General features: G+C 43.4%; 11 protein-coding genes and 1 long non-coding RNA gene across 17 annotated transcripts; 5 read left to right on the top strand and 7 right to left on the bottom strand.

The window, feature by feature from the left end:
* Nucleotides 1-10,682: 10,682 nt before the first annotated feature.
* Nucleotides 10,683-17,810, bottom strand: lsm3 (LSM3 homolog, U6 small nuclear RNA and mRNA degradation associated). The gene is made up of 4 exons (XM_064305657.1): nucleotides 17,674-17,810; nucleotides 15,810-15,920; nucleotides 12,981-13,076; nucleotides 10,683-11,066 (listed from the first exon to the last, which is right to left on the bottom strand). The coding sequence occupies exons 1-4, from the start codon at nucleotides 17,692-17,694 to the stop codon at nucleotides 10,986-10,988; spliced, it is 309 nt and encodes a 102-aa protein (XP_064161727.1). The 5' UTR covers nucleotides 17,695-17,810; the 3' UTR covers nucleotides 10,683-10,985.
* A 13,227-nt stretch (nucleotides 17,811-31,037) lies between these two features.
* LOC135237838 (uncharacterized) lies at nucleotides 31,038-32,384 on the bottom strand. Its single transcript, XR_010324934.1, has 2 exons — nucleotides 32,052-32,384; nucleotides 31,038-31,335 (listed from the first exon to the last, which is right to left on the bottom strand). It is a non-coding gene; the product is annotated as an uncharacterized LOC135237838 (long non-coding RNA).
* A 5,769-nt stretch (nucleotides 32,385-38,153) lies between these two features.
* LOC135238290 (uncharacterized) lies at nucleotides 38,154-42,754 on the top strand. The gene is made up of 2 exons (XM_064306069.1): nucleotides 38,154-39,224; nucleotides 42,023-42,754. Exons 1-2 carry the CDS (start codon nucleotides 38,154-38,156, stop codon nucleotides 42,428-42,430), a joined length of 1,479 nt encoding a protein of 492 aa, XP_064162139.1. The 3' UTR covers nucleotides 42,431-42,754.
* Nucleotides 42,755-66,271: 23,517 nt separating this feature from the next.
* On the top strand, nucleotides 66,272-75,754 carry LOC135237725 (uncharacterized). Its single transcript, XM_064305099.1, has 5 exons — nucleotides 66,272-66,350; nucleotides 69,194-70,252; nucleotides 72,210-72,365; nucleotides 72,724-72,813; nucleotides 74,588-75,754. Exons 2-5 carry the CDS (start codon nucleotides 69,353-69,355, stop codon nucleotides 74,900-74,902), a joined length of 1,461 nt encoding a protein of 486 aa, XP_064161169.1. The 5' UTR covers nucleotides 66,272-66,350; nucleotides 69,194-69,352; the 3' UTR covers nucleotides 74,903-75,754.
* Nucleotides 75,755-94,227: 18,473 nt separating this feature from the next.
* On the top strand, nucleotides 94,228-105,856 carry zgc:171566. Its single transcript, XM_064305453.1, has 9 exons — nucleotides 94,228-94,561; nucleotides 97,115-97,229; nucleotides 97,642-97,692; nucleotides 97,799-97,883; nucleotides 99,933-100,071; nucleotides 101,201-101,307; nucleotides 102,708-102,798; nucleotides 103,261-103,398; nucleotides 105,024-105,856. The coding sequence occupies exons 1-9, from the start codon at nucleotides 94,459-94,461 to the stop codon at nucleotides 105,143-105,145; spliced, it is 951 nt and encodes a 316-aa protein (XP_064161523.1). The 5' UTR covers nucleotides 94,228-94,458; the 3' UTR covers nucleotides 105,146-105,856.
* Nucleotides 105,857-115,414: 9,558 nt separating this feature from the next.
* On the bottom strand, nucleotides 115,415-170,234 carry podxl2 (podocalyxin-like 2). Its single transcript, XM_064304502.1, has 8 exons — nucleotides 168,121-170,234; nucleotides 150,404-150,829; nucleotides 138,593-139,560; nucleotides 134,196-134,270; nucleotides 120,980-121,136; nucleotides 120,042-120,103; nucleotides 118,575-118,754; nucleotides 115,415-116,967 (listed from the first exon to the last, which is right to left on the bottom strand). Exons 1-8 carry the CDS (start codon nucleotides 168,155-168,157, stop codon nucleotides 116,755-116,757), a joined length of 2,118 nt encoding a protein of 705 aa, XP_064160572.1. The 5' UTR covers nucleotides 168,158-170,234; the 3' UTR covers nucleotides 115,415-116,754.
* A 146-nt stretch (nucleotides 170,235-170,380) lies between these two features.
* On the bottom strand, nucleotides 170,381-188,001 carry mcm2 (minichromosome maintenance complex component 2). The gene is made up of 16 exons (XM_064304501.1): nucleotides 187,875-188,001; nucleotides 186,327-186,508; nucleotides 185,435-185,604; nucleotides 184,466-184,735; nucleotides 181,436-181,655; nucleotides 178,813-179,020; nucleotides 178,283-178,417; nucleotides 177,278-177,469; nucleotides 176,745-176,838; nucleotides 175,764-176,014; nucleotides 173,725-173,851; nucleotides 173,494-173,606; nucleotides 172,924-173,166; nucleotides 171,913-172,095; nucleotides 171,669-171,824; nucleotides 170,381-170,859 (listed from the first exon to the last, which is right to left on the bottom strand). The coding sequence occupies exons 1-16, from the start codon at nucleotides 187,878-187,880 to the stop codon at nucleotides 170,749-170,751; spliced, it is 2,661 nt and encodes an 886-aa protein (XP_064160571.1). The 5' UTR covers nucleotides 187,881-188,001; the 3' UTR covers nucleotides 170,381-170,748.
* An 829-nt stretch (nucleotides 188,002-188,830) lies between these two features.
* Nucleotides 188,831-193,624, bottom strand: ccdc51 (coiled-coil domain containing 51). Its single transcript, XM_064304837.1, has 4 exons — nucleotides 193,490-193,624; nucleotides 191,988-192,366; nucleotides 190,293-190,457; nucleotides 188,831-189,789 (listed from the first exon to the last, which is right to left on the bottom strand). Exons 2-4 carry the CDS (start codon nucleotides 192,309-192,311, stop codon nucleotides 188,986-188,988), a joined length of 1,293 nt encoding a protein of 430 aa, XP_064160907.1. The 5' UTR covers nucleotides 192,312-192,366; nucleotides 193,490-193,624; the 3' UTR covers nucleotides 188,831-188,985.
* tma7 (translation machinery associated 7 homolog) lies at nucleotides 193,555-199,972 on the top strand. Its single transcript, XM_064304841.1, has 4 exons — nucleotides 193,555-193,692; nucleotides 194,832-194,887; nucleotides 195,093-195,180; nucleotides 199,724-199,972. The coding sequence occupies exons 1-4, from the start codon at nucleotides 193,677-193,679 to the stop codon at nucleotides 199,756-199,758; spliced, it is 195 nt and encodes a 64-aa protein (XP_064160911.1). The 5' UTR covers nucleotides 193,555-193,676; the 3' UTR covers nucleotides 199,759-199,972.
* On the bottom strand, nucleotides 199,760-212,870 carry LOC135237580 (deoxyribonuclease gamma-like). 3 transcript variants are annotated; one of them, XM_064304839.1, is made up of 11 exons: nucleotides 212,785-212,833; nucleotides 212,171-212,204; nucleotides 209,337-209,422; nucleotides 208,972-209,060; nucleotides 208,430-208,516; nucleotides 206,441-206,553; nucleotides 202,896-203,008; nucleotides 201,832-201,989; nucleotides 201,595-201,691; nucleotides 201,338-201,410; nucleotides 199,760-200,313 (listed from the first exon to the last, which is right to left on the bottom strand). In XM_064304839.1, the coding sequence occupies exons 3-11, from the start codon at nucleotides 209,415-209,417 to the stop codon at nucleotides 200,153-200,155; spliced, it is 972 nt and encodes a 323-aa protein (XP_064160909.1). In that variant the 5' UTR covers nucleotides 209,418-209,422; nucleotides 212,171-212,204; nucleotides 212,785-212,833; the 3' UTR covers nucleotides 199,760-200,152. The 3 variants fall into 3 exon arrangements, with proteins under 3 accessions (XP_064160909.1, XP_064160908.1, XP_064160910.1); XM_064304838.1 differs by lacking the exon at nucleotides 212,171-212,204 and having other exon boundaries at nucleotides 212,785-212,870; XM_064304840.1 differs by lacking the exon at nucleotides 212,171-212,204 and having other exon boundaries at nucleotides 201,344-201,410; nucleotides 212,785-212,870.
* Nucleotides 212,871-215,404: 2,534 nt separating this feature from the next.
* LOC135237791 (deoxyribonuclease-1-like) lies at nucleotides 215,405-230,746 on the top strand. Of its 2 annotated transcripts, XM_064305244.1 has the most exons (10): nucleotides 215,405-215,841; nucleotides 217,999-218,185; nucleotides 218,661-218,779; nucleotides 221,928-222,016; nucleotides 222,988-223,074; nucleotides 224,295-224,407; nucleotides 226,473-226,585; nucleotides 227,318-227,475; nucleotides 227,802-227,898; nucleotides 228,163-230,746. In XM_064305244.1, exons 3-10 carry the CDS (start codon nucleotides 218,699-218,701, stop codon nucleotides 228,367-228,369), a joined length of 945 nt encoding a protein of 314 aa, XP_064161314.1. In that variant the 5' UTR covers nucleotides 215,405-215,841; nucleotides 217,999-218,185; nucleotides 218,661-218,698; the 3' UTR covers nucleotides 228,370-230,746. The 2 variants fall into 2 exon arrangements, with proteins under 2 accessions (XP_064161314.1, XP_064161313.1); XM_064305243.1 differs by lacking the exon at nucleotides 217,999-218,185 and having other exon boundaries at nucleotides 215,406-215,841.
* Nucleotides 230,747-238,648: 7,902 nt separating this feature from the next.
* smarcc2 (SWI/SNF related, matrix associated, actin dependent regulator of chromatin, subfamily c, member 2) lies at nucleotides 238,649-286,664 on the bottom strand. Of its 3 annotated transcripts, none has more exons than XM_064304264.1 (26): nucleotides 286,536-286,664; nucleotides 278,270-278,389; nucleotides 277,239-277,324; nucleotides 275,883-275,964; nucleotides 275,702-275,794; nucleotides 275,495-275,564; nucleotides 275,045-275,114; nucleotides 267,549-267,624; nucleotides 266,835-267,079; nucleotides 265,144-265,268; nucleotides 262,861-262,920; nucleotides 262,647-262,684; nucleotides 260,950-261,080; nucleotides 258,580-258,651; nucleotides 257,788-257,901; nucleotides 257,206-257,359; nucleotides 255,460-255,576; nucleotides 255,107-255,169; nucleotides 254,332-254,590; nucleotides 253,755-253,916; nucleotides 252,922-252,983; nucleotides 252,619-252,739; nucleotides 252,223-252,386; nucleotides 245,027-245,161; nucleotides 243,049-243,430; nucleotides 238,649-242,470 (listed from the first exon to the last, which is right to left on the bottom strand). In XM_064304264.1, the coding sequence occupies exons 1-26, from the start codon at nucleotides 286,644-286,646 to the stop codon at nucleotides 242,412-242,414; spliced, it is 3,171 nt and encodes a 1,056-aa protein (XP_064160334.1). In that variant the 5' UTR covers nucleotides 286,647-286,664; the 3' UTR covers nucleotides 238,649-242,411. The 3 variants fall into 3 exon arrangements, with proteins under 3 accessions (XP_064160334.1, XP_064160335.1, XP_064160336.1); XM_064304265.1 differs by having other exon boundaries at nucleotides 252,922-252,980; XM_064304266.1 differs by lacking the exon at nucleotides 286,536-286,664 and adding an exon at nucleotides 286,075-286,514.
* Nucleotides 286,665-288,358: the final 1,694 nt, after the last annotated feature.

Genomic DNA, 288,358 nt, shown 5'->3' with positions numbered 1-288,358 from the left:
TTTTTTCAGTTGGTCCATTTTTAAATTCCCACAATCCCTTTAACCTTATTGGCCAAGATGTTAAAGATCATCCCAGGTGAATGACAGCTTAAATAACAAATGATGACAAAGGAACTGTATAATGTAGAAGTTCTGATATCCTGGGAAAGGTCACACCAAGGAGTTTGCTGAATCTGTAAATGATAAATACAGAATATCTCTGAAACGAATGCACTGCTAAATTCTTCCACTCTCAGAACATGTTTAGCTTGTCCATGTGCCTTATACACATAATATTGACTTCCAAGCCTTATGTTTGGAAATATTCCACCAAGTTTCTGAACGGGAGTTGCATTGAGGAGTTTGCACAGAGAAGAAAAAACCCATTCCTGGAGATCCTATGACAGGGGCATCAGATCTTATCTGAAAAGGGCTGAAGTGGGTGCAGGTTTTTGTTTTAGCCCACCCCTAAGACACCTGATTCTATTTATCAAAGTCCTTGATTGAAGAATGTGATTTTTTAATAGTTAAGCATTTAAATCAGGTGTCATAGTGCTGGGCTAAAACAAAAACCTATACCCACACTGCCCCTTTTTCTTTTTTTGTCCCCTTTAGGGGACATAAGTCTCTGGTCTTAATCGCAACCCTATTTTCCACTATACTAAAAGCTACACTACAAGGGACATTCAATAACAATAAAACAATATTTTTACAAATATTTTCACTGAAACATGTTTTTGTCATCTGAGATGCTAGTATTATGTCAAAAAAATCAAAATACTCAAACTTTTTCCTCTTGGTCTCAGGAGGCAATGGTATGTTTCCACAAGCAGCTCCCAAAAAACACATCTGGAGTCCAGCAACCACCACCACGTGCAGTGAAAAATGCTGAGGGGAAGTACCTTGGCTTCACTATGCCCAAAAGCTAAAAATGCAAAACAGACGAGAAGGGGTCAGAGTAAATGGGCCGTAATTCTAAGCGCATGCTAAACAGTGTCGAGGCCGCTGCATACCGAGGGCTATTTCTGTGACATTTTAGGTTTTGCCGAGTGAATTAACATTGCTTCTCACATGGCCGCTCCATGCAGCTGCTCTCCAGCCTCTGGTTATGTAATCTATACAAGGGCTTAGAAACACCCTTTCTATACGAATGGTCCCACCCACCACAGGGGGTTTCAGGGGGAAAGGAGGGGCCTAGGGTACACGTGCCTCCGATAAGCTCGAGAGACTGGCCCAAACAGTTCCCTGAATTTGTGCGTTCAGTCCATCAGGAGAATGGCAATTGTTTTGCTTAATGTTGGTTGGCACCAGCACTTCTCCATGTAAGAATAAAAGGCTGAAAACAAGATGGTTACAATAGTATATTATGAAGGCTTTACACAAACAATGAGGCTGTGTCAATCTTTGAGAAAAAGTGTTACTCATGGGATTCAGAGGGTTTTTTTTACTTTGACAGATATCAGACAGACAGAAGAAGACCGATTCCAGACTCAGATACGAGATGGTTAACGAACGCATCACGTTTTTTAACTAATTTTCCTTTTTGTGAATCAGAAGGCTCCAAACCCAGATGTGTGACTCTGGTATGCTTTATTCAGACAAATACTGCATGCACTTTAAATACCTTAACTTTTTAGATGCTGGCAAAGCTTGAAAGCACTTGAGATTGGACTGGAGATCCCTCAACACAACAGACCTGACCACAGGGCTGAAAGGATGCGATCTCTGACTTCACTTGGAGTCCCTTTGTGGTTGATATTTGTAAAATATAGCACTTCTTGTACTCTAGTTCTCTTCTCAAGTTCTGCAAAATCTAAACCAATCTAGAAGTCCAATCAGGATTAAGTTGATTTATGCTCGGCTTAGAGAAGAAGCAAAAAAAACAGATGGACCATTGAGTAAGGCACTTAACCCGAATTGTTATGATATATATCCAGCTGTATAATTAGATGCTACGTAAAATATAAGAACTGCGTAAATTGGTCTGGATAAAAGCTTCCGTGAAATTAAAGAAAGCTTCAGAAATGAATGATGAAATTTTTACTATTAATATTAGCGGAAGTCTTCAGCATTTTTACTGATGTATAAAGGGTTAAAGTATTAGAAATACATTTTGACCCAGTTCATAATCAAGAAGACATTCATCATGCAGAAACTGTGGCTGCCACAGGAATAAATGGTGAAAACTCTCACTGACAGACTGACTTATTTCACTTATAGACATATAAAAAGACATTCAGGGATTACTTGTGAAACCAGAGAATGTAGGACTGCTTTGATAAGCTGATTTTAACGGCGTTATGCCAAGGATACAAAACTGCTAATCATTCAAGCAAGAACTTACGTTCCAGAAATCCCGAACAAAACAGCTCGAGTTGCCCTGCATATTCCGAATCCCATTAATACATAGTATGTTTGGAAGCACATAATGAATTGTGCATAAAATATGGTAATAGCCTGCCGCTCCATTCCTGGGTAAAGTAGCATTCATGGTTGGAAGACCACAGACCACAGTGAATTCCATGAGCATCATTTAAGACCAGATTCATCTAGACAGCAAAACCTCAAATTTCTTTCTAACTGAAGTTAAATTCTTCAAGTCCAGTGAGATAAATCTTTGGTTTGCAACTACCATTTCTATATAAAAGGCCCTTTGTCCAAATAATATCCATTATTATGATATACATTTTTATCCATTTATGGCTGAGTTCAGTTACTGGCATGGCTTTGCTTCAAAATTCTTGCTGGACCTTACTCCTCACTAATCTTTGTAATTGTGTATAAAAGGACAGATTCCCCATTCAATACTACCTATTTTCAGAATAAAAAAATATTGTACTCAAAGGATTGAGTCAATACTTAATATTGTTTTAAAAGACACTGAATTCATTCTTCGTTGACAGTTACTTTTTGAATTAATTATGAACGGGGTATGATTGATACGCTGGGGTACTTGTTGATTGTGGTTTTCACAACACAGGAAAAGGCTCAGGCCAAGACAGTCAGCCAATCACAGTCCCCTATCTGAAAGGCCATGGGCCACACCTCCCTTTCCCTCTCTCTCCACAGTCACCAGACCCCATCTCTGCACAGCTTAATTTTCAGGGTCAGTTTAAGTCAACTCTTAACTTTGTGAGCTGACCAACATTCAGCCATGCAATGAGAAGCATAAGATTGTTATTGCAACGAATCAGTGAAGTTTACTGATACGTTAACATAAAGAGCTGTAAGGTCAATGGAACATACTAAAATATTTTACTTATATATAGTTTTTCCTTATATATCACACTAATGCCCAACCATTGTGGTCACGGAATGTGCGATTTCAACCACAATTTACTAATATCTTCCCCATAGATCTAAATGCAGATATCACTTTACTCGCTGTTCCTATTGCAACACTGACAAGTTCAGCAGACTTTGTGACTGTCATTCATGCCGAATAATTAACCCTCTTTCAAAATAACTCTTTTCCTCTTGCCATCTTAATCCAAGCATTATTATACATGCCACAGTGCATGACAGGATGTTAATTGCTTAATTGTATAATGCAGTACACTTGCATGGAAGTATCTGCTTTTGTTATGTTTCTCCACTCAACCATTCAGGTTTTTACTTTGATTTGTAACGCATCTGTATATTTGTCATTATATTTTACATAAAATGAAAGTATTTACAGTGCAGTGCATCATATGGCATTTCGGAAAGGACGGTAAGTCTTTCTGATTAATGAATCAATATTTTGATTCAATATTATATCAACTTTCCACCCCAAGCACCCGTAAAATGGAGCACCCATTTCACTTGCCAAAGCAGAGACTGAAGACCTGGGCCTGGTTAGAGCTGAAGCAGGTGTGGGCCTGGTTAGTGCTGAAGCAGGTGTGGGCCTGGTTAGAGCTGAAGCAGGTGTGGGCCTGGTTAGAGCTGAAGCAGGTGTGGGCCTGGTTAGAGCTGAAGCAGGTGTGGGCCTGGTTAGAGCTGAAGCAGGTGTGGGCCTGGTTAGTGCTGAAGCCGGTGTGGGCCTGGTTAGTGCTGAAGCCGGTGTGGGCCTGGTTAGAGCTGAAGCCGGTGTGGGCCTGGTTAGTGCTGAAGCCGGTGTGGGCCTGGTTAGAGCTGAAGCCGGTGTGGGCCTGGTTAGTGCTGAAGCAGGTGTGGGTCTGGTTAGAGCTGACGCATGTGTGGGCCTGGTTAGTGCTGAAGCAGGTGTGGGCCTGGTTAGAGCTGAAGCAGGTGTGGGCCTGGTTAGAGCTGAAGCCGGTGTGGGCCTGATTAGGGCTGAAGCAGGTGTAGGCCTGGTTAGAGCTGAAGCAGGTATGGGCCTGGTTAGTGCAGGTGTGGGCCTGGTTAGAGCTGAAGCAGGTGTGGGCTTGGTTAGAGCTGAAGCAGGTGTGGGCCTGGTTAGAACTGAAGCAGGTGTGGGCCTGGTTAGTGCTGAAGCAGGTGTGGGCCTGGTTAGTGCTGAAGCAGGTGTGGGCCTGGTTAGTGCTGAAGCCGGTGTGGGCCTGATTAGGACTGAAGCAGGTGTGGGCCTGATTAGGGCTGAAGCAGGTATGGGCCTGTTTAGTGCTGAAGCAGGTGTGGGCCTGGTTAGAGCTGAAGCAGGTGTGGGCCTGGTTAGAGCTAAAGCAGGTGTGGGCCTGGTTAGAGCTGAAGCCGGTGTGGGCCTGGTTAGTGCTGAAGCAGGTGTGGGCCTGGTTAGAGCTGAAGCAGGTTTGGGCCTGGTTAGGGCTGAAGCAGGTATGGGCCTGGTAACTGGTTGGTGCTACTATTGGCAATTATTGAGTAGGAGAGTTCACTGGTGTCCTGGGAAAATTTCTTGCTTTCTCTTCTCAGCCATTTAATTCTCCCCCAGTTTAACTTAATAAATTATTTCCTTCTCCATCTCTGCTGGGTCGTGAGCTCAGCATATATCACCAGATGGGTGCTACACTGGTGGTGGGCACAGTGAGTTTCCCCTTTCAATGTGATACGTACTATATGAAATCATTTAATTTGTATTTTTATTGATTAATAAATTTCAATTAAGATACGGGAGAAAAAAAATCATTCTGTTATCATTCTCTGGTTCTACATGATCAATTAAATCTTTTAAGTGGGAATTTCAGGTGAGATGCCCCTTCTAAACCTGTGTATTTAACATCAATATAAAAACAATACATTCAGATGCAGATATGTAATACAACCATAAACATTCACTGACTTGATCTTTGCAAGCTTTGCAAAAATATCACATGCTTATTCACTTAGACAATAGTTCCCAACATCGGTGCTGGAGTACCCCTGTGTATGCTGGTTTTCGTTCCAACCACAATTGAAATCCTAGAATTTTCTCATGAACATGGACATTTTATTCTCCATGGCACACAGACATATTTCATCATGAAAAGCACCCAAATTAAGAAAAATTAACAACTTCAAATTCAGGGATTGCAGTTGTGGCTCAAACAAAAACCAGCATACACAGGGGTCCCCAGGACTGAAAACCAGCATACACAGGGGTCCCCAGGACTGAAAACCAGCATACACAGGGGTCCCCAGGACTGAAAACCAGCATACACAGGGGTCCCCAGGACTGAAAACCAGCATACACAGGGGTACCCCAGGACTGAAAACCAGCATACACAGGGGTCCCCAGGACTGAAAACCAGCATACACAGGGGTCCCCAGGACTGAAAACCAGCATACACAGGGGGATCCCAGGAACGAGGTTAGGAACCACTGGCGTGAACCCATTCTCAGGCCTGTGCACTGCATGGAAATGAAAGGCCAACAAGATAGATGAACTAATAGCGCCATCCCCTGGCCATTCCAAACTATACAGTCCAAATCGCATCACAAACAAAGCAACAAAACGTGCAATAAAATCTACAACAATCTAAAACAGCAGCATGGGCTCCAAAGATCTCCCAAAACAAGTCCGTGACAAAGTTGTGGCAAGGTACACATCAGGTGAGGGATATAAAAAGATTTCCAAGGCTTTGAAGATGTCTTTGAGCACTGTTAAGACCATCATTAAGAAATGGAAAGTGTATGGCACCACCTACAGTCTACCAAAATCAGGGCGTACTTCTAAACTAGACTACAGGGTTTTATGACCAACAGAGGGCAACATGTGCATCATACAACAATATCAAAGATATTGCACACATCTGGCCTGTATGGAAGGATGGCAAGAAAAAAGCCATTTCTCAGAAAGGTCCATCTGGAGGCCCGTTTTAAGTTTGCAAAAAACACCTTGCCACAAACTGGCAGGACGTATTGTGGTCAGATGAAACCAAAATAGAACTTTTTGGCATAAATGCCAAAATGCCAAAAAAATGTGAAAACACAACACCGCCCATCACCAAAACAACACCATCCAGACTGTGAAGCATGGTGGTGGCAGCATAATGTTGTGGGGATGTTTTTCATTGAAAGGGACTGGGCAACTTGTCAAGATTGAAGGGAGGATGGATGGAGCTAAATACAGGGAGATTTTGGAGAAGAACCTGAAGAGGTCTGCAAAAAGACTGAAAATGGGTTGGAAATTCATATTCCAGCAGGACAATGACCCAAAGCACAAGGCCAAAGCTGCCATGGAGTGGTTTGCAAAGAACAAGGTGGATGTTCTGGAGTGGCCCAGTCAAAGCCCTGACTTAAACCCAATTGAAAATCTGTGGAATGACTTGAAGGTTACAGTCCATCAGCGAAGACCAACAAACCTCTCCCAGCTCGAACAGTTCTGCAAAGAGGAGTGGGGGAAGATCTCCAAATCAAGGTGTGCCAACCTTATGCAGAGCTACCCAAAAAGACTGGTAGCTATAGTTGCTGCCAAAGGTGCTTCCACCAAGTATTGACTGAAGGGGGTGTATACTTAAAAAATTAGGAAATTTAAGTTTTGTTCAAATGTTCTCTTTTCAAATTAAAATGATTTCACTGCATTCATATGGTATGTTGTATACTTTGGGTCAGGGCAAAACAAGTTCCATTTTAATCCATGAAATTTACAGACCCGGGGTCTGTATGTGACAGACATGCATCGTGACATGTGACAGACATGCATCGCCCGATGAGGGGCAGGAATACACCCTGGACAAGTCGCCAATCTATCGCAGGGCATGCCCAAACTGTACTGAGGCCAGTTCTGCACAAGTTCCAGTTGTGTGTTGAAAATACGTTTTTGCACAATAAAATATCTTTCTTCGCTCAACATACACAAGACCAGATATGCTTTCTAGACGTTTTTCATCACTTCATGTGATCCTGATCAATGTTTTAACCTTTGTGCATACAAGATATGAGCAATAAACAATTCAGATCTCAGGACTATTAATCAGACAGATAATAATAATAATAATAACAACGACAACAAATGTTTATTTATTCAGCAGTCAGTTATTTAGAGCAGACTGTTTAAATTCTTTCGCCAGTTGACACACACACATGCAAACAAATATTAAAGCACCCAATTATACCTACCGGTGCCTATCAACAACGTGACTGATGAAAATCTGGCCAGCTAAACATTGTTTTGCAAGGATAAATGGCAGAAAGCAGATGTTTGCAAACACTTTCTAAGTTTCAGAGTTGTTGCTTTATTGACTGTGTTTAAAACTGCTAACGTTACCTGCTGGCTGCTTTTGTCATACAGTCAATTAGGAAAGACAACAGAGATACTCAGGCTTGGGTCTGGATGCATGCTAAGCAGTTTTGTGTTTATGAGTGAACTGATATAGTGGTTGCATTCTGGAACGGGCATCTCACATTTCGCTTATGCTTTCCTGGCCTGTTTGCCTAGGGTTTGCTATAATGTTTGGCAGATGGTGTAAGTTTCTTTGCCAGGTAGCTAGGTGATACGCAAGGGTAGAATGATTCAGGTGTTTCCCTTGTAACCCATTCAGTGAGTCTTGCTGTTAACAGCAGTGTTGATGCCAAGCTGGCACCAACTGTATGCATGCCACTGATCTGATATGCTTTCACTAATACCAATGTGAATAATTTTGACAAAAGCATTGTTTTGCTTAAATATAATATCTGAATAAAAACACGTTTTCAACATACAAAAAAAGTTACTCACACATACAAAGCACTCTAAGTCATTAAGACTTGCAAAATCTAGGCAGGAAATTTGGCTATATTGGCATATTAGTTAACACAAATTAAACCTGCTGTATTCCAAAGAAATGCTGCTACCCAATGTTTCCTAAATTATTTAAAGTAACTTGGCCCTGTGTTTTTTCATCTTGGCCTAATTTTGATATCAGTACTTTTAATAGCAGGTCAAGATTTTATGTGTGAGTAACTTGGCATTTTTGTACATTGAAAACGTGTTTTTCAGATATCATTTCTTTTTGCGCTGTGTTTGTTATGAGAAACTGACCACAGTAATGCATATAAATGTAGATTATGAGCGGTAAGTATACACATACATACATGGAAACATACACACACACACATACATGGAAACACACACACATACATACATGGAAACACACACATACATGCAAACACGCATACATACATGCAAACACACACACATACATGCAAACACGCATACATACATGCAAACACACACACATACAATGCAAACACACGCATACATGGAAACACACACACATACATGCAAACACACACACATACATGGAAACATGCACACATACATGCAAACACGCATACATACATGCAAACACACACACATACATGGAAACAGACACACATACCTACAAACACACACACATGGAAACCCACACACATACATGCAAACATAACATGAAACGCCATGTTGCAAACACACAATACATGCAAACACACATACATACATGAAACACTACATAAACATACAACATACAACACACGATGACATGAAACACACACATACATGAACACACACACATACATGAAACACCAATACATGCAAACACGCATACATACATGCAAACACACACACATACATGGAAACAGACACACATACCACAAACACACAACATGAAACCCACACACATACATGCAAACACCAACATCATGAAAACCACACATGATCAACACACACACACATACATGCAAACACACATACATACATGGAAACACACACACATACATGGAAACACGCATACATACATACAAACACACACACATGGAAACACACACACATACATGCAAACACGCACACATACATGCAAACACGCATACATACATGCAAACACACACACATACATGCAAACACGCATACATTCATAGAAACACGCACACATACATGCAAACACACACACATACATGCAAACACACACACATTGTAGAAACCGCCGTCTACATGCAGAATCACACGACAAATTTTGTAAACAACTTACATAATTGAACAGTACACAATGGACCGCACAAAATGCAAACAACCTTAAAAATGCTTGTGATTATGCTATCCATATTGAACTTACAGACTACAAGGCACTGGCCCCTTTGCTATATCCGTCTATCTATCCATCCATCATCTATACCCGCTTATCCTGAGCAGGGTCGTGGGGGAGTACCTGGAGGAAACCTACACAGACATGGGGAGAACATGCAAACTTCACACAGAAAGCCCCCAACCCGAAATTTGAAGCCACAACCTTCTTGCTGTGAGGCAACAAATGCCGTGGTGGCCAAATTCAAACTATAACAGGCTGGCAGCATTAAAAACCCAACACAAATCTCCTTGATAAGCACTATATGTACTCACTCATTTTCCGGGCATCCGACGAGAATTCATTTACAAAATTATCAGCAGTCTCCTTCAACGTCAGCTCCCGAGCTCGCAAGCTGTGTACCCTTCTCATGTGCTCCGTTTTCCCTTTGCGCTTCTGAGATCCACTCTTTGTGTTTATAAAGGTTTATTAGCTGGAGCTAGGACTCTTTTTGCTGTCTTGCTCAGCCAGCTTGCTTTCCTTACAATTTAACAGGCAAACAGGTTTGACATGATCACAGACTATTGCACAAAGAAAGCATACTAACCATGACTGAGATAAGTTTGCTGATTGAACATATATAATACAGACGACAACTACAATGATCCATATTCTGTGATGATCAACACGTCTCAAATACAACGAAGAGCTGGTGCATAAACATACATTTTCTCACTAGACTGCTACTAGTTATGATTACGTTATGAAAGTGTTTGTCATGTTTTTAAATGCAAGTGTTTTTAATGGGGTGTTGTAGACATGACAGACGTAATTATTTGTAGGTAACTATTTCCTACAGTAACTTAGTAAAAAAGCAGTTAAACAGTAGGAACGCCTATATTATTGAGTTAGTTTGTTTTTAATAGCCACACGATCTCGGAGTACTTGACCACCCTCCCTATCCACCTGATCTAGCATCATGCAACTTTTTTCTTTTCCCTAAAATCAAGTCTGCACTCAAGGGAACCCGTTTCCAGTCTGTTCCAGAAGTGAAGAAGAAAACGACGGAGCTTCTGAGACAACTAACGGAAGACCTACTGCACTGCTTTGATCAGTGGAAGACCAGAATGCAGCGGTGTGTAGTTGCAGAAGGGGAATACATTGAAGGGGAAAAGAATTGAAATGTTAATTTTCTTAATTAGAACGGAATTACAGCATTAGTCTCATTATTTAATAGCCAAACCTCGTATGTGGCGCCTCGTATGAAGACATGGTGGCATATTCCCTACACTTACATAAAATGTAATGTATGTCTGATGGAATAATTCACAACTTTCTGTCTGGTTCCACTTTTTCAAATTTTTTTATTGTGTTTGGGGGATATTGCAGTTTTCAACACTTTCTATTACAAATAAAATGACACAACATCTTCAAATAACTAAAAAAGTCTTACAACAAATCCAGAAAAAAAAAATGTTTTTTCCCCTCAACAAACTCTGTTCAGGTCTTAATCTGTGTTTAGTCAAACAAATCCAATAAAAACAATAATAAAAAAACACTGATCATAGTTTGTCTAATCAAAAATCAAAAAGCCCCTTGATTCAAAAGGCTGAGGCTCAAGCCCAGTTTCCTGAAGGGCATAAGAGCTTAGCCCACTCTCAGGGGCGGGGCCACCAGAACCACACCGTCTCCTCGAACAAACAGCATCGGGATGTTTCTCTTCGTCGACTGAAAGACAGAAAAATAAAAAAGAAACCTTTGGATCACGTAGCCTTGATTGTACGTTGTAGCGGATAAAACCTTCATGTCATGAACAAATACAAAGGCAGAACCATGGCACTTCATTTCACAAGCAAAGTGCACAAGGCAGAAAATGTGACTGCAGCCATTTTCATCGAATGTACCTGTGATTTATAGCCATAACAAAGACACACACACACACACAACATACATACACTCTCACAAATATACCTGTGATTTACAGCCATAACAAAGACACACACACATAAACTGCTGAACACATGTAATCAAAACCTGTCATCCTGGTAATGTTGTTTCAGTCGTCAGAAAGGTTGGAACAGAAGCATGTTTTCCATGTGGGTTAGTGTGAAAGTAAGTTCAAGGTAATGGGCCTCATTCACAAAACATGCACACTGACAGATCTGATTGCTAACTGCACTTATGAACATTTCCACAAAAATTTCAGCATACACCATATTTTCTCTTATACAAATTTGTTCCGTGGTACGATCAAAATCTGTTTGGACAATTAACTAAAACAACAAATTAAAACAACAAAGACAAAAGAAAGCAAAACCAAGTGGAAACTTTTCAGTTCCCCGCTCGTAGCTGGCCAGATTTTTACCTGGCCAGCTCCTCCCAATTTTCAGCAGGGGGTTCACTTTTCCCCGTCTTTTTAAAAGAAAAAAAACTGAAATTAGACGCAACTCAAATAAAGAAACACGCTCTCAGCGTTATCTCCCGATCTCGGCCCCGAACTGTGGAGAGCAGCACACCTTTAAGCACCTGGGCTGATTAGCTCACGCAACCCAGGTGCGTGCTCTCTCCACCAGCCGGCGCAGCCGAGACCAACCCGCCTCTCCTGCAGACCGAATGGCACACTAACATTGGAAATTGGAAATTTATTGTGGTGCATAAATGAGCAGAAATGAATTTCTACACATAAGTGTAGCATTGCCACAACCTTGCTGAAAACACTACATGCTTTGCCTGTTCAACATCCATCATAAACAACATGGCATTCTACATTTTGTAGTTGGCCAATTCTTCAGTCAATTGTACCTTTGTGAACAATATTAAGAAGGTGAATCGAACTTCTGAAAAGACACTGACTAAAGCCGTGTTCTTGTGCATAAATGGTCCCGTGGGCTGGTATCAATTTTGGACTTTGCCAGTGGGAACTACAGCTGGCAGACCCACAGGGCAACATGCAGCTGGTCCAGGTTCACCCAGGGAGGAGAGCGTTCCAGTCGACTGGGATGACGGTGTCGCCAGTACCCACTGCCCCCATCAAACAGGCGCACACAAGTCCCCCTGCTAAGATGCACGTGACGCACCTTCCTCTGAGTCGTGTGTATGAGCTCTACAAAATGACCTCATAGCTGACAGCACAGTTTACATCACAGTTTACATCACCACTGACATCACAGTTTACATCACAGCTTACATCAAAGCTGACATCACCACTGACATCAAAGCTGACATCACAGCTTACATCACCACTGACATCACAGCTTACATCACCACTGACATCACAGCTTACATCACCACTGACATCACAGGCTTCAGTGGGGGCACCTGCTTGTCTGCTCTCGCCCAAAATGACAGTGGAGCTCTCAGTTAATCTGAGCAAAGATTAATACTGGGATTAAAACTGGGAATTCCAGATAGGTGAAAAAAGAATGAAAATATAATGTTTGACTCTGATTAAAATTTTATTTCATTTAATATGGAAACAACTGGAACAGGGCTTGACTGCTGCACATGCAGTAAGATCCCCTACCTACACAACTATGTATTCCTATGTGGGCAAACTCTTGATTACGCAGTAAGAAAATGAATTTGAATATGCCATGTTGGTTTGTGTGGTCTATGAGTACGACACAGAATGGCTTTTCATACCTTATAAATCTCTTCGTAAGTCTCTTCGTCGATCTCCACAGTAGTAACTGTTTCCTCCACATCTCCCAAGATCATATTCAGATGCTGGTCATAAGCCTATAACACACAAGAAAACATTTTATTTTGTAGAATAAATATCTTTCATAAAGATTAAGTAAAGACAACACCTTATTGCTGTTGTATCCTCAACACATTGGACGTTGTCTGCACTGCACTACCCACCATATGGCGCTTTGATTTGCTCTCTTATACAGGCCACAGTAATCTGCTCCGTGGCTGCTTTTGCAACATCGTATTTAAAAGCAAGTTTTGGCGATAGTTTTGGTAGCACAATCAGTTTAAACTGAAGTATGGCAAATTTAGAAAACTACCCCCCACCCCCTTAACCTTGTAGTTTAAATGTGTAAATAAAACTTTTTTCTTCTTTTTGTTTGCACCATGTAACTGTTTAGCAATTTTCCCAGTTATGGAAATCTCTAGCTCTGCTAGCACTATTTTTTTTAGGCTACTTCATTTGTATTTGGGCTGAAGATTTATGCTTTCACTGCTGTAAATTTTTTATTTTCTCAACGTCTGGGGTGAATCTTTAATGTTTGCTTTTCCTTTTTCTGATACCGTTCAGAAACAAAAAAAAACTGTTTATTGTTATTTTTTTATTAAAATGTGTAAAGGATCACAGTTGAAGTGCAGTATAGCAATGACCACAAATATTTAGAATTTTAAAATGGCATCTCCCTCCAACCCCCCACAACGGTATTTTTAAATGAGCTCGTAATACGTAATACTGAAGCAAAAATATTGGATATAAAAAATTGAATACCAATTTGGATACCAACATGTAGAAAATGCTGGTTGTCAACTGACGTCCAACATCAAAGAAAGGAATACCTTCCTAATTGTTTGAGACATCCTGAGGAGGTCAAATCTCTAAAATTCAAGCATTAATTCAAGCATGCCTTTTACTACTGTAGCAGATGAGTCCACAGATTCACAGAGCTATTATGCATTAAGTATGGATGTCATAAAATACATATATATCTAATATTTAGAGCCCGACCGATGCCAGATTTTTGGGTCAGATGCTGATCCCGATTTTGGAGAGTCCTAGCCCACCGATTACCGATGTTTTGACCGATATTTTGTCAAAAAGTGCAACATTTTCAAATCAATTTGAAAAACTTACATTTTATTAAAGTTTCTATATTTAAGAACATTTAACATATAGCCTAAGCAAACAAATAAAAATAAAAATAAACACACAAAGAAAATTTTAGATAAAAAAAATGTAAAAGATGATATTAAATTAAATATATATATTAACACCATCTTTAAGTGTGTGAAATCTAAATAACTCCACACCTTGCTTTTACTCCTTTCTTTTCCAGTCATCTATAAAAAATTAATTTTAAAAAAATCAGTTTTCCAGTTTCAAACATGTATTTTTATAAATATTATTATTGTTGTTGTTATTTGTTATTATTATTTCTTAGTATCTATTCTCAGTAAATTAATTATATTTTCTTATTTTATTCCTACTACATGATCTCAAAGAGTAAGACTTTATCTAGCGAGCTTCCCTGTCCATAAGAATTTGGTGGTGAAAATAACTACAATGTGCTCTCACGCGTGACTAGATGACACACTCGCTCGCAATAACGCATTAGCTATTGACACAGCCTCATTATTTCTTATTATATATTCTCAGTAAGTTAAATGAATTATATTTTCTTATTTTATTTCTACTACACAATCTCAAAGAGGAAGACATTATCTAGCGGAGCTAATGAGTGAATCAAGTGTAACGTTAGATTAAATAAAATTGACTGGATGAAAGACGTGAAAAAAACTACAATGCGCTTTTGTGCAGGTTACCCACGCTAACTTTTGGTTGATTCACTTCTCCAACAGTAATCCTTCTCTCATGTTATCACGACAAAGCTAGATAACATGGCTTAAAATGATCCACGTTAGAAGTGTTTTATCGGCGTTTTTACTGTCTGGTTAACTTGCAGTTCACACTTGTATTACAGCTCCCTCTACTGGATAATTCTTGTAAATAGCAATTACAACGTTCGAACAGACAAGTACAGATAAATAATCAATGTTTTTTTTGTTTATTATACTTATTTAAAAATCGGGACACATCGGCTGCATAACTGCCGATCCCGATGTCGTCAAAAAAGTAAAATAATGGCCGATATATCGGTCAAACCGATATATCGGTCAGGCTCTACTAATATTGATGGGCATGTTGTTATATTGAGAAATTTGAGGCATCAATGTTTTAAAATGACCTAAATTTTTTGTGCTGTTTTTCTGTTTATTTGCTTTTGTAATGCAATACAATGGGCGACCACACAGTGGCGACTACCGCCCCCTGCACACGCCTTCTCCATCCATAGATACAGTGCCACAGTCTGATTAGATTATTAATCTGCTTTCTTAACCTGTACAGTATTAACCTGTACATTATTATAATGGGCAGAGGGCCCAAGGAAAGTTGTATTTTAAGTCAATTTAAGTGTTTCCTCGAGCTCAAATGATATTCGAGATAATGTGTCCGAATGCAACAGAGATGCAATGCTCGTTCTCTTATAAGCACAAGTCATTTTCACCCAAAAACAGAGCACTTGTACCGCACAGAGACTGAAGGCATTAACTTAATTTTCAGCTATTACAGCTGAAAGAACAGATACCATGAAAAGGGCACCTTCATTTAGTGCGTGGCTTTTTCGCCCTCGTTCGTTTTCTTTGTTTACGCCCTTTTCAAACAAGCGACGTTAGGAGCGCCTAAGCCAGTGCCCAAAACAATGATGTGCACTGTCTTACGTGTAGTCGTCCTCTAAGTTCTCTGTCATTTCTCATCTTCACATAAATTCGCTCGTCCAGACTCAGCCGGATGAGATCCAGGGGCTCCTCCACAGTGTTGGTTGTCTGTTGCTGTTAAGAGTAATAAATAATCACAGAAGTAACAGCAAGTCAGTCATCTTCGTGCATTAAAATAACTTCTCACAAACACAAGTCAGATTTCATAATAAACTTAACACCTCGCACACATTATAATTCACTGTTTTAAACAGGAACTATATTTCTATGCTTTTTTGTAAAGAAAATTTCACCAGCTTGACACAACACTTAATAGCATATCATCACATCACAGTAATATTCTTAGGCTAATGTTGACAATTGAGCAAGGGCAAAAAAACACTTCAAGAGGACAGGTTGCAAAATAATCGTTAGAGTGTTTTGTCTGGAGACGGAAATAACTGGTGAACTCCTTCAAGACTGACCTGATCACAAATCAAGGAACAAACTGAAAGTGCAGAAGGAACTCATCTGTGCTATATGGTAAGAATGGAATGAACGGCTAGTCATTTGTCAAGCAGAGTTCTTAATGAGAATTTCAAAATGTTGCAATGCCTGTGGATAAACTACAAGGCCAGGGGCAGAACACTGGAGGGAACTAGAAGGATGTCTGATATGTACCCAGGTGCAAGTGCATTGAGTGATTTGAACACCAATGAAAGAATCTTAAAATCTATTCTAAAACCAACAGGCAACCAGTGGAGGGCCTTTAGAATAAGTGTGAAGTGTGCTCCCCTGGTCTAGGTCAGTACACGTGATGCTGCATTTTGAATGACCTGCAGTGTATTTAGTTTTCTTAGGTAGACCAGAAAGGACAGCACTGCAGTAATCAAGCCTGCTAGTGATGAAAGCATGTATTTGTCTCTCAGTGTCTGCCTGGGAGAGGAGGTAATGTGCATTGCAATGCTTAGAAGATGATAAAAGGCAACTTTAGTGATGTTTCTGATGTGGGCTTCAAAATTCAAATCAGGATCCAGAAGCACACCAAGATTTTTAGCCTGGGGGTTGATGCTTTGTGTCAGGGATTTTAAGGCCACAGCATCTCTCTCTGGGCCTTTGCTCCAATAATTGGAACCTCAGCCTGAGTTTTATCTTTATTCAATTACAAGAAATTATTTGGCTTTAGTTACAGAAGCATTACTGAAAATGAGCTACATATTTTTGATATATACGTGTCAAAGTGCATATAGAAAAGAAACCCATCAACCCACGCGCAGATGTTTTAAGTGTAAAGTCATATGAAAGCAATCATCTCATATTTGGCCTCAACATAACACGCACCTAGCTGACTGATAGCAAGCTATCGTAAGCGAGGTTACACATAAATCAGTTCTTGAGGAGTTTCGCAAGTGCTTGTCAACGGTGTGTCATAGCATAGCAAGCTGGTTATAGCAAACAAACTATTCTAATCAAACGAATGACCACATTGGCAAATCCTTTAATCTAACTCGCTAGTTGACCATGATAATGTGTGTAAATGTATAATTTAAGACAAGATAACCAACTAAAACGCTGATTACTCAACTGACTACCTAAGTTAGTTCATTGTTAACTAGCTGTGTACAAATAAATTAGCAATACAGTTAAGACCAATCAGCCAGCCGGCACGTTTCAAACTTTCATTTATTCTTTTCAATATGGACGGCTGCATCGATTCCTGCAAATAGCAATAGCCAGTGAAGTGGCTATCATTAGCAAAGTTCTCCGAACCACGTCGATTTAGTTAACTAACATTAGTTCGATAATTGCTGAATAACCATATACACAACGCACCAGCCAGTTTTACCAGTAAAAATGTGAACAATGTTCAAGGTAAATGAACACTAACCTGATCAACTTCATCCGCCATTTTTTTCAAGTTTCCCAGAAGTCTGCTTCTTCTTCTTCTCTACATTAAATGACAGGACTAAAACATACGTGTACAGGTGCATAGCGCCATCTACTGTATAGGAGTGTGTAACATCAGGGCTTTACATACTTCAGATTACATTTTTTTAAACTATATTTTACGATCTAACCCTGTATCTTTAAGGAAAATAAAGAGAGCCTTGCAGCACTCCCACATTTTCTCTCCCATCCCTAAAATCCCTTACAAATTCCATCCCCATCCTAGCTCACATATCTTATATCACGTAAAGTGTTCCTCTCTGAATTATATTTACTATACCTCATTATGACATGCTCAACATTTTCGGACATTACAAATATCACATTTATCTGAAATATACTTTGCCATTAAATAAAGAGTTGAATTTAATCCAGTATGTCCAAATCTTAACCTTTAAAAAACCACTTCCTCTCTTCTGCACCTCCATTTGAAAGCCTTCACCTTAATTGTCTCCCTTTGATATCTATGTCCCAATTTTTCTGCCATGAATCCCTCACTGCCTTACTTATTAACGATTTGGCCTCACCTTTTCCAAAGGGAACTTTCATTATTTCATCGTCATTTAATTTCAACACTCGCTTTGCAATCTCATCTGCTTTCTCATTACCCTCCACACCAACATGAGCAGGATCCCAACAAAATTGTACATTAATTCCAACTCTTTGTATTCTCAGCATTATTGTAAATATTTCCATCAATAAATCATCTCTTATTGTTTCTTTTGCATTCAAACTATTAAGAGAGCAGTAGAGTCTGAACAAATGACAACTCTCTCAGGCTTTACCTCTTCTACCCATTGTAATCCTAAAATTATAGCAACTATTTCTGCTGTAACTACAGATAATCTATCATCAATTCTTTTGCGTATGACTACATCAAACAAAGTATGTACACTCCTGTTCCTACATGTCCACTCCCTGGATATTTAGATCCATCAGTAAATATTGACATATAGTTATAATAATTCATCTTCACATAATCTTGAACCAAATATCCAGTGTTATCCACATCCCTTTCAATCCATTCTCTCTTCTGCTCCATGAGTTGCAAGTCCACATTGGGCACTGGTAATATCCATGGAGGAATAATACCCCACACAATATTTGGCCCATATTCTAACCTATTTAAACCGTATTCTTTTGCTGTTATATTAATATTCCAACCAAATCCTTTACCTTTAAATTGTGAATATTCTCAACAATCACACAGCACATTTGTTGTAGGTTGTTCCTCTCCAGATCCCTTTAACTTAACCCAATATGCCAATGACAACTTTGAACGTCTTAAATATAATGGTAATTCATCAGCTTCCACCAGTAGTGCATTAGTAGGAGTTGTTTTAATTGCACCAATACTGAGTCTTAGAGCTCTGAACTGTATTCTGTCTATTTTTTCAAAAACAGCCTTGGCTGCTGCTCCATACACCATACACCCATAATTAATACATGATTGTATTAAGGCCCTATAGATATCCAGTAATGATTGTTTATCTGCTCCCCATTCATAACCAGAAACTGATCTCATGAGATTCAGTACTTTTTACATATTGTTTCAATATGTTTAACATGAGTTCTCCATATACATTTCTCATCAAAACATAACCCTAGATATTTGAACTCTGTTACCCTTTCCATACATTGACCATACAATTTAAGCTGCATATTATCTATCCTTCTCTTTCTGGTAAAGAACATGTAGCATGACTTTGAAACTGACATCTTAAATCCCCATTCCCAGAAGTCTTCGTCTTCCTCTTCTTTTTTGTTTCATGCGGTTTCAATTCATCGAAATGGGGCATTACCGCCACCAACTGGAATGGAGTGTGGGCCGGGATTATTACATTTTTTAAAAACGTTAAAATTCATTTTTTAAAATTTCTTTTTAAACTCAAATTCTATGAATCAGTTTAGTTATTCCAAGATGCTAGAACAAAAAAGATTAACACTGATCTTAATCATTAATCTTTCCTCTCCAAGGCTGGAGATTAAATATTTTCTCTGAGCAGAAATATCTACTGCAGTGGATCATAACATGATATATTGTTTCTTCCTGATCACAATAATCACATCTTCCCGTTTCATGTTTTTTTCATTATAAATAATGTACGGTTAAGTCCTGTATGTCCAAATCTCGATATTATTGTTTCTACTCTTTTGTTCCTCTCAGTGCATCCCTCAACAACCTGTCTGACCTTGCTGAGGTCCTGTCCACCGTCTCTGCAACCGCAGGTTCAGAGTGAACTAACTCCTTCCTTCACAGGGCAAATGTGTTGACCATGCTCTGCCTGACAAAGACCAAGTTTGGCTGTTTTCTCTTCATTTAATCAACAAGCTCCTCTTCTTTGTGATTCCAAAAAATTTCCTCAAATCTTCTGGGTTTCTTTATACCGTTAAGGAATCGTTCGCCTCTTCATGCATGTTCTTCTTATTTTTTGCTGCTAATTAGAACATCATTGCAGCTAATTTTCCACTGTTTGGTACTGTAGTAAGCCATTTTAAATTTAAGGCTGTTCTCCCAGCTGACTTGGCCAGTTGAGGAGCCTCACTGAGTTAAGCAAGGATGAGTCTCGATTAGAGCTGTGACCGCTTTGCCAACATCTTCTTCACTGGGGTATATTTTAAAAGCATATATTGCTTCAGCCAGATCATCGAGGATACTATGTTTAAAATCTCTTGATACTCCAAGAGGCCTTTTGTCTTTCAAATAGGCAAGACTGCCTTGACACAATCTTTATCCCTCATTGCCAAAGAACTTTCAAGGATTTCAAACTTCTCAGGCCAGGACTTTTAACCTTCAAACGGAGATGATGGCTCAGATGTGCCTGAGAACAATTCAGTGTCTGCTTGACTGGTGCTTGGTGATGTCACTAGGGGGATAATCTTCAATGTTGCTTTATCAGGCAAGTCACTGATGTTAATGATGAACAACGGTCGTATTCTCGCAACTGGCACCCATACTAGCCCACCTGTATGCGACAACTGTTGTAGTTTCAATGCAGCAAGTTGACAGCAATTTACTTTTTAAGGCACACAATGGCTTCGAAATTCACGGCTGGAGATATTAACGAGTGCCACTTCTCTCGTAGAACAAAATGTGAAACTCTCATAGGCATACGTTAACCAGACCTTATTCTAAATGAAATCCCTATAGGAAAAAGGCATTGGCAATCTGCTGAGGGAACCCCTGTTCATCATTCAAACCACACCTGCCTTGTCCCTCTGGTTCCCAGCCTGGTTCACTGTACCTGGAAATAAATCACTGGTTTTTCCCTGCATTATCTGTGTCTGCGTCTTGCATTTGGGTCCACCTGTACTGCTCACCATAACAATCCTAGGGCCAGGCCTGTGACTCACCAAACTACTGTCCTGCAGAACCTCTTGAACATGCCTGTCATGGTCTTTGTCCTAAGCCAGCTCTCACTTTTTACGCTGAAACTTTCTCAGATGCCTGCCAAAGAATGTGCACCCAGATTATCAGCAGAAACATTCAGAACAGAGCAGCCATATTTTCAAATTTGTTCAACATAGATGTGCTGCTCACGTGACATCAGATCTTGAACAAGTGATTACCATAGGACAGCCATGGGCTTCCACATCAACTTGGCATAGAAGGGTCTACTGAATAGCATGCAGAGTGGATTGATGTTTCGCCAGCAGGTTAGCATGGTGAAATTTTCAAACAGTCTGGTTGCACGATATACTGTTTGAAAGTGTTAAAACTCACAGTTCTATCTCTATAAACAATTTTACAGTGCCCATGTATTAGCGACAACAGTTCCTTATTTTTTGGGGTGGCAAAACAAGCTTGGGGGTCCTCACCTTCTATGCGTTTTGGAAATCCACAGAAAACTTGAATCACTCTAAAGTAGATGTTTTTGTCACTGCAAGGACACATTAAATTTTACTCCAAAAAACTCAGAGAAGCATGGATAGAATGTCCATTGTTTACTCATAATTTTGTAAGGAATTATTATTGTTGTCTGTTTTGCTGTTACAAATTCACCAAAAATATTGTGTACTTATGAATGTTATAATCTCTGGCTAGGATAGATTCTCTGAAACAAGATGTGTCCAATTACAAGCTTCTCTGATGAGCACTGGCCAAGCAGTCCCTCAGTATAGCCGATTGAACCCATTGTGCACCACTACACTTCGCATCATGGATTTCTTCGACTTCTCCTCATCCATCAAAATCATACACACCACATTGTATATTATCCTTTACATAGACTTGTTTAGTTCGCAATATTCAAAGTATGACAACACTTTATATTTTTAGTACTTATAATGTTTGTTATTTTCCAAATTACTGTTCTGAATGACAATATTTTTGTTTGGAGTTAAATTTGGACAATAGTTCATGAAATATTATGAGTTAGATTTTATATAGACATACTATACTATATAGACAAACTGAACATTTTTAAAGTGGTCTCTTAATTTTTTCAGAGCTGTATATACGATAGCTTGCTGCCTTGTCAGCAATAACAAACAATATGCTTTAATGCAGGCCTTCTGCTTTCCCTTGGGAAACATTGACTAATGTTAGCCAGCTAGCATCCATGATGCTAGCTGGCTAACATTTCTATTTCTATAGATCTTTTCTATTTCCCTGGGGGACACTGTGGTGTCATCATCACCCACCGCAAAAAACCTTGGAGTGGTGATGGACAACAGACTGTCCCTCTCCCAGAACATCACGGCGGTGAGTCGAACGTGCAGGTTCTTCCTGTACAACATCCGGAGAATCCGCCCCTTCCTCACCACCTACGCAACCCAGCTCCTGGTTCAAGCGATGGTCCTGTCCCGCTTGGACTACTGCAACTCGCTACTGGCTGGTCTGCCAGCATCCGCCATCAGACCCCTGCAGCTCATCCAGAATGCTGCAGCGCGTCTGGTCTACAACCTCCCCAGACATTCCCATGTCACCCCCCTGCTCACTGACCTCCACTGGCTGCCTGTTATGGCTCGCATCAAATTTAAGTCCTTGGTGCTTGCATACCAGGCAGCTAAGGGGTCAGCACCAGGGTACATTCAGAGGATCATCAGACCCTACACACCAGCCAGACCTCTCCGTTCTGCCACCTCTGGACGCTTGGCACCTCCCCCTCTTCGCGTCTGCACTTCCCGCTCCCGTCTGCTGTCTGTCCTGGCCCCTCGCTGGTGGATGACCTCCCCGTGATGGTCAGAACAGCAGAGAATCTCACCACTTTCAAACGCAGACTGAAGACTCATCTCTTCAGGCTGCACCTCTCCCCACCCCTCCCTAGCCTATAGTTCAGCTCATTGTACCTAGCTAGGATAATTTGATTATGTTAGTGTATCTGGTAGGATCGTTTTTGTATGATTAGGTGTGATTCCAGTGCTAGTTTGTACTTTGTACTTGGTAGGATTCTTGCTGCTGAACAAGCTTACTCTACAGGGTTGGAGTCCTGATCGATGTGGTCACTTCTGGCACTACGATCCTTACTTCACTCTAGTGTTTCTTTTGCGCCTCTACATCTTGAAACCTATGCACTTGTTGTACGTCGCTCTGGATAAGAGCGTCTGCTAAATGCCTATAATGTAATGTAATGTAATGTAATGTAACTAGCACAGATGTGGTTATTAGCTGTCTAGCTATAAGCAGTGTTGGGGAGTAGTGAACTACATGTAATTAAACTAGTAGTTTAACTACATTTTTCAGTAGCTTGCTGGTAGTTCAACTACATTCATATTTGCTTAGTGATTCAAGTAGTTAAATTACTTTTTTGCCATTTTTTGTGTAGTTTGCCACCCATACAATATGGCGCAATGCATGGGACCAGTCTTTCATGATAATCACCCACTATTAGATTGCAATCACCTGTGTTTGCCGACCAAGGTGTCTGCAATCAATCCAATACCATGAATAGCTTAACCAGAATCATTCAAATGAAGGTCTGGCTAGGCTGAGGTTGGCTTGCTGTTCTTTTGCCACCTAAGGTTAATATTGTAATAGCATACAATTTTATTTAAAGTTGATCTGGTGATATTGAGGGTAATTCTATTGACCATTATAAATGTCATGTTATTCTGTATTAGAAGTTACCTGGCTAACTGAGTAAACCTGCTTGGTGCAATACCCCCACCTGGACTCCAGTTTCTGGAAGGCAGGTGTCTGACTGATGGACATTGTATACAAAACCAAAGCTGACATTCCTTGCACTTTCCCATGAATAGTGGGGTATTTTATTTTTTTGGTTTATGTATGACCTGTGAATAAGTGGGCACTTTTTGCAATAAACTCAATTGAGTGGCATTTTTTGCTGGCATGTGACTTTTTTGTATTATATTTTGTTATAATTTCGTATCACATGTACATTGTCCCTAGGTCAGCACGATCATCCCCTCCCAGTCCATGGATGTCTGACATCATACGCACCTCCAGGGACAGCCTCCGCGCTGCTGAGAGGAAGTGGGGAAAATCCAGGGACCCATCCGACCTTACAGCCTATCAGTTTTCTGCTGCTGTCACTGCCGTTAAGGCAAATTTCTATCAACATAACTTCATAACTCCATTTCTAACCCTCGTCAACTGTTCTCTATTTTCTCCTCTCTCCTCAGCATGCCGCTTCTCCCACCCCAGTCTTCCTTCACTGCAGATGACTTCACAGTATTCTTTGATGAGAAGATTGCAGACATCCGCAGCTCCTTTGCCCCCTCTGCCCCCTCCGCCCCCTGTTTCTCCACATTCTCTTTCCTCACAGACTCTGAAGTTTCCCAGCTCCTGCTCTCCCACCGCCTTACCACCTGCGCTCTCAACTCCAACCCCTCATCTCTCGTCCAGGCAATCACACTAAACATCCTCCCATTTATCACCTCCCTCGTGAACTCCTCCCTGTCTTCTGGATGTTTCCCATCATCCTTCAGGAGGGCCCACATCACCCCGCTGCTGAAGAAGCCCACACTAGACCCCTCAGTCATCCAGAACTACCGCCGGTATCTCTCCTTCCTTTTCTATCCAAAATGCTTGAACAAGCTGCATCTAACCAACTCTCTGCTTTCTTCTCTCAGAATAACCTGCTTGACCCCCACCAGTCTGGCTTTAGGCCTGAACACTCGACCGAGGCTGCACTCCTCTCGGTCAGTGAGTCACTTCATGCCGTACGAGCAGCCCCCCTCTCCTCTGTCCTGATTCTGCTAGACCTCTCCACTGCTTTCGACACTGTGGAGTACTCCATCCTCCTGTCCTCCCTGGCAGCAACAGGGATCTGCGGCACAGCCCTTGACTGGATTGAGTCCTACCTCTCCGATCGTTCCTTCCAGGTTGCTTGGGCTGGTAAAGTATCACCGCCCCGTCCCCTTGCCACGGGAGTTCCCCAGGGCTCAGTCCTCGGTCCCCTTCTCTTCATACACCAGATCCTTTGGCCCTGTAATCTCTGCCCATGGCTTGTCCTATCACTGTTATGCTGACGACACACAACTCTTTCTCTCCTTCTCCCCATTGGACACTCAGGTCCCTGCCCGCATCTCCGCTTGCCTGAGGGACATCCAGAGCTGGATGGACAATCACCACCTGAAGCTCAACCCGGGTTAGACAGAGCTAATCTTCATTCCTGCTCTAACCTCTCCCCTCCTTGATTTTTCCATTTCCCTAGGGGACACCTTAGTGAAATCATCACCCTGTGCCAAGAATCTCGGAGTGGTGATAGACAACAAGTTGTCCCTCTCCAAGAACATCGCAGCGGTAAGCCGGGCGTGCAGATTTTTCCTGTACAACATCCGGAGAATCCGCCCTTTTCTCACCACCGACTCAACCCATCTGCCACCAGACCCCTGCAACTCATTCAGAATGCTGCAGCTCGTCTGGTCTTCAACCACCCCAGACACTCCCATGTCACTCCCCTGCTCACTACCCTCCACTGGTTGCCTGTTATGGCTCGCATCAAATTTAAAACATTGGTCCTAGCATACCAGGTAGTCAAGGGATCAGCCCCAGCATACCTCCACAAGATCTTCAAACCCTACATGCCAGCCAGTCCCCTCCGTTCCACTACCTCAGGACGCCTGGCACCTCCCCCTCTTCGCACTTGCGCTTCCCGATCACGTCTCCTGTCTGTCTGGCCCCACGATGGTGGAATGACCTTCCTGTGGAGGTCAGAACAGCTGAGACCCTGACCACCTTCAACTGACAACTGAAGACTCACCTCTAAGTACTTTGAACTACTTTTTCTAAGTAGCTTTAGTTAACCAAACTAGATTTCTCCCTAGGGTAGCTTTGCTGTAGTTCAACTTCTTCCAGTGTGAAGTAATTGGTAGCTTGCAAAGCTATGCTTTCAAAGTAGCTTCCCCAACACTGGCTATAAGTTATTAGCTGTCTAGTAAGCTGTGCAAGCTTAGTTAGGTAACATTGTCATAAATTTTTTCTCGACCTTGAAGAATGCCTTACTTGTTTACATTTTGAACAGATGTGGCTCCTGAGTAAATCTATCGTTGTTTCCATCGCAGCACTTTCGACACAAGAAATATCAGATGCGCTATCCAAAAATTTCTTCTTACCATGAAGAGCACCTGGCCTGACTGTCTATCTGACATCGTTTTCTGGAGCAAAACAGAAGTAGATAGAACTGTGTCATTTTGGTTGGTTCTCAAATCGCGTAAGCTGGCTTTGTCCACGACGTTTGAAAATTTCTAAAAGCGCATAGAGACGTATTACAAGTGCGTCAAACATTTTGGGCTATTTGGTTTGCCTGGAACACGCCAAGGAATAGACCCAGTCTGTTTTTGTTTTGATTTTGCCTGTGCGCCAAGGTCTTTGCAAACTTCTTCTTCTTCTTCTTTTAATTTCCGGCAGACTAGGCACAGGTAGTGCATTGCTGCCATAGACTGTATAAAAACATACCGGTTAAAACATATGTATACCGGTTGTTTTTCACCTCCCACTGGTTTAAAACAACAACACATTTGGTCTTTGCAAACGGAAATGATATACGTGTTTATTTGCATATTGAGCGGGGAAGTGAGATCCGATCACAAGTGGTCACTCGAGATGCATGTGGAGACACATTCTGATGCCAGGTGTGAACTGACATCCATCTCGACTGAATCTAGACACAATCTGGATACAAAGTACAGGTCTGAACAGGGCCAAAGAAGCTATCGTGACCTCCAGCTGGCAGAGAACTGAAGTACAAAGGGAGACAAACTGGTGGCCCAATTCATTTGCCTTCTTTCCCTTGGGAAGCTCAGACCAAGCACTTACAACCAGTAACGGATTCTTTGACATCACAATAAAAATAAATTCTATGCAAGACTGCTCTTATTCCACTATGTTCTTTACTACTACATTGCTACTAATACACTTAACCACCATTAGTAAAAATCTTTAAAAAACTGAGTAAAATTAATTTAAAACATCTTGTACAGTATACTGTACAAACAATATTTTTACATCTATAATGGCAAAATTACATTTCAGAAGTTGAGCGATTTCAGGTTTTTTTGCTGCATATTATTATAAACTGTCACCTTACTCACTACTAACCTGGAATGGGCTTCTTGAATTAATCCCCTCTGTCTGCACCAGTGGAATTTTTGTGGCCCATTGTTTTTAAATCTTCAATTTAACAATAATATTTTGACATTAAGGAATTCTTTAACACGCATTTGAATTCAGACGATGCAACATATTCTTAGGCGTTCTTCTTTTCTTGGGTTTTTGGAGCAGGTACTCTGCGTGGGACATCAGAGTATTTTGTTTTTCTGGACCCCGTTTCATGCATCCCTTTTCTCTGCTGTTCTGAGAGCTGAATCTGGTCCTCACTCATTCTAAGAGGCCTTTCTAGAATGTTCTCTAGAAGACCATGCTGAGGAATTTGCTCCATGTACAGTTCTTTTAAAGAGTTATGTAACCTCTGATTGAGTGCCACTGCATTTAGGAAATGCTTCTCGTTAAAGATGTTATTTTTAAAAATCCCAAACTAGTTCTCAGCATAACAGTTGGTTTATACAGATGCACAGCGTGGATTGACATTTTGGAAAGCTTTGTATAGTGTCCTTCCCACCTTTTTTTGAAGATTGTTGGATCCAAAATTACGTCCACCCTTGCTGCAATCCTTCATTTTCAGTTTGACTGTGAAGCACTGAGGCCCTGGATTTGTGTCTGTAGACATTTAGATTTGTCTTGTCATGTTTTTCTGTGTCTTTCGGACACCTCCTCCATAGTCACAAGCATCTCATCACCATAATCCGCAGCACCATCATTATTATTATCATCACCCAATTTGGAGCATTTATTGGCATCTTGTGTTAGCTGGACCACATCAAGGCACACCAAAGACATTTCACTTCCAGTCTCCCTCTGCAATGCAAACATTGTGCTCTGCTTGTTCTTGATCTAAATTGTTTTCCATGCCAAAATATGTTTGTGGCATTCAGTCCAGCGGTGAACTGGATTGGTCTCGGCTGTGCTGGCTGGTGGAGAGAGCACAGGCAGAAATTAACTCCCAGGGCTGAACAAACTTTGGTCCGAACTGGTCAACTGAACCCCAGGACAACAACAAAGGAACTGGTGAAGGAGTTTGAGGCATCAGGTATCAAAGTATCTACATACACCATTAAGAGAATCCTACATCGACATGGCCTGAAAGGCTGTCATGCAAGGAAGAAGCCCCTACTCCAAGACTGGCATAAAAAAGACAGAATGAAGTTTGCAGGTGATCACCAGGACGAAGATCTAGCCTTTTGGAGGAGTGTGCTTTGGTCAAATGAAACAAAATTTGAAGTGTTTGGCCATAATGATCAGCACTATGTATGAAAGAAAAAGGGTGAGGTTTTAATCCGAAGAACACCATCCCAACTGTGAAGCATGGGGGTGGCATTATCATAATGTGGGGGTGTTTTGCTGGAAAAGGGACTGGTGCACTAGAAAATAGATGGCATCATGAGGAATGAGGATTATCTATAAATACTGAAGCAACACCTCAAGACATCAGCTAGAAAGTTAAAACTTGGTCGCAACTCAGTCTTCCAGCAGGTCAATGATCCTAAGCATACCTTGCTTATGATCATAAGTTGTAACAAAATGGTTTAAAGACAACAAAGTGAAAGTATTGGAGTGGTCATCACAAAGGCCTGACCTGAATCCCTGAGTCCAAGCAAGGAGGCCCACAAACCTGACTGAGTTATACCAGTTCTGCCAGGAGGAATGGGAAAAAATTCCAGCAAAGTATTGTGAGAAGCATGTGGAAGGCAATTACAAGCATTTTATTCAAGTTAAGCAATTTAAAGGCAATGCCAGCAAATACTAACAAACTGTATGTAAATTCTTGACCCACTGAAAATCTGATATCGTACATAAAAGCTGAAATAAATATGTCTCTTAGCTATTATTTTGAAATGACCTCTTATGGAAATAAAGTAGATACCCTCATTGACTTAACACAGGAAATGTATGGTAACATGAAATGTGTGGAGTTGTGAAAAATTAAGTCTGAATGTCTTTAGCCTAAGTGTATGTAAACTTTTGGCTTCAGTTGTATTAAGAAGTTTGCAGTAGGCAACTTTCTCAACAATATCAATGTTTTGAAAATATCTTGAAAATCACAACACTCATTGGCCCTGCACGCAGAGAAGCACACTCTTCCCCGGTTCTCCACACACGTGAACGCGAACACGCATCAACATTTCTAGCTGCAACTCCCAGAGATTGATGAGTGAAACTTTGTCCCCCACAAAGTTATCATTAGCAGTACCAGGAGGAAGGAGAGATACTTTACCTCAGGGCAAGTTTATGGGTGAGAGATATTCAGATGCAGCCACTCCTTCATTTCAAACCTCTGAGGTCTACCTCGTTGCCGGCGATGGAAAAGAGGGATATGGTATTTAATGTTTAATAACTTTGCTCTTATTTCACGGAGAAACTTATTTTAAATTGCGCTGTAAAGCTAAGCTCTCTGGCTACAAGAACAGTCCCCTGCTTTGTTGCTAAACCAGTCAGAGATTTCTCAATAGACAAGCCAATTGGAGGGAAGGGTTTCTTTGTTTGATGTGAACTATCTTGGTACTAATTGCTTACAACACAAAGGAGCCAGCTACGTTCATCTCACACTTTTGGTTTTTTCTGGCGGAAGATCTGCTGAGCGCTGTGGGACCAAGAAATGCAAGGAATGTCACAAAGACACCCAGCCCCATGTTCTCAGTCTTCTTCTTATCCAGGAAATGCAACATGCCGACACAAACAAGCAAACTATATATATTACAAAATATATTGCTGCTGTGTGTTGCTGGTTGCTCGCGATCTCTGCCTCGCCCCTTGCACCAACACCTACCCCAAAAGTATGTGGAAACCTGACATCCAACATCTCCAAATTTATGGGCATTAATATGGAGTTGGTCCACTTTTTGCTGCTAGAATAACCTCCACTCTTCTAGGAAGGCTTTACACCAGATGTTGGAGCATTACTGCAGGGATTTGCTTTCAGTCAGGCAGAAAAGCATTAGCAGTTAGCTTTCTAATTCACAAAGGTGTCAGATGGGGTTGAGGTCAGGGCTGTGTGCAGGCCAGGCCTAGGCGGTTTCTTGAGTTTTTTCACCACAAACTAAATGGTTTCTGTCAGCAGCCTTTTCATCAACAAAATCCCATCTCCCTTTTTAAAAAAAACTCTTTTATCAATTAGGCCTGTCATCAGTTGAGGACCTCCATTCTCTCATTGACTAGTATCAGTTTAAATGCTGAGATAAATACATAATCTATTATCTGGAGATATCTTAAGGGCAACATGCGCCAGAGTTGTGTGAAACTTATGACCTAATGTATTACGACTTTCAGTAGGTTACTGCATAATGCTGGGGCATACACGACCAATCAGCCTGCAAAATAAAGAGAAACATGTCAATGCAAAAACGACAGGTCTCGTCACGTTAATTTGTATCAATTAGCAGACAGTGAAAAGCTCCAATGAAGTTCCAGACTCATGAATTTAAGGTAGGCTACTTTACTGGCACGATAATTTCTTGCAAAACTACACGGAACAGAAATAATTTTGTTACAAACCTGTGTTGTTTGTTTCATTCTCCATGTTCATAGGCTTCCAATAATATACCTAATTAACATATCACAAACATACACTAGTATTCACAAATTAGCAATAGTTGGGTGTTTTCTTTTATAATATATTTTATAATTTCTTTCTTAACAGTAAATACACATTAAACATTGGACAACCATTTTAGTTACATTTAAAAACAACTTATTAATCATGTGGCAGCGAGTACTCACACAAGCGCATCCATAATAATATTTAGACACACAGGTTCATAACACTCAAAAGGGCAGAGACGTGGTTCCAATTTGTAAAGAAAATAGATCTTTATTTTACACTCAACTATTAAAATATTTTTAATACACCATTAGAAAACACCATTCATACAGGGAGGGAAAGGGGAACCTAATCAGGGCTGAGGCTTACCGGATGGACAGGGGCCAGTGGGGAGGAAGTCACCCAGTAAACCAAGAAATCACCCACGCCCACGTGACACACACACACACACGGTTGTGACAACTTGAATCCCAGGGAGCACAGCACACAACAAAAAAAAGGGGGGGGAATCCCGCCACCAGCACCGCCACCGACCTCAGCAACTGAAAAGGGATAAAACAATTAGTGGAAGGGAAATCAGGAAAATAAACAACTGAAAATAAAAACCAACTTGTCTTAATATAAAACCACAGGAGAAATATGGAAATTAACCCAAAAACAAATAAGGACTGAAGGGGGCAACTAAAATAACTAAATCAAAATGAACAAACAGAAGTAATCAAAAAAATAGACGTATATTAATAATTAATCCAAACTAATAATGGGAGTAATCCAAAACTAAGGAAACTAACGAAATAAACCACAAATCATCCACACAATTACGGGAAGGGGATTTTAACCCCGGCTAAAAGCCTTGTGTATAGCCAAACAGTCCGGTCTTTGGATAGAGAGAAAGCAGAGCGGCTAGCTTTGCAATACAACCATGCAGGGCACAGAATGTAGCGATCAGCCAGAGGCAACCGTGCGGAAAAGCAGCACACAAAATGGCATACAGCGCAGCACGAACAATGAAAAAGTGGCAGCCGGAGACAGAACAGCAGCAGCGCAGCAGCTCGTCACGTCTTGATGTTCGGTAGCGGCGGTGAATATCAGCTGATTCCAAAATATCACCTTCATCCGCAGGGCATTAACACAGAGGAGGGAGGGAGAGGGGCCCATGCACCCCAGCAACTCAGCTACCAGCGCTTTAACCTGTGACCACACCAGCATTAGCCAATCGCATAGCATACACTAATGCTGAGATAGAGGGAACACTTACCACAGCGAAACCAAGCGAGCGGCACACAAGCCAAAGACGCACTCAACGGCGGGGCGCACCCACAACTCTGTAGCGCAAAATAAACGCCGTAAGCATTCAATCAGTACGACCAGTAACCAGTGAGTTGAAGCAAGAGTAAACGTACCTGTCGCAGACAGCAAAACAACACCTATGACCCGGAAGTGACACAACGGAAGGAGAGCAAGAAGCAGGGGGGAGGCCACTGCTTAAATACGTGACCCCAGCTCAATAAATAACTACCAGCTGCGCTCTAAAGTGACACACCCACCACCTGGGAGCGACACCCAACCAGGAAGTACAGAGAAACCTATTTCTATGCTGCTACAATCATATGCACTAGCCTGCTTACAGCCCAATCTCTCAAGGCCAGCGCAGAAAGGAAAGCTCAGATATTAAAATCAAGAGTCTTAAAATCATAAAAACAGTGAAACTAATTGACAGTCTCCTTCCAAATCATATTTTAATAAGCTTGTGTATAAAATTTAATTACGTGTCTTTTCCTGACCTTAGCAAAAAATATAAAGTTATCACATACTATTTCTATGTATTCTATTGGCTGACAAGGCTATAAAAAGGGTATAAAAAGGTTCTATAGTCTACGTTCATTGCATATTTTTAATTCTCCATTCATTCTCTAAGGGAATTTTTTCTTTAAAAACTTTAAATATTGCTAAACCTATCAAAAGGGTATCAAAAGGAATGGCATGTCTTGCTGAAAAACTATAGGAGTAGTGTACAGAAATTTAAATAGAAAGAACTTAAGTATGCCAGAGAACATACAGTGGGTTGCTGAATCAACCACCCAATAAGTATGCAAGAGAACAGGTACTAACACACAACACTAATGATAGAGACATAAGTGCATTTCCCATTGTTTTCTTTCTATGAGAATGCTTTTGATTGCATAATGTGTGTAACTAACCTCTTTAACTATCGTCAACAGAAACATGCTTTCAACACGCTCCGTACTCCGGCTTGCAGATACTCCCAACCGCTCCCGGCTCGAATCGAATGAGATTAAATGGAACCATGTGACAATGGTTCCTTCTAGGTGTCATGGTTCTGCTGGCGGGTGTGGCCGCGAGGAATTGCGTGTTATGCATTCAAATTACAAAACTCGTCCTTTTGTGAAAAATTAGCTAACAACAGCCTATTGCCAATAACCAAGCAGCTCTTCGTTCTTTCTCTTTCGGCAACAACAATCTAATTCCCTTTCTGGGACTGCTGCTGCATAATGGGACACAGCAACCCTTGGGCATTTTGAATTTGCAATAAGTAGCCTAAATTTGTCTAACGCGTAAATCTGTCTAGCTAGTAGGCTCAAGTGTAACGTTAAATTAGATCAATTCTCGTAAACTTTTTGATGACAGGCTGACGCTACTCTATGCAACGTCGTTTTTTTGTTAGCTTAGCTAGCCTTAGCTTAGCTATTTTTTCACAAAAGGACGAGTGATTGTTCGGTATTATGTAGTTGGTTGATGGCAATAATCACAACTTATGTTAATAAGGGCACACAAAACATGTCAAAAAGTTTATTCAATCACAAAAAAAGCAAACACAGTTTATGTCGGAGGTGGTCAAAATCTCAATCCTCAATTCATTTTAATAGCGAGTACCCCAGGTTGTACCCAGGGTGGGCGTGTTTTTTACGTGTCACATCACAAAGTGTGTCTCTATAGCCGCGTTTCCACCAAAATTACCCGGAACTTTCAGTCCCAGGAACTACTTTACCAGGAACTAAAAGGTTCCTTCAGCCAATGGTTGTCTGCGTTTCCACCGGGGTCTAAAGTACCGCGAATATTAGGCAAATTAGCCCACTGACGTATGAAAAAGCAACGTTGTCGTCGGTCCATCTGTCATATGATTTCTTTCGTAACCCCATACTATCACCGAAGTAGCCTACATTATTTTCTAATAACCGGGACAGCCCGGAGGGGTTTATTCCACTTATACAACGGGTTACCAACAATGACTATATGGTTACTTTTGTATTTATTGATTTTCATATATCCTCTCAAACACATTCATTATGTTTTTATGCGAACATTCGCTTTCATGTCTTGACATCCGAAGCGACAGAATGCATTCACATTTATATGTATAACTGGCAACAACAGCAGAAAACATGCACACGTTGTAAACAATTTGCTGTTTGATTACTTCCTCGTCGTCAATTCCATATAGGCTAATGGCAAAATGACAAGAATAGAACGAAAACTCGGACTTGCGTGAAAATGTAAATTAGTAGTGGTACAGCCACCGTTTGCTTTCCTTCGAAGTTACTGCTAGCCGAGCAGCGAAGTGTGCCCTCCAGATGCGAACCATGCACCATAAATTAGTCCATAGTCTTCCTGGTCTTTTCGTGGAATTGAAAAATGGCAGTAAAATTGAGTAAAATTACGGCAGTCTGAAAAAGCTAAAGGGAAGATTACTAGAATGAACCTGTTATTTTACCCGGATAAAAAGTGCGGATGGTGATTTCCAGTTTGCTTGTACTGTATCACCAATGTTAATTATGCAGAACTACCGCATAAGACACATAACTGTATCAAACATTTTGAGTCAATTACAACGGGCTAACAAAGAAAATCCGGAAGAAAATATTCAGCAACCGAATTAATCCGTTTGAATGTTTTGGTAGCCTACGTAATATGCTGTCCCAGCACGAATGCTTAGCATTTTATAAAACGAATACTAAAGCAAGAAAAGAACAGAAGAGCACACGTTATAATTCCAAGACGTTGACAGGCTATAACCAAAACTAGGCTACTGCGCCGCATAACATACAAGTCTGATTTGAAGTTATTATGAAAATAAATTGGTTTACCGCTGCATATTTTCAAAAGCCGCGTTTCCACCGCAGGAACTATACCCCGGAACTAGGAACCTTTTGAGGAACTCAGTGCGTTTCCACCGCAGGAACTAGGGTCTAAATTTAGTTCTGGGGGCTTTGTTTTACCCCCCAAAACGTTCCTGCTCAGGGGGTAGTACTTTCCGAAAGTACAGGAACCTTTTGGGTGGAGCTTGCAGCGCTGAACATTTCTGATTGGTCGAGTACTCGCAGCATTTGTGTTGTATTTATTTTCCGCCATTACCCGCCATGTTTGAAAATATGAAGCGGCAAACCAATTTATTTTCATAATAACTTCAAATCAAACTTGTACGTTATGCGGCGCAGTAGCCTAGTTTTCGTTATAGCCTGCCAACGTCTTGGAATTATAACGTGTGCTCTTCTGTTCTTTTCTTGCTTTAGTATTCGTTTTATAAAATACTAAGCATTCGTGCTGGGACAGCATATTAGGTAGGCTACCAAAACATTCAAAGGATTAATTCGGTTGCTGAATATTTTCTTCGGATTTTCTTTGTTAGCCCGTTGTAATTGACTCAAAACGTTTGATACATTTATGTGAGGTATGCGGTAGTTCTGCATAATTAACATTGGTGATACAGTACAAGCAAACTGGAAATCACCATCCGCACTTTTTATCCGGGTAAAATAACAGGTTAATTCTAGTAATCTTCCCTTTAGCTTTTTCAGACTGCCGTAATTTTACTCAATTTTACTGCCATTTTTCAATTCCACGAAAAGACCAGGAAGACTATGGACTAATTTATGGTGCATGGTTCGCATCTGGAGGGCACACTTCGCTGCTCGGCTAGCAGTAACTTCGAAGGAAAGCAAACGGTGGCTGTACCACTACTAATTTACATTTTCACGCAAGTCCGAGTTTTCGTTCTATTCTTGTCATTTTGCCATTAGCCTATATGGAATTGACGACGAGAAAGTAATCAAACAGCAAATTGTTTACAACGTGTGCATGTTTTCTGCTGTTGTTGCCAGTTATACATATAAATGTGAATGCATTCTGTCGCTTCGGATGTCAAGACATGAAAGCGAATGTTCGCATAAAAACATAATGAATGTGTTTGAGGGGATATATGAAAATCAATAAATACAAAAGTAACCATATATAGTCATTGTTGGTAAACCGTTGTATAAGTGGAATAAACCCTTCCGGGCTGTCCCGGTTATTAGAAAATAATGTAGGCTACTTCGGTGGTAGTATGGGGTTACGGAAGAAATCATATGACAGACGGACCGACGACAACGTTGCTTTTTCATACGTCAGTGGGCTAATTTGCCTAATCTTCGCGGTACTTTAGACCCCGGTGGAAACGCAGACAACCATTGGCTGAAGGAACCTTTTAGTCCCTGGTAAAGTAGTTCCTGGGACTGAAAGTTCCGGGTAATTTTGGTGGAAACGCGGCTAAACATGGCGGGTAATGGCGGAAAATAAATACAACACAAATGCTGCGAGTACTCGACCAATCAGAAATGTTCAGCGCTGCAAGCTCCACCCAAAAGGTTCCTGTACTTTCGGAAAGTACTACCCCCCGAGCAGGAACGTTTTGGGGGGTAAAACAAAGCCCCCAGAACTAAATTTAGACCCTAGTTCCTGCGGTGGAAACGCACTGAGTTCCTCAAAAGGTTCCTAGTTCCGGGGTATAGTTCCTGCGGTGGAAACGCGGCTTATGCTGCCTGATTGACAGACCTCATCACCTCATTATAATATCGTGGCCCGAATGTACCACATTTCAAATATAATATTGGAGCAAGAAAATAGGAAATAGAAGAAGGAAATATAATCCTTATATAATATAAAAATATAATATAAGAAAAATAATCCTTCTCTGAAGTTTTTTCGGTAGCCAAGTCATTTTTACTATTTCCTTTAGCCATAGGCGGTTTTACCATATGTCATAGGTAGGCAACTGCTTGGGGCCTCGTCCGTCCAAGGGCCTTGTGAATTTGTGTTTCCTTTTTTTTTTTTTTTTTAATTTATAAAACATTTTTCCTTTCTTGTCACTCGAAACGAATGACAATCTGTAATAGATAAAATGTGGGCCTCGTCTATCCAATTAAATATCTTTATACAACGGCTTGGCTGAATACTCGATTCTGATCGGTCCAAGGGTGGGCATTATTTCTCAATAAAGGGACACCTCGGCCTTTTAACAGTTCTAAAATCAATGCGCTACAAAATCCAGCATTCTAAAGCAGTTAAAACAGCAACATTATTCTTTCTATTTTGAATTGTTGTTACGTCCCCTCCCCTTTTCAATGTACAATTTCGCAATAGATGACAACGTTGAATTCTAGTTGCTGGCTTCATTTAGGGATGCCAACCATCCCACAAAAAATACGGAATTGTCCCTTATTTGGACAGCAGAATAGACCGACGTTCCGTATTTAACGCATGGCTATGGGACGCGTTATCATCCGTACCTTTGTGAACGATTCCATTTGTAGTAATCACTAATCACTGTTTTGAATACAATTCGATAGTTAGCTAGTTAGCTAGCTGGGATAACTGCTGTGAGACCATTCTGACCTAAAACCCAGAATTTTAGTATTGGCTAGGTGACAAGTGACGGCGAACCTATTATAAATGGCATTCAAACCCGGTTTCAGAGTGTCTTGGAAAAACCCAATGTCTACACTGCGAGACTGCAACATTTTAAAAAGGAAGACAGAGCTAGGGAGATTAATTTGATGGAGTTATGGTTTCATGTAGTTTTCTTAAATAATGTACTGACAAAAATGACTAAAATTGGTGTATAACATGGTATAACAAGTGTGGTGGAGTGGGCGTGGTTTGAGCGTCGGCTGCAGAGAGAGAGAGAGAGTGAGAGGAGCGGCTCTCGGACCCTTCGTCACAACTGTCAGCTGGAGGTAATCAGCGCCGATAATTGTTAATTGTTTAATTGCGCTGATTGCCTCTGATTGCTTTCAACAGTGAGCCTGGGGTTTTTAAAAGCACGACCGGAAGCCGGAGGAGAGGAGAGACGCGCCGGCGAGAAGACGGCGAGAGAAAAAAGCGCTCTTGATTGCTGTAACGGAGAAAAGCCACGGCTTTAAATAAAATAGCACGCGAGTGCTACGAACTGAAACAGTGTCTCCAGTGAGTGTGTTTGGGTTAGGAGGGGTGGCACTCATTGCCACAGTGGTGGCCCGTGCGGGGGGCTCGAAGTAAACACACTGCACAAAGGAGAAAAAAAAAGAAAAAAAAGAAAATAAAAATGGAACACAGCCAGGAGCAGGGGGAACCGGCACAGCCAGTGATGGCGCTTGCGAGGATGCTGGAGGGGATGGCAGCAATGCAAGAGAGACAGGCGCTGATGCACGCCGAGCAACTTGAAGCTCTGCGAGCACAGACATCCCTGCAGACGCAGGCTCTACTGCAGCTGGCTGCTGCGGGAGAAACCAGCTCCCGCGAGCGACAGAACAAACCCCCCGTAGCTCTTCACTTGCCGAAAATGACCCCGGAGGACGATGCTGAGGCATTCCTGGAGGGGTTTGAAGTGGCAGCGAAGGCAAGTCAATGGCCGGAGGAGGAGTGGGTCGTCCGCCTCCTGCCCCTCTTGACTGGGGAAGCCCAACAGGCGGCGCACAGCTTACCCCCCACCGCGCGGGCTGTCTACCAAAACCTAAAGAAGGCGGTCCTGGACCGCCTGGGGTACAGCCCGGAAGAGCACCGGCGGCGGTTCCGTCAGACGGCTCTGGCAGGAGAGGACCGGCCATTCGCCTACGCCCAGAGACTGCTGGATATGGCCCGACGGTGGCTCCGACCGGAACTCCGGTCAGCCGACGGAGTGGTAGAGCTGGTGACACTGGAACGATTTATCGATGGCCTCCCGGGGGAAACAGCGAACTGGGTGAGGTGCCATCGACCGACCGGGTTGGCGGCCGCCGTCACCCTGGCGGAGGACCACCTGGCGCTCTACCCCCGCGGCCAGTCCCAGCACCAGCAGCAGCAGCAGCAGCAGCAGCAGCAAGGACGGGCAGACACGGCTCCGCGCCGAAGAGCCCCTCCTCGTTCCCTTCCTCCCCCCCTTCCTTCCTCCCTTCCCCGTGCCCAAACCCCCTCCTTTTCCCGTAACAACCCTTTTTTTGTTTCCCCAGCCCCAGGCTCAGTGGCGGCGGGGTTCGAACCACAGAGAGCTCCTCAGACGCCCGGACCGGGGTGTTGGCGGTGCGGACAACCGGGTCACCTGCGCCGAGAGTGCCCGCTCATGGAGGTGGGGCAGGTGGTTCGTGTTGTCGGCCCGCCCACCTCCGCTCCCGACCCAGACGGAGCGTACTGTATTCCGGTAAGGATTCAAGGGAGTGAACACCAGGCGCTGTTGGACTCAGGGGCTATGCAGACCATGATTCGACAAAGCCTGGTTCGACCCGAGGCGTTGTTAGAAGCATCAAGGGTATCTATAAGGTGTGTGCATGGGGATCTACACGAGTATCCTATTGTCTCAGTGGAAATTCGGTGTCAAGGGAAAAAGCATAAAATAAAGGCTGCGGTTAGCTCCCGCCTCTCGCACCCTCTGATTTTAGGCACTGATTGGCCGGGGTTTCGCCAGGCAGCTGGTAAGGTAGGGGGGGTGCGTTCACGACGGGTAGGGCTGTGTGATGTGTGTGCTGCTGTCAGCGGTGACGCGGGGTTGTCCGACACGGCAGAGGGGGAGCCGGCACCAGTGGAGCCTCCGGGGGAGACTCCGCAGGTACCGGTGTTTCGCCCCATGGAGGATTTCCCACTCGAGCAGTCTCGTGATGACACCCTACGCTTTGCCTTTGACCGCGTGATGTCCATTGATGGTCAACAGGTGCGCCCTGATGCAACACTCACTCACCCGTATTTTGTAATAATTCGGGATAGGTTATACAGAGTGTGTCGTGACACTCAGACTAACGAGGAAATCACCCAATTGCTGGTGCCTAAAAGCTCTCGGGAAATGGTTTTTCAGACGGCTCATTTTAACCCCATGGCTGGTCATTTAGGGTATGAGAAAACACTGAACCGGATAATGGCCCGCTTCTATTGGCCGGGCATTTGGGCCGACGTGCGTCGGTGGTGTGCGTCGTGCCCTGAATGCCAACTCGTAAATTCCCCGGCTATACCAAAAGCGCCGTTGCGCCCCCTTCCGCTAATGGAGGTCCCTTTTGAGAGAGTGGGGATGGACCTCATCGGGCCGTTTGATCGGAGCACGCAGGGATACCGTTTCGTGTTAGTTCTGGTGGATTATGCGACAAGGTATCCCGAAGCAGTTCCTTTGCGCAGCATTTCGGCAAAAAGTGTTGCGCAGGCATTGTTTCAAATAATCTCCCGAGTCGGAATCCCGAAAGAGATTCTGACTGACCAGGGCACCCAGTTTATGTCACGCACACTACGCGAACTGTACGGGTTATTGGGCATTCGTTCTATTAGAACTAGCGTGTACCATCCCCAAACGGATGGGCTGGTTGAGCGGTTTAATAGAACGTTGAAGTCTATGATCCGGAAGTTCGTTCATGAGGATAGCCGTAATTGGGATAAGTGGTTATCTCCTCTGGTGTTTGCAGTGCGGGAGGTTCCCCAGGCCTCCACGGGATTTTCTCCCTTTGAACTACTGTTCGGTAGGAAACCCGGGGGATATTGGACCTAGTTAAAGAAAACTGGGAGGAGGGTCCGAGTCCTAGTAAAAATGAATTACAATACGTGCTGGACCTGCGAGCAAAACTCCATACACTGGGTAAGTTGTCACGGGAGAATTTGCTCGAGGCGCAGGCACGTCAGCAACAGCACTATAACAGAGGAGCTAAACTACGGCAATTTTCACCGGGAGATAAAGTTCTTGTGTTACTCCCTACCTCTAGTTCTAAATTACTCGCCAAGTGGCAAGGGCCCTTTACGGTCACACGGCGATGGGGGAGGTTGACTATGAGGTAGAGCGTACTGATAGAGAGGGGGCAAAACAGATTTATCACCTCAATCTCCTGAAAGCGTGGAAGGAGGTAGTGGCTGTCTCTCTGGTTACGGTGGATAAGGAGAGAGATGAGCTGGCTCCGGAGGTACCAAATTCATCCAATCAGATCTCAACCCTTTCAGATGACCATCTCTCACCGAATCAGAGAACAGACCTTGCCTTGTTGCAAAAGCGTTTGCTGATGTGTTTTCTCCCATACCAGGACGCACGCACCTCATACACCACCATATAGAGACTTCCCCGGGGGTGACGGTGCGGACCCGCCCCTATAGATTGCCGGAACACAAAAAGAAATTGGTTCAGGCAGAGATAAAGGCAATGCTAGAGCTGGGGGTAATAGAGGAATCCCACAGTCCCTGGAGTAGCCCCATCGTGCTGGTAGGTAAGCCTGATGGGTCTATTCGCTTCTGTGTGGATTATAGAAAGGTAAATGAAGTGTCACGGTTTGATGCTTATCCAATGCCTCGGGTCGACGAGCTCTTGGATCGGCTTGGCACGGCTCGATTTTTTTCGACGCTGGATTTAACCAAGGGTTACTGGCAGATTCCCTTATCTGCCAAATCTAAGGAAAAAACGGCTTTCTCCGCTCCGGACGGTTTGTACCAATTCAGGACACTTCCGTTTGGGTTATTCGGGGCCCCTGCCACCTTCCAGCGCCTAATGGATCGGGTATTGCGTCCGCATGCTGGTTATGCTGCTGCCTATCTGGATGATGTCATCATCCATAGCAACAGCTGGGAGCAGCATTTACAGCATGTGGGGGCAGTGCTCGAGTCATTAAGGCAGGCCGGGCTCACGGCTAACCCAAAGAAGTGTGCTATTGGCCGAGCGGAGGTACGGTATTTGGGGTACCACTTGGGAAGTGGACAGGTGCGGCCTCTAGTGGACAAAACCGCTGCGGTTGCAGCCTGTCCCCGACCCAAGTCAAAAAAAGAGGTAAGGAGGTTCTTGGGGCTGGCCGGCTATTACAGAAGGTTCATCCCGGCATTTTCTGAGCTAACCAGCCCCTAACTGACTTAACCCGAAAAGGTGCCTCAGATCCGGTCCAGTGGACGGAGCCGTGCCAGCGGGCGTTTGAGAGGGTAAAAGAAGCTCTCTGTGGGGAGCCGCTCTTGTTCACACCTAACTTCTCTCTCCCATTTGTTTTGCAGACCGACGCGTCGGACAGAGGGCTGGGGGCGGTTTTGACCCAGCAGGTGGAGGGAGTCGACCGCCCCGTGCTGTACATTAGCCGAAAACTATCACAACGGGAGGCGAAGTACAGCACGGTGGAAAAAGAGTGCCTCGCCATTCGGTGGGCGGTCGGAGCCCTCCGGTATTACCTTCTGGGTCGCCCATTCACCCTCTGTTCGGACCATGCCCCCCTCCAATGGCTCCACCGCATGAAGGATACCAACGCCCGGATCACTCGGTGGTATCTGGCTTTGCAGCCTTTTAACTTCAAGGTGATCCATAGACCGGGTGCACGGATGGTCGTGGCGGACTTCCTCTCTCGCCCCCAGGAGGAGGGGGGGGGGGGGGGGGGGGTTGGTCATCGGCCGGATGGCTCCCCGGCCTAAGTCGGGCGGTGGGGGTATGTGGTGGAGTGGGCGTGGTTTGAGCGTCGGCTGCAGAGAGAGAGAGAGAGTGAGAGGAGCGGCTCTCGGACCCTTCGTCACAACTGTCAGCTGGAGGTAATCAGCGCCGATAATTGTTAATTGTTTAATTGCGCTGATTGCCTCTGATTGCTTTCAACAGTGAGCCTGGGGTTTTTAAAAGCACGACCGGAAGCCGGAGGAGAGGAGAGACGCGCCGGCGAGAAGACGGCGAGAGAAAAAAGCGCTCTTGATTGCTGTAACGGAGAAAAGCCACGGGCTTTAAATAAAATAGCACGCGAGTGCTACGAACTGAAACAGTGTCTCCAGTGAGTGTGTTTGGGTTAGGAGGGGTGGCACTCATTGCCACAACAAGGAACTGTTTTTTCTTGATAGAATCGTTGGTTTCATAGAATTAACGACCAGAGGTTTTTGCTTAACAACGGTGCAAATAAAATTACTAACCAGAGTTTTTGCATAACAACGGTCGAAATAGAACTACCAACCACAGTTTTGCTTGACAACGGTCAAATTATGTGCCCAAACGGCCGCAGAAGAATATTTAACTTTCAGGTGATTAAGTAGATAAAAATCAATAAATATTAAAGTAAACATATATAGTCATTGTTGGTAACCCGTTGTATAAGTGGAATAAACCACAACGGGCTGTCCTGTTATTGGAAAATAATGTACCTCGGTGGTGGTTAAGCTACCTTGGCTTTGCCTTGGCCACATCACAACCCCCGTTGTACATTATTTTCCAATAATGGGACAGCCCGTCGTGGTTTATTCCTTACATATTTGCCAATATTTATTATCACCCACATTTCACATTTAATGAACTATTCCACCTTGACCTTCATGTACCTTTGCATGGTACATTTGCGCCAAATCAAATGATGTAGCAATTCGAGTTACCATCAGAGACAGAAAGGCACTATCTTACCATGAAGCGTTTTCAAAGTGGATGTGAGAAAAGAAAGAGGAAGAAGGAAGATTCCCAGTTTAAGGAAAGTTTGCCTAAATTGACAAAATTCTTTAATACAACAACAGCCAGAGACTCCACGTCGGAGAAGCAACAAGTAGCTGACGTTACAACAGGTGCAATGTTAGTTGAAGAAGCTGACATTAGCAGCCTTCCTGCTGCCTCAGACTGTTGTGCACCCACCGCACCAACAACTTCTAGTGTTACTGTCTCTGCTGGTTGCGGTGAACCAGCTACAGTGTGGGAGGACAGTGTCAGAGACGACACCGACAGACAGCAGCAGCCCACCACAAACCAGACACCCGCTCGGGCCGGGATTGCTCCAGCAGGAGCAACTGCACCACCACCATCACAGAGCGACCTGAGCAGCACCAGCAAGAGCAGCAAATCAGTGAGTGAGACTGCGATCATTAGTGAAGACCCCGCGTTGTGGCAAATAAATTGACTGATAAGGAGAGAATTGAAATTGTAAAAAAAGGCCCCATACAAATAAGGGGTATCAAGTTCCCAAAAAATACAGACACGACCCCAAGAAGGTTTACAAAAGAAAACTACGAGATAACAATGAAAAACGGGGAGAAAATAAAAAGGAAGTGGCTAATGTATTCAGTCAGTGCAGATGCTGTATTTTGTTTTAGCTGTTGTGTCTTCAGAAAAAGAGATACACAGCTCGGCAGCAATGGTTTTCAGACGTGGAAAAATATCAGTAACCATCTGAAAACTCACGAGTGCAGCAGGGAGCACATAGAAAATATTGAGAAGTGGCACCACCTTGCGGAGAGATTAAAATCAAGCACCACCATCGACTCAGTTAACCAAGAGTTAAACCTGGAGATCAACCATTGGAAAATGGTCCTTAGGAGACTGTTAGCCATTGTGTGCCATTTGGCTGAATGGAACCAAGCATTTCGAGGCCACTCAGAGCACCTTTATGAACCCAGAAATGGCAACTTTCTGGGTCAGGTAGAACTAATGGCCCAGTTTGATCCTGTAATGAATGAGCATTTGAGGAGGATTAAATACAAAATGAACTCATATCACTGGTCGCACAGAAAACAACAGATGCTACTGTTGATCAGATCAAGAGAGCTAAGTACTTTGCTGTCATCATGGACTGTACACCTGTCCATTGTCATGCGTGTAGTAAACTGTGCAACAAATGGTGGTGTTTCCATTGAGGAGCATTTTGTGGGTTTTGTTGATGTCCAAGACACAACTGGAAAAGTGTGATACTTTCATAAAGCATCTAGGAAAACTAAAAGTAAACATCTCTGACTGTCGTGGCCAATCCTATTACAATGGAAGCAACATGCATGGGGTACACCAGGGTGTACAGAAGAGCATGCTGGACACAAACAAGAAGGCCCCGTGTGTGCCCTGTGGGAGCCACACCTTAAACTTGGTGATTGGTGATGCAGCAAAGTCCTCTGTACGGTCAGTGAGCTTATTTGGACTTCTCCAGAGACTATACAACCTGTTCAGCTCCTCTGTGCAACGGTGGGAGATTATGCAGGAGCATGTACAGTTGACCGTCAAGAATCTGTCTACAACTAGATGGGAGTGCAGAACAGACAGTGTGAAGGCCCTCTGGTACCAAATGCCTCAATTTGTGGAAGCCTTGGCTGCACTTACCACGCATGCCCTGGAGAAAAAGGATGCTGAGACCGTGTCCACATCTCAGGGCATTCTCAAAGAAATGACATGGAGTTTCATATTGTGTGTTTTTATTTGGTATAATATATATTATATTAAATAAACCGTGTCAGCAAACTCCTGCAGAGTTCCCGAGTCTCAATAGAAGCACTGAAAAGAGAAACCGATGGAGTAAGAGACTCTCTACAAGAGTACAGGGACACAGGACTCAAAGCAGCACAGACAAATGCGAGAGAGATCACAGAGGAGTTGCAGATTGAGATAAAACTGTCAGAAGAAAGACAACGGAAGATGACTCGCCAGTTCCTTTATGAAGGAAGAGAAGAAACACAGTCCACCCCAGAAGAACGATTCAACCGGGAGTTCTTCTTGCCACTTTTTGATACAGCACTTAGTAGCCTCAATGATCGATTCACCCAGATGGAACGTTTCTTTGCTCTCTATCGGTTCTTGTATTCAGTAGATAACATGAAAAAAGCCATGCAGGATGCGACACTGGGCCTTAGCTGCAGGAACATGGAGATAAAAACAGAAGATGTTGATGGTCAGGACTTGGAACTGGAGATAGGGGCTGCAGTGAAAGCCTTCCCAGACCGCATTTCTACCCCAACAGAAATACTGGAATATATATACAAGGAAAACCTTGATTTATATCCCAACCTGAGCATTGCACTCTGTCTGCTTCTCACCCTCCCGGTTACTGTTGCCTCTGGGGAAAGGAGTTTCTCAGCTCTAAAACTCATCAAGACTTACCTGAGGTCTACAATGTGTCAGGAGCGGCTGTCGGATCTTGCCATTAGCAAATAGTCAGAAGAAAGCTGGACATGGAGGACCTGATATCGGCATTTGCAAATGCTAAAGCCCAGAAGGTGAAAATTAACATCTAAACAGTAAGTATTGTTACGCACTCCTCCCCCTTTTGCATTCTTCTCTCTCTCCTCTCTCCGTTCTTCTCCTGGGTGCTCCTGATCTGGCAATTAGCAGGTGGCCCTGCCCCTTATATAAGGGAGGCTAGAGGAGAAGGAGCTGTCTCTCCCAGACACAACAGCCTTCCTGACTGCCTTAGTGTTTTTGTTTCATTTGCTCCTCATTTTGTGTTTAATTCCTTTATAGAATGGAGGTCTGGTAGGTCAGTTTTCGCGGCTTTATTTGTTAGTTTAGTTATACACTGTTTTGGCAGTTTGGGGGGGGAGTTCTGGGTCTGACGGCCCATTGTGTGGTTGGCCCAGACTTCCCCATTCTTTTGTTCTGTTTGGCCAGGTCTCCAGACTCCCATAGTTTTGGTTAATTTATGGCAACTTTTGTAAATGAAATCTGCCCCTGCCTTTAGCCTACTTAACCAAACAAGCACGAAACCGTCCAGACCCATGGCGCAACTTGGCGAACTATATTTTTCGATTGATTTTACGCGCTCATATATGGCAGTTGGTTCTCTCAGAATTCTGACTGATAGGCAGGTCAATATTTTCATTGGAGACTTGATACATCCCGCCTTATAACTTCAAAGTCCCAGGTCATTTGTGAATTGTTTAAATGGATTTTGAAAATAGACCGTTCATGCTACAATCATAATAACGGCAATGACTGTGCTGTGAAGTTTAGGTAGCAAACAACAAGGCTGAATCCTTTTGAAGTAATTTACATAGTTTCACTCACTGCGACCAAGCGGAATCGATAACGTTTCAGAAAATATTTAACTTTAAAAGATTTAATTCAATCTTCTACTGGGACTTTTGCCGTTTATTGAGGGTAGGACAGAAAATGTCGGTGCCGCTGACTGTAATCAAATGTTTTTCACATTTACTGTTCAATTGAGCAAGTACCATTCACAGTACATTTTTATGGGTTGTTAGTACTGTCAGATTGTGCTAGCTACTTCACATTAACCTTGTATGGCAGTCAATAAAAGCTAACAGCACAGTACCACTTACTTGTTGTCACTTCTACCACCATTGTAATGAACTAAAAAAAGGCTACTACCTTTTCTATGAGAAATGTGTTGTCAAACTCACACGCATACACTGCTGGTGACATTCTAAAGGTCCGTTTTGCCCTCCGTACTATATAGCTAGCTAGCTGTGGCACGTCCTCACCTCTGTAACGTTATTTGTTGTCCTCCATGTGTCAATGCATCTGCATCGGTGGTTGTAGCTGTGGGTCCTTAGCTCCTACTCATGCGTGCAGGATAGCATCCGTACACGTGAACTAGGTTAACTAAAGTAGGCGATCGCCTTTATCTGTCTGCATCTCCCAAACGGCACAACATTTTTAAGCCCAGCTTTGTCGTCTAACGTTACTTTAGCTAACACTAACATGTTCGTGTTTCGCCTTTTTATACAATCTATGGTTACGCCTACTCGTGAATGTCTGCGCGCCGTGCATTCTGGGAGCCGCCGGCTTAACAGCCCCCTGAGTATATTGGCTTTGGTTCCAAACACAATTAGCTATCCGATCATTTTAACAAGTGCTGTTTTTCTTATTACGTGATTTTCGTTTTTGAGGGATCGTTTACCCTCTGCAGCACATTATGCCAGAAACAACTAGGCATGCTATGAATAATAAAGTTCTCATGTTCATATTGTGCTATATTGAGCTATAATGCAAACAATTACTTCAAACATGTAACAATTTTTATTGCAGTGTAGGAAACGTAGGCTATTAAACTCATTTTAATTTTACCGGTCTCCCAAGTATAAATCTCACTCCTGGATTAGTTGCCCCAACGCTATTTAAATTGTACAGGTGTGCCATGGGTCTGCATGGTTTCGTATTTGTTTAACTATTTAACATACTATAAACATGCGCAACTAACGCACTGAGCGGTTGGAATTGTGCGACGCAAGGTGTCAGAGGGGTGCGTTCGTAAATTCACTCCGGTAGTGTCAGTGGCACCCTGAGTGCTCTCTTGTCGTTTAGAAATTAGCGCTGCTCTCAGAAGCTCAGAGCCACACCGACTGCTCCAGCTGAAGGGACGGTTTGTCAGTGTCTGAACTCCATAATGGCTGACAGTGTGGCAAAATGCGATGGTTGACTTATTTGGCAATATAGGTAGTGTTATTTATTCAACACGCAGCAACTTACAGTAACATCGGTACATCAATTAATTAACATGAACATTAAATAATATTATATGCGTTAATTTGCATTATTTTTTTAAACGTGTTATTTTATAATTAATTAATTAATCAAAATTAATGCGTTAATTTGACAGCCCTAATTAAAACCATCAATTCCTAATCAGGGGTGTATACACCCCCAATGACAACGTATGACAATTAAAGATATCGGGAATCTATTGCTGAATAAATGTCAGGATATTCCTTCCAATGTTTCAAACTAATGTGGGGGAGACCGGGGCTGGTTGTCACAAAATTTTACTTTCAATAAAATTCCCGAGCAACACAGTGCTGTATAAGGTTAATTTTTATATGTTCAGAAAGATGTTGGCTAAAAAGTTATTGATTATCAAACACAACTTGTGCAGGTGTGACAACCAACCCCATGGCAGGGTTGGTTGTCACTCAGTATGGGGTTGGTTGTCTCAATATTATCTGTTCTTTTAAAAAGATGAATAAACATGTCTTAACAGGAAAATGGGAACAACAGGAAAAATATATAGAATAAATATTAATTCAGTGAAATCATAACTTACTGCATTCCAAATTATTTTTACTCGTCAAAACAGACAAACATTTCAATCAATATACTGTAAAACATTTCAATCAATATAAAAACGTGATTTCATTTCACATGTAAAACGTTGCAATTAATTAAACATTTCAATCAATATAAAACATCTGCTTTCATTTCAAACAATATAAAACTTTTCAATCAATATAAAACATCTGATTTCATTTGAATTTAATCACATAATTCACCAATTCCATTTCCTGCTTTTTGTCAAATATAAGCCTGTTTCTTATGTACCCAACATGCTTGGAGGGAAAAGGATGAACGCCCTTTATGTCTCTCTCACTGAACTTTTGGCAGTATCTTGCAAGTGTGCGATAATGTATATTGAATTCCTTAGCTGTGCTTCTGATGGTTTTATTTTCTAGCTTCACCTTTCTTGCTGCACTTAACATGACATCTGACCCTGTCTGGCCTTTCTCTGTTTTCTTGACGAATGTCCTCACCATCTTTCTACCAAAAGAGACATAGCCTATAGAATGACAGACATATAGAATGGAATAATTCATAAGATTGTGACATCAATCATGTGTCAGGGGCTGGTTGTCACATGTGACAACCAGCCCCTGACAAAATGCGACGACCAGCCCCATTAGCGCAGTTTTGCTACATGGGAGGCTAGTGACCACATGGTTTAAACTAGCTAGAAAAAATATTATTGTAAATGTAGCTCTCACCCTCTTCTTTTCACTGATAGTTTTAGTTTTTAGCTAAATTTATATTTAAAAATGTTTGTAAATGTAAAATTAAAAACTTTACTTTTTGCCATGATTTTTATAAAATTCCTCTCACCTCAATGTGTAGTGGCTTGCAGGTGAAATTACCATGTGGCTGACCTTTGACCACAAAGGACACTTTGGTGACATGTTTTTTTTTAGACAGTGCCCTCTAGTGGGGAAGATATAAGAAGTGTGACAACCAACCCATGTGGCAACCAGCCCCGGTCTCCCCTACCGCCAAACAATGTCACTGTGGCGTCACAAACATATAGCCAACGTAAACAAAGAGAACATGATTTCGGCATCATAAATGGATGACCACTAATAAGAAAAAGGTTTCGGGGGAAAGGCTGTATAATTCAAATATACAGAACATCTAGCTAACCGTATGATCGTCTTCAACATATTAGCCCGCACTCATTTGCTCAAGCGACACCAAGTAGCAATGACCAAGGCTAACAAACTTAGCAAACATTTGCATAAGTTCAGCCAGCATCTCTAGACAATATCCGCGCACCAAAGCATTAGCCGATACAAAAGCTTCCACGCTAATGTTATATTGGAATTAATGAAAGTAATAAAACATTGATATATCTCAGGTTTAGCTTCTTTCACCTTTCGCTTTAAACGATTCAGTAGTTTGTTCCGTTCTTTTCCCGTAGTCAAACTCCACTTCAATGAACTGTATACGAACAGTTTGTTTGGGTCACGTGACTTCCATTTGTGATGTGGAGGTTACGTACTTTCCAGTCCTTCCACTTGGTCATTGGGTCCTTCACATGGAGGTCATGTGCTTCCGGTCCCCTGTGTGGAGATCCTCCTGGTGGAGATTCCCCAGTCTGCTAGCTCCGTGAAGCTAGCAACAATTAGACTTTCTGTATATAACTTCCAAACAAAACTTCTGGTGAGTTTCTATCAAAATACAAGCACAGAATTAACGTTAATAGAGTTAATTAGTCCCAAAGAATAATATTACAGTAACCACAGTTACTGAGCTTTGATAGAGAGTTACCTTTTTATTTAAAAACATTTCAGATACAATTTGTACACAATCGCTAGCTACTAGCTTCTATCTTGCTATTTGGCTGGTTTAAATTACTAGCTACTTCCTTGCTATTTGGCTGGTTGAAATTACTAGCTACTTCCTTGCTATTTGGCTGGTTTAAATTACTAGTTTTCTGCTTGGCTGATTTAAAGTAATAATCTCAAAGATTTTCATTAAAATAAATGTCTTTTAAGTCACTATCTATCGCTGCATTGGGTAACACAATGGTGATTGAGCCTATTTTTATATTAATTTATACTATTATTATTATCATAATTCATGATTTAAAAACTTGGTGTCTGTGGCGACATTCCCGGGAAAAAATCACAAGCGGAGCACGGTTAGTGACGCATTTTTCATCACCCATCAGTGGTTGGTCCGCCAGAGAGGGTAGGCGGTACTAACGCAACAGGCTCGTGTGTGAGCGGCGTACTGTTTTTTCTGGTGTCTGCATACGTTACAATAACAGAGAAAGGGGGCGTTGGGCAAGTTATGGAACCCTAAAAAGTTTTTGTGTAACATGAGAGATCATATAATTTGTTCATGTAGATTTCGTATTACATTTAATGACAATGTAACTTTACTAAATTACATAGCTATTTGCACAGCTGACGCTAGCTACCGGACCATGTCAAGAAAGACAACATTAGTTTAGACAACGTTGCGCACAGTATCCATCTCTCATATCAGGTAACGTTGCGTTAGCTAGCTAGCTAATGTAATTAACACAATCTAATGTCGGCTAACAATTAGAAAAAAACGCTAGCTAACGCTACCGACCGGTACCGACCTCGCAAACCGTCTCTCGAATGCAATGCTACCTTGTTGCAGTGTTGCAATGTAGCTAACTAAAGGCCAGTTCAGATCAATGATTCGCAACGAGACTGGATGCAACTTGAAAAATTCCAAGACGTCTGATTGTAAACTGCACTTGGCGATTTGACAAGGTGGGTCTTTTGAGACCCCAGGCAACGGCTTCAGACGCTCTGCAACTAACCAGTTCACACCGCTGCAATTGTCTCTGCAACATTCTAATACCGTTTCGTCTCATTGCAAATCATTGATCTTAACTGGCCTTAAGGTTACCGTTATTTACATTGCCATCAAGTTCATCAATATATAAGCCGGGGTATAGGTGGAGCAGAGCCGGGTCTGATTTCTTTGTAAAGATGTCAAGCCGGAGAAAACTAAATAAAAGAATACGGCAGTATGGATTAGCGTCGTTATTATTTTATTACGCTTCCTCATATGTTCCTTCAGCCTTGATTCCCTTTTTTGATGAAATCTTTGTTTTTGTTTTATTCTTCTTATTCTGATTGCTAATTTAACACCCAGCTCAGCTTTATTCTCGAACAGTTTAGCTGGCAAAACCAGAAACAAGGCAGTTGTTTCAAAAATATCACACAACAGTCATTCACGATGATGATGCACAAGATACATAATTGCACAAGACACAGCAAATCCCGCAAATTCTTCTCTGCAGTGGCGAAGATGTTCATACCGAGCAAAAGGTGGATAAAGAACGTTTGTGGAAATTCGTCACTAATTCTACCCCAGAATGCTCTGCTACAGCATTTTAACCCGGCTTGGCAGTGTAAAGACAGCTTAAGTTAGCCTAATGTTAGACAATGAATGAGTATGTACATAACGTTGCTTGTATAACAACCATTTTTTATTCAGTAAATAATAAGCGTAATAGTTGGCGTGGCCCAGGTGCTAACTGACTGACGTCACACAGGCGACACTGGTTGGATCCGGTTGGATCTATGGGAAGTGAGGTCCAAAAACACACCTGCAATTACCGCTTCTCACTATTGGTACCGCCAAAGAGAACGAAACTGAAATCTTTGAGATTGTAACTTTAAATAATAAAGGTCCCAGAAGTTCCAACGGGAAACCCTTAGGCTTAGGGTAAAACGAGAATACAGCTGAGTGACAAACACTCAGCTAAAATAAATAATCTGAGTGCAACTCAGAAAAACCCAAAGAAATACAAAACCAGGACAACGTCCCAAATGCCCCAGCTTGCAGAGCTGCAAAATAATAAAGAGTTTTTCTTTTTTTACTAGAGCGCTAAACTGCAACACTGAATGTACCAGACAAGCAACCTAACAAATATAGCTCACAGAGAGCACTTGTCCCACCATCCTATTACCTGGCTCTGGTCTTTCTGATAGTGACACAGACACGACGCCCCGTCACGTTATAGGTTAAATAGGTGGCGAACAGGTGAGCCCAATTAGGACTCAGGGTGCTCCCCTGGTGGCCACACCCAGCCACTGCACCCTGAAACCATGACAGTACCCCTCCTCCAAGGGGCGGCACCAGACGACCCCTCAGCTCCTCCTCTGTGGAACTCCCTGATCAACTCGGGATCCATGATGTGCCTGGAAGGCACCCAAGACCTCTCCTCTGGACCATAACCTTCCCAGTCTATCAGGTACTGCCTACCCCTCCCTACCCGTCTCTGCGCCACACCATATACACCGGACCCCCTTCAATGAACCGAGGGGGAGGTGGTGGGACCTCAGCAGGCGCTAAAGCACTCATGGGAAGGGGCTCGAGGCGGGAAACGTGAAAGGAGGGGTGGATCCTCGTAGTCTGCAGGAGTTGCAGACGTACCGTAACCGGATTGATTTTCCGGATAATTTTAAACGGCCCGATGTATCGAGGCACAAGTTTGCGGGACTCCACACGCAGCGGAAGGTCCCGCGTGGACAGCCACACTCTCTGTCCCACCTGACACAAAGGCGCCGGACTACGACGCTGGTCAGCCAGCTTCTTGTGCTTAGCTACAGCTCATATCAATGATGCCTGGACCTTTCTCCAGGTGGCCCGGCAACGTAGGACAAAAAATTTAGACGCAGGCACCCCTATCCTCGCCTCCAACTCTGGAAAAACTGGGAGTTGGTACCCCACCTGAGCTTCGTACGGAGAGAGGCCCGTGGACGCATTGGACAGAGTGTTATGAGTGTATTCCACCCACGGGAGGTACCTGCTCCAGGAGGTGGGACTGGATTTGGCTAAACACCGGAGGGTGTTCTCCAGTGTTTGATTAGTCAGTTCGGTCTGCCCATTAGTCTCTGGGTGAAACCCCGAGGAGAGACTGCCCCAACGGCTGCCCCCAACAGCGCGCAGAACGCCCGCCAGAAACGGGCAATGAACTGCGGACCGCGGTCTGACACCACGTCTATAGGTAGACCATGCAACCTAAAAACGTGCCGCACCACCAGATGAGCAGTCTCCGGCGCAGACGGTAACTTAGGTAGTGGAACGAAGTAGGCGGCCTTCGAGAACGGATCCACTACCACAAGAATGGTGGTGTACCCGTCTGACGGTGGTAACCCCGTGATAAAGTCTAGAGCCACGTGGCTCCATGGCCGCCTAGGGATGGCTAGTGGACGCAACAACCCCAATGTAGAGAGATGTGAACCCTTATTCCGGGCGTAGACCGGACAGGTCGCAACAAACTCCCGCACATCTCTCTCCATTCCCGGCCACCAGAACCGTCTACACAGAAAATCACGAGTTCTGTGGACGCCTGGATGACCCGTGAGTCGTGACGTGTGTCCCCACTTGAGCACCTGGGCTCGCACTCTAGTAGGAACAAAGAGACACCCCTGGGATCCTCCTCCCGGATCAGGTTCCAATTGCTCGTACAACGGACTCAATTCTCCACCGGAGAGCTACGATTTGGGTGGGTGGGATAATGGGGTCTGGTGGGCGGTCTTCGTTGGATTTATCATAAACCCTAGACAGCGCGTCAGGCTTCGTGTTTCTCGAACCCGGCTGATACGTCACAATGAAATTAAACCTGGTGAAGAACAAAGCCCAACGCGCCTGCCGCGAGTTGCGCCTCTTAGCATCCTGGATGTACTCCAAATTTTTATAGTCCGTCCATACCGTGAACGGATGCTCCGCCCCCTCTAACCAGTGACTCCAAAGCCAGCTTAACCGCCAGCAGCTCTCGGTCCCCTACATCATAATTTCTCTGGGCTGGGGACAGAGACCGAGAGAAATATGCACACGGGTGCATTTTATTGTCCTGCGGCGTCCGCTGGGACAGAATGGCCCCAACCCCTAGCTCAGACGCATCCACATCCACAACAAAAGGGAGTAATGGGTTTGGCATCACCAGGATAGGTTCAGAACAGAACCTCTTTTTTAATTCCCCGAACGCCATGTCAGCCCGGGGATTCCACCGAAATTTAGTCTGAGCCGTTTTTTCAGTCAAGGCTGTGAGAGGTGCTGCCACAGAACTAAAATTGCGAATGCAATAAACCTGCAATAAAAATTGGCAAATCCCAGGAATCTTTGTATCTGTTTAACAGATTTTGGGGTCGGCAAATACTTTACCGCAATCACTTTAGCAGGATCCATTTGGATTCTCCCTTTGGACACGATAAACCCCAAAAATGACACCATGTCTGCGTGAAAAACGCATTTCTCCGTCTTCACAAACAACCGAGCCTCCAGTAACCGCATAAGAACCAGTTTGACATGTTTAATGTGCTCAGCAAGGTTGCTGAAGAAGATTAAAATGTCATCTAGATATACAAAAACGAATCTCTCCAGCACCTCCCTGAGCACATCATTCACAAACACCTGGAAGACAGACAAGACCAAACGGCATCACTAAGTACTCATAGTGACCAGAGTGAGTATTAAAAGCTGTCTTCCACTCGTCCCCCCCTCACATATGCGCACCAAATTGTACGCATTACAAAGGTCGAGTTTAGTGAAGACAGCTGCGGACTGAAGACGTTCAAAGGCGGAGTTCACGAGTGGTAATGGGTATCGGTTCTTTGTGGTAATTTTATTCAAACCTCTGTGGTTTATACAGGGTCTGAGACTGCCATCTTTCTTTCCTATAAAGAAAAAACCCGCCCCTGCCGGCGAAGTAGAGGGTCTTATAAACCCATTTTTTAGGGCCTCCTGAATATATTCCCTCACAGCTCTGCTCTCAGGAGCGGACAGCGAATAGAGCGAACCTCTAGGGGGAACCATACCCGGAAGTAAATCTATAGCACAGTCATAAGTGTCATCAAGTGACTGCATCAAGCAGGCATTGTGTGGAGCTAGTTAGCTGCTGGTTTGTGGGGCAATTGCTTGGTCACCAGCTGCTTTTCATTTGCTAATTAGGGCTTGTAGTCTGGCTTGGAGCGACGCTAGCGTCGCTCCCTCCCAGTTTGTGTCATTGTATCCCTATCCTTCTACCATCACCCTTCCTCTCTCTACTCCCTGTCCTCACTGCTATGCTATGTGCCCATCCCATCCCAACCTGTTCTCTCCCCTTCAGAACTCGCTTCTGCAGGCGAGGCCCCCCGCGGCGACGGAACCCCTCCAACCTTCGCTATCCCTCATTGACCCCCTGTGACAACTTCACGGTCGCAGGAGGGCTATGGAACTGCCAGTCTGCTACGCGGAAGGCTGACTTCATTTCAGCCTACGCGTCCCTCCTCTCTTTACATTTCCTTGCCCTCACTGAGACCTGGATCACACCAGGCAACACTGCAACCCCTGCAGCCCTCTCCTCCTCCTTCTCCTTCTCTCACACCCCCCGCCCATCTGGCCGTGGTGGGGGCACAGGTTTGCTGATCTCTCCCTCCTGGAAATTCTCTGTTCTCCCCCTCTCTCACCTCTCCATCTCTACCTTTGAATACCACTCTGTCTCAATCACCTATCCTGTTAACTTGTATATTGTAGTTATCTATCGCCCTCCAGGGCCCCTGGGAAACTTCCTTGATGAGCTCGACACCCTGCTGAGCTCCTTCCCAGAGGATGGCACCCCACTGATCCTCCTGGGAGACTTCAACATCCACCTTGATGCCTCCCACTCCGCAGCCTTCCTGCCTCTACTTCACTCATTCGATCTCTCCCTAATGCACTCCCCACCAACACACAAAGCTGGCAATCTCCTAGACCTGGTTATCCTGAGGAATTGCTCCTCTTCCAATCCCACAGTGACCCCTCTGCACCAGTCTGACCACCACTTCATTTCCTTCTCCCTCCCTCTTACTCCCCTCCCTCCCTCCCCTCCATCCACTCCTACTGTCATGGTCTGCCGGAATCTCCGCTCCCTCTCTCCCTCCTCTCTCGCTTCCAGTGTCACTGCTTCACTCCCCACTCTTGAATCCTTCTCCAACCTTCCCACTGACTCTGCATCCTCCACTCTGTCTTCCTCGCTCTCCTCAGCACTTGACTCTCTCTGTCCTCTAGTCTCCAGGCAGGCACGCTCGTCCCTCCCAGTCCGTGGATGTCTGACCCCCTCCGAACCAACCGGGCCAGCCTACGTGCAGCGGAGAGGAAGTGGAGGAAATCCATGGCTCAATCCGACCTGTCTGCCTACCAGTCTCTACTAGCTACATTTTCTACCGCTGTAACCTCTGCCAAAATTAATTATTATCAAACAAAAATCCATAAATCTGCCTCTAACCCTCATCAGCTGTTCTCCATTTTCTCCTCTCTCCTCAGCACTCCATCCCCACCTCAGTCCTCCCTCGCTGCAGATGACTTTGCAGTTTTCTTCGATGAGAAAATTGCAGACATCCGCAGCTCCTTCACGTCCACCACCACCCTTCCCCACTCCCCCAGCTCTGTTCCCTCCCCTTGTTTCTCCACTTTCTCTCCCCTCACTGACTCTGATGTTTCCCAGCTCCTACTCTCCCACCGCCCTACCACCTGTGCTCTTGACCCCATCCCTTCCTCTCTCCTCCAGACCATCACACCTGACATCCTCCCATATGTCACCTCCCTCGTGAACTCCTCCTTGTCTTCTGGACGTTTCCCCTCCTCTTTCAAGCTGGCCCACGTCACCCCACTGCTGAAAAAGCCCACTCTGGACCCCTCTGTCATCCAGAACTACCGTCCTGTCTCCCTTCTCCCTTTCCTATCCAAAACAATTGAACGAGCTGCTTCTAATCAACTCTCCTCTTTTCTCTCCCTGAACAACCTCCTAGACCCCTACCAGTCTGGCTTCAGACCTGGCCACTCGACAGAGACCGCACTCCTCTCGGTCAATGAGTCGCTTCACGCCGCACAAGCAGCCTCCCATTCATCTGTCCTGATCCTCCTAGACCTTTCTGCCGCCTTTGACACCGTCAACCATCCCATCCTCCTGTCCTCCCTGGCAGCTATGGGGATCTGTGGCACAGCACTTGACTGGATTGAGTCCTACCTCTCCGGTCGCTCCTTCCAAGTCGCCTGGGCTGGTGCAGTATCAGCACCTCGCCCCCTTGCCACAGGAGTTCCCCAGGGCTCTGTCCTTGGTCCCCTCCTATTCTCCCTGTACACCCAATCTCTTGGTCCTGTAATCTCTGCCCATGGGTTGTCCTATCATTGTTATGCCGATGACACCCAACTCTTTCTCTCCTTCCCGCCCTCTGACACTCAGGTCTCTGCTCGCATCTCTGCCTGCCTGAGGGACATCCAGAGCTGGATGGATAACCACCATCTTAAGCTGAACCCAGGCAAGACGGAGATGATCTTCATCCCTGCTCCATCCTCTAACCTTCTTGACTTTTCTATTTCCCTGGGGGACACTGTGGTGTCATCATCACCCACCGCAAAAAACCTTGGAGTGGTGATGGACAACAGACTGTCCCTCTCCCAGAACATCACGGCGGTGAGTCGAACGTGCAGGTTCTTCCTGTACAACATCCGGAGAATCCGCCCCTTCCTCACCACCTACGCAACCCAGCTCCTGGTTCAAGCGATGGTCCTGTCCCGCTTGGACTACTGCAACTCGCTACTGGCTGGTCTGCCAGCATCCGCCATCAGACCCCTGCAGCTCATCCAGAATGCTGCAGCGCGTCTGGTCTACAACCTCCCCAGACATTCCCATGTCACCCCCCTGCTCACTGACCTCCACTGGCTGCCTGTTATGGCTCGCATCAAATTTAAGTCCTTGGTGCTTGCATACCAGGCAGCTAAGGGGTCAGCACCAGGGTACATTCAGAGGATCATCAGACCCTACACACCAGCCAGACCTCTCCGTTCTGCCACCTCTGGACGCTTGGCACCTCCCCCTCTTCGCGTCTGCACTTCCCGCTCCCGTCTGCTGTCTGTCCTGGCCCCTCGCTGGTGGAATGACCTCCCCGTGATGGTCAGAACAGCAGAGAATCTCACCACTTTCAAACGCAGACTGAAGACTCATCTCTTCAGGCTGCACCTCTCCCCACCCCTCCCTAGCCTATAGTTCAGCTCATTGTACCTAGCTAGGATAATTTGATTATGTTAGTGTATCTGGTAGGATTGTTTTTGTATGATTAGGTGTGATTCCAGTGCTAGTTTGTACTTTGTACTTGGTAGGATTCTTGCTGCTGAACAAGCTTACTCTACAGGGTTGGAGTCCTGATCGATGTGGTCACTTCTGGCACTACGATCCTTACTTCACTCTAGTGTTTCTTTTGCGCCTCTACATCTTGAAACCTATGCACTTGTTGTACGTCGCTCTGGATAAGAGCGTCTGCTAAATGCCTATAATGTAATGTAATGTAATGTAATAAGTCCTGTGAGGAGGTAGCGTGGTGGCTCTTTGTTTGCTAAACACCTCCGCGACCTCCTTATACTCCTCCGGTACCCCCTGAGGAAGAGGAAAATAAATAGCCCCTAAACAATGACCCTCCTCTCTTTCATCGAACAGAGTAGAGCCCCGTTCAGAATTGGAGTCATCATAATCCCCCAAATCGTCCACAGGAGGGCGCCAATCATCCTCTGAGTCACAAGCCAGACTCTCACCATCTGACTTATCTTCCGGGTCAGACAGTGTTCCCCCTTAACGAAAGATAATGCTATGCCTCTTCCTCCTCTCCTTCTGACAACATGTCGGTTTCGTAAGGTGCACCGGCGTAGTGAACACACCGCTGCCCACAGTGAGTATAGCAATGACTACCCCACTGAACAATGGGATTGGTTTTGCTGCCCTAAAGAATATGTGGTTTGTGCTTTACCAACCAACCATGTCCCAATACCAGGGGATAAGTGGGAGATTCGACCAAATAAAAACTGTATCAGTTCAGTGTGTTCCCGAAATGGAACATGCATTTTAAGCCCTTCAGTAGCTCATTTAATAACACCAGTTCCTAATGGGCGACCGTCTAAAGCGGTAATTTGTCGTTGGTGGTGCAATGCATAGGTGGGTATTTTATTCTTTCTAGCCCACTGGGCATCAATAAAATTCTCCACCGCTCCAGAGTCTAAAAAGGCATTAGCCGGAACACACAACTTCCCTCGGTCAATTGGATAGGAATAAAAGTTCAGGAGACTGCCCCAGCGATATGTCTCACTAACGGCTCCCGACCCATTAGTGAGACTGATCTTTTTCTGACCAGCTACAAAACTTGGCAATGTGCCCCAGCTTATTGCAGCGGTAGCATCGCGTTATCCTCTGTCTCGGCCCCTGTGGCTTATCTCTCTGCCACTTCCGCTTTACCGTGGAAGAACCTAACTCCATAGGTTTTTCCTGCCACTGTACCCCTTGAACTGGAACTTGTTCGGTAACCCCTGTAGCCCAAAAATGGTCAGAAACTCCCAGCAGATTTTTTCTCTCTGCTTTCTCCCTCTCCCGTTCGCGAACCCGGCTATCAACTCGGATGGCCGGCGATACTAGCAACCCCAAACTAGTCGGTGGCTCCAGAGTGGCTAAGGCATCTCTCACTGGGTCAGACAATGCATTAGAAAAAAGGGTCATGAGAGGTTCCTCCGGCCACCCTGTCTCCCCGGCTAATGCCCGGAAGCTTATTGAGAACTCCGCTACACTCTGGGACCCCTGCCTGATTCTTGTAAGAAGTGTAGCAGCCTCTCTACCCGTGATGTCATGGTCGAAAACCTGGGCAATTTCATCCATTAAACCCTGCGAGCTATTCATGACTGGTGAACTAGCCCGGATAAATGGGTCCGCCCAAGCTAACGCTTTGCCGGTTAGCAAGGACAAAATAAATGCCACCCTTGAATCCTCGGTGGGAAACCGAGATGGCACTGGGAAAGAACCCCTCGACATTTTCCTGCATCACCATTATACCGGAGCGGAAGCTGCAATTTCGGCTCTCTGGCCAGAAACTGCCCTGGTTGGGAAACTGTCTCCACCGGTGGGTTTCGAGGTGCCGGGACCGGAGGAGAGTGACCCTCGACAGTTAGCCTCCGGAGGCTTTCAGCTAGTCCCAAGAGAACCCCCCGCTGGTTAGCCATACGTTCCAGCATCTCATCTTGCCGCCGGACAATCACCGCCTGCTGATTAGCGGTAAGGACTTGTTGAGCATGTAGCTCTCGTAACCCCTGTTCTTAGCTATCCAGGGTAGCCTGATGAGCCAACATAGCTCTTTCTAAAGGGGTAGGCTCCCCTTCGGTTACCCTGCCTGTTGCGGAATCCTCCATGTGGCGTCTGAGTACTGTGAAGGGAATGGGTAGTGTTTGGAGGTTCAAAAGCACACTGACAAGGGTAACACCAAGCTACTACAAGTAGCCCCTAAATCCTGTCGGTTTCGAGGTTTCCCCTCCTGGGAATTTCCACTGGGCCCCCCCATGACCATTATGGATTTGAATGGTCCAATCAGAAGGAAGCACAGCCCCTTATCACCAATCAGAGGCAGTGCTCCCTTTCAACAATAGAATTCCACTATATGCAAATACCAATCTACTGGAAACTGTATAAATCTAATCACCCACCAATACTATTTTGAACTTTCTCTCTGAGTTGTTCCCGTAGCCAGCTGCCTAATAAATCTTCCTGTTTTTACTACAAACTTTTGATCTGCTTCTTCCTGGGATAACAGTCATTTTACCTGTTTTAGGTAATATCTTGAATTACCAACATAGCGAAGCCAATCTCCGACAAACGCTAAACCAAGAACCCAAACTGAGGAGGTGGTTCAACTGCTCACCCTGTGACACAATGACTGTGAAAAGGACAAGACATCACTCAGATGACTAGATGCAGAAAGTGGAGAAAGGTGTTGTACCTGAGACCCAAGGCCTGGTGATGTCAGCACATAGTCTTCTCCAAGCTCGTTTAGCCCCTTCCGGTGTACAAATCCTGCCAGTCTCAATGTGAGACCCAGGGCTGAGAGGAGGCGGAGGCTATGGTCAGGGAGAGGTTAGCAGCAGCCATGATCTGTCCATCGAAGAGTCACTGCGAGTCCCTCTTCTGGCATCGGCTCCTCCCAAGGCATGTAACTAAAGGGAAGTAACATAAAAAGTTAAAAGTGGCCAGTTTTGCAAAGTATGGGAGAGTAGTTTTATTTACAAAACGGTGCAATAAAGAGAATTAAAAAAAGACCAGGAAGAGCCCTGGCCAAAACAACAAAGAAAACCACGACCATCTTAAAATAAAACTTAACTAATCTGCCACAAAAGAAAAAAATATATGATCAAACCCCACTCATTATACCAACATAAACAGATGAAAATGTGACGTAAATCAAAATAGCTCATGCACCCCTATGCACAAATAATAAAAAGCTAGACCAGACACAAACTCAGACAACACAAGTCAATGGCAAAGATGGCCGACAGGCTCCAAGGTGGGTCTTTACACAGGCTGCTGGGCTGTAATTGGCTGCAGGAATTTGAATTTAATTCAGCTAATCAAGAAGCACGAGTGGCAGTCAGTGGACAGATACCTGTTGCCTCACCGAGAATGGGAAGTGAACAAAATGGAGGCTGTCAAAGAACCTACAGTCTGGTATGTTTTCAAAAAGTTACAGTAGTAATGAAAAATCAACTGATTAAGCCTACTTGTCTGCAGACCATGTACCGACCGCAAGTCTAATATAACCTTTTTATTCATTAGAGTGCAATTGTAGTCAGCACATAAAAACAATTATTTCTTTTTTCAAAAGGTTTTTCTTCCTACACAGTAAAATGTTCAGTGATTAATCAGCTCCCCTATTGGGCCCCCAGTAACAGCAGTTAATGTAATAAAAACAGTTAATGTAATAACTTTGTCCTTTATAATGTAATAACTGTTGGTTAATGTAATAACTGAATGGATAATGCAATAAATGTACATCAACTTTTTATATGAATGATGTAATACTTCAACATTTAATGTAATAACATGTCAAATGACCTGCGATATATTGGTGCCCTGTCCAGGGTGTAATCCTGCCTCTCACCCAATGCATGCCAGGATAGACTATAGCACCCCCTGCGACTCTGACCAGGATAAGCGGGTATAGATAATGGATAGATGGATGGATGTCAAATTACTTTCAGAATTAAGTAAATTAATCTTGTCACAATGTAAGTAAGGAGCATTTCAGTGGTCAGGTGCCCACATATTCAGCAGTTGGGACCACATGTATATCTCCTTTAAAAAATCATCACAACATCAGCCCCCCCCCCCCCCAACCCCTTCTGCTCCCCTGTCTTTTAGAGAGGCTTCAGGGAAATGCACACATCCCCATACACTGCTATTATCAGGGGCGGATTTAGTCATTTTGGGGCCTAAGGCAAACACTAGCATGGGGCCCTCCACATCCCTTGTTCTCCCCCTTTTTCAATCCTTATTTATCTAAGACCTACTTGTAACTTCTTCTCTTCGCCAGTTCACACAGCAATGATGTCCAGATATCTGGAATTGCATCTGTAAAAAAACACAAAACATATTCAGTTTAACCCATTAAGACCGGATGCAACATTTGCGTGTATATCCGTTTAAGACCGGGTGCAACATTTGCATGCTTCTCCTTTTAGAGTCGGATGCGACGTGAGCGCGTTTTAGATGCTGTCATCATTTTCAAGACACGTGACCGATGAAATGCATTGTGATTAGCTGAAATACACATTGGGAAGGTGATTATGCATCAATGCAGCGAGAGCGCAGAGTATTTTTTAAAAGCCCTCTGGTGGTGAAGAATGGAATCATCCAAGTACTGACACTACAGACAGAAAATGCAGTGTGCCCGAAGTTAACAGTGAACACAACAGTGAACCCATTTCTGTTACAAGAGTGTGAACAAACTGTGATATAGTTATTGCACTACCAGTTTTTTGTTTTATTGAAAATATGGCTGGAAACAACAAACAATGTTTGTAAACATTTTCAGTTTTATTGATTTTTAAAAAAATGTTAATGAACATTAGGGAAAAGGCAATAATTTCCAATTAAAGCCAAAGGTTTAAGCCCTCAAATGGTTTTTATTTCATGTTTCTATCTGCAACAGAGGCAGGGAAATAAAGGTTTTAGTTAACGTTGACAATTCAAGTTTTTCAGAAAAGACTCAGGTTTTAGGAGGTTGTTTCCAATCTAATCCAATCCAAATTTATTTATAAAGCACTTTAAAAACAACAACAGCTGACCAAAGTGCTGTACAATCAGAAATACCCTAAAAACAACACAAAAACCAGAAAACCCTAAAAACAACACAATAAAAACGCAAAGACCAGTTTAAAAGACAAAAGGACAATAAAATGGGGACGGAGTGTAGCACAGTGGGTAAGGAACTAGGCTTGTAACCGAAAGGTCGCAGGTTTGATTCCTGGGTAAGGACACTGCTGTTGTACCCTTGAGCAAGGTACTTAACCTGCATTGCTTCAGCATATATCCAGCTGTATAAATGGATACAATGTAAAAAATGCTTTGTAAAAGTTCTGTAAGTCGCTCTGGATAAGAGCGTCTGCTAAATGCCTGTAATGTAATGTAAAATAATAAAACAATAAGATCATAAGAAAAAAAAGAAAAAGAACGACAACTCTCATACTGAGTTAAAAGCCAAGGAATAAAAATGCGTTTTAAGATGGGATTGAAAAACAGGCAGTGTAGGGGCAAGCCTAACATGCAGAGGCAACTCGTTCCAGAGTTTGGGGGCTACCACTGCAGAAGTGTGATCTCCCCTCTCTCTGCTTCAACCTAGATCCTAGGACAACCAGAAGCAATTGGTCAGCAGATCTGAGTGACCTTGATGGGACATGTGGATGTAACAGGTCAGAGAGATAGGTTGGAGCTAGCCCATTTAACCCTCCTGTTATGTTGCGGGTCAAATTGACCCTTTTTAAAGTTTGAAAATCTAGGAAAAATACTTAAAATTATTTTTTCAGTATGAAACTTCTTCTACTGGCCTTAATTAGTGTAATCAACATTTTAAATGAAAATGGTTCATTCAGATTGCAAGACCCTGATGGGGATTGGACCTGAACATTTTGCGTACCTAAAAATTAACAGAACAGGAGGGTTAATGATTTGTAGGCAAATAATAAAATTTTAAAATCAATCCTTAAACGTACAGGGAGCCAGTGAAGGGAGGCCAGTACGGGGGAAATGTGCTCTCGCTTGCGTTTTCCTGTTAAAAGACGAGCTGCAGCATTCTGGACCAATTGCAAGTGTGAGAGGGAGGCCTGGCTAACATCAACATAAAGGGCATTACAGTAGTCAAGTCGGGTCGAGATAAAAGCATGTATAACCTTTTCAAAGTCACTAAATGATAAAAAGGACTTGACCTTAGATAAAAGCCTCAGCTGGAAAAAGCTAGATTTGATCACTGAGTTTATATGTTTATCTAATTTAAAATCCCTATCCATTATCACACCCAGATTTTTCACAGTGGGTTTGGGTTCCAGGGAACACAGGTCCATATGAGGGGCATCATAGGCACCACTGGGTCCAAATATCAGGATTTCAGTTTTACTCTCATTAAAGTTTAAAAAGTTTAAGGTCATCCACGCTTTGATGTCCTTGAGACAGTCCAACAATGGTTTTATAGAGTTTGCATCTTTCCGTTTCAAAGGCAGGTAAATTTGAGTGTCATCTGCATAACAGTGGAACGAGATGCCATATTTTCTGAAAATGGACCCTAAGGGGAGCATATAAAGGGAAAAAGGGATTGGCCCAAGAATAGATCACTGAGGGACTCCACAAGGGAGAGGTGCTGAGGAGGATACAGAGTCACCAAGGCTGACATGACTAATTTAGCAGATGCCCAGTCTCCCGGCAAACTGCACGAATGTTAAGTATTCATAGAGCTCGGAAATTTCCAGAAGCCATTTAGTAGAACTACTGCGCCCTACTATAGGACACACCAGCAGAGCCACACCAGAGCAGTGGGAAAAATCTCAATGGGAGGGGCCTCAGATACTTAATGGCAGAGGATGCAGGAGTGGCTAAGTGATGTTCCCTTAGTAATACAAAGTTTGGCTATGCTCAAACACCAATTACATGCCAGCAGCTACAGCAAGCTCCGCCTTCCCCACAGCAAGTCGCACCATCCCCACAGCAAGCTCCGCCTTCCCCACAGCAAGCTACACCTTCCCCACAGCAAGCTCCGCCTTCCCCACAGCAAGCTGCACCTTCCCCACAGCAAGCTCCGCCTTCCCCACAGCAAGCCACACCTTCCCCACAGCAAGCTCCGCCTTCCCCACAGCAAGTTGCACCTTCACCACAGCAAGCTTTGCCTTCCCCACAGCAACCACAATCTGTACACAGAGCCGTCCTTCCAAGCAAGTTGCACCTAACACACACAAGCAACTTTTTCCTTCCCACAGCGAATAGTAATCTGGTAAACAATGAGTATACTAACTGAATTATACAATGCATGTGTACTACAAAAACCACCTTAGAAATCAAATTGCTTCGGACTTAGTTTTCCATAAATGACTGCGTAATGTTAAAGGTGTGGGTTTAAATATGAGTATATAATGTGTAATTATATCCAACTGTATTAGTTACGACAAAAAACTCACTTAAGAAATCATTGCATTTACCGAGCTTTTAGTTTGAAATCCTCTAACCGGAAGTCTCCAATTGTTTCCAGCAACAATTGCCAGCTTCTGGAGCTCAGTCTGCTAGAGCCAGACCGTTCTCCATGGTCCCTTACTTCGGTAAGAAGTAATGTTATAAACAGCATTAACTGGGCGACGACGTATGTTCTAATGCGCGCAAAAGGCAAGGAAAGCATTAGTGACCGGGTGTTTTGAATAATCAAGGCAACCAGGCCAGATAAAACACTTTCAACGTTGCACGCGGGAGACTTGCTAACATGGCAGTATGGTTTGGACAGATCACCGCGTTTGTGGGATGTAATGAACAGTGGGCTACTTACATTGAACGATTTGAGCATTTTGTCGCCGCTAATGATATTAAAGATGATAAGAGGGTGGCGGTGCTTCTGAGTGTGATGGGTAGTGATACATACGGACTATTACGGAGCATTATTGCACCGAGAAAACCCGGTGAAATGGAGTATGGGGACATGCATGTACTCTCCTCTCTCTGCCTGACACTTGGAGAATAGTAATGGCAGTAACACACATTTAGCACAGAGGAAACGCATAGTACACGATCAAATAATGAGAATGAAGTAAACTATGCACTACAGAGTAGGGTGATATAGACAATGTAATACTGAAAGATCAATGACAAAAGACAGCGTAAACAGACATCTCATAAAAAACACGTTTTCAACGTACAAAAATGCCAAGTTACTCACACATACAAGACATACATCGTCTATAACTCATTCATTCAGACTGCCAAAATCCAGGCCTGCCATTAAAAGTATTGATATCAAAATGACGCCAAGTTACGGTACTTACTAGAAACAATATAGGCTATCTTGCCTCACCGAAATTAAATAAGATGTATTCCAAAGCAATGCTACCCAATATGTGTGAGTAACTTGGCATTTTTGTACGTTGAAAACGTGTTTTTTATGAGATATAATTTCTTTTTGCAAAGCGTTTTATTGTGAGAGTGAGAAATGCGAAGTGACCCTGTAAGTAACGGTTGTGGATATGGCTATCCTTGTGTGTGAATTTGTACAGTCTGATGAGCGTGTACCGTTTAGCAGTTTCGGTTTGCTATATATGTAAAACAGTGGCTGTGACAAAGGGTGCGGTGGCGTAAGTGTAAACGCATCAGAAACGCAGGTGAAATATGGCCAGTGTATGTACTCACGGATTTGACGGCCATCCAACGAGATTTGATTGACAAAAGAATCAGCAAGCCCGTAGAATTAGAGCTCCCTAGGTCGCAACTTGTGTACCCTTCTGCTCCGTTGTCTGTTATTTCGTGGAGATGCACTTCTAGTGTTTGTATGGTTTATAAGGCATTTTGATAGGCTTATCTGCAGGTAGGAATCCTGTTCGCTGTTTTGCTAAGCTAGAACTGGAAAACTTGATGGTGGAGAATAGGAGCAGACGCATATATCCCAGCAGGCTTTGCATATGAGAAAATAACAACAGTGTGAGAGAAATTAGGAGAAATTATGAAATTCCGTAGTTGAAACAATATGTTTTTAGCAGAATGGGCATGTAGGTGAAGGTTGACATGATCACAGTAGTGAAGTAAATGAAGTGACCATGAGCGAGCTTAGTTTCCTTATCGAACGGTATATAGGCTTATAACAGTCTGTATAAAGCATTAGTCGTTGAAGTGGAGGGTTAAGTAACGTGTGAAATCCATTGCACTGATGTGCTTTTCTCATGTTCAGTACTAGTAGTTATAATTGTGAGTGAGTCATGATTTTAAAGTTACAGAACATACATACGTAGTAGGCTAATTGTTTGTATGTGGCTAGATAGAGAACAGAGCGAGGTAACATGAATGTAGAAACGTGGCGTTTGCTGATAAGGTTTTGTACGGTAGCCAAGTGAAGAAATTTTGTTAGTAGAAATGGCACAGTGGTGAACTGGTGAAACTTTTTAATAAAAGGAATACATTTGCCGTCATGAAATGCATATGGGTGGCCGTGAGTGAGTTTTGGTAAAGCAAATATAAGCGTAAGAAAACGTTAGACGTGCGCCCTGACTGGTAAACTGGAGCATTTCCACTTTGTTTCTGGTTATCCTCCTGATATGAGAATCTGGCCAGCTCCTCCTTTTCAGTGGCGGATTCACTTATCTCCGTCTTTTTAAAAGAAAAAAACTGAAATGAAACGCAGCTCAAATAAAGAAAACTCGCTCTCGGCGTTAGCTCCCGGTCTCGCCCCCGAACTGTGGAGAGCAGCACACCTTTAAGCACCTGGGCTGATTAGCCAACGCAACCCAGGTGTTTAAGGCGCAGCCGAGACCAATCTGCCTCCAGCGGACTGACTGCTACAGTCACTTGCAGTGAAACACCAGATGGTGATGTCATCATTTACATAATGAAAGCTCTCTGAAACCCTCTTATGACACAAAAGTGTCTTTGCTGCCCTATGATGTGTTACATGAGGACATAAAGCTAGCCATTAAATGTAAATTTCCAAGCCAAACTAGTGCACGGTTGTCAAATGCCATATCCTGTTGGAATGTCCTTGGTTCCTGTTTTTCCCTTGAAAATATTGTAAAACCATGCCAAGGCATATCTATGGTGTACTGGAAATCTCTTCACGCATTTGCACCGATTTTATCCCAGGACATGCATAGCTTACTGTAGATGTGGAGTAAATAACAGTTGACAGTATTCAGTAGTTACCTTGTTCTTTTGATGTCATCACAGTATTTGGGTCACAATTAATTTACATTAAGCCTCCGATTCCATACGTTTTATAATATTATAGATTTGGACTTCCAATTAAATAATATATTATTTTCTTTGTGTTCACTTTTTGTGTTTGTGATGAGCTATGTACTCTGTAATCTTTGTAACAGCCAAAATTGGGATGATTAATAATGTTTTATTATCATGTGCTAGAGATATAACTGACTTTCTGTTCTATGCTATTTCACACTCCTGGTTGCAGGTGGAACCAACTGCTCCGCCCGCAAATTTAAGAGTAATTTTTGAAGACCATGACATTCGGAAACTAACTCTACCATTAGGAATCCCGCATACAATAGAGGATCTCCACACAGCTGTCAGACAGGCCTTCAGTGTACCAGTGGACTTCATTCTTCATTATATGGACAGTGATTTTGGGAACCAGTTCTTTACTTTATCTTCCACAGACCTAATTCAAGATAAGGGCACTGTCAAAGTTGTGCTCATTGAATCCCCTGTTATGCTGTTGTCACCACTGAGGAGTTCTGATGTCGAGGCCATCGAGATGGCCCCAGCCTTATTACCAGGGTCCGCTTGTCCCTCCACGCCATGCAGTCCCACCACATCGCGTAGTTCCTCGTTTGCTGACGCGGCTTTGCCGTCGCCCGACCAAAATCTGGAAAGATCTGTACCTTGGCCGTCCAAGTTTCCAATCCCACGCTTCTCCTTCAACACTGAGCTTATGCTAGAGAGGGCCAACGAAAGCTATCGCAAGGACGGCAGCCTCTTCAGCGCTCCGGGCATTAAAATTGACGTCCTTGAAAAGTTGGCGGAAACAATCTATCAGTATGTAGCCTATCCATCCAGCGCACAGGTTTGTGCTGTTGCACAGGCCCTTGTCTCGAAGCATCCTTGCCTGAAGGAACCCGGCTCGGTCACAGGTTACTATGGATGGCAATCAAGCTTAAAATACAAAATGGGCAACTACAGGTCGAAGCTCCGGAGCCTTGGGTACCCTGAGGTTATGGTGAACTCCCTGAAACAGAAACACCCAGATCAAATGACACCCGCCAAAAATGTGAAGAAACCCAAAAAGGCCGAAGTGAACTATCTGCCACTTTACCCAGCTGGAGAAACCAGGGAAACTCTAGAGAATGAGAGGGTGCGGTTAATTGAAGAAATGAAGAAAAAAGACAACTTCAAGGTCATCAATGACAAAATGACAAAGACTTTTTCACTGCGCCGACAGGAAGTTGTCATTCAGTGCCCAATGATTACCGATCTGAAGGAGAGATGGCCTGCCCTGTTTACCGCATCTCAGGTGAGTTGATGTATTCGCCTTGTTTCTCCTGTTGTCATTTTATGTGAATCCATGAATCTGCCACAGTTCACTCAACATCAGATTTGCTTCTGCTGATTTGGATGACCGTGATTCTAGCATTTCAAGGTTTTTTTGCTCTTATTGCTTTCATTGGTCAGTGATTTAAGGTGCTACTACTACTATAACACCAACACCGTTGTAAAGCGTAGACTCTTCGCACTTCGATGCCACACACCCCGCCTCAATCGGTAAAACCACTAGAGATAACAGAAGAATAACAAAGCAGTCCCCTTCCCCAAAGGAGGGCTGAAACTGGCACCCCTGGTGGATTATTATGGTATTTAATAATCCATTAACTGTCCGAAACAAGTCAAACAACTGCTAATACCACAGTGATGGTATTGATATCGCTAAAATCACCCTCTGATCCCTAAGCAGTCAATCTGCGCTTTGTACACAGGCTAGCAAAAGTCATTATTCATTATGCGTTATTTCCATTGAGCCAAATGTGTTTTCATGCGCATTTGAAAACTATAATTTCGTAAATAGAATGTCAAATGCGAAAAGTGCGTCTTTTCTAAAACAGCAACTTCTTCCAAGCAGCGAAACAGTGATTTCAATGAGACATTCCAGTGCAGAGTAAATGACCTAAAAGCAAGCAACTGCTACCCTCTCTAAGATCTACTCATCGTGACTTTTGCCCCTGCTTGGAAACCTTGTATATGTTACAGTAATCATACAGTGGCATGCTCTTCAAGCTCATTTACACAGCTTTCAAATTTAGCTTACGACTTCCTTCTAGCTGAAACGACGGCTACTTTCACGTAGCATTTTCGCATTGTGCATGAGTGGAAGCTTAGCGCACGCTTTAATTGGGCTTTTTTTTTGTTTATCGGCAAATGCTTTGCATAAAAAACATTGCAGTAGTGATAAAGGGCACTGTATTATTGTAAATGGTTTATGATTCTTTGTCATTTTCCTCTCTGTGAGCTCTCAATCTGTTTGTGATCAGGAGGTTTGCTGCTGACAAGCCTGATTTATAGCAGTCTGGCAGCTGATTGCAGGTCTGAGCACTCAGCAAGGTAAACCCATGTGGTTTTATTGTTTCTAAGTGAATTCAGTTTGTGAGATAACTAACCATTATGAACTCATTTTGTACATAGAAGCTCTCCAAAAGGACAGCATTTGACTGACATACAGGGCTTAATGAAAAGGAGAGGGAATGGGTAAATAAAGAATATTTGTTTTGTGGAGTTTCAGAGGGTACCACCCTCAGTGGAATTAGCATCTGCAAGTGGAATATGGCTGGGGGAAAAGTTATAGACAATATTACAATTTAGAGAGATTTGGTGCTATTTGGAGAGGTTTTCGGGAGATTTGGGCCCACTTTTGTTCAATCCACTCTAAACTTTTTTGCTGGTGTTGTATAGCCTACATCCTGGGGTACAATTGGAAAAATAAATCTGGTTTCATCCAGTATCAGAAGTGCACATAATCACTACAGAATAAAGAAAATACATAACAATGTATGGATTTCTTTGTTGTTTTTCAGAACAAATATGTCCTGTGTGTTTACTGACTGTGCCTCCCATAGGATCAGGGGATTTGGCCATTTTGTTACAGATTTCTTTTTTATTTCAAGCTTTGAACCACATCAGTACTGTATACAATTTTGGAGATAACAGGGTTTATTTAAGATGGGGGATTCTTACAAAAAAGACCTGGATTTTAAGTGGGTTTTAGAGGTTAACAGTACAGTATACCAGCAAAAGACCTGGATTTTAAGTGGGTTTTAGAGGTTAACAGTACAGTATACCAGCAGTATAGTAGGGAATAAAATGGTTGTCTATGCCCATCGTTGCCATTTGTACATGAAGAATTGTTTCGGCGGGTGTTATAATGGGGCAGTGTGGCGCTGTGTTTTCTTGCTTGATTGTTTGTCTGTTGTGACTCTAAGGTGAACAATGAGTTCCTGAGAATAACTACCATACACCTGGAGGCTAAATTCATGTCACAGCTCGACCAGTACAGCCCGAGATTGCTGTCTATTTTCAATTCAAAGGGAGGTGTGGCCGGAAGAAAGATACGGACCATACTGGACCATCTACAGCAGGTATGCTTTGAGAAAATCACACCTGATAAATGTGTCACCGTGTAACAATGAATCAGCTTTTATTTTTGTTTCTTAGATCTCAAAAACTGCTTTAAGTTGGGTGCCCTTTTCAGCACATCTCCTGCTTATGTGTGCTGATACAGAATGTCATCATTCAACCTGATGCAAGGTGGGCATTGTCCACCTCTGCTTGGCTGCAGTTCTCCTGGAGCTGGAATTGTAGTATTCCTTTTGAACTTTCTACCCTGATTTGTCTTTCAGTTACTAATATCTGGGGTCATAACAAAGCGTTTGCAATAGGAGCTCACTGCAAATTAATTTGTTTGAGATTTTCACTAAACAAAACATCACTTCACAGCACCACTGTGCCATAGAGGAAAGAAGAGAGGTTGTGATCCGGTGCTTGGTGAAGTACTTAGGAGAAGATGGTCTCATCAGAGACCACCAGGTAACACCAAGAGCTTTGTTTTTGTTGGTCAAACATTATTTTATGCCTTGATGCATATGTGCACATTATTTCTTGTTATTTTGTGTTATTAACTGTACTGTTAGCATTACTTTGAAATTGATTTAAATTGAAATTGGCATACTCCTTTGCGATACGCGCGTGTATCTTTGATTTTAGTCTGAATTGATGCAAGTTTTCCATTCGTTCAGGCTGCTGCTAGTAACTCAGTCACATCCCCGTGATGTAGTTGTGGTGGAGAGCTGGTTGAATGAAGCTGTGTTAGGGGTGTGACTCATTTATTTCATATGGGCGCGTATTCTCTTTCTAAAGTTAGTCAGAAAAATATCCTTGCACTCTCCACGACATAAAAGCTGCAGAAAGTCTAGCAACACTAGCGGCCAGATTAGTTTTAGATTGATGATAATTTTTAATTAATGTAATCCATTTCATAATAAGGCTGAAGGGGTCTGAATACTTTCCAAAGGCACTGTATATATGTATAGTATATTACATATGTTATATAGATTTGTATTATATATCAATGGGACCCTGTTTGGCTCAAATATGACCTGAATATACACCCTTGACACACACTCAAAATAATCTGTGAATATTTATTGTAAATTAAACTGCCAAGAAACAGTAAATGACACAAATAACAACGAGCACATTGGGAAATTACTTTTGAAAAATATGAGCTCATTGTGTTGTATTAACGCTCACATAGAAGTTGAAATCACATCTGTTTAAGAAATGGACAACCATTGACAACCGAGTTGCGCAAAATAGACAAGTGGCCAGAATGAGTGTCAGGCCCCCATATGATATTGATTATTTGAGTGATATGATTGAACTATTTTATGAATTGTGAGCTATCCAGCTATATGTGGTGTAATCAAAACAAAAAATATGCATTTTTCCCAGACTATGTGGGGAGGGGATTGGGGTGAAATGGAAACTTGAGGTTCTCTACGGTCGGGGGTTTGAATGGAATGTTGAGGCCGGGGTTTGCCAGCTCTCCCTGGGGTAAGATCAGGAGGTGAGGTTAGGGCTTGAAGAGGGTGAGATTAGGGTTTGGAGGGGGTGAGAGTAGGGCTTGGAGGGGGTGAGGTTAGGGCTTGGAGGTATCCCAGGCGATGGTGCCCACCGTGTCCAGTTGTGAGTGGAACCCTGGTCCTTCTTTCTCGAGGGAGGCAGCAGCAGCAGTCTTCTAGTGTGTGTGGTGGAAAATGGACACTTGTCAGTCAGCTGAATTTGTCTGAACCTGAGCTGAACCATCATTTCAAGTTCATGGGGTGTCGTTCTATGCCCTACCACACTTTGTCTCCCACCTTACCGCACCCAGATATTTAGCGAAGTGAGATGTGACATCGCATCTCTTACATCCAATACACAGTAAGCAAAGTCACACACACACATTTTTAGTATTTTAGTCTAAAATGCGTGTTCATTGCCATAGTTGCACTCGTTGCATAGTTACACTTGCTCTCTTTGGCAGTTCTGCTGATTCATGATGCAAGGTCATGAAGCAGTTACGCTGATGTGGTGACTTGTCGCGATGCTGAAGGTCTGTTTCCAGCCCAGTGGGGCTCTATGAAGAGATCGGGGTGCCGCAGAACATTTAAAATGCACTGCCTGACTTTAAGATGTTTGAGATGTGCAGTCCACGTCCAGCTGTATAAATGAATGAAATGTAAATGTTACGTAAAAGCTGTGTAAGACACTCTGGATACGAGCGTCTGCTAAATGCCTGTAATGTAATGTGATCTGACAGGATATGGATGGAGAAGACACACAGGACCCCTCCGAAAACCCAATGAATGTCTACATCGTCAAAAAAGAAGTTCCGTTGGGGAATGGCACCCACAAGGGCATTGTCATCGTTGTTGAGGGTGAAGAAGCCCTGACTGATCTGCGTGATGTGTCTCAAGCGTGCGCCGTTCTGTTAGGCTTCACGTACTCATTGAATCTGGAATACCCTAAAAAGCTTAAATACACGTTTGAGGTGTTCCAGAAGCTTTTCCTGGAACTGGATAGCGGCAGAATGTCCCCAAAAGTGCACTCCCTAAAAAACAGATTGTTAACTTGAAATGCCTTTGTTCATTAGGGGTCCAAGCATTTTTGCATCATCTCATTTATTATAATCTGAATTAAGGTCTGTAGGTCCTCATAAGGTCTGTAGTTCTCTGAGTGAGATGCCATTGTCATGCCATCACATTTCCATCAAATCTTGTGCCTTTTTGTTTTTGCATGATGGCTAATTTATGCCACAGTCCACATGAAACAGGCATCAAGTTCTGAAATAATGTTTTGTGAGTAAACATTAAAGGAGAGCTTGAAAAAATCAGTCTCGAGGAGTCACAGTTCAGCGAAATTTTGTGCCTTTTTTAAATGATAGTTCAAGGACACAAATTAAGGGTCTGTTTTATCACCTGGTATCCATGTGAAACAGGAATCTTATGGTGTGAAGTTATGCTTTGTTAGTAAGCATTGAAAGAGAGCTTCGAAGTGCCAGTCTTTCGTAGAGGCATCATGGGTCAGTCAAATCTCAATGAGAAATTACCAGTGCACATTTGTTAAAAGGTTTGTGTTATGCTTTATAGTACGTATGAAAGGACAACTTGGACATTTTGTCATATAGCAACAACCATTTTTTTAAAATGATGCCTGAATGGTATTAAAAACAGCACCTTAGATTTTTATGTAATCTGGATAGGAAATCAGTGTATAAGGTCTGCTGTTATGCTTTCTGAGTAAGCATCAAATGATAAATCACAGTTCAGTAAAATGTTATGCCTTCTTTTAAACTATAGTTGACGTATTCTAAAAATTAAGGTTCTGTTTTATCTCCTGAAATCCACGTGAAACAGTGTGTTATAGAGGCTCTGTAAGATTCTGTTTTTAAAAAAAGTATTTCAATAAATGGAAAACCTTTCTTTCAGCTCTTTGAAATAATTTATTTATTTTAGCTGGCAACAATAGTTTACTTTTAAATTTCTTTTAAAGAATTCTTTTGGAACCACTTAATTGGTTTAAAGGTAACGTAAGTCTTCTTCATGGTAACACATGAATTGTAGTTCTCCTGACTTAATTTGATTGTGTAATTGTAATGATAATATTTGACTTCATTTTACCTAAAACCATACCAATTAAAATTCAAATAGATCAGTGCAGACTTACCCTATTTTAAAAAATAATTTGAACACATTGTTTTACAGTGCATATAGGCTCCAACTCCATTGTTACCCTGAATTTCATTACAAATAACTCTTAAAGTCTACAAATTTCATTACAGTAAAAAAAATGTTTCAATGAAAAATCTAATTTAAAAAAATAATTGAATGTCATTAGACCTTTTATTTACTTATATGCTATTATCTTTCTGTTGACACAAGCTGTTGTGAATGTTGACATATATTTGTGTACAGTATAGCTCTTTTTGATTAGTAGTTATTGTGATTTATATTGGCAAAATATTTTCCCTTGATTCCTTCCCTTCCATACACGTTAATGTACACACTTTCATTCCTGTCACTGATTCAGTTGCTTGTCCAAAGCGAAGCATTGTGGAACTTGCAGTAACGTATAGCCCAAATTGCTTACACATATAAGTACATCTTTGTGTCCTTCACCGAAGGAAAGCAAACAAGGACAATCAAATAGAAATAAAGTTCCTTAATTTATTAAACAACTGAAAAGTCCCCTGTCATGGCAGCCTCCGGTTTGCTGGTCGGCCTCAGTTAAACATGCCTGTGTGTGAGGCTGCTGTCCAAGGTCCTGTAGGCCTCCCTGTATGTGAGAGGGAACAGGCACAGCTGCTGTCCAAGGTCCTGTAGGCCTCTCTGCCTGTGGGAGGGAACAGGAACAGCTGCTGTCCAAGGTCCTGTAAGCCTCCCTGTCTGTGGGAGGGAACAGGAACTGCTGCTGTCCAAGGTCCTGTGAGCCTCCCTGGCTGTGGGAGGGAACAGGAACAGCTGCTGTCCAAGGTCCTGTAGGTCCAATGAGATCTGCTCTTCCCTCTGCCCTTCCCCCTGCATCCTCCGTTAGAAGAAATACCAAGCACAGTTCCTGCTGCTTACTGTGCTACAGCTGTGCAGGCTAGCTTACTGATTCAGTACTCATCCAAATCATGTATCAACACAACCAGGCCAAAGTACCTAGCAAGCACAGTAAATGATGGTACCAAACTACAAAACCAGAACATGTGGAGATGAGTGAAAGTAATATAAGAGAGACAGAGCAGCATCAAGGTCTCTAAACAGAGGGTGGAGATCTTCACACTGTAGCTCAGGGCTGCCCAAACCTGTTCCTGGAGATCTGCCGTACTGTGGGTTTTCGTCCCAACCCTAACAAAGCACACCTCAACCTATCAGGTCTCATTGAGCTGCTAATTAGTTTAGTCGTGTGCCAAATTAGGGTTGAAATGAAAAGCTAGAGGATGGTAGATCTCCAGCAACAGGGTGGGGCAGCCCTGCTGTAACTCAGTGCTAAATTGCTAAGAATTCCAGAAATTTAACTATGAAGGAAAGGTCTCAGTTAAGAAATTCACGCATATTGCCAGTGCTGTAGCTCAACAAAATGGAGCAGGTGGTCTTCAGTTCAACTCTGGCATCAGGAAGAATGGGCATCATTCAGCTGTGTACAGTGATAATGCAATGTAATCTGTTGGTATTGGTATTGATTCTGTATTGTACATTGAAGTTAAACGGTGTGGTTTTGTTTGTTGCAACCTATGCCTTATGAAGTAATTTAAAAAGCAGCACAAATCTGGTTAAGCACTCAGTTGCAGACTCAATGGCTCAAACTACTACCTACCAATTCTCATGTAAGGTCAGTGATCTAGCTAAGCAAAACAGCAAAGAGGAGTCCTACCTACAGTTAAGCGTATCAAAATGCACTTTTAGTGTTTCTAAGGTATATAAGGCATCTCAACGAAATAACAGAAAATGGAGCCGGAGCCTCTTTTACACTTATGCCACCGCACCCTTTGTCACAGTCATTGTACATATATAGCAAAACGAAAGTGCTAAACGGTACACGTTCATCAGACTGCACAAATTCACACAATGACGGTCATAATCCACAACCGTTTCTTAAAGTGTTACTTCGCATTTTTACACCCAGGTCCGCTCCGCTGTTCATCACGAATCATGTCTTCAACTTGCTCCCCTGCCCCAAAATCTTGCTCTGCCTCCCAATCAAACCAGCCTACATCCGGCACTGCCTATGCTGTTTGCATGTATGTATGTGTACGCATACTTCTCATAGTCTACATTTATTAAATTTCACAAAAATGGCAGTAAAAATGGCCATTTTAAAGATATGGGTATGCAGATTAAAAGTATACCCCTTTCATTTGTTAACTATCTTTATTTTTTGCAGTAATCAGGTACGCAAATGAACCAGCAGTGAACTCACATTGACAATGCATGCCCGGGCTACACTAAAACACCAGCAACAATTGCTGGGAACGTGATTTCATAGAAATTACTATATAATCGTATAAATATCAAAATGTTAGATGCAATTATATCCAACTGCATTAGTTACAAGAAGAAAAACGACAAAATTACACAAGAAATAATTTTATTGACATAACTTTTATTATGAAAAACTCCTCCCAATTGTTGCCAGCGGGCACTGCTGAACTCAGAGAACTGGTTCCGTCTTATCCTTTATGGTTTGTGCAGCCTAAACATCCACATGGGAACTATAGTCTCCGAGAATTACATTACATACACTTCAACAAAGTTTAAATAATTCATTCATCAACGAATTGACCCCATAATCTTGATGCTTTAACTGTTCCGTAAGTTTTTTTAAAGCAAGCTTCAAATCTCGGCTTGTTTTCCAATAATTAGAGGTTTGTTTAACATATCTGTTTGCTAATTTGTCGATTGTACCCTAGAATTGTAGCTCGTTTTAATTCATTTTAAGCGAGTTATCATAGGAAACTAAGTACTGGTCCAATGTTACTTCTTTAGATGGTCAATAACATTACAATCAGTTAAAAATCTCGTCCAATAAAGTTAGTTACAGTGGCATCACTTTGAAGGACCCACAAAGTTGGTGAGTATCTGGTGTGTAGAGGTGGTGTGTGTCCGGTGTGTGTAGGTGGTGTATGTCCGGTGTGTGTAGGTGGTGTGTGTCTAGTGTGTGACTGGTGTGTGTAGGTGGTGCGTGACCTGTGTGTGTAAATGGTGTGTGTCTGGTGTATGTCCGGTATGTGTAGGTGGTGTGTGTCTGGTGTGTGTCTGGTGTGTGACTGGTGTGTATCTGGTGTGTGTAGGTGGTGTATGTCCGGTGTGTATCTGGTGTGTGTAGAGGTGGTGTGTGTCCAGTGTGTGTAGGTGGTGTGTGTCTGGTGTGTATCTGGTGTGTGTAGAGGTGGTGTGTGACCTGTGTGTGGAGGTGCGGGACCAGGGTGGCTCGAATTGATGGTTTCAAACGACGACTGAAGACCCACCTCTTCAGGCTGCACCTCTCCCCATCCCTCCCTTCCCCCCTGTAAATGACTAAAACTTAGGGTTGTAACTAGGCAGCTGTTTCATAGGTGACTTAGTTGATGCGCCTGTCTTAACGACTACTTGTATTTTTATTTATTTTTATTTCCATAGATTGCGTTGTTGCCGTTCTCGTTGTTAGTGTTAATCAGTTTAACCATCAGGGTCCAAGTTGAACTATGCGGTTGTTCCCTGTACTTGGACCGGTTATACACTTTGTTGTACGTCGCTCTGGATAAGAGCGTCTGCCAAATGCCTGTAATGTAATGTAATGGTTCCAGTGATGGTGCTGGTGCACCCTGATTCCACCATGAATCTGAATCAGAACGGTGTTCTGGCCTCCTTATGCCACAGCAAGCTCAGGCTTCATGTTCCGAGGCACAGAAACAGCTTTCTTCCACTGTTCAACAAGAAGAAGAAAATAAATCAGTGGCAGTTAAAATGAATAATGTATTTTAAAAATTGAGGTATCAGGGAGGAAGGGTTTCCCCCACCTCATAAGGCAAGAGCGCCCCCCAGTGGTCAGTCGGGCATCTGTAGGACTGCACAGTGTAAAGAATGTGTCAGCTGCTGCAGTAGGGCCTGTTTGATTCAGGCTAAATCTCTTTCCCTGTTTCCATCCAGGAGCTGCACTTCTGCACACCTTTGAGCAGCAGTATGATGCGGGCAGGAGTCTGTCTGAGACAGGACACTGAGACAATACTACCAGAGCTCACTGAGCAGCACAGGATCAGACAGAAAGAAGAAGAGCTCAGTGGATTGGAGTCTGTCCACATGCTGCACCAGGACTCAACACACTGGAGCCAGAGTGTGTTACAGCACACAGCGGGGTCAGTGATGTACACCACACACACATATCACTAATTAAAACAGAAACTGATCTGTACTCCACCCACATGGTAGATCTTATTAAGACAGAGAAGCTAGACAGTACAGAGATGGGATGTGCAACCCATCTACATCCTGACCAAATCAAAACAGAGGCTGATGATGGAGGATACCTTAAGGCAGAACACTTTGGTGACTTGCAGGACATTAAATGTGTTAATATTAAATCTTATGAAATGAAGTATGAATCCAGTGAAAGGTTAGTGAGTGATCTGAAGAATACTGTGATATATGGAGCTGGTGTTGATCATAAAGGCCAGACTAAACCATGGAAATATGCTGGAGAGCTAGACCAAAACTGTAAAAAAGAAATTCATGATCTGCTGGCCCAAATTGGAGACTTCAATTTTCACAATGATATAAACAATGAGAATACTCACACCAGAATTGTCCAGGAAACTATAAACAGAAGCAACAAACGGGATAATGGGATAACTGAAGCCGTAATAACTAATGCAAGTGAAAATCCAAGCCTTTTGAATTTCGTTCAGAAGAAGACAATTCATAGAATTGTAGAAGGTGAAATTAATACAGGTGAAAAGCTGTACAAATGTACACGGTGTGAGAAGTGTATTAATACCAAATTTAGTTTAAATACACACCTGAGAATTCATTCAGGTGAAAGACCCTACAAATTTTCTCAGTGTGAAAAGTGTTTTTATCCCAAATTTTGTTTAAATACGCACCTGCAAATTCATACAGGTAAAAAACCCTACAAATGTTCTCAGTGTGGGAAGTCCTTTTCCAAAGTATACAATTTAAATATCCACCAGAGAATTCATACAGGTGAAAAGCCTTATCAATGTACTCAGTGTGGGAAGTGCTTTTCCTCAATATCTATATTAATTAAAGCCGCAAGCGGCGTTGGGAGGGGTCCAAGCATTGGCTCTATCGCGCCCCATATGGAGCAATTTTAAAATGGCTTTGTCCTCATGATCATATACCTTCACCCAAACATATCTACTGAATATCATGATGATTGTATTAAATATTGATGACTTATGGCCAATTTTGTGCTAAGAGACGCTGGTGGATGACTTAGTTGCGTCGCCATGGATGTGTCCTGGCTGCTTCCCGTAAAGGCCTTTACTATGTTGTAACACTTAGATGGCATGTCGTAACAGTTAGATGGCCCGGTGTGTATGTACAGCTGCAGCGGTTCCATGCCGCAACTAAAAAAGGTGTCACGATACCAAAATTTTGACACCAATACCAGGTTTAGTATCACGATAATTGATACTGAAACGATACTGATTCAATACTCAGTACCTAACGATACTGAAATTACCTTAATAGATCAGAAATGTAATGTCCACAAGGGATGACCTCATTTTCGAATTCACGGTTTATTAAAAACCTGGTTTATTAACAACCTTTAAGTTGAAGCCTGTTCAACATATCAATAAGCATAGGACTATAGTGGTACAACACTAAACCATAGAAAACTATATTAAATATATTTAAAAAATTAAACAATTGTAAAGTAAATTATCTTTAAACAGGTCTTTCACTTTAAAATATATCTAAAAACAGCATATTTCAATAACAATACAGCATCTTCCTATAATAAAATATTTACAAATTAGAACAGCTATTGCTACTGAAGTGAACTGAGTCTAAGCTTGCGCTGTATCAACCACGAAGAATGCACAAGCGCAGGTCACCTCACTTGCCAACCTTAGTTGCTGCTGCCATCTAGCGAAGATTCTGACAAATTACACTTTTCATCCTCTCAATCAGTAATGCGGGAGACACATTTCCCTGGCTTTTACATTTGACGCAAAACTACCGAACGTCGGAAAATTCTAATACCGAACCGTTTCTTTTTTTTTTTTTAAGTATGGAAAAAGTGCTGAAGTTTCGGTATATCGTGCAACATTACGTCAGACACATACCTATTCCAATCCATTGCTCAGCTTAGCAGAGAATGCACATTTCAGAGCGCCTCAGAGACAGATGGAATAATAATACACATTTCAAATAATAGATAGTACATTGAGAAAAAACGAAACAAAAGACGAAATATCAACTCGCGACCTGCGTGCTGGCCGCAGAGCAGCCTACCGTTTTATTTATGTAGACATTGGCAGATGAGAAAATTTTCGGTTACGCTGACCTATAAAACGCTATTCCAAAAGCAAAATCAAACATGTTATACATCGTTAGAAAGTTTATACTCTCACCTATGGAATAAATGAGTTGTCAATCAAGCCAAATTGCACTAAAAAGGGCGACAACGCCGTAAGCAACAAGTGTGGTATTACGCACAGCTATTTATGAAGATAGCCGACCCAGGCGTGACAGATGCGCGTATTTTTCACAAACGGATTGTCCAAGACAATATATGACCACTCATTCGCAAAAGGGACATTGCTACGCGTAAAACCGATGGTAAGATTGTATATTTATAAAATGTTTAGTCCCAGATATTGACTGTAGAATGACATGGTATAGTTAAAAAAAAAATTGTCTCGTTTATTTCGTAATTCAGTGAGCAGCATTTTCACTGCTGTATTGGCATATTTTAGGGCTAATGTCGGGTTTATCTTGTTGCTACGGAATATTGCATTACATTACATTACAGGCATTTGGCAGACGCTCCTATCCAGAGCGACGTACAACAAAGTGTTTAACCATAACCAGGAACAAGTGTGTCGAAAACCCTAGAGGGCAGTAGCCTACCGTTCCAAGTGCAGGGAACAACCGCATAGTTCAACTTGGACCCTGTAGGTTAAACTGATTAACGCTAACACAAACAAGAACAGCAACAACGCAGTCTATGCAAAAATACAAGCAATAGTTAAGACGAGTTAAGTCACCTACGAAACAACTACCTAGTTACAACCCTAAGCTTACAGTCAATTTAGAGATTAAATTGAGAATACGATTTACAGCATAAATTGCGTCTTTTGCTTATATTCAATATTAGTAATTGCAGCGAGAAACTGCAGCTGTAGACACAAGATAGTCTGTTATGTTATGGTAGCAACGGAACGAAGCGGACTATATATGTATTACCGTCATTGTTTCATTATACCAGCGTGTTTTAGTGCGTTTGCACAGAAACTCAGAACCTATCAATAAAATGGTTTAGCTATTTCTCAGCATAATGAAAGATTCAAAGACTAAACGAACTCACCCGATACTGTCTTCGAATGGATCCATGCTCAAGAAAAGTAATTATACATCCTCTCAAAAAGCTTTTACTAACAAACTTTTGGTATCCTAGCATGCACTCTGGGTGGCACTGTCTTCCATTCCTTCCCCGACGGTCAGACCCTCCCCTCACTGATAAAAACTAGACCCTACAGTGTCGGATTACTTGCGTCGCCATGGATGTCGTTTGCCGTAAAGAAGTTTACTAGATGTTGTAACACTTAGATTTGGAGCTCCAGCTCTTCCACACCCCAATTAATAAAAAAGTCAAAATGGCGGGCAAACAATATGGCGGACATAGGTGCTCCCAAAAGCAAAGTTGTAGAGCACATTCAGATGCATCGGTCGATGTTGATCTGACTTACGGTGTGGGAGTTATGACATTTTAAACATGACCCTTTGTTATAGCGCCACCATCTGGTCGACATAGGTGATTTTTCGTGCCTGAGTAGTGGGGGGCCATAGGAACCCACCTACCAAATTTGGTTGGTCTACAACTTATGGTTGCTGAGCCTCAGACATTTTAGCGGAGAAAACCTCCACGCCCCAACTAAAAAGTCTAAATGGCGGGCAAACAATATGGCGGACATAGGTGGTGCCAATGGCAAAGTTGTAGAGCACGTTCAGATGCATAGGTCGATGAAGTTTTGTGTTGATCTAACTTATGGTGTGGGAGTTATGGCCTTTTACGCATTACCCTTTGTTATAGCGCCACCATCTGGCCGACATAGGTGATTTTTAGTGCTTGAGTAGTGGGGGGCCATAGAAACCCACCTGCCAAATTTGGTTGCTCCAGGACTTATGGTTGCTGAGCCTCAGACACTTTCAGCGGAGATAAATAATAATAAGAATAATAATAATCCTAACAGATACAATAGGGTTCCACCAGCTTCGCTGCTTGGACCCCTAATAATAATAATAATCCTAACAAATACAATAGGGTTCCACCAGCTTCGCTGCTTGGACCCCTAATAATAATAATAATCCGAACAGATACAATAGGGTTCCACCAGCCTCGCTGCTTGGACCCCTAATAATAATCCTAACAGATACAATAGGGTTCCACCAGCTTCGCTGCTTGGACCCCTAAATATGCACCAGAGAATTCATATAGGGGAAAAGCCCTACAAATGCAGAGAGTGTGGAAAGTATTTTTCTCAAACAAGTTCATTAAACTGTCACAAGATGATTCATACAGGAGAAAAGCCCTACGAATGTACACATCACAGCTTTTTGGAAAACTCCGCCTACGTCTTGATAATCTGGTAAAGGTATTATAAAGGTGTGTTCAGATGCTATTTAACTTCACCTAGTCAGCTGGTTAAGTGGCAAAATGATGACTCGATTTGCTACTTCAGATTCATTCCTGGGCACCAGCCGGTAACACTGCTGCCTCGAAGCAAGAAGGTCCATCATTCAATCCTGGTGTGGGCCTGTCTGTGTGGAGTTTGCATATTCTCCCCAAGTCTTTATGGGCTTCCTCCGGGTATTCCGGTGTCCTCCCACAGTCCAAAGACATGCAGGTAATGTTAATTTGAGAGTTAAATAACCCCTAGGTGTGTGAGCGAATGGTGTGTGTGCCTTGCGGCGGCCTGGCGACTTGTCCAGGATGTGTTCCTGCCTCTCATCCAATGCATGCTGGGATAGGCTCCAACACGTCCCGTGAGATGAGATTACTTTTTCAAAGAGGTTTTAACATCGATGGCTTTTCATGTATAGGCGCTCAATTGAATGAAGATGGCTTTGCTATGATTTTGCTACAGCTGTAGATATAGCTGCAGTATTAAAGCAAATTGAATGGGCGGCTAACTAGCTATCATGACAGAACTGTGAGACTATTTTGGCCCAAGATAAAATATTAGGAGTCACAGTGAACCTAGTGTAACAATGTCTTGCTCTCATGAATGAATGAATGTGGGATTCCCAGCTGACTAGCTAATTTAAATGCACTTGACTTTGTTTGAGTTTTCCATGTGATTTGAAAGCTATTTGCCTTTTTATGAATACATAAACTACTGGTGGCGCTCGTCGTTGTGGGGCTGCGTGTCTGCAGTGAATTGCATGGAAATGTGCTGCCTTTTGGGGGGGAAATGAAAGGGCAAATAGGGTATAGGTTACTCATTAGAGAAGCAGGTTTTGATTCTATTTGCTTATGAAAACTCTTGGATCTCAAAACGCCCTCAGAACCGTTTCCAGCTTTTTTGCTTTCCATTAAAAGCCGCCTTTGATTCCATTTGCTTCTGCAAACTGAAAACCCAGCTTTTGTATCTCTGCCTTTCCCCGTCTATAACCTTAATATCATAGTAGGCAAAGCAGGCACTGCTTTTACCAGTTTCATGCTGATTAGCGATTCTGGGAAACAGACTGCCAGCTTAACCTGCTTTAATTATTTAATACTATTTTTCATATTGTATTGTTCTCAATATCCAAGCCTTTTCATCGCTTGCATTTTAGATGTGATAATACTTTAATTTAGACTTTCTTACTTTAAAGGTAGTTTAAATTGCATGATGATTAGCTAGTTACAGTAGCTAGCTGCATACTTTAGCCTGATGCTGGGTATTTACATTTAGGTATCTTAGCTTAAATAATAAACTAAATAACTAAAGACAGATCTGGCAGCATTGGTTTCACATCTCTACGACAAGTGGTTCAATAGTTATGGCTTCTCGGGTTTGAATTTTACTGTTGTTATAGCACCCCCTTAAGGATTATTTGTGTCAAACTTGCTGTGAGGGTGTGGCTGTGGGTCCATAAAAAGTTACAAATGTTTGGAATACTCAATGGCCATTTTCCTGCAAAAGGGAAGAAGACTGAATGATAATAAATAAAAATTCCCAGGTGGTACAGTGTATTGCTGTTTTCCTGGCAGTGTATTATGCTTTCCATCCACTGTGCTTGCTTTGTGAATTACATCATTTTTTTCTGGTACTTGTGATGGTTTAAGGGACACAAATGTATTGCAATCTTTTTTCTGTCCCCTTTAATATCTTTAGGTTCAGCAAATGGGAACTGGGTTTTCAATTACATAATTGTCCTCATCTTTATGTATTCTTATGTTCTTATGTAGATGGTTTAGCTTAAGACAGTTTGGGCCCTGTGAACTGAGCAAATTGTATGCCATCATATCATTATCACTGTATTTAAACAGTAAGACAAGACTAAAAAAAACAACAAAAAAAAACATATATATATATATATATATATATATATATATATATATATATACACACACACACAGTGAGCACTATAATTAATTGGACAGTGACATGTTTTTTGTTATTTTGGTTCTGTACTCTAGCACTTTGAGTTTGAAAGGATGCAATGACAATGAGGTTGAAGTGCAGACTGCTTTAATTTTAGGGTATTTTCATACATGAACGGATGAACCGTTTAGAAATTATAGAACCTTTTGTACATAGTCCCCCCATTTTCAGGCATCAAAAAAAATATTGGACAGTTAAACATAATGTAGAATAAAGTAATCATTTTTAATATTTGGTCGCATATCCTTTGCATGCAATGACTGCTTGAAGTCAGAAAAACATAGACATCACCAGAAGCTGGGTATCTTCCCTGGTGATGCTCTGCCAGGCCTGTACCGTAGCCGTCTTCAGTTCCTGCTTGTTTCGGGGACTTTTTGCCTTCAGTCTCCTCTTCAGCATGTAAAATGCATGTTCAATTGGATTCAGATCCGGTGATTGACTCGGCCAGTCAAGGACTTTCCACTTTTTGGCCATCAAAAACCCCTTTGTTGCTCTAGCAGTATATTTCGGGTCACTGTCTTGTTGCATAATGAAGTGCTGTTCAATGAGTTTTGAGGCATTTGGTTTTATCTGAGCAGATAAAATATTTCTGTGGACTTCAGAATTCATTGTTCTACTTCTGTCTGCAGTCACATCATTGATGAAGACAAGTGAGCCCATTCCACTGGCAGCCATGCAGGCCCAAGCCGTAACACCCCCTCCACCATGTTTCACGGATGAAGTGTCATGCTTTGGATCATGGGCATTTCCTTTTTTTCTCCACACTTTCCTCTTTCCATCACTCTGGTACATGTTAATCTTTGTTGTCTCATCTGTCCACAAGACTTTGTTCCAGAACTCTTGGGGCTCTTTTAGGTGCTTTTTAGCAAACTGTTTTGCCTTTCTGTTCTTCAGGCTTATCAGTGGTTTGCATCTTGTAGTGTACCCTCTGTATTGTAGTCCTGCTGGTGTAGTCTTCTACATATGGTAGACTTTGACACATCTACACCTGCATCCAGGAGAGTGTTTTTGATCTGTTGGGCTGATGTCAGGGGGGTTTTCTTCACCATAGAGAGTATTCTCCAGTCATCCGCTACAGTGGTCTTCCTCAGTCTACCGGGTCTTTTGACATAATTGAGTTCACCAGTTGTTTTTTTCTTGTCTTGACTTGGGCATGCCTAGGGTTTTTGCAATGTTCCTGATTGATTGATTTTCATTTCTGAGCCTTATGACGGCCAGCTTAATTTGCATCGACACTGCTGTCTTCCTCATGTTGTCACACCCCAACAACAATCTCCAAAGGCAATTGCAAAGTCTAGAATCAAGACTAGACATCAACAGCTCTTTTCTGCATTCACTAACGACACAAATGAATACACCTGCCTAACGAAACATCTGTGAAGCCAATCCAACAAATACTTGTAGTACTTTAAAATGGGGGGACCATGTACAAAAGGTGCTGTCATTTCTAAACGGTTCATCTGATATGGATGAAAATACCCTCAAATCAAAGCTGACAGTCTGCACTTCAACCTCATTGTCATTGTATCCTTTCAAACTCAAAGTGCTGGAGTACAGAACCAAAATAAAAAAAATGTGTCACTGTCCAATGAATTATGGTGCTCACTATATATATATATATATATATATATATATATATATTCATACCCATGCCAAATTTTGAGTTATAGTGAATTTGTTTTTGACGAACGGGTTTCTTCTGGCTGGAAATGACATAAGGTGACAAAAGATGGTAAGACATTGTGTTAGAGATATTAATGAAAAATGTTACCTATTTCTATGTTTTTTTAAACATTTTTATAAAAAATGCCATGTCCAAAATTATTCATACCCCTTGAAATTGTTGCACATTTTTGAGGAAATGCAAGCTTCTATACCTTTCCAAATGGTCCTGGTAATTTTTAGCATGTTCTAGAGCATTCAAATCAACTATAAATTAAGAACAACTGATGCCGTTTTTCTCTAGTCAGTTTCTAGTCAATTGCAAGTCATGGCTAAAAACATGATTTGGGTCTACCTGTCCCCTTAGAGGGAAGAGTGACTGCAAATCAATACAAAGTTATTCTGAGTGATCACCTTTATCCTATGATGAAACATTTCTATCCTGATGGGAGTGGTCTCTTCCAGGGTGACAATGTCCCCATTCACAAGGCATGAAGGGTCACTGAATGGTCTGATGAGTATGAAAATGATGTGAATCATAAGCTATGGCCTTCGCAGTCACCAGATCTCAACCCAATTTAGGCTAACACTTATGGGAGATTTTGGACCGACGTGTATGACAGCGCTTTCTACCACCATCATCAAAACAACAAATGAGGGAATATCTTTTTGAGAGTTGTAGAATCTATGCCAAGGCGCATTGAAGCTGTTCTTACTAAGACACTTTATGTTGGTTGTTCCTTTAATTTGTCACCCGTCTGTGTGTGTGTTTGCATGTGTGTGCACACACACACACACACACGTACATATAGCCTATATAAAGTGCCTTCAGAAATTATTCAGACCCCTTCACTTTTTCCACATCATTTTATGTTACAGCCATTATTCCGAAATTGATTAAATTCATTTTCATTCTCATCAATCTACACACAATACCCCATAATGACAAAGCGAAAACAGGTTTAGAAATTTTTGCAGAAATAAAAAACTGAAATATCACAATTACATAAGTATTCAGGGGCGTCATGCAAGCCAAAATTCTGGGGGGACACAATTAGAGCGAGGGGCATGGGGGTCCTTCCCCAGAAAAAGAAAAGAAAATAATGACACAGTTCTCTTCAATTTGACATATATATTTAAAGACTTTGGGGGCATTATTTTAAAACATCACTAAATCAGTTTTTGTAGCTCAGTAATCTCCCACTTTATATTAGGGTAAATACTGTATATTTATTTGGAGATTTTCATGTCAATTATCTGTGCTGTTATGGTTATTGAAAATGACACTCACTGATTCACTCCTACACTAGCTTCTACACTGCTGCCACTTTTCTTAAGAAAAGCTAAATTTTGTCTGCTTCACCCAAAAATTTTAAGGGGCATAAATTCACATAAAAAGACTATATCCACAATGCAAATTAATTTAGAGAACGTAGTTATTAAAGCCACAGATGAAAGGAACCTGCCAACATGATAACAGCTGTATTTTCAAACGCAATGCATAGGAAGCAGCATGAGAACAGATGAGCCTGCTGACATCACATAGCAGTGTCTGCTCCATTGCCAATAAAAGCTCAGACTGAGCAATAGTAACCTATTTTACAAACTGCTCAGCCTTCTTGAAAGATCCATCATCACCACAAGTACATATAACCTGTAACCACACCTATACACAATTAAATCTGCATACATTTCCATTAAGGAAAAATAGCCTATCACTATAAATCTCGCCTAAGATAACCTCCCTTTTGCTCAAGGGTGCCAATAATTCTGGAGCCCACTGTATATATATATACACTCACCGGCCACTTCATTAGGTGACAGGAGTGGCACCCGGTGTGGTCTTCTGCTGCTGTAGCCCATCTGCTTCAAGGTTTGACGTAATGTGTGTTCAGGGATGCTCTTCTGCATACCTTGTAACGCGTGGTTATTTGAGTTACTGTTGCCTTTCTATCAGCTCGAACCAGTCTGGCCATTCTCCTCTGACCTCTGCCATCAACAAGGCATTTTTGCGCAGAGAACTGCCACTCACTGGATATTTTCTTTTTTGGTCCATTCTCTGTAAACCCTAGAGATGGTTGTGCGTGAAAATCCCAGTAGATCAGCAGTTTCTGAAATACTCAAACCAGCCCGTCTGGCACCAACAACTATGCTATGTTCAAAGTCACTTAAATCACCTTTCTTCCCCATTCTGATGCTTGGTTTGAACTTCAGCAGATCATCTTGACCATGTCTACACGCCTAAATGCATTGAGTTGCTGCCACGTGATTGGTTGATTAGATATTTGTGTTATCGGGTGCAGTTTGCAGTTGAACAGGTGTACCTATTGTAGTGGCCGGTGAGTGTATATATATATATATATATATATATATATATATATATATATATATACAGTGGGCTCCAGAATTATTGGCACCCTTGATAAATATGCACAAAAAATGTTTTAAAAAATGCTAAACTAAAAAATAATAGTTATTGACATAAGCTTTATTTTCCAACATGTGTAAACTAGTGTGCTTGATTAATGATTCTTCGGAATCAACCAAAGTCTTCAATTTTTTAAATAAAAAAATATTTCCCCAAAAAACAAGTTCCACAATTATTGGCACCCCTGGTTTAATACTTTGTGAAAACACCCCTGGCAAAGATGACAGCCATGAGTCTTTTCCTATAATTTGTGAAAAGGTTAGAGAACACATTTGGAGGGATTTTTGACCATTGCTCCATGTAGAACTTTTCAGAATCATTGATATCTTTGGGTTTGCACTTATGGACCCCCCCCCCCCCCTTCAGTTCAGACCACAGTTTTTTTATGGAATTTAAGTCTGGAGACTGAGATGGCCATTGGAAAACATAGATGTTGATTTCACCTAAGCATTTCTGTTTAGATTTTGATGTATGCTTGGAGTCATTGTCCTGCTGGGCAATCTACCTATGACTAAGTCCTAGATCCTTGATCTAAAATAGTGCCCCAGGACCACTGCCAGCAAAACATCTCCAAAATATCAATGACCCACCTCCATATTTGACCGTAGGTATGAGGTGCTTCTCCTGTATGCATTCATCTTTTGCCGCCAAACATGTTGATGGCGTGTATGGCCAAAACTTTGGTCTCATCTGACAATAGCACTCTCTTCCAGTCATAATTCCAATGAGGTTTGGCAAGCTTCAGATTCTTGGTTTTGTTTATTGTGCTCAGTAAGGGCTGTCTTCGTGCCACCCTTCCAAAGAGTTAGTTGGTATGGAGGTGCCATTTTATGTTTTTTTTAGACTTCTTGACCGCAAGAAATAAACCAATCTCTGAAATTCTTAAACAATGATCCTTGGGTAATTAATGGCCTCTCTCACCATCTTCCTCACTGTCTGTGAGGACACCATGCACTTGCTTCTTCTTCCTGGCAAATTTGCAACCATTCCATATGTTTTACAACTTTTTATGATTGCCCTTACAGTGCTAAGTGGAATGTTTAACTGTTTATGTCTTTTTTGTACCCATTACCAGACTTGTGATGGTAAATTACCATCGGTCTCTTCTGAATTGACAGTTATTTGCCTTTTCCCATGCTGGTGAATGACAAAGGGATTTTCTATGCTTGTTACCTCATTTTTATTCTCTAGTGAAACTGGACGTGATGGAATGACACAATATAATTCCTTTAGACTGAGATTTACTAAATTAAGTAAAATTGTATTGCCAATTTCATTTTGTTTGATTTTACTTAATACAATAAGTATTAGAGGTGCCAATAATTATGGCACCTATGGTTTTCAGAAAAAATTAGATTACTTAATAAAAAAACATTGAAGCATGAGAGTAAATTTATTGAAATAAAAGTATATAGTTTTCCCATATGTTTGAACATAACATATAGATTATTATCTGTGTCATTTATTATATGCAGCCTTTTTTTCATTTTTATTAAGGGTGCCAATAATTCTGGAGCCCCCCACCCCGCTGATATATATCTGGGTTTCCCCCAGAAAAATTGTTAGGCCTGGCACGGGCCGGCGGCCAAGTGTCTTTTTTGATGGGGGCCCGGCACGGGCCAGCGACAGGCTGATGGCAGCATTAAGGTTGGGCCCTATAGTTTCTGTGATAACAGAATCACAGACGGAATCGCGGAATTGAGAATTTAAAAAAGCTATAACACAGATTCCATAGGGCCCTACATTAAGTCAGTGCTAAAAGCTGACTGAAGATTTGAAAATATAACTACGTAATGTGAATGTTATAAATAAGTCATTTATTCAACACACATTTTAAAAAATCAACAACTATTTACAGCATAGCATAGTCTTACAAAGAATCTGACAACAATGTACAGACTTGGAATGATGTGTTTTCAACAACAACAAAATAAATTAAATTAAAATAAATAATATCAAAGTTTTTGCACTCTAAGAAAAAACTTCTAGTTCTAGAAAAAACAATCAAGTCCTGATTGGCTACTGAATCTTACAACAAGCCTTGGAATGCTGGGCACATTTAAATAGGGATGGGAATCGCGAACCGGTTCCAAGTTGTCCTATTCATTGGAATCGTATGGCTCCGAGCTTATCGAATCCGCTTATCGAAGCCAGCATGTTTTTACGACAGCTGCGCATTGCAGAACAATGACGTAACGCCTTGGGGGAGGCACGCACGCAGGCGGCCTCTCTCAGGTATTTGTTTTTGACGGCGGCTGTCACAACAAATTTGATCCGGGTTGCCAGCCTTGATACATTCTGTTGCGATAAAGATTCTAGGGCGACTCAGCAATTTCTTTGGATTAACGGGTTATTCCTGAAATGCAATCGTATTACGAAATGGCTACACATGTCATGTAACGTGCAAGTAGTTGGCTATCTCCCTGGACACGAAGTAAATGTTTTTACCAATAAATAATAATAATAAATGCGATTTTATCCATGGAAATAGCTATACAAAAAGGTGAAATAAATGTCGTGTTTGCGATTGCCGTCGTAGATGTCAGAAGGAAATGTCACTGACAAAAAAAAAAGTTTGCTGTCTTTGTAGTGGTTTGGGCTGAAAACGAGCTGTAAGAGCGGGATATGCACAACACTGCTTACTTATTGGCTACTAAATCATACAACAATGTACAGCCTTGGAATGCTGGGCACACTTCAACAACAACAAAATATCTACGTATCTGTGTTACTGACTGTTTGGCTAGCTAGCTAAGTTAGCTAAATGACCACGTTGTCGTGCACATCAATGTCACCAAGCTAACGTTATTAATAAACAAGTGAAGTCGTTATGTAGATTGCGATTAATACATCGTGTAATGTTACAATGTATCGAACGTTACATTCATGCTACTAGTTTAACGTTACCTACACACTGCTTACGTTAATATAAAAAGAATGTACTTACCGACGAGATGAAGTGATAACACAGTTTGTAAAGAGGTTAGTTAGCCTACTAAAGAAATGGTGCCTTGCTAGGTACCGTTAGCTTGTGATAGTTGGAAGCGTCAAGTGTTGAACGTCACTCTATGCACAATGAGGGTAAAGAACAGACCTGCTGTTTTCCTATAGTGCGTTCACGTTTTAACCAACAGATGTCGCTGGTGAGCTTTCCAACCAAGCCGCCCCACTGTAACTGTAGTTTAAAAAACATTAAAAATAAGTTAAAAAATAAAATAGAATAAAATAATCCCCGATGCTTAGGCCCGGCGGGGGGTCAATTTAGGCAATACACTGGCGGAAACCCTGTAGGCCTATATATATATATATATATAGATAGATAGACAGTGCCATGAAAATGTATTTGCCCCTCTCTGATGAAATAATCATTCAGAAAATGTGTTTTGTGTTTACTCAGGCTGCCTTTGTCTAATACTACATTTGATTACAGATCTGAAACCATTCAGTCTGACAAATGTGTAATGATAGAGGAAATCAGGAAGAGGGCAAGTACAGAGGCGTCACTTCTCCGCCCATTTCACCACCGCCCAAAATGTTCCTCCCTATGTGGAGGTATACTCCACTAAGCCTTCTGGCGTGCGTGGTTTTTGGTGGTTCTGCCAGCACAAGCGAAGACGGAGGAAAGGACAAAGCAAAAACAGGATATTTTACAAATCGACGTTACTATCTCTGTTACACAAAACGATACCGTTACTAAGTGCATGCCATTTTGTTTTATTAACATTTTGATAAACCTACGTGAATGTGTTCCTCGGCAGTTGCATTTGCGGTGTTGGCCGCCGTCTTCTGCAGTGTTCCCGTTTCAGTACAAGCCGGCCCGCGTTTGAATAACAGACCAATAATCGGTAAGGGTATTCTTTTTATATGTTTTGCACAGCCTAAGACTTACTTCTTTGAATACTGAATACGTGCACCATTATTTTTTTATTCTAATCTTAACTTGGATTTAAATAAAAGTTGGTGTTTTTGTGTGTGCATGTGCCCAAATTACTTTAATTGCATCCTTAGAACGAATCCGTATAATAAATGGCATTGAATTCGCGGCGCTGTCTACCCCACTCGTTTCTTATATAAACTGTTATTTTCAGCTGCATGCAATTTTTAAATGAACGTTATATAATGAACCGCGAATATCTACGAGCTGATGGATGCATAAGCACTAACAGGGCATGCTTTGAAAGCATTTTGTATGTGTTACAGTTAAATGCGTCAGTATTTCTCTTTTCACTGCTTATTAGGGTATGCTACACCGATCAGAGAGCATGTTGCAATATGGTCACTGATATTTTCTTTCAGGTTATAATTCGCCTGGAATGGTATTATAGAAAATTCTGGAATATAGAACATTCTGGAATGTCCTTGAAGACTATGTCTATCGTTGTTTAACGTTTTTTTTTTTCATATGAATAAAAAATTATATATGATGCAATATTTCCCTTCAGAGATACTATTTATATTTGAAATTAGGAAATAAGTGCATTTGTTGTGGTTATATTAACATGGCACAGAACCCAGTTGTAAGAGGTTAATATTTCTGATTGGTATAACTGGAGTGCATTGATGATTTCAAACAACTAAGGTGTTTGTTGTTGTTCCTGTTGTTGTGGTTGTTTTATTTGTCTATAATCAGTGGATAACCAACGGCAGGGTAGTCGGAGGGATTGCACATGAAATATTATTTACTGTATGTAGAATTCTTCACTGATATTCATGCCAGTCAAATTAAACAGTGCACATATTACATACACTGCACTGTTTAGAGAAATAAATACATAGACTTTCCATTCCATGTATGTCTCAGGCTGTATTTTTAATGAAGCGTAGGTCACAGAAAATGTATTTGCTCATTAAATTGGTTGTGGTTCAGAAAGGGTGGGAAATACCCCTCATCTATCCCCCAGTCCCAAATCACCTTCTCATCACTCCCCCTCTGTTTGGAGTTGTGCTTCAGTGTAAGTGCCACTTTGGTAAGGGGCACTCAGAAGCGAGGGCAGGCCTCAAGGCCATAGGGAGCACAGTGTTTGTGTGGGACACGCTTCTGGTCTGCTCTGACAAATAGAAATTTACAGATATTAATTAATAATAAATCATCACCACTTAAAAGGATATCACCTAGCAGTACAGAGACAGCACATCCAGACGAATCTCTGATGGATCCACCTCTGAGACAGCACATCCAGACGAATCTCTGATGGATCCACCTCTGAGACAGCACATCCAGACGAATCTCTGATGGATCCACCTCTGAGACAGCACATCCAGACGATTCTCTGATGGATCCACCTCTGAGACAGCACATCCAGACGAATCTCTGATGGATCCACCTCTGAGACAGAACATCCAGACGAATCTCTGATGGATCCACCTCTGAGACAGCACATCCAGACGTACACTTCCAGTGTACACTGCTCCCGACACATCTTCTGTCACATGAACTGAATCTGACTTCAGCAAGACTGAACAAACGTTCCAGGCCTAGCTCAGGAAGTTTAGTCTGAACGGTTTCTTTGCAGTTCTGCTGGATTTGAGTTGAGATCGAGCTGTAACAATAACTCTTAACATTGTTACGTTGGCTAGCAAGCCAGGCAGCTAGCCTCTGTTGTTCTATAGCTAACCCTGTTTAGCTGACCAGTGCGGGCGTCACGGTTTGCTTCCCTTTTCTAATTCACTCTTACCAACATTCATGTGATATGGGCTTATCTTGGCTTGCTGTAGTAGTTAACATTATTTCATGAAATGCATGATCTTGTTTATGGGAATGAGTTCCTGCTTTTGATTCAATTTAAGAAAATATATCTGCACGATAGCTACCACATGCAACTTGCTCTATCGATGTCACTCTTTTGTTCCAAACACCTGCAGAGACAGTCACACACATTGCAAGTAATGAGGTTTACCATTATTATTACTCATATAAACATTTAAATACGCAATAATAAATAAACAGCAATGTAGATTGTAGTTACTCCCCTTTCCTTTGTTTAAAAATACTTTTTTTTAAAATCTGGTGGATGTTTTTATGTCGTTTGAGCACGAGAGTCGAGTCAACTGAATAGAATTCCATGCCTTCAAACTTTGAGTTATTATTATTGTTTCATGACAGATTGAAGTATAAATAATTATAATTCATAATTGAATAAAGAGGGATAGAGCTTGCTCTCTTTGAAGATTACCTGAACTGTTATATACTTTGTTACACACAAATGACTTCATGTAAACATTTCCTAGTTGTTTTATAATCAGTGTCGATTTCAGTCATTTGACGGACATCAGTGAGTTAATAACACGCCATACGGTGGGTGAGAGGCAGTACAAAAGGTGGCAATGCTCAGTTCTACTTCTGCAGAAATGTATTGTTATAGCACGGCTAATCCTTTGATTGGGTTGTCTCTTGGCAGGGATTTTGGCCCAGGAGATTATTTCGGGAGACCGCCATGCACGGGGATCCTCGTATATTCCCGCCTCATATGTGAAATACCTGGAGTCGGCTGGGGCGAGAGTGGTGCCAGTCAGGTGGGACTAAATCATTCTGAACTATACTATAGAACTTCTACTGCTCCAGTTAGTTTAGTAACTCAGCTGTAACCTGCGTAACCCATTTTATTTGCTTTGATGAGGGATCTATTTCATTTCTGTTAGCTTTCCATTACCAGGCTGTCTAGTGGAGGATGGGAGTTTTTTTTCTTCTCATTTCAGGGTTTTTCCTCCTCATTGGAAGTTTTTTAACCTCATGTACTCAATATTTGGGGGTTCAGGCCAGAATTTTGTCTGGTTTTTGCTGTTTCTTGCCCTTTTTCTGCTACTCTGTAAAGTATCTTTGTGGGAGTGTGGAAGTGTCCTGTAAAAAGCACTATACTAATGATTTGATTTGAAAACAGGGTAGCATCTGCTAACAGGCGAACTTCTTCCTCTTGTTGTTTGTCAGAATAAACCGCACAAATGAGGAATATGTCACGCTCTTCCACTCCATAAATGGGTAAGATTTTTTTTTTGATGCATGCTTGCAAATACAAATTTTGCATGAATCCCATCTTGGTAAAATATTTTTTTGGGACGTGCAATGTTCTTGGTCGGCTTTCCAGGCTGCTGCTTCCAGGTGGAGATGTCGATCTGCAAAAATCACAGTACAGCAGAGTGTCAAAGATATTTTATGACCTGGCAATAAAGGTAATCTCATATTTTTTTTGTCTTCTGAAGTTTATATAATAGTGGTCAGAATTCAGAATGACACGTAACTAAAATCCGAAAAAAAAATAAAAAAACATACCAAACTAATGCTGCACTGTGGGTTTCATATCTGTATGAAATTCATGTTATGTGTTACATGAACTGTGAATACACTTTAATTTGAACACCTGTGTCTGCCTGTACAGTTGAGGCCAAAAGTTTACATACACCTTGGCTAAAAACATTCAGACTAAATTTTTCATAGCTCCACTCATTTCATGTTACCATACATTTCCTGTGTTAAGTCAATTAGGTTATCTACTTTATTTCCATAAAGAGGCCATTTCAAAATAATAGCTAAGAGACAGATTTATTTCAGCTTTTATGGCTTTTATGTACTATATCAGATTTTAAGTGGGTAAAAAGTTTACATACATTTTGTTAGTATTTGGTGGCATTGCCTTTTATTTGCTTAACTTGAATCAAACGCTTGGGGTAGCCTTCCACAAGCTTCTCACAATACTTTGCCAGAATTTTTGCCCATTCCTCCTGACAGAACTGGTGTAACTCAGTCAGATTTGTGGACCTCCTTGCTCGGACATGCTTTTTCAGTTCAGTCCACAAATTTTTTGTGGGATTCAGGTCAGGGCTTTGTGATGGCCACACTTTGTTGTCTTTCAGCCATTTTGCTACAATTTGGAGGATCATTGTCCTGCTGGAAGACCCAGTTGTGACCAAGTTTTAACTTTCTAGCTGATGTCTTGAGGTGTTGCTTCAGTATTTCTAGATAAGCCTCCTTCCTCATGATGCCTTCTATTTTCTGAAGTGCACCAGTCCCTTTTCCAGCAAAACACCCCCACAACATGATGCTGCCACCCCCATGCTTCACAGTTGGAATGGTGTTTTTTGGATTAAAAGCCTCACCCTTTTTCCTCCATACATAGCGCTGATCATTATGGCCAAACACTTTTTTGTTTCATCTGACCAGAGAACACTCCTTCAAAAGGCTAGGTCTTCGATCTGGTGATAACCTGCAAACTTCATTCTAGTTTTTTTATGCTGGTCTTGGAGAAGGGGCTTCTTCCTTCCATGACAGCCTTTCAGACCATGGCAATGTAGAATTCACTTAATGGTGGATGTAGATGGCGTCTGATGCCTCCAACTCCTTCACCAGTTCCTTTGTTGTTGTCTTGGGGTTCAGCTGAACCTTTTGGACCAAAGTTCGTTCAACCCTGGGAGTTAATTTGTGCCTCCTTCCTGAACGATGCAGTGTCTGTGTGGTCCCATGATTTTTATATTTGCATTTTGTTTGTTTGGAAATTGTACCTAAGTAGGAACCAGACTTGTGTAAGTCCACAATTTTTCTCTGAGGTCTTAGCTAAGTTGCTTGGATTTTCCCATGGTATTAAGGGCAAAAAGGCAGTGGCTCTAAAGGTCGGCCCTTAAATACAGCCACAGGTGCCAGTTTACTCCCAATTAACTCCTAATTATGACAATGAGCCAATCAGAAGCTTCTAAAAAGTCATTACATCAATTTCTGGAATCTTCCAGACTGTTTAAAGAGACATTCAACTTGGTGTATGTAAACTTTTGACCCACTGGATTTCTGATATTGTGAAAATAAATCTGCCTCCATTTTCTTAATCCTCATTTCCTTGATTCCTCCATCCTTCTGTCCTCTGTTGGGTGGAGCTAAGGAGCAATGAAAGGTTGCAAGGAAGTAAAAATAAGCTATTGTCAGTCTCAGGGATGTAAGGTTATAAGCCTATGGCCATGCTGGTTTCTCCGCACTGATTTTGCCATAGTTCCATCCATTACATTACATTACAGGCATTTAGCAGACATTCTTATCCAGAGCGACTTACACAACTTCTTATATAGCATTTACATTGCATCCATTTATACAGCTGGATATATACTGAAGCAATGCAGGTTAAGCACCTCGTTCAAGGGTATAACTACAGTGTCCTACCTGGGAATCGAACCTATGATCTTTAGGTTGCTATGGTCACTGGTCCCCCTTGTGCCCGTTGCCTGTCCATTCCACAGGCCAATGACATGTCCGATTACTTCCCCATCTGGGGAACGTGCCAGGGATTCCAGCAACTGACTGTTCTCACCAGCGGCAAAAACCTACTGACCCTTACGGACACCAAGGCTGTGGCCCTTCCCTTAACATTCACCCCAGGTCAGTTGTCTTTTCATTTCCACTCCTGTTTGGCACTGATTGTCTGACTGTACAGGGAGGAGAAATGACCAAGGAACCTGTCGTGACTGTGAAATTCTGCAAAGTATGTCACAGGTGAAAAAAATACTGGGAAATTCTGTTAGGTCAGTACCTGCCTGTCAAATTCAAATGTTGTTGAATTACACATAATTAAAGCTCATTTGACAATAATTTGTGGCTTGTTTGGTTGTAGTGGTATTTTTGTGCTAAAGGACGGGGTTCCCTGTATAAAAGAAAAGCATGGGTACAAAGCACGTTTGAATTCCTTCTTAGAAAAATACCGAAAAGGCCCTTCATGAATAAATGCATCAATACATGAATTTCTGAAACAAAGAATTAAATATGTATTTTTGTTTAAACAAGTAGATACTCTTTATGGTTTTTCAAGTCAATATTTACAGCACTAAACTGACAGCATTGCTGCTGCTTTGAAACATTGTTCCAATCACAGATGCAGAGAGCAGGTGTTGTATAAATATATTTTGTAAGTTGTAAGTCTTTTGAATCATTGATAATAAGAAAGAGAATGTATAATAATGAGCTTGAATGGCATATTATACTTCTGGGTTCATACCCTGTTCAATTGACTAGTTAGTCAGTAACTCTTAGGTTCTACTGTTTAAATTCATCCTAAGTGTGTGTCCTCAACCTACAGTCAAAATGGTGCAGGGGTTGTAGAGTTGAGAAATGTGAGTCAGCACAGGAATGTCCACACAGGGATGTGATGTCAGTGTGGTTAGACCCATTGATCTTCAGCACAGGTTAATTGCATGCTTTGTTCTGTAAGACCTGCAGTCCCAGTATTTGAAATAGTGCCCATTCCTGTCTGTCTGCATGACTTACTCAACTTCTTCACAAACATTTATTTTTTAACTGTCAGCAACAAATCATGATAAGGTACTAACACGTCACAATTATGAACTTTAGGCTTTCCGTATTCTCTCTGCATAACAACCAAATATATTAAAATTATGAGTTTATATGACATATTTCAGTATGATTTGAAGGACAAAGTGAGAGATGGCACTTTTGTGTCCGTATTGTCTGTTGTGGCTCGACCTGAAGGCTGTTCTGTGATTGGTCTCTGCAGCTGCGCAGAACAGCCGTTTGCTCAAGAGTTTCCCAAAGGACCTGCTGCAGTCCCTGTCTGTGGAGAACATAACCTCCAACTTCCACAGCTGGAGTCTCACACTGCAGGTAGCCCGTTTGTTTGTTTGCTGTGAAGGTTATGAGCATCAGAGAATACTCGTACATCCGTTACCTGTGAAGGTTATGAGCATCAGAGAATACTCGTACATCCCTTACCTGTGACAGTGACAGTGCACAGATCATTTTGGTGAACTGTGGTGAAAACAGCAAGGCAGGCCAAATGTTCCACCAGCTACAACCCCTCAAATATCTGCTGTGTGTTCCCAACAAGGACAGATTTCAGATTTCCCAGGCAGGTATCTGAGCATCACACCACCTTAATTTCCAGACTTATCCTGAGTGTAAGTGTGAAATAGAGACCGTGAGAAAGTTGACAGTTTCAACGGGTCCAACTTTGGGACAGCTATTGGTGGACAGCAGTGTACTGTAAAGATGCCTGAGAAACAGCATGGACAGGAAGACACAGAATGAGATGCAGGAGGCAAGAGGAAGGGGGAACTAGCAGAGTTTTGTGTTGTGTTGTGTTCCCACTTCTGTCTCAGGCTGTGTGGAGATGTGCAGAGTATAGCCTGATTTATATTTAATCTCATGACCCTTTCGACGATTCTCGCATGACTAAAATGACGTATTTTCATTGGAAAAAAGTGTCGCACAACACTTGTTTTTAGTGTCGTGGGCCTCTGTAATTTTATGTCGCAGAACTTCATACGTCGTCGCACAGTGTTGATTGAACTGGCAAATGGAACACCGAAATTCATTGTCATGGCTACGTCATTATTTTCAGTTAATCTGAGTAAGCATCATTTGTTGAAGGGGAATTTCACGTTATAACACTTCTGGGGTCATTTTCACACCTACCTGGGCTTTTATGTGCACCCCAGACAGTTTTTAGGTTGCTTGCTTCAATATTTAGATATTTAGATATATAGACTTTTGTTTTTGTTGCACAACTCTTGTCGAAAGATGAAGTATAAATCAGGCTTTACAGACATTAAAACAGTAAAACAAATATTAAGTGTGATAAAACTTTAAATTTTAAATCATTTAGTGTAAAAAGAATTAGAAATTAATAAGTGCAACCAAAAAAAAAAAAAATTACATTAAAATTAAAACAGAAGTAAAAAACAATTGCCCTCAGACTTGAAAAGCTCTGAGATCTTTTGAACTGTTGACATGGCAGTAGTGAGTTGAGGGTTGAAGTGCCCTGTATTTTATTAGAAGTGTACAGGACATAAGGGACAGTTTTTTCAAGGTCGGTTCTCACTGGCCGTACTTGTAGGGTAAGCCTATTCTGAGAACAAGTACCAAGACTGTTAGTATACCTGTTTAAACGGGATGAGATATGTAATTTGTTGCAGTGTGCTCCAAGCAGTTCAATCTCTTAAAATGAAATAGCTGTTAAACTGTTGTTTAACTGCTGTTCATAACCTGACTTTGATCTCTGGCAGAATTTCTCTCGGAATATGAGGTTAAGAAGGTTCTACAAGGTTCTCTCCATCAACACAGACGGTAAAAAGGAGTTCATTTCGACCATGGAAGGTAGGCGGCCTGTCTCTGGAATGTGACTATGAGTCACGTGGGGCATCTTCTCTCGAGCCATCACAAGATCCGCTTGGCAGTCGTGTAGATCTGATTAATAAAAGACACGTGAGCTCAGCCTCAGTCCTGTGCAGTGTTCATTTTGACAACAATTTTTTTTTCAGTTTTAGTCTTAGTCTGCTCTCTAAATTGCCCTTTAGTTTAAAACACATTTTAGTCATTTGAATACTGTTAGTTTTAGTCTAGTAGTTTTAGTCAGCAAAAACAAAACCCAACGAAATGTAGTTTTAGTCACAGAATCAAATTTCTTCCAAGAATCTTACAGCTTAATGTCTGGAGGGTACTTAGTTTGTTCACCTCCGTGGGGTCCAGGTGGGTCCAGGTTACCAGTTTACAGAAACCCCTGATTTAGATGATGTGAAATCTGTGCTGGCTAACCTAGATAATGCTCTTCTGTGACAGCCTACCGCTACCCGTTCTACGCGGTCCAGTGGCATCCGGAGAAGGCCCCCTTTGAGTGGATAGAGAAGTCCGGGATGGTGCACACTGCCTCCGCCGTCAAGGCCTCCTTCCACTCAGCCATCTTCTTTGTGTCTGAGGGTGAGCCTTCATATGTACAAAGAGCAGTGTCAGATGCACAGAGAGCAGTGTCACATGCACAGAGAGCAGTGTCACATGCACAGAGAGCAGTGTCATATGCACAGAGAGCAGTCTCAGATGCACAGAGAGCAGTGTCAGGTGCACAGAGAGCAGTGTCATATGCGCAGAGAGCAGTGTCACATGCACAGAGAGCAGTGTCATATGCACAGAGAGCAGTGTCATATGTACAGAGAGCGTTTCATATGCACAGAGAGCAGTGTCATGTGCACAGAGAGCAGTGTCAGGTGCACAGAGAGCAGTGTCATATGCACAGAGAGCGTTTCATATGTACAGAGAGCAGGGTCATACGCGCAGAGAACAGTGTCAGATGCACAGAGAACAGTGTCAGATGCACAGAGAGCAGTGTCAGATGCACAGAGAACAGTGTCAGATGCACAGAGAACAGTGTCAGATGCACAGAGAGCAGTGTCATGTGCACAGAGAGCAGTGTCATATGCACAGAGAGCAGTCTCATATGCACAGAGAGCAGTGTCATATGTACAGAGAGCTGTGTCATATGCACAGAGATCAGTGTCATATGCACAGATAGCAGTGCCATGCACAGAGAGCAGTGTCAGGTGCACAGAGCAGTGTCATATGCACAGAGCGCAGTGTCAGATGCACAGAGAGCAGTGTCATGTGCATGGATAGAAATGTCATAGACAGTAATGTGCAGTAACATCATCTGCACAGAGTAACGTGCGCTAATGTCATCTGCACAGAGTAATGTGCAGTAATGTCATCTGCACAGAGTAATGTGTGGTAATGTCATATGCACAGAGTACATTATAGGCATTATAGAGTAATGTGCAGTAATGTAATATGCACAGAATAGGATTTAGGATTTTATTAGGATCCCCGTTAGCTGATGGAGAACATCAGCTACTCTTCCTGGGGCCCACACAAAACAAAAAAAAAGACAACAGATAAGACGACAGGGGCGACATAGCTCAGGAGGTAAGACCGATTGTCTGGCAGTCGGAGGGTTGCCGGTTCAAACCCCGCCCTGGGCGTGTCGAAGTGTCCTTGAGCAAGACATCTAACCCCTAACTGCTCTGGCAATGAGAGGCATCAATTGTAAAGCGTTTGGATAAAAGCGCTATATAAATGCAGTCCATTCACAAGACACAAGACAAAACAACCACATTAAATAAAAATCAGAAAAGTATAACTAACAATATTCTTTCTCGCAAAACAATGTGCTATATTGTCATCCACATAATGCTACATACATATGTATACCTTTTCTCATGTCTGTGCATAAGATGTTGCTGTCTGATGAAGGTCAAGCTTAAAAGGATCATTTTCTTTCTGGATTTTTTCGTACTAAAGTTTTTCTGAATGGTGAAGGAACATTGTACACAGTTGCACTTGCAAAGCAGTTTTATGCCTTCGACATTGTGCCTCCAGAGTTTGTGTTTGTCTATCACTATTATTCTGCAAACATACACTAAAAATGAAAGGGCATAAAAAAGTGCAGAAAGTGAACTATCCCCTTTATTTATTTATTTTTTGTTGTCCTCAAATGAATTGCATTGTCTTCAGTAAAAATGCTTCCTACTGAATAGAACTTTTTTTCTTTCTAGCCATGAAAAGTCAGCATTCCTTCTCCAGCCCCATTGAAGAAGAAAAAGCCCTTATTTACAACTATTCTCCTGTTTTCAAGGGCATTGGAAGTGTGTTCATGCAGAATTATTACTTTGATTAAATCAGAAAAGCATTAAATGTGAAACTTTCACCAGAGATTCACAGAAGTCACAGAATAGTGATCATATTTGTGTAGAGCGTTGAGTGGTTTACATCTGTGTTTAAAATGAGGGAAATAATCAGTGAATAATTGACTTCAGTGATTTCATTGATACTTCATGTGTAGTTATAAAAGTTATATTTTTATTTAGTATTGCATCTATTTTTAAACAACTTTTACAAGATCTTGTGTGATGCTGTCAATCTTGTGTGATATTTCATATAATTTCTGTTCTGTCTTCTGTGCATGAATTCTACTTCTTTGTTTTTGCTGATGATCATTAGACCTTGAGGGTAGATATTGTTTGAAGTGTTCATAATGACACCTCTGAGCTGTATGATTTCAGGTATTCATGTCAGATGGAATTTAAAGGTTTTTTTTCCATAAACATGTGATATAGAATGTGGGACACAGGCTTTTAGATCACAGGCTTTTCACTTCAAAGTAAAAAAGTCCAGCATAAATACTTCTTTCTAATAATTTGTGTGTTTGTGCATAGTTGTGTTTCATGTCTTTCTCAGTAGCTGAAAGATCGCAACTGGTGTTGTGCTTTTTCCCTAAATGAATCACGAGTAGCTGTGGTAGTGTGTACAACACACTGCTGTCCTCAGAAATTAAGGAACATTTGTAAAAACAATTCAAAAAGAACTTGGGATTTGGTTCCACTGTTAATCCACTGTGGGTCTTTGGACTGTAGCTCAGGAGTCTTTTAACTGATTTCTCCCACTGCCCAGTGATATACAGCTGTGTTCAGCTGCCCTCTCCTCAGCTCGTTGGGTAGGCTTAGTCAGGCACACACTGCTCAGCTCGTTGGGTAGGCTTAACAGGCATGCACTCCTCCTCAGCTCGTTGGGTAGGCTTAACAGGCATGCACTCCTCAGCTCGTTGGGTAGGCTTAGACAGGCATGCACTCCTCAGCTCGTTGGGTAGGCTTAGTCAGGCACGCACTCCTCCTCAGCTCGTTGGGTAGGCTTAGTCAGGCACGCACTCCTCCTCAGCTCGTTGGGTAGGCTTAGACAGGCACGCACTCCTCCTCAGCTCGTTGGGTAGGCTTAACAGGCATGCACTCCTCAGCTCGTTGGGTAGGCTTAGACAGGCATGCACTCCTCAGCTCGTTGGGTAGGCTTAGTCAGGCACGCACTCCTCCTCAGCTCGTTGGGTAGGCTTAGTCAGGCACGCACTCCTCCTCAGCTCGTTGGGTAGGCTTAGACAGGCACGCACTCCTCCTCAGCTCGTTGGGTAGGCTTAGACAGGCACACACTCCTCAGCTCGTTGGGTAGACTTAGACAGGCACACACTCCACCTCAGCTCGTTGGGTAGGCTTAGACAGGCACACACTCCACCTCAGCTCGTTGGGTAGGCTTAGACAGGCACGCACTCCTCCTCAGCTCGTTGGGTAGGCTTAGACAGGCACGCACTCCTCCTCAGCTCGTTGGGTAGACTTAGACAGGCATGCACTCCTCAGCTCGTTGGGTAGGCTTAGGCACGCACTCCTCCTCAGCTCGTTGGGTAGGCTTAGTCAGGCACGCACTCCTCCTCAGCTCGTTGGGTAGGCTTAGACAGGCACGCACTCCTCCTCAGCTCGTTGGGTAGGCTTAGACAGGCACGCACTCCTGCTCAGCTCGTTGGGTAGACTTAGTCAGGCACACACTCCTCGTCAGCTCGTTGGGTAGGCTTAGACAGGCACACTCCTCCTCAGCTCGTTGGGTAAGCTTAGACAGGCGCTCACTCCTCAGCTCGTTGGGTAGGCTTAGACAGGCAGGCACTCCTCCTCAGCTCGTTGGGTAGGCTTAGACAGGCAGGCACTCCTCCTCAGCTCGTTGGGTAGGCTTAGACAGGTACACACTCCTCAGCTCGTTGGGTAGGCTTAGACAGGCACACAGTCCTCCTCAGCTCATTGGGTAGGCTTAGACAGGCACACACTCCTCCTCAGCTCGTTGGGTAGGCTTAGACAGGTACACACTCCTCCTCAGCTCGTTGGGTAGGCTTAGACAGGTACACACTCCTCCTCAGCTCGTTGGGTAGGCTTAGACAGGTACACACTCCTCCTCAGCTCGTTGGGTAGGCTTAGACAGGCGCTCACTCCTCAGCTCGTTGGGTAGGCTTAGACAGGTACACACTCCTCCTCAGCTCGTTGGGTAGGCTTAGACAGGCACTCACTCCTCAGCTCGTTGGGTAGGCTTAGACAGGTACACACTCGTCCTCAGCTCGTTGGGTAGGCTTAGACAGGTACACACTCCTCCTCAGCTCGTTGGGTAGGCTTAGACAGGTACACACTCCTCCTCAGCTCGTTGGGTAGGCTTAGACAGGCGCTCACTCCTCAGCTCGTTGGGTAGGCTTAGACAGGTACACACTCCTCCTCAGCTCGTTGGGTAGACTTAGTCAGGCACACACTCCTCCTCAGCTCGTTGGGTAGGCTTAGACAGGCACAAACTCCTCCTCAGCTCGTTGGGTAAGCTTAGACAGGCGCTCACTCCTCAGCTCGTTGGGTAGGCTTAGACAGGCACACACTCCTCAGCTCGTTGGGTAGACTTAGACAGGCGCTCACTCCTCAGCTCGTTGGGTAGGCTTAGACAGGCACACACTCCTCCTCAGCTCGTTGGGTAGGCTTAGACAGGACCTCACTCCTCAGCTCGTGGTAGGCTTAGACAGGCACACACTCCTCAGCTCGTTGGGTAGGCTTAGACAGGCGCTCACTCCTCAGCTCGTTGGGTAGGCTTAGACAGGCACACACTCCTCCTCAGCTCGTTGGGTAGGCTTAGACAGGTACACACTCCTCCTCAGCTCGTTGGGTAGGCTTAGACAGGTACACACTCCTCCTCAGCTCGTTGGGTAGGCTTAGACAGGCGCTCACTCCTCAGCTCGTTGGGTAGGCTTAGTCAGGCCTCACTCCTCAGCTCGTTGGGTAGGCTTAGACAGGTACACACTCCTCCTCAGCTCGTTGGGTAGGCTTAGACAGGCGCTCACTCCTCAGCTCGTTGGGTAGGCTTAGTCAGGCACGCACTCCTCCTCAGCTCGTTGGGTAGGCTTAGTCAGGCACGCACTCCTCCTCAGCTCGTTGGGTAGGCTTAGACAGGCACGCACTCCTCCTCAGCTCGTTGGGTAAGCTTAGACAGGCACACACTCCTCCTCAGCTCGTTGGGTAGGCTTTTTTTAAAGGAGTACCATGGTGGTTGAACGTGACACTTCCCAGTTGTCTTCAGGCAACAACGAAACAAATGTGCATAATTTTTTATTCTTCATCCATTTCAATGTACTTTAAAACGTATTTTTCTAAGCCTAAATTTCCCACGATAAAAATTCACCCGAACCGTCTGGGCGTGGTAATGAGAACTGTCAGTTAGCTATGATTGACAGACCGTGCCCCGTTTCCATAGCTACCCTCATGATACGCTCTCTTTGGGAGACTGAATTTTCACAAGCTAGCTAGCTTAGTAGGGCTAGTATATCAAGTATCGGTAGATAGCTAAGGTAAGGACGTTGACTTATATCCAATTATAATTTTTGATATCTAGCTAGCCAAGTTAAGATAAAAGCACAACTATAACGTCCTCATAAAAGCAAACTAGCAAGCTCACGTTATCGATAACATTGTCTTATGAAAGCAAACCTCTTAGCTAGCTAACGTTAGCTAGCTAGCTAAATGAATATAACCAGAAATAATCTAAAGGCACTCTAATTTAAGTGAACCTAACGTTAGTCAAATATTTGCATTGTCTGAACAGCAGGACGGTGTGTGCTGTCAGATTTCTTTACGGGGCGTGGAAATGGGAGTAGTTACTGTATTAGTGACGTAGCAAAATGACAACTTTATCAACCGGTTGAAAATAGGACGATGAATTTAAAACGCATATTTCTCCAAAAATACAGAACGGACATATTTAATACTTTGCTCATTGTGTTTCTTCAATGCCTCTTGTGCAAATAGCACATAAAACCGAGAAAGTGTGAAAATCACCATGGTACTCCTTTAATAGATTCTTTTATAATTACCCAAATGACTTTGGTTCGTATTAAATCGTATTAAAGAAAACAGCTGTTATTTTCTGATAAGTTAGGTATTTATATGTTGCTATTTGAGTAGCATTTATGAAATTGTGAAAAATATACTGTTTGTTTGCTGAAAAATCGCCAAAAGGGGTTTGACGTCCCTGTTAGGGTCTTACGAGTTTAATGTTGCAAACTGTTGTAATAATTTTTTTAAAAAGAGAGTTACCAGATCCATAAAAATATTTGAATGGCTTCTATGCTGATACTAGCCAAATATCAGCTGGTATTAGGGCTTTATTTTTCCCAAGTACTAATCTTAAAATCACAGAGCTAAACTCATTTTAAGATTGCGAATCACCCCGAAATGCAACGCGGCGTGACGTCAAGTACAATGCAGAATATTGAAAGCTTTCCTTATGAGGAAATATTACACTCTGCTGCTCTCTACTGTCAGAACCCCGCATCCATTTCCTTCTGGCTGGCAGAACTGCCGCCGCGGCAGCAAACGCGTCATCTGAAACCAGTGACCACTGTATATTCCACAAAAAGAAGCCTGGAACAGTTATCAGCTTTGAATAAACATGAATCTGTGAAACTATGAATCTCATCTTTAACTCCGGATGAACTTGGTACTTGAAAAGACAAGAACAACTGTAGATCCAAAGACAAACATCCAAGATCTATTATATTTGTCAGTTGCTTATGTAAGGTAGGTCGGTATAATATACAAAACCTGTGGCATATAACATTCTTTTGGCCTGGATGGATTGCAAGAAATGTATGGGTATTGCCTGTCAGATCAGTTCTAACAGTCCAATAGCCTTCAATCCTCCAGTCACGGGAACACTTTGGGATTTAAGTCTTTTTCAGAAGTGTTCCATAAAGATCCAAAAGCAATGATTTTCTTGAACTTTGCACTGAATTACCTTTCCTATTTTTAATGAACCTTTATTTATACAGGGCAGTTTCACTGAGCACACATGCTCTTTTACAGCAGTGCCCTGTTCATGCCCCCTGCCACAATTACTCTAACCTGCATGTCTTTGGACTGTGGGAGGAAACTGGAGTACCCAGAGGAAACGCACACTCCACCATCAGGCTACAGCGCTATCAACTGCACCACGGTCCCGCCCATACATTTTTATTACTTCACATTCCATTAAAGGGAAAATATCACATTTTATGAGAATACGAATGAATGATTTCATTTATATAACACTTTTCCAAATGCTCAAAGTGCTTTACAATGATGAGTGGGAACTCTCCTCAACCACTGTGGGTGGTGCACGGCAGCCATTTTGCACCAAACCCTCACCACACATTAGCTAAGGTGGAAAGGGAGAGAACATTTTTTAGCCAATTAAACCAGGGGATGATTAGGTGACAAGTGGGAGAGAACCAGGTTGGGAATTTAGCCAGGACCCCACTACTCTTTGCGACAAGTGGCATGGGTCCTTTAATGACCACAGTGAGTCAAGACCTCGGTTTAACTTCTCATCTGAAAGACGACATATCCTACAGCAGTGTCCCCGTCACTGCACTGGGGAATTGTTTTTTTCTTCTTCCCCAAAACAAGAGGGCAGATTGCCCCCTGCTGGCCCACCAACACCACTTCCAGCAGCAACTTAGCTTTTCCCCGGGTGGTCACCCATCTAACCAAGTACTAACCAAGCCCACACTTGCTTTGCTTCAGCCATTCAACAGGAGCACAATGCATGGAGGTGCGGCTGCTGGAGAATATTTACCCCATTCCTTTTTAACCCCATGGAAAACGGGAAAGCTGACATTGGCTATCACTGAAGAGTTTACCTCCACTCCAACATCTGAAATATCCATCAACCAAATCACAAATATTTTGCCTCTTGGAAAAACTTACCAATGAACTGTCAAAACTAAGGACACTGAACAGGTAGGAGAACATCTTTCACAGGAGGCATGGCATTCTCAGGGACATTGACAATACCTACAGGAGATCTCAAATTTCTAAAAACCTGTTTTTGCTTTGTCATTATGGTGTATTGTGTGCAGATTGATGAGAATAAAAATGAATTTAATTCATTTTGTAATAAGGCTGTAATGTGACAGAGTGTGGTAAAAGTGAAGGGGTCTGAATACTTTCCAAAGGCACTGTACCTTCCAGGGAGAATAAAGTAAGGTAAGGCTGGAAATCTATCATAGTTCGGGGATCCCGTGTAAGGAGGAAGGAGGGAGGAAGTGGACCCCTGTGGAAGCGGTGGTGCTTTACACAGAATCGTCCCTCAGACCTCAGCACATCGTGGGTCGGGCGCCAATAGGCAGAGGAGGCTGGGGAGCAAGCAGACACACCTGGCCAAAAGCTTCACCTGCACCAGGACAGCAGCCTGGTTGAGCGGAGGTGCAGCGTCAGGAGGAAGCATCCAGAAACGCCATGGCTGCATCCTAAGCCTAGCAGGGGTGCTGGATGCACTGGGACAGCATCAAGAGGAGGAAAATCACATGAAAGTTTAGACAGCAACAGGACAAACTTCCTCATCACGCCCACATCTGATGTTCTACCCACGCCCAAGAATCTGAATCTTTGGGTCGGAGAGGATCCAGCTAGCGCTGGGTTCAGCTCCAGAAACCTTAGGCATATACTTTCTGGCTGCAACACAGTCTGACACAGGGAAGACACACCTGCCATCATAATCAAGTACTTCGGTGCCTAGCTGCAGAGCTGGAAGCAAAACGGACTCATGCTAACACATGCTAACACATGTCCTCCCCCACCTGACCAGAGCCATTATGCACATATTGTCTGTCTGTGAAGGAAAAAAACAGACAAGCCCTTTTCTGCTGTTACTGCCAAGCAAACTGAAAATGGCCTAGGCCTGGAAATGCTAGCACACCTAGTGCAGAGACATACTTTCCCACCAGAGGCTGCCATGACCAACCTGAGACCAGATCAGTTGCTATGGTCTGATTTCTCATTTAAACTAATGGTGTCCTGGGAAGATTTTGGCAATTTTCAGTCTTAACTGGTGACTGTGTGTCTTCCTCTTACTCGTGTGGTCCCTCAGGGTTCAGTCTTGGACTCCAATTATGTTGTCATGCCACGGTAACCCCAGTGGTTTTAGGAAGCTGGCATCCCTTCAAAAGTGCTTTTCTGATATACAATGTGGAACGTCTAAAGATTAGATTGCAGTCTCGGGCCTTAGTGTATTATTAAGCAAACAATCTAATCTGTGCACTCACCGTAAATCTGAACCTACCTCCAGAGGCCTTGGTGTTACTTCTGAACCAAAACTGAGATTCGAACAGCATGAAAAAGTTAGTCCAGTCCTGCTACTTCCATAAGAGAAGTATACATACACATATATTGCAATTCTCTATACAGTTAATGAAAAATTAATCACACTGTAAATGATTGCAGTAAATTAACAGTAGGATTTCAACAGTATTAACCAGTTATTTTTAACTACAGCATTTTACTGTTAATACAAAAGAGAATCTGTTAAATTGCACTCCATTGACCGTTTTTTAACAGAACTATAATGCATTCCTAAAATACAGCGCTTAACCGCTAATCAATCGTCCAAAGTGGGCCCTATTTTACGTAACAGTATCATGCAGTATTTTTTGCATTTTGGGAAAGCAATTCCACGTGGACGGCACATGTGAAGCTGGATCCTTTCTTTTCTTAATCCATCCCCATCTTACTAATTATTTGGTGAGTAGCAACTTTATTTAATTCATAAATCGGTGCAAAGTCTATCAGTGATGTTTCCAGTTTGTTTGCATTACTGAATATGTGCACATTGTGATAGAAGGATTCAGCAGCTAGCTAGAATTTCATAGATGGTTGCCGATTAATCAGACAGCACAAGGAACTCATTTTAATTTCTACATGTCTAAATTAACGTGTGGACACATGCATTTTGCCAGTGAATTCATGTAGCATAATGATAGTCTTGACAGTGTAAACCTTTTACAGTCTATGGAAGTCACTTCAACAGTTCAGAAGTAGCCTAACATTAAGACTTCAGTGAACGCTGGTTATTGGGTGGTATTTTAGCAGTGATTCAAAATGTATTGCTGTCTGTGTGACCAAGGCAGGAAATCAAAAGCACCTCTGACTGTACCATGGTGACTTAGTTGTATGAGCATCAAAAAACCACAGCTGTTCATCTTTCTGGCACAAGCCAAACAAGATGCACACATTTAATTCAGCGCTGGATGGTCAGCCTTGAGGGCCACATCATATGTGAGGGGATCCAGCCCACCTTCTTGACGGGACTTGCTGCATTATTTTCCACCTTCTACACCTTTAATCTCCAATACCAAGAAGAGGCAGCATGCATACTCGAATTCATCCAAAGGTTAGATACTTTTAGTAAAACCTGTATTTTTCTTAACTTTTCGATGACATGCTATTGCACATCTATACATTTGCTGCCTTTTATTGTGTTGTTAATCTGAGTGAGTTACACAACTTGATTTTTACACACTATCATTTTCAGGAGCTTCATTGGAATAAACCCTGAGAGAGGCACCAAGGCTGGACGGGGCAAAGTGTTATCAAAGAAAACTGGCAAAGTCACCAACAAAAAGACAACAACTTTATATTAAAATAAAAAGTAAAGTGCAATAAGAAGCTGTGGATTTTTTTTCTCTCACATGCAATTGCATGATTGAAAAATCAGTGATTTAGCTCTGTTATTCATTCACAAAGAACATTTTGTTATGGTTTGCATTCTGTGCTTGTAGCCAGCTTTGGACAGAGACTTTGGGAAGACTGACAACCAGTAAGGTCTATTATAGCCCTTTTCTTAACAAAAGTGCTTTTAATCGTATGTAGTGTGACTATTCCTGTGTATAACCTGCTAAGTCAGTATTAATTTAGGTTAAAAAAATAGGTTTATTAAAATGTATGTAAAAATACTAACTAAATAGTGCATTAAAACAAATCAGTGAACTGGAAGGTACTGTAAAAAAACAGCTATATAACGGATTTTAAAATTTTATGTCAGTTAACAGTAAAATACTGTGAAAGTCATTAAAAACCAGTTCTTAGTGTATTTTTCATTAACAGCACAAAACCATAAATGTTTGTGACAGTAAAAAAAAAAGTTAATTTTAGTAACATAATGGCAACCCTGCTGCCAGCTGTTTACTGTTTTTTTTACAAGAAAACTTTTTACAGTACAGATAGGCTTCTCACCAATAGGAGATCTCATATAACCCCCGCCCTGCTCTCACTACACTGGCTTCAAGTTTCTCTTAGAACTGATTTAAGATATTTACTTCTGTTTTGAAGGCAAGGCATGGTCTAGGCCCAGAATCTAATACTAATCTCTTTGTTTTAAAACAATGTTGACACTGCGCCCAAGAATACTGTTGTGCTTTGGTTGAGACTTGTGTGAATGTACACAGTTGGCGTATTTTAGTAGAAACTCATTTTCAATTAAAAAAGGTCTATTTGGAAAGAGATGTTGCGGTGGAATCTTTCAAATGTAAGTTTTTCTTTGAGCGCCACAAACATTGTAACTGTATCTCAGGGTGAGCTGCAGCAGATTTCCAGAAAAACTCGTTTTTTTTTAACTATCTGGATGGATAGATAGCACTCTGGGTAAGTGGAAACAGCTTTATTTAATTTTTTGGGTGAACTGCCTCTTTGAAAGCATACACTGCACTACACTGTGTTATATTCTCAACAGAACACCTCCTCACTGTCTCAGCCACAAATGTTAAAACAAGTGGAGACATGGCATTTGTGGCTCGGAAGAACTCTTACTCCGTGACTTTAAAAAAAACCTCAATGAAAAACCCACTGCGTTCAACCAGGGCTACCATTTTATACTGAACAAAAAAAAAAATACAACATATCGGTTTATGGTCCTATGTTTCATGAGCTAAACTAAAAGATCCCAGAGTTTTTCCATGAGCGCAAAAAGCTTAGTTTTCTATAATTTTGAGCACAAATTTGTCACGTCCCTGTTAGTGAGAATTTCTCTTGTCAAGGTAATCCATCCACCAAACAGGTGTAGCATTATCAAGATCCTGATAAGACGTGTGTTCATACTGCACTTTACAGCCAAAGCTCTCTACTGTGTTATTCATTAGAATCAAGACCTTTTTGTAAAACAAAATATGCTGATACCATCAAAGGCCATTATAGAAAAATATGCTTTTCCAAACATTTATTTTCCTCTAGTTCTGACATGGTGATTATTCTCTATGGTGCACGTCTCGAAATTTTACAAAATCAACAGAATTAAGCAGAAAGCTTCGATGAATTTAATTTATATACACAAACACACGCATACATAAAATCAGCTGTTAAAGAAATAAGTTGTTTTTTAACTGTACAATGGTTGACTGGTCTGTCAAAGTATGGTCATCACAAACGTCACAGCCTACAGCCCTTAAATAAACATAAATAAATACAGAGAGAACAGATAATTACATGGTACTGCTACATTTACGCATTTCCCCCAAGCATTAGAATGGAAATGACATGGCATGTACAAACGCTCGTATGGTCTTTCCATGCACAGGTAAAGTGCTCATATGCACACAATACCCTGTCACAAACATCAGCAGCACAAGCAAGTGCCCGAAGAACACACAGCAAAAAACACTGCCTCTCAAAAAGTTCCTCTAAAAAGCCACACGAGTGAAAAGATAAATCCCATTTACTGCCATTTCAGATATCATTATAACTTTGAATATTGTGTCTTTCAGACAAACTTCATAAATATACAGAATCCAATTGGAACAGAGAAGACTGCAGCCTACATACATCACCGATGGCAGTGCAGAACGCAAAGCTTGTAAACACGAACACAAGCTCATCGTTCTGTCTCTGTCAGAACTCTAACAGGACTTACATTCTCTGTCTCTGTTGCAGACTGTTCAACAAAAGACAACTTTAACATTACAAATGTTCAGTTTTATTTTCAGTGCTAGCATGATGAAAGCGTTAGCCTTCGGTCAGATAACATTCATTTTCAAAAACTAAATAAGTTACAAGCACAGCCAAAAACAAGCCTGCAAGTGCATACAAATAGTCCAGTTCTGTTAAATAGGCATAACTGCTGAGTCGTACATAAGTGCTGGCAGGGGCCATTTTGCAAGGGTCCATTCTGATTGTGAGCTGGCTGCCGACAATGGGCGGCACATTTGAAGGGATTCATTTCAAGTAGCTGAGCTGCAGCTCGACTCTTTTCAAAGCTTTCAAAACGACCATAATGACGCACAAACCAGGACTCCAAGCGCACGCAATTAAATTCTACATTTGTGCCTTAAGTACGGTTCGCTGGTTTCCTTCACTTTACCATTCATATTATTCCGAGACAAACATTTATCCTGCTATCACTTTCACATATTCCCTTTAGAACCATGCACCGTTGCCAAAGAAAGCAAAGTAAGTTGACAGTCTTTTGTTTAATTAATGATTCTCAAATACTGTGTTGATTTGCTCCGCGAGAAGTCTCTAAGCTGGGATTTGGCTAGCGGATGTTTGTAGAGCCTGTAGGAGCTGCGTGCTGCGAGAGTCGCTGACTTGTTTCTTTTTTTGTGACCTTACCCCACCCCCCCCCCTCCTCCCCCCTTTCTGCATATTAAAGATGAGTGTCTTCCTCCAGATTCTCAGCCTCCTCTTTGCCCGGCTTGTTGACCAGGACCTGCCAGCCGCTGCCCCCGCCACCCCCGGCCACCACTCCGTTCGCGCTGTGCTTCTTCTCCAGCATCTCCGATTGGTTGTCGCTGGCGACATCCAAGGTGGGGTTGTCATGGCAGCCGTTTTCCACGAAATGGAGCTCCTCACCACGAGACTATAAAAACCAGGGGGAAAACGAGCAAAATAGAAAAAAAGGCGGATCAGTCTAGTTTAATTTCTTTCAATGAGGGTGATAGTTTGAGATAACAAATTAAAGATTTTCTCAGCTCTACAACCAGGACAGGACAGACACAAACATTTTCTCATGAAAAATAAAGTACTTCTCTTTTTTAGTATGAACGGAATATTTTATATCAATAATTTCTTCTGTAATATAGGGCTATGTATTTGTATTTGTTTACAATGACTGAGAGTATTGCTGGGACGTTGTAATGATCACACCCAACATTAAATATGTACAAATAAATACAAACATATAATTCAGCCACACAACGTACTCCGTCCAGACCTGGATCAATTATCTGAAATAGTTAGTAACTCTTTAGGCACAAATAAAATGCCTAAATGTTTACTGACAACTTTTAAAGAAATATCCTTTCATCAATATTCAGAACAAAATTCTTTACCTCAGTACCCTTTACAACCTTGCTTCAAGTCAGTGTCCCATTGCAATACACTGTCACACCCCTCCTTTCCGTGCTGCCCGCTTACACCTCGACACACCTGTACCTGAACAGGCCCCAACCCGTCCTAAAAAAACTTTGTCTGCTAAAAGGCAACATGTACATATGTCACTTCAATCAAAAACTGAAACCTTGTCGTAAAATTTAATTTGACTCCAACGCACATACATCATTGGTACAAACCCCCAGATGTACTGTCCAAATTGTATGTAAACCACTCTTCCAATATTTTTCCTTCAGTACAAATGTAGAAACTATGAATATTTCACTTCTTATTTTTATAAGCTTGCAAATTAATTTGAATATCCACCTATTTCTAACAATGAAAGTAATTATGAAACAAATTCTATACATTTCTGTTTTTCTGAAGTACCTATATCCACAGTTCCAAAAATATTACATCACTGAGCAACTGAAAAGCACATCTACGGTCAGACAGTTGTGCTCTTAAAAGAACTTCACAATGTACTCCTTCAATTATTTCATACTCTGATCAACTTGTAGTGTCATTTCTACAGGGTGAAACCAAAATGTGTAATAGCCTTTGATAAAGGCTGAGAATATGCACTTTAATCTCATTAGATTTTTTAAATTACAAGTCTAAAATTGTAGAGTACAGAGCCAGACCCAGAAAAATAAGTCCCAAATATTATGGATATTTTTTCACTTCTTTATCTCTTCATCTCTATCTCTATATATTTTTCCTCACATGCACTCTTTTTCACTCCTCTCGTCTTCTTTTTTAATTTAATTTTTGCAGTAATTTCTCTCTTTTCCTTTTCCTCTTGCTCTCCTTGTTCCTAATCAATGGAAACCACTGAAAAACAGATTGACTGAGCCGGACGTAAGACTGTGTATGTCCTTTCATTCATTGTCTTTATCCCTGTGAAAATAAAAATGAAATGACCATTCTACTTTGATCTGGTTAATAAAACACACGCTTTTGAATGTCACCAGCGCCCGCAGTATGTGAGAGTATTCCAGATATGCGTCTGACCCAGGTCTGGCACCAGCGCCCGCAGTATGTGAGAGTATTCCAGATACGCGTCTGACCCAGGCCTGACCCCGCCCCCCCTACCGTATTCTTCAGCTTGGGAAGGCGGCGCTGCCAGCAGATGTAGGCGAGCCCGGAGGCGATGATGACCACGCAGACCGACCCGATGATGACTAGGACCACAAACAGTTTGCCGTAGTCACTGCGCATCTGGCTGGGCCGAGACTGGCAGCTGGACACGCTGGTGTAGTTCTGGATGCCGATCTGAGTGCACACAAATGACAGAATATTCCCTTTTAGGCCTGGGCTGGGGAATAAGCCTGTACTTAAGATTGTACACTGTGGGAGAAACAGTCCTTTATGCACCGGTAAAATCCATGCAGGTAACTGAGAGTTTTTAAAAATAAACATCTATAGAGTGGAAACATGGGCATGGTTTCTGGAAGCAAAATACTCAAAAAAAGTTTGAACGTGAAGCGCTGTTCGGCCATTTCCCAACCTTGGATAGGCGTAAAACTGCTGAATGAATCATCACCTCTAAAAATTAGCAAGAGTGTTGAAAAAATTTTGGTTCATTGAAAAAAAGGCAAGGGTACAAGTACATGACGATTTTAGAAGATACATAAACTAAAAGTCTCTACATTCAATCATAGATTTTCTGTAGGCTACTTGATACTTGTGTCTGATTAGACCATACAACAAAGACGCTACAGAGAATTATTCGATTCCACAGGCCCTGGCCATAGGTTCTGTTCCACGCTATCACCATAGTAACACACTCTGAGGCTCATGGGTACTGTAACATAAGGCACACTGAACTAACAAAAAACATGAACTCTTAAAGTTGAAACATTCATAACCGAGGGCAAAATCTCTCGTAACATTTCATAATCCAGGAGACTCCCCGGATTTTCTATTGCGTAGTATTGTGGTTATTGCTTAGATTAAAATCTAGAGTCTGGAGAATCCTGTATAGAAAAACTCTTCTGAACCCTTTGCCCCATCCATGTGTCCACTGTATTTAAAAAAATCTTTTGGTATCTATTTTGGTTAACATATTTGTTAAGTAGTTTTTTAAACATATTTGGTCCAGGTCTGGTAGCACTGTTTTGGGGAAGAGAAAAATAAGAAGCTGAAGAGATTTCCTGTTACATCTTATAATGCCAAGTGTGAGACATTATGAATATGTGGTGGTCAAAGGAGAAGAGTCCACAGTACTGAACACCACGATCAGTTCAGTCAGTCCTGGAAATGAAGAGAAATTAAATCCAGTGATTCAAAAATCCGCAAAAAATTAGTTAATTTTGTGAAATGACTGAAGTGGACTCCACCACTCACCACCTCCATCACACATCAGTACACTACTGTTTTACACTGGCTAATCCACCTGTGAATATTAATAAAACATAAAATTATTAAATAGATGTTTAAATAATACACCTACTATTAAATAACTTTTAAATATAATAAAAGTTCACACAGCAGTCTTTGGTATCCTGTAAACATCTGAATATATGTGTGACTATGGAACATTAATGGAAGAAAACTTACGTCATGTAATCCTCTCCTGATTTCTCCAAGCATTGACAACACATCTTTAGTGGCAATCACCCCTGTGGGAAAAAAAGAAAAAAAGTTTGTTATATCTTTTATCATTTTTTCTAAATGCATCTATAATGTTATCTAGTGCAGTATTTCTCAATGTGTGACCCAAAGGCCCTGGAGTTCTATATAGCAGTGGTTCTCAGTCCTAGGCATTCTCGCTTATGTTGGTTTTTGTTCCAATCGTAAATGCAATCCCAACAGCTGGACCCTTCTGAGTGTGTACTGAACACTGCACCTGGGAATCTTAAAATTTCTTTGCAAATTCCTGCTGGGAATAACCTTCTTGCCACAATATGTTTACTTGGCCCCACACATCTAAACATCTAAACCCTAACTTCTTTGCCATATTTCTTGCAACTTTAGTTCCTATTTTACTTTATATTTTGTTTTTAGCACTACAGGCTACCTGTGGTTTTAAAAGTATTTTTTAGATAAGACTTCAGTCAATTTAACTACCCCTCAACCTCCCTCCCACCCCCCTTCTCCCACTTTGCAATATGACTGGATAGACTTCCAATAATTTGTTTAATTGTAATGTAAGCCAAATGAGGCTATTTTGAGGAAAATACTATTTTTAAGTAAAACTCATTATTTAAAACTGATTTTTTTTAAAACAAATCTTTCAGTGTTATTGTAGTTAGAAACTATAACAATTTCAATGCATCCCTTGTGGTTACTCTTAAAAGCTTAAGAGAGCTTTGAGGTCTCTGATACATTTGCATTTAATGCTAAAGAATATTGAATATCTCTTATTCTTACGTCTAACAGCAAGAGTACATTTCCATAATCTGTGGAATTTGTTCCTTCCGAGCATCATTCTGCATCGGCCCCTGAACTAAGGGTGAAACGTGATTGGCTGAGGGCCTGAGGGGGCTGGACCTTACCCTGCTCACTGGCCAGAGTCATGAGGAGCTGTCGATCCTGGCGAACAGGCTTGCTGAGGGAGATCAGCCAGGAGCCCTGCGGGCTGTTCATCTTCCTGGAGAAGGCCGTCTCCAGCATCTCCAGCAGCTGGTCTCCGTTCTCCACCCGAAACTCGTCCTGGCAGCCCAAAGCCACAACACGTCAGGGGCCACGCACAACAAGGGCAAGGCAGCACCATGAACAGAAGGCACTCAAGCTGGACCCCTAACTTCCCCCAAGCTGGACCCCCACTTCCTCCGAGCTGGACCCCCACTTCCCCCGAGCTGGACCCCCACTTCCCCTGAGCTGGACCCCCACTTCCCCTGAGCTGGACCCCCCTTCCCCCAAGCTGGACCCACACTTCCCCGAGCTGGACCCCCACTTCCCCGAGCTGAACCCCCACTTCCCCGAGCTGGACCCCCCTTCCCCCGAGCTGGACCCTACTTCCCCCAAGCTGGACCCCCAGTTCCCCGAGCTGGATCCCCAGTTCCCCTGAGCTGGACCCTCCACTTCCCCCAAGCTGGACCCACACTTCCCCCATGCTGGACCCCTCACTTCCCCCGAGCTGGACCCCTCACTTCCCCCGAGCTGGATCCCCATTTCCCCTGGGAACTTACTCATGAAGTGAGGAATTTATCATTTCTTACATTTATAAGAATCTGAATGCATTTAAGTTATTTTTAACACTGTTAAGTTCACAATGATCAGAGCATCTGCGAAAATGAACGTGATATCATTTTGCAAGACTTGACATATAACTAGAGATAAACTGGAATTATACATTCATTGAATGAGTGGAACTTGATGCAGTCCTGAACATAACTGCACACAAGGCGAGGGCAGCAGTCTTTATCTCTCATTATAAACACACTAGTGAATATATTTTGCTCCAATTCAGTGCAATTATATTACTGCCAATCAAATAGTGCTTTTGACAGAGAAACTGTGGCAAAGACACATCACAGAAAAACAGGAAACTGGAAAATGGAGCAAAGCCAGGCACAAACCCACAAACAACTAACAAGGGAGGTGAAAAAAAAAACTCCCCAGTGGGAGGGAGAAAAACACTCGAACAGTGGGGAGAGTAAACTCCCTGCTGGAAATCTCAGAAAACCAGACATGGGGAAGCATATCCTCTCCCGGGCGAAGCTATCTCCAAAACCCAAAAGGAAGAACTGCGGAGTCAGAAAGAAATCTGAGGAAGATATTCTAACTGCACATACATGTGTCTGTTCGTTGGAAAGGTGTCAGTGTGTGGCCTTTTTAGGGGATTACACTCTATAGTCTAGGTATCACTGGCAATGACCTTCACACATCTATTTTGGCACAAAGGTAATCCATATACATCAAAGCCAGCCATGAGAAAGAATATTTCTGATGCCGAGGTCCCATCGTGAAACACTCACGCCAGGGCCCCCTTTGATCTTTGATCATTTCTCCAGTTTTGCGATGGCATTTTGAAACATGAGGCTGCATTGAAAACTAAGGTGTATCGTCAGAATGCACCTGGACTATGGCCTGTCTCTCTGTATTAACCAGACTAGCCTGGTTAAAAAATCAGCCTTGTGGCAGTTTACATGTGAAATAAGTTTAGGCCATTTCAAGTGTAAGAATCCCCTCAGGCACAACAAACAGAAGAAGTATCTGAGTGGCGAAGGAACGCGTGTAGTCTTGACCTGGTGCCACTGGAACAGGATCAATCTAATGTGACCTCGATTATCTGACTCCAAAATTATGTTTTAATCTTTCCTCTGTCACAAGAGTTATACACAGAATAAGAGACCATAGCCTCTTTCCGCCAGTAGTGTGGCTCTATACGAATCATTACATTACATTACATTTACTTGGCAGACGCTTTTATCCAAAGTGACGTACAAAAAGTGCATTTCATGGTCATAGACAACTGCTGAACACAGGTTCAGTAAGGTACAATACTTATTTTGTACAGCTATTTCTAGCCAAGAACACAGTTCACATAGTGAACACTATTCTGACCTAACCTCTGCAAAGCCAACTAGGCAGAAGAATAAGCTACAGTATTAGGACAAATACAAATTACCAAAAGTGCTGGGATGGGGCAACATGTAACAAGTGTCATGAAAAGGGTTTTTTTTTTTTTTTTTTTTATATAAAAGAGTGAAATATACAGTGTGGTGGTGGTTAGTCTAGGTATAGTCTGAAGAGATGAGTCTTAAGAAGATGGGTGGTGAGGGGGAGGTTCGGAGAGAGACGGGGAGTTCGTTCCACCACTGGGGAGCTAGGGTGGAGAAGCTCTGTGATCCCATTGGGCAGGTGGGAGGGGTTACAAGGGTCAGGGCTTTGAACTGGATCCTGGCGGCGACCGGTAGCCAGTGGAGTGATCGCAGCAGAGGAGTGACGTGGGAGAATTTGGGAAGGTTGTAGATGAGTCGGGCAGCGGCATTCTGAATCATCTGTAGTGGCTGTATGGCACAAGCTGGCAGGCTTGCAAGGAGAGAGTTGCAGTAATCAAGGCGAGAGGTCACCGTAGCCTGGACGAGCAGCTGGGTGGAGTGCGTCATCAGGTATAGTTGAATCCTTCTGATGTTGTACAGAAGGAATCTGCAGGACCGTGATGTTGCCTTGATGTGCTCCTTGAGGTCCAGTTAGTCATCCAGGACCACCCCCAAGCTCTTGGCAGAGTGAGAGGCAGTCACTGTGGTGCCATCAACCGTGATTGAGAGCTCACGAAGTAAGGAGGTCTTGCACGGGAATCGCTATCTATCTTGGTAGATACGGACGTGCGTCAGGCTTGTGTAGCCAACAAGGATACTATGTGTATCTTGCGACAGCACTAGTGTATAGGCGAGTGACTCTGAGGTATAGATCTCCTGAGTTCTATGTGTATGTTTGGACCTTAAAACCACTAGGTGTGTGGTGGTTTAAAGTCAAAGAGGAATGCCAGGTTAAAGTGAATGTATTCAATTTATTGTACAGTATGTCTAATAATGGCAATATACAATGGTGCAAAATGTGAATGTAATGGAATGGCTATATGCAAATTGTGTCCATGAGATTGTGTCTACTCAAACTACTCCACTTTTCCCCTTATATACCCAAGCATCAAACTGTACCACACCATCAATGACACCAACTTGTTCCCCATGACATGAGCTTTCCAACAACACCAAACATGATTATACTTCATACGGAAAACCAAATGATTACATAATGCTATTTAAACTCAGTTGCAGGAGCATTCCATAGAGCCAGCAGAATGATTACAACAGAGCAGTTGTGTTCCCTTGCTTTGTGGAGTCTCTGCATGCCCGTTTCAGTCCTGCAGGTGGAGCTGATTGAGGGCTTCATTACCTGATGATGTGCACCTGTGTCCACCTGACAGCCAAGTGGATAAAGCCTTCAGATAAAGACATTCAGATAAAGATGGCTTTTTAGAGATTCCTTTTAAGACTCCCTTTGCTTCCTTGTATTTTACAATTCACAGCTACCATGTTTTGTTTTCTGTTAACATTTTGTGTTGGTACTTTTCTCTTGTAGGTTGCAGGCGGTCAGGCAGTTTCTTTTCTTTCTTGTTTAAACACATTTAGATAATAAGGCCAGAGTAGGAAGAGTACTAGCCGGAAGACTCACTCCTTTTGCTTTGCCCCGGTAGCAAGGTTTACACTGCTTAGCCTACCGAAGTACCATCAACCAGTTAACCCACTTAAGCAGGCAAATACAGTAATCATTCCTTAAATCTGTAAACGTAATTATATCATAGACCTATGTATTCATTTATTGTTTTGGTTTTCACATCAACTGCCCTCACACAGAACCGACACTCTGTGTCTGGCAAATGCTGAGAAGCAATAACCAAGAAAGGACTGGCAGTGTGTTTTATGTTCACATTCAGTTCATCACTAGAACCATCCACAAACTTTACAGGGCACTAAAATCAAAGTGGATTGTAAATACCTCCCACCAAAGATTCCCACCGATACTGATAATAAATAAAAGAATGTAATGAATTCCACATTAATAACGGCTTAAAGTTCATGAATAGGAGTGTTAACATAAATATGTCAATAGCAGTTAGGCTTAACACTGCTCTGTTTTTCAACATCATGTTCAAATTAGACTGTGGCTGAAGACACTGAGGCAGTTAGCTTAAGGTTAAAAGTTAAGGTTAGCCAAATATTCTTTTCGAAAGTAGCCTAGACAGCCACCCTTATTTTTTATTTTTTATGTACATCAAGCTACCACTGGTGTATTCTCATTAAACTTTATGGTGTGCCATCTACACCTCTGGCTAATGCTAGCTGACTTAGCTAGCTAACAAAGTTAGCCAAGTTATCTTAAATTAACCCCTTTGTACAGATGCCAAATCTGGCCAATCCTCGCCCGTTTAGGAGTTGTTCTATTTAAGGCTTCAAAACTCCACATGTAAACATCACAGAGATTGGGAAAGTGGTTTAAATGAAGACACTTGTACCATATACAGTATGAACAATACTAGCTAAGAGTTACAATTAGCAGCATCCACTAACTTACATTATGCAAAAGGGACAAAACGACCATGTTCACATGACGTCACCTTGGTCAATCACAGAAGAACCTATGGGCCATGGAAAAAGTTCAGTTTTAGGAGGGAGTTCCCTTTCTAGTTCCTATCAGACCTGGGTCAAATAATAATTTCAAACATTTCCTGGCCATTCAAATACATTTATTTCCATTATTTCTATAGCAAATAAAGGTGCAAAATAAAATTATTCAATTTATTTCGCAATATATTGCCAATTATTTGATTTGAAAGCATTCAATATATCTGAAATATTTTTTACTTTGTTTTATGAGGTCATTTTTTTGGGTCAGTTTTATTAATTCCAGTAGTTTAGCCTATCATTGTCTATGTGAGGCTTGTAATTGATATTGTAAAAGGTACAAATTTCACTAAGATGTTATTTAAGATATTTTTATCCCCAACCTTGGGGTGTGGGATGGGGACCGATATTCAGAAGTAGTTTCGGTATCAATTCATGTCTGACTGCAAAGATAAAGCATACACTACGATAAGGTTGCATTTAAGCTGTGAAAACATTACATTATTAATATACAGCAATCCTGTCTGAACTCACCCCTCAACTCTTAATTGCTGATACTTCTGTCTGGCCTTCAGGTGCCCCTAGTGCCCTGACTAGCAGCTGTACTCAGACCCATGGCCCTAACCCGTCTGCATTCACAGATAGAGGTGAAATGATGAGCAGAGTGGGTGATTGTTCCTGTTTGACCATGAATGTGTTAGAGGGGCTTCATACAAAACTTCACCTGTTTCATGTTTAACTTCAGCTGTTTATCTGTTGCACCAGTACCAATGTTATGCTCTTCTATTGATGGTAACCATCTTAAGTATATCCACAGGGTCATTGAACAGGCATTAGTCTCCAGGCTTTTAGCACCTTATTGTCATACCATGATTTTTCACATTTTGTGCCATTCAAAATGAAGGCAGGCAAACACTGGTCACAAAATATGGCTTTCCAATAACACAGCTCCACACACTCCACACTAGTACACTCAAGCACTTTTGGTAGCTGATTCATCTCAGGAGTGCTCAATTACCAGGCATGCTATTCCCTCCAGTGACAGAGGGCCAAGCGCACAACGCTGCAGGTCCTAAAGAATGTGGTACGAGCCGGATGATCAATACACACAGAAAACAAGGGAGTTAATGGCTTGTTTGTAAACACTGTTATTTCATTAAATAAAGTGCAGATTAAATACTTAAAATTTTATTTAAAATATAATTTCTAAAGTATTTGGAGTAATCATACATACAAATTGATATTTCAATTTTGAATCAATTTCTTTAAAATAATATTTGAATCCATCATTTAAATATTTTCTGTTATTTCAAATGAAGGCATTTGTTCTATCTACCAATTATTTCCATATAACTCAAATTAAAGGAATTGGTCTTCCCTGGTTTATTTTCAAATAATTAAAGTACACAAAACAAATATTTCAATTGAAAATTTTGATTAGTATCTGTATATGACCCAGGCCTGGTTCTTATACAGTTCTGTGGTTGGCAGCACCATACACGTTTGAGTTGGATCTCAAATTTAAAGCCAGAGAAAAACCAGGAGCCGATTCAGGAATCAAGGGCTCCGCAGGAACTGTCAGAATGGTACGGTAAGCATTTTATATCTAACTATACGTGCAAACTATAGGTTACATAGCTATAATGCTGTATAGCGCATTGACAGCAAGTCTAGCTAGACGGTGATGTGAATGAGGGTTTGGACACAGCACCCTCCCCTCCCCTTCTTCCAGATTGACACAGTTGGGAAATAGAGACAAGCAGTCTTCTACGATGTTCCCTCCCCGAGGCTTCTGGAATGTGAACAGCTGGAGTGCCAGGTACCAGTGTCAATGTCAAGCTCCCGGGCCAGCAGGTAATACCTCAGACTGTCCAGGTCCCGCTTGATCGCCAGGCATTCTTTGTCTGTGGTTGAATGCCGCGTCTCACGGGGAAGAAGCCTCCTGCTCAGGTAAAGCACCGGGGATTCTTCACCCTCTTCACCTTCGGCGAGGACAGCCCCAATCCTGAGCGCTGAGGCCTCCCCCTGGACCAGAAACCTGGTGGAATCAGGCCAGGTGAGGAGCCCAGAATCCGCTTCGGTGTGGTTTCACGGCACCAGATTCTGCGTCCACGGCACCAGATTCTGCATCCACGGCACCAGATTCTGCGTCCACGGCACCAGATTCTGCGTCCACGGCACCAGATTCAGCGTCCACGGCACCAGATTCAGCGTCCACGGCACCAGATTCTGCTGGCCTTATTGGTGAGGTCGGTCAGAGGCACGGCTACTGTCCCAAACTACGGGATAAAGCAGCGATACCATCCCACAAGCCCAGGGACGGATCGCACCTGTCTCTCGGTGAGAGGTCTTGGGCTTCTCCAGGATGGCCTTCCCCTAGCCCCCTGCGGTCGAACCTGGCTGCTACCCAGTTGGTACCCAAGGTATTTCGCCTCCTGCCGTGCCCACACGCACTTCCTCTCATTGAGCGTCAGTCCTGCCTAGTGAACCTTGGAGGTGGTGGAGGTTAGGGTTAGGGTTAGACTCACCCCCGATCGGTACTCGGTCCATTGAGCGCTGGAATGTTGCTGCCGCTCGATGCAAGCCGAAAGGCATAACGGTAAAGTGGGGACTGCAAGGCAGTGTACTCCCTGGCGCCCTCCTCCAGTGGCACTTGCCAATATCCCTTACAGAGATCCAGTGTGGTGATGTACTGCACGTAGCCAGTTCTCTCCGCCACATCGGCGATGCACAGCATGGGGATATACGTCGAGCCCGGAGGCAACATTAATCTTTCTGAAGTCGATACATGCCCACGGCAAGCCATCTTTCTTGGAGACAATGACCATGGGACTGCTCCACTCACTATTTGAGGGCTCATATCCCTCATCAAAAATCTTGCTGAAGGTGTTTTTTCTGTGCAAGATTCATAGGCCTTTTGAGATTGCAACTTGGCACAAGACAAGAAAGGCTCCATAACATTTATTTCACACCCCCACCCCAACCCCTCTGCATTGTCTGAATCAATGTGACTCAAAATGTCATTGGTTGTTCTTTAAAAAGACAAATTACTTCATCACTCCCCAGACTTCTTCCTCTTAGTCACCGACTGGCATTTTAATGCCAAAGGAGATTGGTGCTCCAGACTGTCTTTAATCACAATAAGTATCCCCCCCCACTACCCTGCTACAGCAGCTGTGCCCCCCCGCCCCACAACCATACTACACTGCCCCAGTCAGTAGTTCGACATCACCATGGAAACAGTGCAAAGCCATTTGTTGCAATCTACATGACCCTTTCTTCCAGTCTTCAGGGCGACAGCATCAAATGAATCTGAAGCATTTTTTTTTAACTACCCTTTAACAAAAGCCTAGAATCTGTACTTAAGCCACATGATAATTGTTTGATTACAAATACAAACATTATGGAGCTCACTGTACATATACACTGTATATATATATATTTATATATATATATATATATATAACTTATTTATTTATGCATTTATTAATTCAACAAGGACCATGCAATACACCCTCCTTAACATTTCCAGATGCAAAGAAAAGGTAAATTTTTCCTGCTTTTAAAATGGCAGGTTTTTGCAGAAAAGCCAATCAGATTCTGTGTGCCCCCACCCTCCACTAAACTGGAAAAGGGTTCTCATGCTGTGGCAATGTTAGTCCTGTGGTTAATTTCAGGGGAGAACGTACCATTATAAAGGGGGGGGGGGGGATTTGTATCTGTTTTTTATTCGATCCCCAGGACATCCCTAGAAGTTCACCCTTATAGTACAGATGTGTAACTAGATGTAAGTAAGCTTTTAAGCACACACACAATCAAAATGTCCCTTACAATTGTTCCTTGGGTTTAAATTACATGAAATGCCTCATTATGTTCCATGGCTGTTCACCCTGTCCATTGATACCTGTTGGGTATAGTCACGAAAAGCCATGAAAAGATCTCACTTTGGGCTCTATCCCCCCAGGCCACCCCAGACAAAGAAACGGTTATTTACACTGTAAATAAAATATTCTGCTATATGTGAAGTGCATTCACATATAGGGTACTTGCAACCGAGGGCAGGGACACTGGCCTCTGGGAGTGCTCCTACACACTAATAATCCACTAGCAGCATTCGCATGCATGCTTTTCAGCCACAACAACAGTCTAAAAACCTTACTTGAGTTTCAGGCTACTAGAGGCTTATTATAATGCAGTCCTGGTTTCTGTATATATTTTTTTATATTTCTTGTGCCTTGTGTATTCTTCCCTTAAACCGTAGAAAACAGATGGGAAGAGGGAGGAAGGGGAATGTCTGTATCTGAATTTCATGCCAACTTCATGTGATCTGTTTATCAGCCATTTTAGCTACATTTTTGATAGGCAGAAAAAAGGCAGCTGAGGGCTGTTCTTGACTCCCTATATGAATCAATTTATCTAATGTACAAGTCAACCACCAGTGGGGGACACACTAAATTAGTAATTATACACCCGATTGTCTTGCCCTATGCTATAATATCACATGGCATAATCAAGGATAATGTTGTTATGAAGATGCCTGTAGATCTATGAGACCGAAGAATAACCGTCGTCCATGAAAGTGTTACGGCCCTTACCATGAAGGATGCCTCTGCCAGCCAATCATATCGCAACTTTAATTTAAAAAAGTCAAGTCCCATGCCCTCTAGGCGTCGACTAACAGTCATCCTTCGGTTTTATGGATCCACAGTTATGTTCATAACCTATGATCTACTTCGACCCAGATGCAGCACTGTGGGTGGGCCTAACCCACTTTTATCACTGGCCCATCCTAAAATGTTCTTCTCAGTTCTTCATGGAGTTCAGAAGTACTTCCTGCTCCATCTCAAGAGAAAACAACCATAATTGTCCTTGGACAACATATCAGCTGATTCCCAGCTGTGCAGAGGCATGCCTGAGTGCGAGAGCCTCCCTGATCATCGATGTAGCAAACGGTCGACATGTTGTCTGCCCTTACCAAGACATTTTGTCCCTGGAAATGATGTAGGAAGAACTGCAGTGCTAAATGCACAGCTTTCAGATGCAGAACTCCAATGGCAGTCAAACACACCCCTTGGTGCACCTGGAGGTGGGCTCTGTCCGCAGGACCCCCTGACCTAAATCATTTCAGTCCTGCTACTGCTGAAATGTGGACAGGCTCCTCCAGTCGGATGTGCTCTGTAGTCAGCTTTGGGGTGGGGACGAAAGCTGTTGAACCATCTCTGAACGGGTCTTGCTCTCAGTTGGCCCAGGGGGACCATGGCAGGGGCTGCTGCTGTCCGGCCTAACAGCTTTGAAACTGCAGAGCTTCCACCCGAGCTCCCGAGTGAAAGCACCTGAGCCTCTGATCCGACTTGCCAGACATGCTTTCATGTTCAGAGAGACCAGAGCCAGTCCTACAAACCGGAGCTGTTGCCTTGAAACAATATGGCTTTTTTCTTAGATGATTGAAAATCTGAGTTGTTTGACACAAGTCACGACCCATTCTGTGTCTGCGACCACTTGCTCTCGTGAAGACGTGCAAATCAGCCAGTCGTCTAGGTAGGGCAGTATTTTCAGTGTTTTCAGACTTTCCAGCTCGGAGGTGCTAACACTGCCGTGATACAATCCAAAAGGTAGGTCTTCTTATCCCAGACCACTTACCCTTACCACTTCAGTTAGCCCACATACTACCATGGAATGACGGCAATGAACCCATCCAAATCTGGCTGCCAGAACACAGCCAAAACTCAACCTTGATGAGACTATATCTTAGGTGTGATATGTATTTGGGCTAAGTTTTGCCCAAAATCCAACTGCCATGATAAATGCGGCTGGTTACAGTTGGGTCACTTATAGCCCACAATATTCTTGCCATTTCAATAGCTGACCCTGAAGTGCCTGAACTCGACTATATCTGACCTGGAATCGTCTGCTATCTGGGCATTGATAGGTTCATTGCTGGAAAAAAAATTGTAGAAATGGCGGATGCGCCAGTAAGACAGATATGAAAATATGCATCCCAGATATCTAGGGAAGTAAGCCACTCTTCCCGTCTAACTGAGCGTACAATGAGTGAGGTGTCTAGCATTCTGAATTTTACCACCTTGAGGTACCGATTTAGCCGTCTGAGACTAAGGAATGGGCAAAGACCCAAGAAAGAAAATATCAGGAGTATAACTCATTCAGCTGATCTGTGGAGTCTACTTCCATAATCGTTCCTTTTTCCAAAAAGGGAAATTTCTTCTTGAAAGACCAGAGTCTGGGTTGAGTCTGTGACCGTAGTTGCATTCACTCCTGTGGTGGGTGGGGTCCGGTGTCGGAACTGTAAATAGTACCCTTTGGATACTGTTTCCAGCAGACACAGGTTTCTTAAACCCACGACCCCAGGACTCCTGCTTGGACTAATGACCAGCCCAGGGCAAAGTTACATGGCCTTAGCCACTTGGGTTGGGGGGTTGGGGAAATTTTAAAGAGTGTTGCACCGCCTCCCTAGCTTTACGTGAGCTTTCAGCAGCCTCCAGACCCACACTGGAACCAGTGCCAAGCACATGGCCAGGGGAGACAGGGAGAGACATCAGCTGCTTACTGATGTTCTCAGGCAGCAGAGTCTGTGCCAGCCAATGCTGTGTGGAAGCATTGCTGAGGCCAAAGTGAGCCCTATATCTGCAGTCAGCAGTGCGTGCACCGACAAGGCAGAATCAATCAGAGGTTTGACATCCTGGGTTTTAGACCCAGCAGTCTGTCTCAGGGCCGCAAGCAGCATAGCCGGGGACTTACCCATACAGGCTGCTCGAGTGGCTGAGTTATACCTGCGGCAGACGAGACGATCCGTGTTGTCACTCTGCTTCCTTGGACAGCGCGGAGTGGCAGAATGTTCAGGCCCCAGTGCGGTGAGGGCCGCCATGTCCACTGGAGGCATGTCGCCCATGCCAGACTGGAGTACCTCAGGCACTCTAGTGAGCCAGCGGCAACCTGGGTTACACTGGTGGGAGGAGAGGGGCTTGGCCAAGACCTCTTAAAGGTGTTAGTACAATCGTTAGCAACAGGGATGGCCTTTTGACATGCCAAACCAAATCCCACCCTTAGGAGCGGCTTCAGCTTGTGATTATAGCCACATCGCTGAGCACTGTATATGCCAAGTCATCACCTGATGAGTGGTCATCCTGACTTAACTCACCCTGTCTTAGGTGATTGGTCACCAATAAAGCGGTAACAGAAGAGCCATTATCAGAATGGTCACCGGTAGCAATGTCTGGGGTGTCTGTTCTGACAGATTCCTCTTGGCGAGAGCCTGGATGGCTCTCAGTAAAGGAGTTTGGGTATCCAAGCTCAGGATCACACATCGGCTCCACGCTAGCCTATAGTAACGAGCTGCGTTTAGCACTCCCGCAGCGAGAACCAGGCAGTGGGGCTCACGCTTTCTGACCCAGCAGACCCCTCAGCTGGATTTATTACATACACTGCCTGTCTAGCACGCTGGACCCTAGCTTCATGAGGTAGGTCCCAAGTGGCATCACATAGTGCATCGATATCTTATAAGATGAGTTACACCTAAGCAGGTGGGGCCCTCAGGACGGCCATCCCTGGTGTCCATGGAGGTCTGGCAGTAGCAGCATGTCTGGGAAGCCATGGCTACTATTCACAAAATTGTTGGAAATGAACTGTACTCAGATTTAGAATTTAAACTCAATATAGAACAGTGCAAGGAGTTGCAATGAAATCTCAACCCAATACTTTTTTTTACAAGTTACTGTAAAATGCTTGTGAGAGACTGCTGTGGGAGCACAAAGTATTCCAACCAATTAACTCACTACAAACAGCAGTTAATTAAATACAGGCAAGTGTTAGTAGCACCTGCACTACACTCCGCTAAAAGCAGATACACAAAGGGGTCATGCTAATTAGCTGTACCAGACACTGTTTGTTAGTCTTATCTGTCTCGAGAATTCAGCCAGACAGAGCCCAGTGGCTTTTAAAACAGTGTCCAGAGACAGCGCAGAACGCACACTAACCAAGCTGCCACTCGTAATGGGCGCGACTGCCCTTTATGAGCCAAAGCCTGGGGTCGGCTAGCTCACGAGCTAGCACTGGCATCCCATCTTGATAGTCGCTAAAATGTTGTCAGGGACGAGCTGACATAAACACACAGACAGCGTTGAAAGGAGAGAACACCCAAAACAAATAGAACGATATAAAAACAACACAAAGACGTTGGAAACAGTTATCGCAACTGACAGGGTCCAGAAAGGCAGCCTGCATCACTGAAGGGTGACAGGTTGCTAATAGCTACACGAATGCACACAAATATCCTACCCTCAAGCAAGAAGGCAAGAAGGAAGTTAGTCAGGTGTCTCCATATTACATATTGTACGGAAGTCCTGCTTAGGTCATGAGGCATGACTTTTTGGTTTTCAGGTCTCGATATGATTGGCTAGTGCAGGCATCAATTACAGTAAGGACCGTAACGTTTGAGAGAGGTCGAAATACATCTTTAAAATAGAAGAATAATTAATGAAAAACACAAATGAAAATGTAATTTTCATCTGTATTTGTCTGTAGTTAATGCCTTTCACTAGTCCTGCTTGAAAGATTATGTACACTTGTGAAAATGTCAACAAAAGGTCGCTAATGAAAAATAAAAAAATCTCACAATACTCACACAATCAAAGTTCTCAGACATGTTGAGGATGACGTAGCCCTTTCCCGTGAGGTCACTCCAGTCAACACAAATGACCTGAGAGGGGGAACGAGAGGAGCGAACACTCAGGCTGCTGCAGTTACAGAGGGCACCTCATAGGGGAAATGCACATCAGTCTCATTTAATTTATTTGATAATCACATTCACTGATTTATGCTCCTATGTACTCAGTGTTAATCACTAGGAAACCCAAGTCGCATTAACTGAGGAAGCAGAGATTACAGTTTTAGTCAATCTCAAACCTGGCAGACTTCAGTGGCTATTGCCGGTCCCAAGAGAATAACAGCTTTGAGCAGGAAACCATTCACATTGTCTGGGGTGACCCTCAGAGCAAAGGATGAAAGGGCGGTAGAATGGGCCCTTTCATTTTTTAATTGCCCCCGACTTACTGAAGAGGTCCTACCACTGCAGCACATATTAATGGGCCATATTCCGTTTCATCTGAATTGATTATTTTCAGAATTCTATCTGTACAACTGTGTAAAGACCCGGGAGGGCGGAAGAGGGGCCAAAATGCATTTCAATTCAAATATCTGTGGTAAGTGTTTGAGGAGCACTATAGCGCACTCCAGTGCTGTGATGTGGCCTGTGTTGTACTGTGTAGAGCTGCGTTGGCCTGTGTTGTGCAGTGCTGTGCAGTGTTTTACTATGTGGTGCTGTCTGGTGCTAATGGTTCAGTGCATTGATGTGCTGTAATCTATTATACAGCAGTACTCTATTATGAGGAGCTTTGCTGTGCTGTGCTGTGCTGTGCTGTACTGTGCTGTACTATGTTATGTTGTTGGTGTGTTGTGATGTGCTGTGCCGTGTTGTGCTGCTCTGTGCTGTGCAGTGCTGTACTGTGTTGTGCTGTTCTGTGTTGTGCTTTGCTGTGCAGTGCTGTGTTGTGCTGTTCTGTGCTGTGTTGTGCTTTGCTGTGCTGTGCTGTGTTGTGCTGTACTGTGTTGTGTTGTGCTGTACTGTGCTGTGCCGTTCTGTGTTGTTCTGTTCTGTGCTGTGCAGTGCTGTGCTGTGTTGTGCTTTGCTGTGTTGTGTTGTGCTGTACTGTGTAATGCTAGTAGTTTTACTATGTGGTGCTGTCTGGTGCTAATGGTTCAGTGCATTGATGTGCTGTAATCCATTATACAGCAGTACTCTATTATGAGGAACTTTGCTATGCTGTGCTGTGCTGTGCTGTGCTGTACTGCGTTGTGCTGTGCTGTACTATGTTATGTTGTTGGTGTGCTGTGCAGTACTGTGTTGTATTGTTCTGTTCTGTGTTGTGCTTTGCTGTGCTGTGTTGTGCTGTACTGTGTTGTGTTTTGCTGTGCTGTGCAGTGCTGTGTTGTGATGTGCTGTGCCATGCTGTGTTGTGCTGCTCTGTGTTGTACTGTGCTGTTCTGTGCTGTGCCGTTCTGTGTTGTGCTGTTCTGTGTTGTGCAGTGCTGTGCTGTGTTGTGCTTTGCTGTGCTGTGCTGTACTGTGTAATGCTGTACTGTACTGTGCTGTGCTGTGCAGTGCTGTGTTTTTTTATGCTGTGCTGTACTGTCTTGTGTTGTGCTGTAATGTGCTTTGTCGTTCTGTGCTGTGCAGTGCTGTGCTGTATTGTGTTGTGCTTTGCTGTGCAGTGCTGTGTTGTACTGTGCCGTGCTGTGTTGTGTTGTGCTGTACTGTGCTGTCTTGTGTTGTGCTGTACTGTGATTTGTCGTTCTGTGCTGTGCAATGCTGTGCTGTGTTGTGCTGTGCAGTGCTGTCTTGTGTTGTGCTGTACTGTGATTTGTCATTCTGTGCTGTGCAATGCTGTGCTGTACTGTGCCGTGCTGTGTTGTCTGTATTGTGCTTCTTGTGTTGTGCTGTACTGTGCTTTGTCGTTCTGTGCTGTACTGTGCAGTGCTGTACTGTGTTGTGCTTTGCTGTGCTGTTGTGTTGTACTGTACTGTGCTGTGCCGTCTGTGCTGTGCTGCTGTGTTGTGTTGTACTGTACTGTGATGTGCTTTGCTGTGCTGTGTTGTGTTGTACTGTACTGTGCTGTGCCATTCTGTGCTGTACTGTGTAGTGCTGTGCTGTGTTGTGTTGTGCTGTACTGTGCTGTCTTGTGTTGTGCTGTACTGTGATTTGTCATTCTGTGCTGTGCAATGCTGTGCTGTGTTGTGCTGTGCAGTGCTGTGTTGTGTTGTGCTGTACTGTGCTTTGTCGTTCTGTGCTGTACTGTGCAGTGCTGTACTGTGATTTGTCGTTCTGTGCTGTGCAATGCTGTGCTGTACTGTGCCGTGCTGTGTTGTGTTGTGCTGTACTGTGCTGTCTTGTGTTGTGCTGTACTGTGCTTTGTCGTTCTGTGCTGTACTGTGCAGTGCTGTACTGTGTTGTGCTTTGCTGTGCTGTGTTGTGTTGTGTTGTACTGTACTGTGCTGTGCCGTTCTGTGCTGTGCTGTGTTGTACTGTACTGTGATGTGCTTTGCTGTGCTGTGCTGTGTTGTGTTGTACTGTACTGTGCTGTGCCATTCTGTGCTGTACTGTGCAGTGCTGTACTGTGTTGTGCTTTGCTGTGCTGTGTTGTGTTGTACTGTACTGTGCTGTGCCGTTCTGTGCTGTGCTGTGCTGTGCTGTGTTGTGCTGTACTGTGTTGTGTTGTGCTGTACTGTGCTGTGCCGTTCTGTGTTGTGCTGTTCTGTGCTGTGCAGTGCTGTGCTGTGTTGTGCTTTGCTGTGTTGTGTTGTGCTGTACTGTGTAATGCTAGTAGTTTTACTATGTGGTGCTGTCTGGTGCTAATGGTTCAGTGCATTGATGTGCTGTAATCCATTATACAGCAGTACTCTATTATGAGGAACTTTGCTATGCTGTGCTGTGCTGTGCTGTGCTGTACTGCGTTGTGCTGTGCTGTACTATGTTATGTTGTTGGTGTGCTGTGCAGTACTGTGTTGTATTGTTCTGTTCTGTGTTGTGCTTTGCTGTGCTGTGTTGTGCTGTACTGTGTTGTGTTTTGCTGTGCTGTGCAGTGCTGTGTTGTGATGTGCTGTGCCATGCTGTGTTGTGCTGCTCTGTGTTGTACTGTGCTGTTCTGTGCTGTGCCGTTCTGTGTTGTGCTGTTCTGTGTTGTGCAGTGCTGTGCTGTGTTGTGCTTTGCTGTGCTGTGCTGTACTGTGTAATGCTGTACTGTACTGTGCTGTGCTGTGCAGTGCTGTGTTGTTTTATGCTGTGCTGTACTGTCTTGTGTTGTGCTGTAATGTGCTTTGTCGTTCTGTGCTGTGCAGTGCTGTGCTGTATTGTGTTGTGCTTTGCTGTGCAGTGCTGTGTTGTACTGTGCCGTGCTGTGTTGTGTTGTGCTGTACTGTGCTGTCTTGTGTTGTGCTGTACTGTGATTTGTCGTTCTGTGCTGTGCAATGCTGTGCTGTGTTGTGCTGTGCAGTGCTGTCTTGTGTTGTGCTGTACTGTGATTTGTCATTCTGTGCTGTGCAATGCTGTGCTGTACTGTGCCGTGCTGTGTTGTGCTGTATTGTGCTGTCTTGTGTTGTGCTGTACTGTGCTTTGTCGTTCTGTGCTGTACTGTGCAGTGCTGTACTGTGTTGTGCTTTGCTGTGCTGTGTTGTGTTGTACTGTACTGTGCTGTGCCGTTCTGTGCTGTGCTGTGCTGTGTTGTGTTGTACTGTACTGTGATGTGCTTTGCTGTGCTGTGTTGTGTTGTACTGTACTGTGCTGTGCCATTCTGTGCTGTACTGTGTAGTGCTGTGCTGTGTTGTGTTGTGCTGTACTGTGCTGTCTTGTGTTGTGCTGTACTGTGATTTGTCATTCTGTGCTGTGCAATGCTGTGCTGTGTTGTGCTGTGCTGTACTGTGCTTTGTCGTTCTGTGCTGTACTGTGCAGTGCTGTACTGTGATTTGTCGTTCTGTGCTGTGCAATGCTGTGCTGTACTGTGCCGTGCTGTGTTGTGTTGTGCTGTACTGTGCTGTCTTGTGTTGTGCTGTACTGTGCTTTGTCGTTCTGTGCTGTACTGTGCAGTGCTGTACTGTGTTGTGCTTTGCTGTGCTGTGTTGTGTTGTGTTGTACTGTACTGTGCTGTGCCGTTCTGTGCTGTGCTGTGTTGTACTGTACTGTGATGTGCTTTGCTGTGCTGTGCTGTGTTGTGTTGTACTGTACTGTGCTGTGCCATTCTGTGCTGTACTGTGCAGTGCTGTACTGTGTTGTGCTTTGCTGTGCTGTGCTGTGTTGTGTTGTACTGTACTGTGCTGTGCCGTTCTGTGCTGTGCTGTGTTGTACTGTACTGTGATGTGCTTTGCTGTGCTGTGCTGTGTTGTGTTGTACTGTACTGTGCTGTGCCATTCTGTGCTGTACTGTGTAGTGCTGTGCTGTGCTGTGTTGTGCTGTGCTGTGCTGTGCTGTACCTGCAGTGAATCGTGAGGGGGGTGTTTGTCCAGGAAATCGGTCTCAGAGCTGAATTCGGCACTCCCCTGCCTGGGCTTTGGCTCCCGGCCCTGGGGGAGAGTGGGAGCAGCTTTGTGCCAGGGGATGTCTGTGAAGGCCCCGGTGTGGGAGGATGAGGAAGAGGATGGGGAGGAAGAGGGGACGGTGGTGAGAGGGGTGTGATGACCCCAGCCGCCCGGTTCTCCCTCCGTCTCGCCCCGTAGCTCACCCTCCGCCTCATCTGTAAGGGAGGGCTCAGCCACGCCTGCCACGGCGTTTAGGACAGAGGGCACGTCCGCCCCCTCCGCCTCATCTGTAGGGGAGGACTCAGCCACGCCCGCCGCGGCGTTTAGGACAGAGGGCACGTCCGCCCCCTCTGCCTCATCTGTAGGGGAGGGCTCAGCCACGCCCGCCACGGCGTTTAGGACCGAGGGCACGTCCGCCCCCTCCGCCTCGCCCCGCTGCTCACCCTCCGCCTCGTCTGTAGGGAAGTGCTCAGCCACGCCCGCCACGGCTTTTAGGACCGAGGGCACGTCCGCCCCCTCCGCCTCGCCCCCCTGCTCACCCTCCGCCTCATCCGTAGGGAAGTATGCAGCCACGCCCGCCTCAGTGGTCAGGTGGGCGGGGAAGTCCACATGTGTGAGACCTCCCTCCTCCGCCTCTGCCGCGCCCTCCTCATGGGGAGGGGCCGTCCCGCGGGGGCCACGGCCGTCCCACAGGAGCACCGGTCCCGCGTCCGAGTCCGGGGTGGGGGGGGCCGTGCCCGTAGCGGGGGGGTCGTAAGCGGGCTCTGCCGGGGTCCCGCTCGTCTCCCCCTGGATCTCCCACAGGTCGGGGTCCAGAGACTCCCCCAGCGGCACCAGGGAGGTGGAGGAGTTCAGGTCACTGGGCACCTCCCCTGGGAGGGACGGGGGCAGGGAGGAGGGCTGAAACCCAGCAGGGCTGTCACCTGCACAACATGGACACCAGCACAGAAACACACACAGTCACACTCATCATATGAAAACACACAAACACAAAAGACCGCCTGTCTTTGCATGATGGGTGGGTGCTGATGATGACAACAAGTAATCACATATGAAAAATAAATCCGCCCATTACGGCCCATAGTCAAACATGTCTGCGTCCATGAATTGGCTTCATGCGCTTTTGAGCAGCTCCCATAGGAAACCATGGAACCGGTAAACGGAAGCTGTCTTCAGTTCTTGTACATCTCAATGTTTTCAGTGCTGCTTCTATTGAGGTGTATTAAGGTGTGCATAAGCACAGCAATCCATCATCAATCACAGAAATCCAGACCCATAAAACAGGCCAGGGCTTGTATTATTAAAGCATCTCGGAGCAGGAGTGGTGATCTAGGATCAGGTTTCTCCTGTCCTAATCCAGACCTTATCCTTTATCCTAGATCAGTGCTCCTACTCTGTGACGCTTAGTGAATACAGGCTGTAGGCTCAAGCTCCATTTTTGAGGTGCAATGCAATACAACATTGATCTGGCGTGTGACAAAAGTCTCAATCACTATGGCCAGGTAAGCAGGCTGGGCTGATCACTATGACAAGGTGAGAAGGCTGGACAAATCACTATGACCAGGTGAGAAGGCAGAGCCTGGTCTGATCATTATGACCAGGTGAGCAGGCTGGGCTGATCACTATGACCAGGTGAGAAGGCTGGGCTGATCACTATGACCAGATGAGCAGGCTGGGCTGATCACTATGACCAGGTGAGAAGGCTGGGCAGATCACTATGACCAGGTGAGCAGCTGGGCTGATCATTATGACCAGGTGAGAAGACTGAGCTGATCACTATTACCCGGTGAGATGGCAGAGCCTGGGCTGATCACTATCCCAGGTGAGCAGGCGGAGCTGCTCACTATGACCAGGTGAGAAGGCTGAGCCTGGTCTGATCACTATGACCAGGTGAGCAGGTGGAACTGATCACTATGGCCAGGTAAGAAGGCTGAGCTGATCACTATAACCAGGTGAGAAGACTGAGCTGATCACTATGACCAGGTGAGAAGGCTGAGCTGATCACTATGACCAGGTGAGAAGACTGAGCTGATCACTATGACCAGGTGAGAAGGCTGAGTTGATCACTATGACCAGGTGAGAAGACTGAGCTGATCACTATGACCAGGTGAGAAGGCTGAGCTGATCACTATGACCAGGTGAGAAGGCTGAGCTGATCACTATGACCAGGTGAGAAGGCTGAGCTGATCACTATGACCAGGTGAGAAGGCTGAGCCTGTGTTGGCCAGGTCAGGGTCAGACTGGCTGCCCCGTCACCATGCCACAGCGGCCATGTCCACATGCGCCACCAGATGTGCCCTCTCCAGAAATCTCACCACTGATGTAACGTCTCTGCATGCCTTTGCACTCCATCGCAACAGCCTGGATGGATCATAGTTAGGAGCCCTCAAACACAATGGACACGCCGTGCCTGAACCCTACCTTTACGGCACACTACGTTATCTAGTTAAGAGTGCTACTAGATCTCAGGTCCTAGTTAAGCCTATTGGTATTTACTTTATTTTGGTCTAGTTAAAATCCCACTTTTAGAATTAGTGGGTTCATAAATGTCTCCAGCTTGCTTGACGTGCAATTGAATGATATTTGACCATTGACAATGGCTGCGTCTGAATAGTCTTTTTTGCTTAGGAAGGTTCCTAACTGAGTGAAATGACCCGGAGGTATCTAAGTGGCAGCCATGATGACAGCTGTTCGAATTCTCTAAATGCTAAGGAAAGGTGCTTAAATGCTTCCTTTCTTATCTCCTTTAGCATAGTGGACACTGGACCCTCCTTTACGAAAAGAAAGGAGATAATGCCATCCCACAATTCCTTGCAGCAGCATCATTTAAAGCGACGCACCATTCGGCCGTTCACAAAAACAAACAATCAACATGACTGAGTTGTGTGGTGGTTCTTAAGCTATTACATTACATTCATTACATGCATAGGCTTATAATCAGATCATAATCAGCATATTAATCACAACACAGTAATCTATCTTTCAAGAAAAAGGGATATGAGACGTTTTTAGCCAGATGCTGTTTTTAATTCAACATGTTTGAAACTTAATGATGATATGTACAGTAGTAGATTTGTAGGCCTAACATGTTATGCCTATCTTGCATAACTTTAACAATTATTTTCATGCAATCATACTAATTGGAATTCATGTCGATAAATATGAGTGGACAGGAGGGTGAGTGTGAGAAACCATTCTCAATGTGACAACCATTTCATTTCACTTTTGTGACTGGTAGCCTATATTCCTTTTTTATTTCAATTCCAACCTTGGGAATGAAGTAATATTTTTCACCGGGTTGTCCACGTTTATATAGCCTGCCCTGCATGAAACAACACAATAAGAACGCACGGGGCGAAGTATCTAAAGCCGCGTTTCCACCAAAATTACCCGGAACTTTCAGTCCCAGGAACTACTTTACCAGGAACTAAAAGGTTCCTTCAGCCAATGGTTGTCTGCGTTTCCACCGGGGTCTAAAGTACCGCAAAGATTAGGCAAAAGCCCACTGACGTTGTCGTCGGTCCATCTGTCATATGATTTCTTCTGTAACCCCATACTACCACCGACGTAGCCTACATTATTTTCTAATAACCGGGACAGCCCGGAGGGGTTTATTCCACTTATATACAACGGGTTACCAACAATGACTACATATGGTTACTTTTGTATTTAGCCTATTGATTTTCATATATCCTCTCAAACACATTCATTAACAGCAGAAAACATGCACACGTTGTAAACAATTTGCTGTTTTATTACTTTCTCGTCGTCAATTCCATATAGGCTAATCGCAAAAAGATAAGAATAGAACGAAAACTCGGACTTGCGTGAAAATGTAAATTAGTAGTGGTACAGCCATCGTTTGCTTTCCTTCGAAGTTACTGCTAGCCGAGCAGCGAAGTGTGCCCTCCAGATGCGAACCATGCACCATAAATTAGTCCATAGTCTTCCTGGTCTTTTCGTGGAATTGAAAAATGGCAGTAAAATTGAGTAAAATTACGGCAGTCTGAAAAAGCTAAAGGGAAGATTACTAGAATTAACCTGTTATTTTACCCGGATAAAAAGTGCGGAAGGTGATTTCCAGTTTGCTTGTACTGTATCACCAATGTTAATTATGCAGAACTACCGCATACCTCACATAACTGTATCAAACGTTTTGAGTCAATTACAACGGGCTAACAAAGAAAATCCGGAAGAAAATATTCAGCAACCGAATTAATCCGTTTGAATGTTTTGGTAGCCTACGTAATATGCTGTCCCAGAACGAATGCTTAGCATTTTATAACACGAATACTAAAGCAAGAAAAGAACAGAAGAGCACACGTTATAATTCCAAGACGTTGACAGGCTATAACCAAAAGTAGGCTACTGCGCCGCATAATATAAAAGTTTGATTTTAAGTTATTATGAAAATAAATTGGTTTGCCGCTGAATATTTTCAAACATGGCGGGTAATGGCGGAAAATAAATACAACACAAATGCTACGAGTACTCGACCAATCAGAAATGTTCAGCGCTGCAAGCTCCACCCAAAAGGTTCCTGTACTTTCGGAAAGTACTACCCCCCGAGCAGGAACGTTTTGGGGGGTAAAACAAAGCCCCCAGAACTAAATTTAGACCCTAGTTCCTGCGGTGGAAACGCACTGAGTTCCTCAAAAGGTTCCTAGTTCCGGGGTATAGTTCCTGCGGTGGAAACGCGGCTTAAGATGCGCTTTTAGTAGTCCATCTTCGGAACATTGTAGTTTCACCACAGCAGACTCACGTCAATAACATCCGCCGTCGCATAATTACGTCGCCTAGTGTAAGTGCAGTTGGATTCTCTTAGCACCGCGGTCGTCTTTTCTTAAATCTTTATGAATTCTCCTTCACATCTTTCCTTGACCTCATGACGTTTTCCATCGAGGTCAAGGAAAAGTGGTTAGGAAAAGACATAGGACGTAATTGTTTTTGACTATTCAGATGCAGCCCATGTTTGATAATGTATGTTGCAAAGTGGTTTGACCCCGTGACCCGGAATAAGGGGGGGGGGGGATTCCTAGCTTGCTTTGAATGACGGACCAAGATGGCCACGTCCTGAGGAAGGCATGACTGAAGGATTTCACGTAGCTCTCATAGCTCTACCATTTGCATGTCAAACCAAGTTTACTGTCAATCAATCAAATCAACCATACGGCACAAACCCACAACCGAACAATAGCCCGAGAACATTTTAGAACCTTTTAGAAAACCTGAACCAACAAAGCTGAACGCTAGCTAACGACCGCTTTCCGTGACCCCCCGTGAATGCCATCGTCGATGCGGAGGGCGACCGGACCAAGACGCCGTGCCCAGAAGCTGGTAGGATCTTCTAGCAGCTGCGTTGTGGTAACGTTAACCTCTTAGCGCAAAGCCCCTAGTGGTCGGCACGCCGGCGTGCCGAGATTGCTGAACTCAGACATTCAGTGTTACTGCAACTAAGTACGAGTTAAAAACAGAAACGCTTTGTTTCAGTTGCATTAGTTGACGATACACGACAGCTATGCCGAATACGGAGTTTCGCAGCCCCACCATTGTCGCTCTGGTCGTTCATTTAACACGCAACCCCTACCTGCAGTCTCATCTGCAACTACACCCCCCACCCACGACATAATGGACAATATTGTCTATCTGGGCATTCATAAAAATATTCTTTCACCACTCAAAAATTGTATTCCATTATAGCAACAAGATAAACCCGACATTAGCCCTAATGCCAATCCAGCAGTGAAAACACTGCTCACTGAATAACAAAATAAACCAGACAAAGTTTAAAAAAATGATACCATGTCATTCTACAGTCAATATCTGGGACTAAATATTGAATAAATATACAACCTTACCATTGGTTTTACGCGTAGAGATGTCCCTTTTGAGTCTCAGTGGTCATATATTGTCTTGGACAATCCGTTTGCGAAATATACACGCATTGTGATGCCTGGGTACCTTCCAAAATAGCTGTGCGTAATACCACACGTATTGTTTACGGTGTTGTCGCCGTTTTTAGTACAGTCTGGCTTGATTGACAATTCATTTATTCAGTAGGTGAGAGTATAAGCTTTCTAACGATGTATAACATGTCTAATTGTGCTTTTGGAATAGCGTTTTATAGGTCAGCGTAACCGAAACTTTTCTTATCATCGCATTCACTTACGCATTCACTCTGTGGTAGCAGTAAAAGACACTGCACCTAATGAAATGTTGGATAACGTTTTTCGTAATTTCTTGGAAAATACTATTATTATTGAGGACTTCTGGGCATAGCTATATGTTTGCTGATAGACCTATCTGACATCATTTTCTGGAGCAAAACAGAAGCGGATAGAACTGTCATTGATTTACTGTCTTTGTCTCTATCTACAGAACACAGATAAAATTTCATCATTGCTATGTAAGTATTACTGCTCAAAATATTTCGGTTATATACGTTATTTTTGAAATTGAGTGTCTTTAAATAGGTTAGTGGTATTATATAATGTGGATATTTCACACTGTAATGTAAGCCTTAGTTAGTAGTGTAATAGCTTTTGTGATGCATGCAACTGTGATGACGAGAGTGTTGAACATTACCAAAACGTGGTGGACGGTTGAACATTTCATATATGTTTTCATATCGTCCCATCCCCATACAAGAAAACATACGAGAGTACAGAGTATAGATATACCCAATAGTTAGTTATTACACATTTAGGTACTGTACAGCATTGTGTGACAATATGTTTGCATTTTGTTTAAATCTGATATCATTGTTTCATCTTAAACCTCTATAAGGGGCTCATTTACATGCTTTACAATGGACAAAAAGCATTATATTCCTTTTTGGAGAGATTTTGGATATGTTTCTGGACCCCTAGCTATTTTAGACCACTGAACTGACAGAAAGCTTGTAATTACCACTTGAAAATGATGCAACAGTGAGTTTCTTGAGTGAAAACAGTTGATTTGTAGTGAAATACCTGAAGTTGTTGTGATTTACAGCAATGCATAATTTAGACATTTTGGGTTGATTTGGAGATGCTGGGTACACTGCTTAGTTTTTGCTTCACAGATCTTTAGTAATTCTACATATCCACCCTTAGATTTTATGAACTTGTGGTCAAGAAGTTTTTGATCCAGGACAAGTATACTTTAACCTGCTGTATATATGCAATCTCCCAGTATTTCATTGCGAACTAAAACAGAGCAAATTCATTTTAGATTTTTTGCCTAGACAATTGCATTTGTGGCACTTTATTTTTGCAAATATTATGAATATAAAGTAATCTAAGCCAGTATTGTAAATGATACAAATGTCTTGCTTCATTCTTTGTGGTGTTCACATTTGGAGTTATTTATGCTTTAAATAGGGTACCCCCTAAATGGGCAAGGATTGGCCAGATTTGGCATGTGCACTAAGGGGCTAATTATCTATTCTTTGTACATGTAAGCAAGCTGTGTGTGTTCTCAGTTTCACGCCACACTGGGTGGTTATTACGGAGAGATATTAATGCCCCTTTTGACAACTTTGATTTTGATTTGATTTGATTTATTTGCACTCATCGTATAAAAATGACAAAATAGAACAAATACACTTACTTAAAACAATACAAGGAGGACTATTGTAAAAAGAGAGATGTTAAAATCTTGAAGCCTCTTTAATAAACTACGATTCAGCAATGTATTGATATTGCTTGGCTTGCTATCTCTCTGCCCAGTGTGTCGTGACACAATGTAAGTGTGCAGGAATCATGATATTAACAGGGATGGAATCAATTACATTTCAATTCAACCAATTCTGGACATGGAAGGAAGTTGTGTATTTATTACTTACAGACCATTAAGGGTTTATTTCAATTCGTGAATTACAAGTTCAATTAGGTCCACATTTTCTGAACAGACTAAACAAAATTGGAATAGCTCATATTGTAAACTTAGCCACTAACATACACAACAAATCAAGCAAACCATTGACTCAATGGCATACAGAAGGTCTTGTTGGCGGCATTTAGTAGAAATTTCGAAGAAAATATTCAATGAGAGACAACTACAAAGTCAAAATACAAACCAATTTTAAAATAGAGGTTTTCCAACAGTTTTCAATGGGAGACTCCTGACAAATGTTTTGTCCTACCTAACAACAGTAACCAAGGAGTGTGGCAGAAGGGCGGGGGTTGACAAAGTGTCACTTGTGCAGCAAACTTCTAGAAAGTTTTTAATATTTTTTCAAACCCTCAATTCCATTAATGTTGATCTCTTAACAATTACCTAATGCATTTATAGCTTCACAAAGTGTCTTGCAATTTCAAAAACATTATTATAGCATATTTCCATCATACTAAGCTATTAGATATGAAAGATATTCAGCTAAAGTATAAAGAGCATTTCTATCATTTCTTTCTCATAAAGCTGATAATGAGAAGAATTATTTCAGAAATCTTTTCCAGTAATATAGTACTTTCTCATCTAAAAAACTAGGTCACTAGTTTACTTAAGGATTTTTGTATTAAAAGTTTTGTAGAATTGCTATTTTAAAAATCCAACCCAAGTTCACATTTCCACATTTCAAAATATATTATGTATAGCCTGTATCTCTGCATCGCCTTTAAAATCTTTTTTGGCATGTTAGACATGTCCATCAGTGAACCAATCATACCGTATGCTTTCAGCACACTTCACTTACATTTACGCTCGGCATACAATAGATACATAATAATTTGCATAAACCTTCTCTAAAATTGGGGAATATCCCAGATACAGGTCAAATCATATTTTCTGTATCTAGAAGGAATCCTAAAAGCTGTAAGCGACTGTTTTATTTGAAATATAAATAATGCAAATGAGCTGATTAGGCTTTGCAGTTAAAGAAGCAGCATTACTAGGGACATTAGGCTTCTCGGCCTATCCATGCAATTAATAAACGAACAAATGATCTTATTACTAGAGGTTCTGAAATGTCACTAGATGTAAGAACAAAGTGAGTGAAGCTGAGTGAAGCCAGTAAAACTGACAGCTGTCAGAGCAGAGTTTCACAGCTCCTGTATGAGACAGATATGACTGGGCATACCCAATTAGGATAAAACAGATTACAATATGGTTACAAGACAAAAACCAGGAGGACATCAAGGGAGACTGTCACAGTTTTAGCTTGTGAGGAAAGAGGCCCACCGTTTTTACGGTTTAAACTGAATTTGGCCATTTTGAATGCATTATTCTGATGAAATTATCAGAAGAAGCAAAAAAATGTTTTTTTTGTGACGTTACCGAGTCTGCACAAAGAGGAAGGTGTGATTAGTGCTAACTAACCCGAAATCTGATGTTGTCAGATTGCTTGGGCTGCCCACCCCCCCGCCCCCCCTCCCCTCCCCTCCCCTCCCCACCCCACCCCACTCCCATGACAGAGCCACAGCGGGAATCCTGTTAATATTCTAACAGCCAATCATTCCCACAACAACTCGCTCTCCCCTTGCAGCCAATTAAACAGACTGACACAAAGTGTGAGCTAACATATGCACGGGGAATGTAGCACACCACAGCAGAGACCTTAAAAGCAGTACCAAACCAAAGAGAGGGGCTGGTGCTGCGGCTGATCCACTCAGACAAAAGGTATAAAAGGTACGCTTGGCACTGTGGTGGCACCCTAAGGGTACATAAAACTGCGCCCCCTAGCCAGCAGTACCCAATTTATTTGTACCTTTTTTGCTCATAAAAGGTACTTATCAGTACCCAAATAGAACGTTGTTGTACATTCAGGGTACAATATTTGAGAATTCATTCTCAATTCAATATTTCGTTCTCTAAAGAACAAAAATGTACCTCCCCTGTGACTTTATTTCTGAGAGTGTGTGGTTTGGTGTGGTTACCTAACCACTGACAGCAGGAGCATCACAGACACACTGCAGACCTGCAGATCCCTTTGTCCACCTGTTTGGAGGCCAGGCTGGGTGGGGGGATTACTTTCAGAGTAAACAGGGCACAGGCACAGCGATGAAAAAAAGAACAAACACAACCTGCATCGCACAAAAAAAAGGTCCCCCTCTCCCAAGAAGGATTAAAGTGCTTGTGCTGCTTAAGTCAGTAAGCTGACTGCAGCAGACTTCCCGCAGAAGGAATCCCATTTAAAGCCCGTCTGGGGGGAGAGACGGGGTGGGGGGTGGCGGGGGGGACAAAGCCCACCATCTGCGGAGCGCAGCAAAATTTTCCCAGCTCTGTGACGGCGAGCATGCGGGCGAGACAATACTAACGCTGAACCGGGCAACCGCACCCCCACATTAAATTTGCTGGAATAAAATGCGTATGCTCTGAATATGGCGTATGTTACTTGCCTCTGTGATTCAAAGTGTTTACAATACGGGCAAATCTTTTTATAGCGAGCCACGTTTTCGGCTCTTCAACGCGTGTGTCCCTCCCGTCCTGTGAATGGCTGGCTTCGGTGCCACAGCAGTCTGATCACATACCTTCCTGCCAAACCTCCAGACATCTACTGCACTACGCAGGACTTTGGGCCCGCAGATTCACTTCTGCATCCAGGACAATCAGCTGCTCAAACAGTAATTGCAAGAGGGAGGCTGGAGTGAGATGAATATTAATGTGATCTAATGAAGCTGAATAGCCATTTCCATCACTGCCTCTTCAGCTCAAATGACTGCTTTGACATTCAGGGGAAGAGACCTGTCATCATGCCTGTCCTGCAAGACTGGGCTTTGATTTGTCACCCAAATAGCAGTATTATGACAGCTGAGAATGATCTCTAAAACATACCAGTGACTCTTTTTTTCAACTGTGGACTGATCCACAAAGCTTCCCTGCCCCCTTTTTGTTAACTTAGTTTTTTCTGTCTGACGAGGAATATTGAGTTCATGGAAAAGTGAATCATCACGTATAAAGACAGCAGGCTGCAAATACATGGTCTATTATCTTTAGCCCAAGACCGCCCACAAAAAAGCTAGTTTACAAAAAATTTCACACAACCTAGTAAGTTACATAAAACCCCTCCTAAGAAACACCTGAAGAGATTCATAAGTGATATTTGAGGAAAGAGCCACTAGCAGTATATGGAGTGCTGAAGGAAACGTCTGTCCATGACACTCCTCCAAAAGCATTTATGTTCAGGATCTCCAACTCCAAACCTGGAGATCCACAGGTTCTGCTGGCTTCCAGTGCATTAGTTTAACACACTGATTAGCTTAAGCATTCACACACATTGTTTTCAAGGCCTAAATTGGCAGCTGATTAACAGCAAACCTTCAACTACTTCCTCCTGGGGGCTAGATTATGTTAAGAAATGCTGCATTCAGGAAAAAGGTTGTATGTGTTTCTCAGATAGAGTGCTGATCTAGGACAAGATTTCCCCTGTCCATATCCTAACCATATGCATTATGAGGTCAAAGGTAAAACTGATCCTAGATCAGCACTTCTGTCCTAAGATAAATATTTACCAGAGAACCCTAGAGGATACATTCAACCATCCATTACTTGTACCTGCTTATCCTGGTCAGGGTCGCGGGGGGTGCTGTAGCCTATCCCAGCATGCATTTGAAGAGAGGCAGGAACACACCCTGGACAGGTCACCAAAATCAGGGCACACACCCCATTCACCACACACACTCACACCTATGGGCAATTTAGAGTCTCCAATTAGCCTACCTGCATGTCTTTGGACTGTGAGAGGAAACCGGAGTACCCAGAGGAAACCCACACAGACACAGGGGCACTAGAGCATAATACACACATTATGAAAGAAGACTCCTGGGTAGGTGTGCTGTTGTCACATACCGTCAGTGGAGTCCGGGTCCAAATTGGTGCCGTTGACCTCCCCAACCTCATCCCAGAAGTACTGGGACTGGAGGGCTTTGGGGTCCTCTGCTTCCTCGCTGGAGAAGCCGGACTCCTGGGAGCCACCCAGGAAGCTCAGGGTAGCGGGCCCGTCAGGGTCCAGTGCGGCCATCTTACCCCCCTCATCCAGCGAGGCCATCTTACCCCCCTCATCCAGCGAGGCCATCTTCCCCCCCTCATCCAGCGAGGCCATCTTCCCCCCCTCAGTCAGCGAGGCCATCTTCCCCCCCTCAGTCAGCGAGGCCATCTTACCCCCCTCATCCAGCACCCCAGACTGGGGGGACAGCGGGGGGTCCAGGGAGGCAGAGAGAAGCGCTGGGTCTGGACCAGTGGTGTCACAGGCCACCAGAAACAACAGCGTAAAACCTGAACACAGACAACAGCAAGAAGAGTTTAGAACCTGAACACACACAACAGCAAGAACAGCATAGACCCTGAACACAGACACAAGCAAGAACAGCATAGACCCTGAACACAGACAACAGCGAGAAGAGCTTAGAACCTGAACACACACAACAGCAAGAACAGCATAGACCCTGAACACAGACACAAGCAAGAACAGCATAGACCCTGAACACAGACAACAGTGAAAAGAGCTTAGAACATGAACACAGACAACAGCAAGAAGAGCTTAGAACCTGAACACACAAAACAGCAAGAACAGCATAGACCCTGAACACAGACAACAGCAAGAAGAGCTTAGAACCTGAACACAGACACAAGCAAGAACAGCATAAACCCTGAAGAGACAATGGCAATAACAGCATACACCCTGAACACAGACAAACAACAGCATAAACAGAAAACAACATGTCATATCATAATACAGTATGTATGACACATATTATCAATTAAAGCAAGTTTATCATTTCACAATCTCAAAAATACCTAATTTCAGAAATTCATGTAAAATCATTCCATTTGACCATGAACATACACTTCCATACAAAATCAAAGCAAATTTCTCCCTCCAAAATACTATTATAATATAATACCCAAAAAATTCCTTACGAAAGTGTCAAATTTATTTTTTATTATTTATGATCATGAAAATGTGATCTTACATGTTCAACAGAATATGACTGATGTTAGGAACCAGAACTGGTCAGAGACCAATCAAAGTGCATATTAGAAGTTATATCCACCCACATTTCAAGGCACCATAATGTTTGGGACATTGCAGTGAAAGGTGTACCAAAGATCACCGTGCAATCAGTCATCACCGAAAAATGTCAGCCAAACCCAACAGTAGACACATCGAGGCTACTAAAAAAACTAAAATGAGTAGGCCCACTCTTTTTAATTATAGTGCTAGCCAGCCAGCTTCACCATGCTTGATACTGTATTGTAATCAAACTCAGGGCTCAAGTTGGCTAAGATTAGCTTGTGTTTTGCTACTGCTGTAATAAGCATGTTAGCAGTGCTTGAATTGAGTGACCAGTTATGCGGGGGGGGGTCCCTATTTGTGGTTGAGGAAGTGGGTGGGGGGGGGGGGTTGACTTTTTTTTACAGACTATTGTTAAAACACAAAAATTCCTAGTCAAACCTACCTAGCTAAGAAATATCTGAGGACTGGAAGCGAGGTAAAATAATACCAATGTAAAAGAAAGGGGACTGTACTGATCCAGGAAACAACCGGCCTGTCAGTTTCACTTGCATCACATCTAAAATACTGGAATCTATCATTGGAGACAAGTTAGAAGTGCTTCTGGAAAATAACAACATCCTAAGGGATAGCCAGCATGGTTCTCACAAGGGAAGGTCATGCCTGACAAATCTTATGGTAGGCCTATTCTTTGAAGAAACTCCCAAGTGTCTTGACTATAACAAAGCTTATGATATTACATTCACAGATTTCCAAAAAGCATTTGATAAGGTACCGACGAGCTTCTTTCATGCGTGTCTCGATTCAATTTAAACTACTAGTTTATTCCTCTTCATTTAGATATCTTCCCATCATAGTCAGTTTAAATGGTAGCTAAAACTAAACCAGGTTAAAACCTGGAACCGGCCAACGTCACAGACATGCGCGGTGTAACTCCATCAGTCAGTCAGTCAGTCAGTCAGTCACAGACATTCGCGTTTGTAGGGCTGGCCCCACTGTTGTGGTCCAGCCAAAAAGGCCAACGGGATGCTGAGATATATAGCCAAAAGTATTGAGTATAAATCCAAGGAAGTTATACTTATCTTATACAATACATTTGTTAGTCCACACGTGGAGTATTGTATGCAGTTCTGGGGACCATACAAAAGAAACATACAGGCTCTGGAAGGTTCAAAGAATTAACCAAACTGATTCCTGGTATGAAAGCTAAAAGCTACGAGGAAAGACTTAAGATGGTTAATCTCTTCAAACTTAGTAAAAGGAGACTTAGGGGTGATTTGACACATCAGTGCTTAGGGGGTCCAGGGGCGTTCTCCCCTGGGAATAACGTTTTTAAAAAGCAGCACTTAAATGCTCATTTCCAGTAACTTTAGAGAAATGTATTTATTAATCTGCTGTTAACAAATACTTATGTAGCCGGCTCACATGCTGTATTATTAGACATTAAGTTTCCATTTAAATACTTCAGCTTCTTTCACATACTCTCTTAATCGAGGAATGGGAGACCACTGAGTGAGAGTGCTATATCTATACTTGCTTTTGTCTACCCAGCCTAGGAGGATTCTGATTAGTCAGCATCTGCTGTCCATGTAGAGAGAGCCTGATCAGTCTATCTGATATACCAGCGCAATGTAAAGAACAGCATGGCTCACAGATTTTATTCCTGCTACAGGCCAAGTAAGAAGCTCAATTAACTGACCCCAACCTTGTAGACAGTGTAACTACACGTGAAGTAACTAAAACCCTACATTGAAAACATTTCATTTTTAACTGGCAGTAGAACTGGTAACATAATACTGCAAATTGATTTCTCAGGCCCTCACAGGCTACTTCAGTCTGTATTCCACTAAAATGGCAAGTCAAGCAGGTCGTTTTGCAGTTGGTGTGTTGCTTAGAAAAGCAATGGCAACCAGCAATGAATGAAAAGAGACAAGCGTGATATTTTTGTCCGAAAATTTATTGGAATTTGTAGATTATCCGTATCTGCTCTCGTATGAGAGAATATCATTTCTCCTTGCCAGGCTTTCAACTTAGTCTCCACTCCCCCACTCTCTCACCACCAGTTTTCTATAGAAATGTCTGTTATTGCCAAATATTTTAAATAAAAGTAAATATAAAAATATTGAAAATATAAGTCATGGCCATGTCTGAAATAGCTTGCTACTGGTCAACTGTATAAATCACAGTTATTCAAATAGTAGTTATGTTAAACCCATGCAATCGGCATTTTCTTTTTAGCACTTCAGCAGTAAAATAACTGAACATAGAAGCCAAGATTTTCTTTCTTTAGTGGATAGCTTTCTAGCGAGTAAGATCATCCTCTTTCCAGCCAATAAGTAAGCCTAGCCCCTGTGTTTGTATTCAGTAGGTGTGGCAACCTGGGACAGGTGTTCTCTGACACCTGCCTATGGACTGTAAGTACCCGCCCCGTTGTAGTCCATAGTAAAGCAGGTACCTGGAGCATGCGTAATAGTTTGGGCTATAGCTCTGCACTCACTACAAGTAGAGATCTGGCTGAGGGGGGGGGGGGGGTTAACAGGGTATTGGAGTAAATGGGCTGGTGTGCTCAGTCAACTTACCCTGCATAAATTAAGGTTAAATAAAAAACAAATAGCCTTAATAAGCAACCGATTCAGAATGAAGAAACGAGGTGAGGTGCAGAATCGACTGCTTTAACTGGTGGATTGAGTGCTGAGTAAAATCTGAGCACCCGGAGGCTTTCCACGGGCAGGCGGGGAAGCTGCAGCTCTAAACAGAGGCTGAAGTGTCTGAGGCACACGCCGAACCCTGACAACAAGTCCCGCCCCCAGCGGGCAGAAAGAGCTCGCCTCTTCCAAATGTGACACGTGGCCAAACCGTCCCAGGCAGCATCAAGCCCCCCGCAGCTCAGAGCGTGTTTGCACACCGCTTTGGCAAGGGCCAATCACCTTCCCCTCAATCCTGCCCTCACAGGCCCCCGGGGGCCATGCCAAGGGTCCATGCTGCGGGTGAACAGCACCCCGCCAGCAAGCCGTGCCTCGGGTTCCCCAGGGCTGAGACTCTGAGTGCAGACAGGCCCCCGCTGTGCGCTGAGCGTAATAACAGCGTGCGCTGCCTGCAAATGCTCCGCTCCTTACTGTGTTCCGTCTTTCCCGCCGGTCCCGCTAAGCCCAGCACCACCCGAAGGCCGAACGGTTCCCTTCCCCAGAGCCTGCCTGAAGAGCCTCCCACCGCCCCTTCCCCAGAGCCTGCCACAGCCCCCTCCCCAGAGCCTCCAACCGCCCCCTCCCCAGAGCCTGCCACAGCCCCCTCCCCAGAGCCTCCCACAGCCCCCTCCCCAGAGCCTCCCACAGCCCCCTCCCCAGAGCCTCCCACTGCCCCCTCCCCAGAGCCTCCCACCGCCCCCTCCCCAGAGCCTGCCACAGTCCCTCCCCAGAGCCTCCCACAGCCCCCTCCCCAGAGCCTCCCACAGCCCCCTCCCCAGAGCCTCCCACAGCCCCCTCCCCAGAGCCTGCCCAAAGAGCCTCCCACAGCCCCCTCCCCAGAGCCTCCCACAGCCCCCTCCCCAGAGCCTGCCCAAGAGCCTCCCACAGCCCTCCCCAGAGCCTGCCCAAAGAGCCTCCCACAGCCCCTCCCCAGAGCCTCCACAGCCCCCTCCCCAGAGCCTGCCTGAAGAGCCTCCCACCGCCCCCTCCCCAGAGCCTCCCACCGCCCCCTCCCCAGAGCCTCCCACTGCCCCTCCCCAGAGCCTCCACCGCCCTCTCCCAGAGCCTGCCACAGTCCCCTCCCCAGAGCCTCCCACAGCCCCTCCCCAGAGCCTCCCACAGCCCCCTCCCCTAGAGCCTCCCACAGCCCCTCCCCAGAGCCTGCCCCCAAGAGCCTCCCACAGCCCCCTCCCCAGAGCCTCCCACAGCCCCTCCCCAGAGCCTGCCCCAAAGAGCCTCCCACAGCCCCCTCCCAGAGCCTCCACCGCCCCTCCCCAGAGCCTCCCACCGCCCCCTCCCAGAGCCTGCCACAGCCCCCTCCCCAGAGCCTCCCACCGCCTCCCAGAGCCTGCCCAAAAGCCTCCCACAGCCCCTCCCCAGAGCCTCCCACGCCCCCTCCCCAGAGCCTCCCACCGCCCCTCCCCAGAGCCTCCCAAGAGCCTCCCACGCCCTCCCAGAGCCTCCCACCGCCCCTCCCAGAGCCTCCCACCGCCCCTCCCCAGAGCCTCTCACAGCCCCCTCCCCAGAGCCTCCCACGCCCCCTCCCCAGAGCCTGCCCAAAGAGCCTCCCACAGCCCGTTCCCGTTAATCGGTGTGATAAACAGCGTGCGTGGGGAACAGGCAGAGCACGGTGGGCCATTTCAAATGCAAGCCGTGCGATCAAATCTTCGCTCAATTATCTCACTCCCGGGATAATATCCAGCCTGTTTGGCGTGTAAGTCTGTCTTCTTGTTTCCTTTCGTTTGTCTTTGTTAAAACAGGTCAGACGCCTCCAAGAACAGGAACACAAATGTGTTACATTTCTCCCTGCAACCAGAACAATATTGGTCCACATGTCAAGTAGTTGAACCCGCTAGTACTCGAGTGCATTAATTTCTCTCCAGTGTTCCCTCCAGCTCCATTGTTTGCTCCATTCTGAAGGGAAAGGGAGAACTCCAGGTCCCAGACAAACCTGGGGCAGACAGCCACACCCCCTGAGTGACGACCAGCTGCTGTGCATCAAAAGGGCTGTTCTCCCACCTCCCCAGCTTGCCTGGTTTGTGCATGTGTTCCTAGCCCTAACCCTAACTGCCCAATCAGAGCTATCCTTCCACTGAGAATCTGATTGGCTGAGACTAGACACACACAATGTCACAGACGTCCTCTGTCCCTCTCCTTGGATGTACGCGCCCGTCGCGCGGGGAAACGGATCCCCCTCTCATTCCACACTAGGCTGCAGCTTTAATGCAGAGTCATGGTGCCTTGAGGTGCATTCATCGCATGGGGAGCTTTCAAGCTAGTTAAGAAACATTTTCCTCCCCAAGCGTGGCTCTGCCCGAGGGTTGACAACGGCACTGGGAAGCTTGGCTTCAAAGCTTGGTTCAGGGGATTGCATTTGTAATGCAGGCCGCTGTACTGTGCACAGTTTGCATGCTTACTGCCGAATTGTGGCGTGTGTTTCACTTCAAACAAAGGCCTTTTAAAATACTTCCTTCTAGCAGTGGAAAGGGAAGGACTGTACACCTATTAAAAAGCTGTTCTTATGCTTTCTGAGGTCGATGGCTAGAAATGTATTTACCGAAGTGCCGGCCGTCTTGTATCTGTGGCTAAATGAAGCCTGACTCAAACGAGAGTGGGAGAAATAGCCCCAGGCTCCGTGCCAACGCAACCCTCTGCAATTTCCCCCCCTGTGATACTTCTGGATACTTTCCATCTGCGCGCTGTTTAAAAAAAAAAACAAAAAAAAAAAACTGAGCAACGAGGCTGAACCTGCGTGGTCATTGCACTCTCCCCGCTACTCCCCCACCCCACCCTGCCCTTATTCGATTTCCTTCCCTTATCTTGCGCAGCGAGCGAATTTTGCACAACTGCGGCTCTAACTGACTTCCCACCGCTGCCTTTCAAATGAAAGGCTTTGCCAGCACGCACTGTCTCCACTCTGACGCTCTCTCCGCACGCTCTGTCTCCGCTCTGACGCTCTCTCCACACACGCTGTCTCTGCTCTGACGCTCTCTCCGCACACGCTGTCTCTGCTCTGACGCTCTCTCCACAAGCTCTGTCTCCGCTCTGACGCTCTCTCTGCACACGCTGTCTCTGCTCTGACGCTCTCTCCACAAGCACTGTCTCCACTCTGACGCTCTCTCCGCACACGCTGTCTCTGCTCTGACGCTCTCTCCACACGCGCTGTCTCCGCTCTGACGCTCTCTCCGCACACGCTGTCTCTGCTCTGACGCTCTCTCCGCATGCTCTGTCTCTGCTCTGACGCTCTCTCCACACACGCTGTCTCTGCTCTGACGCTCTCTCCGCACGCTCTGTCTCCGCTCTGACGCTCTCTCCGCACACGCTGTCTCCGCTTTGACGCTCTCTCCACACACGCTGTCTCTGCTCTGACGCTCTCTCCGCACGCTCTGTCTCCGCTCTGACGCTCTCTCTGCACACGCTGTCTCTGCCCCTCAGAGATTGAACAGAGCAGGGCAGAAATTCAGTGCACAACGGAAATGAGTCAGCCCTGAGGCTCACAATATAAAATGATCTTCGTGGATCAGCAAAGAATACACAGGCTAAATACAGCACCGAACAGCAAAGAATACACAGGCTAAATACAGCACCGAACACACTACAGAATACACAGGCTAAATACAGCACCGAACAGCAAAGAATACACAGGCTAAATACAACACCAAACACACTACACAGGCTAAATACAACACCGAACACACTACACAGCACCATAAAGAACACACAGGCTAAATACAACACTGAACACACTACAGAATACACAGGCTAAATACAACACCGAACACACTACACAGGCTAAATACAACACCGAACACACTACACAGCACAGTAAAGAACACACAGGCTAAATACAACACTGAACACACTACAGAATACACAGGCTAAATACAGCACCGAACACACTACAGAATACACAGGCTAAATACAACACCAAACACACTACACAGGCTAAATACAACACCGAGCACACTACAGAATACACAGGCTAAATACAACACCAAACACACTACACAGGCTAAATACAACACCGAACACACTACAGAATACACAGGCTAAATACAACACCAAACACACTACACAGGCTAAATACAACACTGAACACACTACACAGCACCGTAAAGAACACACAAGCTAAATATAACACTGAACACACTACAGAATACACAGGCTAAATACAACACCGAACACACTACAGAATACACAGGCTAAATACAACACCAAACACACTACAGAATACACAGGCTAAATACAACACCAAACACACTACACAGGCTAAATACAACACCGAACACATTACACGGTACAGTAAAGAACACACAGGCTAAATACAACACTGAACACACAACAGAATACACAGGCTAAATACAACACCGAACACACTACAGAATACACAGGCTAAATACAACAACAAACACACTACACAGGCTAAATACAACACCGAACACACTACACAGCACCGTAAAGAACACACAAGCTAAATATAACACTGAACACACTACAGAATACACAGGCTAAATACAACACCGAACACACTACAGAATACACAGGCTAAATACAACACCAAACACACTACACAGGCTAAATACAACACCGAACACACTGCAGAATACACAGACTAAATACAACACCGAACACACTACAGAATACACAGGCTAAATACAATACCAAACACACTACACAGGCTAAATACAACACCAAACACACTCTAATACAGCACCATAAATAGAAACACAGGCTAAATACAACACTGAACACACTACAGAATACACAGGCTAAATACAACACCGAACACACTACACAGGCTAAATACAACACCGAACACACATACACGGCACAGTAAAGAACACACAGGCTAAATACAACACTGAACACACTACAGAATACACAGGCTAAATACAACACCAAACACACTACACAGGCTAAATACAACACCGAACACACTACACAGCACCGTAAAGAACACACAAGCTAAATACAACACTGAACACACTACAGAATACACAGGCTAAATACAACACCGAACACACACATACACAGGCTAAATACAACACCAACACACTACACAGGCTAAATACAACACCGAACACACTGCAGAATACACAGACTAAATACAACACCGAACACACTACAGAATACACAGGCTAAATACAATACCAAACACACTACACAGGCTAAATACAACACCAAACACACTATACAGCACCATAAAGAACACACAGGCTAAATACAACACTGAACACACTACAGAATACACAGGCTAAATACAACACCGAACACACTACACAGGCTAAATACAACACCGAACACACTACACGGCACAGTAAAGAACACACAGGCTAAATACAACACTGAACACACTACAGAATACACAGGCTAAATACAACACCAAACACACTACACAGGCTAAATACAACACCGAACACACTACACAGCACCGTAAAGAACACACAAGCTAAATATAACACTGAACACACTACAGAATACACAGGCTAAATACAACACCGAACACAATACACAGGCTAAATACAACACCAAACACACTACACAGGCTAAATACAACACCAAACACACTACACAGGCAAAATACAACACCGAACACACTACACAGGCTAAATACAACACCGAACACACTACACAGGCTAAATACAACACCGAACACACTACACAGCACCGTAAAGAACACACAAGCTAAATACAACACCGAACACACTGCAGAATACACAGGCTAAATACAACACCAAACACACTGCAGAATACACAGACTAAATACAACACCGAACACACTACACAGGCTAAATGCAACACCGCACACACTACAGGCTACACAGGCTAAATACAACACCGAACACACTACAGAATACACAGGCTAAATACAACACTGAACACACTACAGAATACACAGGCTAAATACAACACTGAACACACTACAGAATACACAGGCTAAATACAACACCGAACACACTACACAGCACAGTAAAGAACACACAGGCTAAGTACAACACCGAACACACTACACAGCACAGTAAAGAACACACAGGCTAAATACAACACCGAACACACTACAGACTACACAGGCTAAATACAACACCGCACACACTACAGAATACACAGGCTAAATACAACACCGTACACACTACACAGGCTAAATACAACACCGAGCACACTACAGAATACACAGGCTAAATACAACACCAAACACACTACAGAATACACAGGCTAAATATAACACCGAATACACTACACGGTACATGTTCCTGCTGGCATCAATGCCCTGGCTCATCTTTCTCCTTTGAGGCTTTGTATAATATTTTAGCCCCGATTCTGTGACTGCTCCAGCACTCCCTCAGCCCTTTTTGGGGTGGCATTCAGACGAGGGTAAAGAAAAGACTCAAATGTCGACTGGGATTTTGAAGTTCAAAAGCTTGATATTCCAAAACTATAGCATACACTCTGTAGATATGACCCTGTAATTCCAAGCTTTTCATTCTCTGTATCCTGCAAAAGGCGGAAAATGATCTCAAAAGGACTGTGTGATGCCCGTAAGTTTGCTCTTACACTGCTACCAAAGGGACTGGACAAGTGGCAGACCAATGGCTTCCAGACTGCAGAGAATGTGCCAGGCTGTGATTTAGGCCAATCAATTCCAGCCCTTCTCTCCTTCTCAGTGCGGCCCCAGAGTTCCGAGTCCACAGAAGCGGAGTGTACGGAGCAGGGACGCTCAAACTCGGTGTGTATCAGGGTTGGGGGTCAATTCCATTCCAATTCATGAAATTCAACAAAAACATTTTTTTTTAAATGCCCACAGTGTTCAGTGAAGATGAATTTATTTTCTCAGGGAACAAACTTGATGCACTGAACTGACTGAACTGAACTGGAGTGGACCACAACACCGGCGCATCTCATTTTTGTTGAATTATACACTCCAGCTCAAAAACAGTATTCAGGGAATTCTGGGAACCCACATAATGAGTAATGTTTTCGGCAGCCGATGCCGGATCTCACCGCACACCTGGTAGCCTATATGGAACAGGTTCTCACATTTTAACAGCAGGTCAGCTACAGCCAGAGAAGCATCTCACAGCCCACCTCCACTCGTTCAGTCATGAGGACCCAACCGGACTACAGTGTCTCCTGAGTGTACTGCATGTTGCTACTTAGATTCTTTTTAATAAGATACATAGTGTTTCTTTATCCTCTGTGGGTTTAGTAAGGGAAAATACTTCCTCTATCAGAGAAAAACATTGGGATTCTTTGTATCTTTAGTCACCTCTGCTTTATTTTTGACAAGCCACCTTTTTTACATTATTACAGCTAATATAATAAATGTCAAGTCTCTAAAAACCAGCCTGGATTGAAAGACAATGTAGATAGTTCACTAGCAATGGCTAAATGCAGGAGAAAATCAGGCTTTCACCATAGCCTATGGCCTGTATGCAAAATCAAGCTCTCTTCTGTCTCCAACTTACAATGTGTAATTATTTTTTACAGATGTTGCTTGCTACATTACTTGTTGCTTGTCCTTGTAAACCTTTTATTGATTTGATGTGATTTTGTTTTGTGTTTTACTTGTTTTGTTGAACCAGAATGTTCTTTTTTATTGCTTTTTTATGATAAAGAAGTCAAAACAAGTATGTCAACAAAAACTAAGGAAGGCAAGACTGATTACACCCCTTGCCTGTCAGTTTCCTGCTAGCTAACAGGCTCTTCTGTTTATTGTAGTAAATATTTAACATATTTTTAACATTATTCCAAGTAATTATTGTTTCAAAATACAGTTTTTTTATGTACTGTAGATGACCTGGGAACAAGTCTTGGGACATAACATAACATAATATAATATAATACAATGACGAGAACAGGCCATTCAGCCCAACGATGCTCGCGATTTTCCTGACTATGGTGATTTTTGGGAAATTTTGCATGGAAGACAGGGATATTTGCTGCTCAGTGTTGAGATAGTGGGTAGCAGCTGGTAAACTAGCATTGGATTAGCTAACATGGACATGTAACATACTACGCAAGCGATTGTATGTCCACTGTATTTGCTACAGTGTGATTAAATAGCCTACATCAAAGGAAACCTTGCACAGCAGTGACTTACAATGAAAAGAGTTAAAATAAATAACATAAGAAATCAATAAGCGAAATGATGGAGAGTCAGAGTGGGCTGGTCCTTAGGGGGGGTCACTGTCAGCTGCTCCTCAGGAACCAATAAACCACATTTCAATGTAACCCTAGTCACAGCAATCCCATAATTTACGTGCTCCTCTCTGACCAAGCAGTGTCCACGGGCAGATGAAACATGAACGCCAATGAATCCCCCCTGAGAGAAGTCATGATTCCTGTAGCTATGGGACGGGTGCAGGGGACACCCTTCCAAAATACAGAAGGCTCTAGTGGTAGCATTTCAGTGCACGATATTTCATTCATTCATTTCACTGAGTAGCCCAGACAGTGCAGCAAACTAGATTAAACAATATTTCACTTGGCTGGTATGTATTTAGTTCATCTTTCTTCCTGAGATAATGTTTCATTCTTAGTTTAACATAATGTATTATTTTGCAACGTGCTGACTTTGTCTTAATTTTGCTGTTGCTGTTGTTTATTTAAACCGATGCCATTCTTCAAGTTTTTCCCACCTCTCCCTTGGCCCCCTGGAAATCGCCCCCCCCCCCCCCACACACACACACACATACACGCACACACACCCTAAAACATTCCCTACACCAAACAGAACACTGATCCAGTGATTAATTTCTCTAAAAACTGAGGTTATATTTTGACATTTTTCACCTTTGATTGGCACTTTCTTTGTGGTCTGAGGATACATATCCTTTGGTAAAGGCTGGGTGCATTTGAAGGAGGGGCTCACCAGCAGGACAGATGAAGCACCTTTCCCACTCGCATGGTATCCCAGGACCCTGGGATTGTGGAGGACTGCAGAAGCTGCAGAACACTGCGCATCGCGCATTAGCTTTGGCTTCTCTGATTTATATGGCGCCCCTTCCCACTTCCTGGTCCTGCAGTGCTCGTTACTCTCAATATTATGACAACTGTTACTGAGACCGAAGAAGAGGTGTGTGTGCATCTGTGTGCAGTCCTGAGCAATGTCTTCAGCCCAGGGAAAGAATAAGCGGGAAAGATTTAAAAGGCTCTCCTTTTCCACTTTTTAATTTTTTATAATACACTCATCGGGCTCACAAAAATATGGCAACAAAAGAGAAGCAATTTTCCTGTGTTTTGCAGTCTGCGTTTATACCACTCAGTCATGTCATAAGATGGATTCTTACTGATCTTTGGCACATTGTCTAGACTGACAGATAACTTTGGGATCTTTTTAAGGACCTGCATTTATTAGTTATTTCAACAGGAAACAACCCCAGAGATAAACTGGTACAAGCTGGTTTTCATCTACCCCCAAATCTGGCATGCTAGACAATGCACACGGAAGTGCCCCCTGCTGCAACTGTGTTATTTGTCTCCATTTTACACAATGCCTCATTAATGCATCCACGAACTTCAGAACATTACTAAACTAAGCAATTTATAATATAATATAATGATGAGAACAGACCATTGAGCTGAACAATGGTCACCATTTTCTTACCACTAAAGGGTACCTAGGGCTCACTGTTTACCCACAAACTAGCAGTGGCAAGCCACCCTTTAATCACAACCTATGCTTTATGCACTGAGATAATTCAGTGTATGAGCCCTGTAAGTAGCCTGGACTAGAAATTGTCAGTGTCCTGTCATTTTTATTTGGCAAAACATATTTTTATTCCTTTGGCATGAAATGAAGTTGCCCACACTGTAAGAGAGACAGAGACATGAAATTACCCCAAAGAGAATCCAATAGACATTTGAATTTCAAACGGTCTCTCTGGACGAAATTAATTTGTCAATTTGAGTCATTTTCTTTGATCATTTGGGTAAATAATGTTCTACCAGTTACTTAAACTAATGTGTACTGATGCTCTTACTGCTCTGAAGCACTTTGGTCTGCTTTTCACATTAATTTACCTATAAATTGCTCGTAATAAACTTGGGACTTTTTAAGATTGCTCTTTTGCTAATTGCCTGTTAAAAAATGAATGCATTCACCTCATATCAATTTCATTCAGAATATATAAGACCTTTAATGTCTGTTATGACGCTAATGGATGTGGAAACGGTCGCCTTTTAGATCCGTTTACGCTTATTCACCTGAGCACTATGTGTAGCCGATTAGTAAACCGTTTTTGCTAGACCGCTGTGTCTCAGCCGGTGTAGTGTGTGAACAGCGTTTTTCCCCTCTTAATGTGAATTACAGATGCCCCGCCAGGTCCACAGGGACTGTCAGCACTGTCACACCGTGGTGCCACACAAGAGTCTGCACTCATAGCCCCATTGGGCACCCCATTCTGAAACATGTTCAGAAGCTCAGCACCGTGAGGTAGGGCTGTCAACACTGGCCAAAAATGACGTTTGAATATTCCCTCAAAAAAAACACACACATAAGTTCCGTGTCCGTCAAACAGCATAGCAACAATCCGACCCAGCAACTTCCATTTTCAACAGAGGAGGCACTAAAGTGAGATTTATTTCGGGTTTAACACAACCCAGGATGGGAGGAAGACAACTCCAATAAAGACACACTGCTTTTTTCTAATAATTTTTGCACTCAAATGTTATTTATTTTTTTATTACAAAAGCATTCGAATATCAAACCATCTACTATGAGGGAGGTTACAAAAAGAGAGAAAAAAACAACCACATTCTTTCATGACCAAACAAGATTAAAACAGGATGTAGCTAATCCTTTAGCAGCAGGTGCCTCTTGCAGGTACTCTGCTTCCAGAACACTGGCACAGACATTTTCAACCAATCAGCACAAGTCCTCCTGAGATCTTCAATCTTCACCAGCAGACAATAAAGAGCTGACAGGCGAGCACACATTCCCCTGACAGATTCATAGGCGCTCTGCCATAACTGAATTACCCAGCATCTCCTGACCTTTCCGTGGCAAAATACTGCCATAACACGAAGTTTGTCCTGTTAGTCTGCAGCCAAAATCATAGTAATATCCATCCCGAATGAGCATCATCTTCGCACATAAGCAAATGACTCCCAACAGGAATCAAATCATCAAAAGGGATCCATTTGATGTATTTTTTTAAGCGCTTGGCATCAATACAGCCAGACGCAATACCACTTTTTGGACCAAACACAAATGCAAATGTGCTGAAGCAAGCAGATGTTGGTACCAATAACTTAATGTTTGCCTGGCTTATGCAGTGTGACAGGCCTGAGCTGCACATAACTGTACAGTATATACGCTGTAAAGGGGCGGCAGAAACAGGCCTAAGACCTCAGGCCCATCAGAATGGCCATTGGTTACAGCGTCTTATTCATTCAAGACATGCCCCAGCACATAGTGTGGAGACAAACGATATCAGGTTTATGTTTGTCTAGCAATGACATGCTGGAACATCCCCAGAAGAAACAAAAAGATCTGTGCCTAGCTAATCGTTTTATATGGTGGAGGCAGGGACTGCAGAAAGAAAAGGTGCAGCATTTATCCTCGGCATGCATGACTAAACATATCTGGCAGACAGATTTAAACAATGCCAAAGGCCCTGAAACGAAGGAAAGAGTTTAAATTAAGATAACACACCGGCTTGTTCCCTAAACCCACTGGACCGTGAGCAGTCTCTGAAGACTCATACGCCTCTCTTAATGAGTGCAGCAGCCAGGTTTAGTCCACCAACATGCTTTATAAGAATGGACATGCAAGGGGCATCAGCCGATTCACTTAAACACAGAAAACTCATGGGCCCAACAGGATGGACTCTGGTAAAGGGAGTCTGTCTCCTAAGCTAGTGGTGTTTCGGTTCATAGTTTCTTTCAACATTCAACATAGGTCCTTCACATTTCCAGCTCGTCCCACAATGCTACAATGATCATCCCCACTAAACATTTCTTGACCGGCTAGTCAAGCATAGTTAATAAACTGCTGGTCTAATCAAAAGGAATGCATTAGTGCATTGCAAATCACCTGGTTTTAGTGAAGCTCACAGAGCAGACAATTATTTCTGCCCCAGAAATATCCATTAAAAAAAACATTCACCCTGAAAGACTGGAATCTACATTACTTTAATTTAGCAGCCGCTATTATCCAGAGTGGATTAAGAGCCTGATTAATATGAGCAACAGTGACACACCTGGCTGACAGCATTTCCATATCAGGGAGTAAAGATACATCATCAAAGCTCTACTGAAAGTTTCTAAATAACCAAGCACCAAAATGCTAATTCTGAATAAATAACAACCAGAAAAGAAACATAAAACCATTAAAATGCAACATAAAACCATACAAATACCATAACCCGAGTTAGTATAAATGGTGGGAATGATGGAGGGTGGGGATGGAAAGGTACCCACGATGCAGTCTGAATCTTCAGTGTGCATTGGTAGATTGATGGAAGATGGCCAACGATTCAGCCGTCCTAACCTAATACCCTTACCTTACCTATTCATACGTTCTTCCAACTGCGTTTAATTGTCGAGTGTGTGAAATGGAGTGCGTCTTAATTCCATGTATAGATTAATCAGGGCGTTTTTTTTTTTCTATGGGCAGGGTAATTAAGACGCAAACTGATGGTTTTTTCATAAATCCAGGGGGCTCCTCTAGTCACGGTGTAGCCTAATGGTGCCGACGATACGCCATTGACCTCCTGCCCTCGTGGCTTGCTCTTAGCTTCAGTGTAGGCATATGCCGTCTCATGCTGAGCCTCTTACACCGATTTCACTACATTCAGCAGATATAAATGCCAACACAACCGCTACACCAGCAAAAAGTGCACAAACAGCCAATTAGGAAACTATATACAGTGCTCGTCTCGCATCCTTTAAATTAAATGTGCTTCATTTGTCAATTAGTCAATTGCGAGTGCAGTGAGCAGGTACACAATTCCCTTTGGCACAGTCAATACATTGTCAGTACTTTTTAAAATTCTTTTGAGACTCTTCTCTCAGTAATTCGACCGACGTAGCTATTGCTTATTCACCCCATTCGAGTGTACGTAACTTGTAAAGGACTAAAAAAAACTCAATTGCTAAAAAAAAGAAAAAGAAATCGAGAATAAATTAAGGTTCTATTTGATTAAATCAATAAAAAAGAATACAGTATTGCTCATTTGTGTAACGACTATCATCCTTTGGATTGGTTTAGCTTTTTTTTTTTTTTTTTTTTTTAAATCACTGTAGTCCTGTTGGAGCGTTACGCTATATCCGTTTTTTTTCCTTCTGGATCTTATATAGCCTATCATGCGACTCTGCAGGTAGACATTAATCATAAGGAAAAATATGCAATTAACGATATGCACCAAGTGTACAATCTACGAGATAAGCCCAGGTTTATACGAGATGCGGCAATTTAATAAATTAACACCCGCCAAACGCATCCAACCATTGCAACCTAGCTATATGTCGATTGGACTAATTTAGGCACAGAAATAAGTGCACAGAATTGTTCCGATATGAGCTCAACACGCCAAAGGAAATACACCACTAACCTTTTTGACGTATTAAGGATCATAACAAAACACTCCTATTGGCATAGACAGGATGAACAACCATAACTAGTTCTGCGCGTAAGAACATAATTAGTTATGGCTGTTCATGTCATGTTTGTTCATGTCCAAAACATAATATTTAGTATTTTATCTGGACAGCCAATTTACGAACAATGAAATTAACAATGCACTGTAGTAAACCGCTGGTCAGTACAAACACCAAGAATACATAATCCATCGGTGGCTACTTTAACGTTGTTTTCGCGGAGAGGTAGCCTACACATATTTCTAAAAGGCTGGGGAAAAATAACTTACCTATTATGATGTTGCAAGGAAGGCGTGATAACGGCATGACTGCTTCGTGAATGGGGTCAGCAGATCAATGAAATGTGTTGTCCGATAGTTATATACTATTACTGACTAGTGGAGTGGTTAGCTTTCCTGCGCATCACAAACCATAACATGCACGTTGTATATTGATCTAGTCTAGTCTGCAGTTGCGGGATAACGTAAAGCGAGGCTGCGTTTAAATCTGGTAGCCACCAGAGTCTGGATCAAGCCGCAATGTGCAGATTTTCACTGACCAGTCAGCGCAGCCACCGCGCAATGTCACAATTCGACTGTGCCAACACCACTTGTCCCCAATCGCATCCCACACCTTGTAGCTCTGTCGAGCAATAGCGAAAGATCAAATAAAGAAAATGTGCAGGAAACTTTAAATGTTCAACTATTGATAGAAATAGATGCGTTGTCACTAACTACACGTTTCTGTTACGCAGAAAAACATCCCATTTTATCAGGCAGAGGAAATACGCGGAGCGCCGTTATAATCGGTACGTCCCTGCAGTAGTTCTTACGCTCTGCCCGTTCATTTCAGTGGGATTGTGGAGAAAATAAAGCGAATTTAATTCAATGCTTGCGCAGTGCCTGCAGTCTCCATGCTGCAACCGCTCCACACGTGATGCCGGGTCCTAAACACTGTCGACCCCACATAATTCCCCCACCTTCCCCGGCAAAGTCAGGTGGGCGCAGAAATGACGCGATCATCAACATTCAATAGTGACTCAACGTATTTTAATCGATTTCAGCAGCCGCCTGTCTAACTGGTAGATGTGCAAGGGTAGATTAATCCCAATGCAACACCAGAAGGCCTGGCATGGTATTTTATTCATAACTGTGAACTGGCGTACATCCGTGCTGATAAATTGTGCAGGTGGCACAGGGGCGATTTACCTATGAAAATAATCGCTCGAATCGATGTGTCACATGCAGACGGCTGACAAATTAAAGAACCAACATAAAGTGTCTTAGTAACTTAGGTGTTGGGCCACCACAAGTCGGCAAAACGGCTTAAATGTGCATTGGCATAGATTCTACAAGTTCCTGGGACTCTACTGGAGAGATGGCACAACTTTCTTCGAAAAGGTATTCCCTCATTTGGTATTGAGGATAGTGGTTGGGAGTGCTTTCTAGCAAGTCCATCGAAAACCTTCCATAGGTTGACATCTGGTGACTGTGAAGGCACATCTTTTTCATACTCATCAAACCGTTCACTGACCCCTCGTGCCCTGTGGATGGGGGTACTGTCTTCCTGTAAGAGACCACTCCCGTCAGGATAGAAAGATTTCATCATAGGATGAAGGTGATCGGGAAAATGCCCACCACAGCATTAACAGAGCTACTGGACCCCACTCAGTGTAGGAGTCAAGCATTCAGGCTTTGAAATGAGGGGTTTATGCCCTGCAGTCCTAGAATATGCCTCTATGAAGTTGTCAACTGACTAGTTCTTTTTCTGAGTCTGATCACGTCCTGCATTGACATTCGCACTCACCTGAGGAAGAGTTGCTCATCCAAGCATCACGGTTGTCAAATGTTCCCTTTTGACCACAATTCCCAACCCTATTTACTGATGTCTTTCCAATAGATCTAAATACAATGTCGCTTTAGTCACTGTTCCTATTGAAACACTAGGCAGTTGAGCAGGTTTTGTGACTGAAGTTCCAGCCATCTGTGCCCCAAAAATGAACCCGCTTTTGAAGTCCCTTAGATTTTTTTCATCATCTTGATCCAAAATAGAGGTCAACTGGGCTTCCTCAGTTAATTGCTTAATTTTATCATGCAGGACACCTGTATGGGAGCATCTGCATTAGTTTTCTCCACTCAACCAGGTTTCTCCTTTGTCACACATCTGTATTTGTATTTACCAAACACAACTTGTTTGTGTTTCTCAGATCGCATTAAAAGGGCCAAGCATTCAGTCATTTCAAATGGTTTGAGGAAACCAACTGCCTCGAACCATACCAGTGGGAATGAAAACGCAATATACATATTCACTGTATACATATACATACACATATTCGCTAGTTTAACCTTTTTTGAGTTTTGACTTCAACCACTCAATTTATTTCGCAAGACTGTCGCTAAGGGCTTTTACAGTGCATGGTTCCATTATGTTTAAGGCAGAAATACACTTGAGACTGCAGTTGGTCCCAGAGCAAGCCAGGTCTTACCATACTTATGGCTAATACTGGAGTAAGCGGGAAAACACCATTAATGGACTTCCGGAGCCCTCCAGCACAGTTCATAGTTTAATGTAACACTTCAGTGAAGCAACACACAACTTCCATATTCCAGTACAACTTCTGTATTTTCCCTCAGCACGTGTCAAAGGCAGAGCTTTTCTGAACAACCCCGGTGACACACAAAACACATAAAACAGGTGAGAAAACCAATTTTCATGGTCATTAACTGGCAGTGCGCTGAGCAGTCACTAATCATCATAAAACAGTCAGGAAACAAACTCAGGAAAAAGAGCCAAAATGGGCCCCGAGACACTTCTGGCACCCACTCCTCCCCCAAACTATCAATCATCTTCAAAGGTGACCCAAATATACAAATATATACACATCTAGAGGCCTGCAGCGGCCCAGTCTGCGGGCTGATTCAGAACTGCTGCAGGATGAGTTTCTTCTTGGTATCATGGGCGAACCTGTTGAAGCGGAAGACCTCGCTGTCGTAGAACGCAGACAGGTTGTGGATGTTGATCTGCCTGGCCTGAGACAAGAGGAGGGAAACGGCACTGCGTTAAACATTAGAAACCCCAGTGACACCGAGCTCAACAGACTTTTACAGACTTGCTAAATCCATGGCATCAAACTCAATGGACATTTTTAAGCTTAAAGTGCAACTGCAGGTCGAAATTCACGCAAGAAAAATGACACCCGATTTCCGAAGCACTCGCACAGGTAAAGCGGTTATGAAAGACTCGCACAGGTAAAGCGGTTATGAAAGACTCACACAGGTAAAGCGGTTATGAAAGACTCGCACAGGTAAAGCGGTTATGAAAGACTCGCACAGGTAAAGCGGTTATGAAAGACTCACACAGGTAAAGCGGTTATGAAAGACTCGCACAGGTAAAGCGGTTATGAAAGACTCACACAGGTAAAGCGGTTATGAAAGACTCGCACAGGTAAAGCGGTTATGAAAGACTCGCACAGGTAAAGCGGTTATAAAAGACTCGCACAGGTAAAGCGGTTATGAAAGACTCGCACAGGTAAAGCGGTTATGAAAGACTCGCACAGGTAAAGCGGTTATGAAAGACTCGCACAGGTAAAGCGGTTATGAAAGACTCGCACAGGTAAAGCGGTTATGAAAGACTCGCACAGGTAAAGCGGTTATGAAAGACTCGCACAGGTAAAGCGGTTATGAAAGACTCGCACAGGTAAAGCGGTTATGAAAGACTCGCACAGGTAAAGCGGTTATGAAAGACTCGCACAGGTAAAGCGGTTATGAAAGACTCGCACAGGTAAAGGTCCCGCCGCGGTGGCGAGCTGAGGGTTTGCGGTAAGCGAGCGCCTGCGTACCTTGTCTGCCAGGTCTTTCTCTGGGATCTCCACGGTGTCCTGCTGGGCCCCGTAGCGGTTCCTCTGATAGGCCACCTGCTCCGACACCAGCTGCTTCAGGATGAAGAGCAGGAGCTCATTGTTGTCCCTCCTGAAGGCCAGGTAGCGAGCGAAGGTCTGCAAGACAGAGGGACACAAGTTTTAGACACGCACACACGCACACGCGCACACGCACAGCGTAGGCCCAGAGCGGCAGAACCCTCACCTTCCTCATACTCCTCATCACACTGAACTTCTGCGTGTCGATGAAGCTCTCCAGCATGACGCGGATGGCCATGTTGACGTCGTCCTCCAGGACGTAGTCGCGCAGGTGCATGCGTGCGTGGGCCTCCGCCATGCGGATCATGGACTCGATGTGACGGACCGTGATGGGAATGCTGCCCGTCGCCTAACCGTCAGCCAATCAGGAGAAAGGTAGAGATACACCAATACATGAATACAGGAGCGAGGACATTTTACACTCCAACCAGTGCAACCGGAATAACCTCCAGTTTGAGTAAACAATCCCAGCACTTGATAGAGAATGCTGACAATTTGGATCCTCAAGTGGTAAACCAATTACCTACTCATTTTAACACCTCGGATTTCAATTTTCCTTTATTTTATGAACCGATTTTCAAACCTCACCCCCCACATTTACTATGTAGATATTTTAAGTAAAAAGTCAATTTTAGAAACAAGATCATTTTAGTTTTAAGGACCTTTTCATGCAAGGGGTCTGTTGTTCCAGGTTTTCCAGTACTTAACTTTCTGCGCATCAATTTCAAGCACTCTGAACACCATCTAAGAGCCCTCTAAGTCTTAACCTTAGAGATCAGCAGTCTGGCCACAGAAAGGCCCAGTGTGCTGTGCACTGGAGGCAGTCTGGCCACAGAAAGGCCCTGTGTGCTGTGCACTGTAGGCAGTCTGGCCACAGAAAGGCCCTGTGTGCTGTGCACTGGAGGCAGTCAGTCTGGCCACAGAAAGGCCCTGTATGCTGTGCACTGGAGGCAGTCTGGCCACAGAAAGGCCCTGTGTGCTGTGCACTGCAGGCAGTCTGGCCACAGAAAGGCCCTGTGTGCTGTGCACTGCAGGCAGTCTGGCCACAGAAAGGCCCAGTGTGCTGTGCACTGGAGGCAGTCTGGCCACAGAAAGGCCCTGTGTGCTGTGCACTGTAGGCAGTCTGGCCACAGAAAGGCCCTGTGTGTCATGCACTGGGGCCTTGGGGCAGTCTCACCATGGATTCCCTGCGCAGGTCGCTGTAGATCCGGGCCACCTTGTCCTGGTCCATCTGGTTGAGCTTGGGCCGCACGCGCTCCTTGGCGTACATGACGTACTTCCTCAGGAGCTCCTGCGGGATGGGGGGCACGTCCGACGAGTTCGGCAGCACCACTTCCTCCAGGCTGGCCACGCCCCCTTCCCTGTTGCTGGGGTGATGCTTGATGTGGCTGCCCACCACGAAACGGGCAAGCATCTCGTCCTGCCATAGGCAAATGGGTGTGAAGGAGGGAGGAGAGGGAAGGGAGCAAGTTGGAGAGGAAGAAGAGAGAAAAGCAGGGGAGAGCAGATGTTACTTTTAAACAGATGACGCGATGCTGTTAGAACAGTCGTCTCAAACTCCTGTGTGTGCTGTTTTTTGTTGTTTCCATCCAATTTATAGCATTTCACGCAGTGTGGGCTCTTCAGCCAATCAGTAAATTGAGCATCCAAGTGCGGAAATGCACTTAAAACATTCAAACCACGCCCTGTGTTAGGAAAAAACCCGGCGTGTGACAGAAAGCCTGCAAGACTGAACAAACTTGCATACCTGGACGGGGTCCACCGTGTCTCGAACCACACACAGAACATCAAAACGGGAAACGATGGGCTCCGTCAGGTCCACGTTCTCCGAGAAGGTGAGGGAGGGGTCATACCGGCCACCTGAGGCAGGACAGAGCAGGGAGGGGGATCACGGGTTGGGTCACATCCTTAGTCATACGAAGGGTGATGCACGGGATTCCACCAGTGTGTCACCGGAAGGTGATGTCATAATGCGCACCGATGGGATTGGCCGCGGCGATGACAGTGCAGCGGGCCTGCAGGGAGGTGACGATCCCAGCCTTGGATATGGAGATGCTCTGCTGCTCCATAGCCTCGTGAATGCTGGTCCTGTCCTGGTCGTTCATCTGCAGACCCAAGCACACCGGGTCAGTACGCCATGACTCATCTCAACAAGAACCACCCAACCACACAGTATACCATAATGCACCTCAACAAGAACCACCCAACCACACAGTATACCATAACACACCTCAACAAGAACCACCCAACCACACAGTACACCATAACACACCTCAACAAGAACCACCCAACCACACAGTATACCATAATGCACCTCAACAAGAACCACCCAACCACACAGTATACCATACGACAGGGGCGACATAGCTCAGGAGGTAAGACCGAATGTCTGGCAGTCGGAGGGTTGCCGGTTCAAACCCCGCCTTGGGCATGTCGAAGTGTCCTTGAGCAAGACACCTAACCCCTAACTGCTCTGGCGAATGAGAGGCATCAATTGTAAAGCGCTTTGGATAAAAGCGCTATATAAATGCAGTCCATTTACATTTACCATAATGCACCTCAACAAGAACCACCCAACCACTCAGCACACCATAATGCACCTCAACAAGAACCACCCAACCACTCAGCACACCATAATGCACCTCAACCAGAATGGCCCAACCACTCAGTATGCCATAATGCATCTACAGAACCCCTCAATCACCAAAGAATCTCCATCACGTCCCAACAACTCAAAGTTCTCCAAAATACTTGCATTTCTAAATTAGCAATGTTTTGTCATGACAAACGCTACTGAAAAACTGGGGAGGTGAGGACTGAAGATAACTGTCCACACAACGATGTTCCCTTTATATAGCATATATGGTATGTCAATGTAAATCACAAATACAAAAATGACTTTACAATCAATCAATCAGACTTTATTGTATGAAAAGTGTATAGCACTTTTCATACAAGTTAAATGAATAAATAAATTCATTTACAAATAAATTCACTCATGCTACCCACATGAATGAGAATACATTGAGACTTACTCTTGCTTAACTTAATGATATACAGCTATGCTGAGTACAGCTATGCATATACATTACATTACATTACAGGCATTTAGCAGACGCTCTTATCCAGAGCGACTTACACAACTTTTTACATTGTATCCATTTATACAGCTGGATATATACTGAAGCAATTTCGGTGAAGTACCTTGCTCAAGGGTACATATACGCCTGCTATATCGATATCTATACAACCCATATACACTACATGGCCAAAAATATTTGGACAGCAGATATTCAACATCTCATCCAAAATTATGTACAATATGAAGTTGGTCCACCCTATGCTGCTATAACACTCTTCTGGGAAGGCTTTATACTAGATGTTGGAGCATTGCTGCTGGGATTTGCTTCCATTCAGCCAGAAGGGCATTAGTGAGGTCAGGCACTGATTGGGCAATTAGGCCAGGCTCGCAGTTGGCTTTCCAATTGATCCCAAAGGTGTTGGATGGAGTTGAGGTTAGGACTATGTGCAAGCCAGTCAAGTTCTTCCACACTGTTCTCGACAAAAACATTTCTATATTGACCCTGTAGTGTTCTTGGGGGCACGGTCATGCTGAAACAGGAAAGGGCCTTCCCCAAACTATTGGTGAAGCACAGAATGCTCCAGAATGTGACTGTATGCTGTAGCATTAAGATTTGCCTTCACTGGAACTGAGGGGCCTAGGCCAAACCATGAAAAATACCCAGACCAAGGGGTGTCCAGATACCTTTGGTTATATAGTGTACCATCAGGCCCAAAGTCTGGTGCCAGAGTTCAAAAAGGGTAAAACAGCTTTTATTGTAAAATGTAAAATTTTATGCTACCCACATGAATGAAAATAGACTTACTCATAGCTTAACTTAATGATCTGACATACATCTATATATATACAGTCCATATATTTCATGCATAAGGCAGGTCAAGCAACAGCAGGCCACCGTGGTGCTGAAAGCCCAGCGGCAGTGTCAGGACGCTCACCTTGTCGAACTCGTCGATCAGGCAGACGCCGCGGTCGGCCAGCACCAGGGCTCCAGCCTCCAGGGTCCACTCGCGGGTGACCGGGTGGCGCTGGACGTAGGCCGTCAGGCCCACCGCCGACGCCCCCTGGCCCGTGGTGAACACCGCCCGGCTGGCCACCTTCTCCACGTACTTGAGGAACTGGGACTTGGCCGTGCCGGGGTCCCCGCAGAGCAGCACGTTGATGTCGCCGCGCACCTTGTGCTTCCCACCTGCGGCAGACGGACGAGCGTTCAGTCGCTTCCTGCGCGTCTGCGTCGCCGCCAGAGCCCGGACCCAGGCTCCAGCCGCCAGCAGTGCGGTCTCCAGTCCATTCATGGGCCACTTTTCACTGCTAATCTGAACTAGTGCCTCTTTGGAGCGAGAGAGTACAACTCTACATGGGACAATACAGGGACACTGCTGACATAATGCTTCTGAACAAGCTTGGAGTCAACCCTGTTTCAATTCAGGAAAAGGAACCTGCAATTCAACTCACTAAATGAAAAATCCAAACAGAACCACATTTCTGTTGGTGACCTGAACTGACTGACTCTGAACTGACCCCACAACCTGATTCCAAAGTCAGGCTTAGAGAGCAAACGCAGGCAGGATGGGTGCTTCTCCAGGATTACAGAGTGGGATGATTACAGGGGCCTACAGCCCTAGCACAGCACTGCTGAACGCTTAGCACCACTTGAGGGAGAAGGTTAAGCCACAAGGGCAAGGTCTAACGATTACACCACAGCGTATAACCTTGTCTTCATGCCCCCAGTTTAGAGTCCAGGGACCGCCTACCCTCCAAATACAGAAATATCATGAACTAGCTGAACTAAAATGAGGAAACTGCCTAGACACTTCTCAAAAGCACCCAACAGCTTTGTCTCACTGAACATCGTGTAAAGAGGAGGCAAAGCGGCCTTTCACAAAGCGCGGCAGGCGCTGCTGCACAGCGAAGCCCACCTGGGTTCTTGGGCTCCCCTCCAAACAGAGCGAGGGCCAGCCCCCTCTTGATGTCCTCGTGCCCGTAGATTGAGGGGGCCATGCTGGCAAAGATCTGCATGAGGGCATAATTTTATACAGCGTTAGATACTGTGTAGTCTGTAGGTAATCAGAGCACTAGGTACAATTTCGTTAGGAAATTGGGAGCACTGTTGGGCTGAATGGCCTGTTCTCGTCAGAAAAAAAATTAATTATAATCTAGTGAAGAGATGTGACTGTTCCCAATTTTTCCAGATTGTCAGACTATGCAGGTCTCCAGGGCAACCAGTACTTTGCTTTATTCTGGAACATTTGCTCCTGCTAGCAGCTGTCAAAGAAAGAAAAGGCTCATTGTTTGTGATCATCAAATACCCAAGATCGGGGGCCAGGGAGACTGGGGGCGGGGTTTCCACATTTCCTTATTAATGGAGGGAAAAAATCACATCCCGTAAGTAGACAGGGGAGGGGGGAATTCATGAGGAAGTACCAGGGAAAGGCAGGCACAGCGGACTCACCCTCTCCCCAATTCGCTCGTCCTTGGACAGAGCCACGATGGCCTTCACGTCCTCATCCGTGAGCTCTGCCACCGCCACGCCCTCGTCCTTCCGCGCGATGTGATTGGCCATGATCACCGTGGCAAACACCGGGAAGCCGTTGGCCATGTTCAGCGAGCCGTCATAGTTGTTGCTATAGATCCCCGTCAGCTCCTGATTGACAGGTGGGAGGGGCATACTGCCTTTCACTGACAGCTCACATGCATTACAGTGCCCTCAACAAACGCAGTGAAATCTTCATCATTTTTCCTACATATATATACCCAAGACTCTGTTTATATCAAAAGATGATTATGAGACAAGAGTATAGACAATCAGCTTTTACTTCATGGTATTTACATGAATACATGTTTTACCATTTTACAGAAACTGCCGTTTGTGTGTTGAGTAAACCAAATCAACCAAGTCTAACATTTGGTTGCATAGCCCCTAAATATAATAGCTGTATCAAATCTATGACACACTGACATCACCAATTGATGGAGCACAGCAGAAAATGGAGGGGATTCAACACAAAATAAAACAGCCGTTTCTGTAAAACACATACATAAAAAACATATACACATATAAATACCACAAAAAAAGCATGTTGTACTTGTCTCATACACATATACGTACATGTATATATTTTGTTGCTTTGCATTTAAAGAATGCGTTTGTATTGCATTTAAAGAATGCGTTTGCTTCGCATTTAAAGAATGCTTTTGCATTGCATTTAAAGAATGCTTTTGCTGTTGACTTGCTGTGTATCTGGACTCTCTCATACAAGCCTGCACTGATAGGACCCCCACCCCAAACTCGTGATGTCATGCCCCATTCTACAGCAGGTGACCAGACTCAGGTGGGGGTGCAGGGCTGGATTATATCTGCCGCTCCTAGCGAATGCTACGGGTCTTTCTGAGGCCTTCGGCAGCGGGGCACTACACGACCGCCGCACACGGCTGGTTGCCAGGGAAGCCAACTCACGATCTCGTCGCCGGGCTTGCAGCCGTCCACCAGGTCGGCCAGCAGGATGGCGTCCTTCGAGCGCGGCAGCCGTCCGGCCGCCACCTTCCCCGGGCTCTCCTGGATGGTGATTCGCTGGTAGTTCTGATACACGGTCTGACGCCGGGGAGAGGAGAACGTTTTTAAAGGTCTCGGCGAATCATAACGCTCACTCGACAGGGCCTGACCGGCTGCCTAAAAACACTGAGCTGAGAACTACAGCGCACCGCTCCGCTAGCTCACCTGAAACAAAACTGAGCTCAACCCAGCAGTGGGGCGCGGGTTCAGGGCACAAACTCCACTTAGAGTAAATGTGACCTTAAACTGTCCCACAACAGCCGACGGAGGCATCAGGGAAGTTTAGGTAAACGTGCAATGGGCTTAAAAACCATCCCTTCTACTCCAAAACTTTCTCCGGTTCCTCAAACCCTCCTCCCACAGCCTCTTTCACGTTCCCCGGGTCCAAACACGCCCCCCGTCCCACACACACACCTTTCGCAGAACACACTCACCTGCTCCATGTTGATCTCGAAGGGGCCCAGGGACTGGCACTCGGGGCAGGAGCCGGGCTTGACCTCCTGGTTCTGGGACTGGAAGAAGGGCCCCAGGATGAAGTTGCACTTGTTGCAGTTGTACTTGACCATGCCCAGCTGGGGGAGCACGCCTGTGCAGCTGGTCACCACCCCGCTGGTGCGGATCAGCTGGTCCAGGTGCAGCTGCCTGAGAGGCACGAGAAGAGGCGCTCGCTTTAACCTGCCCCGCCAAAGACCGCCAACCTGCCCCACCCCCCCAAGAGGCCAATCTGCCCCCCCCCCCCCCACCTAGCTCCAGCCTGAGCACCAACCTGCCCCACCCCCCAGAGCCCCAACCTGCCCGCCTCCCCAGAGCACCAGTCTGCTTGTCCCAGTGAAGCTCATTATCAAGGCAAATTCAGATCTCATTTAGAAACGTGTCTATATCCCTTTCGGCTCATAATTTGACTCCAATCTTCCCAGCAAAAATGTTGATTCTCATTGTTCACTGGATCAAAATGCTAATTAAAAATATAAAAGGGGGCCTCTTCCACAATCATTTCCTTTGAGGAGAACTGTGCCCACATTTAAATGCATTTTTTTAAATGAGTCTTCTATTAATTGTCCATTTCTGCACTAGCGAAATAGTGCACATTAATCTGTGCACTGGACAAGCTGTGCTGGTCCTCTGAAACCTCGCTGCGCAAACTGACTGGACGACCCCAACCGCTCCAGGGCTCCAGACTAACTTTTTACATTGGCTGCACTGGTGCGCCTAACTTTTTCATGTAGGTGCACCAGCATATAATTTAGGTGCACCCAAAAATTTTCACTGCGCCTTTCGGCGCCGCAATAATACATTTTAAGCGTTTCCTTTTTTGTCAGTTCCCATACACATTGGTCATTTCTTAACACATTATGTAAATGATTGTAAACAGGAATAAAGGTGCAGATAAATGTTTTTTTCTTTATTTAAATCACAGCACCATCAAGAAATAGCAATAACCTCAATTGTTCAAAAAATAAAAATGAAAAAGTGCTGATGTTTAAAGTGCTTGACAAACTCAAATAAATAAATCAAACTCAAATAATTCAAATAAAAGTGTGCGCTGCTCCCGGAGGAGTACAGGGCGCGGTTTCACACACACACACTAGTGATGCGCGGATCGGCTCCGACGTCATCCGAATCCACATGTACGCAATCATCCACCCGCCACCCACCCGAACAAATTATTTTCTCCAATTTAATAATATTACGTGAAAAAAATCGTTAAATTTAGAGGAAAAAAAACTAGAGGAAAATATTTTACCAGCAACCAACAAAACGGGCGAGAGGACAGTCTAATGACAGCCTAAGCCTGCAATTTCCTCCAAGTCAGTGTGGTTCTTCTTTCGGAACAGAAAGGTTTCTTGCACAATCTTTTCAAAGTCCTGTTACTTATGATAATGTGGTGCTGATGTGCTAAAAGATTAAGTAGGCTCTCTCGTTATTTGTGAAACCTATAGCCTACTAAAGTATAACTTCACAAGGTGCTCCACGCTCCTCATTTTAACGCAGGCGGCAGACTGCTCTTCTGATATTTCCCTACGTAGCCTAGCCTAAAATTACGACTTTATTCTCGTAATATTATGACTTTTTTTCTCATAAAATTACGACTTTATTCTCATATTATGTCTTTATTCTCGTAATATTACAACATTATTCTCGAAATCTCCGATTTTTTTTCCGTCAATGCGGCCCTAATACCCGATCACACGTTACCGCTATTTCTCATTATTTCGCAGCTGTTGCATATGACATACGCAGCACTTGACTCGTCATGGTTAAGTATTTCACTAAATCGCTCCCACACAGAACTTTTCTGCCCTTCCTTTTTTTTTTTTTTTTTTTCTTTTTTAATTTTCTCTCGGATCTTTTTTGCCTCCATTGCTGCTTAAGACAAATGGACGCTGCAATTGGCGCAATGAGAGTCTAGTCTGCTAATTCGTGCCTGATGAAAAATTGAGCTTAAAATATGTTCACATTTTAGAGAATGTAATTAATATTTTCCTCATTAATGATGTATTATTTCACCCACCCACAACCCATCCGCTATTAATCAGAATGTTATTTTTTATGACTCTGCCCACCCGATCCGCAGATTAACCGTGGTGCCCGCGGATATAACTGTGATCCGCACATCACTAATACACACATGCCTTATTTTTTCCCCACCCGCATTCAGCGAAGAAGAATATCAGGGTCAGAGCCAATCAAAGACAGAGTAGGGGCGGGTCTTCACAGAATGCGGGTGGGTTAGTGGGAAAAAAAACAACGCTACACCCACACACACAAACACACAGAGACAGACCTGCTAAATGTCAGGCGCACCGGTGCGACCAATGAAAATGTTTAGTCACACTTGACAGACTTTTGGTCGCACTCTGGAGCCTTGCGCTCACTCCGCCAGCTCGCCCCGCCCACTCACCGACCTGCCCTCCTCCCCCCCCGCCCACTCGCCCACCTGCCCCCCACCCCCCGCCTGCTCGCCCGCCCTCCTCCCCCCCTCCCCGCCCGCTCACCGACCTGCCCCCCTACCCCCTGCCCGCTCCCCCCCCACCTCGCCCTGTCCCGTAGCGGTACCTGAGGGAACGCAGCTCCTCCACCAGGGGCAGGTTGCAGATGCGCACGTGGATCTCGTGTGCGATGCGGTCGTATTTGGGGTACATGGCCAGCACCACCTCCTTGGCCGCCTCGTCGAAGATCTTCAGCATCTCGGTGGGCGCCTCGGGCAGGAAGTAGGCCAGCACATGCTCCCGAGCAGCCAGGTCCTCGTAGTTCACCACCAAGCTCTCCTTGTTCTCTGCAAAACAGGGAAAAACACACAAATAAATCACTGGAGAACAGGCTAGCGCTCGAGGTCTCGTGAATGTATATTATCACATTGAAAATGCTCATCTACTGCGTTTTTTTAGTATATGTGCACAGTCAAAGGCACAAGCCAATTTCCCTAATGGGCTTATATAAACATGCAATAAAAAAGATAATTTTACTACCATGTAACACAATAAATATACTATGATATGAAATTTATTCCATGCAACGGAAGCAGAGTAAACCAGTGTAGATAAAAGAAGGCACTGGGATTAGGGTTTTACTCATTAGACAAACATTTCCCTCTACGACGTCCACAGGTTGGTGATAAACAGTCTTGCCCACGGAAAGCTGCAGGGTGGCCGTTTTCAAAAATATCTGCAACTAATTCAGATCTGTGGGATATCTGGAATTTAGATTATCGTCTTTGAGAATCGGACGATCTGATTCGGCACACACTCTGTTCCTGCTCTCCCCGCCACAAACACCAAAGCAATCACCCTCGGGGCAATTACACTGACGTCTTGTAAATGAACACTAGGGCTGTCAAAAAATATTCAAAGTTCGAAAATCTTTCTTTTCTTTAAGTTAGAACCTAAATTTGAGTATTCGAATATTCGTTTTGGATCCCGCTTATTGTAATTAACATGCTGACTTTAATTTCATGCGGTGAATCATGTTCATGCACGCAAAGCTAACATGCAGGCTTTAATTTCATGTGGCGAATCATGTTCATGCACGCAAAGTTCATTTCCTGTGCTAACGTTACTTCCTCTGTCAACAAAAAACGTTCTGCCCTGGACCCAGGGCAAGTGGATCATCTGGTTTTCCTTGCCAATAACCTCCGGTGATACTTTCAGCTCTATTGACACCTAACGTTACTGGTCAGCTAGCCTCGCGAGCCAGTCTCTTTTTTCACTTCGCTCAACAGATCTGGTCAGCTAACAATTCAGGCTGAATAATGTTCCCATGGCAGGCTATGCTATGAAAGAAGTTAAACAAACTAAACAGAGTAAGTAATTTATGTTGTTTTAGGCTACAGGTAGCCATTTGAATAGTTATTGTGTTAAGAAATAAACGGATTTCCTATGAACAATCATTTCCCGATGATTAATAAATGCCGATGTGTGGCAAATTACATCCACGTGAAAGTGCTTTATTCATTTGCGCATTAGAAACTGCAGGGGGCTCAGTTATAAAATGAACTTGTGTGCATACGCCAAGTGAAGACCTGACGTAGAGCCACAAACGTTTCCACGGTCAAATCGAGTCATGTTGAAATTTAAATCACTACTTTGACGTGATTTTCTATGCACGCACCACACAGTTGATCTAAAATACGTTTTGTAAATGAGGCCCCAGATGTAGTAATCTAGTATTAAAGTTCACCGATGTCCTCTATTCTACTGCCCGCTCGTGGAGAATAACGCGCAGGCCAGTTTAGAGGGAGCGTCACATGCATATTGCGCCCGACAATAAACAGCTTATCTTTGTGAATTATAGGCAAATGATATTCAAATATATTCAAACTCTAATTACAAAAGCTAATATTCGAACTCAATTTCATGGCAGTTTTGACAGCCTTAATGGACACAAACCTGGGGAGTCCCGAGCGCTCTCTCCTTTCAAAGTTCCATTATATTAGTATATTCTGGAGGAAATGCAGAACACCCAGACTAGTGTGTTCAGTACACAGCGTTCAGTATTCTGTGGTGAACATTGCACAAGGGTACTGACTACTGGAACTGCTGGATACAGAAAATAAACATCCTCATGGTGCGTTCACACAGCGAGTAAATGGACTGCCCTTCTATCTATGTATTTATATATCCAAAGCACTTTACAATTGATGCCTCTCATTCAACCATTCACACACACACTCACACGCCAATCAGCTCGTTGGGAGCAGTTAGGGGTTAGGTGTCTTGCTCAGGGACACTTCGACACTCGGCGGGGGATCGAATCGGCAACCCTCCGACTGCCAGACAACCGCTCTTACCTCCTGAGCTGTGTCGCCCCATAGTAACTCGGTTGATGATTCGCCGGGAGTCCATTCATTTTCTATGTAGCTGAGGGACGCCCAGCAACACGAGCAACTGGGTAACTGAGCAACCAAAGTTGCCCGAAAAATGCTTCCCACAGTTTAACTTTTCGCGGGCATCGCCCGTCAACGGCCAATCAGATTCGGGGTCATGATTTCTCCAACCGATATGACACCATTTTGTGAATTATTGTTCCGCTCAGTGAGCAAAAATGGAGGAACAACTTATTACGGAACAATCACACCTGGTGTTATATGATTTTTTTAAAAGAGTACAGGGACAAGCCTCTAAATAATGACGCTTGAACGGCAGATTCCACTTGCTTGCTTGCTAGCTAGCGAGAGAGCGATACGGAGAGATAGCTAGCCAGCTAGTGAGACAGATAGCCTAGAGAGGTCACTAGCTAGGTTGCTAACCAGTGACAGAGATAGAGATATATGGCCAGCAAGACAGCAGTAACAAATAATATTTATCAGTGTCCTGACATAACTAAAGAAATTACAGGAAATGGTACGTGGTTATGTGGCAAATATACATCTTTGCTTTGATGCCGTTATTTCTCAATAATATGTAGTTGCACGAGACCACTAAGAGGATAGAACAGGAAGCTCCTGCCTCTCCCTCAGCCTAGTTTACTTGAGCAACCCATCAACCGAGTTTCTCGCTGTGTGAACAGAAGGTCACTTCCCTGACAACATTTACTGCTCAACTGGCAGATGCGTAGTCACCCTAAACTGCCCCCCTTCCCCAGGCGCACCTTTGCACATGTCGCTGATCTTCTCCTTGAAGACGTTGTGGCCGTGCTCGTCCACGTGCGTGCGCAGGAAGTTCTTGAAGCGGTGGTAGATCTCCAGGCGGGGCGCGGCCATGGACACCCACTCGCGCACCGTGTGGCCCTTCATGTCCTCCAGGTTCTCGATGCTCTCGATCATCTCCTCGTCCTCGCCGTCCCCGGCCGCCCCCTCCGCCGCACGCTCCGCCAGACGCCGCTTACGGGCCGGCCGGCCCTCGTCCTCATCCTCGCTGTCTGCAGGGGGGGAGGCCAGCGCCACATCTTATTCTGGCCACACTAAAAACCCAATCTCTCTGCAAAAATCCAGAACCCCAAGGGCCACTGCACAGACCAGGCTCTGGGTAAAACCACTGATAAACGGAGCAGCTGGTGTTGTTCCAGAAGGTTCCACCCCCTCACCGTACAGCAGGCCCCCCCAGCCTCACCGTACAGCATGCTCCCCCCCCACCGTACAGCATGCCCCCCCAGCTCACCGTACAGCATGCCCCCCCCCCCCCTCACCGTACACTAGCCCCCTCCTCATCTGGCCCCTCAGGCCCCCCTGCGCACCCTACAGTAGGCCCCTCCTCATGCGGCCCCTCAGGCCGCCCCTGCTCACCGTACAGTAGGCCTCCTCCTCATGCGGCCCTCAGACCGCCCTGCCACCTGACAGTAGGCCTCCTCATGCGGCCTCAGCGCCCCTGTCACCCTACAGTAGGCCCCTCCTCATGCGGCCTCAGGCGCCCCTGCTCACCGTACACTAGCCCCTCCACATCTGGCCCTCAGGCCCCCCGCCCCGCGCACCGTACAGTAGGCCCCTCCTCATGCGGCCCCTCAGGCCCCCCTGCTCAGCCTACAGTAGGCCCCTCCTCATGCGGCCCCTCAGACCGCCCCTGCTCACCGTACACTAGCCCCCTCCTCATCTGGCCCCTCAGGCCCCCCGCCCCCGCTCACCGTACAGTAGGCTCGTCCTCATGCGGCCCCTCAGGCCCTCCGCGCGGTCTCTCATGTCCAGAGCTGCTTCTGCGGCCGCCCGGGCTCCGGGGGAGAGCTCAGACAGGTCCTCATCCTCGGCCAGGCCCTCCGCCTCGTACCTGTCCAGCTCCGGGATGGCCCGGTAGTCCCTGTGCACCGGGGGGGGGGGGGGAGGGGGGAGCGGGAGAGAGTCAGACATTTATTATTCATTCCTGGCTATGGCAGTAAAGACATTATGACATTTGGGGGTGCGGGCACTACCCCACAATGAGGCTGGTACAGCGGGTACTTGCACTTTGCTGAGCACGCAATGTGCTTCTTTGAACCCACTTTAATGCCCAACGACATCTTTAAATTTCTGAAATAGTTTGACTGCTGTGACATACTGCCACTCCACAAGTTATTTTTCTTGGTTATGCCAGAACTATCTCCCCCGACAGCACAGCCCGTCTGGCCTCCGTAACGAGCGTCTCCATTTCACACTCCGTGAAGTCTGTCTTCTTTGTTTCGCGGTTTGACTTCTCCATTCTCCCAGACAATCCAACGGAACGACAAGCTGATTTATATGCAAATCATATTCACACCAGGTGTCCCATTAACCATTTATGGTTAACTGTGGGAGTTAATGGGACAGGATGCAGATTGTGCAATGAGAAATTTCAAGTGCAACTTTAATTTAGAGAAAACTGCATGCAGGTCAGCCTACAGTTTTATAAATCATAATATTCATTGACTGTACACACGTTTCAGAGTAGAGCCTCCACAGAGTTTTATAGATGAGACACCTGGGCCTTGGTTCATAAGAATGTGTAGCCTATATACAGACATTCCTTCACTTCATAAACAAATAACTGGTTAAAGACCATCTCACCTCTCCATCCCATCTCCAATCAATTCCTCCCCGTCATCTTCCTCTTCCTCCAGGTGCGCATCTCCTAGCAACCCCTCGGACTCATCCTCGAAGGGAGGGAGGTCCCTGCCGGGGCTGGAGGTCAGGTCTCCACGGCGGGAGGCCGGGGGGCTGGTTGCCATGTGATACGATTCAGACGAGTCCTGGGCACCAAAGGGCAGTGGCGTTAAACTCAGATACAGAGAGAGATTAGTCTCAGTATTATAGACAAACGTGTCCCTTATTTATGGATGATGCACACATCACAAATGTGTTTCACTATCCACAAATGTCTCAATTTTCATCTTGTAAACGGTTATTGAAATTAATGTACTCTGGTTTGTATATAAATATAACCATCTGTGCACAGATTCCTCAGGAACAATGAAAGGATAATTTTAAAATAATGTTTTTGTAAAAGAACACTCAAATTGACGTCACTGAATACACGTGTTCCTTAATAGGCATATGCAGATTCAACACTTCACAAACCAATAAACAGTTTGTGAATATACCACAGAAACAAATACATGGAGAAATTGGAAACATACTTGGTTTTCATATATAAAGCATCAGATATTAGTGCAAAAGGAAAAACAGGTATTCACAAATATGAATGCATTTGTAAAAACAAACGTACATTCATTTAAATGACAATTTACGAGACACAAGTTGACAGATGTTTGTTTGTGGATAGCAAAACACAGTTGTGGCGCGTCTCTTATTTATGGACCATGATAGCTACACGTGTTTGTCAATAATATTGAGACTAATCTCTCTCTATAGCCAAATTCCCCCGATGAATTAATATGGAACCGTTTCAAAGTTGGTGCAGCACAGTTTGACCAATCTCTGTTACGCCCGCTTCACAAGTTTTAAACAAACGAAGCTAAATGACGGGTTTAATAGCAATGAGCTGTTAACAATTTATAGAACGTTAACTTTACTCTGCCGTTTTAGCACTTAGCCGACTTCCCAGTGCTCAGACAAGACCTTATTCCTCTAACAAAGCAGCTAGATAGCTAACGCTAGCCAAGATGGGCCAAGTAACGACATTACATTATTTGACTACACATATTACACATATTCCCCCAAATGTAGTTCGATGTAATCACCAACTTAAACTCGATTTATAAATTCATTCAGCTAGCTAGTTAGAAAAGCTAGTTAGCTACTCAGAAAAGATTATTCCTAGTATGGTAAACTGCATATATTGCCAGCAATACATATTAATACGTGTCAGTTAACGGTCGTGAATTCGCTAGTTTTTATGATTCAGATCATTTTTTTAATGGATCCCCGTCCAGATTACCAGACATGCGGTGATAAAATCAGACTAATTTAAACAATCAGCAAACTTTCACATTCTCTTGTTTAGCTAACTACGTTACTACTAATACAAAATTTACCGATTTCAATATAAACAATAATTATAACGTTATTAACAAACAGCGTTTACACTGCTACGTAGCTAGACTGTGCAATTCGAAAACTTAGGCTACAACCGCAACTAAATAGATTTTTACTCACCGCCATTTTCAGATACTACTATCCCGTTCAACAGCACACTAGAACTGAACAAATTCGCGCGAAAATTACATGTGATACGAAAGCGCGCGAAATATTATGAATATGTAACATGACGACAGCACTCCCACTGTGATTGGTCAGGGCTTTTATGCATATTCATCTTCTCGTTGCATATCGAATATTCCTCTGTAAAATCAAGAATATCTTTACAAAAGATGACATCACTGTGTGGACTACATTTTAAAACGACGAAGTTTACTTGTTTCAACTAAAAATACATTTTGTAGCTATTGCTATTGTAGCTTTTTGTAACGCAGTAGTCTTATTACTCATCATCTTTCTTCTATCTTTCATCTTAATGTTAAAATATCATATTTCTAATGATGCTAAAAAGCCTAAACTTGTCATTTTAAATTAAGAGTGGTCTCTCCTAAACTACAAATGTGCTTTGTGCATTTTGAAAAAACATTTGCCAGACGCACTTGACTGACAGCTTCACGGTTTCATGACGTGGACGCAAATGAAGATGCGCAAGTTCCCACCTTCACAGCTTCTGTAAACTCAACAGATGCTCAGCTTTATATGCTCAGCTCTGTATTTTATTACTTTTCAACCAGTCCGTTTCTCTATTAAAACCTAAATATTTACTCTTTTAAAAATTAAGAGACAAGTAAAAGATTGTGACTATTGAGTGCAGTACAGCACGAGAAACTCCCGTAACAAACCGGAACTTCTGTTAAGAAGTTTGACAGAACAGGAAACCCAATAGCTGGAGGGTCTACACAGAACGTTTACCACATGTTGGAAGGGCTGCCACACTGAATGATAAATATGGTCACCGCAGGTATGCAATGGATCTATTGGTACTGTAATATAGTGAAAACAAATACATTCTAAATGAATCAAGTAATTTGGTGAGCCATATATGTTAGTTGATAAATTTCACAGACACCATATCATTATTTATATTTTATTTTGGAAACATTTTATTAGTCAGTGCATGGTTCAGCTTCCCTTGTACACCAAAGAAGAAAAGCAATAGCAGCTCTAATTTGACTTTCGCTCATTTATTTTAATAGCGCTAGCACATTGATTACTGGAGCAACACTGATCAACTGCCTCTGAAAATTATGTACAATAGAGGTACCGTAACAGCAAAAGCAGTGTATGTCAGAACTGTGTTGTATAAGGTGGTTTTATTAATCTGGTTCCCAAGCCTCTTCTCAGTCTGGGCCAGCCCGTGCATGACGTCCTCGGTCTCGCACACCAACACCGGTGTGTCCGGGGCACTGACAACTACCTTATCAGCACCATAGTGGGTCTCTATCGACGCCCTGACGGCCTGGAGCTCGGACTCCATTTTGCCCACGCTCTCCTCCAGGTGTCTCAGCTGTGGCTGGAGCCCCTCCATCAGAGTTTGAGCCTTCTGGGTGGAGAGCAGCAGCACCTTTAGGGCGGACTCAAAGGCACTGGAGGAGGGGCTCTGTGGGGTGGGGGTGGGGGTGGGGGTGGGGCTTGGGGCGAGGGCGGGGCCTGGAGCTGTCCTGTCCTCCTCCTCCGTCCTCTTATCCCGCAGAACCCCGCTCAGGGAGTCGATAAGGCCCCTGAGCTCCTCCTGCTGGGCCTTGTGCATGCCTGCTTGCACCCGTATGGCCTCCTGCAGGCTCACAGGCCCCTTCTGGGCCTCCAGCAGCAGGCCCCTCAGCTCCAGGAGCCGGACCCTGTTCACGTAGGTGGAGCCCATGACGCCGATCAGGGCGCCCAGCACGGAGCCGATGACGGACCAGTTCTTAGTGCGCTCCGCCCGGGTTCTCTCCTTCTCGTGGCTCTCCCGCACCGCGGCCGAGAACAGGGAGAACCTCTCCCGCTCCGCCCCCTCCGCGTTCTCATAGGCTGTCCGCAGGCGCCGCTCCTCCTGCACGCACACAAGGGGGCAGCGGTGAGACTCAGAAACTATTCATTCTTTTATGTGACTTTAAACTAGGCCTTGACTCCTGTGAAATGTCTGGAGGGGGGGATTGCAGTTTGTCAGAATTCTGGTGTCCTGCAAGCTCATTGGTTCTACCAAGTTTTACTCAGTATTATGTCACAGGTTAGCAGGTGAGCTGGCTTGAGTCACCACCTATACACAATCTCAATGTAACAGAAGAAGTAACTGACCATTAATTTGCTGGTCTGAACAGGCATCTAAGCTTGAAGGTAAAGATGATGGCACAACTTTTCAAGACTGAAAATGATTGGTTCTTTATTAATAAATGCAACTCTGCAATTAACACGTTCAGTTACATTCATTTAGGTTTCTGGTCTATTGTATCGAATGGTCTGTTACTGCTTGTGGTCTCTTCATTCTTTCTCTCGCTGATGTCACCTATGCTGTAACCATGAAGACCTCGGTGGTTCTCCGGACGTGGTGCTCACCTGCAGCAGCTTGTGCTCCAGGGTAGCCAGCTCCAGGTAGTGAGCCTCCTCGCGGGACACCCTGTCCAGCCGGTCTCGCACCTCCTTCAGCCTCCCCTGCAGAGCCTCCACACCCACATGGGCCTCGCGCACCATCCCTCTCGCCACCATGAAGGCCTTCTCCGCCTGAGGAGGCACGCGCAGTGCGTAAGTATTTGGACACCGACACTATTTCTGTTGTTTTGGCTCTGTACTCCGGCAAGCAGGATATTACATATCACAATGAATATGAGGATAAAGTGCAGACCGCTTAAATTTAAATGTATTTACATCCATTTCCAGTGCTCAATATAGGAATTATGCCCTTTTACACCCAACTGAACTATCTCTGATGTTAAGCTACATTCCTTTTAAATCAGCACATATATAGCAATCCAACTTTCGCTTCAGAAGAGTCACCTCTTAATATCACAATTGTGCCCGGATAAGAATACCACCACAATCCATGCTACAGACCCAAAACCCTCCACTCCATGCTACAGACCCAATGCCCTCTAATCCATGCTACAGACCCAAAGCCCTCCAATCTACGCTACAGACCCAAAGCCCTCCAATCCACGCTACAGATCCAAAGCCCTCCAATCCATGGTACAGACCCAAAGCTCTCCACTCCATGCTACAGACCCAAAGCCCTCCACTCCATGCTACAGACCCAAAGCTCTCCAATCCATGCTACAGACTCAAAGCCCTCCAATCCATGCTACAGACCCAAAACCCTGCAATCCACGCTACAGACCCAAAGCTCTCCAATCCATGCTACAGACCCATAGCCCTCCAATCCACACTACAGACCCAAAGCCCTCTAATCCACACTACAGACCCAAAGCTCTCCAATCCATGCTACAGACCCAAAGCCCTCCAATCCATGTTACAGACCCAAAGCCCTCCAATCCACACTACAGACCCAAAGCCCTCTAATCCATGCTACAGACCCAAAGCTCTCCAATCCATGCTACAGACCCAAAGCCCTCCAATCCATGCTACACACCTAAAACCCTCCAATCCATGCTACACACCTAAAACCCTCCAATCCAAGCTACAGACCCAAAACCCACCAATCCATGCTACAGACTCAAAGCCCTCCAATCCATGCTACAGACCCAAAACCCTGGAATCCACACTACAGACCCAAAGCTCTCCAATCCATGCTACAGACTCAAAACCCTCCAATCCAAGCTACAGACCCAAAACCCACCAATCCATGCTACAGCCCAAACCCTCATATCCATGCTGCAGCCCAAACCCTCATATCCATGCTGCAGCCCAAACCCTCATATCCATGCTACAGCCTGCAGGGCTGCCAACCTCAGGCGAGACTGTAAAGGTCCAGATTCAACACCAGGCTATGGAGCCCGTGCATGAAATAGAAGAGTGCCTATGTGGTTGAACAAGAAGAATCACCAACAGTCCCCAGGAAACATTTTAACAGGTTTTTGGGTAAACAGCTTATATAAAACACCACACCATGTAAGTTGAGCTATACTTTTTGGCATTCCACCATTTTCTATGAGGTCAGTTTGACTGCCTTTAAAGGGTTCTGCTCATCATTTCCATTTTCTCCCAAAATGGTTAAATAGGGAAAAAAATATCTATTGTGAACTACTGTGTCACAACCTGTATATGGCAGTGTATGGTAATAAAGATCGATTGACTTACCTCTGTTACATTCATTTGGGCGTCCCTCACTTCTTTTAGGCCCACAAACTCTTCGTACTTTACCCACCAGTAGTTACCCGTGGCCGAGGCGGTCCGCGCTAAGTTCTGCCCCCACTGCCGTCCCAGTTCTGTGAAGTTCTGCAGGGCTGCCACTGCGCGATGTTGAGCAGCCCCCGTTTTAGTGGTTTCATCTTTTGGGCTTTGGTGGGGACTGCAGTATCCTCTACTGGCAAATATTTCCCCTTTAACCTTGCCAGGGAACCGACCAAGGTAAGAGCTTGTGCCATAGCTCCGTGATAAGATCAAACCACCCCTGTATCTCATCGAAAAATACCGTTACGTTAGCCACCGTGGAGCCGAAGGACACTTCTGCGGACACCTGTCGAAATCGAATTACGTATCAATTTAGATACAACAGCTCATACAGCATGACATGGTTAAGAATCATAAAGATATTTTCCGGCCGACACCTTTTTTAATAGCGAATTGCCCAAATATGAAAAACATAGGGCTTGCCGATGTTTTCCCCATAATTTACACATTGTAGTCATTCTAACACTACTCTGCAGACATTCAGGTTTGCTGGTCCAATTTAACGTTACGAAATTGAAGTCCGCAGGTCAAAGTACAGCAGAGAAAAATAATAGCAAAAGCTTGAAATGTATGCTGTATCTGACAAGGCAAGGCCAATAGTCGTTGCCATTTATTTCTTAAAATGAATTGCACAATTAAACTTTGAATATCAAAATGAATGGTGGAACGCGGAAAACAAATGAATGTACGTCCCGCACATGCGCACTGCGCAATTCGCTCATGAAGAGTCGGTGCCATAGACGTATATGTCTATGGTCGGTACCGTTTCAGCACTGTTCTGTTCGGTAGAACAGAAAACCAATACCAACCCTGGTACAAACGAAATATAGCCTAACACAACTGTATGATTGAGAGAGTCACAATTTCGAAAGGCACCATCAACTTGGATCAGACAGCCAGACAATATTGTACAGTGTAAATTAGTTCTGCTAGCAAGCTATATTTTGTATGACATAGAGCTAAGCAAATAATTACAGAATTCTGTCGTGAATAAATGATTGTTATCAAAACAAGATAAGAGGATTGTCTTGGAGATAAAATAGCTTGTTAAGTATCTCATTTATTAGCGTTATATGAACTAAAAAAGGTCAGAATGAAAATAGCTGAAGACCATGGAAATCACACAAGTTGTCATAAATATTGCCTCAAAATAAAGGTATCGTGATACGTGTTGATAACGGGTGAAGAATCAAATTTTGATAAGTAGCTAGCGAATAAATTAACTTAAATCCTAGTCGCCAAGGAGTTGTTACTCGTGTCCTTTGGCAAATATACCCGATATGTACCCAGCAAGCGAACCTTCGTTGTACAAATTGCTTGCTAGCTATTACTGTACTGTTACTGTACTGTTAGTCATTGGAGTGCCTGACACACTGCAGCCATGTAAACAGAAAAAACTACTAACATACCGGTTAGCTACTCAGTGTCGTCAAACTGAACTTCACATAGAGTAACCTACGTTTTCGCTCCTCCAGCATGACAGTCAAATTGTACTCAGGCATGTAATGGACATCCTTTTTCCGGTTAGAATCATTGGGTCCTAACAGCGCGGAGCTTGGAATTAACTGTAGTGCGTTTGCCGAAGTAATCGCCGACATGTCTGGAAGAGACGGTAATATAATGAAATCATTTCATTTTTACATGGACCATAAACACTATTTTTTACTTCTAACTGTAGTAAAAACGTGCATGTTATTAAAACATGAGCTGTCTGTGTTAATTGCGTGGAACATTTCATCTCTAAGATTGCTAGCTGGCAAACTGGCTTGCTAACAGTTTGGGGTATGGCTAGCTATTATGATGCAGTCAGTTCATGTTCAATTTCTCCATCCCTGATTCAACCCCGTATTCTAATTAGTGTTAAAACGGGAAATTCCTTTATTGAAATAGCGTTTTAACTGACGTCATCTAAGGTTAGATGGAGTTGGGGCATTATCAACTGCGGCCTAATTACATCGTAAAGGTGGAGTAGAAGTGGACGCTTGGTGCTGTCAGATTATGCGGTGTAGCTAATATTAATTCGGCCCTAATCGCCTGATACACGTGTTGCAAGTCGGTTTAATATTAGAATAATCATTTCTGATTATACTTTTGTTTACACTTGTTAATATGTTCACGTGTATTTTGTTTGGATCTACTATTCATTGTTCTATTTTTAGAATTAGCTAGCAACATCTCCGCTTGCTAATAATGCCAATCTTCAAGACTGATATGAACATTTCATTTGCTGATAATCCCTGTATATACCCAACTATTTCTAGGTAAAGTGTGCGCGAAGTCGCGAGATGGTCTGAAGACATTAACGTCAATTTGTAAAAATTGTGGCGTTTTTGTCTCCCAGTCCTCTCTTCTGGAGGCACGTTATTGAGATTGTCCAAGAATGAGTAACCTATTTAAGATTAAAATAACTTTGCATAGGTCCGAGCACTGGGTAATCTGTAGCTTTACCAATGGCAGTCAGACCTTAGCAATTAATTAAGCGCAGTGTACAATAATCGTATTTGTTGAGTAGAGGCTAGGCGTTTCCTAAAGCGTTTCGAGGTTAGTCAGTATGTGTTTCTATCTGCAAGACCTAACGTTACACCAGCTGAGTGTTTGAAATATTTAAAGATGTGCTGCTTTCACCTTTTTTTTAAAATGAATTGTTGAAATATATTCTCATTACGACTTAAATACAGTGTGTATGGAGCTATAGTCTGCCAGCTATTTACACTGTTTATTTTATTTTTGAAATCCTCCTTCACAATTCAGGTGGGAAGAAGAAACCTTTAAAACAACCTAAGAAGCAGTCAAAGGATATGGACGATGTATGTAATTCCTCAATTTCATGATTGTATGATATCTGAATCTTTTAAAACCTGTATTGGAATTCACCGTTGGCCTAACATCTGAAGGAAGCGTTCATTTCTTGAATGAATGTATTCTGCATGATGATGTTTGAATCTGAACGGTAGATCTGTTTGTATGGGCCATCATTCAGTACATCTGCCTTCTGCGCTTCTTTACCTGCAGGATGAGGTAGCCTTCAAACAGAAACAGAAGGAAGAACAGAAACAGTTGGAGGCAATGAAGGCGAAGGCTGCTGGGAAAGGTCCCCTAAGTAAGAAAGAACCTGCTGTGTTCATTAAGTGATACATATAATCAGTCAGGATTGTTAAATCTCCTGTTTTGTGCAAGAGGTCTGAGAGTATACAGTATTGTGCAAAAGTATTAGGCACCTGTAAAAAAAAATGCTGTACAGCTAAGATGCTTTCAAAAATAATGAAATGAAAGGTTATAAATATCGAAAAAATAATATAAAGAGCAGTAAATAGTTAAAAACTAAATAAAATCAATGTTTGGTGTGACCACCCTTCGCCTTTAAAACTACATCTTAGGTACACTGTCCGGAAGTTTTATAAGAAAATTGGTTGGTATTTTGTTCCAAGCATTTTGGAGAACTTGCCACAGTTCTTCTGCAGATTTTGGCTGTTTTGCTTGCTTCTGGCTCTCCAGGTAATCCCAGAGACCCTTGATCAAGTTTTTATCTGAAAAGTAGTCTATTACTTAAAATATTACTTTATTTAACAAAATACAAAAATGTATTCATGCAAAATTCATGCTTGGAAATCTCAAATTTGCTCTTTTCTACTGACACACTAATGCAGAAAACAAAAAATAAATATCTAAGACCAAATATATACTATGTATTATATTTAAAAATTTAGGTTGCCTAAGACTTTTGCACAGTACTGTGTGTGTGTGAAATATACATGCCTTCAGTCATATAAATACGTCAAAAAAACACATTTTATTTATTTTAAAAAATGTAAAAATCCTTGAACTCATAGGTTGCCATTGTTATTACCGTCGCAATGCAGTCTGGGTAGTGACGTCAAATGGTTGCACGGGTCTTCTGTCCATGGCTCTTGTTCATTGAGCCGCATTGAAAATGTGTTCTGTTCAGCCTTTCGATTTGAGCCAGAGCGGGACATTACTCAGCAGGAAAGCACCGAGGACAGCCCTCATGAAATAAATTGAAACGGTGAAGATCGAAGGCCTGAGAAGACGAGGGTAGAGCATAAGAGACGGTGTCTGTGCAGAGATGAAGAGAGTAGGGTATAAGAGATGGTGTCTGTGCAGAGGAGAGGAGAGTAGGGTATAAGAGATGGTGTCTGTGCAGAGGAGACGAGAGTAGGGCATAAGAGATGTCTGTGCAGAGGAGAGGAGAGTAGGGCATAAGAGATGGTGTCTGTGCAGAGGAGACGAGAGTAGGGCATAAGAGATGGTGTCTGTGCAGAGGAGAGGAGAGGAGAGTAGGGTATAAGAGATGGTGTCTGTGCAGAGGAGACGAGAGTAGGGCATAAGAGATGGTGTCTGTGCAGAGGAGAAGAGAGTAGGGCATAAGAGATGGTGTCTGTGCAGAGGAGAGGAGAGTAGGGTATAAGAGATGGTGTCTGTGCAGAGGAGAGGAGAGTAGGGCATAAGATGGTGTCTGCAGAGGAGATAAGAGTAGGGTATAAGAGATGGTGTCTGTGCAGAGGAGAGGAGAGGAGAGTAGGGTATAAGAGATGGTGTCTGTGCAGAGGAGAGGAGAGTAGGGTATAAGAGATGGTGTCTGTGCAGAGGAGAGGAGAGGAGAGTAGGGTATAAGAGATGGTGTCTGTGCAGAGGAGAGGAGAGTAGGGTATAAGAGATGGTGTCTGTACAGAGGAGACGAGAGTAGGGTATAAGAGATGGTGTCTGTGCAGAGGAGACGAGAGTAGGGCATAAGATGGTGTCTGCAGAGGAGATAAGAGTAGGATATAAGAGATGGTGTCTGTGCAGAGGAGAGGAGAGGAGAGTAGGGTATAAGAGATGGTGTCTGTGCAGAGGAGAGGAGAGTAGGGTATAAGAGATGGTGTCTGTGCAGAGGAGAGGAGAGGAGAGTAGGGTATAAGAGATGGTGTCTGTGCAGAGGAGAGGAGAGTAGGGCATAAGAGATGGTGTCTGTGCAGAGGAGAAGAGAGTAGGGTATAAGAGAGGTTGTGCAGAGGAGACGAGAGTAGGGCATAAGAGATGGTGTCTGCAGAGGAGATGAGAGTAGGGCATAAGAGATGTGTCTGTCAGGGTTCTCACTCTGCCTGGAAAACTTTGAAAACTTGGAAATTTATCTACTAGTTTTCCAGTCATGGAAAACACCTGGAAAATGAGAAAATTTACAAAATGTCCTGGAAATATTTGTGAGGTCCTGTAAAATTGTAGGTTATGCTAAAAGTCAAGCTATTAAAAAGTATATTTAGATCTGAGACTGCATAGTTTTCTGTATTTTTTCTGTATTTTTCTCTGCTTTTCTCATTTTTATTAGCTGCTGAGATTACACGGCAGCACAAAGTTTTGTTGTGGTACTTGCACATTGCCCCCCCCCCCCAGTCCACCACCATCTTTGGGCTACCATTGTCCATGTTTCATGTCTGTCGAAGTCATGGAAATTGTCCTTGAAAAGTCCTGGAAAATGATTTCCTATAATGAGTGGGAACCATGGTCTGTGCAGAAACTGCTCGCCAACAGAGGCAGAAAGGTTTTAAGGAGCTCTGCTATCTAGCAGCAGCCGTTCAAAGTCCCTCGACATTATGGTTCAGACTATCGTTTTTGGTGAAACTGAAACGTGTACATCATCCCCATTAATTTAAATGACGTAACGTTATTATTGATTCGCGTTGTGTATATATGAACTTGCGCCGGTGATAATGCTTCCTTTAAATGCATAATCCCTAATGATAATATGTGCTGATACACTAAGGTGTTTAGCTGTATATCCTGTGTATCACATCACAAACAAATTGTGTGGCATTGTATTGATGTTTTTCATCATTAATAACTGCAACTGCTGGACAAAACAACTGAGTTAACCATTTTACGTCTACCCAGAGTGCATTGCACGTCTAAAATAATGGTGATCTCCATTGGTCAAAATTTCTATTAAGTAGGTTTTTTAATTAAAAAATAACCTAAATCTTTTGTGTGGTATTTACAACATAATGTTCATAGTTGAGGGCATTTACAACATATTAAGCCCTCAAGTCTTAACAGGCGGGTTTTTTGTAATACGTCTGCAGTGAGTAAAGATATGACACTAGATGGCAGTAGTATTCCTCTGTGTCCTTGTCTGTTGCTCTTATTGGTCTGTGCCCAGGATATAAATTCAGGCATTCTGCATTCTCTTTAGAAGCAAAGCACCTCATGGACCTGGCTTATACACTATATGACCAAAAGTATCTGGACACCCCTTGGTCTGTGGCTGTTTTTCATGGTTTGGGCAAGGCCCCTTAGTTCCAGTGAAGACAAATCTTAATGCTACAGCATACAGTCACATTTTAGACAATCACTTTCATATTTCTGACTGCACGTGACCCTGTTTATCTGAGGCCAGTCTGCACACTGACCCTGTTTATCTGAGGCCAGTCTGCACACTGACCCTGTTTATCTGAGGCCAGTCTGCACACTGACCCTGTTTATCTGAGGACAGTCTGCACACTGACCCTGTTTATCTGAGGACAGTCTGCACGTGCACCCTGTTTTATCTCAGGCCAGTCTGCACACTGACCCTGTTTATCTGAGGCCAGTCTGCACAATGCCCTGTTTATCTGTAGGCAGTTGCACACTGACCCTGTTATCTGAGGCCAGTCTGCACGTGACCCTGTTTGTCTGAGGCCAGTCTGCACACTGACCCTGTTTATCTGAGGCCAGTCTGCACACTGACCCGTTTATCTGAGGCCAGTCTGCACACTGACCCTGTTTATCTGAGGCCAGTCTGCACACTGACCCTGTTTATCTGAGGCCAGTCTGCACACTGACCCTGTTTATCTGAGGCCAGTCTGCACACTGACCCTGTTTATCTGAGGCCAGTCTGCACGTGACCCTGTTTATCTGAGGCCAGTCTGCACACTGACCCTGTTTATCTGAGGCCAGTCTGCACGTGACCCTGTTTATCTGAGGCCAGTCTGCACACTGACCCTGTTTATCTGAGGCCAGTCTGCACACTGACCCTGTTTATCTGAGGCCAGTCTGCACACTGACCCTGTTTATCTGAGGCCAGTCTGCACACTGACTGCACATGACGCTGTTTTTCACCCCCTCATCCGCAAGCGCATTACCTGCGAAGTACCACCAGACCACTGCCCTTTTGGCTTGAGGCGAGTGAAAGGCAGAAATGGTTGTGTGTGCTCCATTTTGTGCGTAGGTTTTAACAGATATGAACATCACACCGCCTCAACACGTGCATATGCATAGATGGTTGATTTTAAAAGGATTAAGGGAGCCAAGAGCTTAAATGCCAAAGTATATATTCTTTTTATTTGAACAGGAGTCCTTCCAACCTTATTCATCTGGAGTAATATTGGTTGATATCTTAGTGCTGTCTTGTCAAGCTGGTGGTACAAGTATCAGGCTCTGGTTGTTTATATTGTTGTCAGCCAATAGTGGACGGTTGTGATAATTTTGCCTGAGATTTTAATTTGGCCTTTTCTGCTTATTTGAATGATACTGTTGGCTACAGCCCTTCTGTGATTGCAGGTAGTTATTATAAACCATACGTAGGCCTGCAAAATCCTCCGAAGTTGAGACATATTTTTTAAATAAAAACTTTTGATCAGTTGTGACTTTTTTGGTTTTGTTCTCCGTAGCTGGTGGAGGAATCAAGAAGTCTGGGAAAAAGTGAGATGACATCACCGACAGACTGCAGCTGCGTTCTGTCTGAAGCTCTGCTCATAATCCCTCAAGATGCGCTCTGTACTTCCCTGTGTCCGTTGTAAAAAAAAAAAAAAAAAATTTTAAATTAAAAAAAAATGGAATGGAGAAGTTACCTTTCAACTGTTCTTTTTGGTTGTCATTGTAATGAGAAAACCTGGAAATAAAGTTTTGTAACTACTGTGCCTTTGTGTCCTTAATGTTCAGTAACTGGATGAAATTTTCTCACTGTTGCTGAGCTAAAAACTACAACAGCAAAATAGCAAGTGATCCTTCATTTTTTAGGGTTATTTCCATGAATTAATGATAACAATCGCTTCATCTGCATCATACAAATTTATTCTTGAAAAAATTGCCTGCGCTTGTTATTTTCTATTTGCTTCAAGGTCAGTAATCTGCAACCTTAACATTTGGATCTCCAAATTAAGCTTCTCTCGTTCCAACAGAAGGTTCCCTCTCTTCAGTTCCATCACGTCTTCATCGTCTGTGTTCGTTTTCACCTGGGCCTGGTGTTGGTCTCCAGAACCTGAGAGCACAATTGTGTTGTCTCTTAATTCACAGTACCTGTCATTGCCATGCGAATGTCTGCTGTTCTGTTTCATTAGAGATGGGCGAAACTGGGCATGGGTGAGTGTGGGAAAGTGTTTTACGTGTTGTAAATTTAATGTGAAATTTTGCACATGAAGGAATGAATAGAGTGTGGGGTAAATGGGTTTGAGACTGCAGTTTCTGTGTGGGGTGTCACATGCAGAATGTAGAAACAAGGCTCCCAGCTTCTCTTCAGACTACTGGGCCCTGTTTCACGATGCAGGATTACTGAGTCGGCTGGATAACTGCGCTGAGTAAAACTCGGAAGAGCTTGTTTTACTACAGTCCATGTTCCAGAATCGGGAAGGTTCTGGGTTTTACTCAGGACAATTCTCCGTCCCCCTCAGTATTCGCGAAGGAGGACCGAGGTCTCTTCAGAAACAGTTTTGATGAATTTACATGATTTAGGCCACACTCATATGCTACGTATGCAAAAGACTGCAGATGACAACGCCGAACCGATGCGCTGCCTATTCACGGCCAGGTTGCGCATACTCAACGTTCATTCTTACGTCCCTGCGGAGCTAATAAACTCAACGCCTCACGGGAGCGATCCAGGAAAGTTATGAAAGACTGAGCAGAAGAAGGCACAAATCAAAGAATATGGCGGCTTCCTCTTGTTGCCTGCTATAGCGCCCCTCTCTGTGGCGCTTGACACTGTGTTTTGCGCTGCGCTACGAATTTCAGGTGACACGTTTTAGAACGCAATGGTGCGTGAAACCGGCATGTAGCTCGAAGCGTCTGCGTTCACGTGCTTGCGTAGAGTATGCTTCGGGCGATGCCCTTGGGCTTGCAGCAGATTCTCTAATACAGAGTGACATCACTTCAGGTTGATTACCTGGCCCCAGGGGTGCGACCAGGGACACCCAGCTGGGACCCAAACTTGATTAATCCCTGTTAGTGGCCAGAAGCTCTGTACTGTGGTCCCTAACCATCATACTACACTGCCGCACTTGGGCTACCTTTACTTTGGCCGCTAGGTCCACGGGTCTTCAGCTCCACCTCCACAGGGTAGTGATCACTCACATGAAGAGCCTGCAAAGGAAGGCCTGTCGGAGTCATCTCAGATTTTGCACACTTTCAGACACAAGCTGAGTTTGTGTTGGTCATCACCACCATTTGCCCACCCCCCTCCCAGCCTTGAGGGTTGCTCTTGTAGGACCTTAACGTGTGTTTACAATACATGGGGAAATTCATATAATGCTGAAGAGGAGCTCACCTCTTCCTCTGTCAGTTCAAATGCTTTCTGGAAATTGAAAGGTTGAGCAGAGTTTGGAACCACAGCGTTCAGCATGTCATCTCCATAAACAACGATCCTGTAAGATTTCTAGATATTATTCTGCAGATCGTTCGTTCACCTAAGCGTTCACTCAGGTTATGTGTATAAGTGATAAAATGTTGCATGCGTTTAAAAGGTTGATACACTTAAAAAATGTAACACTATTTGTACAGTCACCTATCATAGCTGTTGGCATTCCCTGTACTTGCTGTAGTATCCACGTCATCTCCAATCAGCCAATGGAAATTCTTGTCACTACGGATACGAATTCCCTTCATTTTCTTATTGGAGACGTAGCCACCATCTGCGTTGAAGTCTCCAAGGATCATAACATTCTGAGAAAGGGAAGTTATTTGGAAAACTGCACAGTAAAATGTTCATTATAAAGCAGACAGAATATATTTTACTCTGATAAGATTACATTTGATAAACAAACAAGATAGTACTACATACCAGTAGAAATGCTGCTTAGCAAGGTAAACACAAAAGCACTTTGGAAATATATAGCATGATATATATGAAATATATAGTATGAGTATATGTTGTATATGTTGATGTTTTAAGGAAGTAATACTGTGACTGGTTTGGTTAAGCCTCACTCTGCGTATGCCTGTTCAAGCAGGTGGAATGGTGCTCATGTTATAATTTAAAATGAAAGCATATGTGTCAAATGATGATAGTTGCCAACCTTGTCAGTATCAGAATTCTATAGTTAACACTACATCACCAATAGATAAAAATGTATCCATAATGGTCAATTTATTTTGACCAATTACTTGCTGAATCCACTGAATTTACTCGCCATTCTGATTAAATTTCCCTTTAGTGTCTCTCCAAACGGCAGTGGTCTAATGAAAGGTTCATTATTAGAATGGTGATGTCACTTGTGACCAGAGCTTTAAATGGTAAATAAATGGTAAATGAACTGCATTTATACAGCGCTTTTATCCAAAGCTTTACCCACGGATTTGTTTGTTACAGCTATTAAATTCCGTATTTTAACCCTGAAAGTTGAAAACGTTCTAGTTTGATGCATCTTTTGGAAATTCATGAAAGGCTATGACTTGGGACGGTATGTTCTGAACTGCAATACAGCACCAGAAAAAACCCCCCTATTACCAACTAGAAATTCCTGTTCTGAATCAGACAGGACAGAAGGAATGCACAGGTTCAGGTGGTCTGGTGGGTCTGAGCGGTTTGTGATGAAGCCCAGTGTTGTGTGGCCTGTGGCCTCCACTCACATCAGTCTTCCACTTCTCCTTCACGGTCAGAAAGACGTCGTACAGCTCGTCCAGCTCCTTCTCTGAGTCATCAGGCTTGGTGTGCACGGGGATCAACACCAAGTCCTTCAGCACTGTGAACAGCACACCCAATCATGCAGCATAGCACATAACACATAGCCTACACATAACCTGATTTTGAAAGGAATTTGACATATTTTCAAGGTGCATTGTGGTCCACCATATGAATACCTAAATGCGAACACACACACACACACACTTGCGCACACACACGCAAAACCATTCTCCACACACCCTTAATTAAGATGCAAGCACCTGAAGGGGGCTGGAGCCCTATTGTTATTGTTATTTCTCTTCTACAGTTATTATTCTGCCCTTCTCCCTTTTCCAGAAAAATGGCAATGGAGTACTTCAAACTTTTGTTGCTTTTTCATAAGATTTGGCCAGTATGTAGAAGAACCAAAGCCACACCCTCACAGAAATTTTGATGCAAAAAATCCTGAGGTGCTGTAACAAGCAGTCAAATTCAAAACTTTGAGAGGCCGTAACTTTTCAACTTTTTGTCGCAGAGACAGAAAACACACCGCCAGGTCTGCCTCTTCAAACAAAATCAAGTGAAAGTTGGAAAGATGTGTCCATTAGATTTTCCGCCATTTTGAATTTTGTGAATAACACAAAACAAAATCTTCTCATAAACCTCTTTATAGAAAAATTTGTGCGTAGCATGTTTGTTCTGGTTCCTAGCATGTTTGAAAAGGAAAAGTCCCCGCATCAAAAAACAACCCTGCAACATGCAAATTAATCAGTTCCATAAATAACAAAATATGTAAATGAGGCTACGTCAGTCATCCTTGTGTTAATCATTTGGTGGAACATAAGGCAGTGCTATGGCATCAATGTGCAGTAATTTTGGACACAATTGGATAAAAAACATGGCTGCCACAAGCGATTCTGAAAAAACAAAGGAAATGGAAAATTCAGACTTTTCTAAATGGTGAAACCAAAACGTATAAAATACCCTTTAATAAAAGCTGAGAATCTGCACTTTAACCAATTGCTTGATTATCTAAAACTGTGGGACAGAGCCAGATCAAGAAAAAAAATCTTTTTTCCAAACATTATGGAGCTCACTAAATAATCTGTAATGTTTTTAACTGTTTGCAGACAATTACGCACTCCAAAAACAACTTCCTGCAGTTACATGTAAGGTTTGTTTATGTCAAATATATTTTTGTGTACCAAGTATATGTTACTGAGTAAAGTGTGTTTACATATATTGCTGTTAACTCATTGTAACAAAAAGTGTAAAATAAACTACTAATTCAGAGAAAATCCTTCAAACACAGTTAATGTCCAGTGTTCCAATCAGGACCATGCGTACTCTGTGAGAGGTGATTTAAAGTAAAATACTTTTAATAGGTATGTGTCCACAGGCTTTGTGGTTTCTTTTGAAAAATAAGTCACTTTATACCATGGAAACAAGGTCCATGGACTTTACAGTCTGTCACTGACTTAAATTAAGCATTGAAACCTAAAACACCATAAACCAGCAGACACTGTGGGCCTCCAGGACTGATATCTGACACCCCGCTTTTAAACCATTTAACTGGCTCGCATACATCAAAGGCTTCTATTGGTTCTAGTCATTTCATCGTAAATGAAGCAACCGATTCAGATAAAGAGCAATAGGCAGCATTAGATCTATAAAATAAGGGTTGGGACACAGCTATTCTAGAAAAGGAGTAAATTAGGGTTTTAAGAAATCTATTCCTTTAGTATATTTGTTTTCCAAAGTCAGATGGCTCATTCATATGTTTTGGCCCATTACTGCAACACCTTCCATTAATGTGGAACACATGTGTCGCCAAGGGCTGCTTTCATTACTGCAGCAGTCAGCCAGATGGGCTGTGCAGCCATTGCACTTGAGCTGTGTGTCACAAGCTACCCCTGTTGTCCACCAGAGGCCGCCAGTTTTCCTTTGTCCTTGTGTTTCATGTCTCTTTAAGAGTTAATTGTTTGTGATGATTAGATTATTAGCTTATGTTCGCTTTCTCATGGCTGCTCATTATTGCCTACAGGTGTTGTCTTGTGTATTTAAGTTCCCTATTTCCAATTTTTGCCTTTGCTCATGTAAAGACCTTTTGATTTTTATTCCCTGGTATTCTCTCAGCACTTGGGTCCACTCCTTGAATTCCCCTTGTGACACTGTGGACAAACTGGGTTCTGGGGACCCACTGTGATGCTGGATTTCATTCTAACCTTTATTTCCATCTCAGAATGGTAACAAAACATTAACTGCACTTAGACACTTTAATTACCAATTGTGTATATTAAAGCCATATTATGTCAGAAATAGCCATGCACACTATGAATAATATTTCATATTCATATGAGAACACATTTAGTCATTAAGGTCAGCATTCATTCTCTGTAAAGAGCTGTATGAGAAATGATTCTGTTAGAAATCATTATATCAAAGACTAGCACAGTAGTAACCAGCACTGTTGGAGATTTAACATGCTGTAGGTTTTCACTCCAACCCTAAGAAAGCACACCTCATTCAATAGCTAGAGATTTTTTGAGCTGCTAATTAATACAGTTGAGTGTGCCAAATTAGGGTTGAAATGAAAACTTACATGAGAGTAGATCTCCAGGAACCAGTTTGGTTACCACTGGACGAGCAGGTAAAATCGCTTGAGTTGTAATTGCTGAAAAGGTGGACCCCTGGTCACTGAAACGAAACCTTTTTTGTGGAAAATGAAATGAGTTCAGAGTCACAGCCAGGGCCGAGATCCTCAGGCCTAAATTAGGGACTCGCTGCGCTGCACGCCATGCATGGTTGGCAGAATGCAGCCATCCAATTGGCCAGGGCACAGAGGTGATGCTCAGTGAGGTGGGAGGAGCCTTCCAGACTAAATCGTCCTATCCTGTGTGACACCATGGCCGGCTGTCTCCCTGTCTCATCCCAGGGAGTGACACTATGGCCGGCTGTCTCCCTGTCTCATCCCAGGGAGTGACACTATGGCCGGCTGTCTCCCTGTCTCATCCCAGGGAGTGCCGGTACAGCTTTGACTCAGTTCTTAATCTCAGGCCACATGACTACACCAAGGAATTTAGCGCTTGTTAGACCCATCATCCAGCAATGTCAGTAGATACATACATGATAATAAAATAAGTCCAACAATGCATCGTGCATCATCACGTAACCAAGGTAACTAATTATAACCTATTTAAAACACGAGTGATGGGAGATTTTTGATGTTCTCTGGCAGCCATCATGCCAGCTTAGGAGCTCTGGCAGAGCTTAGGGGTTAGCATGTAGCATGCAGCATGTACAAGGCATGGGAAACAGCGATACACGATCAGCCGTACTAGCCATCTGAGTTGTCTTGCTGTTTATGCATGCTCCATACAAAAGAACAGACTCATTCGGTTAATTCATTAGGTTAATTTGTTCTTTTTCATAGGGGCTCCACTGGTATGCACACTGTACTGTACACATTCCAATACTGTAAAATGTTTTGTTAGTCTGAATTGTTTCTTACCTGTGTTCAGGCAGGTGAAGCGAAGAATATATGGCTCTCGGGCAAATGCATCCTCATCTCCCACCTGGTTATCTTCATACTGGTAGGAACCCACTAAATCGACCAAACCATCCCTTCCACACAAGAATATATTAGCATTATTGTGTTATTAGGGCCTGGAATGTTTGTCATGCTGAATTTCAACAGTTACCCTCCAGGTGTCCCTGTATCTATGTGTTGAGTTCCGAGTTGGCAAGTCATGACATGACATGAGCCAGAGAAAGACACTTCATGGGCAGCTCAGGAGAAGTGCTGCTCTATTCTGGTTCGACCAGCAGGAGTTGCTAGGGAGCAGTGACACGCCCATTTTATAGAAACCTGCCTCCCTCTGGGCAACACTGTAGCCAATCAGGCATTGCCCTGCAGAGCTGCTAAGTCATAGTCAACACGATCTGGCTTTGAAAGTCATTTTTAAAGTATGAATTTTGAGCTTCACACTAAAGAGTTAATACAAACATGTCATGACCAGTTGTGAAACATGCCTAAGATGTGTTCATTTTTGTCTCTCAGTGATATTGTGAGAAGGTATTCATCCTTTTATTTCACCTCAGCTCAACTGTTGTAACTCCTTACCTGTCTATTCCACACACCTGATACCGGTACCATGTTCATTCGCAAGACTTGTGATGCGGAACCACAAGAGAACTCTCATTACTGAGTCCTTGAATCTCTGCACCGACTTTCAATGGCTTTCAGAATTGATTTTACAACTTTGTTCATTTTTTTTAAGCAATTCTTGGATTGACCCTTGATTATATTGAAGAGCTTTTCCCACCCCATATAACAGTAATGAAGCTCTCAACTGTTCCATAGTCCACTCTAGAAACCCAAGGAGAACCCTGCTTTCTTAGCTAAGGCTCCTGGACTCTGAATGTCTTTATTAGAGCAGCAAATTCAGCGTTTTTCTTTTAAAATGCATACACTTGCTTTTCACTATGTATTAGTTTGGTATTGTTCTTTTTTACTTTTAATCATTATCACTATTTTCCCGATTCATAACTTTTTCTATGAATGTATTTTAAGTACTGTTTCACTTTGATTCAAAATCTCTGTAAGGCAAATTGTGTATCCTCAAAAAATTTAACAGTGATAGTAACAAATAAAGTCTGTAATAAGGAGCTTTAAAATGCTTCTTGCAGGTTCAAACCCTGTTTGTCAGTTGGTAACTCTGAAGTTCATATGTCTGTGGTTGCACTCTGCTTAATAAGGATGTGGTAAGCCTGCTAAAATATTGTCCAAACATAAAAGTATACAGAACATGTGGCAGGTGTATTTGGTCAGGAAGGTTGTTCTCCATTGATAGATTAGACTACAGATGATTCCTGTGAGAGGAACTTGCTATTCTGCTGCAGAGCACTCTTTGAGATGCATCAGGTTTTATTCAAGATTTGTGGAGATGGAGATGTACATTACAACCAGCGCCAGTTTTTTAAAGGAACCCCGTTTTGTTAGAAAACATTATCAGTTTAGAGCTGCTCTCATTGAACAACATCTAAATTGTTGTTCTCTCATTGATGGCCTTCTAAAAAAACTTACAGCATTCAAATATATTCAAGGGCAAAATGGAAGTGGATTATGATCCAAGAAGGGATTAATCCAAGAGGTCTAATGAGCCAAAATGGAACTATTGAATTTTTTTCAGGGGGCTTTTTTGTTTTTACCAAATCATAACTGCTTACATACAGGAGTCAAAACATGCAATTGACTTATGTACTATGCCTATGTTGTTCAAAATGAACTTATGTTACATGCTTTTAACTCAGCTGATATGACATAGTCATGGGTTTGAATCAGAAATTTCTGTATTGATTTAGCAAAGTCCAATACAGTCCAGAAGTACAGGGTGATGTATGGAGCGGAGCAATAAGACTAAGGAATCTCTCGGAGTTGAGGACTTGCCTGTCTGTGGCTTATAGAGTGGAAGCAGTCAGGTACCCAACAGAACTTTACCTGTAAAGAAACATGAACTGTTCCTTGTACCTGGACCTTCCCAAGCGGCTGCTTATTTTCAAGGTGTAGGGGTGTTTCTGGTTCATCCTGTAGTGAGACAAGTACACAAAACCATCAGGAGTGGAATACAAGTCCCCACATGCTGAGATTCCATTTCACCTACATGACATACGGCACATGTATACTGTTCACACTGCAAGAGGGGAAGGGGTACAGTCATCCACTGTGATTTGAAAATCACCTTAATTTGATAATCCATACTTATGTGCTCAAAAAGGAAAGAACAACCCCAAATGGAACAGATTCATTAGCCCAGAATGAAGGGAATCTCGCCTGGGAAAAGACAACTACCAAGCTGAAGAATGAGGAGAGCTGTGGTTCTTAAGAGGACATCACAGATGTGTTCTTGTGTGCTCCATCTCTCCCCATTTGTGAGGTTAGATTTTTAAAAATGTACCCAGTGAAACTTCATTTATACAATGTCCCGGCAGGGCAATATGTGTCAAATTGTTTTTTTTGTTGGTATTTCTGGATTCACTTACTTGTTTAGCTCCTTCAAGAACCTGTCGACTGAGTTTCCACTTACGTCCACCACCTCCAGAATCACAATGATGTCATAGCGTGACACAATCTAGAGGGAAGTGGTGGAGATCCAAACATGAAAAGGATTTCTATTGCATGATATATTGCATGTTTTCTATTTACTAGTGGTTAATCCTACAGGAATTTATTCATTATAACTCAGTGCCTCATCATACAGAAAGATCATTAGTAAATAAAAGTTCATTCTTTTATGTTAATGTAAAGACATGAAAACAAATTGCAGACCTTGGTTAAAAATTTAGGTTTAGAAAACTGATCTACCGGAAAATAAGACAGTAGCTATACAAGAAAGCATGTATTTTACCTTTACAAGAATGGATAGACGAGTGGGGTCAGATATTTTATGTAGCCCAAATTTCTGGATGTTAAAAGATGCGATCTTCATAGTGTCTGAAAGAACAAAACCAGGTCAAAACCTAGTATATGGCTGGACCGGCCGACCAATGGTGTAACTTCATCAATCAGTGACTCAGTCAGAGACATTCACGTTTATAGGGCTGGCCCTGCTGTTGTGGCATTCAAAGATATCATTTTTGCTGTTTTACTGCTCCAGGTCTTTTATTGCCCCGCACAGGATCACAACAGCACCATCAGCCCGCACCCCCGACCCCAGGTAACCACCACCACTCCCCCCCCCCCACCAAGTGTGGGTGTGGTCATGTTAATGACCAGCACTTGCTTGTAAAACCTGTTTTTATTGTAACAACTTTTCATTTGTAAAAAAAAAACCAGGAAATTCTTCACCTTTTTCCCATAAAAGTTAACCGCGCCTTAACTTTATACGCAAGTCCGCCATTTGCCTCGAGTGTTAAAAATATGCCTTTGAACAGTGCTGGGCATGTCCAGCTGGTAGGTGTCGTGTTTCCTCTGCTCTCTAAATCCTGAAGGTTTGAACCTCTATGTAATGGCAGACATTTCCTTAATGACTGTTACGTATGGCTGAAAAACTATTCAGTACCGCTGGGAGTTTCACCGTGTAGTGCAGTCAGTAAACCCTGATTGAGTTAGCTGGACGTATATCTGATCACTCCTGTCTGAACAAGTTGGGGTAATCGTCCATTCCAAAGTTGTGTTAGAGTAATGAATTTTTTTTTTGTTTTGTTTTGTTAGTGTCGGCATTGTGTAGCCTTCGTCACCCAGCTTACACCTCTATGGTTATAAACCTGCTGACCTGGGTACTTTCCAATATTTGCTTTCCAATCATGCTATCTGAGGAAGGATACAGTAAAACAAACTGGAAGAAGCTTTCAAAAAAAAAGCTTATCAGCGTCTAAGCAGGCACCCAGCCTCTGTGCCCCTCGTGATACAGAAAGTGGTCCTAAACACTGAGCTGAGAGATCTATGATAAGATATCAAGATGTGATGGTCAGGGTTCTGAAGCCCACTCTCAGAATAACACAAAGAGATACGCATACACTGAAGCAGTGATATCCCTGATCACTTTTAGCCAAACATCTAATAAATGCATTGTGATAAACAATTGAATGTGATCATATTAAACTGACATATTGTAATAAGAGCCATTCATCACAGACCAGGATGAATAAAACAATTTCAAAGGAATTTCATTAAAACTGAAGATATTTTACAAAAGAGATCCTCATTCCTGGCTCTGTGGAGCTGAAAGGTGGGCTCAATTTGGTGTTACACAGTTGATTAATTAAAGTGGTTGATTACACAGTTAATCCCCTCGCCTTGGTGTCTTGGGTCCACACTGGTTGCTAATTTTAAGTTGAAAGCAGAAAACCAGAAAACCCTGCAGCTTTCCAACTTCCAGGATAAGGGACCCTAGCCCAGAAACATTTGCTGGCCTTACACTAGATAATATTTAAAACGGTTTCAGTCTTAGAAGTCATAATAAACTCTTGCCTGTCTTAACGTCCCCATCACAACTTACGATTAGTGTAAGACTGTATTTAGACGGCTCCCACTGAGTTTGTGGCAGTCTTTTCTCCTCTCGATTGCTCTGACAAAATCAAACGTTTAATATTATCGTAAGTCTTTAGTCTTGGCAGTCAATGATGCGATTTATAATCTTACACTGCCAACAGCTAACAGGTGCGCTGCCTTTGTCTGACATCAGCATGTTGATGTGTAAGTTTCTGACAGGATGAGGAGGGCTAAAATAAAAAAAATCTCCAAAAGAATCTGTTTGAATTTCATAATGTGTGAAGCTACACAATTCCCAGTCTTTGCTTAATTTAAATATGAATGCACCTCTAACACTAAAAACCCATGACTGGGGACAGATTGTTGTTAAATGTGAGAGATTGCCAGACTTTGGTTGTCTAGAAGTGGTCTAATGCATGGTAGGCATTAACAGCCTTCTTAAAGGCAGTGTTCCCATGCCCCCCCTCCAAGCCCATGGTAATGGAATCCACCTGTGGAATGCATGAATGCAAGCAGGAAAACAACACGCAGCAAGATGGCCTGGATAACAACACGCAGCAAGATGGCCTGGATAACAACAAGCAGCAAGATGGCCTGGATAACAACACGCAGCAAGATGGCCTGGATAACAACAAGCAGCAAGATGGCCTGGATAACAACACGCAGCAAGATGGCCTGGATAACAACACGCAGCAAGATGGCCTGGATAACAACACGCAGCAAGATGGCGTGGATAACAACAAGCAGCAAGATGGCCTGAATAACAACACGCAGCAAGATGGCCTGGATGCCCAGTACTCACTACTTCCCTCTCCATGCCATTCTTTTACGCAAAGCATCGAGAGAAGAGAAGTAAAGCTCCACTCAGTCACAAATGTCCCAATAAAGTCCCTGGTGCACAACTCTGTCATCGGTACACAACTCTGTCATTGGTGCACAACTCTGTCATCGGTACACAACTCTGTCATTGGTGCACAACTCTGTCATCGGTACACAACTCTGTCATTGGTGCACAACTCTGTCATAGGTACACACTCTGTCCTTGGTGCACAACTCTGTCTTTGGTGCACAACTCTGTCATCGGTACACAACTCTGTAATTGGTGCACAACACTGTCTTTGGTGCACAAATCTGTCATCGGTACACAACTCTGTCATCGGTACACAACTTTGGTCTTGGTGATGGTTTTTGTTGCAGCCAATTATTCCAGCTTATTTTCTGAACAGCATATAACGGCGTCAGACTCACCAAGGATGGATGCCGCCTGCCGCTGCAGTTCATGCTATATAATATGTCAAATCAAACAAAGGATCAAGCTACTTCAATAACTATGAACAGAAGTTGGTATAAAATGCTGTAATAGATGGGTTTTTTCATGCATCCCCATTAAAGGGAGAGGCCCCAATACCCTGTCAGAGGCCCCAATAGCACAAAAGCACCATAAAGAGAGGAATGCAAGAGGAGATACTACTCTGCCACTGCATTTCTCAAGAAAACATGAAGGTTTACAAGTTGAGGCAGGTGCTCACGGTAATAACTGGGGCCCCTTTGATTCTTCATGCTGTTCGTTAAACATTTCTCTAGTAACATTAATCATTAACTAACATTTTAGTGGAAAAGTAAAACCCAACAGAACATAAGTCTCTGGTCCATTATAAACTGATCCAACTACTCTGAAAAGCATGCACACTGACAGAACCAAAACCACAATCCTTATATTTTTTGCAACACTGTAAATAGTAGGGCAAAGCATGCCTGAAATTGGATGCCCACACAAACAGGTTAGGCTAATCCACAGACTCACTGAATACCTGTGGAGTTCAGGGAGAAAAAAAAACACAGTCATCCTGGACCTCACTTACCAGTTCAGCAGGGAGTGCAGCACGGTCCACTTGGTTTGCTATGTCGCGCAGCTGTGACACTGAATGGAACGGGAAAGTCTTTTAACTGGACCATCTGGCGCCTGATTGGCTGAACTTGTAAGTGAGGCCCAGCCTGCAGCTCAGGTTAAAGCAGGCTACAGCCTGTGTGAGATATTCCAAAACAACCTTCTAGTTTTCTTTCGGTGAATTCCTGCCTCATGCTGAAATCTAGAGGAGGGATGGCCAGTCCATTATAAGTACATCTCTCCCTTGGCAGGGGTCATCACCCCCAGAAAGTGGGGTGGGGAAAAAATGTACTGTACCAGTTCTATAATTGTTAACTCAATATTTCAGAACACCTCCCTCCCATAAATGTATTTATTTTCAACAAAATGGTGGGGGCTTAGATTGCTTTACATGTTACACTGAGGTATATCCTGTACCAAAATGTGTGTAATCCACATGGAGTGTTAAAGTCCCACCCATCCCAAAAAAGTGACTGGACCTAGGACGTGGTTTGAAACAATGAGAACATTTTTTAAAATCGTATCTTCTCATAAGCAAACGATTACACAGCCTCTTTCTCAAAACAAAGTGTTTTGCATATCAGCTGTTAGTTAAAATAATTATATTAAAAAATTGTATCCTCAGATTTACGATATCATTAAAAAAACTACACATCATCGAGCTCCCCGTGGCATGTTTTGGCTAGCGAGAGCTCAATGACATAAAAATCTGTTGAGTAGTTGTGGACAGGACTTTAATGCTCTAATAAATATAAAAATTCAAATATGAATTTCAAATACATATATTCAAGATACTATCCATCCGTGAGTCTGTGCGGATTGAGCATGTATCTTCTGTCTGTGTCTCTGATCGTATGGGGTAGTACATGAAAAAGATCTTGACCACTCATTGTTACATACACCGGCAAACATTGCACAAAGACGCACATAAGTTTTTGGAATGTGTTACATCTGCAGTGTGGAAGCTTAAAATGCCCCCTTGAAGAAAACCTTTATTTAACTTAGATTTTATATAAATCTCAAAGGCAGCCCCATGGTCTTTCCTTGTTTTAAAAGAACCAACATGAAACATGATTTTAATATTGTTATATTATATGGCACTTTTGTTATGAAGAAAACTGAAAGCATTTTACAGTGGAGAGGAAGTTCACTCTCTGGGTGATGCACGGCAGCCATTTTACACCAGAACACCCATCACACCTCATAAGAGGTGGAGAGGGATGGAATTATTAAATTAGTTCACCTGGAAGATGATCAGGTAACAAGACTGAGTGAGCCAATTTGTGAAGTACACAAATTCATCAGCCTGTGCTATGGCTTTTTAATCTGTATTTAATCTTTCATGAACAGATTGAGTCAGGGCTTAAATTTGATGTCTCATTTTAATCTGAAATACAGATTGGATCATCAGTAATATGTATTTACCTGTAAATAAAAATAAATAAGTAAGCTGTAAATAAGGAGCTTTTTGTGTCAGGCTTCAGCCAGACTTTCAATCACCCTTCATACTGAATGCCTCAGCTGATATTCCTGATAATAGAAAAACATATTTACAAATTTGGGTTTGGGTTAGTTACTTGTCTTCTATGTAATATCCATTTACTCCTGGTATTTATCCATGATTTGTATTTTTTTAAAATTCAGTCTCTTTCAAGTCAGCCTGGAATTTAAAAGCCAACAGAAGAGATCATTCCATGAAAGTCTTGAGGGGAAATTGTTTGCAACAGTGAACAGTTGTCTGAATGTAGGGCTCACAGTGAGCTGACAGGAAGTTGAGGGTGAACTGTGTTTGAAGTCTGCAAACGCCACAATGAGGTCTGAAATTGAGAGCACAACAGTTTTACACCCTTCGCTCTTAAAGGCTTCAGCAAACCATTTCTGTAAATTATAACTGCGCAATACACATAAAGTTGACCTCTCCAGAGGCGGGGAGGTGGACGGTGGCAGGAAGAAGAAAAAAAGAAGTTCAGAGCACAATCAGCAAAACTGTTTAAATGTTTAAACTGTGAGCACGGCCTGTTTGCTTTGGGGCCTCATAATTTTAGCAGATCCAACTATTCACACTGAACTGTATGCTTAAATACGCCAGGGATGAGCAGCATTGAAAATAAAAGGATTTGAGGTGTGTATTTGCATATATGGATGTATTTCAGTTTCATATCTCTGTACCCCCTGAGCACCCTACACCTTCATCATTTTGACTGCTCTTTATAGATATTGTAAAAATGTAAATTCATGCATTCTTGCCCATGCCTGCATGTAATGTTTGGTTATGGCAATGTAAATAAACTAAGCAAAATTATTTGTGTCTTCTCATCAGGGGCATGCTTTTAATGTTTATAATGAGGTTGCTTCTGGGATAAGTCCTGACCAATAAAATGCATTTAATTGGATATAAAATTTTGGATGAGAAGAATAGCTTATCGAGAGAAAGGAAAATAGTACGTATCAGGTTGTATTCGTTTGAATGGCTGCCAAGCACGCATAACGTTTGACTGGCACTAGTGTAAGCTTACCAGGGAGATAAGTGTGTTCTCGCTTACGAGCAAGTTCCCTGTAACTAACAATGTTTTGACTCAGCCTCAAAAAGATAAAAGAGGAAGGACCCAGAATTCACTAGGCAGCTGTGAATTCAAGCCATTAAGTTCTATATTTCAAAAGCAATTTTTAAATTATTGATACGGAAAACCATACAAGGTATGCAAAGTTAGATAATACCGCCTATAAGGCAGATAAAAGATAAAGGCTGTGGAAACCACAAGAGGCGGGTGATTAAAATACAACAACAAAAATGTAAATGAGAGGGAGAGAACGAGCGAGAGAAAGAGCTGAAGACTGAAAGAGAGCGCATATGAGCGAGAGAGAGCGAGAAAGAGGGGCTGTTCTCTTCAGCCAATAAGGTGGATGGAAACAGGTAACAGAGATACAGCAGACATCAAGATTTTCAGGATTTACCCTCGGGGCTGTTTTTAATTTCTGTTCATTGTTCACTGACTGGACTACCCTTTACTTCCTGAGTCATCATTTAACGGTAAGGGATTTGCTATTTTTAAGTTTATAGTTTCCTAACAGGTTTGTGTTTAGTTTCTTTAGACTTTTAATTTCTATGGTAACACAGGTGTGCACAAACAGAAGCAAGGGCTTTAGAGGTCACTCATATCTAGTAAAAAAGCTGGGAAATACATTTCAAAGCAGAACCGTCATTTCTGCCTCAGTCCGTTCTAGCCCTTTTGAGTGAGCTAAAGATGTGAGCTGCGGCTTTGCACATTGAAAAGGACGAGAATATCAGCCTGCGTGTCATCTGAGAAACTGCGTTTTCTGTTGTTTGTTCTTTGACTGCTTTCTGTTATATGGCAGATCTGAACATGCCAGGCAGCAGCTGCAAGACTTTTCTTTTCAGGAACCAAGCACTGTGTTCCAAACCTCATGCTTCTGTTGCATCAGGCAGCAGGTGTGGAAGTGAAACACAATGAAGTAATGAAGTGCGTTCCAAGTTCGAGAACATAACAAGGCAAGAAATTGAGATTTCACTAGAAGTTCTCTTAGTGTTCTTGGGAGGACTAAAAAACAAAGTGCACTTCGAAGAAAACTTTTCCATGCTTTCCCTTCTCAGTAGCCATTGCGTTTTCTGCTCTGTATTTGAAGGTGAAAATGAATTTTTCACTCAGCCAAGAAATTTGTTGAAATATATTTTAGAATAGATTTTAGTATATTTTATATAAAAAAATCATTTTAGAATATATATACTTACATCGAAGTATATTTATACTGAAGTATATTTATACTGAAGTGTATTTTAGAATAAAAGAAGTATATTTTATTTGCAGATTTTTGATTTTTGTGTTTATTTCTTGTTATGGTAAGAGGTCAGTTGTGGTGATGTGAAAGTACAAATGCATTTCAAACTGAACAGATTTTAAGCGTTCTTACGCTCGATACCTGTAGAACACAGGACACAAGTGTACAGTTTTGAACACAGGCACAGAAACTGAACCAGACAGGGAAGTACTCTGTCTGGGAGGCCAAACTGTGCGGTCAGCCTTGCTGTCTGATGCCATGCCTTGATCAGTCGCCATTTTCTTATTCATGAGCATTTTTCCTCAGTACACTAAGTACCGCCCTCTGGACTTTAAAATCATTGCTGAATTATATTTACTTGTCCTCAGATATCACATCAGTGGGCGTAAGGACAGAGTGAGCGCCTTTCTCAGTTTGTCATTTGTAATGAGGCTGTGCTAGCGATAAGCATCGTGGTTAATTATTGCAACCGTCTACAGGAAGTACAGAGTCCCAGCAACTGTAGAGTCATTACGGCAACCCAGCACCAGAGCAGGCTTTTTTTCCCACGCTTTGCTATGGTGTAATAAATTATCCATTTTCTTTACTGCACTTTATTATTTGTATTCTTATAATTGTTAAAGTTAATAGTACAGTACTTTTTGTAAATTTTCGAACACGGCCACCTTTACTACGGACATCAATATAAATGATGCATCTGAACGTTGGTTCCATTGTCTTGAATGTGGTTTTGCTTGGTATTGAATGTCAGTCTTGTCATACATTAAATTCTTGTGAAGATAATTCCTCAAAATGATTGTCATACCAAATTCCTTTTAATGGATTTACAGCAGAGATGTCAGAGTTAAGTAAACTTTACCTTTGCTTTATACAAGTACAAAAGTGATTAAATGTATTCTATTACAGTTAATAGTACCATATCATAATTAATTTTAAACTGGACAGTTTGCTTGTAGAGAAGTATTATTTTGTCTATGAAACATTTGTAATCTTTTTTTTTTAATGCTAGAAACTAATATTGTGTTGGAAAATATTTATAAAATACAGACAGTCCAAAATTTGTGGAGCCTTAAGGCGCCAACCAAGTTTCTTTTGCATAACATAAATGAGATCATCCAACACAGAAACCTCACAGAAGAGAAAATATTTATCATTCCACATCAGCTCAAATAAAAAATGAGTGTAGTATTTTTAGTAGTAATATTTTTGTTCATTCTTATTTTATTTTTATTTATGGTTTTTTACATTCAAAGTAGGGACAAGGGACAAGACATTATTATAAAAGCATACAAATTGAAACAATACAACACAATATCACGCAGTATAATACTGGAGGGAGTGGGGGAGGGGGGCTTTTCTTTCTTATTTTAAAATTGATATCCATTCACAGCCACCCGATCCAGTTAACTGTGCCTTAAAGCTGTGACCTGGCACTGGCTGAAAGATTGGAATAAACTCAAGAAGCGTGCTGCTTAAATCTCTGCAGTGGCATGTCATGAGGCTTGAGACAGAAAGAGAAATGAAAACATCCTCCAAGCCAAACTGTTTCTCCTGTGGAGGATACGGATAAAGAAAAAGTAAGTGTGGAATGTAGGCTTCAAGCCCAGACACAGCCATATTTACATTACAGGCATTTAGCAGACGTTCTTATCCAGAGCGACTTACATTGTATCCAGTTATACAGCTGGATATATACTGAAGCAATGCAGGTTAAGTACCTTGCTCAAGGGTACAACGGCAGTGTCCTACCAGGGAATCGAACCTGCGACCTTTAGGTTACAAACCAACTCCTCCTAGCAAAATTTACATCAAAACAGCAGATGACTATTTTTAACTTCAGGAGAAGCAGTAGTAGGTACAGTAAAAGAGGCCACAAGGACCAAAATAAATGACAAACTTGTATACTCTATTCATACACTGTACTTACAGATTGGTTAACTTCATTTCTGAATTATCACTTGCTCCAAAAACTATTGTTGGCTAACTAAAGAACTTGCATTGTGAAAAATGTCCTTTTCATGCGTTTTGTTGTTGTTGTTTATCATTCATCAGGGAATACTTGATTTGTCAGGGAGACTCAACGGTCAGTCATGAAAGTGGCATCTTTCAACATCCAGAGGTTCGGGGAGAATAAAGTGTCAGACGGAAAGATTGTCTCCACTCTCGTCAAGGTGATTATTGTTGGTAAAGACGAGCCGTGATTGATCAGAAGTGCATCCTGATCATTTTTATCCCTGTGCAGTCAAAATCATAATTTTTAATAGCTATGAAGAAAAGGCCAATACAATAATATTAAACCTGTTTCATTCCATTGATTTTTATCCTGACAATAACAAAATTATTATACTGCTGCTCACGACAAAAGAATTTAGTATTGGTCATTTGGAGACCATATTTATTGTGTAATTGACATGGCTTTTTATGTGTTAAGCATTTATATGTTAAATGAGTTTTTTCATCCTGAAAATAACTAAGTTATTGTACTGCTCAGGACAGAAAGATGTGGTATTAGTCATTTGGAGACCATGTTTATTGTGTAATTAACACAGCATTTATATGTTAAGCATTCTGCCATCAGTGGGGTGCCATCAGTTGCCAACTTCTGATTGGCGGTCCATTAAGTGTATATATGTGTTTAGAACTGACTTTACATCAAAATGTTATTTCGCTGCTTATGAATTTGAAAAAAAGTAGAAACCTTGTGGCTTAAAAACATTTCTAATACAAGAATAAAGTTGTTATGCAGTATTCAAGAGAAGTTATCCTTTTGTATGATATATGGGTGTTTTAATGAAAGAGAAACATTATGAAATGCACCACAAGCTTACAGTTGGTGCTCACTTCCATGACAAAAAGAACAACATTTCCAATATATGGAAATATATTTCTTAAAAGAGAATGCATTTATAGAATATTTGATTTTAGGTTATGATATATCTTTAGCTTTACACTCAATGGCCACTTTATTAGGTATACTTGCTTGTTAATACAAATGCTCCTCCAAACAGCGAATCATGCAGATGCAACTCAAAGCATGCCGACATTGAGGTTCAGTTGTGATGTGAACAAACATTACAATGATCTAAGAGACTTATGGTATGACTAGTGGTGCCAGACACAGTGTGGTGTTTCCAGAATCTCAGAAATAGTTGCCCTGTTGGGATTTTCATGCACTACAGACTCCGGAGTTCTCAGGGAATGGTGCGTTAAACAAAAAACATCCAGGCAGCTCTGTGGGCAAAAACACCTTGTTAATCACAGGAGGACTCGCTAAAGCTAATAGAAAGGCCACAAATGTTCAAATAACAGCCATTTACTGCAGTGGTGTGCAGAAGGGCATCTCTGAATGCACAACACATCAAACCTTGAAGCGGGTGGGCTACAGCAGCAGAAAACCGTGACAGGTTTCACTCCTGTCAGAAGTAAGAACAGGAAGTTGAGGCTACAGTGGGTATGTGGTCACCAAAATTGGATGACTGAAGACTGCAAAAATGTTGCCTAGTCTGACAAATCTTAATTTCTGCTGTGAAAAGCAAATGGTAGAGTCAGAATATGGCGTAAACAGCATTGATCCATGAATCCATCCTGCCTTGTGTAAATGCTACAGGCTGGTGGTGGTGGTGGTGTCATGGTGAGGGGAATGTTTTCTTTGCATACATTAGGCCCCTTGAGGATCATTTGAATGCCACGTCATACCTAAGCATTGTTGCTGACCATGTGCTTCCCTACAGTATTACCTTTCTCAAATGGACACTTCCAGCAGGATAGTGCACCGTTTCACAAAGAATGCATCAGCTTTAGTTGGTTCCAGAAACATAATAATGACTTCAGTTTACTGCAGTGGCCTGCACAGTTCCCAGGTCTCAAGTAGAGCACTTTGGGATGAGGTGGAACGGGAGGTTTTCATGAATGTGTGACTGAAAATTCTGCAGGATCTGTATGATGCTATGGAGTCTGCATGGACTGAAATCCCAGAGGAATGTTTCCAGGACCGTGTTGAATCCATGCTGTAAAGAACAGGACCTTGTTGAATCTGTGCTCTGAAGAACAGGACCTTGTTGAATCCATGCTGTAAAGAATAGGACCTTGTGGAATCCATCCTGTAAAGAACAGGACCTTGTGCAATCTATGCCGTAAAGAACAATACCTTGTTGATCCAGGCTCAAGTAGAGCACGGACCTTGTGGATTCATATGCGTAAAGAACAATACCATTGTTGAATCATGGAAAGCAGATCTGGTGAATCCATGGTAACAAGACCTTATTGAATCCATGCTGTAAAGAACAGGACCTTGTTGAATCCATGCCGTAAAGAACAGGACTGTGTTGAATTCATGCCATAAAGAACAGGACCTTGTTGAATCCGCGCCGTAAAGAACAATACCTTGTTGAATCTATGCTGTAAAGGACAGGACCTTGTGGAATCTATGCCGTAAAGAACAATACCTTGTTGAATCCATGCCGGAAAGAACAAGATCTTGTTGAATCCATGCCGTAAAAAACAAGACCTTATTGAATCCATGCTGTAAAGAACAGGACCTTGTTGAATCTATGCTGTAAAGAACAGTACCTTGTTGAATCCATGCCGTAAAGAACAGGACCTTGTTGAATCCATGCCGTAAAGAACAGGACCTTGTTGATTCCATGCCGTAAAGAACAGGACCTTGTGGAATCCATGCCGTAAAGAACAGGACTGTGTTGAATCCATGCCGTAAAGAACAGGACCTTGTTGAATCCATGCCGTAAAGAACAGGACCTTGTGGAATCTGTGCCGTAAAGAACAGTACCTTGTGGAATCCATGCCGTAAAGAACAGTACCTTGTGGAATCCATGCCGTAAATAACAGGACCTTGTGGAATCCATGCCATAAAGAACAAGACCTTGTGGAATCCATGCCGTAAAGAATTCAGACTGTTCTGGAGGTAAAAGGGGGGTCTGTCCTACCCGGTACTAGTTAGATGTACCTTATAAAGTGGCCACTGAGAGTACATCTTACTGTATAGCATTACTGATATGATACTGCAGTATATATGAGATATTACAAGAAAATATAATAACAATATAACACAACATATGCAAATTACCATACATTTTTCATGCATTTACCATGTGCATAAAATTGTACTTTATTGTACCATGCAAAGCACCAATGTGTATTTTTCATACATTTTATGTAATGTATGAACTTTTTAATCTGTCCCTAATACACCCTCCTGTATTTATTTTTATCTGATTACATTTTACAGATTAATATATATACTTATACAGTGGGCTTGTACAGTGGCTGAATGCACACTTTGTCCCTCCTCTTGCCTCCCAGATTGTATCCCGTTATGGAATCATCCTGATCCTGGAGGTGGTCGACGCCAAAGGAACAGCCATGAGGAAATTTCTTCAGGAGCTGAATAAGTGAGGGTTCCCACAGATTTACACTCAGCTCCATATTCCTAATGCTTCCTGATTTACACTCAGGTCCATATTCCTAATGCTGCTTGATTTACACTCAGCTCCATATTCCTAATGCTTCCTGATTTACACTCAGCTCCATATTCCTAATGCTTCCTGATTTACACTCAGCTCCATATTCCTAATGCTTCCTGATTTACACTCAGCTCCATATTCCTAATGCTGCCTGATTTACACTCAGCTCCATATTCCTAATGCTTCCTGATTTACACTCAGCTCCATATTCCTAATGCTGCCTGATTTACACTCAGCTCCATATTCCTAATGCTGCCTGATTTACACTCAGCTCCATATTCCTAATGCTGCCTGATTTACACTCAGCTCCATATTCCTAATGCTGCCTGATTTACACTCAGCTCCATATTGTCAAATAGAGGACCTCTGTAATGTTCTATCTCCCTTATGAAAAACAGAAGCTCTAAGTCTGTTCTTTGAGACCTGAGCCATTCCAGCTGACAGGAAAGGGGACTTTTCGCTCAGTGTATATCTTCTCTTCTCATCAGTCACCCCATATCCAGCTGCATGTAAATCAGACCAGGGTGAAATATTCCTTTGAAATTTGATTGGTAATGGGTGAAAACTGTTTATTTTATAATTGCCATTAATCTGCAGCAATTATTCTGGTCACTAAAGGGTTAAAGTATATCAGATATTTATTTGATCTTATGTGAAGTATTTTTCAGTCAGTCTATCCATTTTCCAATACCAGATGAGTTTAACTTGTGGATAATGATCCTGTCTGAAGCAATCACAATTCATACTTAGCTTCCTTCTGGTCCATCAGTGACAAAATATGTTCATTCTGAACATTCACACTCCAAAATCCAAAGTACTATAAGTCACAGTGTATGCCAGCAGTAGAGAGTTGCCATCTTTAAAAATGCTGATCATGTCTTTTTCTCATTATTTTTCAGGGCCAATAAAATGCATCCCTACAAAATGGTGATGAGCTCACGGCTTGGCCGGAAATCCTACAAAGAGCAGTTCATGTTCCTCTACCGGTATTTCATTCATATTTTACATGACAAGCTTACATGAAGATCATCACTAGTCAGTACAATGTATCACAAAGTAATGGAGAAGAACCCGAGGGTGGCCATTTCAGTGCCTGTTTTCTACTCAGTGCTACACGTAGGCCGAGGTGCGGTTCTAACCCAGATTGCACTGTACTGTTGGATTGTGTTCCATTGTACCTCTCTCACTATGGAAACAAGACGCTGAAAAAGTACTGTCCAGATTGTAGCCTGAAGTATACTGTATTTCCACAGGATACTCAATGTGAAAAAATAATACACAGTACTTCAGTTTACCTGAACTGTAATTATATAAACTTGATTTATACTTCAAGTATGCAAAGGTAGTAAATAGAAGGGATGTGCAGAGATGTCAGAATCTGCATCTAGGTTTGTTTAACAAACAAATTATTTTTATCTGTATTCTGATATAAAGCAGGAAGTAGGCGTGGCAAAAACTGGAATCTGTGTGTACAGAATGCTTAACGTACACCAGCATATTAATTGTTGTGCTATCAAAACATCCTGGTGCAGCAGCATAACAGCACCAGCTGGTGAACAGGGCCATAACGCTCGGCCGAAGTTTGGAGGAGAGATCACGAGGGCTTGCACTGGTAACTGTGTAGCCTCTCGAGTGAGGAAGGGGTGGATTCTCCTGATGCTGTGTAGGGAGAATCTGCATACTGGGTGGGTACTGTAATGTGCTCAGAGAAGCTCAGCTTGTCCTCCAGGGTCACACCGAGATTCTCAGCTGAGTGGAAGGGAGACACTTGAGCCGGTGACAGTGACTGAAGCATCGATAAGTGGGGAACCCTTTGTCAGTCAGTAGTTTGGCACATTTTCAGATTGCCTATTTGTTTGAACAGATCTTTTTATTATAATTTTTTTTATCTCCCTTGGGTGAATTCTCTAGCATCACTCCATACCTGGAAGGCCGGAGTGTGTTTGTTGGTTTTGTTCCAACCCAACAAATTATTTTGACTTATGGGTAACCTTCACCCTAAACAGCTCTGCTGGTTCACTCTTATATCAGACCACAGAAAAAGATTTTCACCAGGGACACATGTGCAAACTGCAGTTTGTAGTTCACAACTTTGTGAAACATCAAATGGCATCAAAGCCAGAGGCAGAACATTGCGTTCAGCACAGGATACAAGAAATTTGGAGGGCCAACGAAATGTTTGGTGAGTGCTGTGTTTGTCTAACAGAGCGGACCTGGTGACGCTGACGGACACCTACCAGTATGAGGACAATCAGAAGGGGGACGAGGACGCCTTCGCCAGGGAACCCTACATCCTGCGCTTTACCTGCCTGGACACAGGTGAGCCTCTCCTGCACTGTCCGGCTCTCAAAGAAAACGGATAGTTTCATGCTGGGTGATGTACATAATAAAATCAATGTAACAAAAGTCATGGAATTTCTGCTTGTAACTGAGAGGTTGCAGGTTTGAATCCCAGATGAGGTTATTGTAGCCTTGACCATGTTACTAAAATTTCTCCAGTATATACAGTTCTATAAATTGATAGTATATAAAAATGTGTGCAGTATAAGTAGGCTTTGGATTTGGGCATGAATAAATATTGATATATATATATTTATACAAGGTGATTTAAATAAATGTGTACTATTCAACAGAAATTATTAATGACTATTACTTGATGTTACCCATAGGTGGTTATATTCATAAACACCATGTGGAGTGAAGGAAAACCATTTCTGAAACATTGTCATGTCCTCCACCTGAAGTTAGAGAATAGAGTTTATTTAGAAACAGCATTGGGAGTTTTTGGGAGTATTGAGTCGAGGGAGCATGAGTTCACACAAAGGTTTTAGAGGTCATTTCCATAAAAATAACTTTTGCATGCTCTTTGGAAATAATTTTTTTGGGTTATGTTTAAACTACAGCTACTTGTATTTTCATAGCCATAAGATTATGATTACACATTGTGACTTAGCTCATGTATTCTATGTATATATGTACTTCCATTGGCTGGCTTAATGTCTTTTTATGACAAGTGCCACGTGCATGTAGTTATGCTAAGCACGATAATGCAAAGCACACTGGTTATGAAGACAAATGTAATCCTAAATGTGCAGCCAGATTCTGATTGCTCCATCAACATAGGTTCTGTTGTATCACTCCTGCATGCTTCTTTCTCAACAAACACAAATCATGCTTCTTTCTCAAAGACACAAAGTGTGCTTCTTTCTCAATGACACACAGCATCCTTCTTTCTCAAAGACACACAGCATCCTTCTTTCTCAAAGACACACAGCATGCTTCTTTACTCTCTTTATGAAGCAGGGCCTGGATGCATATGGATTCAAATTAAGGGTATTTATATAGTACATGTCTAACACTGTAAGTTTAAAACTGACCACAGTGATGTACGTATGGTAGATATGACAGCACTTCTTACAGGATTCATACTTCAAATAGCAGGTCTTTGCTTTAGATGCCCAGGAACACAGGAAGGGAGAGAGAGAATGAGGGAGGAAAGGAGGGCGAGAGTGAGGGAGAGGGGGAGGGAGAGAGGGAGAGATGAATGGAGGGAGAGATGGAGAGGAAGGGAAGGAGAGAGGGAGAGAGGAATGGAGGGAGAGAGGAAGGGAAGGAGAGAAGGAGAGAGGAATGGAGAGGGAGAGAGGAAGGGAAGGAGAGAGGGAGAAAGGAATGGAGGGAGAGATGGAGAGAGAGAGAGGAAAGGAAGTAAAGAGGGAGGTAGGCTTGCCACAGTGCATGGGTCACAGTGCAGTCTGGTCCCAGACTCTGAGCAAGGGCCCAGGCTGACCACACTCCTCTCCCTGCAGGAGGGTCATTGTGTGGTCCAGTGCAGTGCGCAAGTATTTAGACAGTGACACAATTGGTTTGGCAAATCCAATCTGCTGGAGTACAGAGCCAAAACAACAGAAATTGTGTCACTGGCCAAATACTTAAACACTGTGCTGTATCTCAAGTTCCAGGAGAAAGCTCCTGTTGGGGGAGAATTTTAGTGCAGGGTGTTGCATTTGTATTTTCTTTTCTGTCGACTCTGAAAAATGAACACAGGATCAACAAAGGACAAGAGTATATAAATAAATATACAACACCCTGCACGAGAATTCTCCCACAACAGGTGCTTTCTCCTCTGATTCTTAAAACTACCATGGCAAGGATAAACTAATTAGCATCATATGGTAATCCTATGTTTATGACACTGAATGAGGCAGTTTAAGAAAGACATTGTTCAGTGAATCTGGTGAGCCTGTAATTCTGTACAAACAGAACTATTACATATTTGTATCTGTTGATGATACCATGCCTGGATTTATACAGGATAAGTGCCCTGCCCCCTTCTGGGGATTAGGAACAAGCCTCCATCAGATCTGGACATGTGTGTTCACAGTGCTGAAGGACCTGGTGTTGATCCCCGTGCACACCAAGCCTGAGGACTCAGAGAAGGAGCTGGACGAGCTGTACGACGTCTTTCTGACCGTGAAGGAGAAGTGGAAGACTGATGTGAGTGGGGAACTGGCTCTCATGCAGAGCAAGAGTTTGAATCCCGTTTCTACTGGCTACAACAACTGCAGATGTCGTCTAAATCATTTCCTAGCCTCCGCACCAGAGAACGTTTTACCGTTGTGCTGTAAGCACTTGTCAATAGACTTCTGATGTATGCCGATGGGTATAAATAGTGCAGTGACTGGTTAGATATGTTTAATCACATCTACGCATCTAAACCATGGTTATTTTTAGCATTCTATTTTATTGTTTGCTTTAGTTATTATTGTTGACACCCACTTGATTTGGAACAAATATGATATAATTTTTAAACAACCTGCTGTTTGTCAATCCAGTCCTTATTTTTTTAGGCTTGTTTGGGTGTAGCCTACATTTAATTCAAGTATTAAATGAATAAAAAAAATGTGTATACGTATATATTTAAATATGTACATATGCTAATTTTATGGATAGGTTTTAAAAATAAATGTCAGAGATGGTAAATGGACTGCATTTATATAGCGCTTTTATCCAAAACGCTTTACAATTGATGCCTCTCATTCGCCAGAGCAGTTAGTGGTTAGGGGTCTTGCTCAAGAACACTTCGACACGCCCAGGGCGGGGTTTGAACCGGCAACCCTCCAACTGCCAGACAATCGGTCTTACCTCCTGAGCTATGTCTCCCCTATGCTGGATGCTGGATGAGGAAGTAAGTAGTGTTTTGCTTGCATGCTGTCACATCTCTCATAGGACATTATGATTCTTGGAGACTTCAATGCAGATGGTGCCTATGTGTCCAAGAAGAAGATGAAAAAAATCAGGATCCGCAGTGACACAAACTTCCATTGGCTGATCGGGGATGATGTAGACACTACTGCCAATACAGGAAATGACCACACCTATGACAGGTAGCCAGGGCATCAAAAGGATGATCTGGTTTTACATTGGGATGAATGAATGAATGAATGAAAACATTTATTGCCCCAAAGGGAACTTGCTTTACACAATGCCTAGCACAATGGCCATGTAAATACACACATAAAAACATGAAATAACATTGTAGTGTAGACAACACATGAACAAACACACTCACGCACTTAAGAAATGTGGTAAGTAACAGTCATAAACAGTAGTTGGGCATGTTGCAAAGTTCAATATATATTTTGTGCAGCTATATTATACACAACTATAACCTCTGAAGACATGCTTTGTTAATTGAATATGTCTTGTTCAGGATCGTCGTTTATGGAGATGATATGTTGGAAGCCATAGTACCAAACTCAGCCCAGCCATTCGATTTCCCCCAAGCCTATGGCCTGACAGAAGACATGGTGAGCTGCCAAAATTCTGTTATAAACAACCTTATCAGACCCAAGATCCTTTTAAAAAAAAGAAAGCAAGCTTTAATGGTGAGGCCAAGTGGAGAAGGGATATCATAAAGAGGCTGATCTAGGATCAGGCGAAACTGATCCTGGATTAGCATGTCTGCTCTGAGACTATGCATAAAGCCGTTCCCCCTGAACAGGCTGAAATAATGTGAAAATCTGCTCACTCAGCTACACTTCAAGCATAATCTTAACCTCTGTGTGATTCAGGCTCTGAGTATAAGTGACCACTACCCTGTGGAAGTGACGCTGAAAAGCACCGAGACAAAAAAGAAGAGAGAAAGCCCCCCACTGAACCCCAAACCAGTGGAAAAAGCCAGGGCAAAGAAGAGGAGAGAAAGCCCCCCACTGAACCCCAAACCTGTGGAAAGAGTCACGAGAGGAAGAGGAAGGCCAAAGAGCAATGCAGCAGTTTAGCATAAAGAGCAATGCAGCGGTTTAGCATAAAGAGCAATGTAGCGGTTTAGCATAAAGAGCAATGTAGCGGTTTAGCATAAAGAGCAATGTAGCAGTTTAGCATAAAGAGCAATGTAGCGGTTTAGCATAAAGAGCAATGTAGCGGTTTAGCATAAAGAGCAATGTAGCAGTTTAGCATAAAGAGCAATGTAGCGGTTTAGCATAAAGAGGAATGTAGCGGTTTAGCATAAAGAGCAATGTAGCGGTTTAGCATAAAGAGCAATGTAGCGGTTTAGCATAAAGAGCAATGCAGCGGTTTAGCATAAAGAGGAATGTAGTGGTTTAGCATAAAGAGCAATGTAGCGGTTTAGCATAAAGAGCAATGCAGCGGTTTAGCATAAAGAGCAATGTAGCAGTTTAGCATAAAGAGGAATATAGCGGTTTAGCATAAAGAGCAATGCAGCGGTTTAGCATAAAGAGCAATGTAGCGGTTTAGCATAAAGAGCAATGTAGCGGTTTAGCATAAAGAGCAATGTAGCGGTTTAGCATAAAGAGCAATGTAGCGGTTTAGCATAAAGAGCAATGCAGCGGTTTAGCATAAAGAGCAATGCAGCGGTTTAGCATAAAGAGCAATGTAGCAGTTTAGCATAAAGAGCAATGCAGCGGTTTAGCATAAAGAGCAATAAACAGGAATCAGGACTCATGTTCTTTCTCTTTCAGGATGATAAAATATACTCAAAAATTATACGCATTTTTAAAAAATGTTAGAAAACAGTACACATAATATTCCAGAAATGCATTTTTTTGTATAGAGCTTTTTACAAAGGGTATTCTCACAAAGCAGCTTTTCAGAGATCCAGGCCTGAACCCCCAAGGGCATGCTCAGGGTGACAGTGGCAGGGAAGAACTCCCTGGCTGGTAACAGGACGAAACCTTGAGCAGAGCCCATCTGCCACTGGCTGCCAACGGTTCACTGAAACAGGCGGATCACATAATGCATGTCAATGACAATATGTAACTGAAACCAGGAGAAACACATGTACAATTAGGCCTATATTGTGATTTTACCATTCATAAATAACTTTATCCATGATATTGATCCATTTATTTAATGTTCATTTTACTTTTATTTTTTTAGAAATGTGCTAATGCACCCCTTTGTCAACTATCGCTGTTATGCTGATGAGAAACAGTTGTGCATATCTGTTAAACCAAATGATCCCTAAACTCACTCGCACCTGTCTCACTGATATCAACTCGTGCATATCTGTTAAACCAAATGACCCCTAAACTCACTCGCACCTGTCTCACTGATATCAACTCGTGCATATCTGTTAAACCAAATGACCCCTAAACTCACTCGCACCTGTCTCACTGATATCAACTTGTGGATGAGCAAAAACTTTCTAAAGCTACATTAAGAAAAAATAAGAGATTCTCCTTGTAGGGTCGGAAATGAAAAGAGAAAAACTGCCCCAAAGCTTGGCTGTTTGGTTTAACAGTCTAAATCAGAAGTAAGGGACTTTGATTTGATTTCAGACTCTGACCTTAGTTTTAATTCACATTTTAATAAGGTCACTAAGACCTCATTTTCATCCTAGGAACATTGCTAAAGTGAGGCCTTTTTAACTCATAAAGATGCAAAAAAGTGTGTACATGTTTTTATCACAAGAAGACTGCATTACTGTAATTCTCTTTTTTACTGGGCTGCCAAAAAAATCCATGGAAAAATTACAGCTAATTCTGAACACTGTAACAAGAATTTACACAAAAACTAAGAGGACAGGGAACACATAACTCCAGTCCATGCTGCTGTATGTTGGTTACCTATAGCTGTTAGAACTGATTTTATATTTTAGGTCCTTTTACTTCTTTTAAAGCACTTAGCAGCCTAGCACTTTCATATATCACAGATTCCTTATCAATATCCGTGCGAGAGCTCTTATGTCCCCAATGCTTTTTTATACCAAAGGTCTCATACAAAAAACTTGGTGAAACAGCCTTCTGTTTTTACACCCCTAAATTATAGAACACTCTCCCACAAGACCTCAGAATGAAAAGGCTAAAGCCCAATCTCTTTAAGTTGGCTTTTAATGAACCCCTTCAAAGTTTTACTTCTTTTCTAATAATAATAATAATAATTATTATTATTATTATTATTATTATTATTATTTGACATTAATTTTTATTCTTATCATTACTTAACCCCATTCAGCAATTTTATCTGTACTGCTTTTATTTGTATTGACTGTATTTTGAAATGTGTTTTGCATTACCTTACATGGCTTGTATTTATGCTTGACTCATTTATCTCTAACAATTTTATCTGCTTTGAAGTACTTTGAGCTGCTGTCTGTATGAAAGGTGATATATAAATAAAGTTTTATTATTATTATTATTATTATTATTATTATTATTTATTTATTTACTTGTGTTATATAACACTTAGAAATTTATGTAAATGTTATTGACAAATTGAAATTTTTTTAACGAAAGTGGTACGGTTACCTTTTCATCCTTTTAAAAAGGCTTTGCCTCTGGTGATGAGAAGCACTGGACATCTGGCACTAAAACAAAGTCTCCCACAGTAAAATCCCACAAGCACCCATGTACTACTGATAACCCACAGGAATTTCATTCATCAGTTAGTAAGTTGAAGAGGAATACTACGTGAGATGAATACTCTGTGGCTCAATTACTGGCTTTATGTTGGCACAGAAGCTCAGTTTGCAGCTCCCATATATGGCCAGCAGATGGTACTAATGCGCAGTCACATCAGCTCTCCACCACCAATACTCCGAATGCACCCTGGATGTGCCACACTTCCTAATGATGAAAGTTAGCCTTTCAGGGGCTGCTGGATGGCTCATTCGGTTCAGGCACCAGGCTGGATGAGCCTCACAGCCTTGGCTCAGCAGTGACTGTGGCTGGTAGCTCCATCGGGTGAGGTGCTATTGCTGATTGCATCACCCAGGGTACAGGGTAGTTCAGCGGTTCAGGGTCCACGTTTCAATGCTGTAGTGCCCCCTACTGGTGAGCTTCGTTGTGGTTTAAAAAGAAGCAGGCTGGTGACACCACGTGTTTCTGGAAGAGAACCGTGGATGTGTACACAACTCCTGGATTAACAGTGGGGATCAAGAGCACGATTCATAATTGGGCATTCCCAATAAGGAGAGGGAATTGGATATACCCAGCATCGCTTTGGGTGCCTTTTGTTTTTTTCAAGTATAACCCCAGTCGCTGGGTTCATGTTCCATACAAAAGTATACTGAGCGTTAAATGACTGCAAACTCATTAATGCTAAGTGAAACTCTGAACATAATTGTTCAATCTTGTCTAACCTCCTCTAACCATCGTAATACAATAATCATTGCAATACATTTAAATAAATATATACACAAATAAATGAATCAAGAAATAAAGAAATACAAAACTAAATATATACAGAAATAAAGTAATCAAGAAATAATACAGAAATAAATATATACAAAATTGATGAATCATGAAATAAATACAAAAATAAATTAATGTCAGATTTTATCTTTTAATTCATTAATACATTTTACTTGCATTTATATTTATTTGTTTATGTATTTATTCATTCATTTATTGAGTCCTTTATTTATTTATTTTTAAATTTGGCATGTTTTGCTCTACAGTGAATGCTGCATTCACTGCTGGATCTAGCACACTTAACTGACTGATGAGACAACCACTGCAGATGTAGCAGTGCTATCAAATGGCATTCGAACTGACTCATTAGTTACCAGGGTGTTGAACTTAGTAGTAACCTAAAATGTACTTAAACCTGTAGCATGCATGCCAAAACTTCCCGATCTCCACCCATTTAGGGGATACTCCCACTCTAAAGTGGATGAGATGAGGTCTGATTATTTATTTATTTATTTTTAAAGCTTTATAACTCCAGATGTGAGCATCACAGACTTGAAAAATGGCTTAAATGAAGCAGGGTATTTGTACCATTTACAATAATCTTAATCTAATACTTAGATGAGTTTATTGTCAGGATGCGTGGGGGGTTGGGACCCAAACGCAGAGGGGGGAAAAATACAAAACTCCCAAATGATAAGAATAAAGACTTTACTTACACAAGGGAACAAAAGGGAACAAAACGCCTCTCAGGGTGACCTTAAACAAACGAAGAAAAACTTAAAAACAACACAGGAACAAAGAAAACCAGAAAACCCACAAATGCAAGGAAACAAGAACATGGGCAGGAACGCATGGAGCAGGTACATGGGTAGGGGAGCACAAAACAACCAGACATAACCACAAGGATCCAGCACCTGAGTCAAGGGAGAGGGAAACTTAAATAGAACAGACACTGATGAGACACAGGAGGGCACCATGAACAATCAGGCCGAGAGGGAAGGGAAAACGAGACAACCAAGAACCAATAATAGGACAATTGGAAACAATCATACAATTACACAGGGGGAGCAGGACACAAAACAGAAGTGCCGCCATCTGTCGGCCCAACAGGGAAAACGCAGACAGGAACACAGGACCATGACATTTATATTAATTTAGGAAGACATAAAGTGCCACAAATGCAATTGTCTAGGCAAAAAATTTAAAATTTGCTCTTTTTCAGTTTGCAACGAAATACTGAGAGATTGTGTATATACAGCACGTTAAACTATACATCTCCTGGATCAAAAACTCCTTGACCACAAGTGTGTAAAATCTAAGGGTGGATATGCAGAACTACTAAATATCTATGAAGCAAAAAGTAAGCAGTGTACCCAGTGTCTCCACATCTATTCAAAATGTCTAAATGATGCATTACTGTAAATTACAATATAACCATATTTTGCTGCTAATCAACTGTTAATACTCATGAAATTCACTTTTGCATCATTTTCAAGTGAGAATTACTCAGCTTTTTGTCCATTAAAGCATATACATTTGTCCCTTATGATGGTTAAAGATGAATTGCTGATATTTCAAGTTGTTTATTGTCATTCTTCTCATTACAGACAGGTGTAAAAAAATAATGGAATGCAGTACCTCAGGACCAGGGTGCAGTATAAGAACAGCCACCAATTATTAAAAACAGAAATAAATGCAAAGAGTAACATTTAAAAAAAGAAAATGATCGATAAATGCGAAATATTCATTTCTCCTGGTTATAGGATTTATATCAAAGTCAAATTGGGCAGCATATGATCCATGAAAACGGTTGATTGGATTTTGAATAGACTGCTCAACTTGCACCGGAAAGCCCCAAAATGAGCAACTGGCCGCATGCTGGGCTGAGCAGGTGGGTGGCGCAGGTGTGAATCGGACCGAAGCCGACACCAGAACTGCAGTGTGCATCTTGAGCTTCGCTGACACACTCCCAGCAGCGCCCCTCCAACAACTTACACACACCGAGCCTCCAAATTAAAAAACCCGGGAAGGATATTTCAGTTTGACAGTGCGACGGCTCACTTTCAATAATAAAAGCACCATTATGTATTGAAATTGTTTTCAATTAATCCTTGGTCATATTTAAGTTAAAATATATGGTTTAAAAGGGCAGTTTTTGAAAAAAATGCTCATTATGTATGGAAAAGTTCTGGAAAAAGTGTTTATTTTAATTTTCTAAAGAGGACAAGAAACCTGCACTTATCCATATAGCTTTGCTCAATTCCTAGCATGGATCATTCTGTCTCAACCACTGAAACATTTGTTTGATTCGTCCGAAGAGGGCATGAACAACTACAGTTCCATGACAAATGGATGTTCTGTATTCTAGCAGCAATGGAAACTCATGTGACCAAGTGGATCATTCTGTCTTTAGTAGGTGAAGAGAACACAAGGAATGCACAAACTGAGCATCTGGGCTATTTCTACAATCTATGGTGGAGCAACTTGACACTAGTGGGTGGAGCAAGGGAGTGGCCCTCACTGGTTTTAGACAGCTGTAGTTGCTCAAACAAGATGACAAAACATTATGGTAGTTTTCATTAGTTTAATCTGGCTGTAGTATTTTGTCACGTGGTGTTGCAAAGTTGATTAAAACTGGCTTGTTGTCTGTTGTCACTCTAAGAACCAGTTGAATGTTGAATGGCTTGCTGTAGCTGAATGAATTATACTCAGGGCTAAAATGGCTGCTCTCGTATGGGAAAGAAGCCGCTCATTGAGTGTTTTATGTGCTTTTCCAAGCTTTCACCTTGGACCGCATCATAGCCTTTTTAACTGCCATCAGCTATAAAGTCATTCAACTTGAAATTAGTCTATAGTGTCTATTACCTTTCTACCTGTGTGTTTCCTTTGTTCAGACAAAGTACATGTACACAGATTTTGAAAATGATTGGGACAGTGTCTCCACTCCTCAAACTTAACATATTTTGGAATGAAATTGATCCACAGACTTCTTTAGATCTTCTTTGACCCTGAAAGACAAAAAAATTGGAAACCCGGCAAGATGTGGCCTGGGTTTTTCCACTTGCTGTTTAATGTCGTGCCATTCCGTTACCTTCGAATAAATGAGACATGCAATCTTCTCCAAAATCCCTGTTCAAAAGAAGACTCATTTTTTCCCCAAAAATGTACCCGATTTCAATATATTGTGCACCCTCCTTCTTAAGTGTTTAATGAGATTGGTGGCAGGGGGCGGGGGACCATTCATGCGGCAAGGCAGAGACAGTTGATCTGTTCTTCATTTAACCAAGCTGAGAGCCATTAACTGCAGGTCCAGTTTCCCATAGAATTACTTTTAAAATTCCTTCATACACCTGACAGCAAGGATATCTGATGAAAGTCAGGCAATGGAGGCCTGCTTTTCTTTGGAACTGCACAGAAAACAGTCTTTCCACTGAGTGGGAAAGTACCCTTTTTCCAAACATGAATTAATGTGTCAGCATTGGTGTTAGTTTCTCATCACATAGCTTAAGCAATCAGGCAGGAATACTATGTTTTCCAGCTGACTTCTGACCATTCTGATTCCTGAGAAACGACTTTATCTCACCAATACTAAAGGCCTCAGTGGATGTGCATAGAAGTTAGGACTGGATGTATTCTAAGGGATGTTAACATGTATGTTCTTCCATACAGAAGAGAAATGTAGGCTTAGAGTCTCACACTCATCTTGCTGCTTAGTATATACTCATAGCACCTCGATCCTCTGTGGCCTCAGTTATCTCAGTAGTCTTGAGATGAGCAACTTCATCTGCATACTGTTTCTTCTTTACATTTTTTATCAAGTGTGGGACCTTGGAATGGAGGTTTTTGAGTAGACTTTGAGTCCTGAGATTTGTCTAAGGTGTCAAACTCCGAAGTCCCAGCTTAGGAGATTTATTTTAATGATTGGCTAAAGAGTCAGCATGTCTAAGACTTAAATGGGCTGCTCATTGAAAGAAAACCACAAAACTGTGCCCCCCCAACTCCACCAACACGATGCTTGTCTTCCCCACAAAGAACATAAATAGCCTTTGAAGTAGCCCCACAGTAGTAGTTAAACCAGTCAGATCTCTGAGCTTCATGTCTATGAGCCTAACCTGATGGAATGTTCCTCAAATCCTCAAAGACCCCTGAGCTGGAAACCCTTTCACAAGGGTTTGGTCAGGATTTTTCCACATAGTTTTAACACAGCAGCATCGGCTAAAGGCCAATTCATGGTCCAGACGTCCGGGCTCCGCTGGGGTCCGCGCGGTCAGAATGTAATAGCAGACCTCAGCGTACGGCCGCCTGGGCAAGTCCGTGCGAAGTTCAATTTTTGTGACCACGCTTACCTAGTGTACGCGTACCGGTGTCACACAAATCATGGCTCGGTATGAAACTGTTTCACATCGACATGCATTTCATGTGGCACCGGAAACACGCGGTGATGCGGAATACACAAAACAGACATGGAGTCGACATTTTAAGAGAGACTGGCTGAAGAGGTGAGAAGGTATAGGCACCTATACGATTCATCCCAACGGGATTATAAAGATTTTCAGAAGAACAACAATTCATGGACAGAAATAAGCACAACGCTGGGCAATGACGAGGCCATGTTGTTTACAGTCTAACTTCTGGCAGAAAAGGAAAACGACGCGCAAAGATTGTGGGAAATGTAGGGCTTGGGCATGCGGTGGTACGACTGGAGTATGAAAGGGCGAACGACTGCGGACTGTCCGTCCGCACAGCGTATGCACCCTGTACTTATAGACTATATAAAAGCCTTAAGAGTTGAGTCGCCTTTGCAGAATTTTCACCCGAAAACAACGAGAGATGAGAAAAGTCATGCGATGATTCTGTACCCAGAAATTAAAACAGCCAAGCTCCATCGGAACCATTAATCCAGCAACTTGAACCGTTAACCCAGCAACGCAAACCATTAACCCAGCAACTCAAACCGTTAACCCAGCAACTCAAACTATTAACCCAGCAGCTCAAATCGTTAACCCACCAACTCAAACCATTAACCCAGAAACTGGAACCGTTAACCCAGCAACCCAAACCATTAACCCAGCAACTCAAACCGTTAACCCAGCAACTCAAACCATTAACCCAGCAACTCGAACCGTTAACCCAGCAACTCAAACCATTAACCCAGCAACTCGAACCGTTAACCCAGCAACTCATTACATTACATTACAGGCATTTAGCAGACGCTCTTATCCAGAGCGACTTACACAACTTTTTTACATAGCACTTTACATTGTATCCATTTATACAGCTGGATATATACTGAAGCAATGCAGGTTAAGTACCTTGCTCAAGGGTACAACGGCAGTGTCCTTACCCGGGAATCGAACCTGCGACCTTTCGGTTACGAGCGCAGTTCCTTACCCACTGCGCCACTGCAACTCAAACCATTAACCCACCAACTCGAACCGTTAACCCACCAACTCGAACCGTTAACCCAGCAAATCAAATCATTAACCCAGCAACTCGATAAATGTGTTTAATGCTGGCTTTATTATTTGGATTGTTCTGCGCTTCTGGTTTGCAGCTTTCCATTGTACTGTGGGCAGGGCACACTGTTCATTTGTGCTTGCTTTTTAACTGAACGTTATGTGGAAAAACAGTTTTCTGTGTTTCTTGTGCAGGCTCAATATTCAATTCCAATTTCGCCGTTGTGGAGCGGATATCTACTATTCCTACACAGAAAAGTTGTTTCTTTTTTGCTACATATATTTAATGTGTAATTTCCTTTAACAATTTGAAACAATTATTTACTGCCAATAATTTTCATTAATGAGAACAGGGTGATAAATTGAGTTTAATAAACTCAATGAAAATATTGATATCAGAGTTTCCATCATGCAACTGGCTTGTGTCATGCTTAACTCTTTGGATGTTGAATTCATTAACTTGCATGGACTTTTTACACTGTGGCATTATACACCCCAATAAAATATGCACTCACTGGCATTTGCCAGTGAATAAAACTGAATTTATCTGAATTACTGTCATCGACAGTAGATTAAACAAGTTTTCTTGAAATTAAGAAAAAAAAAGTTATTTTAGTCCAGTGGAATGTCAGGGAGGACAATGCCATGCAAGAAAACAAACTCTGGACATTACTGACTTTAACAAAATAATTTAAATTCCAATAATTTTAATAAGATGCAGTTCATGCAATTTCATTTATCTGGAGTGTTTTCTTTAAGCTTTGCTCAATTCGATCAAGTATATTTAAATATGTATGTGTACATTTTTCTCCAACAAAGTTGACTCAGCTTAAAATTTTTCAAGAACAATTTCACGTAAGTTGTGAGAGTGAAACTTGAGCCTATCTAGTTACACCACTACTAAATATAGCAAATTACAATAGGCAAGCTCTTTGTACAATGAGAATAAGAATTTAATGTCTTAACTTGTGCATGCTATTCACGTCTTTGGCTGCAGCTGTGCATAAAGCAGTATGTAGCCTGTAATTGAACACGCAGGCATTTTTATAGCTTTTGTCCTTATTTCAGAAAAACCTTTGAAGTCACTGATCGCTGTGTTGTAATGCGGTATTGTAATTCTAGCTTACACTTACACATTCCTGTCCCATTAATGGAACATTTGTAGTCCTAATAGTGACTGTGGCTAGGTTTCTATCTTGTCAAAATGCTTCAGGCTGCAAGTAATATCCCTTCAGCTGTGTTTCATACACCTATGTTTGCTTACTTTTAACTGCATCAGCTTAGCATTGCTTCAGCCAAAATCCTCTCTTAAAATCATTCCATAGCAAGCATATGTACTTTTAATATTTGAAAACAAAGTAATCTGGTCTACAGAATTAAAGTGATAAGTTTGTATGGTTGGCATAATAAGGTTAAGTGGCACGCTTTAATGAAAGACACAAACTGAAGTCTCCATTGACTGTCGTAACACTTTATAAGCAGTTTTCCCCCAATCAATTGACGTAAGTAAGAACATTTCATTTTTGTAGTGTTTCAATTTTTCTTTATAGATATGACAAACTGCAGATGAGGCAAACAGTGCACTAAGACAGAGAGGTCCCTGCTCATTGCTTCAATTCTTACTGTTAGCCATAAAAATACAATAAATAAAAATAAACACACACAACCATTTTTTTTCACAAGGTCCGCACAACAAAAGACACAGAAAAACCAAATCGTTCATTCCTTTGAGTATACATCATGAGAAGGGTTCTAATACTGGGTGTCAGAGTAATGCGTGTGTGTGTCTGTGCATATGTGAGTGTGTGTGGGTGCGTGTGAGCATGCGCATGAGTGCGTGTGTGTGTCCGTGCATATGTGAGTGTGTGTGGGTGTGTGTGAGCGTGTGCATGAGTGCATGTGTGTGCATATGTGAGTGTGTGTGGGTGCGTGTGAGCGTGCGCATGAGTGCATGTGTGTGTCTGTGCATATGTGAGTGTGTGTGGATGCGTGTGCATGAGTGTGTGTGTGCATATGTGAGTGTGTGTGGGTGCGTGTGAGCGTGCGCATGAGTGCATGTGTGTGTGTGGGTGTGTGTGAGCGTGCGCATGAGTGCATGTGTGTGTGTGCATATGTGAGTGTGTGTGTGGGTGCATGTGAGCGTGTGCATGAGCGCATGTGTGTGTGTGCCAATTTAAAAACTGTCACTGTGCAGAAGAAGCAGTTGGGTTTATGAGGATATCTCAAGAAAACTCAATTACAATGTGCACTCACACACATTATCAATCTCACTGTTCACAATTTACCGTAAAACCTAAAAAAGGTATCAGAATACACATGATTATGTAAAGAAAGCAATATAAAAGATGGGTACATAGATATAACAGTGACAGTAATGTCCTGACTGTACTAATATTTGAATACCATAAACACAGTCGGAAATATAAAAAGGAAACCGTACAATGAAAAGATCATTCTACAAATCGAGCACAGAATGGCTGCCTGCACTGACTGTGCTTTGACCACGAGTCCCCTCAACCTTTCTGGATTAATTTTGCCCTTGACACAAATGCAAATGATTTCCTTCATAAGGAAACACTTCCTGTTAGCTGGATGCAGACGTTTTACTTCAGTCACATACTTGCGTTATTCACAAACATTCGCACACATTCCTACTCCACATAATTACCATTAGTGGATCAGCTTCAGCACAGCAGCCCCATAAAATACTAGCTGTAGTATGACCGGAAAAGGAGAATTGCGCCTTGTACCATGTGAGGCGGATATTACTGTGCAGTTTCAGGGTAATCTGTACTTTGTAAAGACAGAATATTCAGTCACATTCTGAAAATATTTCAATGTTTCAATTATTCCAATTTAAATTCATGAAATTTATTGAGCACTGATTAAATTACAGTTTCAAATGTATCCAGCTAGCTAGTCTAAACCCAGAGCTCCTTCATGTTCGGATGCAGGCTAGCTAGTCTAAACCCAGAGCTCCTTCATGTTCGGATGCAGGCTAGCTAGTCTAAACCCAGAGCTCCTTCATGTTCGGATGCAGGCTAGCTAGTCTAAACCCAGAGCTCCTTCATGTTCGGATGCAGGCTAGTCTAAATCCAGAGCTCTTTCATGTTCGGATGCTGGCTATCTCTGTTTCCATTGGGATGCCAAAGACAATTAGTGTACCCTAGAGCTCTTAAAACTCTTCTAGTTGAGCGTGAAACCACCACCGAAAACGTAAAAACGTGCCGAGAGAAGGGTGGATTTTTTTTTTTTTTTTTTTCAGGCAAACATGCAGTGGATAGGTTTTGTAAAAACTGTTACCAATTCCATTTACCTTAACTTTATAACACGAGTTATTCAGATTTGCTAGAACTAACAAATTAGTATTAATCAAATTTAAGGTCTTTCATATTTATGCACACAGTGACAATTCCAGTAGGGAAATCACAGCAAATTGTGATTTGGCATCCTATAGTTACATAAATACATCTTAATGGAAACATAGCTATTACATTTACATAGCTATACATCAAAAACCCAATCAGTTGGCAGTTTTTTCAGCTTGAGCCAAACTGGGGACTGCTCACTTCGTACAATCTATGGATGGTTGTGGGTGCACTGGATAGTCGACTGCTCCTGTTTTTTTTTTTTGGATACATTCAATGCTGCTGACTAAAAGCGATACTGAGATTGCCCTGCTCCAGGAGAATCTCCTGCAATGGCGTATCTTTGGCCCAGGCAGGCACAGCTAAAACCTTCTCTAAATGTCTGTTCACAGAAACCAGGCAAATGTAACTTGCACTCTCCCAATGGAACAAATGACCAACCACTTCAAGCAGTTACAACTGGCCCCATTTCAAAACATAAAAAACTCATATAATACACAAAATCACCATTATGATTTGTAACACTTTTTTATCAGTATCTGTTTTAAGTGCTTCTTCAGTTCCAGGAATTCTATTTAAAAAACATTTCGTTTTTCCAGTCTCAGGAAAAAAAACAATTCAAAGTGCTGTTTCATTTTTAACCCGACTACATACTTCTGGACATTTGTTGGCCAAAAATTGAATACCCGCTACACCCTTCCCCACCCTCCTCCCCATAATACTAACGGCATTATGACTGCTTTCCATTACATCAATGCAGGTTTCTGCCTGTAACAAGACGGAGCACATTATGGTTTTTGATATCAGTTCACATCACTCATCCTTTTGCCTGTCTCCCAACGCCAGAAGAGATGGAAGGTTGGGTTTTGAGGGACAGGTTGGGTTATGAGAGACAGATGGTTGGATTACGAGGGACAGGTTGGGTTATGAGAGACGGAAGGTTGAGTTATGGGAGACAGGTTGGGTTATGAGAGCCGGAAGGTTGAGTTATGGGGGACAGGTTGGGTTATGAGAGACGGAAGGTTAGGTTATGGGGGAGAGGTTGGGTTATGAGAGACAGAAGGTTGGGTTATGGGGGACAGATTCAGGGAACACTTTATGACAGGGCCGGTGCCATAACACTGCACGGCAGAATACTGACTGAAGGATACTGTTCAGTGTGTTAAAATATGCCGCTCCCACACAAACACAGATTTCTTGCATCCTGTATGTTGTTTTTCAGCACAGTTAATCAGACTGGAAGAAAGTTCTGTGCCGCAGATTATGTTATTAATAGTAATAGCTAAACTGTATAGCAAGAGGATGTTTCTTTTTTCTATTTGTACACGGCCACATATTAACCAAACTTTTCATTAACACAGAAGCAAAAAAAACTGCTTGTAATCACATGACAGCACTTGGATTGGTCAAAAGAGAGCTGTTCAGGATTGCTGCAGGGTTTTTTCAGGAGCGAGACTGGGATGAGCTCTCATTTCCTGATGGACTTCAAGAGAGCAGCAGTTCATTAAAAATACAAAACAAAAAAACCCTGAACACTTCCCTGCAGTCTTTTACTATGTTTTCATACATAATACTTTCACGTACTCTGTCCTAAGTTTAGATTTTTTGTTTCCCGATGATCCTTCCTTTCAGGGAGCAATGAGTTTGACATATCTCCATTACTTCCTGCTCTTTCCTCTTTAAGTTTGTTAGAGTCAAACAGACAACATCACTGGTCGATCATATCGCTCAGTCAGATTCTATTCCTGTAACTTACTCTGCCACTGTTTATCACTAAAAGATCCTGTCTCCATTTCTCACTCCATCCTCTCTCTTTCTCCATCCTCCCTATCTCTCTCTCCCTCTCTTACTGTGGTGTGGGGACAGGTGGGGTGGGGTGAAGCCCATCGGGGGGTGCACTGGAATCTGCATTCATGAAAAAAGATGGAAAAAGAATTCAATTAAACAGTGAGAGGTTCATCATAGGTACAAGCAGCTCAATCTCATTGTTCACTGAGAGACAAAAGTTCACCATTTACAGGTTAAAAATGATCAAAATTGGCCTCACATAACAATAAGCCTTAGACACGAGACACTAACATTATGTCACGTAGTATGAAAAACAGTTGTATAAGCAGTGAAGTAATGTAAGCTGCTTTCAAGTTATAACACATAGGTATGCGTATGGCAGGGGTTATAACAAAGTACCCATAAAAAGGATTGTTTACACTAGAACTAAATGCCACAAAGTACATGTAGGGTACATGAGCATGACATAGCACCTGCCATGAACAGTTGACAGCATGTTGCATCTAACGACAAATGTAACAGGGCTGTTATGTATGCTGTGAATTTTACTAAATAGATAAAATATACCTGATTCAGTTACATCACAACAAACATCACCATTATTGGCACAAGCTCCTAATCGACATTATAGACAAATTAATGAGTGCATGTAATGTGCTATCAAAAGATGAATAAGTAAAAATAGCGGGTCTTACCGTGGAGTGCTGGTGCGTGTCCAGTGGGGGGCTGGGGGGCGGGGGGCTGGCCTGCGGGGGCGGAGGGGGAGGTGTGCGGGGCCTGGCCCGGCGGCTCGGCGGCCTGGGCGGAGGGGGCGGAGCCTGTGGAGGAGGAGGAGGGGGGCGGCACGGGGCTGGGGGCTGGTGGGGGTCCCGGGGTGCCGGGGCCCTGCTGGGACCCCGTCATGCCCGGGGGTGGGGCCAGCGGGGTGCTGGAGGGGTGCTGTGGGGGGGTCTGGCTGTGCTGCTGGTGCTGGATCTGCTGGAAGTGCTGCTGTCGCGCGCGCATCTCCGCGTACTTCAGCTGCTCCATGTGGAAGGACTGCCGGTCCGCCAGCAGCTGCTGCCGCTGGTACTCCAGCTGGAGAGGACAAGAAGAGCGGGGAACCCCACCCCAGTAAAGAACACACATTACACCCCCATAATTTACACGCATCACGCCCCCATAATGCACACGCATCACGCCCCCATAATGCGCACGCATCACGCCCCCATAATGCGCACGCATCACCCCCCCATAATGCGCACGCATCGCATCCCCATAATGCGCACGCATCGCATCCCCATAATGCGCACGCATCGCATCCCCATAATGCGCACGCATCGCACCCCCATAATGCCACGCATCGCACCCCCATAATGCACGCCCCATGCGCATCACGCCCCATAATGCGCACGCATCGCATCCCCATAATGCACACGCATCGCACCCCCATAATGCGCACGCATTACCCCCCATAATGCGCACGCATTACCCCCATAATGCACACGCATCGCACCCCCATAATGCGCACGCATCACGCCCTCATAATGCGCACGCATCACGCCCCATAATGCACACGCATCACGCCCCATAATGCGCACGCATCACACCCCCATAATTTACACGCATCACGCCCCCATAATGCACACGCATCACGCCCCCATAATGCGCACGCATTACCCCCCCATAATGCACACGCATCACGCCCCCATAATGCGCACGCATCACCCCCCATAATGCGCACGCATCGCATCCCCATAATGCACATGCATCGCACCCCCATAATGCGCACGCATTCACCCCCCCATAATGCGCACGCATTACCCCCCATAATGTACACGCATCGCACCCCATAATGCGCACGCATTACCCCCATAATGCACACGCATCGCACCCCATAATGCGCACATAACGCATCACGCCCCCATAATGCGCACCATCGCCCCATAGCACACGCATCAGCCCCATAATGCCACGCATCCGCCCCCATAATGCGCACGCATCGCACCCCCATAATGCACGACGCACCCATAATGCGCACGCATCTACCCCCATAATGACACACATCGCACCCCATAATGCGCACGCATCACGCCCCCATAATGCGCACGCATCACGCCCCCATAATGCACACGCATCACGCCCCCATAATGCGCACGCATCACACCCCATAATTTACACGCATCACGCCCCCATAATGCACACGCATCACCCCCATAATGCGCACGCATTACCCCCCATAATGCACACGCATCACCCCATAATCGCACGCATCACCCCATAATGCGCACGCATCGCCCCCATAATCCGTCGACCCATACGCATCATTACCCCCATAATGCGCACCATATCGCTCCCATAATGCGCACGCATCACGCCCCCATAATGCGCGATCACGCCCCATAATGCGCACGCATTACCCCCATAATGCGCACGCATACCCCCATAATGCGCACGATTACCCCCCATAATGCGCACGCTTTACCCCCCATAATGTACATGCATCGACCCATAATGCGCACGTTACCCCCATAATGCGCACGCATCACGCCCCCATAATGCGCACGCATTACACCCCCATAATTTACACACATTACACCATAAGCATTTTCCTTTTGCCCTGTTTCTCTTTCTCTCTTCTCCTCTCTCTCTCTTGCTCCTCTTTCTCTTTCTTTCTCTCTCTCTCTCACTCACCGCTTCCCTCTCTCTGTCCATGATGGTCTCCAGCTCCTCAAAGTGTCTTAGTTTAATCTCCAGCTTCTTCATTTGTGTCTCCACCAGCAGAGCCACCAAAGACTTAATTTTCCTCTCCTCCACAGCAGCCAGGTGCTATCACAGAGGGAGAGAGAGAGGCCGCCATTAGAAACCAGGTTTGCATTAATCACACAGCAAATTTACTTCATGATATTAAAACTTTCTCTCACTTGTGATCAAAATACCCACCAAAACAAACATTTTCAAATTTATTGTAGTCATGAAAGTTGCATCACGTGAGTCTAGTGACTAGCAGTGAGATGTCAATGTAGCCAAGGTTCAAGATTAAATTTGGTGCAAAATGCAAGTTTTCATTTACCTCAAAGAACTTTCAACCTGTGTGCAAACCAACTGTTCTGCTTTTTCCCAGACTGTCAACCTAAGGATGTAACAGACTTTGCCCTAATTGGACAAACCGACAGAGAAATATATATTTACATGCAGACTAAATTAACATAAGTATCTTTTCCTTCTTATTTAGTATGTGTCTTTTTTTTTTGTAAGCATACCCTAAGTAATAAAACAATTGAAAACCAACATCACACAATACCAATATGAACTTGCAAGCGAGAAATCAATAAGTGTATTGTCTTCACACACCTCAAAGACATATATATATATATATATATATATACATACAGCATCCAGTTTTTGGAATTAATCTTGTAAGAGCTAGGTTTTTCTTTTAAATGTCCACATAAACAAAAATCATAGATTGTAAAAATAAGGAAACCATGTCCATTTTCCTACCAGTCCACTGATGTGGGCCTGTTTGGAAGTTTCCCGCAATCTTGCAGCAAGTGAGTAATCCAAGGGAAAAATAAAAAATACGAACAAAAAAGATTCCCAAAAATTCCAAAGTTCCAATGAATAATAAAAAAAAAACCCAAATCCATATTGGCTCCAAATTATCTCCTTTTCAAGATTCTTTGAGAAAGCTGACATTTGAGGCCTGGTACAAACACCCTCAAAACACACACCAGCCATTTTCCGTTGTTCTCCCCCTTCTACTACCTGCTAGACCCTTCTTTAAAATGGAAGCCTGAGAGGGGCACAGTCTGCTTAGCCACACCCTTCCTAACATTATTAAAGGCACAGGAAACCAAAACCTTTGTAGTCATACCCATTTACTAATTTAGAATATTTTAGCTTACTACAAGAAATCAGCTTAGTTTATTGTTACAATTATACACAATTATACACAAGAAGGAATGCATGTTACAAGGTCTTGTGTTTTCATAAACTTACATTTGGATACACCAAGCCCTCATTTCCATAAGCGAAGAGGGACTAAATTAGTCATTCATTCATTCATTCATGAAGTTTTTGCCAACTCCAAGCAAAAGAAATCATTTTGGCTTTCCTCAATCACTTACTGACAATGCAGTGTTTCACATCACAGGCTACATAACATTGTATTGACATCACATTATTTACAATTTTTGACAGAAGATGGAGATTACCGACAATGTTCTATTCTCCCATTGCCTCATTTCCCCAAACTTCAATGCAGGGTTCTACTGTATATTGTGGTGGGTGATAAAGAAAAGTCTTTATCATCATTACAGTTACATCATTAGTTCATGCTCAAGAAAGCTAACCAAAGGTCTAGTGTTGATTCAAGGTTTGGCATTCACATTTTAAGTCTGTGGCTGTTGTCTCTCAGCATGAAAACCAAAGAAATGTCAATGCCAGTTAAGCATGAGACTGAAAAATCAGGGCAAGTTGATCTGAGACATAACCAAAATAGTTGGTCAAAATCAACTTTTTGGTACATTGTTGAGAAGCAAGAGTGTACTGGTGAGCACCGTGATGAAGTAAGGATTCTGTAACACAGGGTGGCTGTAATTGAAACTGTAACCTAGGGTGGCTGTGATAGCAAAGGACCTGGCAGACTATGGAAGACCAATAATATGGATGGTCCAAGACTAAATTTTAGACTTTAAATTACGAAGAAAACCCCCTTTTTACACTCCAGGATGTAGGCATAGATGTATCAAAGACTACCATAAAGAGAGGACTACACCAGCATAAACTCAGAGGGTTTCAGTCCAAGATGCAAGCCACGGATAAGCCTCAAGAACAAAAGGACCAGGTTTGAGTTTAGATGACCTTTGACCTCTGTCCATGTGTTCCAGAGGAAAGTAGTGAGGAAAGCAAGAATGATGGCCAGCCCAGCGAGGAGCTGTGAGAAAGCTAGGTGTGTGTGTGTGTGTGTGAACATGTATTACTATCTTTGTGAGAACCAAATGTCCTCACAAGGATAGAAAGATGAGGAAAGTCTATCTTTGTGAGGACCTTTTGCTGGTCCTCACAATGTCAAGAGGCTGTTTTAGGGTTAGGACTTAGGGTTAGCTTTAGGGTTAGAATTAGGTTAAGGTTAGGGTTAAGGTTAGGCATGTAGTGGTTGGGGTTGGGGTTGGGGTTAGGGTTAGAGGTTACGGAATGAATGTAGTCACTGGGAAGTTCTCACAAGTATAGCAGTACGGGACTGTGTGTGTGTGTGTGTGTGTGTGTGTGTGTGTGTGTGTGTCAACAACTCATCGACACCAAATGGCCAACCTTTATGATCTGGCAGAACGACATCAACTGCAAGTGTAAAAGAGAAGCCCATGCTGAAGCAAAAGCAGCCGTCCAATACCGGGTAAGGGAACTGAAGAACTAATGGTGGACGAAGAAGGCTCTGGAGATCCAGCAGCTTGCAGACTCTGGGGACACCAGAGGTTTCTTTGACGCCATTAGAATGGTATATGGGCCCAGTTACTGCGGTCTAAACCCCCTTCGCACCAAAGATGGGCTAACACTGCTGAAGGATGATGAGGCAATCAAAAACAGATGGGAAGAGCACTATGAGGACCAACTGAACAGGGACACCACTGCTGAGATTGAGATTCTTGACTAACTCCCTCAGCACCCATAATGGAGAACATGGGAGCACCACCCAGCCTGAGAGAGATACAAGATGCCATAAGGAAGATGAGGAATAACAAGGCTGCTGGACCTGATGGAATCCCAGCTGAGGTCCTGAAGGCAGGTGGGCCAGATCTCCTCAGCCACATCCATGCACTGCTCCTCAAAATATGGGACAAAGAGGTAATCCCTGCACAATTTAGGGATACTCTAATTGTCTCCATTTTTAAAAAGGGAGACAAGGCAGACTGCGGGAATTACCGTGGCATTTCCCTCCTGTTCACCACTGGGAAAAATCTAGCTCGGCTTCTAGCCAACAGACATCCTCCCCTGTCAGATAAAATTCTTCCTGAATCACAATCATCCTGAGTGGATTTCTCCCAAACATGGACATGATTTTCACTGTTCGCCAACTCCAAGAAAAATGCCAGGAACAAAACCAACCACTATACATAGCCTTTATTGACCTCACCAATGTCTTTGACTCTGTAAACCGTCAGGCCCTCTGGCTGATTCTGGAAAAATTGCCTGCCCCAACAAGTACATTCGAATACTGAGACTGCTGCATGACAACATGTCAGCTACAGTACTCAGTGGCAATGGAGATGAAACGGAACCCTTCAGGGTAGACACTGGAGCCAAGCAGGGTTGCGTCATTGCTCCTACCCTGTTCTCTGTATTCATCGCTGCCATCCTCCACCTCATGGGTGAAAATCTGCCTCAGGGTGTAAGAATTACATACAGAACAGACGGACAACTTCTTAATATCAACAGATTCAGGGCAAAAAGCAAAACCACCACCACATCCAACATAGAGCTACAGTATGCCGATGACAATGTCTTCATGGCCCTTTCAGAGGAGGATCTACAGTGCATTCGGGATGCGTTCGCCAAGGCATACAAGCAACTTGGTCTGGCCCTTAACATAAAAAAGACTCAGATCCTCTAACCAACCACCACCTGGGAGAAATACTCCTGTTCTACTCCCAGCCATATCCATTGAGGACACCAGACTTGAAAATGTGGATCACTTTCTTTACCTCGGCAGCCTTCTATCCTCCAAAGCTGACGATGAAATCCACCACCGCCTCAGCTGTGCCAGCAGAGCCTTCTCAAGACTGAGAAAAAGGGTCTTTGAAAACCGCGACCTCCAGGACTAAAATCCTGGTCTACAAAGCGGTAGTGCTGCCCACCCTAATGTATGAGGTCAGAAACCTCAACCACGTAAATGGTAAATGGACTGCATTTACATAGCGCTTTTAGCCAAAGCGCTTTACAATTGATGCCTCTCATTCACCCCTTCACACACACTCACACAGCAATGGTGAAAGGCTACCATGCAAGGTACCAATCAGCTCACTGGGAGCAATTAGGGGTTAGGTGTCTTGCTCAGGGGCACTTCGACACGCCCAGGACTGGGGATCGAACCGGCAACCCTCCGACTGCCAGTCAACCGCTCTTACCTCCTGAGCTATGTCGCCCACCTGGACCACGTACAGCAGGCACCTGAAGGCATTAGAGGCACATCAGCAGAGGTGCCTCAGAAAAATCCTTAAGATCAGCTGGGAGGACAGATGCACTAACACCAGAGTACTGAAGGAGGTCAACATCACCACCATCACTGCCACCATCGCCCAACACCAGCTCAGATGGACTGGCCATGTTATCCATATGCCTGACTTGCGCCTGCCAAAACAAGTCCTATACTCCCAGCTTCTTGTAGGACGACATGCCCCAGGAGGTCAGAAGAAAAGGTACAAGGATAACATCAAAGCAAACATCAAAAAGTGCCACAGACTATAACACCTGGGAGGACACAGCAACCAACAGGGAGACCTGGAGAAATATGGTCTGTAAAGGAGCTGCACTCCATGACAACGACCTCCGCTGTGCTGCACAAGACAAGCGCAGACTCAGAAAGGAGAGAGCTTCCACCAAAAAGGCCCCAACTACACGCACAACAACTACCACTCACCCCTGTCCACACTGCACCAAAATATGTGGTTCCAGGATCGGCCTCTTTGCTCACCTGAAGACCCACAAGGACCCTGAAGGAGGACAGTCATACTCGACCCCAAGTGATCGCCGATGATGGTGTGTATATGTGTGTGTGTGTGTGTGTGTGTGTGTGAGTGTAAATGTGCGTGTGTGTGTGTGTGTGTGAGTGTGTGTCCTCAGTAAGGAAATTCTTTTTCAGAATCAGCGCTTATAACATTAACATAGTGAACCAACAGCAAACACTGACATCAACATTGACACGACACAGCAGAACATGGAGTTGAGATATTGTTGATTTCAGTGATTTTGGAGGTTAAACTGAAATCACAGTGGGAGGTGAGAGTTGCTAAGTTTCCTTATGGCAGAAGGTATAAATCTTCTGCTGAAGCAAGCTCTCCTCCACATGGGTGTCCTGTATCTGAGACCTTTTGGGGGGAAGCAGTTCTTTGGATTTTGCAACATTAATCTGGAGAAAGTTAGTACTACACCACGCAGAGAAGTAAAACACCTACTGTTGATATCCAATGAGAGAGAGGTATTATCTTTGAGCAGTGGAAGGATGGCTGTGTCATCTGCATATGTGAAACAAAAAGTGGCAGGAGATGGGCCCTGACAGTGATTGGTGTAAAGGGTGTAGAGGACTGGGCTGAGCTCACATCCCTGTGGTGGACCAGTGATGATAATAGTGAGTGACAGCATGCTGTCAACCCTTACTGCCTGAGGGCTGTTACTGAATCATGAATCCAGGAGAAGAGTGGGGATGGGACCTGAAGATGTTGTCATTTCCTGATCACCTGATGCAGTTGGATTGTACTGAAGGCGGAACTGAAGTCAATGAAGAGTAGTCGGATGCAGTTTCCGGGGGTGTCAATGTGTTGTAGCAATGAGTGGCGATGCAGATGGATTTAAGGAAGAGGGAGTAGGTGTAAATTTGAGTGGACATGTTTTGAGGACCCGACCCGTGATTCCATCTGGTCCGTGAGCCTTGTTAGGCTCTGCACCTCCTCTGCTGGAGGCAGATGTCCCGCCTGGTGAGGAGGGAATCTCACTCCATTTAGCAGGAGTCCAGGAAACTCTCACACACAAAGGACATGGGGTGTGGCGTATTATGGACAGATTAGATGAGTGTTAACCTGCACCAAAGTGATTAAAAGGGCAAAGTGTGATGAAAGAAAGGATCTGCCTATGATCCAAAACACCCCACTCCATCTGTAAACATGGTGGAGGTAGTGTTATGGTTTGGCCATGTATGGCTTTCACTGGAACTGGCTCACTTGTCTTCATTGATGATCTGACTGCTGACAGAAGCAGAAGGATGAATTCTTCAGAATACAGAATCATCTTATCTGCTCTGATCAAATTAAATACCACAAAAACTCACTGGATGGCACTTCACCTTGCAACATACTGCTAAAGCAATCAAGGAGTTTTGTAGGGCAATAAAACGTGGAATGTTCTACACTGGCTAAAACAATCACCTAACCTGAATCCAACTGAACATGTATTTCACTTGTTGAAGACAAGACTGAGGGCAAAAAGCCCCCAAAACACACAGGATCTGAAGATGTAGTAGTACAGGCCTGGCAGAGCATCACCAGGGAGGGTACCCTGTGTCCGGGGATGTCTATAGGCTGCAAATTTCAGGCAGTCATCCAATGCAAAGGATTTACAATCAAGTACTAAATATGACAGCTTTATTTATGATTATGTTAATTTGTCCAATTACTTTTGCTCCCCTAAAATGGGGGGACTATAAACAAAAAGAGCTGCAATTACAACACGGATCACTGGAAATGGATGTAAATACCCTTTAATCGAAGTTAAGCTGACAGTCTGCACTTTAACCTCATTTTCACTGTTTCATTTCAAATCCAATGTGCTGGAGTACAGAAATCATATCACTGTAGACTTACGGACCATGCTGTATATATAGTGTGTAAATATTTGGACAGTGACACAATTTTTGTTGTTTTGGCTCTGCGTCACTTTCCAAGCACTTTTGAACTGCACGGTATTTGTCACTGACAAAACTGAACACAGATTAAATTCTGCTGAACGTTCACTGAACTGCTCGCAGAAGCAGACCCGGAAAGACACACTGAGCGGCTCTCAGACGGACGGACAGACAGACAGAGACAGATGCACGAATGGACAGAAGAAGGACAGACGGATGGACAGACAGACAGATGGACAGGCGGCCAGAAAGACAGCCGGGCGGACTGACAGACCTTGGCTTTGACGGCAGCAGCAGCCAGTGCAGAGGCAGCAGCAGTGGCCAGATTCCCCTCCCCAACGTCCCGTTCAACTTTGGCCTTCCGCTCTCCCTCAGCGTCTCCTTCCCTCCGCCCCTCCTCTGACCCCTCTCTCCCTTCTTTCTCCTTCTCTCCATTACCTGAAGGAGTGAGTGAATGGCCCAGGAAAGGGTCCATCCACAGCGAAGACAGAGAAGCAGGATAACATCCAAAGGTTAGTGGGTCTTACCAAGCACGATTGGCTGGTTTGTATATTCATCACCATGATTGGCTGGTTTATATATTCATCATTGTGATTGGCTGGTTTGTATATTCTCTGTGTTTGTCCCTTCTTGCATCCACAATGCGCTGTTGAAGTCAGCCTTTTCTTACCCATTTCGGAATCGGTCTTCTCTCCCTCTCTTTCCCCTTCTCCCTCTCTGCCCCGTTCTTCCTCCTTTTTTCCATTCTCCCCCTGCTTCTCCTCTTCCTCCATGGCTCCCTCTTTAATCTCCTGAGAAACAGATTTACATCCATCTAGTCATATTCACACACACCACACACATTCACATATACAGACTCACCCACTTACATGTGTGCATATATATACATACACACGCAGACACATCGCACATACACACTCTCTTACAAGCACCCCACTTGCACACACACACACACACACACACACACACACACCTTGCTTTCTCGCCGCTCCTCGCTGGGCTGACCATCGTTCTTGCTCTCCTCACTACTCTCTTCTGGAACACATGGACAGAGGTCAAAGGTCATTGTGTCTGTGAGGCATGCAGCATGCCTATTGTGCCACTTCCAACCGCCTGTCAGAACCTGGCCCCTTCCTCATTCTGCTTTGCCCTGCCCCCCAGCACCTGGCCCCTCCCCCAACCTGCCCTGTGCCCCAGCACCTAGCCCCTCCACCATCCTGCCATGCCCCACCCCCCAGCATCTGGCCCCACCCCCATTCCTGCCTTGCCCCCCAGCACCTGGCCCCTTCCCCAACCTACCCTGCGCCCCAGGACCTAGCCCCTCCCCCATCCTGCCATGCCCCACCCCCAGCACCTAGCCCCTCCCCCATCCTGCCATGCCCCACCCCCAGCACCTAGCCCCTTCCTCATTCTGCTGTGCCTCGCCCCCCAGCACCTGGCCCCTCCCCCAACCTGCCATGGCCCAGCCCCCAGCACCTAGCCCCACCCCCATACTGCCATGTCCCACCCCCAGCACCTGGCCCCTCCCCAACCTGCCCTGTGCCCCAGCACCTAGCCCCTCCCCATCCTGCCATGCCCCACCCCCAGCACCTGGCCCCACCTCCATCCTGCCATGCCCCACCCCCTAGCACCTGGCCCCTCCCCATCTTGCCATGCCCCACCCCCCAGCACCTGGCCCCTCCCCCAACCTGCCCTGTGCCCCAGCACCTAGCACCTCCCCCATCCAACCATGCCCCACCCCCAGCACCTGGCCCCACCCCCATCCTGCCCTGGCCCCTCCCCCATTCGGCCCCGCCCCTCCAGCACCTGGCCGCTCGCCCTCCTCCAGGTCGGTTCCGGCGATCCCGCTGCCCTCCAGGCCATAGAGGGGGTCGGGCCTCCCGCTGGCCCGAGCTGCATCTTCCACCCTCCTGACGTGGGCCTCCACCAGCGCTGCCGGTACTTCCTCCTTCATCCGCGAAAACTCCTCTGAGCACAAAGCACAAAGAAACACCATTAAACAGAGTGCTCTCTTATTATTCCCCACTGGGAAAAAGTGCAGTATGAAACTGACAGAAAAACACATCACTAAATTCATCAGTGATCTGGCCAGTTTTGCTTGAGTTACAGCTTGAGCTATATAGGGAGTTCCATATGTAGTAGTTTAACTTACACCATGTTATGATTGTTTTTAAACTTCTGAACATATGTGCTCCCGAGTGTGTGTGCCAACCCATTCCCCGAAGATTAGGAAAGCTCCGGCACTGTCCCTCTCAGACAGCCTGTAACCCTGCTTTCTCAGGCTGGATGCAAACGCTGAGGCCTGGGCGTCGAGCAGCCGTGCAGCCTGAGCCCACGCAGGAAACGGCTGTATGTGAGGAGGAGAGGAGGAAGGGCGCCTCACCCAGGGCCGACTTGGCGGCCGCGGAGGCCACGCGGGGGTCCACCACGGACGCCAGGAAGGCCACGGTGCTCATGACGGGGTTGCCGGCCTGGCTGAAGGGCACCGGCTGGAAGGCCAGGGGCCCCAGGGAGGCGGAGCTGTCCTCCAGGTAGGGGTCCTCGATGGGCAGCCGCAGGAAGTGCAGGATGCACTCGTCCTGCGTGCGGCTGCCCACGTGCTCCGACACCTTGTTCCAGTCGTCCTTGTACATCTCCAGGGCCTGGGCGAGAGAGAGAGGGGGAGAGAGAGAGAGAGAGACGGAGGAAGAGAGAGACAGAGAGAGGATGGGGAGAGATAGAGACAGAGGAGGGGGAGAGAGAACTCTCTCTTCTTTGCGTTCTTGCTTTTGCTTTTAAATATTACACCACACAATTTCACATGGAACAGAAAAGAACAAGTATTGAGAAACATTCATAATGGGTAACCAACCCAGCCCAGTATTATTTGAGCATGATGCAGAGCATGCTGGGATGCAAATAGCTAAATGAACTCAGCAATCATACCTGTGTGGAAGCACCTGCTTTTGATAAACTTTGAGTCTCTAAGTATTTCCACATAGTTGGCCACTAGCTGTACATATATATGTATACAAGGAAGGAGAGAGTGAATGAGAAGGAGAAGGAAAGAATGAAGGAGAAGGAGGAGGGGGAGGGGCAGGGAGAAAGTGAAAGACAGGAAGTGGAGGAGGGAAGGAGAGGGGGAAGAGGGGGTAAGGGAGAGGAGTACACTCGTTTACCTCAAGCAACAGCAGGGTTTCCTGTTCTGTCCATTCCCGTGTGGCACTGGCGGCACTCTTACTCTGAGAAGGGAAAGGTGAGGTCAGAATCACCTGTCGTTCCATGCAGCCTAACCCCCACCCCGCCAACTGCTCCCCCCACATTGTCATTCCTTCCGACAGATGAGCATCACCCTACCACCCACACCATCTCCAAACCACTACACCCTCACTCCCTTATCCACCCCCCACCCCCCTGTGCAGAACTCCCCTCCCACTGCGGTCAACTCCTCTCTTTCTCCCTTAACCCCCCACTCCCCCCTGACCCCGCTCCATTCAGAACTCCCCTCCCACTGCCTCCGTGCTTTCTCCACCTTGGCAGGCCCGCTCTTCTTGCTGTAAATGTCGGTCCTCAGTCCAAAGTTCTGCAGGTCCGCCGGTTTCTCCTTCACTTTCTCTGGAAAGGTCAGCATCTGCTGGGAGGCTGGGGCCTGGGGGGGCAGGGGGTAGGGGGGAGAGAGAGGGGGTGTGAGTAAAACAAGAAGTTACACCGCAGCTGCAGTTCTACCGCCCGTTTCTCCAACACAACATACGTAAGAAAAACAACAACGCTCACACTGTAGCCTTGTGTGGAATTTCCTCAATCTGGCAAGCCAACCCTCCGGCTGAAGGACACATTTGGGTGGCATAAGCCGTGTTTCCACCAAAAGTACCCAGAACTTTAGTCCCAGGAACTACTTTTCAAGGAACTAAAAGGTTCCTTCAGCCCATGGTTGTCTGCGTTTCCACCGCGGTCTAAAGTCCCGCGAAGATTAGGCAAATTAGCCCACTGACGTATGAAAAAGCGACGTCGTCGCTAACAGGCCATAACAGGCCAATAGTCAGATTGTAACTGTTTTATATATCCTTTCAAACACATTCATTATGTTTTTATGCGAACATTCGCTTTCATGTCTTGACATCCGAAGCGACAGAATGCATTCACATTTATATGTATAACTGGCAACAACAGCAGAAAACATGCACACGTTGTAAACAATTTGCTGTTTGATTACTTTCTCATCGTCAATTCCATATAGGCTAATCGCAAAATGACAAGAATAGAACGAAAACTCGGACTTGCGTGAAAATTTAAATTAGTAGTGGTACAGCCACCGTTTGCTTTCCTTCAAAGTTACTGCTAGCCGAGCAGCGAAGTGTGCCCTCCAGATGCGAACCATGCACCATAAATGAGTCCATAGTCTTCCTGGTCTTTTTGTGGAATTGAAGAATGGCAGAGTAAAATTACGGCAGTCTGAAAAAGCTAAAGGGACGATTACTAGAATTAACCTGTTATTTTACCCTGACAAAAAGTGCGGAAGGTGATTTCCAGTTTGCTTTTACTGTATCACCAATGTGAATTAAGCAGAACTACCGCATACTTCACATAACTGTATCAAACGTTTTGAGTCAATTACAACGGGCTAACAAAGAAAATCCGGAAGGCTATAACCAAAACTAGGCTACTGCGCCGCATAACATACAAGTTTGATTTGAAGTTATTATGAAAATAAATTGGTTTGCGGTTGCATATTTTTAAACATGGCGGTTGAAAATAAACACAAAAAAATGCTGCGAGTACTCGACCAATCAGAAATGTTCAGCGCTGCAAGCTCCACCCAAAAGGTTCCTGTACTTTCGGAAAGTACTACCCCGCGAGCAGGAACTTTTTTGGGGGTAAAATAAAGCCCCCGGAACTAACTAATTTAGACCCTAGTTCCTGCGGTGGAAACGCACTGAGTTCCTCAAAAGGTTCCTAGTTCCGGGGTAATGTTCCTGCGGTGGAAACGCCGCTATAGTCACATAATGGATTAGGAACTGGGCTTGAACCCTAAAGAGTGCAGGTTCAATTCCCCAGTAAGCTGCTTGTACCACTGAACAAGTTACTTAACCTGAACTGGTCAAGCATATGTCCAGCTGTAAAAATGGATGCTATGCAAAAATACAAAAGTTGCGTTAGTCACTCTGCATAAGAGTGACTGCTGAATGGCAGTAATGTAATTATATTAATGTTCGAACATTTAGAACTCTCCATCACAAATCTCAGGTAAACCCTCCACAGAAAGCTGTGGCAGCGGTACCTGTGTGGTTTTGGGCTGCAGGGGCACAAGGCTGGAGGGCGTGTCGGCCAGCACGTGGAAATGGGAGGTTGGGGGCGGTCCCATGGGGGTGGGGCGGCTCTCTGCGTCCACCTGATAGTTGATCAGCCCCCACTGCTCCAAAAACGCATGAACCCTGGGGGGTCAGAGGGCAAAGGGCAGAGGGTGTGGTCACCTGCTCAGACAGCCTATCAGGACACATCTATCAGCAGCCTCTGCACACTGGAGAACTTTTGTATGAGAGAACTGGATGGGAACAGATATAGACACAAATGGATTCTTAAAATGCTTTCGTAAAACTGCCTGACTCTTGCATTGCCAATAAAGCTTATTCTGCGAATTGTTGATGGACGAATCAGCAAAGATGGAAAACAGCACAGACTTTCATTCAATTCAATTTTATTTGTATAGAGCTTTTAACAAAGGAGCTTTGTCACAAAGCAGCTTTACCAAAGAGTAAGCCTAGGGCAACAGTGGCAAGGAAAAACTCCCTGACTGATAGCAGGAAGAAACCTTGAGCAGAACAACACAGACATGTCTTCGAATGCAGTAAGTCCTCCTCACCTCATGATGGCGCACACATCCCCTGCCAAGTTCCTGCGGCAGGCGGTGGAAGTCAGGTACTCCTGGGGATTCAGGCGGTACGTGTCTATCATGAAGTTCCTGTAGGCTAGGTAACTTCAGAGAAAGACGTGTTGAGATGACAGTTAGAGGACAACACTTAAGGTCAGTAATGGGCTGCATAGTAACAAATTCAATTTCAGTTTATCAATTACACACACTTAAGTGTAATTCGACAGTAGTGACAGAAGCATGAACTACGAGCTCCAGTCTAGTCCTTTTTGTCCAGTGCTGTTATCTGTACAGAGCAAATGAAAGGAAAGTTGGGCGTGTTCATGCCTGAACAGTTCGGAAGAACAAATCCAGTTTTTTCGTGTAGGTTTATCAGCATGGCTAATATCACCCTAGCTGGGCATTAATATAAGCACCACTATCGCTCCTCAAAAAGTACTTCCTAGTTCGTTCATTGCCTAGATTCAAACATTTTTATATTTTTTTATTTAAAGAAATGTTTGCTTTTAAATTTGACTGACAAACAAATGGAAGCTTTAGTTTAAATGACTCATTTCAGCATGCACACAATAGCAAGGTAGTAGGAAAGTTCATCAACAGTTTCTTAGCATTAGTGCTGGGGGGGGGAAACACATGAAATCTCCTTTTTAAATATTTCAGTAGTGTGTTTCATGACCAACAGTTAAAAAGATTTATTCCATAAGAACTTCTCATAAAACTTTATAAAATGGGGGAATGTCAGATCTGTCAGAAACTGAGACAGCCTGAACAACACAGGCTCACATTTCTGGAGTCTTGGATTTATTCTTCCCATTGAAGAACTCTGGGAGGGCCCGGCGCTCTATTGCGTGTACACTGAGAGAGAGAGAGAGAGAGGGAGGGAGAGAGGGAGGCAAGCACGATCAGTTCTGGGTGATTTAAATCACTTTCAAATTCCTAAAAGGCTTTGACTGACTTTGACTGGCACACTGAAGTAAATATAAAACTTTCTAAAAACAAACTATACTTTTTCTTTCTAAAAACAACGGATACAGCGTTTGTAAGCACATCCAAAATCAGCGTATATCTGAATCAGATTTAAAAATGTCCAATGTTGCTGACCTCCACTCATAATCATATTTCAGTTGTGTGAAAAGCCAGATTCTCTTCAATATATACACTGAGCATCTCTCAGTCTCTGCATGTTACACTGAGAAGGATCAACAGTTAGAATGTAGGTGGGAGGAGCTTGTGGCTCTGATCTTGAGTTTGTTACACAATATTTCCTCACAATATAACCAAGTTACACAAGCTCAAAGCAAGTGTGACCCACAGTATGTAGCAGGCAAGGGCCATCGCGTGCAAGCCCTGAACAAGTTATAATTGAACCAGGCAGTAGAGCTGGGGATGATTATGTGCATCTATTATAATCGAACCAGGCAGCAGAGCTGGTGGTGATTATGTGTACCTCATATAATCGAACCAGGCAGCAGAGCTGGTGGTGATTATGTGTACCTGTTATAATCGAACCAGGCAGCAGGGCTGGTGGTGATTATGTGTACCTGTTATAATCGAACCAGGCAGCAGAGCTGGTGGTGATTATGTGAACCTGTTACAATCGAACCAGGCAGCAGAGCTGGTGGTGATTATGTGTACCTGTTATAATCGAACCAGGCAGCAGAGCTGGTGGTGATTATGTGTACCTCTTGTAATCAAACCAGGCAGCATAGCTGTACCTGTTGTAATGGAACCAGGCGGAGTAGCTGGGGATGATGATGTGTACCTGTTGTAATGGAACCAGGCGGCGTAGTTGGGGATAATGATGTGTACCTGTTGTAATGGAACCAGGCGGCGTAGCTGGGGATGACGATGTGTACCTGTCAGGGTTCTGTGTTTTTCCCTTTGTCTTTCCTGGTTGGGCCGCCAGATGGCGGCACCTCTGTCTTGTGTCCTGTTTAATTGTATTATTGGTTTCAATTATCCTATTATTGTTTGCTGGTTGTCTCGATTTCCCTTCCTTCTCTGTGGCCTGATTGTTCATTGTGCCCTCCTGTGTCTCGTCTGTGTCGCGCCTATTTAAGTTTCCCTTCTCCCGGACTCAGGTGCTGGATCCTTGCCTGCTTGTTGTAGTCTGTTAGTTTGTCTGATCGTGCCTCCGAGCGTGTTTCTGCCCTGAGTGTTCCTGCCCCTGTTCTGTTTTCTACGTGCTTTAGGACTTTTGTATTTTCTTGTTTCTTGCTATTTTTGGAGTTTTCTTTGTGTTTGTGAGAGTTGCCCTGCGAGGCTTTTTGTTCCCTTTTTGTGGAGTTGTGAGTAAGGTCTTTGTTCTCCCCATTTTTGGAGTTTTGTGTTTTTCCCGCACTCTGCGTTTGGGTCCATTCCCTCGCCCACCCTGACAGTACCTGTTGTAATGGAACCAGGCAACACAGGTGAGGGATGATTATGTGTACCTGTTGTAATCGAACCAGGCAACATAGCTGGGGATGATTATGTGTACCTGTCGTAATCGAACCAGGCGGCGTAGCTGGGGATGATTACCTGTACCTGTTGTAATGGAACCAGGTGGAGTAGCTGGGGATGATGATGTGTACCTGTTATAATCGAACCAGGCAATATAGCTGGTGGTGATTATGTGTATCTGTTATAATCGAACCAGGCAACATAGCTGGGGATGATTATGTGTACCTGTTGTAATCGAACCAGGCAACATAGCTGGGGATGATTATGTGTACCTGTTGTAATCGAACCAGGCAACATAGCTGGGGATGATTATGTGTACCTGTTGTAATCGAACCAGGCAGCATAGCTGGGGATGATTATGTGTGCCTGTTGTAATGGAACCAAGCAACATAGCTGGGGATGATTACGTGTACCTGTTGTAATCAAACCAGGCAGCATAGCTGGTGGTGATTATGTGTACTTTGTGAAGGAGTGGCCCACTAGTCAATTGCTTAATTGCTTTTAATTGATTGTATTTAATTGTTTGATTTAATTTGTTAATTTGATGGTGATTGTAACCCAGGTGCATTTGATTGGCTCAACCTACTTAAGTGTGTCAGTAGGGACAGAGAAGGAGTGAGAAGGTGATCATTTGTACTGCTGGTGTTTTTAAAATAGATTATTCATCTTTTTAAGTCTTGTTTTACTCAGTTATTTTTAAGCCTTTTTACATACCTGTTGTAATCGAACCAGGCAGCATAGCTGGGGATGATTATGTGGTGGGTCTGCTCCGTCACGTTGTCTTCATGCAAGTCGGTGCTCTTCACTGGCTCTCCCTTTACGCTGGGGGAGCCTTCCTCTTCCTCCTGACGGCACGGAAAGCCAGACAGACAGACATACAGATATGTACCTCACATGTATGGTAAATGGTAAATGGACTACATTTATATAGCGCCTTTATCCAAAGTGCTTTACAATTGATGCCTCTCATTCACCAGAGCAGTTAGGGGTTAGGTGTCTTGCTCAGGGATACTTAGACACGCCCAGGGCGGGGGGATTGAACCGGCAACCCTCTGACTGCCAGACAACCGCTCTTACCTCCTGAGCTATGTCGCCCCTGTATGGGTCAGCCCAGTGGACAATTTGTTTTCCAGAACATTTCATAGGTTAGGGCAACCACTCCCAAAGCATTTTTCCCATACAAATATGATTTTAAAGTCACAAGGACCATTGCTGTATTGGATTTGGAATGTCATTCTATTTTACCATCTTTAGAGTGGTTTACAGAAGTGTGCCCCATAATCAGACCCCCAAAGGAAAACAGGCTGTGTTTATGGTGCTGACAGGGAGTCAGCAAGGTTTAATACAGGTTTTTTTTTAACATTATTATTAAACCTAAGGTTTAATAATAATGGTTTAATAATAATGCTATCGCCCCAATACTGCACAGCTGCAAACATTCTCCTGGGTCAGCTTTATGTAAACCTTAGGTTTTCCATATACTGTGTAATCAGTAAGATCTGGGAAACAGTAGGTAATTCAAGTTACCTATGAGTCAGCAGCCAGCTGTGCTACCAAGATTAACCTGGACTGACAGGAGTACAACACATACAACCATTCCACTTCACCCACATTTTGCATAACTGTATATTGCCATTATTTAACAAACTGTACAATAAGTTAACACTTAATCCTGCCATTCCTCTTTAACTCTTGCCACTGCACATCTAGTGGTTTTAAGGTCCTAACACACTCTTAGAACTCACGATATCTGCACCCCATAGTCACTCGCCAATACATTAATGCAACTGCAAGATACACAATTGTATCCTTGTCGCATACACAAGCCAGAGGCACGTCCGTATCTACCAAGATAGATAGCGATCCGTATAGAGCCACACGACTGGCGGAAAAAGGCTATGAATGAGAGTTCCTCATTAGTAGACTCCTTGGTACAACGGTTAGCACAGAGGAAAGATTTAAAAAATTATTTTGGAGTCAGATAATAAAGGTAACATTAATCCAGCAGCACTAGGCAAGACAACGTGCATTCCTTCGCCACTCAAATACTTCTGCTATTTGGTATCTGAGGGGATTCTTACAAATTCCACTTAAAAAAAGATATTGCATTGTGCATATGGGATGTGCATTTTAGTGGGAAAGTTAGCTGATGTCCATCATGGGATGTTAACAGTAAGCAGGTTCATGACATCCCTGGAACATTTTCTGTAACTTAAAGCAGCCCCGAACAATAAATATACTGCAAATCCGGTTTGAGGGATGTTCTCACAATAATGCCATCTTACAATTACATGGGAATCTAACTAGACTGTTTCCCAATGTTCTGGAAGTGCTAGACATGAGAGCTATTATGTTATACATTTTCCTAACTTACGCTTAAGGGCCAATCGGGTATCCCTGTACAGTCTTACCTTCCCCACTGTTTCCATAGACTCATCCTCCTGCTCATCTGTTCATCATAAGAAGGCAGGAAGAATGAGAGAGAGAAGGAAAAAGAGTGAGGTTCTTTTTAATGCACCTTATAACGCAGTAATGATGAATGTACACCAGGTAGTGAGGGAGTAAGGGGAAGAACAAGGAGAAAAAGGTAGTGGCTAGTGCATATGAAAAACACCAAGGACTCACCCAGGTCAGTCATAGTGCCACCTTTTACCGGGGTAGATTCTGAGTCTTTCTTAGTGTTGACTGTAGAAAAACATCAAGGCGATGCTTTAGAGAACAGGCTTGTTTTGTTATATAACTTTAAGAAGCAAGCATTAAGAAGGAAGCCAAGGTTATCAGACAGAGGGAATTCCACATAAGGTTACAATACATGTGACTGCCATACTGTACACGCAATGCCCTCCAGAATTACTGACATCCTCCATTAACAGAAACCAAAATGCTGTATTAAACTGACTTCATAAATGATTTATATCCTCAGTAGTATGAGAAAATTATATAATCCTATTCTTTAAAGAAAAATTATTTAGCATGAAATGTGGTCATTTAACATTTTTGGTGGATTTGAAGGAGCATGAAGGCTTGTTGTCCTGCTGGAAGATCCAGCCATTTCCAGAGTTTACCCTGCAGGCAAAGGCTGCCAGAGTTTAGCCTACAGGCAAGGGCTGCCAGAGTTTAGCCTACAGGCAAGGGCTGCCAGAGTTTAGTCTATGGACATGGGCTGCCAGAGTTTAGCCTACAAGCAAGGGCTGCCAGAGTTTAGCCTACAGACATGGGCTGCCAGAGTTTAGCCTACAGGCAACGGCTGCCAGAGTTTAGCCTACAGACATGGGCTGCCAGAGTTTAGCCTACAGGCAACGGCTGCCAGAGTTTAGCCTACAGGCAACGGCTGCCAGAGTTTAGCCTACAGGCAAGGGCTGCCAGAGTTTAGCCTACAGACATGGGCTGCCAGAGTTTAGCCTACAGGCAAGGGCTGCCAGAGTTTAGCCTACAGGCAAGGGCTGCCAGAGTTTAGCCTACAGACATGGGCTGCCAGAGTTTAGCCTACAGGCAAGGGCTGCCAGAGTTTAGCCTACAGACATGGGCTGCCAGAGTTTAGCCTACAGGCAAGGGCTGCCAGAGTTTAGCCTACAGACATGGGCTGCCAGAGTTTAGCCTACAGGCAAGGGCTGCCAGAGTTTAGCCTACAGGCAAGGGCTGCCAGAGTTTAGCCTACAGGCAAGGGCTGCCAGAGTTTAGCCTACAGACATGGGCTGCCAGAGTTTAGCCTACAGGCAAGGGCTGCCAGAGTTTAGCCTACAGGCAAGGGCTGCCAGAGTTTAGTCTATGGACATGGGCTGCCAGAGTTTAGCCTACAAGCAAGGGCTGCCAGAGTTTAGCCTACAGGCAAGGGTTGCCAGAGTTTAGCCTACAGACATGGGCTGCCAGAGTTTAACCTACAGACATGGGCTGCCAGAGTTTAGCCTACAGCCAAGGGCTGCCAGAGTTTAGCCTACAGGCAAGGGCTGCCAGAGTTTAGCCTACAGGCAAGGGCTGCCAGAGTTTAGCCTACAGGCAAGGGCTGCCAGAGTTTAGCCTACAGGCAAGGGCTGCCAGAGTTTAGCCTACAGGCAAGGGCTGCCAGAGTTTAGCCTACAGACATGGGCTGCCAGAGTTTGTGTAATCTGACCATCAAATCTGCTTCCAAACAATGTTCCAGTGACATTAGAAATCTTAAGGCACTTACTTATGTGGATAGCTGACAGTACAGTCTTTATTCTGGCAAGCCTTCTGAACTGCATCTAAATGTATTTTTGGAGCAACCTAAAGATGCAACAAACTTCTGCTATTCTATAACTGTAATCCTTGGACAATTGTTTGACTTTAATTACATTACACAGCGTGTAGGGGCAAAATACATGTGCATCCTCTTCCAGGCAGGTTCATCGTTGCTCCAGTTGTTTGAAACGTCCTTAAATTCTTTACCTATTTTTTGCCAGTTTTAGTCTCATTTCATTTGTGTGCTCTTTACCTTGCCCATGTTGACTGAGGACTAAAGGAGTTTGGTAAGTGTCACCTCGTATTTACTGCCCCAGTGAAACAGGAAGCCAAGGGCCACAATTTAATAACTCCTAAAGGCTTTAATAAAAAAGTTTTAAAAAGTTAAATACAAACAGCAATATACTTTTGATATTTCTTTTCATAAGAATATATAGTGGTGCCAATAAGTGTGTAAATTGTCTGGCATACATTTATTAGAATGCTGCTTATTAATGCATTATATAATAACGAGCTAATTTAATACATAAATATTTATTTAACGCATTATTAAATGTCAGCCAATCAGATATGAATGCATATTGATTGGAGGATACTTGATTGGCTGACATTTGAACGTTATTTGTATAGTGCTTCAATAGACACAGCCTCTGTCGGCTCAGACGTGACAGTGCTAGCTGTGCGCTAGAGGAGTGGTGTGAGCCCTACCAGCTTTGGGCAGGGTGACCTCCTCCACCGCAGGCACAGGCGAGGGCTCGTCCAGCTCTTTGGTCAGGTCCTCCTGCTCCTCCTCCCGGTGTCCCCGCTTCGATTTGGTGTACGGTGCTGTAGGTCTGGAGAGATGCAGAGACACACACAGGCACACAGGCACGCGCATGCACACACACACACACACACACATACATGGACATACACACACACACGCACGCAGACACACAAACATGTGCATATACACACACGTACACACACATGCGCAGGCACACATACAGGCACGCACATATACACACACACACACACAAACATACACACACACACACACGCAGGCACACATACAAGCATGCACACACACGCATACAGGCACGGGGCACACACAAACATGCGCACACATACACACACACACACACAGGCACACAAACATGTACACACACATACACATACACACACGTACACACACACACACACACACACACACGTACACATGCGCATGCACACACACACATACACACACATGTAAATACGCATGTACACACACGCACACCCACACAAATACACGTTACACCAGGAATGACGCATAGTCATTAACCTGATAATGCATGGAGCTACAGTATGATGAGCTGTCAATCACAGACCCATTCAATACACTGTGGTGCACATCATCGGGTGAAGTGTGCTTTAAAAGGTTTGGGTGAAACCTCTGCAGTTCCCACAGCAGGAAATGAACCCTTTAGACTGCATTAAATGTCCAGCTGAACCAAGTGAGTTAAAATTCATAGATTTTCCACAAGAAAAAAAAAACTTTGTTGAGTTGAAATTTTTTCAGATTTGACCAGCCTATACCAGTATTCAATATATGTAATTAACCCAGACCTTGTGTTATACAGTACTCTGTGACTGAGCTCTCTCTGGGAGAGGTGATACATGCACCTTAAAAAGTGTTTAAATGTGTGATTTTACCTGTGTCTAAGACCAGAGACTGCACCAGCAAGAGAACCTCAAACAAAAAACTCAAACCTACAGCAAACCACTCGTTTGCTTTTTTCTAACTGATTTTTCACCCAGGATCCCAGGTTAACAGTGAAGCTTTATTTTCACTCCGCATCTCTCTCTCTGAACCTTGTCAATAAATACCAGCCCAATCTGGCTTTACCACAACTGACCATGTCCACCAATTCAGTCCCCAGGGCGTGTTTAGGCTTGTGACTGATCTCAAATAATGATAATAAAAATATCTTTATTTGTATAGTACTTATCAAGCATATACAGCACAAAATGCTTTACGGAGATAAAATAATTAAATTTTTTAATATAAATTAAATATAAAAAAGAAACAATCATTTGGGGAAAATAAAATGGTGAAAAATAAGAACAAAAATGAATATTTAAAATAAACATCTAGCCATTCAGGAAAGCAACACTTTGAAAGTGAGTTTAGACTGATTGAAAGGAAGATGAACACTGATCTGCAGACTGATCCATAGCAGGAAGACTTTTCCAGAGCCCTAACAGAGAAGGCATGATCACCTCTGCTTTTTAGTCCAGACTTACCCAGGTCTGCTCTACACCACCCCAAATATTAAAAGTCTTAACGGCAGCTATGGAAGTTTCTGGCAAAGGGGTGAAACAGGTGGTGATCATGCACAGGGTGGTGCTCGGGGAGGGCGGGACGGGACAGGACATACCCCTTCTTGGTGTTCTTCTTCTTACTCTCCTGGGGGGGCGGGGTCGGGGATGGCGAAGGCGAGCGCTTCCTCTTCTTGGCGCTGCCCGGCTTCCTGTCCCGCCGCTCGTCCGGCGTAGACACCTCGTCCGTCAGGGTCTTGGCCGAGATCCTCTTTCTCCTGGGGCCACCCTCGCCCACCTCATAGTCTTCCTCGTTCATCCATTCGTTGAACTGGTCCAGGTCCAGGATCCACTTGGCATGCACCTGTCAGGGAAAAGCGAGCGGATCCTCAACTTTCCAGGCGCTAAAGGTGAGGTAACCATGTCATCGACATCAATGAAGGGCTGAGTAACACAAAAACCAGCACTGCCCCGGTGCCCCAGAATGCTTTTTGTGGGGGCGGAGTTACTGTCCTTGGGAAGACACGTCAAGCCAAGGTCCGCCAAGGGCCTTGGTATTGCGGTCATAAGAGATGACAATATTCTGAAGAGCTGGGATGTTAACCCAGATTTCCCCAAAAACAGACTCTCTACATTTGGCCAAATTATCACCCCTTTCATGTGATTGGCTAAAACAATCTAGCCCAATCTGTTAGATTGTCATGACAATTAATAATGGAGCTCCCTGATGAGCAACCTGGTTAAATAAAGGTAGGCAGGCATTCAGATTGGTAAATAAATAGATAACTAAATTAATGATTAAAAGTGACCCCCCCCCCCCCACCCACACTCACCTTCCTGGGTTTCTCTGGACTGGGGGGGTCTTCCACAGCGGCCTCCACCTCGCTGGCAGGAATCCAGGTGTCGTAGCTGTGAGACAGCAGCACAGCTCAGTGAACACAGACCCAGCACCAGAACGCTCCAAAGCACCAAGGCTCCCCCAGACCCAGCGCCTAAATGCTCCAAAGCACCAAGGCTCCCCCAGACCCAGCGCCTAAACGCTCCAAAGCACCAAGGCTCCCCCAGACCCAGCGCCTAAACGCTCCAAGCACCAAGCCTCCCCCAGACCCAGTGCCTAACGCTCCAAAGCACAAGCTCCCAGACCCAGTGCCAAACGCTCCAAAGCACCAAGGCTCCCCAGACCCAGTGCCTAAACGCTCCAAAGCACCAAGGCTCCCCCAGACCCAGTGCCTAAACGCTCCAAAGCACCAAGGCTCCCCCAGACCCAGTGCCTAAACGCTCCAAAGCACCAAGGCTCCCCCAGACCCAGTGCCTAAACGCTCCAAAGCACCAAGGCTCCCCCAGACCCAGCGCCTAAATGCTCCAAAGCACCAAGGCTCCCCCAGACCCAGTGCCTAAACGCTCCAAAGCACCAAGGCTCCCCCAGACCCAGCGCCTAAACGCTCCAAAGCACCAAGGCTCCCCCAGACCCAGTGCCTAAACGCTCCAAAGCACCAAGGCTCCCCCAGACCCAGTGCCTAAACGCTCCAAAGCACCAAGGCTCCCCCAGACCCAGTGCCTAAATGCTCCAAAGCACCAAGGCTCCCCCAGACCCAGTGCCTAAACGCTCCAAAGCACCAAGGCTCCCCCAGACCCAGCGCCTAAATGCTCCAAAGCACCAAGGCTCCCCCAGACCCAGCGCTTCAACACTAGGGATGGGGATTTAAAATAACATGATCCTTGGTCCCTAAATGACTTCAAAAAATTTACCATGGCCATATTGCAGCTTGGGCAAGGGCCCTTCTCGTCACTATTCGACACGTTGGAAAGCCTTGGGCGTCTTGGGTTGACGAGTGAGGTAGCCCATGGACTACTAGGCACTCCAAATAAACTACATAACCCAGCATGCATTAGCCTAGGTTTATGTTGATGTTTTTAAAATAATTTTCCGTGTAGCCTATAGTATTAAAATGAAATAATTTCTGGTATATTTCGGTGTATGTGTATGTGTTTTTAAGTAATTAAATTCAAATCGGTCACAATAGTATTGATTATCTACAAATACGAGCTCCGAATTTGCCCTGAGGTTCAGGCTACTGTCTGTCTATAGCGTCAAAATCCGCCAAAGTGGTAATTCAATTCAATGGGCTACCTCATTCGTCAACCCAAGACGCCCAAGGCTTTCCAACCCGTCGAATAGTGACGAGAAGGGCCCTTGCCCAAGCTGCAATATTTGACGATTTGGGAATGAGAACGTGTTGTCAACACACACACACCGCTAACACTCACCTCCCACACAAAACGCTCCAAAGCACCAAGGCTCCCACAGGCCCAGCACCAAAACACTCAAAAGCACCAAATCTTCCACAGACACACTGCCAACAGTCCCCGCCCACATCCCGCTGCACCCTGACAAAACACTCCATAACACGGAATGGGACGAGTACATTGTCGGTATTTCATACACCAGCTTAAATTCAAGCTGCAAGCACAATATGATTTTTTGGATATTGTGCATATCATGCTATATGCTATAAAACCGCGTCCGTATCCAAGCAAGCGATGGCTTCATGTTCGTTTCTCCAGATCATCGCTGTGTGCATCAGCGTGAGGACTAAAACCTGGGTGTAGTGCAGAGACTTTAAACTCGAACCCTGCAGGGCTGCTGCATCCACTGCTTTTTGGTGCATTTGCGCTTAATTTAAGTCATTGATTGGTTAAACAGGGCTAAACAGGCTGCTGATTGAAAGGACAATAACCAACACAGACTGCTGTCATCCAGGACTGGCGTTTGAGATCCCCTGGTGTAGTATTCATGCCATAAATGTTCCTTTTATTGACCCTGTCTCTCCTGCAAGACTCCCTCTGGGATAATAACGACTGATGTGATTTGACACGCTCAGGCTTAGCATCTCAAATGGCGGTAACACTGCGCTTCATTTGTGCAACGTTTTTCTTTCAAGCCACAGCAAGCCGATGCACCGCTGGCTGTCTCTTTTATTCATTTTGCTCATCTGTGTTGATCTTGCACATTTATTCTTTGACATTCTTATGTTAAATAGCAGATTATCATATGGCACAGAAGCAAAATTAAATGGTATTGCTTCCTTTTACAGTCCCCTAGTAAACACATGGTAGGAATAGCACACAACTGGGTAATTACTACTGGTCAAAAACAATTACCACAGGTATGCCATCCGCCAAGTTAACAGCTTGCCGGGGCATGCCCCATACCTACACACGGCCGAGAGTTTGGCACTTTTCAGGGTTTCCTACAGAAATAACCACAATGACCACAGACTCTCTGCTCTTAGCAGCATTAACATCTATACCTTCTGACCGCATGTAAACAGATAGAATTCACAAACAACTACACACATCCACACATTAAAGCCCCAAACTTGGGTGATTTAGCTTTTTTTATCCTTCTTCCTGCGGATTGATTATCTCATCACAAAAGCTCCAGGACCACAATCAATAATTCTGCCCACTGGTGTTCCTACTGTTAGCTACTTTTTAACTAGGCTACTGTAGCTACCTTGCAAACACCACATTTCTAAATTAATGTTAGCCAAGCTTATAAATCCTCTACTGACATACAAACAATTAGTGGGTCTGTCGTGTATACAACAGCCCATTAAAAATACTTCCATTTAAAAATATGACAAACATTTTCATTTATTTGTCATTCGTGGTATAGGACAAATGACTGAATCCATACCGATGTGTTTCTTTCAACAAGAATGCATGTGTGTTTGCATGTATTTGTGCATATGCAGTTTTCTCATAGCCTTCAATTATATGCATTACTGTTGTTACTTATAACAAACAGTTTAAAAAAATGATATCTGAAGACGTATAAAAATGTCAAGTTACTCACACATGCATAATCTGTAAGTCATTAATTAAAACTTGCAAAATATAGGCCTGCCATTCAAAGTATTGATATCAAAATGAGTCAAAATCAATATTGGCTGTCTTAGCACACAAATTAAACAAGCTCTTTTCCAAAGCAATGCTACCCAATGTTTCCCAAATTATTTTAAATAACTTGGCCCCATATTTTTTCTTATCTTATTTTTTCCTTGGAGAGAATGTGGTCATTCAAACTTTATGAGTCACATCAAAGTGTCAAATAACAAAAATGCCTCATAGAAGACATTTTAAAATAAATACAGATTGTAAAAACAATACTGTACATAGATAGATAAATAGATATAATACTTCATTATCCCCATTATCCATGCATTCCCTATGCAAATCTAATAAACACTTAAATGGGTGTAAAAGTAAAAAATTACTATGAAAGATAAGTTTGTTTCTAGGAAAATACTGCCTTAATTCCTAGGAAGTACAAAATGAAGCTATTACCAATCTAAATATGTTATTACAACAGTTAGTTGAATTAATTGATAATAGAAGAGGTGTTCTTAGTGTAGATGTAGATGTAGGTGTAGGTATTGTCTAAATTTCTAGGAGGTACACAATTAAACTCAATAAACCTAAACCTTTGATAAATACAAGGTAGTCACCTGAAGTGTAGAGGCCTTTCAAAGTGTTTAAAATTTAATTTCTTTGTATTTACCTTTTTCTTTTACCAGAGGTAATTACCTAATCATTAGCTATTTCCAGTCCTAATACTGGTGGCACGGTGGTGCAGCTGGTAGCACTGTTGTCTCACAGGAATATAATCGTTTGAATCTCGGCTTGTGTGGAATTTGCATGTTCTCCTCGTGTCCACATGGGTTTGCTCTGGGTACTTCCATTTCCACCCACAGTCCAAAGACATGCAGGTAGGCTAACTGTCCATAGGCATGAGTGTGTGAGTGAATGGTGTGTGCCCTGCAATAGATTGGCAGCCTGTCCAGGGTGTATTCCTGCCTCTTGCCCAATGCATGCTGGGATAGGCTCCGGATAAGCGTGTATAGATAATGAATTGACCAAGTAAGGAAATTAAGCAAAAAATATGTGGTACATGAGTGAGCACGGCGGTGTTGGATGGAATCCGGCCCGTGCCAGTGCTGACTGTGGCCCAGCAGCTCAGCAGCCCTGCTGGTGCGATCGGCTTTGCACCGCTCAGGGATGTGGGAGGGATACAGTCAGGGGTATAGTGTTGTTCAGGGATGTGGGAGGGATACAGTCAGGGGTATAGTGTTGCTCAGGGATGTGGGAGGGATACAGTCAGGGATATAGTGTTGTTCAGGGAAGTGGGAGGGATACAGTCAGGGGTATAGTGTTGTTCAGGGATGTGGGAGGGATACAGTCAGGGGTATAGTGTTGCTCAGGGATGTGGGAGGGATACAGTCAGGGGTATAGTGTTGTTCAGGGATGTGGGTGGGATACAGTCAGGGGTATAGTGTTGTTCAGGGATGTGGGAGGGATCCAGTCAGGGGTATAGTGTTGTTCAGGGATGTGGGAGGGACACAGTCGGGGGCTTTGTGCCACTCAGGGATGTGGGAGGGACACAGTCGGGGGCTTTGTGCCACTTAGGGATGTGGGAGGGATACAGTTGGGGGTATAGTGTTGTTCATTGCTCAAAAGACTCCTGCTGCCTGTCCAGGTGCCCAAGGCTAGCTCTCTGCTCACACGTACAAACTCGTTCTCTGCACGTGTGCGGCTTGTGGCTGCAGTATGAAAAGAAGCAGCTGGCTGGCTGGTACGTGTATCGGAGGAGAACTACAGATTGCCTTCACTCTCCCAAACCAACAGTTAGTTAGTCAACATTCTTAGATTCATGTGGAACCGCAGATGCCAAATTTTTATTTAAAAAAAGATATTGTGATATACAGAGCCTTTGGGAAGTATTCAGAGCCCTTCACTTTTCCACATTTTGTTATGTTACAGCCTTATTATAAGACAGATTAAATTCATTTTTATTTTCATCAATCTACACACAATACCCCATAATGACAAAGCGAAAACAGATTTTTAGAAATGTTTGCAAATTTATTAAAAATAAAAAACTGTACAAAAAAATAATTACCAACCCATGCGCTCAAAGAAGTTTTTAACAAACTCGGCTATATAACAAATAAATGGTGCATTGGCTTCTCACAGATAATCACAGAAAGGAAAGACGGGAGCCCGCACTCTTGATGAATAGATATAGATTATGAATGTCTACGCAACAAAATCATTTTCATTTTTATTCCTATTTGGACATTGCGTAGACATTCATAATCTATATCTATTCATTAAGAGTGCGGGCTCCCGTCTTTCCTTTCTATAAAAATAAAAAACTGAAATATCATATCTACAAAAATGTTCAGACCCTTTACTCAGTACTTTGTTGAGGCACCTTTGGCAGCGATTACAGCCTCAAGTCTTCTTGGCTATGCAAGCTTGGCACACCTGTATTTGGGATATTTCTCCCATTCTTCTCTGCAGATCCTCTCAAGCTCTGTCAGGTTGGATGGGGAGCATTGCTGCACAGCTATTTTCAGATCTCTCCAGAGATATTCGATTAGGTTCAAGTCCAGGCTCTGGTTGGGCCACTCAAGGACATTCACAAACTTGTCCCGAAGCCACTCCTGCATTGTCTTGGCTGTGTGCTTAGGGTCGCTGTCCTGTTGGAAGGTGAACATTCGCCCCAGTCTGAGGTCCTGATTGCTCTGGTGCATGCTTTCATAAAGGTTCTCTCTGTACTTTGCTCCATTCATCTTTCCTTCGATCCTGACTAGTCTCCCAGTTCCTGCTGCTCAAAAACATCCCCACAGCATGAAGCTGCCACCACCATGCTTCACCGTAGGGATGGTATTGGCCAGGTGATGAGCGGTGCCTGGTTTCCTCCAGACATGACGCTTGGCATTGTGGCTAAAGAGTTCAATCTTGGTTTCATCAGACTAGGGAATCTTGTTTCTCATGGTCTGAGAGTCCTTTAGGTGCCTTTTGGCAAATTCGAAGCAGGCTGTCATGTGCCTTTTACTGAGGAGTGGCTTTCGTCTGGCCACTCTACCATAAAGGCTTTGATTAGTGGAGTGCTGCAACGATGGTTGTCCTTCTGGAAGGTTCTCCCATCTCTACAGAGGAATAATGGAGACCACTGTGTTCTTCAGTACATTCAATGCTGCATACATTTTTTGTACCCATCCCCAGATCTGTACCTCGACACAACCCTGTCTTGGAGGTCTACAGGCAATTCCTTCGACTTCATGGCTTGGTTTTTGCTCTGACATGCACTGTCAACTGTGGGACCTTATACAGTATTGCCATATTGGGCTCCTTTTGATTACGTTGGGTGGGGAAAAATAGCGTTGGGCTGGTAGATGACATTTGGGCTACTTTTGTCAAAATTAGGTGGGTTTTTGAAACTATTGTGAAAATAATATTACCAAAAAGCAGCACAGAAAATCCCAGTACTGTTTCTCTGATGCAGAAAATTCTCCTCATGGTCCCAAGTACTCAAACAGAACTGGGTAAATCAGCCTTTTCCTTTCATGCCCCGCATGTCTGGAATGAGTTACAAGGCATTCTTAATCTGAAATCCTTACCCTCTCTTGACATGTTTAAAAATATGTTAAAATCAGTTTTTACTGAACAATGTTATTGCTTTTAGCAACAAGTGCCTTTTAGCTCCTGATCCTTGTATGTCTGTCTTTTTTTTTTTTTTTTGGTATGTTTTTAATATGAAATTTTTATTTTTCTGCTGCCATCTTGACCAGGACTCCCTGGCAGAAGCGATATTGTATCTCAATGGGACCTTCCTGGTTAAATAAAGGATAATAAATAAATAAATAAATACTGCCGGTTGATTTAATTAGCGGTGTTAGCGAAATGCATAACACATAATTCCTCGCGCCCACACCCGCCAACCCCGCCCCCACCCCCGTGGACCGCAGCACACCCTAATACAGCAGGCTAAAACCCTGTTATGATTTGGGCTGGTTTTTATTGAAGTGGGCGGGTTTTACGTTGTGATTGGGCTGGAAACTGTCAATCTGATCTGGCAACACTGATCTCATATAGACAGGTGTGTGCCTTAACAAAGCATGTCCAATCAATTGAATTTACCACAGGTTTACTCCAATCAAGTTGTAGAAACAAGTATGATCAATTTTGAGTGTCATAGCAAAGGGTCTGAAATGTGAATGTGATATTTCAGTTGTTTTTTTTTATTTTTACAAATTTGCAAAAAAAAGGGGGAAAAAAAGTGAAAAACCTGTTTTTGCTTTGTCATTATGGGGTATTGTGTGTAGATTGATGAGAATAAAAATGAATTTAATCAATTTTAGAATAAGACTGTAACATAACAAAATGTGAAATATGTGAAGGGGTCTGAATACATTCCGAAGGCACTGTATATCAATCCACGTGACATGATATTCTACCCTTAGTGACAGTGAAGGTGTACCTGTCAGGTGAATATCCCCAGTGAAGGAGAACCTGCTTGTCCCTCTTCATCACTGGACGCACCCACTCCTCTGAGAGAAAAGACACTGTTACATGGGACTGCGCACACACACATGCGCACACAAACACACACACACGAGTGCGCAAACCTTGCCCAATTATCCAATTAAAATCCACTGTGCTCTAAAATTTAAATCTCTGATCTTCCATTTTAATGTCTATGTTCACTTCAGTGTGAAAGATTCATATATGTGCAAAAACATTATATGTCATTATATTCATGTCACAATATAGATTAATTACAATATATGGGTAAAATTCATCATTTCCGCAAGCACTGTTTCCCAGGTCTACCCCACAACACTGTTAACTGTCTGATGCCCTCTGCTCTTCCAGGTACTCCCTCAGCCCCATGCTCTCCAAAGCACTCATTCTAGAAGCTTCTTCTCACCCTCCTCCAGGCTTGCTGGTATAGGGACCACCACATGAGAGCTGGTTGCCTTGTCCTCAGTCACTGAGCCCTAGGGAAGTAGATGGCCATGTAAACCGGACAGTGCATCACTAAGCCTAATATGACATAGCAACCGGCTTCCAACCACTGTTAGCACGGGCGAAATATCAAGCGTGATTTCATACTGGTGCGGACAGACGGACGTACCTGGTGGCGTTTTATGATGTCCTTTATTTTCCCCAACAGCTTCGGCTCAATTTCGGAACTGAGATAGATGATTGGTCGACTGAGGCAGTTATTCTGATCAGTGCAGAGAAAGAGAGAGAGAGGGTTCAGCCCTGATGTTGGAGGTACATGAGCAAGAAAGCCATGCGCAGCTCTGACTCACTTGCACCAGGGATTTCTCAATGTTCATGAACATCTCGACATTGCGGTCCATTCGGGAGGGGTTCTGGAAGTCAAACCTGCGCCTGGGGAACACAGGTTTGGTCAGTGAGAGAGACCATTAGTCAGCTAGTGACATCAACCACTCAGACGGACAGTGTTATGTAGCAGAAATACGTGCCAGTCACACATTCTCTAAGAACACCAGTCAGTCAGTGCATTTTCTTGCTTTAGACAATGGACCCACAGATGCCCTTAATCTCTTCATTTGAAACTAAAATGTCATTATCAACACACCTATATTTCCAGAATGCAGCGCACATTTTTTTCCCTGTGTTTTTCAACTTTTCCTGAAACAAAAAAATGATATTTTCCAATCACCCAAACATCCTAGATGAATGTAATTATCACGTTAGTTTAACTGAAAATGTATTTCAACATTACCTCTGAAACGACTCCTTGATTGCACACGTGACAGTATGTGGTTCTCACGGTAACCATGTCCGTCATGTGACCTGTGCTACTGATGTCCTCAGCTAAAGTTTCTGACCAGGTTATGGCGCTGCTCAGTCATTCAGACAGAATGTAAATAATGTAGTCAGAAATTTACAAAGAGCATCGGTCAGCCAGTCAGAGCTGCAGTCATGCAGTCGGAATATTTGTCAGTCAGTCATTCATTAAGAACGTCAAACAGTGAGGCAGAGTTAGAATGTAATTCCAGTTCAGGTCATCTGTGAGTCAGAACCTCACCTACAGTTCACACACAGGTCACAAATATTTTAAATGACAACACTTTAACTGTTTTCACTGAATTAATGCCACAGTTATGTCTAGTGTACCCATACTGTCTGCTGTACAGACACTACAGGCCCAAACAACTTCAGTTTGTCTGGACACAGTGATCATGACAAGAGTTTAACATTCATTGACCCAACAAGGTCAAAATTCATAGCAATGGGTACTGGTGTGGTATCATTGTTTCAGCTGCGTTAAGTCTTTCTGAACAAAGCTGTGCTCATCAACCAAGACTAGGAAAACTATAACTGAAGTAGGAGACATATCATTTAGCTTCTGTGGCCTTTACGTTTTTACAATGCAAAACCAATCACCAACATCACTGCAGATTAATGTATTTTGACCAAATGTTAATTCCATGCAATGGACAAGGGGCCAGTTCAATTCTATTTTGATAAATGTTGACAATACATCAATATTGTGTTTTAAGCGTCTGTTACTTTTGAATCTGTAATAAAAGCTGAATTTCTGCACTAACGGCAGTATGGGCCTTCCAAGCCTGAGAAGCGAAAGGCGCTCCAAACACTGTTAAATCTGTGTGAGGCCATCGTGGCGCTCAGCTCACCAGCCCTGGTCGCTCTTAAACTTGTAGGCCGCAGCCAGGATGTGACAGAGTGCTCCTCCCGACTTGAAATCCAGAAAACTCTTCATCTGGAGAGGAAGAGGAAGATGGAAGGACAGGTGTAAATTTTCAATGTGCAGCTGGAATTTTCTGTCCAACCTACACTACGTGTGAAATATTTGCTCTTACGCTTTTAATTTTCCTTGCAATTAGATGTTTTACAGCATTTGAATGTCTGAATATTTACAATGTAATCATTTTTTTAAAGTATAAATAATATAAAAAGCCTTAACACAGCATAAACTGCATATAAATCAGAAACATGCAGTATAATGTTACATGTGGGTAGTGTAAACCCTAGGTCACCTTCTGAGAAGGCATACACACGCACACACACACAAGGACACACATGTGCATACGCATACACATGCACACACGCACACGCACACGCACACACACACAAAGACGCACACGCACACACACACATACGCACACGCACAGACGCACACGCACACACATGGACGCACACACCCGCATGCACACATACACACACACACACGCATGCGTGCACACACACACACGTGCGCACACACACACACACACACACAAACACACACACACACACACACACACGTGTGCACACACACAGACGCGCGCACACACACACACACACACACACACACACACATGCAGCTGTTGGCCAGAGCTGACACTGGCATGGAGTGGAATCAGTTCCAGTCTGTGTGCACATCCACACACTGAAAGAACACTGTCTTAACTGGTGAGCCGCCCAGCCACCCTAGAACCACGCTGACAGCACCAGTAGAAAGGCTCACCTCCACTCCAGTCAATTCAAGAAATTAACTGAAACTCTATTCATTCGCTGAGGAATCCACCGAGACCATTTTTCAGCTAATGAACTGAATTTTGATTGGTTTTCTGAAGCGTGTTCCTCCCAGGCGGACTGAATTGAAAGGGAACATGGCCCAAACCCCTGGAAGCACGTAACCCGTTTGAAAAGACGTTGCGCGTACCGGCAGCTTGGTGAGAGGGGGGTTGCTGACGTGTCGTCCAAACACCTCCTCCTGGAACTGCAGCAGCTGCACCACCAGGCTGGACAGGGACTTGTTGGTGGGGGGTTCGGCCTGGATGTACTGCAAGAGGAGCAGAAAAGCACAGCAGGAATGAACTGGGCCTTGCACTGAGGAGAGCGGGAAGATAAAAGGGGGGAAGATCAAACGTCCAGGGTACACAATTATAGGATCCATTCTGACACGAATATTTAAAAAGTTACTATACTGACATGTGATACTGTATTATTATAGTGTGGCCACATTATTCTGCCAGTTACACATAAAGGGGTAACATGGAATGTTAATAATGGGAGGGAGTAAAACAAGGGTGGGAAAAAAACCTGAATGTGTAAATAATGAAGAGGAACATTATTTGCTCCTAAAACTTCAGTGGGGAGAGCAAGTTACCAGGCAAAAGAGATGCACAGTAAAACATTCAGTGTACAGTTGAGGCCAAAAGTTTACATACACCGCAGCTAAAGATACTCAACAACACCACACATTTCATGTTACCATACATTTCTTTTGGCAGGTCAATTAGGACATCTAATCAGAGATTATTTTAAAACAATCGATTAGAGACAGATTTATTTCAGCTTTAATTTTAATTTTTTTTAAATTTTATGTGATATCTGTCTTTTCAACGTTAGCTTAGTTCAAAAATGGGAAGTTCCAGAATGGGCTGGTAAGCCCTACTGGGATCATTACCAAAGGAGCGCATTTGAAAATAAAAATGGGTGGAATTTATTCATAAAAATAGCTTGGATGCACCTGACAGCACAGAGGGAGCCAGTCTGTCTGTAGTGCACACTTTCCAGATGAGGGCTTCCAGAACCTCATGCAAAAGTTTCGCGGAGAAACTGATTGAATCCGAATGCCGGGGGCATGTGTGGTGGCCAGGGATTGGAGTGCTGGTTAGAGACTGTGCACCGTGCCCCGTTAGAGGCAAAACCGGAACCCCTGCTCCACCTTCCCTACAACCCCGTGTGGCCTCCTCGCCCATGGGAACACATACAACGGGACATCTGTGGTGAAATCCACAGACATGGGATTCCTCATCACCAGCACTTCCCGGTGGTGGCATCTGACCTCCACTCCAAATGGCCAGACGTTTGCTCTGTGGGTACTGTCACAACGCAGGCCATTGCGGAGATACTGGAGAGCCAGTTTGCATGTTGGGGTTTGCCAAATGCCATCACCACAGCTAATGGCCCGCAATTCATATGGGCAGAGTTTGCATCCTTCCTGGGCAGTCATGGGGTCTAACACATTCGCACAGCCTCCTAGCATCCATGGGCTAACGGTGGAGTGGAACGTTTCATCCAAAAGCTAAAAAATGGAATCCAAGCACACCCGGCCCAAGGCTGCACATTCCAGACAGCTCTGAATCAGCCGAGTGCTGTATCACAGGGCCACTCGAACCTCACCTACCTCGCTAGGCCGAGGGCTGTATCACAGGGCCACTCAAACCTCACCTACCTCGCTAGGCCGTGGGCTGTATCACAGGGCCACTCGAACCTCACCTACCTCGCTAGGCCGAGGGCTGTATCACAGGGCCACTCGAACCTCACCTACCTCGCTAGGCCGAGGGCTGTATCACAGGGCCACTCGAACCTCACCTACCTCGCTAGGCCGAGGGCTGTATCACAGGGCCACTCGAACCTCACCTACCTCGCTAGGCCAAGGGCTGTATCACAGGGCCTCGCACTCATTACATACATACATTACAGGATTGGACGCTCGTATCCAGAGCGACGTACAACAAGGTATAACCATAACCAGCGAACAAGTATGACGAAACCCCTAGAAGTACGGTCCAAGTGCAGGAACAACGCCATAGTTCAACTTGGACCCATGAAGGTTAAACTGATTAACACAAAAAAGAGAGACGACAACCCTGAACCAAGCTAGCCGGGCTGTCACAGGGCCCTATCACTACCCTGCAGGCTGTAACTCGAAACTCACCTACCCAACGAGGGCTACACGGCCACTCGTATACAGGCCGACTGTATCCACCTCGAACCTCACCTACCTTGCTAGGCCGAGGGCTGTATCACAGGGCCACTCGAACCTCACCTACCTCGCTAGGCCGAGGGCTGGACCTTCAGCAGGCCCCTGCTGCAGGGGCAAGGCCAGGAGCACAGCCCGCTGGCACACAGAACAGCATCACCAAACAGCAACAGCAGATGAACAGTTACATTGGCAAGGTCCGAAAAGCCAGGTGGCCTTTAATGCAAGTGCAGAACTGGGTCAGAGCCTGAAGAGTTCACTGAGGAAACAAGTCAACCTCGTTCTGGTCCCAGCCACTGCCAGTCACTCACCACCAGGGACCAGCCAGGCTCAGACGCGTGACGGTTGAGGAAAGTGCCGGCCCCCACCTGTCCGACTCCCGGGCAGTGTTCAGGGATGTGTCATTGGCACAGCCGGATGCCCTCCGCGTGACAATCTAGGAACCTGCTCTGGATCCCCAGTGCCACGATCCTGCTGGCCCAGCCTGGTTATCTGAAGTACTACTTCACCTCATATCACACCTAGGTTATTATAAAAAAAAGGCACTTAAATATTTCTATAAAGCGAAATTACAGGGTTAGCATGCTAACTTAAGCTTTAACCTTGGGTTTTTCGTATCGTAAAGCTGACTGACTTTAAATCAGGGTATATCACCATGGTAACTTGTGTTTCATGACTAACATGATGCAGGGCAGGTTATGTTCAGGCTATCGGACTAAAACATATAAAAGCACCGCCCTTTGACCAATCGACTTGGAAAAGAGCGTCTCCATTCATGCAGGATCCCATAGATATCAGTGGTGTTTTCACAGGTCAGAGATTACTTAGAAACCAAATTCATCTGACATTAACAGTATCATCTCCATTTGAACTTGAAATGGGCAAGAGACAAGGCTGTCCTCTATCCCCTGTTTGGCCATCAGTCAAACCAGTTGCAAACAGGAAACTAGGAAAAGCAGCTTAATTGTCCCAATGAGTATACGTGAGCAGCCACACCCCATTTCAGTACACGTGAGCAACCACACCCCATTTCAGTACACGTGAGCAGCCACACCCCATTTCAGTACACATGAGCAGCCACACCCCATTTCAGCACACGTGAGCAGCCACGCCCCATTTCAGTACACGTGAGCAGCCACACCCCATTTCAGTACACGTGAGCAGCCACACCCCATTTCAGTACACGTGAGCAGCCACGCCCCATTTCAGTACAGGTGAGCAGCCACACCCCATTTCCTTACATGCTATCGTCTGTATCTGAAAAAAGACTGAAAGCTCTGTTCCTGAGATTTTGTGGCTTATTTTAAAAAAGTGTAAGAACTTAGCATTTTATATGATACTCCTGTTAAACCCTTGTTCACTATAACTAGGCATTGACACACATCACACACACACACACACCCACACACACACACACACACCAGACCTGGTCAAATACATATTTGCTTTGGATTAAAATACGTTTCTATGCTTTACTGATCTTGTCTGGTGTATTGAAACCAATGAAATACTCTCAAAAAGTGCAAACCCCCGCATTCTGGTCATATTGGCAAGCTCAGTTACGCCAGGCAAGATCAACAGAGCACAGAAAAGTATTTCAATCCAAAACAAATACGTATTTGACCCAGGTCGGACACACACATTTCACAGATCAGTAAATAAAGCCGTGTTGCACAAAAACAAAACAGATCTCTAATTTGGAACTGCCAAATTATTCACTACAAGGTAGAAAAATATATTTGCATGAAACTTCTTTAATTTTATGCTACCAATTCCACCTAATAGTTTGATTATATTCACCCAAACTTAATTTGGGCAGGCAAAGGCCAAAGGAAGTAGACTTGATAACCTACAACAGCCAAAACTGTGTGGCGGTCAGACTGATTTCAGTTTTATGCTGTATCATTTGCCATTCCAAGTTACGTAGCTACATGCATTGACTGATCTAGAATCCCATGTAGCCTGGTGATAATTATAATTGGTTTCAGCTAAACGACACAGACTTCAGGATCATCCATATTCAGCTGGACCAAAGTTACGCATAGACCCTACAGTAAGTGTATGGAGATGTGTTGGAAGATGGCTCATTATTCCAGGTCAGATCCAACTGGGACTATGCCAGTCTGCAAACGGGGGACAGACCCTTCACAATCTATGTGTTCTTCTCCAGGTGTGAACAATTTTAATTATAATTATATTATAATACAGGAAGATGACGAAAAAGGTTCATTCCAAGAGTTGAAGAGAGTTAGTTCCAACCTGCTTTGTCTTTTTGCATGTGTTCATATTTAAGACCAGCATTCTAATGCTATTCCATGCCTTGGAATGATCTGCTCTAAGCACATTCTAAAGCAATTGCGTATTGGTTTCATATATATATATATATATATTGTTAGAAGAAAAGGGTAAAATCTTGGCTGTGATCCCCCTCTTTGGGAAAGAGAGCTCAAGTTGATGGATCAGATCAATAGCTGACCTGTCTGGAACACTCACTGGTCCAATCTGAACTCCCATCAGCATATTCACTGCAAGGTGATTCACAGTTCTTTGCAACATCTTACTGAAGATATCAAATGAACCTGATTCCAAACAACCACTGCCATGTTTGCAAGAACAATGTCCATGGTACATTTCTGGCACTGATCCTAGTCTTAACACAGTTGGGTCACAACCACACAGCCATGTGTGCGATGCACATATGTTTCTCTTCTGCCAGGGTTAGACGTGCATTTTAAGTCGGTAACTGTGGAATGAGGCTTTAAATAATGCATCTGTGCACGTTTGGTCAGTTCGGATAGTAAGCGGCGTTGAAACACAATGGTTTCCGAGGGAAGAATGTTTGTGTGCAAGGAGCTGCTGGTAATAGCCGATGGTGGGTGTGCAATGGGAGGCAGCACAGCACGGCACCACTGCGTTTATAACGCTTACTGCAGGAAGGCAGGACTTATAGGGCTATAAGGTTTCATCCTACTAGGGAAACAAGCGCGAATCCACAATAGCTGCGAACGCACACGTGCATGCATCCATGCACACGCCCTCACACAAACACGTGACCTCTTATTTGGCTCATGACCAAACATTCCACAAAATCTGTGAATCCATTCGGGAGTTATGCATCTTTTTGTGATAGGCCACGCCCCATCTTGGTCAATCGGCCTGAAAGTTACTCAGCTCTACCTTCGGTCATGACCAACCTCCATGCCAAATTTCAGCCTCCTGGGGCAAAAACTGTGGCCGCTACAGGGTGGGACACTTTTGTGGACCAACCAACCAACTGACTGACCGACAGACAGAGCTATAGAGCTGCGTTCGCAGCTAATAATAATAAAAAGAAGCTGCTCAGTTTCATTTGACATGCGCATCTTTTTCATTTATGGCTTTATTTTAAAGATCACTAATGTTTTATTATTATACAGGCATTTAGCAGATGCTCTTATCCAGAGCGACTTTACACAACTTTTACATTTTACATGCACTGTTATATTATCTAAGTTAATTTGCTCCTGGAGCCAACAGGTGTGCTGGTTTATGTTTTCTCCTTAAAATCAGCACCCAATTCAGCCCCATGTAACCAAGTGAGACAGGATGGGAGTAATCAACTGCATTATTTAATTGGCTAATTAAGTGCTGAGCAACAACAGAAACCTACACACACTGCACCCAGGGGCACCGCAAGGGATTTGGGCCCCATTAAAAGATCTCGCCCCCGCTCCACCACCCCAGGCCACCCAAAGGAAAAGAGCAAGAAACAATTAGGTTTATTAGTACATTGAAAATAAATTATTCTATGAATGCAATTTATGAATGAAACATTATAAACTTTTGCACTTTGCATCACCATAATCCCCCCACCCCTTTAATTTTAGACACTCTTTTTCTGTTTATCGCTTGCTGTTCATTTTAATCTTTAATTTGGAAAAAGCTTTGGAAAGCACTGTACAAATAAAAGAAATACGCACATACTGGAGGTTTCTAAGCCTACTAATATTACCTGCAGTGCTTCAGTGATATGCGTCTAATGTATATAGGGAATATGTCTGCAATGGGCATCGGCCATTATGAACAAGCTAAGAGGATGTAACATGGTGGAGCTTCTCTGCTCACAGTTTACATACCGTATGAAATATGCAAATCTCTCCGAATATATAATGAAACAAAAAAGGAACATAAAGTGCTGATATTTGTCAATGGCCAAGCTGTGCCATTTCAGTTCTACTATCCCAATAAATCCCAACATATTTCAGTATAAATTTTGATCAACAGATGGAGCTGTAGCTGAGCATGTAGTGGAAAGAGAGCTGTGGTCCTGGGTTGAAGGGACAGAAACTGAATGACAGTCTTTGCTCAAATAGTTTTCCACAGTGTCATTTTGCAGAAGATGCTAAATATCCAACACAGAAGAAACAACACCCTTATCTCCAGTACAATAACAGCGGCAGTCAAAGCTAGCAATATGCTCCCATGGATCAGGGAATGAATACTGGCAACATTCAGGCATTCAGGGTTGGAATTACACTCTGGCTTTTGGAGGGGTGCATAAGATTGTGGACCGGGGGTGGGGGGGTTGGATTGTGATCGTGGACCGCGATCTCAGGTCTTTTTCGGGGCTGAGATTCCCCTGGCTCCCCTGTAATTCAAGCCCTGCCAATATTACTCCAATATTATACACATCTGAAAGCCTACCGATCAGCATTCGTCTTTTTGACTAGTTAATGATATTCATCACAGGTGTTTCATAGCATTGCGTACAGTAAATTTTCTGTATTTTCAGATTTTCAAAATGTTTCTTCCTGAATGCCACAGTAGGCATACTTTCTTTATTCCTGAGATTCAAAGCATTGTTGATGCATTAGACACCGAAAACAAATGGAGCTTCTGGCCCACTAAAGGGACACACTAATTCTGGCTGGATTAACCAGGTCACAGTCATATGAACATGTTTGTAAGCACTTGAACATAAAAATCCCAGCTCTCCAGAAAAAGAAAACCACACACGCGGTGTCCCTGGTGCTCTGGCCAAGATTCAAAACCTCTCTCAATCTGGCAGCCTATTTATCCACAAGAAGAAAGGAGAAACCTTTCTGAACTGTAGCACGAAAACATCTATTGATTTTACAATCAGCACAGGAAAGGGAATGAATATGCAGGGCCTGAAAAAAAACAACAAGCACAGAAACCTGGACCGAGTCAGGCCATAAGCTTCTAATAAAACCCTTTGAAGTCTTATGAAAAAGTGCACAACAGTTTTCATACTTTGCTCATATTTAATTTCTTGCATTATTTCCTTGTCGGGCGTGTGAATTGAATATAAACCTGACCATAAACTTGACTGTTGAAAATTATATGTATAAAAAAGACTGAATTGAACTTCCCAGTCTGAACGCAGTCTTACAAGTATTCACTGCTTACCAGTCCCAACTGAAGAGCATTTGCTACCCTTTCTGACGAACTTAGTCGAGAAGATAAGGCATAATAGAGATTTTTTAAATGTAACCACGACATCTCCGGCTTTTTGTCTTGGACACGGCTGCATTTCTGTGCAACGAATAACGGTCATATTTTACGGAACTGACACGCGAGTGTACACTTGGTCCTTTCAGGCCCCTCATCTTCTGCGCGCGCGCGTGCGTCTAAGCATACGCAAGAAAGAAGACTGGGGGTGCACAAAAAACAGATATAACAGGACGCATAATATTTACATAATTCCACAGCAGCACTTTGCATTAATATAACATTGCAAAGTATCAGCCGCTTACACAGAGAAGCGCAACATCTGGATCACTGCACTCGCGCTGGTTACGCGCGCCAGTCGAGGTGTGCAGCTCTGATTCTTGCATTCCCGTTAGCGCATAGCAAGGGAAAAATCCCTTGCAAAATCCAGACGGATAAAAACAGAGCTCCAACCGTTATTTTATAATGCAACCTCGCTACGATATTAAGTCCGGCTATATATTTTCATAATTTGTGCAGAGGTTAATTGCCTCTGTATTGATACTTGGCTGTGCACTCTCCGAAGACGTTTCCTCGGCATCTTTTGTTTCCGGCTCTCTTTGTACGTGGATACAACAGCTGGAATGCCCTGAATCCACCGCACACCCTCCTTCTCCCTTCTCCCATACGCATTCAGCTCCAACAGAACCATTTTCTTTTCCTCCATTCGGGAAACGTGTACTCTATATTAATCAAAGGGATTCTGCAAAAAACAAACAAAGGGTACCTTTTTGTAATTCTTGCCCAACCAAACGCGGACATTGTCGAACTGCGAGACTGTGTCAGACGCTTCAAAATATTTTACATTCGGGCCGCCGTCTTTCTTCCGCACCGCCATCTTTGTCTGCAGAGAAAAGTCGACATTGAGCGCCTTCTGGTGGACTCTCCTGAGCGTTACAAGCGCGGGGACTGATTCAGTTTTACATTGCGGATTGGTCAGAAATGAAAGATCACCATTTTGGATCTGCTCCAGGGAGTAACACGTGAGTGGTAGGGAAGCGATTTTTGAGCCAAAATGGCGGACCAGCGACTGCAGTTGCATTACAGCATTTGTGAATGCGACCCTTCGCAATTATTAATAATTTTTATTTGATGGATATTAGTGATTCGGAAAAATAAAATGTAAAGGTACAATTAATGTGGTACCTCTGTGTTGAGAGTTAGAATGCTGCGGTACCAGAAGTAAGAAAATCACAAACAACTGCTCCCCAAAATACAACTGTTTTGAGCACACGCCTCTGTGAACATTCTAGCACATACTATCACAAACATAATAATAATAATAATTATTATTATTATTACACATATAGTGCTGATGCTACTACTACTACATCTAGTAATAATAATAATAATAATAATAATAATATACCTTAATGCTGTGTTATATTTGGAATATGTACAGTGAGCCCCTTAACGTTTGGGACAAAGACATATTTTTTTATTGATTAGGCTCTACTTTACAATATTAGATTTGTAATCCAACAATTCACATGTGGTTAAAGTGCACGTAGAAATGACAGCACTTTTTAAATGCATTTCAGGGCACCATAGTGTTTGTTTTTGTTTAATTCTTTATGGCATATCCTTTGCATACAATGGCTGCTTGAAGTACGTGACCCATTGACATCACCAGATGATGAGTATCTTCTCCAGTGATGCTCTGCTAGGCTTGTTCTGCAGGAACCTTCAGCTCCTGCTTGTTTCGAGGGCTAGTTGTCTCAATAGAATTCTTCAGCATATGGAACGCATGTTCATTCGGATTTAGAATGGGTGAATGACTTGGCCAGTTTTAGCTCTGAAAAACTCCTTTGTTGCTTTATCCATATGTTTGGGATCATTAACGAGCTGTAGGCTGAAGCAACCCGTCTAATGAGTTAGGAGGCATTTTGATGAACTTCACCAGATAAGATGCTTCTATACTCTTCAGAATGCATTATGCTGCTGCTATCAGCAGCTACATTAATGAAAACAAGTGAGCCAGTATTGTGGCAGCCATACATGCCCAAACCATAACACTCATAACACTCCACCACCATGTTTGAGGTGGGGTGCTTTAGATCTTGGGCAGTTATTTTTGGCCTCCACACTTTGTTCTTGCCATCACTCTGATACAAGTGAATCTTGGTCTCATCCATCCACAATAACTTTTTTTCCAGAACTCTGCAGGCTCTTTTAAGCACTTCTTAGCAAACTGTAACATGGCCGTCCTGTTTATGTGGCAAACTAGTGGTTGCATCTTTCAGTGCAGCCTCTGTAGTTCTGTCTGTGAAGTCTTCTGCAGACAGTAGTCACCAACACATCCCCGCTTGCCTCCTGAAGAGTGTTACTGATCTGTCCGACAGGTGTGTGAGTGTTTTTCTTCATTATGAGGGGAATTCTTCAGTCATGAACTGTGGAGATCTTCCTTTGTCCACCAGGCCCTTTTTGTGGTTCAACAGTGCTCTCTTTCTTCAAAATGTGCCGAACAGTTGATTTTGGTAAGCCTGAGATTTGGTCTATGTCTCTGACTGTGTCCTATTATTGTTCCTTAACCTCATAATGGCTTCCTTG

This window comes from Anguilla rostrata, chromosome 13 (genome assembly GCF_018555375.3).
Source record: "Anguilla rostrata isolate EN2019 chromosome 13, ASM1855537v3, whole genome shotgun sequence".
NCBI classification, from domain to species: domain Eukaryota; kingdom Metazoa; phylum Chordata; class Actinopteri; order Anguilliformes; family Anguillidae; genus Anguilla; species Anguilla rostrata.
The sequence above is the reverse complement of the archived record's forward strand: the minus strand, read 5'-3'. Positions and strand labels throughout refer to the sequence as shown.

Bases quoted from the DNA above. Each gene is read 5' to 3' on its own strand.
- LOC135237580 (XM_064304838.1), bottom strand. From the start codon at position 209,417: ATGAAGATCGCATCTTTTAACATCCAGAAATTTGGGCTACATAAAATA. The intron at 206,554-208,429 runs GTAAAGTTCTGT...CTTGTGTGGAAG, and splicing joins CAGTTCATGTTTCTTTACAG to GGATGGTTTGGTCGATTTAG. The intron at 200,314-201,337 runs GTAGCCCAAGTG...TTGTGCTCTCAG, and splicing joins ACCTAGCGGCCAAAGTAAAG to GTTCTGGAGACCAACACCAG.
- lsm3 (XM_064305657.1), bottom strand. From the start codon at position 17,694: ATGGCGGATGAAGTTGATCAG. The intron at 15,921-17,673 runs GTTAGTGTTCAT...TACTCTTAACAG, and splicing joins TGGCGGATGAAGTTGATCAG to CAACAGACAACCAACACTGT. The intron at 13,077-15,809 runs GTAAGACAGTGC...TGTGTGTTATAG, and splicing joins AACTTAGAGGACGACTACAC to GCTTATGACCAGCATCTGAA.
- tma7 (XM_064304841.1), top strand. The intron at 194,888-195,092 runs GTATGTAATTCC...CTTTACCTGCAG, and splicing joins AGTCAAAGGATATGGACGAT to GATGAGGTAGCCTTCAAACA. The intron at 195,181-199,723 runs GTAAGAAAGAAC...TGTTCTCCGTAG, and splicing joins TGCTGGGAAAGGTCCCCTAA to CTGGTGGAGGAATCAAGAAG.
- LOC135237725 (XM_064305099.1), top strand. From the start codon at position 69,353: ATGGACAGTGATTTTGGGAACCAGTTCTTTACTTTATCTTCCACAGAC. The intron at 70,253-72,209 runs GTGAGTTGATGT...TGTGACTCTAAG, and splicing joins CCCTGTTTACCGCATCTCAG to GTGAACAATGAGTTCCTGAG. The intron at 72,366-72,723 runs GTATGCTTTGAG...ATCACTTCACAG, and splicing joins TACTGGACCATCTACAGCAG to CACCACTGTGCCATAGAGGA.
- ccdc51 (XM_064304837.1), bottom strand. From the start codon at position 192,311: ATGAGATACAGGGGTGGTTTGATCTTATCACGGAGCTATGGCACAAGC. The intron at 190,458-191,987 runs GTAAGTCAATCG...GTGCCTCCTCAG, and splicing joins CCCAAATGAATGTAACAGAG to GCGGAGAAGGCCTTCATGGT. The intron at 189,790-190,292 runs GTGAGCACCACG...GTGTGCGTGCAG, and splicing joins TGGAGCACAAGCTGCTGCAG to GAGGAGCGGCGCCTGCGGAC.
- LOC135238290 (XM_064306069.1), top strand. From the start codon at position 38,154: ATGGAACACAGCCAGGAGCAGGGGGAACCGGCACAGCCAGTGATGGCG. The intron at 39,225-42,022 runs GTAAGGATTCAA...TTTGTTTTGCAG, and splicing joins ACGGAGCGTACTGTATTCCG to ACCGACGCGTCGGACAGAGG.
- smarcc2 (XM_064304264.1), bottom strand. From the start codon at position 286,646: ATGGCGGTGCGGAAGAAAGACGGCGGCCCGAATGTAAAATATTTTGAA. The intron at 275,965-277,238 runs GTGAGCTGAGCG...TGTGTTCCCCAG, and splicing joins TTTAAGAGCGACCAGGGCTG to GCGCAGGTTTGACTTCCAGA. The intron at 258,652-260,949 runs GTATGTAAAAAG...TCTCTCTCTCAG, and splicing joins GCCTGGTTCGATTACAACAG to TGTACACGCAATAGAGCGCC.
- mcm2 (XM_064304501.1), bottom strand. The intron at 185,605-186,326 runs GTGAGATGGTCT...CCCGGTGCACAG, and splicing joins ATTGGAGATGGGATGGAGAG to GGACTACCGGGCCATCCCGG. The intron at 181,656-184,465 runs GTGCGCCTGGGG...CCTGTTTTGCAG, and splicing joins GATCAGCGACATGTGCAAAG to AGAACAAGGAGAGCTTGGTG.
- LOC135237791 (XM_064305244.1), top strand. From the start codon at position 218,699: ATGAAAGTGGCATCTTTCAACATCCAGAGGTTCGGGGAGAATAAAGTG. The intron at 226,586-227,317 runs GTGAGTGGGGAA...CATCTCTCATAG, and splicing joins AGGAGAAGTGGAAGACTGAT to GACATTATGATTCTTGGAGA. The intron at 227,476-227,801 runs GTAGCCAGGGCA...TGTCTTGTTCAG, and splicing joins AATGACCACACCTATGACAG to GATCGTCGTTTATGGAGATG.
- zgc:171566 (XM_064305453.1), top strand. From the start codon at position 94,459: ATGTGTTCCTCGGCAGTTGCATTTGCGGTGTTGGCCGCCGTCTTCTGC. The intron at 97,884-99,932 runs GTAATCTCATAT...TCCATTCCACAG, and splicing joins TTTATGACCTGGCAATAAAG to GCCAATGACATGTCCGATTA. The intron at 103,399-105,023 runs GTGAGCCTTCAT...TTTTCTTTCTAG, and splicing joins CATCTTCTTTGTGTCTGAGG to CCATGAAAAGTCAGCATTCC.
- podxl2 (XM_064304502.1), bottom strand. From the start codon at position 168,157: ATGCCGTTATCACGCCTTCCTTGCAACATCATAATAG. The intron at 120,104-120,979 runs GTAAGGTCCAGC...TTTTTCCCACAG, and splicing joins GACTCTGGCCAGTGAGCAGG to GGGTGATTGCCACTAAAGAT. The intron at 118,755-120,041 runs GTAAGTTTTCTT...GTGTGCACTCAG, and splicing joins TCAGGAGAGGATTACATGAC to ATCGGCATCCAGAACTACAC.